Genomic DNA, 208,531 nt, shown 5'->3' with positions numbered 1-208,531 from the left:
AGGAATGAACAGAATAGTTTCAGGTCTCCTATAATATATTACTAAATCACACGCACCTTACAACTTCCTATAAAAATGCTAATAGGAATGGTGCTGGGCCGCCCTGGGGCAGTTCTAGGAAGATGAGACAATTACCTTTACATTAGTCCTGATAGGAAGCCCTCCTGTCCCTCTTCTCTCAAGGTGAGGCAGACTAATGACTTGGATGGCATTGCTATATTAGTCCAGCGTCGCAGTGTCTTGGAGACGATGCTTGCCAGGGATGGGTGGTCCCTCTCCAGTCAGACTGCGAGGTGATTGGCGATGATGAATAACCATGGTCGGGGAGCACACAGTGTGTCTATTGTGACAACTGAACCACCGCTGTCACGTTACATTACCGGCTCAGTGGCATCGCATCATCACATCAAATTAGCCTTAATGAACACTAACGAGTCGACAGAGAGATAATCAAACTTTTATTAAATGACTTCATCTTTTGTACATGCATAATGTAGAGAGAAAGAGGTGTGTCCCGTACAGAAAAAACATGTCACATGATCACGTGAAGTTCATGTGATAACATGTAAAACAACATGCGATAACATGATATTATGTAAAATAAATGTGACAACATGGGAAGCAAAATGTCAATGTGACACCATTAAACTACACTTGACACCATTTGAGTAAATGTGGGGATGGTGATGCAAAACTTTAACATGTGATAGCATGAAACTACATGTGACAACATTTGAGCTAGACAAAAACCTTCAGGGGACTATGACACAACATACCAACAATTTTCCTAAAAACGTCCTGGGGAAAATCCTTGAAACAAAACTGGAACTAGATAAAACCTCCAGGGGACCATGACACAACATTCCAAGAACGTCCTAAAGAGGTCCTTGGGAACATCCTTGGAACAAAACTGGAACTAGATAAAACCTCCAGGGGACCATGACACAACATTCCAAGAACGTCCTAACGAGGTCCTTGGGGACATCCTTGGAACAAAACTGGAACTAGACAAAAACCTCCAGGGGACCACGACACAACATCCCAAGAACGTCATTGAGGAACATGTTAGGATGTTTGTAAGAGGTCAAGACCTTTGCTTTACCATTCATCCAGACGTAACATGATGATAAGTAAAGTAATGACGTGGTATGCAAGTTTTAAAGTAAGTGGTAAGCTGTTCAGCTAAAATAGTTAAAACATATTTAATCAATGTCAATATAATTAGATTAGACATGATCACTTAGTAGTTAAGTACTGACTTTTCAATATGACCCCACCTGGGATTTGAACTAACCACCTCTGGATTTGAGGTAAACTGATCTTTCTGCTGCACCACAAACTCTGCAGCTTTCCCCTACACCTCTACACTTACCAAAATAGTGCCGACTACACTGCTATTTTAGCTCACAGTTAATCTGACTATTCGCTCATCATTTAATACATTTACTTATTTCAGCAAATTGGGGATTTTCTGTACAGTTGTCTAATGTTTGTGGGGGCATATTATTCTATTTTAATGTTACTCCTGAATCACTCCGATAAATATGTACTTTTAACAAAGCTGAGATTTACTTTGAAGTCCAAAGTGTAGGAATATGTCGGAATGCCATGAACCAAGAGGTTGTGAGTTGAAATCCTAGGTGACGACATGTGGAATAATAATTACTGTATAAACAAACAATGTAATCATGTATGTCAAAGTGTGCCAAATATGCAAGTTGAAAACATGATGTTAAAAGCACTGTTTGTGTGTTCTAACAACTCTGTTTTATTTGCAGGGCATCACCTGTGAAATCTCAAGTGAAAAATATCCCCAAAAGATTCACATTTGAATCAAAATGTGAAAGGTTATGTGAAACATCATCACGTGAAGTGTTCCAAAAACACATTGTTTCACGTGTTTTTTCCTGTAAGGGCTGTTTGTTATGTTATGTTATGTTATGTATATATATATATATATATATATATATATGTGTGTCTACCGGTAAGAGGGGTTTCTATATCAAGACGTACCCCAGTAAAGTCTAAAAAACTAAAATCTTTACCACCCAGTGGGCTTTACAGAATACATGATACAAGAGCCACACATTTGTTTCAGCACAAAAATGGGCCCCTGTATGTAATGCAAAGATCTAAATACGGCCGGGGTAAAAGTAATAGAACTTCTCACAGCCACATCACTGTCTTGAGAAATCAAAAAGAGATGCATTTCAAAAAGTATGTTCCTTCAGTTGATTTGGTTATCATACAACAAAATGCACTGCAGTAGCTTACTCTATTACTCTTACTCACTATATACCAAGAGCAGCTACATCTATCAATATTGCAAATAAAACAAGTTGTAAACGCTTGAGTTACAGATGCAAAACGCATTTCAAAAGATTCCACATGTATTTCTACTGGGGTGTAACCCCAGGACTTCTCACCACCAACAATACTATAATATTTCATTTTCCACATTGAAATGGCTATAAAGCATAGAATTAATGAAAACAAATTGCTTGCTTTTTATGATTTATAATGGGGATATATATATTTGAATGACTTCAGGTTTAAAATATACCACATGGATTAAAATCAGGGCGTCAATTGGGTTTGGCAGAGTATGGCAGTCATCATATCCTAGCTCAACACCAACAATATAAAATAGGCTACTAAAATCATTCCAATCCCCATTAAAAGGCAATAGCAGTTTAGCGTATTATGACTGGAGTAAATTTTGCTTGTTTTTGCTGTTCTCTGAATAGCATTTTAGAGTTTTAAATTGTGTAGAAACGCAGTAAATAAAGCATCAACTTTATCCCCCCACCCATGTCACTGGCATACCCTAGGTTTAGCTGAAACGACCCCACTGATTAAAATGTACCAAGTATACATCGGAACAAGAGAGTAAAAGCGGCATCGACATGAACAGAAAAAGCACCAGGCTTTTTTTTTATTCCCTTGGGGAAATGGAACTAATGGATTTTCAAAAAAGACTTCCGTAACATGCAAGGCATTATGCCCACTTTGGCTGATGGTAACAGGGATTTTGTCTTGAATTTGGTCTAAATGACACAGGCTCCATCACAGAGCCAGTTGTTTCACGTGCAGATGGAGACCAGGTTTTGGTGCTTTGAAGGACAATACGGCCTCTGGCCTGACAATGCATTTACACTGTAATGATGCAGATAAACAGAAGCACAGAGAGCCGGTTGCACATAACCTAGGCAAGCATTATATACCCTGGTCGACAGATCATTAGAGTCAAAATGTCCAAGAACTCTTTTAGTTCCTAAAACAAACAAAACATCCCTCATGTGCTCGGTGATGCACCACGTACATTCAATTTCCTTTTTAAGATTCATCAAAAAGAACAACAAATCTAAATGGCCTATGTACAAGAGATTTACATTAAATATACCATCACAGAACCTCATTTAGACACCCCATGGGATCTAAATAGGACTAGAGCTTTCGGTGGCTTCAGTTTCCCCTCAGAACTCAATAAAAGCATCCTTAGGGAGGACGCTCAAGGTGCGTTTAAGACACAAAGGCTCTAGAAGTTACTCTTAAATGTCCTCTTCCACCCATCGACAACAACAGGGACACCACCGACACAGAGAAAGGACATGCTGCTGCTGGACTTGGAACGAGGGTGGAAAGGGAAGGGTGGGTGAGAGCAGGGGGTGTAAGGCCTTGAGGGGCACTCTGTTGGAGGGGTGGGGGGTGGTTTGTTTTCTTTTTGGAAGTGGGGATCCGTGGCTCGTTGGGTTCTACCTCGTCAGCTGGCCTACCACCTTCAGGAGAGTTTTGTTCTCCTGCTTCAGCTGCTCGTTCTCATCCTCAATGTCATCGAGGTCCTGCAAAACAAAAACAAAGGAGACAGCTCCACTTCAGCTTGATCTAAAGGAAGTCATATACTATCATTATGCAAGATCTGCCTTATTTTTACCTCAGGAGTTAGCTTGTCAGTTTAGAGAAAGATGAGAGAGCGAGAGGTGTAACGAAGAGTTTCACCTCCCGGGTCTCCCTTCAGCAGAATTGCCTTGAAAATAACGAATTAAACTTGACCAGCTCCAATTAGGCACAAATGAGGAGCCCTGTTGCCATGACGCCCTCTCATCAAAGCGCTGATCTAAAAGTGACACTTCTCATTTTCGGCTTCCTCCATCACTGGCGGCAGCGACAGGCGACCGTCAGGATTAGCTAAGCCGCACTTGTCGGAAACTTAAAAAGCGAGGTAGTCTGCGAATCAAACACTGGAGGTCACAGAGCCACAGACATGGTGTGGTTACAGAACAGCTCACTGTCTGAGCTCTGACACAAGGGGAGAAAAGCCGTCTCATTTCGCATCAGACGGCTGCTAGATTCACTCGATAGCCATGACATTGTTTTTCTGGCCTCCGGCATACCACTTGAACGTTTTAAAGTTACAACCGACTAATAACTTTATTCACATTTCATTGAATCTCCCAACATAGATTATATCTACATGTACTTCAACTTGCATGCAACCTGCTTGAGCCTTTATTCTATGTAGCCAGAGTCAGATGTTCTCCGGGGTCATATTGTCTGCCAGCACCTCAGCCTTATCCAAGCCTTCGCTACAAACAAAACTTTGCTAGTGAGTCACAGTTCAATCTTCAAGCGCTGCGAGAAAGAGACGCCACACTGGATCTGTTCCTTATCTCCTGCCTTCCCATCAGGCCTTGCAGTAACCGCTCAGAGGGACATTTCTGATCACTATCGCACCGGCGAGTGTTCCCAACGGGAGACTTCGTCTTATGAGGTCCTGTTCATGTGATGCTATCAGGGCTCTCTGATCCAACAGTTATATGGCCTCCTCCACATGACCAGATGGCTTATAGCCACTGCAGTCTCTACAGCCTATCTTAACGAACAAATTTGACGATAATAAAGACAGCCAGGCATAGAGGACCCTTGCAAGTTCCTGAAATGTGCAAAATCAACACTGACCAGCAACTGTATTTGTTGGCAGGGGAGACTCAGGGCTTGTTTGCATTGGAATGCCTCATCGAGGAGGCCTGCATACTCTCTTTTGGAATATTTCAGAGATGAAAGGCTTTTGGAGGCCTCCTGCTAGGTTTCCTAATGCCAAAAACATTGCCAAAACCTGTTACCCAGATAACAGGAGGAGGGGTCATGCGATGGGGAGATTCTGTTGATGGTCTCAGAGCGCTGGGAACACTGGAATACTGGCCTATGACTGTAGACTCAGGAAACAGAAACTCTGACCTCTGATGAAACCAACAGGAAAGAGACCCGCTGTTGATGTTTCTTCTCAATATTCAATGCCAGGAGCTAGACAATGATCTATGAAACCTTGTGAGTGAGTGAATGAATGCCATCAACTTTAGAAAATACAAAATAACAACATCGGGAGACATGCTGAGGAATTTGTGTTTCTGAGGACCCCAGTATTTGCCTCTCTATACAGTGTGGGTCTACAGTAGGTATGGAGATAGGTGGTGGGGTATTTGCCTCTCTATACAGTGTGGGTCTACAGTAGGTATGGAGACAGGGGGTGGGGTATTTGCCTCTATATACAGTGTGGGTCTACAGTAGGTATGGAGACAGGGGGTGGGGTATTTGCCTCTCTGTATACAGTGTGGGTCTACAGTAGGTATGGAGACAGGGTGTGGGGTATTTGCCTCTGTATACAGTGTGGGTCTACAGTAGGTATGGAGACAGGGGGTGGGGTATTTGCCTCTCTGTATACAGTGTGGGTCTACAGTAGGTATGGAGACAGGGGGTGGGGTATTTGCCTCTCTGTATACAGTGTGGGTCTACAGTAGGTATGGAGACAGGTGGTGGGGTATTTGCCTCTGTATACAGTGGGGGTCTACAGTAGGTATGGAGACAGGGGGTGGGGTATTTGCCTCTCTGTATACAGTGTGGGTCTACAGTAGGTATGGAGACAGGTGGTGGGGTATTTGCCTCTGTATACAGTGTGGGTCTACAGTAGGTATGGAGACAGGTGGTGGGGTATTTGCCTCTCTGTATACAGTGTGGGTCTACAGTAGGTATGGAGACAGGGGGTGGGGTATTTGCCTCTGTATACAGTGGGGGTCTACAGTAGGTATGGAGACAGGGGGTGGGGTATTTGCCTCTCTGTATACAGTGTGGGTCTACAGTAGGTATGGAGACAGGTGGTGGGGTATTTGCCTCTGTATACAGTGGGGGTCTACAGTAGGTATGGAGACAGGGGGTGGGGTATTTGCCTCTGTATACAGTGTGGGTCTACAGTAGGTATGGAGACAGGTGGTGGGGTATTTGCCTCTGTATACAGTGTGGGTCTACAGTAGGTATGGAGACAGGGGGTGGGGTATTTGCCTCTCTGTATACAGTGGGGGTCTACAGTAGGTATGGAGACAGGGGGTGGGGTATTTGCCTCTCTGAATACAGTGTGGGTCTACAGTAGGTATGGAGACAGGGGGTGGGGTATTTGCCTCTCTGTATACAGTGTGGGTCTACAGTAGGTATGGAGACAGGGTGTGGGGTATTTGCCTCTGTATACACTGTGGGTCTACAGTAGGTATGGAGACAGGGTGTGGGGTATTTGCCTGTAGGCTGTCACAGATCTGACTCCCTGGTGCCAAGGAGAAGTAATATAATTGGTCTCTAGAGAAAGAGGCACATGACACAGCTGTCTCTTTACATTCAGAGTCTGTGGATTTAGCCTAATGCATGGACTACTAAATGGTTACATAACATTCAGGAGCGGATAGGAGTGGAGATTTAGTAACTCTTGACTAATGACAAACTAATTACAGGCTGATAACTCTAGTGGTTATAAGTCACGTTACATCTCAAGGGATGATTGAAATCAGACTTGCACTCCACAGTAGAAGGGTTTCTCTTAACCACAGTGTGTAGGATGTTGATTGGCATAAGGACTCTTGACTTATAGCAGGGGCCTAGTGTTTTCTTAAGACTAGATCCAATAGACTGTCAGGGAAGGGAAAATGTCATGTTTTGAAAAGAGCAGCTGTTTTAAGTTAGGAGGCACACAGCGAAACTCAAAAGTTGTTTCTCCAAACTGCCAAGGGGTGCAGGGGAGTGGAACTGAAGAGCTCTGCACCTTGAACGGGTCTGCATATCGTTTACTTCAGGCTCTGCAGACCAAAACCGGATGGGGTTACGACCCGTGCGGTTGACAATGAGTTTAAAATGTTGATAAAATACCAAATCAGATCCAGTTCAGAGGTTGGGGTACGGGAGATAAATAGAGCGAGAGAGAACATGAGAAAATCCCTTTTTTGGGGGGTGCCTGTGCGAGTGTTAATCCTTGCAAGCGCTGGATAATTGTAATCTTCTGCTTATCCGAGAAGCAGCTTTACAATATCAAGCTGATTGCCTGCAGATAGCGACGTGGTAATTTGGCAATCGGTTCTATTTAGTCCTCAGCTTCACTCAACACAGCTGTGTGAGACTGAATATCTCCAAGTTTCCTCTGCAGTGCACAGTTACTAAAAATGACAAGCTTTCAACTGACAAATAAAATAAACTATAATAACATTCACATAGAAATGGGTGTTATAGATCAGTCATTCTCATTGAAAGCAAGTCTAAGAAGTGGTAGATCTGTTCAATGTGTGCTATTTATATGCTTCCCTTACGTTACATTTTTTACTTTTAGTTTTGTACACCAGCTTTAAACAACTGAAAATGCTATATTTTGGGTTATGGAAAATATATTTCCCAACAGCTTAAACGGTACAATGATTCTCTACACTATACTTGCCAGTTGTCACAAACTGAAATTAAGCGAACTATTAGAATTTTTGCAACCAGGAAATGGCAGCGCGATTTCTGCATAGTGCATCTTTAACTGTGGCAGTTAGACGTGGCAAGACAGAGTTGTCCATCAAAGGATTACTGGTAAAAAAAAAAAAACACGTAGATATACATTACTATACCTGTGTTCTAGACTAGAAGGGCACCATACATATCACACGTTATAATTTAAGGAGCATACTATTAATTACTAATAATTGTGAAAGTAGATCTAGCCTTGTTGCTCTAACATCTGTATAGTAACCTCTTCAAAATACCTATAAATGACTTAACTCTCAGTGCCTTAGTGGTTGCCCACCCTAGCCCACCTCTACCCTCTCAACCTTGGGTGACCGCCTCCAACACTCCCCACCCTAGCCCACCTCTACCCTCTCAACCTTGGGTGACCGTCTCCAACACTCCCCACTATAGCCCACCTCTACCCTCTCAACCTTGGGTGACCGTCTCCAACACTCCCCACCCTAGCCCACCTCTACCCTCTCAACCTTGGGTGACCGTCTCCAACACTCCTCACCCTAGCCCACCTCTACCCTCTCAACCTTGGGTGACCGTCTCCAACACTCCCCACCCTAGCCCACCTCTACCCTCTCAACCTTGGGTGACCGCCTCCAACACTCCCCACCCTAGCCCACCTCTACCCTCTCAACCTTGGGTGACCGTCTCCAACACTCCCCACCCTAGCCCACCTCTACCCTCTCAACCCTGGGTGACCGTCTCCAACACTCCCCAGCCTAGCCCACCTCTACCCTCCCAACCCTAGGTGACCCTCCCCAACACTCTAGCCCACCTCCACCCTCTCAACCCTGAATGACTGTCTCCAACACCCCCCAGCCTAGCCCAACTCTACCTTCTCAACCCTGGGCAAACCCTCTCCAACACTCACTCTATTCAGCAAGTCAATCTCCTCCTTCAGCTTTCCAATCAGGTCGTCTTTATCCTGTTGGGCTTTCAGCAGCTGCCCGTTCTCCTGCCTCTGTCTGGCCAGCTCCTGAAGAAGAACGGACAAAGAGCTGTTTAACGTTAGAACACCTACTGCAGCACTTTGGTACGGTCCACACACACACACAGACAGAGAGAGACAGAGTCAGAGAGACAGCGAGAGAGAACAAATATAGAAGCCTCAGCCATGTGGACATTAGTCACGTTTCACGTTGATCTTTACGCTGCTAAATGAAGACTCGCCAGGAATCTGCCTCTCCAACTTATCTGTAGTAAAAACAAAGTTAAGCGTGAACTGGTTTCCATGGAAACCCACATAGCATGATGTCCATACCGTGGCAACCATAAACCTTCAGGAAGCGGAAGATAAATGTTATTTTATGGAGGGTTACCCGAGTTACATGGGTAACTGAAGGTTCAAAGTAATACTTTCATTATCATGATGAATGACACTACAATGGGATACTCAAAGCAATCAAGGACACTGCACATTTGTCAATGTTGCATAAAGCTATGAAATATACTGCATTTAAACAACAAGCCTGAGACCAGCGACAAAACTTGCTGAAATCAATGCAAAACTAAAGTGCACCGACTGCTCTCTCGAACTCGCCAGTGATGTGCAAACTCTTAATTTACAGGCGTCGTGGCAAGTGAAAGCAGTAGTTTTTCTTTTACAAATGGACTGGACCGGGGTGACATTTGAGAATCTAAAAAGTGATTGAGAGGGAGTACAGAGTGTTGGGGAAGAGAGAACTCCCCCTCTTCCTAACTCCAGTAAAGTACATTCTCTGACTGAACACAGAGGAGTTATTGCAGACAGGAATATACGAAGGGCTACATCTGATTGAAGACGAACAGCTAGGCCAGACTGGGCAGCCGCTCAAACGACTCAGAGGAATTCATCTTTTAAAAAATAAATCCTCAAGATTTATCAGGATGCTGATAGACGCTTTAAAAACAATTATAGGTCACCTCTCCCCAGGCCCTGCTGCTATCAAAGTATCTCTGCCCCTGTGACGAACAGACAGACAACACAGGGCTTTCAGGAAATGTGAGATGGATATAGAAAGAGAAATAGCAGTAGACAGGAAGGATATAAAAGACCAACAATAAAATATCAAATGTACCAAGAAGCATAATAGTCATTCTGAAATAATCAAATAAGACATGTCATATTTTAATATTTCAAACATCACAGTCACATTATAACCATTAAGCATCTCCAATCCAAAATTAAATCTAGAATGAGCATCCTATTTGGCAACAAAGCATTCTTCACTCATGCTGCCAAACATACCCTTGTAAAACTGACCATCCTACCGATCCTTGACTTCGGCGATGTCATTTACAAAATATCCTCCAACACTCTATTCAGCAAATTGGATGCAGTCTATCACAGTGCCATCCGTTTCGTCACCAAAGCCCCATATACTACCCACCACTGCAACCTGTATGCTCTCGTTGGCTGGCCCTCACTTCATACTCATCGCCAAACCCCCTGGCGCATGGTCATCTACAAGTCTCTGCTAGGTAAAGCCTTATCTCAGCTCACTGGTCACCATAGCAGCACCCACCTGTAGCACACGCTCCAGCAGGTATATCTCACTAGTCACCCCCAAAGCCAATTCCTCCTTTGGCCGCCTCTCCTTCCAGTTCTCTGCTGCCAATGACTGGAACAAACTGCAAAAATCACTGACGCTGGAGACTCATATCTCCCTCACTAGCTTTAAGCACCAGCTGTCAGAGCAGCTCACAGATCACTGCCCCTGTACATAGCCCATCTGTAAATAGCCCATCCAACTACCTCGTCCACATACTATATTTATTTATTTATTTATTCATCTTGCTCCTTTGCACCCCAGTATCTCTACTTGCACATTCATCACTCCAGTGTTTAATTGGTATATTGTAATTACTTCGCCACCATGGCCTATTTATTGCCTTGCATTTGCACACACTGTATATAGACTTTTTCTACTGTATTATTGACTGTATGTTTGTTTATTCCATGTGTAACTCTGCGTTGTTGTATGTGTAGAACTACTTTGCTTTATTCTTGGCCAGGTAGCAGTTGTAAATGAGAACTTGTTCTCAACTAGCCTACCTGGTTAAATAAAGGTGAAATAAAATAAAAAATAAAAACATTGGATAGTGATGCTGGATAAGCCTGCGTTGAAATTCAGTTGTCAACTAGTGAATGATAGGCCTAATGCAGAACCTTCCCCCAGCTATGCTTGCACTAATCCAATGCGTTCAATGCATGAGGGGGAGTGACCGAGTGCACACTTCTGGGGGAATGGTAGAGGAAGCCTAATTTTGAGTACCTTTTCCAGTTCCTCCATCCTCCTCTCCAGTCCTCCGGGTGCGGCGGCGTTGCCGTGGCGGTTGCGGCGGTGTCGACTGTTCCCCCCCGCCGCCTCCTCAGAACCAGGACCCCCAGAGCTGCTGCTGCCACAACACACACATCAATACTTCTGACCAACACCAATGTCCATGCTTTCAACACTGACTCACGTCAATAATAGAACTGGGTACGGTACACGTGCACAACGCGCGCGCCCACACGTAGTTTGTGAAGTAAATCCAATAAACAACGTGTAAACCTTTTGAAAGTTCCCTGACATTCAAAAGCATCACATAAAAAGTGAAAAGCTGTTGCAGCGTATGACTCAGAGCCTGCTGAACACACAATACACAGCTCTAATGGTCAAACTTAAGTCTGAGCAGAACAAGTATTTATACCTTTCTGAAGCTTTTTTTTAACCTTTTATTCCAAGAGAACATAAAAGCAGTCAGAGATGTATCTCGAAGGGCGAAGAATGGATTCTGAATATGAGGCAATTTCAATAAGACCATCTTGAAGGCTGAGATGTGTAAAGAGCGCCCTGCATAAATCCACTCATGTCATTAGCAAACAAAGCTTCCCTATTCATCGGCTAGTGAAGAGAGGTGCTATGGGTTCCTTGGTCTGCAGCTAGTGAGGATCTCTCCCTCCCTCCCGGGCATTCAATAGACCAGTTAAGCTAAGATTGATCCCAGTCTCTTGGAGGAGTACAGTATGTCTGCATTACAGGAAAGCAAACTTCAATACTTCTTAAACGAGGTTGAATACCTACTTATGCTGATCAGTAAAAAAATATACAATTTCTGAGACTAAACAATCACAAACTCCCTAGAGGCAGAAATCAGATCTCTCCCCCCTTCCATCTCTTTCTTTAGCCAGGAGGCTCCACCACTCATAATAAAGACACTCAGATAATAATGCAGCTTTTTGGGGCTATTTGACATTTACTTCCTCAGTAACTCAGAGGCTGAGTCCACAGAGATTATTTTCACTCTTATCAGAACTAAAGAGTGTTGTGCCCATTGCTTTTGATATAAAGTCCTTGAAATGCTCTCCTCGGCAAGTAATTTTTTATTTTTTTGCTGAGGGTCTTCGTGGTCACTCTTCCCTTGTAGATGCAAACACACACACACACACACGCACTCTCTCTCTCTACATCCCTCTGTCTCTAGGGCTTGCAGCATCTGCCAGGCACCCAGTCTAAACAGCCATGTCCTCAGCACTAATCACCCCATCTGGTCCATTAGCTCCCCACAGAGAGCACATGGGAGACAGGCAGAGGCAATGATCCACTCCTGGAGGTCTCAGCAGGTGGGGGTTGGAGAGGAGAGGCAGAGCCAATAACAGAGTAGTAACCCAATGGCCACACACAACAAGCACTGAGACGCCTGGTGTGGTCTGCCAGCAGAGCCCAGGGGAACAGAGAAGGCCCATCCATCTTAAAGTCATAAACCATCTCCAAAGACTGACAACCAGCAACAGGCTGATCGCTATAATAGCCCATTTCGACCACAGTGATAGTGTAGTGAGAGAGGATGGTGTGAATGCATTAGCAGCCTGTTGTATAGTTTCGTTGGCGTTCACAGAGACAGGGTTGTCCAATCTCTCAGCCGTCTTGTGGCGCCCACTCTGCTCCACAACACTGGACCATCCGACAGTGGAGGCCAGCCAATCACAGGAGGACATCATTACTGGGCCAGATTGGGAGCGTCAGCCGGTGTGAACTTGGCCAGGATCACACAGAACTTAACAATTTGATGGTGATTGTCCTTATGCAAATAGTGGAAAAGAATGTCCAAATGGTGGTTAGGAATTTAGCAGTGTGGTGTCCAGCAAAACTGAGGTGTCAATGGCTATGGCTTTGGACATTTAGCAGTGTAGCAAGAAGATAAACTGAGGTGTCAATGGCCACACCATAGGCACTCATGTATGCTCCAATATGTCAATCATAGTAAGTGTGTGGTATAAAGTGGATGTAAGCTGTAATCAGCAACAACTCTTTCCGACCTCGATTGAACTTCAACTCCTTATTGAGACATCGGCTCGGCTTGATATGCCCTCATGTCACGTCAACGTTGCATTGCCTGCAAACGATAGTCTGAACAAAATGTACATGCCTGTTGTTGGCGTACCTAGAGCAGGGTCCGAGGTAGAGGACACCCAGCGAGTTAAGCTGTGTTTAAATCAAAATCTGGAACTAGATGTTCTGACAGGCACCGTAAACAGAGAGGACATTTTCAATTGTGAAACTTTTAAATCTATTTAAGTACATGCAAGGTCATCTGCTATGGTAATTAAGGACCTAAACTGCTGCCTTCTTTTCCTGGTCTTCCAGGTTCTCTGTTTCTTCACTTATCACCACATTCACTCCCACCATACCAGAAACAATAATATACGCCCTCATTCTCAACAGAAGTAATTGGGAAGGTTTCTCACCTCTGGTGGTGGCCACTCCCGGATCTTGGAGTATCCTAGGAAAACAAAGGAGAACCATGTTAGAGGAAGGGGATACTCAGACAACAAAAGGGCCAGGGTTCTTTTGTACAACATATTACATACTGTTTGGCTATGTCAGGGGGAGGGCCATTTCTAATTGCTAAGAAATACATGAACAAAGGCAAGGGAAGTCTATCAAACACAGAGGCGGATATGTTTGTTAGGATGAATACTATGCCCGAGGAAATTGATGATCTGTAGCTTGAGTTATGAAACTGTTCAGTCAGCATTTTCGTATTCAACACTTGTGTCCAGATTGTGAAATGCACCGGGGAGACTCTCTTAAAATAATCAGCTTGAAAAGCTCATCGCTGCCTGACACAAAGCCCACCTTTCCTCATTAATCTGCCTTGGGTGCAGACAAATGCACATGCACAGACAGACAGACGTACACCTAGGCTCACACACATACAGTGCAGGCAGGGGCATGTGGTTGTGTGCAACACAGAGACACGACAACAAAATAGCATTGCGTCAACATCAGCAGAGAGTCATCAGGAGTAGATATTACAGAAAGCCTGTAGGTTGTGTATAAACCTTCCTGACACCTCTACTGCTGAATTGATATAGATAGGTAACATATTAGATTCAGAGGAGCTATCACCACACAGCCTCCAGTTGTACCATGCATACAATCAGTTGTGTAATGCGAGGTGCACACGTTAATCATTTTTCCCATTCTAGCAGAATCTTAGAGTTAAAGGTCCATACATTGGCGATGCCCCCACTGATCCCCTATGGTACAAAAATCGCATTTAAAAAAAAAAGTCAGGACCAGAGATGCATACACACTACGGATGGATATCTATTCATCCCCTCAGGCCCTGAACAGTGAGACTCCTCTGGTGTGCTCCTCCACTCGATCAGAGAGTGTGGTTTAGTTAGTGCCGGTGGAGGACCTTAGTCCCCATTGTTGCGGTCTCCCTGACAGCAGAACCAGAAAGGCCCCTTAATAAACTCTGGAAGAACTTCAAAAGGAATCACACTTACTTAGAGGCTTTAGGGCTTCAAATACATAAGACATAGCTTTCTCGCTATAGAGAAATCAGAATCATTTTGTATGGTACAGAACTTCCATAGAGCACTTCAAATGGTTGTCTAAATGCAAATCTGTAAGTGTAGTGTGTAAAACACTATGGTTTATGAATTGATACAGTTGTTCCTAGAAGCTCTGGCTTTCTATATCTATCTATCTATTCATGTCCTTGGGCTTCGGGATGATTATGCTTATATCCTCCTCTATGGTGGAAACACTGCTGACAGTTTTATGAAAGAGGCACTGAGACAGGGCTTTACTGTCAACTGTTGTTTTTCTACTTGTGTTAGTATGAGAAATACTAAATAATGCATTGCGTGTACACCAGCCACATACAGGTAACTGCCAAAATAATGGAAATGTCAACATAAATTGTCTTAATAGGGCGTTGGGTCACCGCGAGCCGCCAGAACAGCGTCAATTGGCCTTGGCATAGATTCTACAAGTGTCTGGAACTCTATTGGAGGGATGCAACACCATTCTTCCATGGGAAATTCCATCATTTGGTGTTGTTGATGGTGGTGGAAAACATTGTCTGAGGCGCTGCTCCAGCATCTCCCATAAGTGTTCAATTGGGTTGAGATCTGGTGACAGACACGCACACACACTTTAAATTCTCTATGCTCCTTTGAGGCCCCTCTTTCAAAGTCACTGAGAGCTCTTCTTCTAGCCATAGTAGCCAAAATAATGAGCAACTGGGCATTTTTAGACATAACCCTAAGCATGATGGGATGTAAATTGCTTAATTAACTCAGGAACCACACCTGTGTGGAAGCGCCTGCTTTCAATATACAGTACTTTTTATCCCTCATTTACTCGAGTGTTTCGTTTATTTTGGCAGTTGTCTGTATATTTCCACAGTGATAAGATCAAAATCAGATCCAAAAGGTTAGTGAACATAGCAAATGTTTCCCTATAAACCCTGGGATTTATAAAACACACGATCAAGAGAGTAGTAGATTACAGCAGCTCTCGCATGTTGTGGGGCACTACGCATTGATCAAATAGATATTAGACCAGATAAAACAAGATGTCCTTTTTTGTCCATTAGCTTGCAGAGAACGGAATGAACGTCTTCATGCTCACAGCCCAACATGCACGTATACCTGAAAGTGTCTTAATCTGGTGTGTATAAAACACAATGGTTACGCAACCGTAATGGCTTAAATGTGAGTGTCTGTCAGCCCTTTTACGGAGCTGTGTGCTGCGCTGCACGGCTTCATGAATACCCAGGGAGTCAAGGACGCCGAGGCCTGCCTGGATGTTCTGTCGAGAGTTGTGTGTGAGAGAGAAACACGACGCTGCTGCTGCGTGCCACGGTGGGAAAAAAAAATGGCTTGTTCTCAGATATTCTCCCAGTTTGCATTCATCACATTAACAGTCCACCGTGCGGCGGTTGCTTCCCTGTGTGCCGTCTTGCATCCCGGGCTGGGAGTTGCTGAGACAAGGTTAATGAAATTTAAGTGAGGATACTTCACAGCATTGCATTATGGGGCTGTGGGCTCTATTTATCTTGCTTAACAGCCTCTGCTGCGGCCCTAAGAGCCACTGTTACAGAGAACAGACAGGCCTCAGAAAAGCAGAGAGAAAAGCAGAGAGAAAAGCAGAGAGCATCGGAAACAACACTATGAATGAGCTGTATTCATGTTACATTTCCAGATCTTATGTTTCAACTTCTATTGATAACACTCATATAGAAGTCAATACAAACAGAAATCTATGAGCATACAACATATTAATGGATAACAGCAACAAAATAAACAAACGAGTAACAACAAAAATATATAAATAATGTCTTGTAGTCTTAAAGTGACTCATTAATCAATGAGCAGATATATGGGATTGGTTTGGTCATGTACCTTTCTGTTCTAGACTTTGGTATAGTCAGTTTGTTTAGGCTGAGGGTGTTCCTGCGTCTGGTCAGGGGGAAGCCAGTCTCTGAATTTAGATTTTAGGAGGCTGAAAGCGAAGTCAGTGCAGAGTTGTGTCTTTTATGAAGCCAGGGTAGGGACAGTTGGCGTTCTTTTGTTTTCATAGGTATACATATGACGGAAGAAAGAGATGTACAATGGGATCTTAACAATAGAAAACAATCAACCTGAAAAATACCTCTATATTGCACAGACAGGAGTCTGTCTGTGTGATACTGTAAATCCTGTGTGATTTGTGTATGTTACCTGTAAAAACTTTTTTTTTGGGGGGGGGGGGGGGGGTGACCCCCTTTCAAACAGTCCCATTTTTACCACATTCTTGCCGGCATATGCCGGCACCGGTGATAGTGGGAGTAGGGGTATGCAGATGTATGTATATACACCATCACAAAGAAATCCATGATTCATTTGGTTTAGGCAGGTGCTTAGAACCATAAGACTAATAAAATGCATTTTCAAAGGAATGAAATAGCATATTTTATGGTTTAATTATGTTACTGGTCTTTTATTAGTTGTCTGTTAAATTTTGTTAATTAAACAGACAAGACGTACTTACATTCTCCTGCTCTGATCACAGTCAACACACATTTTATAGTAATAATAATGAATATACTGTAACATAATAAAATAATAATATTTTCCCACAACTTGAGTGTCACGGTAACGCATGGAAACGCTGCCATGTAACAAAAAAGTTATATTTTGAAACAGAGCCCATGCCCTCATTTTTCAGAGTTTGTAAGTGATTGTATGTTAGAAACCTTAGAATCTGCTCTTTCCGATAATGTAAAGAAATGTAAAAGCTGACCTGGATGAACATCCGTAGGATGATTTGAAAAAGTCACCGTTTTATCCACGTTTCATCTTTTTTCCTACCCTCACTCTGCTTTGTTAGATATCATGCACATTGATATCTTGCTAACAAACGTCCTCGCCAACTGCCTTTTTAATAGTAGGCAGCAGATAGTTATCTACAGTAAATAGGACTAATTGTAGGGTAGGGCAGCCCAGCCCCTGAAGTACACTTAACAACCGTATGCAATAAACTCCTCTGTGTTGTCTTAGGAATTCAACATTCTCAGTTTTTATTTCTCCAACCCCCATTGTCTCACCTCTGAGAAGCAGAGGTCACATCATATAGATCTGATATCTGATTGGATGTTAACTTTACAGTAATACTATTGGCCAACAACTCAGATTTTGAATCCAAACAACTCAGATGCTTATAAAAGAGTCTAAGATTAATTGTTCTTTCTCTTTTTTCTTCCTGACCTGCTGTAGTGAGATACTCCCTCTCTTTCCTTCATTCTCCACCCCATAGATTTCTGGGGCATGGCTTTTCAGGCTATGATTTCTCTCCTCTCTCGGATCACGCATAGAATAATGATTTGTTAATGTCAGTATTGCCTTGTAACTTCCGCTTCAGCCTTGTATGTGAATCCATTCATTCTCCAAAGTAGTTAAATACACTTGTATTTCGAATTCCATTCTCAGACATTTCTTGATTGCCTATTACTGTAACTCAATTATAGTGTTCTTGCATATTGCTAATCATATTTATGGAGTCAGATAAACATTTTAATAGGCTAAATACTTAGTCTTATTACAAGTCGCACTTCAGGTATTTATAATATCTACACTGTACAAATATCTACACTGTCAAATATTATTACTTCCCACTACAGTATGAAAACATGCTCAAGATATTGTAGCCTATAACTTTGTGTGACTCTTGGAACAGAGGTATAGTGCAGTGGCAATGCTCTCTCTCTCATAAATCACATGCACATGTTTAAAAAGGAATTTATGGGTGTTTGCGATCTGAAAGCCTTCGTGCGCTTCACAGCCCATTAACATTTCAGAAATCCCAGAAGGCATGCTTAATAAAAGTTCACATTAAAAGCCGACTTGTAGTTTAAGTTTGACACGTATGTATATTTACCCATAAGTTCTTAGGTAAATATAAGGACCTTTAAAAATGTACCTGTTAAATGTCAATACAAAAATATGAAATGGCAGATTCCTGTGTTCATTCCCTCAGGCTAAATGCTAATGCATTTCTGTGACAATAGACAAGTCCAGCTCAAGGACAGAACTACATTAATGTAAATGGAGAGAATAAATGCATTAAAAGGAATTCAGTGAAGCTTTGTATTGACAGGTTTGATGTCGGACAAGAATAGAATGTTCATGATTTATTGTGTGTGCCAAAGCCGGTATGACAAAAGGCAACGTTTCATACTGAGGCATTGGCGGGACTTTTAAACATATTACTGCATTAAAGACTATCTCGCCGAAGGAAATCATTGTACAGGCTTTGTTACAGACAATACCTTTCATGGTAAAGTTGGCAGCTTTTCGAGTCAGTCAGTCTGTGTCAGTCTGCCCATCTATCCATGGCCAAATATATCATTCATGACAATGTTCTCCCACTCATAAATTACATGCACATTTAAAAAAAGAAGAAGGAATTTATGGGTTTGCAATCTGACAGCCTTTGTGCGCTAGACAGCCATTAAAACGTCTGAAATCCCAGAAGGCATGCCTAATAAAAGTTCCACAATAGGCCTACTTTTGCATTCCAGCATTCTCCATCTATGTCTCCTTGCAACGCTGATAAATATCCCTATCTGTTACTCTGGAGGCTCTCGTTCATAATAGGAGTCCACGATTGACATTTCAAAAGGTGAGGCCTAAGAATTCAACTGGAAAAATGAGAAGAGTACAGCCAACGACCTATTTTAGCTGGCAGCAGTCTTGTAACGGATACATATTAATCTGGTTAACCTGATTTACAGACTTGTCATCTTGATCAACAAAGGTGATACCCTCTGAAAATATTGTCTCAGGCTATACAACCAAACTTCTGAACAGCTTAAAGAACATTACATCTAAGCAGGGAACCTTAATGTAATGCATTTGAAAACTGTCTAGGCAGGGAGGAGAAAGTGCCTGCCTTAAAGAAAAGATTCTCAAGCTTTGCTGGACTGACAGGTGCAAATTAAAAATGCAAATGAGGATTGTTAAGGTGTTGGATACCACAATGGGGTGTGTGTGTGTGTGGGGGGGGGGGGGGGGGGTGTATGTGTCTTATTCATGTAGTTATGCTCTAGAAGGGTTCGCTTTAAAATCATTTACACATACAGTACCACAATCAAAACATCATTGTTTTGCAAAACCATATACTGTAGCTACATGTGTATATATTTAAACTTAGTATACAACACCTGCTCTTTCCATGGCAGACTGACCAGGTGAATCCAGGTGAAAGTTATGATCCCTTATTGATGTCACCTGTTAAATCCACTTCAATCAGTGTAGATGAAGGGGAGGAGAGAGGTTAAAGGATTTTTTTTTTTTAACCCATTTTTCTCCCAAATTTCGTGATATCCAATTGCAAGTTACAGTCGAGGCGAAGGTCGAGCCATGTGTCCTCCGAAACACAACCCAACCAAGCTGCACTGCTTCTTGACACAATGCCCACTTAACCCGGAAGCCTGGCGACCGTGTCAGCGTGCATGCGCCCGGCCAGCCACAGGAGTCGCTAGAGCGCAATGGGACAAGGACATCCCGGCCGACCAAACGCTCCCCTAACCCGGATGACGCTGGGCCAATTGCGTGTCGCTTCATGGGTCTCCCAGTCACGGCCGGCTGCGACACAGCCCGGGATTGAACCCGGATCTGTAGTGACACCTCAAGCACGGCAGTGCCTTAGACAACTGCGCACCGGTTTGTGTCAAGAACTGCAACGCTGCAGGGTTTTCACGCTCAACAGTATCCCATGTGTATCAAGAATGATCCACCACAACAAGGACTTCCAGCCAACTTGACAACTGTGGGAAGCATTGGAGTCAACTTGGGCCAGCATCCCTGTGGAATGCTTTCGGCACCTTGTAGAGTATATTCTCAATCCAAGATGGCGGCGCAGTAGGACGTGTATATTTGTCTTTGTCTTATCCCGTGTCATATCCCTTGTAAATAGCCAGTCTTTTATCGTATATATCTTAATCTCACTTCTATCTACAAACGAAATATACTTTCCTGCAACCCGCCTCACCCAATGTGGTATGGATCTGCTATTTTTATTCCTTATAACTGGAACTTCCATCAGGAGCTAGCCAGCTAACTAGCCTGTTAGCCATGGCTAGCGGTCCTCAACTTTTTATTCACCCCGGCATCAGCCAGCCCTAGCTCGGACAACACCTGCCAGTCTTGCACAGCGTGATATCAATCCCAGTGCATATTGGACTGCTTCCCTCTACCATATCACCGGATTCCTGCCGCTCTGGATCATTACTCCTAGCTAGCTGCTAGCTAGCTGCAAACGAGTGGCTACTGTTAGCTAACGCCTCTGTCCCGAAACAAGCACCAGCTAGCCTCGAGTTAGGCCCATATACCAACTAATTCTAATTACCTCCTTTGCCAATTGGCCTGGACCCTTTATTGTCGACACGGAGCCCCGCCGATCCATCATGACTGGACTGCCGACGTGATCGCCCGATGTGGACTCAACAGGCTATTCTGTTACGATATTGCCGCATCTACAGAACCATCTACTAGACCCGGCCAGTTAGCTTTTTCTGAATGCTGTGTCCCCTGCTCGCCCAGCGTTGTAGTGAATACCGTACAGCACCCTGACTCACCTATTGCTACTTTTTTGACCCTATGATCACTCAGCTGATGCCCCCTGGACTGTTTCAATAACACGGTACCTCATTTTGTTAACCTGTCGGCCCCAGCCTCGAACTCAGGCACTGTATGTGTCTAACTGACCCGCTCTGCCCTTTCTTCGCCATTTACCCCATTGTTGTTTTAGCTCTCCTGATCAACACCTGTGATTGCTTTATGCCTCTCTCAAATGTCAAAATGCCTTGTCTACTGCTGTCTTGGCTAGTTTTTATTGCTTTATTTCACTGTAGAGCCCTCAGTCCTGCTCAAAATGTCTTAGATAGCTTTTTCGTCCCACGAAGGCTAGCTTTTTCAAACAGAAATTTGCATCCTGTAGCACAAACTCCAAGAAGTTCTGGGACACTGTAAAGTCCATGGAGAATGAGAGCACCTCCTCCCTGCTGCCCACTGCACTGAGGCTAGGAAACACTGTCACCACCGATAAATCGAGAACTTCAATAAGCATTTTTCTACGGCTGGCCATGCTTCCCACCTGGCTACCCCTACCCCGGTCAACAGCTCTGCACCCCCCACAGCGACTTGCCCAAGCCTCCCAATATCTCCTTCACCCAAATCCAGATAGCTGATCTTTTGAAAGAGTTGCAAAATCTGGACCCCTACAAATCAGCTGGGCTAGACAATCTGGACAATCTGGATCTGAAGTATCCACAGCAATTGTTGCAACCCCTATTACTAGCCTGTTCAACCTCTTTCGTATCGTCTGAGATCCCCAAAGATTGGAAACCTGCCGCGGTCATCCCCTCTTCAAAGGGGGTGACAATCTAGACCCAAACTGCTACAGACCTATATCTATCCTACCCTGCCTTTCTAAGGTCTTCGAAAGCCAAGTTAACAAACAGATTACCGACCATTTTGAATCCCACCGTACCTTCTCCGCTATGCAATCTGGTTTCTGAACTGGTCATGGGTGCATCTCAGCCACGCTCAAGGTCCTAAACAATATCATAACCACCATCGACAAAAGACAATACTGTGCAGCCGTATTCATCAACCTGGCCAAGGCTTTCGACACTGTCAATCACCGCATTCTTATCGGCAGACTCAACAGCCTTGGTTTCTCAAATGACTGCCTCGCCTGGTTCACCAACTACTTCTCAGACAGAGGTCAGTGTGTCAAATCGGAGGGCCTGTTGTCCGGAACTCTGGCAGTCTCTATGGGGGTGCCACAGGGTTCAATTCTCGGGCCGACTCTTTTCTCTGTATACATCAATGATGTCGCTCTTGCTGCTGGTGATTCTCTGATCCACCTCTACGCAGACAACACCATTCTGTATACTTCTGGCCCTTCTTTGGACACTGTGTTAACTAACCTCCAGACGAGCTTCAATTCCATACAACACTCCTTCCGTGGCCTCCAACTGCACTTAAATGCAATTAAAACTAAATGCATGCTCTTAAACCGATCGCTGCCCGCACCTGCCCGCCTGCCTAGCATCACTACTCTGGACCGTTCTGACTTAGAATATGTGGACAACTACAAAGACCTAGGTGTCTGGTTAGACTGTAAACTCTCCTTCCAGACTCACATTAAGCATCTCCAATACAAAATTGAATCTAGAATTGGCTTCCTATTTCGCAACAAAGCATCCTTCACTCATGCTGCCAAACATACCATCGTAAAACTGACTATCCTACCGATCCTTGACTTCGGTGATGTCATTTACAAAATAGCCTCCAACACTCTACTCAGCAAATTGGATGTAGTCCATCACAGTATCATCCGTTTCGTCAACAAAGCCCCATATACTACCCACCACTGTGACCTGTATGCTCTCGTTGGCTAGCCCTTGCTTCATATTTGTCGCCAAACCCACTAGCTCCAGGTCATCTATAAGTCTAGCTAGATAAAGCCCCGCTTTATCTCAGCTCACTGGTCACCATAGCAGCACCCACCCGTAGCATGCGCTAAAACAGGTATATTTCACTGGTCACCCCAAAAGCCAACTCCTCCTTTGGCCGTCTATCCTCCCAGTTCTCTGCTGCCAATGACTGGAACGAATTGCAAAAATCACTTAAGCTGGAGACTCATATCTCCCTCACTAACTTTAAGCAACAGCTATCAGAGCAGCTCACAGATCATTGCACCTGTACATAGCCCATCTGTAAATAGCCTATCCAACTACCTCATCCCCATATTGTTATTTATTTATTTTTGGTCCTTTGCACCCCAGTATCTCTACTTGCACATTCATCTTCTGCACATTATCACTCGTGTTTATTCGCTAAATTGTAATTATTTCGCCACTACAGCCTACTTATTTCTTTACCTCCCTAATATTACTTCATTTGCACACACTGTATATAGACCTTTCTACTGTATTATTGACTGTACGTTTGTTTATTCCATGTGTAACTCTGTGTTGTGTCGCACTGCTTTGCTTTATCTTGGCCAGGTCGCAGTTGTAAATGAGAACTTGTTCTCAACTGGCCTACCGGTTTAAATGCCCTGACGAATTGAGGCTGCTCTGGGTGGGGGGGTTGTTGTTAGTGTTCCTAATGTTTCGTATACTCAGTGTATACAACACACACCGTTTCAGAACTCAGAACCCAAACATCTCCCCCCTTTGGACCAGGCGCCACATTAGAAGCAGATGACCTATGGTTTTGTTTATCTGACAAGGCTCCAGGTTTAGGGAAAGTGTTTTCCTTGTACGGCACACATACCACAGAGGGGTAAGGCCTGATAACCAGGACCACATGGGGTCCCCAGAGAGAGGGCCTCTGTGACACGGACATCCCTGAAACTACACTTGATTACACTACCTCACAGAGGAACGCAAACACAGGCAAGGAGAGAAAGACACCAATGTGTGTGTGTGTACTTGTGTATGTGCGTGTGTACGGGTGTGTGTGTGATTCCATGTGTATCACAAGGTGATAGTGCGTGGGGGAGGATGGGTTGGCAGCAGGAGATGGGGATATGAAATAGATGAGTAGGAACAGAGAGAGGATGACAGTGGAGGAGATAGTGCTGCAGCCATTACAGGACTCTGGGGGGGGTCTCACTGAGACGGGCGGGAGGATACCAGTATCGTGATACTCCTTAGTATCGTGGCAAGGAAACAAAACACAAAGTGGATTTAACGTCTTTAGGAAAACAGCCCTGATGTTGGAAACAAAAATCATTATGTTGTCATCCAGAGTCACGTTCATTTATTTTCCAAGCTGTAGCACACAATATTTTACATACAGCAGGTTTTTAAAGGACCAAAGAGTTTGGTCTGCTTCCTGTTTTCATTTTTGCCATGGATAACATATTGCAATACTGGCATTGTCACAGCCCTACTGGACAGTGCTACACTGCTATTACCTAGTATCATCTCCATTAACGGTTGTTATAGGGCAGGAACACACAGCGCTCCAGAGGAAGAAGGGGAGGCCAGTGTTTTACTTGTTCAGATAGACAGACCCAAGAAAGGATGAAAACAGAGAAAAACGAATCAACTATCAAATGAAAGTCAGAAAACTCATTAATCAAGTTCGCTTATTATTGATGCAACACTGTGTGGACTCAAAACGATAGGGGATTATTTTGTTCTGCAGAAACGACGCAACGTTTTTTAGTATTTGAAGTTGCCAGTCCTGTCTCAGTCCAGACATCTTGATACCAGTGCAGAAGCTAAAAAGCCTGACAGTTTGATCTCGAGGTAGCTGTATATTACACAGACAACATGGCAACCGCTTGTCTGTGTGATAAATGGGGTCAGAATGAAATGGCACATTTTTGGAATGCTCTGTCTTTACAGATGTCGGCTTGACAGCTCCCTGTAAATCCACTCTACAAACTGCTCTCTCTCCCCCCCAACCCCCCCCCCCCTACACTCTCTCTCTCCGTCTCTCCTTCCCTCCTGTCTATATTCCTCTGTTAGCTCGTCACTAAGGTCACAACGGCACGACACACACCCAAATATGACCGTCAAAAATCCCTACACCAAAGGCAGGGAGTGGCAGAGCAATGGGTGAGATGCAGTGCAGGAGATCCCCAGTGGTTAGCCGTGGCAGTGCCCACATCTGCTCTGATTTAAGGGGAATGTGTTGTAGTGGTAAGGTGGGCTCAGCAGGCACCTCCATGTCTCATTTCCAATGGCTGAAGGATAATCTGCTTATGTCTCAGCGGGAAGGATGTGTTACGCGAGCTTAATCTTCTGGGTTCACTATACGGCATGTCTACACACGACACATAGGTTAAACGAGTGGCTGGGTGACTCTTATTTCTAGTGAATTAACTGTTTGTGGACCTACTGATACATTAAATTATTGACTACATTTGGAAACGCTTTATATGACTATATCATCTGATACTGTATTGTACATACAGAAACCAATGTCTGTAAATATAACAGGAAGGAAATCCAAATGGTATTATATTCCAGCTCATAGACGAGTGCTTCCGCGGTTGCCTTCGTTACCAACATATTCTCAAGTCCTTTCATGTCTCTGCATAGAGCGTTTGACAGCACTTCAATTGCACACTTGTTGAGTGCACAGTAATGATCTACTCAAGGGGAAAGTAACAGAAAACTATATTTCCAACGTCACTGCTTACAGAAAATCATATCAATAATAACCAACCTGATAGTAGGGACTCGGTCTTATTCACGTATGTTATGCTCTGGAATGGTTTGCTTTAAAATCAATTGCACAATCAAAACATAATTGTTTGCAAAGCCATATACTGTAGCTTCATGTGTGTATCAGTCAGTCAGTTTGGCCTTCCTATGATATCTATTAACACAGGGGCCTGAATAGGGAGGGAGTCCTCTGTTCCCAAACTGCATGCTCCATATCAATAGCATGTCATATATGCAGATGAATTCCTGATACGGCTCTGAAGTGTGTTTTTAGAGAGACTTGCTGCAACACAGGCTCCAAATGAACCTGTTAGCACTTAGCCCTGTAGACCTTGGAGATGAGCTGAGCTGAGCTGAGTCCGTCTCAAAAACACAGCTTACTGCTAATGTCATCACACCCAGAGAATGGTTATATGGAATGAGAATGCATGTGTATTTTGTAGCGTATTGTAGTGCATCATTTTGCCATACAAGCTGGTTTATATAGAGCAATGCATTGGTTGTGGCGCTCTCCTTCTCAAGCAGCCTATGGAGTTCTTTCTCTCTGACCAACAGTGCCTCTGTTTGGTGGCACTGTGGTATCTATCTATCTCATCATCGCATTCTGCTCAAGGGAGGGGAGTGTGTAAGTTGGGGCTGGACTCAGCTGTAGATCACCATGGGAATCAAGAGATCTATCTTGTTTTGTACTATACACTTAGAAAAAAGGGTACTTTGGGGTTCTATATAGAACCTTTTGGTTCTTCGGATTATATTAAAGAACACTATATATATATATCCAGTGAAGACAAAGAACCTTGAGGGTTCTATCCCTCCCCAGAGTGTAATGGGGATTTTAGAAATTAAACAGCAAACAAAAGCTAACCCAGTCACATCAAACTCTGAAATGACAGCTAACATTCCCCCTTAATTTGTTTTAGCTGTTTTCCATTGACATTTATATCCATATTAATGATGCTGCATGACTTCACCTGTTCAGAAAAATGGCGAGCTGAAGTCTGACACTTTAAATCTTTCCCTTGCCAGTCATATTTTGCAACATTGTTGCCAAGGTCTTAGTGGCAAACAGCCAGGCACAAACGTGTGCTGTTGCAAACTAAATTCTAGCTAGAAGCAAGAGGAAATCATGTGTTTAATAAAAGCACACAATCATATATAAAAATATATGGTTAACTCAAAATGTAACTATCATTCCTATTCAAAAACCAACTGCCAATCCATTCCAGCATGACAAAGCAAGAGGACAGTGGTTGGACCAACTTGCAACTCGCACGTTATTTTTCAATGTATTAAGGTAAGCAAAGTTGATTATTTAATTAAAATATATGAAGCCAAAAGTCTTATTATAAGCTATATACTAGATAAATAAAGTCAAAACATTAATAGAATGAGCATGTTTGTAAGCTAGCTAGCTAAACAGAAAAAGCTAGGCTACTTTAATTCGCCACTTCACAAGCTAGCTTTCTCTTTCCAATAAACCATTTGTTATTATGGGATATGCCAAATAGAGCTACAGACTCATTCTGACATTGGTAATTAGCTAATTCTCTCTTTCATTTCATAGTCAATTCGAGGGGACTATGTTCATTAAAACCATTAGAAGACTGTTTCTGAATGAGAAGAGGTATGTATAAATGATTTATAATAAATGATGAATAATAAGTATTGGTGATTCAATAGCCTAGTTAATCATTGCATGACTTTTAACACACAATCTATGTTTTGCTCTGCCTGGCAGTAACCCAGATCTATCAGAGGCTCTCTCTTTCGGCTGCTGCGGACAACGACATGCAAGTTGTTCTTCTACATCATAATAATTCTATGTCTGCATAGCATTTTGTCAGGTTAACTCATGCTTATTTCTGGAGATTAACTCATGTTCATTTTTTCTTCTTATCTGGAACCAGTCAAGCAGGTAGTCCAGTGGCTAAGGAGTTGGGCCTGTGACCGAAAGGTGGCTGGTTCTAATACTGGGTCGGGTGTTAAGAGAAAAGAAAAATGGCAGAATTGATCTGACAACTGGAGGGCTGCTGGGTTCATATCCTCAAAACATTCCCTTATGTACGGCCCTTAACCCCACAACATGCTCTCCATCCAGGGGCGATACATGCAGCTTGATCCTGTGGTCGTCTCAACTGTATGTGTGATGTTTGGTGGTGGTTGAGAATGGAGCAGAACACACCTTTTTGTTGATCACTAACTATTGGACAAAGTATTGTACTTCATATTTCCAAACTATGTTCGCATTGAATGGCAAATCATTCTAAAAACTATACTGGTATTCTTTTGCCCATTATTTAATTGTTTATTAAAGTATGGTCTTAGCTCAAAATACGATTATTTAATAGTAGTAGCCATAATTCCTAAATGGCACCATTCAGTGTTCTCCAGTATATGGAACCATTTTGTTTCAGTGATCAAAGAACCATATAAGTGTGTACAATAACTTGGGGAGCCAAAAGCCTTATTGGTTGATATGACTTCAGCCCAGAATGTTTCCTGGTCCGGTTACATGGTCAGGCTAAACTCCAGGCCCTAGGTATTACACTAAGGGGTAAAGGTCAGTGAGGTTGGGTGACATGTGACCTTGTCCTCACCTGTAGTAAGTGGGTGGCGGCCCCAGGGTCAGAGGTCATGGCTTCGTTCTGTTCCGTGTTGAGCTGTGTCAGCTGCTGCTCCTCCTCCTTCGCCTTATCCCCTCCGTCATCATCATCCAGCTCATCCAGGCTCTGCAATCAGAGAGAGAGAGAGAGAGAGAGAGAGAGAGAGAGAGAGAGAGAGAGAGAGAGATGAACACACCTTTATTGAATAATTAAGGTGTGACTAGGAGGGGTCAACTTATTGAATGGTTTTTAGGTGCAAATAAAAATAAACTATGCTATACACTAAGTAACGACATCTATCGTAAGAGAGAGAGAGATACAGCGATAGAGAGATACAGCGATAGAGAGATACAGCGATAGAGATACAGCGATAGAGATACAGAGAAATAGAGAGAGAGGCACGGGGAGTGAGACACCACTGTTGACGTGCGGTGACAGCCGGGGTCATTCTCAATGTAACCGTGGTAACCTCCGGAGAGATGTGGCCCAGGTCCCCTTAATCCTCTTAAGACATGATTTCTTTCACAGCCCCTGGACAGCTCTGACACAGCCTAGGCCACATTCACTGGGACACGCAGGCAACAGGAAGACGGCCGGCAAGGGGTCCTTACACTGCTGTTGTGGATGTGTAGTCAGAGAGGGCTTTTTGACAAGTGGAATGTCCCCGAAAACACTGGGAGTCAACAACACCATGTGATGTAGGGGTCAGCCAGGGCACAGCGATAAATTGTTCACATCTTTCTGAGAAGGCTTCCAACTTTACTGAGGCATCTCTGCTCTCAGCTTCATCTTAAATGGTTTATAATATATCATCTTCACTTCCTATTTAGGCGACTTATTCATGAAATATGCGATTAAGTTAAGTAGTGCATCAAAATAAATGAAGATACATTGAGAAAATGCAGTTTGACTTTGAACTTGACGGTTGTATCATCTGTATTGACAGAAACAGGAGCCAACCTCCCACTCGTACAGAACAAAAAAACAGTCTTTCCTATTGCCACGCTGTGCAACGAAGAAAAAAGTGCTTACTGAACGAACAGGCCCTTGAATGGTAAAAATAGCCTTAAAAAAGTCTAAAAAGGAACGTAGTCATTTGCAAAGACCTTCCTGCCAAAACATTTATCAGCACGCCTGGGGAAATGCCAACTCCTTTCTCCTCTAACTCAGCCAGAGGTGGACGCTAGTTGTTCTCGTCTGGCCTATGACATATTGACACACACACACACGACACAGACTTTCAGGAGCATGCTGCCTGTGTCCGTGTAAACTTCCTCAGTAAACACACACTGCCTGCCTTTAGCCGTCTGATGCTCTGTGCTGTTTGATTCGCCAAAACGTTTCCCTGCTCCCTCAACTGCCTACAGCAATACACAGCTGTAGACCCCAGGGTTCAGAAACATAGATACCAATAACAGCCACATATGGAATAACGAGGGACATTACACAGTCTAACAGAAGTCTGTGTACATCGACACAGTGATTTAGGACTAAAAACGTTGCTATGCAACAGTTTCCCAAACAGAGGGACTTTATATCTGAAACTGGGTTACGAACATTTATTTTGGATCACGGTGATGGCTGTTTTACCCACTATTACTTCAAATAATTTCCATGCATTTGTCTTATTCCAGATAAAACCATGGGAGATCTAGGCTCATCCATTTAAAGGGATGTTTTTGTTTCTGATTTCAGCCAGTGAGGAGACTATGTTAAGCCATATTCTGTCTCTGTACTCGAGTCCACAGGGTGAAATAGGTTTATGTCAACAGAACCATGGATATATAACCTTGGTCCAGCATTCCCTTTCACATTACCAAGTCCTATAGTGAAGTATTATAGGATACTGTCCTTAGCATGCTAGTAGATACCATAGACTTCCAGGCATTGTGCTAATGCTAGCTAGCATTGGCTCGCAAAACTTCATACTGGAGGCAGAGACATACAAATAATAGTATCCTGTATATGACTAATGTACAGTAACTAACTATTAACAATGGGTATACAGTATCATGGTGTAACTTAAATTATCCAACAGACAGCTATATTTAAAATACAGATAAACACACTTAGAACACATACACACCTCAACTAGGGACAAGTATCACCTACTGAAAGCAGGAAGTGGGCACTAGTGGTTGCCCTGGGAAACAGTGAGTACATTTCCTCCCGTGGAGGGGCTCAGATAAAGTGGTGATGATGACACACACCAGAGGGGAGAGGGGAAGTGGAGGAGTGAGTTCTGAAAAGAAGCAGCCGAGTCCCAACATTCCTTCCTCTTCCTGTTTATAATGTGTGGGATCTCGGCAGGCGTAAAGCGCGAGGCCTCTGAAGAGCGTTTACTCAACATGTTATTGAGGTCTCCAAACGCCATAACACCGGTGTTCATGGGAAGACAAGTCCAGTTAAGAAGCTACATCTGGACCCGACTGTGGCGGTCTATTAGGAATGTGTGTGCTGGGTGGAAATGTGGTCTTTTTGGGGTAAAGTGATCTGCAATCTATCATTCTAATGCTGTAGCCATGGCAGGAGGAATTTGCTAAATGTCTGACTTTTGGTGTCTATACCTCCCTGAATGGACATTTGTGTCTCAAATAACACAGCTTATGTAATGGAGGTGAAGAATCTGAACAGTTTACAGCATCCTCACCTTGTTATAAGATGTTTTTATTTTTATCCTCAAGAACAATTTCCAACAGCTGCTCCTTGACAGAAATATAGCTGCAGACAGCTCATATAGGCAAAGCACTCATAACACTCACTCACTCACTCACTCACTCACTATCCCCTTCCTATAAACACTAACAATATCTTTCTCTCGCTCTCTCTCTCTCTAGTGTGGTCACACTTAATATCCCCTTCCTAAACACTAACAATATCTTTCTCTCTCCTCAGTGTGGTCATACTTAACATCCCCTTTCCTAAACACTCATATCTTCTCTCTCTCCTCAGTGTGGTCATACTTAATATCCCCTTTCCTAAACACTCATATCTTCTCTCTCTCCTCAGTGTGGTCATACTTAATATCCCCTTCCTAAACACTAATAATATCTTCTCTCTCTCTCTCCTCAGTGTGGTCATACTTAATATCCCCTTCCTAAACACTAACAATATCTTTCTCTCTCCTCAGTGTGGTCATACTTAACATCCCCTTTCCTAAACACTCATATCTTCTCTCTCTCCTCAGTGTGGTCATACTTAACATCCCCTTCCTAAACACTAACAATATCTTCTCTCTCTCTCCTCAGTGTGGGCATACTTAATATCCCCTTCCTAAACACTAACTTCTCTCTCTCTCCTCAGTGTGGTCATACTTAATATCCCCTTCCTAAACACTAACAATATCTTCTCTCTCTCTCCTCAGTGTGGTCATACTTAATATCCCCTTCCTAAACACTAACTTCTCTCTCTCTCCTCAGTGTGGTCATACTTAATATCCCCTTCCTAAACACTAACAATATCTTCTCTCTCTCCTCAGTGTGGTCATACTTAACATCCCCTTCCTAAACACTAACAATATCTTCTCTCTCTCCTCAGTGTGGTCATACTTAACATCCCCTTCCTAAACACTAACAATATCTTCTCTCTCTCCTCAGTGTGGTCATACTTAATATCCCCTTCCTAAACACTAACAATATCTTCTCTCTCTCTCCTCAGTGTGGTCATACTTAATATCCCCTTCCTAAACACTAACAATATCTTCTCTCTCTCCTCAGTGTGGTCATATTTAATATCGCCTTCCTAAACACTAACAATATCTTCTCTCTCTCCTCAGTGTGGTCATACTTAATATCCCCTTCCTAAACACTAACAATATCTTCTCTCTCTCTCCTCAGTGTGGTCATACTTAATATCCCCTTCCTAAACACTAACAATATCTTCTCTCTCTCTCCTCAGTGTGGTCATACTTAATATCCCCTTCCTAAACACTAACAATATCTTCTCTCTCTCTCCTCAGTGTGGTCATACTTAATATCCCCTTTCCTAAACACTCATATCTTCTCTCTCTCCTCAGTGTGGTCATACTTAATATCCCCTTCCTAAACACTAACAATATCTTCTCTCTCTCTCCTCAGTGTGGTCATACTTAATATCCCCTTCCTAAACACTAACAATATCTTTCTCTCTCTCTCCTCAGTGTGGTCATACTTAATATCCCCTTCCTAAACACTCATATCTTCTCTCTCTCCTCAGTGTGGTCATACTTAATATCCCCTTCCTAAACACTAACAATATCTTCTCTCTCTCCTCAGTGTGGGCATACTTAATATCCCCTTCCTAAACACTAATAATATCTTCTCTCTCTCCTCAGTGTGGTCATACTTAATATCCCCTTCCTAAACACTAACAATATCTTCTCTCTCTCCTCAGTGTGGTCATACTTAATATCCCCTTCCTAAACACTAACAATATCTTCTCTCTCTCCTCAGTGTGGTCATACTTAATATCCCCTTCCTAAACACTAACACTCATAATATCCTCTCTCCCTCCCTCACTCACTCCCTCCCCAGAAGACCCATTTGAAAAATCGAAGCTGACCGCCAGCACTGACTTGTTAACGTGCCAGCGCTCTGTCCGTTTACTCCTCAAATGTATTAATAAACAAGCAAAGGGCACCTCCGTCCGCTGGTCTTGTCTTCCCACTGGAGGCTGCTGCTACGCTGGTATTGTGCGACCGTGCTTAATGACTTGTGTGCATTAATTACCTGCCGCATGCCCTGGAACTGACCGAGTTCATTTGGATGATGTGTTAGAGATGGAGCGGAGAGGAGCAGTGAGGAAAGGAGAGGAACAACGGCACTGAGGTGATTCACACACTGCCCACTGTCCGTTAATCATCAGCGTTGTTCGTTCAGCCTCAGGTAGGACCTGGCTCACAAATACAACACAGAGCTCTCTGGAGGAACTCAGGTCTGTCAGAGATCTTAGGGAGAAAAAACATCCACGGTGACAGTCGGGGGGATAAATGTGACACTTGAGGACGTTGCCGCCTATGTGGGTTAAAGTAGAGGTTTGCCATCTATGAGTCCTGAACCATATCATCTGACATGGTCGTAAGAGTTTGTGTAAAATATGACTGTCTGGTTATCGTAACAACATGATATGGTCCTAATTGGAATAATAATATCATGGAGGCAGATTAGGTGAACGCTGAATTAAACTATGGTTAATTCACTGAGTAAAGAGAACAATGTGAGGATACAAGTGCATTACCCACAATGCCTTTTGGTGGCAGAAAGAGTCCAAGGGAGTGGTGTTCAGTGCCAGGATTCAGGCAAGCTGTGATGGCGCACACACGCGTACACACACACACACACACACACACACAACGAGAGCGATGAAGAGGCTGCAAACTGCTCAGTGGGCTGTCAGACAGATGGAGATGCTGGTCAGCTATGGGGCCAACCTCAGAGGCTCAGGGATGGTTTAAGTCAGTGCCAACTCTCTCTCCCCAAACCCAGAAAGCGGGATTTAATCACCCCTGTTAATCCCAGACTGGTTTTGTTCCCAAAATATGTTGTTTTTCCATTTAACTTCTGGGTTGAAATTCCAAATAAACTTGTGTTTCCTTGCAGGGGTTGGTTTGGGCCTTGAAGTCAAACTGTGTATAAGACATTCTCATAAAATGCAGCTTGTCTTGGCTGTGAGTACAACTTCTTTATGTATATATCTTTTTTAAATCAATGTTTATCAAGCACAAGCCTGGACTGGGAAAGGACCATTAAACTGGGTCTAAAGCAGAAGTCCACATTTCCCCCTTTTTATAAAACTTTTCAGCAATAACGTTTTAACAAGCATGGTTAATACTTCACCAGACCTCACAGGGACGGAATCTCCCTGTGGGGTGACAGTAAAAATATGCCATTACAAAACATAGGCCACAACTACTAGGAAACACACTATATTTCCTCCGTGGTCATCAACCATGAGACAGTGGCAGCATCAGTTTCCCTCTCTGTTGTAGTTAGACCTGGGCAGCCAGGAGGCCAAGCAGAGGTCTACTGTCTGACCTCTGGCCCCAGCTTTAATCCATCTGTGGGAATAGACCATGCAACAACAATGCCCTGTGCTTCTCACTGTGCTCTTGTTTTGCCAGCCTCATTCTATGCTCTATAACCTCTGTGGTTTGGACGAAGAGCCAGGAATTGAACTGCTGGGCATGCTATGAGGCTTTGGGGAAGAGGTTGAGAGAGGGCAGAGAAGGATTAAAACAGACTCAGGGCCTAAACTCCTAAAATGGTAGCTTACACTGCAATACCACCCAGCTCTCTGTACTAACCCCATTCCTAATGTTGTATCACAGAATGGGGTTGTCTTGTTTCGGGGAGCATTACGATTTTGTATCGACTGTGAGAAAGAGAATCAATGAAATGGAGCAGTAACTGCCACATGTAGCTAATGGATAACAATGTACTATACTGTTTGGTTGTCCATCAGTCTACGTGGCCCCCAGGAGAGGCCTGAGGCAGACCTTAGTAAACCTTGAATATATATGCCATTTGGCAGACGCTTTTATCCAAAGCGACTTACAGTCATGCGTGCATAACATTTTACATATGGGAATCGAACCCACGACCCTGGCGTTACAAGTGCCATGCTCTACCAACTGAGCTACAAAGGACCACCAATCAGTCTCCTGACAGGGCTCATCCTCCCTAAAGCAGTGCCCCTGACCCCAGAGGATGTGTGGTCGTGACCTCTCCCCGGTTTCAGCCGCAAGCTGACAGACCGGTCATAAGAACAATGAATGAAATTTAGTGAGTTGCTCAACCGCCATGAAAATATCAAAGGCTTTTTAATGGATACAAATAGGTGACAACATACTTAATTACATGTATTGCATTACGCATTCCTGGTGCAAAATTATCATTGATTTTCATAGGCATCCTGCTACTAGGAGAGTTCTCTGCCTCGTGTTGTTTTCCCAACCTTAAATGTGGCGTGCAGTCAGACCGACATTCAGTCAGACCGTGACAGACATTCAGTCAGAGACCGTGACAGTCATTCAGTCAGAGACAGTGACAGTCATTCAGTCAGAGACCGTGACAGTCATTCAGTCAGAAACCGTGACAGCCATTCAGTCAGAGACAGAGACAGCCATTCAGTCAGAGACCGTGACAGTCATTCAGTCAGAGACCGTGACAGTCATTCAGTCAGAGACCGTGACAGTCATTCAGTCAGAGACCGTGACAGCCATTCAGTCAGAGACAGTAACAGCCATTCAGTCAGAGACCGTGACAGTCATTCAGTCAGAGACCGTGACAGACATTCAGTCAGAGACCGTGACAGACATTCAGTCAGAGACAGTGACAGACATTCAGTCAGAGACCGTGACAGTCATTCAGTCAGAGACCGTGACAGTCATTCAGTCAGAGACCGTGACAGTCATTCAGTCAGAGACCGTGACAGTCATTCAGTCAGAGACCGTGACAGTCATTCAGTCAGAGACCGTGACAGTCATTCAGTCAGAGACAGAGACAGTCATTCAGTCAGAGACCGTGACAGTCATTCAGTCAGAGACAGTAACAGCCATTCAGTCAGAGACCGTGACAGTCATTCAGTCAGAGACCGTGACAGTCATTCAGTCAGAGACAGTGACAGTCATTCAGTCAGAGACAGTGACAGTCATTCAGTCAGAGACAGTGACAGTCATTCAGTCAGAGACCGTGACAGTCATTCAGTCAGAGACCGTGACAGTCATTCAGTCAGAGACCGTGACAGACATTCAGTCAGAGACCGTGACAGACATTCAGTCAGAGACCGTGACAGACATTCAGTCAGAGACAGTGACAGACATTCAGTCAGAGACAGTGACAGACATTCAGTCAGAGACCGTGACAGACATTCAGTCAGAGACCGTGACAGACATTCAGTCAGAGACCGTGACAGCCATTCAGTCAGAGACAGTGACAGCCATTCAGTCAGAGACAGTGACAGCCATTCAGTCAGAGACAGTGACAGCCATTCAGTCAGAGACAGTGACAGCCATTCAGTCAGAGACCGTGACAGCCATTCAGTCAGAGACCGTGACAGCCATTCAGTCAGAGACCGTGACAGACATTCAGTCAGAGACCGTGACAGACATTCAGTCAGAGACCGTGACAGACATTCAGTCAGAGACCGTGACAGACATTCAGCCAGAGACCGTGACAGACATTCAGCCAGAGACCGTGACAGACATTCAGCCAGAGACAGTGACAGACATTCAGTCAGAGACAGTGACAGACATTCAGTCAGAGACAGTGACAGACATTCAGTCAGAGACAGTGACAGACATTCAGTCAGAGACAGTGACAGACATTCAGTCAGAGACCGTGACAGACATTCAGTCAGAGACAGTGACAGACATTCAGTCAGAGACCGTGACAGACATTCAGTCAGAGACAGTGACAGACATTCAGTCAGAGACCGTGACAGACATTCAGTCAGAGACAGTGACAGACATTCAGTCAGAGACAGTGACAGACATTCAGTCAGAGACCGTGACAGACATTCAGTCAGAGACAGTGACAGCCATTCAGTCAGAGACAGTGACAGCCATTCAGTCAGAGACCGTGACAGACATTCAGTCAGAGACAGTGACAGTCATTCAGTCAGAGACAGTGACAGACAGAAAAGATGATGGGTTCAGGTGAGCATTATTTAAAATGACTCAAACGGAGAAAACAACCTTGGTAAGAAGATGATGCCACATAAGCTCTGAAAAATCGTGCAAAATATTATGAATGCATGTCATTCGCTGATCTTATGTTACGATGTAGCAATTTTCCAGTTGTATGGAGAATTGCTTAATTACATGGTTGCCTCTTCATTCCTAATGAATAATTAGCAGCTGGATGTTTGGTTGAATTTATGCAACAGAGGAAATAGGCTACTGAACACATGAGACTGTCTTGGAGAAAACAGAGCCAGTATGATCTTGTCTTTAGACGGCCAAGCATTTTAAAAGATTACAGACTCACCTTGTAACTGTGATGGCCAACAGATCCACTCTCCCCACCGTTGTCATCCCTCCAGAACAGTGGAGGGATGACAACTGTGTAAAAAGGCAGCTTGACGTGAAGACACATGTATAGCCCGTTCAAGCTGTTAGGATTTTGGACCATAACGTACATCTTTCATACCAGGACATGGCTTCCATTCATGAAATAAAACATGAATATTCAAGACAAACAATTTCAGCACAATAGTTCTATGTTGGAGTCCATTCAGCACATTTGGGCTCATCAGCATCCAATGAGAGCAGTGTTTAATACATCAGATCCTCTTATAGAAGCATCCCAGCAGGACTGTATACTGTGCAGACCAAACTAACCTGTTGGCCAGGGGTCTTTATCTCTGTTGACTCTAGCTTCCTGCATAAACTCTGCTTGCCTGGGTCTGATAGAAGAGTATGCAACTTGTAGTTAAGGCCCCATTGGCAAGTCTACTGTTTGTTTTCTCTAGTGTTTGACCAGGGAGGAGTGCCACACGCACATTCAACTGCAAACACATTCGACTGCAAACACACTCGGTCCGGTCCACTGCTCTGGCTACCCTAGAGCAGCTGGTTGGTGCAGGTAGACTCATTGTGCTACCATGATGACTGGAAATCTCTGCATGACTCGTGGTTCAGACATGCCTGTCCACAGGTATAGGGAAAGAGAAAGGGGGTAACTAGTCATTTGCCAGATGTTAAATGCATCTTCAGTTGCCTGCAGACAGTTTCAAGGCCCTCACACCAACTGAATGCATTCAACAAAATGTGTCTTCTGCATTTAACCCAACCCCTCTGAATCAGAGGTACGGAGGGCTGCCTTAAATCAATGTTCCAATCATTGGCGCCTGTGGAGCAGTTGTTGGGGGTTAACTAACTTGCTCAAGGGCAGAAGGGCAGATTTTTCCAACTTGTCGGCTCTGGGATTTGAACCAAGCCCTTCGGTTACTGGCCCAACGCTCTTAACCGCTAGGCTACCTGCTGCCGCTATTCAAAGGCAGTGTGGTTTTCAAATGATACCAACAGTTACGTCCAACTCTTCTAGTATGACACGGTTGATAGTCTTCCTGTTGGCATGACAACAACAACAATACCATCACGTTTCCAGAGTTGGCGTGAGGGCCTTGAAACTGTCTGAAGGCAAGTGTAGATGGGATACATTTAACATCTGGCTCTTCTATCCACAAGCTAAGGGGCCTGTAATGTACAGTAACTCAAACCAGTGTGAAACAGTGAGAACAGGCTGGTGGTGGCTGGGACCTGCAAGAGTACTTAGACCCACAGCTCTGGATCCAGGACCAGGACCAGCATAAGGAATCCCTGTAAACCAGAAGAAATAACAGGGTGTACGGTGATGGTATATGGAGTCAGCGGGGAAGCTGGTCCTGTGTTTTGTCTAACGCCTCAATCAGACTGACAGCATCATTGCGTTTGGATACACCAGAAGTAGATTCATATCCAATGGATAAATCCAACGTACCAATCAAATTGTATCCGTAGACTTGACAGAAATAGCAGCAAAAGGTGAATGTTGAAATGTTGTTGCACACACATCCAGAACAAAATGTTGGATAACATTGAACAAAAAATTTGACTGCAGAATTTATTACGCCGCATTGATGCAATGACGCGGTCTGTCTGATCGAGGCGTAACCTCCTAATGTTGTTTCCGGCCTCAGCACTGGCACGAATACTTACACACACACACACACACACACACACACACACACACCCCCCCCCGCGCTTTTAGCATGGGGCGGTTCTAACCCCCCCCCACGAGGGTCAGTGTTCCAACACATCAAATCAAATCACATTTTATCTGTCACATGCGCCAAATACACGTGGTGTAGACCTTACCGTGAAATGCTTACTAAACAAGCCCTTAACCAACAGTACAGTTCAAGAAATAGAGTTAAGAAAATATTTACTAAATAAACTAAAGTAAAAAACAATTAAATCAAAATAATGGAAGCTATATACAGGGGTTACCGGTATCGAGTCAATATGCGGGGGGTACAGGTTAGTCAAGGTAATTTGTACATGTATGTAGGGGTAAAGTGACTATGCACAGATAATAAACAGTGAGTAGCAGCAGTGTAAAAACAAAGGGGGGGGGGTGTCAATGTAAATAGTCCGGGTGGCCATTTGATGAATTGTTCAGCAGTCTTACGGCTTGGGGGTAGAAGCTGTCAGGAGCCTTTTGGACCTAGACTGGCACTCCGGTACACGTAGAACAACCCCGTGATGTGAGGCTGTTTCTCATCCAGCGCCAGGCTGCCGAGCTCCCTCCATTGTTCTGTCATTCACCACACCATCCACACGCACACAGTCCTACAGAAGCATGCAGGGAGAAGCAGTGCAGGTAGCCAGGAGACAAAAGGGAAAGCAGGGCAGCCTCAAATGAGTCCCCTTCCTTCCTTCCTTCCTTCCTTCCTTCCTTCCTTCCTTCATGGACAACCATGCGTGGCCGTTCCGTTGGCTGCCGACTCATGCTTAGGGGGATGTATGGGCGTCAGGGGAGGTGGGCAGTGCTGTTCGGCAGTCACCACGGTGTAGGGAGGGAACGATGGGACAGATATACAGTGTATTTGGAAAGTATTCCGACCCCTTGACTTTTTGTTTGTTTTTTCCCCCCTCATCAATCTTCACACAATACCCCATAACGACAAAGCAAAAACAGGTGAAAAAAATAAAGAATTCCACATTTATAAAAAATATATAAAACTTCAATGTAAAGAATTAAGACCCTTTACTCAGTACTTTGTTGAAGCACCTTTGGCAGCGTTTACAGCCTCGAGTCTTCTTGGGTATGACGCTACAAGCTTGGCACACCTGTATTTGGGAGTTTCTCCCATTAAGGTATTTCTGTTTTGCATTTGTAATAAATGGGCAAACATTTCTAAAAACCTGTTTTCACTCCGTCATTATGGGGTTGTGTGTGTAGATTGATGAGGAAAAATGTTTAGAATAAGGGGTCTGGAAAAAGTCAAGGGGTCTAATTACTTTCCAAATGCACTGTATGAGGCTAACCCAAGGTTTAATGGTCTGCTTATCTCCTGAGCCAGTCCTACTGTGTCTGCAGCCCATTACAACCTGACCTCTAGCCTCATACACCCTGTAGGAGGCAGACAGACCTACATTCTCCACACACCCTTCATTTCTGGAATGCCTAGTATCTGTACACATGAACAACCCATCAACCTCTGTCTGACCTGTTTTTAAGAATACCAGTACAAAATGGGGCATTACACAATAGCTGACACCCCATAATATTCTGTGTCAGCCTTTTGAATGCTTGGATCTAAGGCTACCTAGCAACCTGGCACAGAGAGGGGGGCTCATCCAAGCAGCAGGGGAATCAGCAACAGCAGCACTTAACACTGGGTTATTGTGTCAGTAGTGGTTTGCCCCAACAAAAGGAGGTAATAGAGAGATGAAGAGATGTCTTGGTTGGGCCAGTACGAGCCAATAAGACCCCTCGGGACGCTTAAAGAAGAGAAAACCATTGGTTCTTCGCCCCAACGACAGTCAGAGCCAAGCGCCATTCAGTCCCTCGCTCCTTTTGTGTGAGCCCTCGCGTTTTTTTGGCTCGGTTTCTTGGCAGCAGCTTCTTCACTCTCATACAGTCTCTCAACTCTGGGACTATTGGGGTTTCATAGAGCTATCAAAAGAGCCAGAGAGACGCTGGGCTGCAGTAAAGCCGGTCCACCGCAGCCAGCTAGAGCAGTAGCAGCAAAAAATGTCTATCACGTTGTCAGACTGGAAGATATCATCACTTCTCATGGCCAGGATGAATCCAAACAACCTAAAGGGCCATGGTACAATACCAGTTTCCTTTGTCCTTTCATGGGGTAGAATAATATATTCTGTCTAGAACATGAGAAAGGATGTGTAAAACCAAATACAATCACAACTACGACCCTGTAAAACACAGAGCCAGGACAAACACAATGCATGAGAATGGAACAAGACCTCTCTGACCGCAAGGTTGTTGAGTCAATTTCCAAGAGAGGTCTCAATAACTGCCTCAACCTTTGCTTGGAATCGAGGTTCTTTAGATTCAGGTTAAACAAATACAAGAGGGAGATACGAATAAGATGGCTGTGCAGCTCTTCTGTAACGCATCAGGGTGCCTGCTCATCAAGTGACAGAAGGAGATGAGATAAAAAGAAAAGTAGCGGTGAGTCAGACCAGTGTGTTGTGTCTCTATGGTTACTGATGGGCCAATAGGAGAGAGCAGAGCAGTAGTAGCCTGAAGGCACCTGATGGCAGTACTGAACCATCCTCCCCTGCCAGGCAGCCACCTTCCTCTACTTTACACCTTTACAGGTCTACCACAGATACACCCACAGCACAACACACACCTCCAACAACACAACACACACACCTCCAACGGGTCTCCTAGAAACACACTGACCTCAAGTACATGTAGGGAGCATTGAGCTGGACAGAGTGCAGAAGTATATGTATCAATCAGAACAATCTGATGTTAAATGCATAGTTTCTACCTCTCTCATACTCTGTTAGGCCTGTCCCTTTCATTTTCTGCTTTAGCTAACATTTTTTGGTCTTGTAATGATGTGGCGTTGTTGAACACCAAAATAGTCTGGTCTGGCACACAGGGCAATTTCAAAGTAGTGTGATAGCACAAACCACACTGTTATTGAGGGGGAACTGAGGACATTGAGTAGTGGGAGAACATGTTGTCCCTTTCTACTGCCCGCGTCATCCTTCACTTCACATTGGAGGTTGAGTTTGAAGGAGTATTCATCATTCAATCAAATACCACACACATACTGCCTTCAATGTGGTTTCACTCTCAGGAATGCGAGAGTGGTGGGGTATTTCTGTGTAGCCTGGTTCCAACAGATCCAAGGCTGGACTCTTCTTTTAGTTTGGGCCACTAGAAAAGTATGGCACTGAAGACTTGATTTCCTCCATAGGATATTTTTCCTCCATCTGATTAAGGGGACTGGCCTGTTTAAAAGCAATTTCAGCATTACAACAAGCTAATTAAGGAGATAATGTCTTATAGCAACAAAACAAATACCTCTGGCAACCAGCACAGGGCACTGATCCAGAGTAGGTCACAATTCAATTATTTCAGATGGAGCTCCTTGTTCTCACAATGAGAGAAAAACAGAACACACCAAGACTGACTCCAAGAATCAAATGAAGTAATGGGATTACCGAGCCTTGGGAAACAAACTGTCCTCCTCTTTTCTTATTAGCTTTGTCATTCATGCTCATTTTCTTCTTAGCTTTTGTATCGCCCCCCTTTAATTGGAAGGAATCAAAAGATGGAGCGAATTTTTTATTAGGCTAGGTTCTAAAATGAAATGCCACACAGAGTATACCGCGTCGTCTCCCAGTTGTACACCGGATCATCTGTTCGTCAAACACATGAGGAGGCAGCGTTTTTAAGCCGCTCAGTACATGGAGGGAAAAATGCCAGCCACCCTCAGATCCATGAATGGTTGCTACTCTGGAAAAATATCAATCCATCAAAACCAATCCATGTTCCATCAACCACCATTTATTTACAGAAATCCTCATTTGTGCAGATGCACGGTACACAGTTTACATAAAGGCGATACCTCACAAAATATGGCATTTCCTTGGGGGAGACGTTTGGAGGGGTTTAACGCTGCATGTTTACATGGCAATTCATAAACTGAGGAGCATGGTGCAAAGTTGAGGTTTGGCATCAAATTGATGGACATCCTCCTCTTGGGCTTTGACTAACACTTTTGCGGTTGACACAATTTACATGAGTGTTTATTAGACATTTCTATTTCGAGAACTATGTTAATGCACTTCTCCCAAACAAAGCATTTGAAAAGGAACGTGTATAAAAGCCCAATGGCCCAAAGAAAGAAATGTGCATGACCCTGGTCCTTGCATGGGTAGCCCCCCCGATTGAGGTTAAGTCCAGTGTTAAGCTCACAAGAACAGCCTCTCCAAACACACACAGGGCTGACTGAACACCTACATTAACCTAACTACCTACCGCACGGCTGTGGGAACTCCGGGGGACTACTATATCTGATTGACAGCCCTCTGGAAGAAAAATAAAAAAACAGGAGAACACTGAAGACGTCCCTCCCACCTCTTATTCCCCCCCAGCCAAGTCCCTTCAAAGCTCATTCCTACTTTCATTTCCTCCAAGGGTTCTTGAAAAGGGGGACCGAAAGGGAAGCTGGGAACAGGAGGCTCGGAAAAACACAGATGTTCTCTACAAAAAAAAAGAGAGCTCAGCTGAAGAGTTTATTATTCAGCAAGACAGAGAAGCTCCCTGAATTGGGCATTAACTAATGAGGAACTAACGAGCCGAGCAGAGCTCCCATGTAAAGGCTGGATAAATCACACAGCGCAACACAGGCTCCCGGGTTCCTCACAGGCCTTGCGGCAGCACAACCTAACAACGTCAACACATTCCACACCCATTTGTTACCATTTAACAACACAAAACCGAGAGCATGCACTGTGTACACTTGCACATATGTTTATTGTGGTTCAACTAACCCACACATAGCTCAGAATCCAAGAATCACAGTGTCCAAGCCAGGTCATATTCACCAGGCAGGGCAGTGGGTGAAGAGTGACGAGTGGACAAGTGCTGAGGACAGCTACCACACTCCCATTCTGATTGGTTCAGGCTGGGGTTGGTCCAATGAGGGCAGAAGGCCCAGAGACTAGTCTCTCGGGGCCCATGTACAAGTCTAAAATACTCTCTCTGCATTAAAACTCTAAAAGGTATAACAACTGTTAATGGGATAATCATAAAGTAGTATGGCTTTGGGGTATATCATATATGTATAATGCTTAATCTCATAAAGACTCCTTTGTGACTTATATACTGTAATAACGGCGTTAACTTTTCAAGCCCATTGTATAAAACACACAGGAGGTAAAATATGGACTTTAATGAATCCCAAACTGGGGCCCAGTGTGTGTGTGTCTGCAGATAACTTGTGTTCTGGGGAAAATGTAATGAGTCTCTGAGTCCCCAGAGTGAGTTCTAAGATCAGAGGAATGTAAATGAACCGAGTGCGGATCATCTGAGCAGTGGTGGCCAGTGGGAAGCTCATCAAGTTTCTGAAGGTTTTGCTTTGAGCTCTCTGCACTCCCAGCCATAGCAAGGGATGAGTAGCAGACTTTTAAGCAAATAAACCAGATTTCTAACAGCTCCCAAACATGAAAATAGTCTGGTTGAGTGATAAAATTTTTTGGGGCCACCGGCCAAATATTTTCGGCGTCGACGCCGTGCAAGAACGCTGGGCTATGGTTGACGCTGTGGCAACAACGGGATGACAGGGGCTTAAGAAGCATTGAGGTTCTAGGCCTGTTATTGGTTAGAATCTCAGGACAGGAGATCCAAACCAACTATGTAATAAAATGGTGTTGAAGACTAGGAAGTATGGGATTGATGAAAATGACAGACAAAACCTGACCTGAACAGTGTTCTATAAGCAAGGAAATTGCCCAGAGTGCTATGAGAGCTCGAGACCCCACACAAAACACCCACAGACATCCCACTTATTTCAGGGCCAGATATGAAGGGGAAATATTATTTTTATTGATATCGCTCTCTCTTTGTGTATTTCATGCTTCTTGAATCAGGACAAGCTGGGGTAATGCAACTCTCCTGAGGCTGGATCAGAGCAGATGAGAGGCTTCTGTCTGTGAACTCTTTCTCTAATAAACATACTATTTGTTTCTAGATTGAGTACTTCGGACTGAACAGTGTGCTATAGCAGCACTAGAGGCTCTCTCTTCCACGTAGCCGGCTGTGGGTGGAATCACATGTAGGTGGATGGGAGCTGGAGGGAGAAGCCTCTGCCTGTGGTTTGGCTGTGTGATTCTCTTATGTAATCTCAATTGGGTCTAACAGAATGCTGTAATAATCACAACAAGTAGGCTCACCATCGTGTTCCATACCAGTTTGTGCTCCATACTGATTAAGTTTTGATTATGTTCTGCATTAGTGTCTAATGGTCCTTATCTTTTGTAGAGGAACTATTTTCCCTGCAGGACGACTACCCAGCCCATTCCTGCCAGACCCCTAAAGGGTATAGTACAATGGAGAGAAACAGCCATCTGATTTCTTCAGTCCTAATGTACATCTCTAGAGCTACTAAACCTCATCTTCAGTTCAGCCCATAAAAACAGTGTTTAAATACAATCCACAAACCATAGGTACACTTTGAATGGAGTAATACCAAAATACCCCAGTTGTCCAATGAAGCTTTGCACAAGTCCCAGCATGCACTGCAAATCCACAAGCACTATGGAAGAGAAGAGAGTCATGCAAAAGGGTAGAGATTCATTGGCATCTGTTCATAGACACGATGACGTCCACTGCACATGGAGACAAACAGACAGGGATTTGGTACACTGGGCATTAAAAAACATGGCCGCCGTGCCAAATCCCCAACCAATGCAAGAGGCTGATAAAGCACTTCACAACACTACTGAGCTATATAGTATGAACCAGGGCTCTAATGCCAGTTTACCCTCCTTTCCGGGACAAGCTGGCTGGCCTAACACCACCACCCCCGCTACCAGCTCTGGCAGCCCACCGTGTTAAAACAAGTCTGGCTAAGGGACACACTGCCACCTCTAAGACTGAGTGAGAACAGAGCCGTGGCCACACTGAGTGAGGTAATGAGAATCATCAGCGTGAATTAGACTACAGGTTCAAATCAACTTGTTTTAGTCATCAACTCCAGGCCCTGAGAGGGCAAGACCACCCACTCTGAGAAGATAAGCTGATAAATCACATTATCAAACAAAGGCTATTTAACCATGTAGCAACTTCGGCCGCCACTTCTTAGCTTAAATTAACCTGGAATTAGAATGTGTGCTTTGATGTTGAGCAAAAAATTTGGCTGTTGGTTCAGGGCCGATAAGCAATTTGAAATTGAAACCAAAGTCTAAGAACCTCAAATCCTCCGTGAAGCGCAGAAGAGAGCATAATTAAATTCCATCACCTCTCTGATAGCAGAAGTTATTTGATCCAATTAAACTATTTGCCCTTTGTAGAAGATCCCCACAAGCACAAGGTTTTAACAGCACACGGCTTCAATAACACTCGTCTTCCACACACCCACACTCGTTCTCTCTGTCTCTCTCTCGCATGTCCCCCAGAGCAGTCTCTCCCAGTCCTACCCTTCCAATACACAATCCAGTCAGAACATGTTAAGCCAACGCCCTTTCACACCTGCTGCTTCACAAGGCAATGCACTAAACTACTCAACACAAAAGGAGACTAGCATTAGCTAACAAGTATAAGGCCAACATGGTGGGACTATGATACTACATACACCCTAGCCAAATACATTTAAACTCAGTTTCACACTTCCTGACATTTAAGCCTCGTAAACATTCCCGGTCTTCGGTCAGTTAGGATCAACACTATTTTAAGAATGTGAAATGTCAGAATAATAGTAGAGAGAATGATTTATTTCAGCTTTTATTTCTTGCATCACATTCCCAGTGGGTCAGAAGTTTACATACACTCAATTAGTATTTGGTAGTATTGTCTTTAAATTGATTAACTTGGGTCAAACGTTTCGGGTAGCCTTCCACAAGCTTGAATTTGGCCCATTCCTCCTGACAGAGCTGGTGTAACTGAGTCAGGATTGTAGGCCTCCTAGCTCGCACACGATTTATCAGTTCTGCCCCAAAATTTTATATGGGATTGAGGACAGGGTTTGTGATGACCACTCCAATACCTTGACTTTGTTGTCTTTAATAAGCCATTTTGCCACAACTTTGGAAGTACAGTGGGGGAAAAAAGTATTTGATCTCCTGCTGATTTTGTACATTTGCCAGCTTACAAAGAAATGATCAGTCTATAATTTTAATGGTAGGTTTATTTGAACAGTGAGAGACAGAATAACAACAAAAAAATCCAGAAAAACGCATGTCAAAAATTTTATAAAATGATTTGCATTTTAATGAGGGAAAAAAGTATTTGACCCCTCTGCAAAACATGAGTTTGTACTTGGTGGCAAAACCCTTGTTGGCAATCACAGAGGTCAGATGTTTCTTGTAGTTGGCCACCAGGTTTGCACACATCTCAGGAGGGATTTTGTCCCACTCCTCTTTGCAGATCTTCTCCAAGTCATTAAGGTTTCGAGGCTGACGTTTGGCAACACGAACCTTCAGCTCCCTCCACAGATTTTCTATGGGATTAAGGTCTGGAGACGGGCTAGGCCACTCCACTCCTTTGTTGCCTTGGCCGTGTGTTTTGGGTCATTGTCATGCTGGAATAACCATCCACGACCCATTTTCAATGCCCTGGCTGAGGGAAGGAGGTTCTCACCCAAGATTTGACATTATATGGCCCCGTCAAATGATGCGGTGAAGTTATCCTGTCCCCTTAGCAGAAAAACACCCCCAAAGCATAATGTTTCCACCTCCATGTTTGACGGAGGAGATGGTGTTGCTGGGGTCATAGGCAGCATTCCTCCTCCTCCAAACACGGCGAGTTGAGTTGATGCCAAAGAGCTCCATTTTGGTCTCATCTGACCACAACACTTTCACCAGTTGTCCTCTGAATCATTCAGATGTTCATTGGCAAACTTCAGACGGGCATGTATATGTTTCTTGACCTTCACGGCATAGTGTGTTACCAATTGTTTTCTTGGTGACTATGGTCCCAGCTGCCTTGAGATCATTAACAAGATCCTCCCGTGTATTTCTGGGCTGATTCCTCACCGTTCTCATGATCATTGCAACTCCACGAGGTGAGATCTTGCATGGAGCCCCAGGCCGAGGGATATTGACAGTTCTTTTGTGTTTCTTCCAATTGCAAATAATCGCACCAAATGTTGTCACCTTCTCACCAAGCTGCTTGGCGATAGTCTTGTAGCCCATTCTAGCCTTGTGTAGGTCTACATTCTTGTCCCTGACATCCTTGGAGAGCTCTTTGGTCTTGGCCATGGTGGAGAGTTTGGAATCTGATTGATTGATTGCTTCTGTGGACAGGTGTCTTTTATACAGGTAACAAGCTGCGGTAGGGAGCACTCCCTTTAAGAGTGTGCTCCTAATCTCAGCTCGTTACCTGTATAAAAGACACCTGGGAGCCAGAAATCTTTCTGATTGAGAGGGGGTCAAATACTTATTTCCCTCATTAAAATGCAAATCAATTTATAACATTTTTGACATGCGTTTTTCTGGATATTTTTGTTGTTATTCTGTCTCTCACTGTTCAAAATAAACCTACCATTAAAATTATAGACTGATCCTTTATCAGTGGGCAAACATACAAAATCAGCAGGGGATCAAATACTTTTTCCCCCCACTGTATGCTTGGGGTCATTGTCCATTTGGAAGACACATTTGCAACCAAGCTTTAACTTCCTGACTGATGTCTTGAGATGTTGCTTCAATATATCCACAATTTTTCTTCCTCGTGATGCCACCCATTTTGTGCAGTGCACCAGTCCCTCCTGCAGCAAAGCACCCCCACAACATGATGCTGCCACCATCGTGCTTCACGGTTGGGATGGTGTTCTTCGGCTTACAAGCCTCCCCCTTTTTCCAGCAAACATAACGAAGGTCATTATGGCCAAACAGTTATATTTTTGTTTCATCAGACCAGAGGATATTTCTCCAAAAAGTACAATCTTTGTCCCCATGTGCAGTTGCAAACCGTAGTCTGGCTTCTTTATGGCGGTTTTGGAGCAGTGGCTTCTTCCTTGCTGAGCGGCCTTTCAGGTTATGTCAATATAGGTCTCGTTTTACTGTGGATATAGATACTTTTGTACCCGTTTCCTCCAGCATCTTCACAAGGTCCTTTGCTGTTGTTCTGGGATTGATTTTAATTTTTTGCACCAAAGTACGTTCGTCTCTAGGAGACAGAACGCGTCTCTTTCCTGAGCGGTATGACGGCTGCGTGGTCCCATGGTGTTTATACTTGCATACTATTATTTGTACAGATGAACGTGGTACCTTCAGGCGTTTGGAAATTGCTCCCAAGGATGAACCAGACTTGTGGAGGTTTACAAAAAATGTTCTGAGATCTTGGCTGATTTCTTTTGATGTTCCCATGATGTCAAGCAAAGAGGCACTGAGTTTGAAGGTAGGCCTTGAAATACATCCACAGGTACACCTCCAATTGACTCAAATGATGTCAATTAGCCTATCAGAAGCTTCTAAAGCCATGACATAATTTTCTGGAATTTTCCAAGCTGTTTAAAAGCAGTCAACTTAGTGTATGTAAACTTCTGACCCACTGGAATTGTGATACATTGAATTATAAGTGAAATAATCTGTCTGTAAACAATTGTTGGACAAATGACTTGTGTCATGCACAAAGTAGATGTCCTAACCGACTTGCCAAAACTATAGTTTGTTAACAAGAAATTAGTGAAGTGGTTGAAAAACAAGTTAATGACTCCAACCTAAGTGTATGTAAACTTCCGACTTCAACTGTAGTAGCAATGATAAAGTACCTAAGAAGCCAGATGGAAGGAGCCCAGGATGGTGACTGGGCACAATGTTTGTCATATTGTGCTTTGATCAATGTGTGAACGGAGCAAGTCAAGGAAATCCCAAGACACTCTGTTTTGACTGGCATATCCCGACTTGTGACATCTACTTATTATACAGGCAGAACACACTGACAATGTTTCAATGCCTAGAGGGGGAGAAAGGGGTTGTAGAAACATAATGAGAGGGTGAACTGAGGAGATGAAGACAGGGAGAGGGGAAAGAGAGAGAACTGAGGAGACGATGACAGAGAGAGATAGAGAGGGTAAGAGCGAGTGAGAGGGAAAGAGAGAGCGAGCGAGAAAGAAAGAGAGGGGGTGGAGTTTGAGAGAGAGAGACTAAGTGGGAGAGGGAGAATGTGGGGAGAAACTGGATCAATGGCTGATTCTTACGACAGTATTACATAAGACTATTTAAAGTTTGGCAAGGCTCTTATCCAGGATGTGTTGATGGCTTCAAGGGCATTGTTCTTCTGGAGACACTTCAGAGAGATCTGGATGTCTGATGAAGTGAGAGGGTGTCACGCCAAGGCAGTGGAACTCGCCAGCTCATGTGAACTACACCTGTTATTGCAGAGTTCCTCAGTTTATGACTCAAGTGAAGATCCATAAAATGCTAATCTGTTCATTACTAACACATTACAATAAATGAAAGACGGTAAACAACGGTTTCTTCAGTGTAAGTTAAAAGACCTTCAATGATCGTGTTAGCATTGCTTGTTTGGTCAGTGTGGCGATACCCACTACAGGTCAGGAAGAGAAGAGTATTTTTCCTAAAGCAAATGCTACAGATACACAGAAATGTTAAAACATTATCTTTATTTGAAAAAGAAGAAAACACAGCCTTCCTCATGTTTCTCCAGGGCTTCAAGGAGAATGTATTGCAATAGTTTGAACATACATTTTTAAGCCCATCATTTTCCCCAACGTAATTCTGCAGGCCCCGTTGTCTCCAAACCCCTTTTCATCTGTTTCAGAGATGTGCCTGTGTTGCTCAGCTTCGATGGAAGACACAGAACACCAACATAGATCTAACTTAGCCATATTTAGCATCTACCAAACATTATCTAAAATGGAGTACAACAAATAACTCCATAAACCAGAAATACTTGTCGAATGACTAAGTTGTTTTCCTCCCAAAGTAAACTAACAACCAGACAGACAGTGTAGAGCAGAGCTGATATCAGAGTGTGGAAAACAAAAACAGGCTGGTTTTCAGCAATCGTTTATCAGATTCTCATTCTGTCATGTTTTTTTTTTAAGGTAAGAGTCTGGACCAGTCTTATGTAACACTCTCTCTAAAATAGTCAATACATACCCTCACACACAGTAACTGAATAGTTTCAAAACTTGCCATCTTAAAAAAAAAATACTCTGGGGCATCACAGTTTCCTGTCAAACATGACAATGATAAGTAGCATTACTCATGTATGTTATTTTGCTTCAACATGGAAGGAGGAAGTGAATGAATGAGGTGTATTTGCATAAAGCCTTTAAGGTTGACACATATCAAATGTCAGTTACATCTATCTGCATGATGAGCAAATATGAATCCTAGGGCCTTAAAATCAATACACAGAAGTATATATTTTTAAACCTGCATATTTAGCTAAAAGAAATCCAGGTTAGCAGGTAATATTAACCAGGTGAAATTGTGTCATTTTGCATTCATTGCACGCAGAGTCAGGGTATATGCAACAGTTTGGTCCGCCTGGCTCGTTGCGAACTAATTTGCCAGAATTTTACGTAATTATGACATAACATTGAAGGTTGTGCAATGTAACAGGAATATTTTTACTTAGGGATGCCACCCGTTAGATAAAATACGGAACGGTTCCGTATTTTACTGACAGGAAAAACGTTTTGTTTTCGAGATGATAGTTTCCGGATTCGACCATATTAAATGACCTAAGGCTCGTATTTCTGTGTGTTATTATGTTATAATTAAGTCTATGATTTGATAGAGCAGTCTGACTGAGCGATGTTAGGCAGCAGCAGGCTCATAAGCATTCATTCAAACAGCACTTTCGTGCGTTTGCCAGCAGCCCTTCGCAATGCATTGCGCTGTTTATGACTTCAAGCCTGTCAACTCCCAAGATTAGGCTGGTGTAACCGATGTGAAATGGCTAGCTAGTTGGCCGGGTGCGCACTAATAGCGTTTCAAACGTCACTCGCTCTGAGACTTGGAGTAGTTTTCCCCCTTGCTCTACATGGGTAACGCTGCTTCAAGGGTGGCTGTTGTCGATGTGTTCCTGCTTCGAGCCCAGGTAGGAGAGAGGAGAGGGACGGAAGCTATACTGTTACACTGGCAATACTAAAGTGCCTATAAGAACATCCAATAGTCAACGGTATATGAAATACAAATCGTATAAAGAGAAATAGTCCTATAATTCCTATAACTACAACCTAAAACTTCTTACCTGGGAATATTGAAGACTCATGTTAAAAGGAACCACCAGCTTTCATATGTTCTCATGTTCTGAGCAAGGAACTTAAACGTTAGCTTTTTTACATGGCACATATTGCACTTTTACTTTCTTCTCCAACACTTTGTTTTTGCTTTATTTAAACCAAATTGAACATGTTTCATTATTTATTTGAGGCTAAATTGATTTTATTGATCTATTATATTAAGTTAAAATAAGTGTTCATTCAGTATTGTTGTAATTGTCATTATTACAAAAAAAATAAAAAAATAAAAAATAAAATAAATAAAAAAAATCGGCATCGGCTTTTTGGGTCCTCCAATAATCGGTATCGGCGTTGAAAAATCATAATCGGTTGACCTCTAATCGGCGCCATCTTGATTATCATGGTCATTGATTTTAAAATGGAAAACATTTCTAATACAATAATATTCCAAGGGAGAGTAGAGAAAACACAAGAAACGTATTATTCAAACAGAAATTCATGAATTCTGAGGCTAAAACATCAAAACAGCTGTTTTGCTCAAGATCAGATGGGGAGAAAATGTTCAACTTTTAAACTCTCAGCTTGAAATACGCTTGGCATAGAGAGGCAGTAAAACACCTCTTTGGCACTGTCATAATGAGGATGGTGTTGGGCATGTCTTGTCTGGTATAAAAGAGAGTTCTGCTGCGCGTGTGGCTCAGTTGATAAAGCATAGAGCTTGCAACGCCAGGTTGTGGATTCAATTCCCACCGGGGACCAGTACAAAAAAGTAGGAAAACTGTATCCATTTAAGTCGCTCTGGATAAGAGCGTCTACTAAATGACTAAAATAGAAACAGCTCTACTTCTGAGGCTGAAAACAACCCACTACCATATGGAATGTGCGGCTCCCTTTGATGAAATATTGTTGGGAAGCACATAATCTGTTTTATGTGACTGTAAACTGAGTTAAGTGAAGCTTCATGAGTGAAAGTTGTTTATTTGAGGCTAGAGAAAGCTGAACTTTCACTTTGGCACACACAAGCCAGCTTCAAGCTACTCCATTGCCATATCAAGCGAGAATGCCACAATGCCATGAAATTGGCATTCCTTCCTTTGTCTGTGTGCATTTGAAAGACAAGCCTGGAAATGTTGGTCAACACCGCAAGACAGGTGTGGTGCTGCCATGGCTGCTGTAAAAAGTGGAGAGAAACTCCCATCCTGGTGAGACACCATTCATTGTGAATGAGGTCCATTGTTTCACTGTGGTACAGAGCGTTCAGCCCAGTGTTTCCGCGGCAGTTAATTCACTGTGGCGCCCATGGCAAAATGATTGCCGCCACGGCAACAAAATATTTCTGCAGAGGCGCACTTTCAAGACACTAGAACAGTCCACATTTATTTTCCTCTGCAACAAAATGAGTAATGAATAGAAAATTCAGACAACCCTAAGTTAGAATAGTTCAATGCAAGAGAAAAATCACTCAAGTTGCATGTATATGGAGACAAACATGAATTCTGACAAGCAGTGTCAACGCTCAACAATTCATAATGCAATCGTGGGGAAAAGATCAGTTTTAATAGCCTTTCTTATGAAGAGGAGAATCCCAGCTTTCCATTCCTACTTTATTTATTTCTCAACTACTAAATATTTTGCGAATTATAAACCCAGAGTTTTTAGCAGCGGCAATCCACCATGAGTACATAGGGGAGAGTGGGGCTGAATGGAACAGGTCAATTGTAGGGCAGCTTGGGGTAAAACGAGACCCACCTCAAAATCTTTTTTTGGAGTGACAAATTGTGATGGGTGGGGTGGTTTCTGTGAGATGTACAGGTAGGGGCGTATTACCCCAGGTGCCGTTTTACCCTATGTTACCCTAACAGGTACGCCTACATTATATTTACTGTATTTATGCAAGTTTTTTGGGATATAAAATTAATCAATTTGATGATAACTTAAAAGATCACATTTGGGATTTAGCTAATGATTATCTCAATAGGGTAAATGCAGATAGATAAATAGGCAACCCCATGCTTCAGCCTATAGCCACTATGCTGCATCAGTTGGGTTACAGATGATAATGCTTATTGCTAATAGCATACCTGATAATATTGACGATGAATAGGCTATATGCATGGTCCAATATGTTATTGGCCTCATTTCTGGAGGTGGAAATTATATTTTTGACAGTGTTAGCCTAATTTGATTTAAATTCATTTTGGAATAGAATGTCCTTTTAAAAAGTCACTTGAACTGAGATTACCAGTCCTTCTACATAAAAGTTATCCGGGGGACGACAGACCCCAAAACTACAGGGTTACCCATGTGCATTTACCCTATATTAACCCCCCCCCGGCAAACGTTTCCCCCCCACTGCAACTCTTTTCAGAGGAAACACTGATTCCGACTAGATTACTGATTGTGTCACAACATTCCCCTCATTGCAAAACAAGAAAAGGGGAGGGGGTGCTCTTCTTGGCAGAACAAGACACAAAAAAAACAACGCACTTTCCCAACAACAGTGAAACTTCCTCTGCATCAGCAATGTTTGGGCCAGAGAGAGAATGTAGCCAAATTGCCCAGGTCTGGTCTGAGGACTTTTGTTTTGAAGTGCTGACAAAGGAAAGCAGTCTGGCCTAGGCAGGGCTAGGCAAGGCAGCAGAGTTGCGTGAATAGTGCATTCCTGCACTGCCGCTCCATTGGCAAAACAGTTAGGACAGAGAGACAGCGGGTGGGCTTAGAGCAACAATGACAGGCCTGACACACACTCTCTGTTAGAATGGATCACTGGTGGTAATTTACTCATAAACCCAACGGGCCCTTCCATCACTCCGAGACAGTAGATTAAAAATGGCCACTGTGTTACCTGAGAACCATTACTGAAATCCTCCTATCGCTCCCCTTAACCTGGCGGCGCAGGATGAGGGAACACAAAGAGATTAGAAACAACAAAGTTGGAAGTCGCCCCAGAGATAGTGACGAGAGGAATCACCTCACGCCAGGAACATGCACACAAATCAAAGTTTGTCACGTGCGCCGAATACAAACAGGTGTAGGCCTTACAGTGAAATGCTTACTTACAGGCCCTAACCAACAGTGCAATTTTTAGGTGAACAATAGATAAGGAAATAAAAAACAACAGTAAAAAGACTGAATAATAACAGTAGCGAGGCTATATACGGGCAACGGGTAGTCGGGCTAATTGAGGTAGTATGTACATGTAGGTATGGTTAAAGGGACTATGCATATACAGTTGAAGTCGGAAGTTTACATACACCTTATCCAAATATATTTAAACTCATTTTCACACTTCCTGACATTTAATCCTCGTAAAACATCCCTGTATTAGGTCAGTTAGGATCCCCAATTTATTTTAAGAATGTGAAATGTCTGAATAATAGTGGAGAGAATGATTTATTTCAGCTTTTATTTCTTTTGTCAAATTCCCAGTGGGTCAGAAGTTTACATACACTCAATTAGTATTTGGTAGCATTGCCTTTAAATTGCTTAACTTGGGTCAAACATTTCAGGTAGCCTTCCACACGCTTCCCACAATAAGTTGGGTGAATTTTGGCCCATTCCTCCTGACAGAGCTGGTGTAACTGAGTCAGGTTTGTAGGCCTCCTTGCTCGCACACGCTTTATCAGTTCTGCCCACAAATTTTCTATGGGTTTGAGGCTAGGGTTTTTGGATGACCACTCCAATACCTTGACTTTGTTGTCCTTAAGGCATTTTGCCACAACTTTGGAAGTATGCTTGGGGTCATTGTCCATTTGGAAGACACATTTGCAACCAAGCTTTAACCTCTTATGGCTAGGGGGCAGTATTTTCACGGCTGGATAAAAAACGTACCCGATTTAATCTGATTATTAGTCCTGCCCAGAAACTAGAATATGCATATAATTATTAGCTTTGGATAGAAAACACTCCAAAGTTTCTAAAACTGTTTGAATGGTGTCTGTGAGTATAACAGAACTCATTTGGCAGGCCAAAACGTGAGAAGATTCTGTACAGGAAGTACCCTGTCTGACCATTTATTTGCTTTCTTTGACATCTCTTCCAAAAACTAAGGATCTCTGTTGTTACGTGACACTTCCCACGGCTCCAATGGGCTCTCATAGCCCGGGAAAAATCTGAATGACGTAATTCAAAGCCCTGGCTGAAACACACGAGCGCTTTTGCTAAGTGGTCTATCAGAGGACAAAGGGCTTAGGCGTGGGCACTGGCCGCCCCCGCCTTTCTGTTTTTCCCTCTGTTTACAGACACGCAGATTCCCGGTCGGAATATTATCGCTTTTCTACGAGATAAATTGCATAAAAATTTATTTTAAACAGCGGTTGACATGCTTCGAAGTACGGTAATGGAATATTTAGAATTTTTTTGTCACGTTATGCGCCATGCGCACGACCGTGATTTACCATTCTGATAGTGTCTAGAACTCACGAACAAAACGTCGCTGATGGAACATAACGATGGATTATTTGGGACCAAACCTACATTTGTTATTGAAGTAGAAGTCCTGGGAGTGCATTCTGACGAAGAACAGGAAAGGTAAGACCATTTTTCTTATAGTAAATATGATTTTGGTGAAGGCTAAACTTGCCGGGTGTCTAAATAGCTAGCCCGTGATGGCTGGGCTATGTACTTAGAATATTGCAAAATGTGCTTCATCCGAAAAGCTATTTTAAAATCGGACATATCGAGTGCATAGAGGAGTTCTGTATCTATAATTCTTAAAATAATTGTTATGCTTTTTGTGAACGTTTATCGTGAGTAATTTAGTAAATTGTTAGTAAATTCCCCGGAAGTTTGCGGGGGGTATGCTAGTTCTGAACGTCACATGCTAATGTAAAAAGCTGTTTTTTGATATAAATATGAACTTGATTGAACAGACATGCATGTATTGTATAACATAATGTCCTAGGAGTGTCATCTGATGAAGATCAAAGGTTAGTGCTGCATTTAGCTGTCTTCTGGGTTTTTGTGACATTATATGCTAGCTTGAAAAATGGGTGTCTGATTATTTCTGGCTGGGTACTCTGCTGACATAATCTAATGTTTTGCTTTCGCTGTAAAGCCTTTTTGAAATCGGACAGTGTGGTTAGATTAACGAGAGTCTTGTCTTTAAATAGCTGTAAAATAGTCATATGTTTGAAAAATTGAAGTTTTCGGATTTTAGAGGAATTTGTATTTCGCGCCACGCCCATCATTGGATATTGGAGCAGACGTTCCGCTAGCGGAACATCTAGATGTAAGAGGTTAACTTCCTGACTGACATCTTGAGATGTTGCTTCAATATATCCACATAATTTTTTCCCCTCATGATGCCATCCATTTTGTGAAGTGCACCAGTCGCTCATGCAGCAAAGCACCCCCACAACATGATGCTGCCACCACCGTGCTTCCCGGTTGGGATGGTGTTCTTCGGCTTGCAAGCATCCCCCTTTTTCCTCCAAACATAACGATGGTCATTACGGCCAAACAGTTATATTTTTGTTTCATGAGACCAGAGGACATTTCTCCAAAAAAGTACGATCTTTGTCCCCATGTGCAGTTGAAACCGTAGTCTGGCTTTTTTATGGCGGTTTTGGAGCAGTGGCTTCTTCCTTGCTGAGTGGCCTTTCAGGTTATGTTGATATAGGACTCGTTTTACTGTGCATATAGATACTTTTGTACCTGTTTCCTCCAGCATCTTCACAAGGTCCTTTGCTGTTGTTCTGGGATTGATTTGCACTTTTCACACCAAAGTATCTCTAGGAGACAGAACGCGTCTCCTTTCTGAGCTGTATGACGACTGCATTGTCCCAATGTGTTATTTACTTGCGTACTATTGTTTGTACAGATGAACTTGGTACCTTCAGGTGTTTGGAGATTTGTGGAGGTCTACAAAAAGCAAAGAGGCACTGAGTTTGAAGGTAGGCCTTGAAATACATCCACAGGTATACCTCCAATTGACTCAAATTATGTCAATTAGCTTTTCAGAAGCTTCTAAAGCCATGACATTATTTTCTGGAATTTTCTAAGCTGTTTAAAGGCACAGTCAACTTAGTGTATGTAAACTTGGGACCCACTGGAATTGTTATATAGTGAGTGAAATAATCTGTCTGCAAAAAATTACTTGTATCATGCACAAAGTAGATGTCCTACCCGACTTGCCAAAACTATAGTTTGTTAACAAGAAATTTGTGGAGTGGTTGAAAAATGAGTTTTAATGACTCCAACCTAAGTGTATGTAAACATCCGACTTCAACTGTATGATAATCAGGAAGTAGCAGTAGCGTAAAAGAGGGGTTCGCGGGTGGTGGGACACAATGCAGATAGTCCGGGTAGCCAATTTGCGGGGGCACCGGTTAGTCGGGCTAATTGAGGTAGTATGTACATGAATGTATAGTTAAAGTGACTATGCATATATGGTAAAGAGAGAGTAGCAGCAGTGTAAAGAGGGTTTGGGGGGACACAATGCAAATAGTCTGGGTAGCCATTTGATAACCTGTTCAGGTGTCTTATGGCTTGGGGGTAAAAGCTGTTGAGAAGTCTTTTGGTCCTAGACTTGGCACTCCTCTACCGCTTGCCATGTGGTAGTAGAGAGAACAGTCTATGACTGGGGTGGGTGGGGTCTTTGACAATTTTTAGGGCCTTCTCTGACAACGCCTGGTGTAGAGGTCCTGGATGGGAGGCAGCTTAGCCCCAGTGATGTACTGGGCCGTACGCACTACATTCTGTAGTGCCTTGCATTCGGAGGCCGATCAGTTGCCGTACCAGGCAGTGATGCAACCAGTCAGGATGCTCTCGATGTTTCAGCTGTAAAAACTTTTGAGGATCTGAGGACCCATGCCAAATCTTTTTAGTTTCCTGAGGGGGAATAGGCTTTGTTGTGCCCTATTTACGATTGTCTTGGTGTGTTTGGGCCATTCTAGGTTTGTTGGTGATGTGGACATTTACATTACATTTTAGTCATTTAGCAGACGCTCTTATCCAGAGCGACTTACAGTAGTGAATGCATACATTTCATACATTTTTTCCCCCGTATTGGTCCCCCGTGGGAATCGAACCCACAACCCTGGCGTTGCAAACACCATGCTCTACCAACTGAGCCACACGTGGACGCCAAGGAATTTGAAGCTCTCAACCTGCTCCACTACAGCCCTGTCGATGAGAATGGGGGTGTGCTCGGTCCTCCTTTTCCTGTAGTCCACAATCATCTCCTTACTCTTGGTTACGTGGAGGGATAGGTTGTGATTCTGGCACCACCTGGCCAGATCTCTGACCTCCTTCCTATAGGCTGTCTCGTCGTTGTCTGTGATCAGGCCTACCAATGTTGCGTCATCTGCGAACTTAATGATGGTGTTGAAGTTGTACCTGGCCACGCAGTCGTGGGTGAACAGGGAGTACAGGAGGGACTGAGCACGCACCCCTGAGTGGCTCCAGTGTTGAGGATCAGCGTGGCAGATGTGTTACTACCTAACCTCACCACCTGGGGGTGGCCCATCAGGAAGTCCAGGATCCAGTTGCAGAGGGAGGTGTTTAGTCCCAGGATCCTTAGCTTAGTGATGAGCTTTGAGGGTACTATGGTGTTGAACGCTGAGCTGTAGTCAATGAATAGCATTTTCACGTAGGTGCTCCTTTTGTTCAGATGGGAAAGGGCAGTGTGGAGTGCAATAGAGATTGCATCATCTGTGGATCTTTTGGGGCGGTATGCAAGTTGGAGTGGGTCTAGGGTTTCTGGGATAATGGTGTTGATGTGAGCCATGACCAGCCTTTCAAAGCACTTCATGACTACAGACGTGAGTGCTACGGGTCTGTAGTCATTTAGGTAGGTTACCTTAGTCCCTGTGCCCAAGAACACTATGGTGGTCTGCTTGAAACATGTTGGTATTACAGACGGTCAGGGAGAGGTTCAAAATGTCAGAGAAGACACCTGCCAGCTGGTCAGCACATGCCCGGAGCACATGTCCTGGTAATCCATCTGGCCCCTCGGCTATGGAGAGCGTGATCACACAGTCGTCCGGAACAGCTGATGCTCTCATGCATGCCTCAGTGTTGCTTGCCTCGAAGCGAGCATATTAGTGATTTAGCTCGTCTGGTAGGCTCATGTCACTGGGCAGCTCGCGGCTGTGCTTCCCTTTGTAGTCTGTAATAGTTTGTAACAGTTTGCAAGCCCTGCCACATAAGACGAGCATCAGAGCCGGTGTAGTACGATTCAATCTTAGCCCTGTATTGGCGCTTTGCCTGTTTGATGGTTCGTCAGAAGGCATAGCAGGATTTCTTATAAGCTTCCGGGTTAGAGTCCCGCACCTTGAAAGCGGCAGCTCCACCCTTTAGCTCTGTGCAAATGTTCCCTGTAATCTATGGCTTCTGGTTGGGGTATGTACGTACAGTCACCGTGGGGATGACGTCCTCGATGCACTTATTGATAAAGCCAAAGCCTGATGTGGTGTACTCCTCAATGCAATCGGAAGAATCCCGGAACATGATCCAGTCTGTGATAGCAAAACAGTCCTGTAGTTTAGCATCTGCTTCATCTGACCACTTATTTATAGACCGAGTCACTGGTGCTTCCTGCTTTAATTTTAGCTTGTAAGCAGGAATCAGGAGGATAGAATATTCGGTCAGATTTACCAAATGGAGGGCGAGGGAGAGCTTTGTACACGTCTCTGTGTAGAGTACAGGTGATCTAGATTTTTTTTTTTTTTTTTTTCTGGTTGCATATTTAACATGTTGATAGAAATTAGGTAAAACTGATTTAAGTTTTCCTGCATTAAAGTCCCCGGCCACTAGGAGCGCCGCCTCTGGGTGAGCAGTTTCCTGTTTGTTTATTTCCTTATACAGCTGACTGAGTGTGGTCTTAGTGCCAGTGTCAGTCTGCGGTGGTAAATAAACAGCCACGAAAAGTAATGATAAACTCTTGGCAAATAGTGTGTTCTACAGTTTATCTAAAGATACTCTTCAGGCGAGCAAAATCTAGAGATTTCCTTAGATTTCGTGCACCAGCTGTTGTTTACAAATATGCACAGACCACCCCTGCTCGTCTTACCGGAGTGTGCTGTTCTATCTAGCCGGTGCAGCGTATATCCCACTAGCTGAATATCCATGTCATCATTCAGCCACGATTCTGTGAAACATAAGACGTTACAGTTTTTGATGTCCCGTTGGTAGGATATTTGTGATCGTACTTCGTCTAATTTATTGTCCAATGATTGTACGTTGGCAAGTAATATTGACGGTAACGGCAGCTTTCCCACTCGCCTTCTCCGGATGCTTACGAGGCACCCTGCTCTGTACCTGCCTCTCTTTCTCTTGCCAATAACGGGGATGTTGGCCCTGTCGGTTGTTTGGAGAATGTCCTGTGCGTCCTGTTTGTTGAAGAAAAAATCTTTGTCTAATCCGAGGTGAGAGATCGTTGTCCTGATATCCATAAGCTATTTTTTTTGCCGTAAGATACAGTAGCAGAAACATTATGTACAAAATAAGTTACAAATAGCACAAGAAAAAAACCCACAATTGGTTAGACGCCTGTAAAACTGCTGCCATTTCAACAGGCGCCATTTGCTACACCAACAGTTTTCATAATTAGTGGGCCGTGTGGGTGGTTGACAGTTGACACACCAGGTGTGGTTCCGGGACAGGTCGCTGCGGGATCAGAGGCGTCTAGAGGTCTTCACATTCCATTGGTTCCCATCAGCAGAGGACAGCCGCATGGCAACTTCCTCCCTCGTTTATCTAAACAACACCTAGAGGGTAAAGCACCATCTCTGTTGTGTATTAGTCTGTCTACTGTCGCATTCATAGTATACATCTCCTCCCTTTGCTTAAGTCTCGCCTGCAGAGAGGATCACTACAGAAATGTGCAATGGACCCGGTGTGGCTTTCAAGGGAGCCGGAGGGTCCAACGTGGAAACAGAGAGACAAACAGTCAATGAAAACGGCCAAGAGCGCAGCCCAGCATGACGTTTGTCATTCATGGTTAAAAAAATAATAAATAAAAATCGCTACCTGTTCCCCCCACGAGGATCTGGGAATGTTACTGCCTGGACAAAGTAACCTCCTCTCTCCCTTGCTCTCTGGATCTGAAGCCAGACCAAGATGGCCACCGCCATTACAGTGTTTACGACCTCTCACCCCATCACTTCTTATCTGGCACAGAGGGAAGGGCGGCAGAGGGGAGTTCAGTGTGTGAGGTGGAGACAGAGAGAGAAAGTGAGAGAGAGAAAGAGTGAGAGTTCAGGGTGCAGATGATGGATTTCCCTGGAAGTAGACCAACAGGTCAAGCATTCACTCAGTAATAGTCTCCAAGAATTCATCAGGGAAAATTGTGGAGAAGAACAGAGGCAGGGGAAGTGATATAGAGTGAGGATTTCAGAGCCTTGCAGATATGCAAGCAGCCAAGGTCAACCAATGAGGAGTTGACAAAACAATCATAAGGCAGAAAGTGTACGCATGCCTGCATAAACCAGACAATGAGGAAAAATCTCAAGTTGAACTAAATCTCAAACACCACTTGGAGGCATACATCTAAGGCATGGACGATTTTGACTACATCTATAAAAAAAAAAAAATAGGCAAAACACGAAAGAGAAGGCCTCCAGAGCGAGATTACGGGGAGATATCAAGTCACGGCACCACATCATTTATCACAGCTAGCTGATAGCAGCTCCTTGAATATTTTAGAACCAAAGCGATCCGTTTGCCTGCTTCAAAGCGCCACTCAGGGGTGAGAGGGAGGGAAAAGGACCGGAGAGGGAGGAGGCAGTGTTTCACATGTTATCAGGGAAGCCAACTGGAAACATGTTCATCTGATTAATGGGACTCTGGCAACCGTGTGTCTCCACAATATAGATTTAATTACCTGATAAGGACAGCAGAAGCCAACAGGTTTAAAGCGGGTGCTGTTGTGTTAGTGATGGTCATGCAAGCACCGATTTAGGCTACTACCCCTGCTTATCCTATGATATCCTTTTATATCCATGCCGATGATCATGATGATGGTGACGGTGTGAATTCACCCTGATATAAAACAATGTTAACGATCGGCGTAGCAGCACAACGTACTTGGATGACAGGCCTCCCTATAGTTCTATTATTGTAATGGCTATACCATATCTGATATCTACACTGATAGGGTTATACAATACACTGTTCACAATATCATTACATAACAAGCCTCCATGACCAATTGATCCACTACTAATAATCATTTTAACATAAAGCCCCGATGTTTTACTGGAACTTTCTCAGCTTTCGTTTAAGTAGGCTGGCGGCAGACATAGGGGCAGTTCTATCCTCACACACCATTGCAGAACCTCTCCCTCCATCTCTCTGCGTGTGACAGCACGCTGGATCTCACAACAATAATTCATCAAAAGGAGAGAGGAAGCAAAGATTCAGAACACTGAGGTCTGTACTTTGAGTAATTGTTCCAGAGATATCAACCCTCCTCAGAGAGGGAGAAAGAGAGAGAAGAGGGAGAGAAGAGGGAGTGACGGGAAGCCAACTGCCTCCACACTACAGGCATTTGACAACAAAGAAGCAACATCACCTCCAGGCATTTTAAAAGTGTCCTTATTACGCAACAGTCATCTGCTGCAAAACTACTGCCTCAAGTGGGGGGATCAAATCCATGTACACAAACAACAAATGTGAGGTTAAAATTGGCAAAAGACATTTCTTTCCACAGGGCCGTAGGGTGAGACAGGGATGCAGCTTAAGCCAGGACCACAAATATAAATTCCATCTAGACACCGTAGCCCTAGAGCACACAAAAGACTTCCACAAAGCTGTGAACAAGCTGAGAGACAAGGCAAGAAGGGCCATCTATGCCATCAAAAGGAGCATAAAATTCGACATACCAATTAGGATATGGCTAAAAATACTTGAATCAGTTATTGTACCCATTGCCCTTTATGGTTGTGAGGTCTGGGGTCCGCTCACCAACCAAGAATTCACAACAACAACAAAACAAAAAAATGGGACAAACACCAAATTGAGACTCTGCATCCAGAATTCTGCAAAAATATCCTCTATGTACAATGTAAAACACCAAATAATGCATGCAGAGCAGAATTAGGACGATACCCGCTAATAATCAAAATCCAGACAAGAGCCGTTAAATTCTACAACCACCTAAGCCATCACCTATAGAGAAATTAACCTGGAGAAGAGCCCCTTAAGCAAGCTGGTCCTGGGGTCCTATTCACAAACAAACAGACCCCACAAAACCCCAGGACAGCAACAATTCGACCCAACCAAATAATGAGAAAACAAAAAGATAATTCTTTCCAATGTGTCAAGTAATTAACAAAAAAACATAGCAAACTAGAATGTTATTTGAATTGAAAGAGAGCGAGAGAGAGTGTGTTAACATGTTTCCCATGCCAATAAAACCCCTTAAATTGAGAGAAGCAAAGAAGAAAGGAGAGCGAGGGACTGTTGGGAAAATGAGGAAAAACCTGACAGTCTGCATGTGACTGCTGCAAGGCTTTGTGCCTCCTATCTCCTCCACAATCTGTCTGAAGTGTCTAACGTGACATATACTTTACGTTCCTCCCCCTGAATTTTAGCAGCAAAGAGAAACATCAGAAAACCCTCACTCACCTTCTGCCAACACTGCCTGTTCCAGGAAACTAAAACTTTCCCAACGAATAATACTAATAATTAGGATTAATGTTAGAGAACACCTACTGTGGATTGATGGTGGTGACAACCTCGTTTTGAGGATTTGGGGGAAAGTGCTAAGTTTCTCTGATAGAAGACACCTCAAAGTTCAAATGGTTTAATGATTAAGAAACCACTCCTACTGTGGTTTAACCATTGTGCTTGGGACAATGTGGTTTTGGGAGTAACATTCAGGGAAAATAAAGCGCACCTTGCATGGCATGCCTAACGAGTAACACAATCTCCCAATATTCTGTGTCAGGAAACGGTTAAGGCATGTTTTGCATTCCTATGAGTAAGGGGGCTTTGTGTACAGTGGCCATTGTGTTAGGACATTGGCAGACTAGAGTAGACCATGAGTCATAGAGAGCACTGTCTGGGTTCCAAGCAGGAGCCATTGGGATCACTGGGAATTGTGGGAAAGGTTAAGTCCATGTTTGATCAGGGGGAAAAAACAGCATTTCCCTATGCCCCTTTTCACCTGAGAACTATAGATGTGCAGACATGACACAGAACACAAGACAAGGCATCAGTACAAGAGCTGAACTGTAAAAAGAGTGATTTTAAATGACTGTTGTTCACAGAGCAAATAGCGTTTCCTACCAAGGCTGTTGTGTTAGCGTGGGGGGCTAACGGCGAAGCTCAGGAAACAGGAAATTTAATTTTCATCAAAAAGCTGCTGCTGCAGTCAAACTCAATTGCTGGAAATGTCCTCGTAAAATTTGGGGATCAGCTCTTTCGGGAGCTCCCCTTGTGAAGATCATCGTTTTCCTGTTGGTATCTGAGTTATACTCACTGGGAATACTGGGAGAACGTTCACAGAATGAAGGCTGAGTTATTCTGTGAGAGAATATCCTCCTGACCACTATAACCCTATGTCAAGTTGTTAACACATTTTAAGAGAATCAGAAACAGGAAGCCATGATTTACTACTACGTTATACTGCCTTGGCACAATGCCCTGTCGTTACATTAAACGACAAGCATATAACTAAGTTAGGTAGATAAATAACGAAAAGACACAAGTGTTCAATATAAATATCATTATTATAACCAACAGGGGAGTGTTGTCATGAAACATCTGTCTGATATTAATACATTCAATTGGCTAATGCCTTAGCGCATTGCACTGTATGAATTTGGTTGACTTTCTTCCTGTGCATTCCTTTGAAAGTTAAATTCCATATACCCAGAAGCATGCGGTTTTCATTTGCATCATTCACCTCAAAAGGAGAGTTGACTGGAGGCACTCTATCCTCTATGTCCCTTTCTCCCTCTCTAGATAATGCTGGTCCGTGGACTATTGGACTTGATTGTGTGAGCTTTGAGGCTGAGGAAAATAAATCCAGAGCTATGGACAGAGGGAGCAGACGGCACCAGCCCCTTCATCCTGCTGGGGGAGGATCCAGCTATCTAGCTTTCACCACTGGCCCACATGGGAAAGGGAAAGAAGGGGGAGAGAGACTGAGCAAGAGACACAGATAGAGCGAAAGAAAGAGAGCCAGAGAGAGAGCCAGAGAGAGAGAACCACAACCCATGAGCCCGGGCCACACAACCCATGAGCCCGGGCCACACAACCCATGAGCCCGGGCCACACAACTCATGAGCCCGGGCCACACAACTCATGAGCCCGGGCCACACAACTCATGAGCCCGGGCCACACAAATGGAGGAGCAGTGCATCTCCGATTCTCTGGACAGTGGACACAAACAAACACGGTCTGGGCAGACTAGAGGACTGCCATGCAAATGAGCAGTTTCACAAGACAACCCAGAGAGGAGTGACCTCTACTCCCCAGTCCAGAGAATTAAAGGAATGCAAAAATGTGGAACCGACCTAACATAAATAAATCATGTGTATCCACAGGCTAAATACCATGCAAGACTCGAGCAGCAAGCCGAGCACAAAAGAGAGGAAGAACAAGAAATGGAAAAAGGGAGCAGAAAGGGGACGGGTGGAATCCCAGACCAGGCATCCACAATCAATGAGGGCGTTTTGGGGATGAGAATCCCATCGGTCACACCAGAGTGGAGCGTTTCATTGGCCGTGCATCTTTTAAGAGGCCGCAGGGCTCCACAGACAAAAAGGTTCATACCCACAGAGGAGCGGAGGCAACATGGCGCAGGGCAAGCCTGCTGGAAATTATAATTTGATTTCTTCTCTATGAAAATGCAGTCATCATCCAGGAGATTAAAGGGGGGCATTCTCCATCTCTCAGAGACTCTTGCTCTTCAACTGTTGTGCAGGGTTTTAGATGAGGGGTGATGCAAACTGGCAAAACCAATTAAGCCTGCATTAATTATGCAACAGAGTACTTTTGAAAGGGGGGGGGGGGTGGACCGTTCCAAACTGATACTTATCAGTATGCAGAAGGAGAATGTCTAACAAGAGATAAGTGCTGGCGGGGACAGAGCAGTAACAGACTGCACTGATCTGACCACTGGACAGTTTTACAATGTAAGCGAGCAGATGATCTACATTGGAGGTGTGAACAGACTCCCAGAGACAAACAGAGAGGAAATGACATGTACATGCTCTGTCTGTTTGGAATTACATTGCCGTTCTGAGTGTCGCTGTTGAATATAACCCTTTGTCACTGTGGAATTGCTTGCTACTGGGCAACTCAACAGTAACGGAACTGCCCTTTGACTCCGTTTTTTTACTTTAAAATGTATGCCAAAAACCATTGATTTCAAAGTTTAACAAACATTAAAACTATACACAAGGACTACTTTTAACAATTTCCTCTGAAAATTGTACAAAAACTAATTTAGTGGAAGAACTGTGCAGATGCACTTTTTTGTAATTGAATTAGGGTAAAAACTCCCTCAGGTTTTTATGCAAACACGTTTTTCAAAAACATCTGCTTTGAATTAAGATTCAAAGACGTCTGCAGAAACATTGCGGCGTCAGCTATGACATCGCGCCTTGAGTTTGAAAACAATCGTTTCGGTTATTGAACTACAGTAAGTGAAGTAGATTGACACACGGTAAAGGAATTCCGGTAAAGGAATTCCGGTAACGGAATTATATAATTGGTCCATGATCTGTACTAAGCTTGGGTAGTATACCGTATACTGGGGTATTTGGAAAAAGACACAGGATGTTCTCTCTATACCGTCAATACAATTTATTTGACGTTTTTCAATAAATGTGAATATTTGTAGCTACTTTAAGTTAATACTTGCAGTCAACTGCAATACATTAGGAGATAAAACAGATTGCTTTCTTCATTTCACCCGTCACATTAGTTTACATTATGAAGCTTACCGTCGTTCCCCAGAACAGTTGAGCCAGTCACGTGTATGTTTGTAAATAGCACAACGGGAGAAGGCAATGATCTGGTGAGTCCATAGCGTTTTATATCTATCGGCAAGTCTCTGTTATGCGGTGCACAAGAGGTGAAGAAGTTACACTTGTATGCAATTCACTACAAAATATTTGCCATCAGATATCTTACAATGGCTTTCTGCCAGAAGTCAAAGCTCCAGATGAGTTTTTTTGTGCTTCCCACTAGTGGGTTTTTTTCTGCTCCGTTCTTCTCCCCTCTGCTCCGTGTACACATGCTGCTCTTCCTTCAGAGAAACATGGATCACAACATTGTACATTTCCAATAATTTATCTTGTTCACGTTTGCTTGTAAATGTCTACTCACCAAAAATGACATTCAGTAGCTACTAGCTACACTTGTATAACTTTATAAGCTGGATTTGCCAGTCTTTAGTTTTCACTTGTTAGCATTACCAATTTGCTAACGGAATTACGAGTTGTAAATCACTTAATAAACACTTCATGATAAAAGTAAAATCACTATAACTAATTGGTAGGTCTACCATTACTTGATACGTCTGTGAACTTTCATTATCCTCCCTATCTTAAAGATGTTTTTGGAAATGGAATTACAAGGCAATATTTCTTAAAATGTACAGAAGCTTAACAATAAAAAATATTAAATATAAAGTGTTGATATTATTTGGCAGGAGTCTTTACATCAACATTGTGTTTTGATGTATTTCTGAAACCGTTTAAGACTTTTTCTGGGTTTTTAAAGACCCCTTTTCCATCTTTTTACCCAGAAATCAAAGCCTTTACTTATGTCTAATTTTTAAGATGGAAAATGGCTGAAAAAAAAAAAAACTGCCTTCATTTTCCAAAAATATTAACAGATTTAATTTGGCACCCAATTTGATATTCTACTATGAACTTAACATGTTGGAGCTCATGGGTGCTTTGATGGAAGTCCTCCATGGTGAAAATACATTTCAAATACGTTTGATGAGGACAAAGAAGTGCTACTCTGTTCAGTTTCAAACTGCGATGGTGGGCAGGTCACTGCGGTCTTGGACAACGGCTTCTCTCTGAGCTTTCACTTAGAAGAAAGATACCATACATGCCAACACCTCTTCATAATGGCTATGATTATCAGTGATATATGGAGGCTCACCACCCATGCACTTGACAGCTTGTTAAATGCCAAGACGCATGCAATGGGGTGTAATAAACCAGCCTTGAGTAAACAGAATGACCCTAGATACTGTAGCTACCTGGATGCTCTGTTTTGATAGGACGTGTGATGAGGAAAGTGTGCCTATTGACAGGGCGTGTCCATATTGTCAAGATTCCTCAGCTCCGGGTTGGGGACACTGACACAGGGTTTGTTTATATATCTGCCCATGTGATTCTAGATCACCGTGTTTACTTTTCATGCCAGGCCACGTGTCACCTAAGGCCACCGGGTACAATACCGGCATGTATTGTAGCCAAGTGGTTAGAGCTTTGGACTAGTAATTGAATGGTTGCAAGATCGAATCCCCGAGCTGACAAGGCAAGAATCTGTCGTTCTGCCCCTGAACAAGGAAGTTAGCCTAGGAACAGTGGGTTGTCATTGAAAACAAGAATTTGTTCTTAACTGACTTGCCTAGTTAAATAAAGGAAAAATTTAAAAAAGCAATCTCTTCTGATAGCAGAAGAATGGAACCGTCGGCTGGGTTAATCGTCGCCGTGGGTGTTACAGAATGCACAACCGTTCTCTAAGACGGGATGTCACTGAGGGGTGTAAGCGGGCCAGACCAGGAGCAAGTGGTCTGGAACAATGGGGTGACTACTAATCCGGGTGTTCTGCTCCATGTCTCTGGGCCTTGTACGCCTCCTAGCAGTCTCAGGGAGGAAACCAAGCCTTCCTCCGGACCGTAGCACATGGCCGGCTTGATCAACATAACGGAGTCTTTGGGGCTTCCAGCTTCCACCACATAAATAAAAACAACATTGATTTGGACAGCATCCCGGTGCCCCAGAGGCTTGCTGGAAGCGAGGAAAGATGTGAGAGGTTGGGGTCTTGGTTGGAAGGCCACCTGGGAACACATACGTGGGTCACATGGGATGGGCGGAAGGTAGGTATGCTGCCAGTTGCAGCCAATCGCTGGTCTGTTGTGGACATTGTGGGGTGCGTGCCAGTAATGCAGCATAGTTCAACACAGCTAAGTTGGCCCTCCGTCTACCCACAACAGCATCCGTAGGGGAAGGACACACTCACACACACACACACACACAGAATGAGGTTCCAGCTTTATAGCCAGGGGTAGGATGGCATGTAGTTACTTTAATCCTCTGAAACGCATTAATTCGTCTTTGTTTGGTTCAACAACTTAAAGATCAAGGCTTTATATCCACAGACACTTTGAACCCACATTTTCATTCGATTTAGAGTGTTTATCGGCTACATTCTCAAGCTGTTTTCCTGAACCACTTTTTCCATTTGGTTCTTCTTTTGATGTGAGCCTGCCTGGCTGTATTTTCCATAAATCAACAAGATGAGCCACACTAACAACATACACGTCAACAGTCTGAAGAAATTGAATGTTCTAAGCATTATGAATTCCTCCCATTTCTCCGGCTTCCAACAAATCAACTTAAGCCTCCTCAGGTATGCATGTAAAGTGAATGTGTTTTTAAAGATGGAGAGCTAGGCTTAAGACCCCCTCCCCCCCACCCAACCGTCCTCCCAGCAGCACACAGTGGAATGCCAAAGACTCCTGACAGCCTCCACCAGAAGACACGCTCTCCACCCAGTGAAGCAGAATGAAAAGAGCAAAGACTTTTATGACGTATGATTTGCATGTTTATTATTCATCTCCTTGGTTAGCTATATTGTTATGCTGCCGTGTCTGATACCGTAGCCTACTTCTGCTGACGCTTATCAGGGGACAAAGTCTGACAGGGAACCATGGTGCCGTAATGGGAGGAGAGAGAACCCATTGGCCTGTGGTGGTGCTGAATCTCTAGCTGTGTGTGCAGTACCAACATAACATTCTGGAACTCTTTTAGAGCCACTAGAAGAGCTCATCCATAAAAATGTTGCGAAAGGTTTTACCAAGAAGAACACCCCAAAACAACTCTTTCCGTGCTCATAGAAAGAGGAGAGAAAGAGACAGAAGTAGCAGCCGCATACTATTCTGTTCTGTAATGAATCGAAACAGACAGTTCTCCTGAATGCCTAATCATGCAGTGGCCTGATTTCAGCTGACTCACAAATCCCCCACTGCTGCCAAGCACACAGGAATGTCCAACAAACAAGTTACATTTATGCAGGAACACACACACACACACCACAGCTACTGTCAATCAGCAAGTTGATCAGCAGACAAACCCCAATCCACTTAATCTCTCTATGGGATCTCTGCATGCAGCAGCTGAATGTGGCAGCCCAAGCTTCCACAAGAACACAGTGGGGGGGCTAAGCGGCAGTTTCCAAAGGGGAGGCATGAAAACCACTACCCCATGCGTCCGTGTGAAACCATAAGCTATTAGTAGATATCAGGGGCAGGACATTTCAGTTACAATAACATGCAACAGTTTATGTTAATACTGTTAGCGTGATGGCTGGTATTGGAGGGAACAGATATGGAAAAAGAAAAACTTAAGCCTAAACGTATGACAGATGAAAGGAAATCACTGTCTCCACATCTGCTACTGGATTATGAAGGTGTTAACCTCAATGAGGAGAGACAACGACTTAGAAATCTCCATTTAGTTCAAAGGAGAAGGCTTCCATGTTCCGTGACACAATTCCAAAGCATTGGCATTTTACTCTAGGTCTTACTGTAAATCATGAAGTGCCTCGTGGGGAATTGGTACCAAATTGTTTGTGTCCAACGAATAGTTTAAAGTATGGGTCAACAACACACCAAGAGGGAAGATCAGTCACGCTATGATTTACTATTAGAACATCTGACTCATCATTCATAGTCACATTCCACAACACAGTAGGACATTAACCTCAACAACACCATATTAAGTAACCAACAACAATCCCATATTGCTGCACGTCCTGGTTTTGATTGCGAGTTAATGATTGGCCAGTCAGACAGCCACTGCGTCATCCAAGCAGTGACAGAGGAGCATGTAATTTCTCAGGCAAACAAAATGTGCAAACAGGCGTCTCTGTAAAAGGTAGATTCATAGGGTCCGGCATACTACTGTCCATTGGGACCAAGACTGTGGTTCTGTTGTGATAAAGAGAGGGGAACGGGTTGTTACTCATTCAGCAGACACGTGCTCCAGACGTCAATGCACATTGACCCTGGGCAATCAGCTTTTCATTCTCGGAGAGAGGCAGAGCAGGGGAGCATTCTTTTTTGGACAATAATAATCTACCACATGGAGCTCCTATAGCCTCATAACTAAAGAGCACTGACCCAATTACAGCAGAGAAATCTATGGCCTGGGTTAGAACAGAACACTCTACAAACCTACACATTCAGAACAGGACCAAATTAGGCAGGCTATTTTCTTGTCAGGCCTGCTGAAATGCATACATTATCAAAAATAACCCTGTGCTGTGATCGTGTTTTGTTACAAAACGTTTAAAACTGGATTCTTTGCCAGAAAGTGAGCTTATTAACCTGTGACAAGCAAAGAGGATGTGGGGAGGAAGCAGAGGCCAGGTCAGTCAGAGAGCTATTAGAGGAGCAGCCAGGACTACTGTATTCTGAGTGAAGGCTCCAGTTTTCACATACCCTTGGTCTGATTAAGTGATATGATTAAACCTGACAGGGTAATGGACGGCTATTCACTGGGCCTCACCTAGTCAGAGGGCACATTAATGAGAGCTGTCGTTTACGCAACATTCCAAAAACATGCACAAAACCCTGTGCCACATCCCATTAGCGGGAGCGGGGTGTTTTATGAGGTGCTGAGAGAACTTCGGGTGCCCCCTGTATTAGGGGCCTACCTGGTAACCATGTCATGGAACAATGCGAACAGTAGTTCCACATTCTTCCTCTTCCACAACTTCCTGTGGAATTCCCCTAATTTTCACCACACAGCTCTATTGGAACTTGTTTCTATTAGTCCCACCCCTCAACTTATTTTGCGAAAGATTCTCGTAAACAATCTACAACTCCTGCTAATTAGTCAACCTGTCAAATGTTCTTGTAAACTCACATAACTGGCAAAGGAGCCTGGGTATTAGGAAAAATAGGGGGCAAAAACGCTCTTTGGATTAGAGTTTAACATAACTTCACAAATTCCTTTTGTTCCACCAACAACCCAAAACCATGCCCAAATAATTCCTTGCTTATCCAAGTCCATGATCCAATCCCTATGGTATTTCCAGTAATGATGTGACCTTGTTTGGGAAAGGTTTTAGGAGCAAGTAAAACAGGTTCCACCCAATGGCACACTTAGATTTCATTTAAAACAGATGTATAGAAAGCTTTACATTTGATCTAATTACCTTACAATTAAATAACACCCTATTGCACCGATACTCAAAACATTCCCTGGCCATTGCTTTCATGCCTATTAGAAGAAGTGAATGACAACTCCATAACTGCAGTCTGTGGGAGGCCTTTAGAACATAATAATTTATGATCGTACTACAGCAGGAAGAGGGGTATCTTCAGAGGTGGAAACTGAACACAGATGGATGAGAGAAAGTACCACAGCCCCAGCATAAGGTAAGGAAGTAGAGGAGCAAAAACATATACAGCTCCCAGAGGACGGGCAGAGAGCGTCGCAGCATGAGAGGTCTGCCGCGCTAGGATGTGTGATTTGATTAATTAGGATCCCCATTAGCCCACGCCAACAATTTACATATACATTTAAAAACAACATGTATTGTGTGTGTGCATGCATCTATCAGTTACATATACAGTACCAGTCCAAAAAAGTTTGGACACCTACTCATTCAAGGGTTTTTCTGTATTTTTACTATTATCTACATGGTAGAATAATAGTGAAGACATCAAAACTATGAAATAACACATATGGAATCATGTAGTAACCAACAAAGTGTTAAATAAATCTAAATATATTTTATATTTGAGATTCTTCAAAGTAGCCTTGATGAGAGCTTTGCAGACTCTTGGCATTCCCTCAACCAGCATCATTAGGTAGTCACCTAGAATGCATTTCAAACCTTTATTTAACCAGGGAGGCCAGTTGAGAACAAGTTCTCATTTCTAACTGCGACCTGGCCAAGATAAAGCACAGCAGTGCGACAAAACAACAGAGTTACACATGGGATAAACAAACGTACAGTCAATAACACAACAGAAAATCTGTATACAGTGTGTGCAAATGAAGTAAGGAGGTAAGGCAATAAAATAGGCCATAGTGGCGAAGTAATTACAATTCAGCAATTAACACGAGTGATAGATGTACAGATGAGGATGTGCAAGTAGAAATACTGATGTGCAAAAAATCTGAAAAAAAAATATGGAGATGAGGTTGGTTGGATGGGCTATTTTACGAGGGTATGTTTGGCAGCATGAGTGAAGGAGGCTTTGTAGTGAAATAGGAAGCCGATTCTAGATTTAATTTTGGATTGGAGATGCTTAATATGAGTCTGGAAGGAGAGTTTACAGTCTAACCAGACACCTAGGTATTTATAGTTGTCCACATATTCTAAGTCAGAACCGTCCAGAGTAGTGATGCTAGGCGGGCGGGTAGCGATCGGGTGAAGAGCATGCATTTAGTTTTAATAGCGTTTAAGTGCAGTTGGAGGCCACAGAAGGAGAGTTGTTTGACATTGAAGCCCGTTTGGAGGTTTGTTAACACAGTGTCCAAAGAAGGGCCAGATGTATACAGAATGGTGTTGTCTGCGAAGAGTTGGCCTTGTTAACAGGTGTGCCTTCTTAATGTATCCTTCTTAATGCGTTTGAGCCAATCAGTTGTGTTGTGACAAGGTAGGGGTGGTATACAGAAGATCCCTATTTGGTAAAAGACCAAGTCCATATTATGGCAAGAACAGCTCAAATAAGCAAAGAGAAACTACAGTCCATCGTTACTTTAAGATATGAAGGTCAGTTAATCTGGAAATTTTCAAGAACTTTGAAAAAGTTTCTTCAAGTGCAGTCACAAAAACCATCAAGCGCTATGGTGAAACTGTCTCATGTGGACCGCCACAGGAAAGGAAGACCAGAGTTACCTCTGCTGCAGAGGATAAGTTCATTAGAGTTATTAGCCTCAGAAATTGCAGCCCAAATAAATGCTTCACAGAGTTCAAGTAACAGACACATCTCAACATCAACTGTTCAGAGGAGACATGGTTGAATCGCTGCAAAGAAAACACTACTAAAGGACAATAATAAGAAAACTTGCTTGGGCCAAGAAACACGAGCAATGGACATTAAACCGGTGGAAATCTGTCCTTTGGTCTGAGGAGTCCAAATTTAAGATTTTTGGTTCCAACCGTATCTTTGTGAGACGCACAGTAGGTGAACGGATGATCACTGTGGTTCCCACTGTGAAGCATGGAGGAGAATGTGTGATGGTGTGGGGGTGCTTTGCTGGTGACACTGTTGGTGATTTATTTAGAATTCAAAGCACACTTAACCAACATGGCTACCACAGCATTCTGCAGCGATACGCCATCCCATCTGGTTTACGCTTAGTGGGACTATCATTTGTTTTTCAACAGGACAATGACCCAAAACACACCTCCAGGTTCTGTAAGGGCTATTTGACCAAAAAGGAGAGTGATGGAGTGCTGCATCAGATGACCAGGCCTCCACAATCACCCGACCTCCACCCAATTGAGATGGTTTGGGATGAGTTGGACCGCAGAGTGAAGGACAAGCAGCCAACAAGTGCTCAGCATGTAGGAACTCCTTCAAGACTGTTGGAAAAGCATTCCAGGTGACTACCTCATGAAGCTGGTTGAGAGAATGCCAAGCTGTCATCAAAGCAAAGGGTGGCTACTTTGAAGAATCAAAAATATAAACCATATTTTGATTTGTTTAACACTTTTTTGGTTACTACATGATTCCATATGTGTTATTTCATAGTTGATGTTTTCACTATTATTCTACAATGTAGAAAATAGTAAAAAATAAATTTAAAAAACCTTGAATGAGTAGGTGTGTCCAAATTTTTGACTGGTACTGTACATGTCAGTACATACACACAACAAGTAGGTCACATGGTGGAGAGGCGTCGTGCTGTGAGGTGTGTACATTCCCACACCTTCTGGATGTGAGAGTCAGACTGGCTTGACCAGGAATTCTTTTGAAAGCAAGAGGGGTGATAAAAATATAAAAAAACTAGAGCCAGGCCACTTTATCACATCAATGTTACATTCCCCAGGGCTTCAGTACAGGTCAAGGGGGGAGTTCATGTAGTTACAGGGCAAAACTCTGTCTCACCACATACCATTTCTGCTTTACCCCTCATTGACAGCACTGCTACTTTAAGCACAACAATAGCAAGTGATGCTGAAGAAACACTGGGTTTCAACATGACAGTATGTCACTCAAGAGGGTTTACAGTTGTGTAGATGGTGTAATTGTAGCATGAAGGCTTTGAAATACATTTGTGGTCTGTCTGCAGATAAAACTTAACTTACTCACCTGGAGAGAGCCTGTTGTGCATATATCCAGAGCTAGATATGATCCGATGGATCTATAGAAACGGTGGGTTCAAACTGTGCTACCTTGTTGTAGCCTCACAAAACAAAACTGTTGCAGTTTGAGCTCAAAATGATAATCCAACCAATCAGGCTGGAGCTGTGGCTTTATCTCCCAATGGGCCATACACATTGTGAGGCAAAGCCAACTGGTAAGCAATGGGCCGTCCATGTATTATTAGCACTTTGTTGATGCAGATTCTCATAGGAAAACAAAATGTTAGAATCACATTGCTTTGTCCGTGGAGTGAAAGATATCAGCATGATTATGTACAGGGAACACACACTCCTCTTAGCTCATGACAGATATGCATAAACTACACAAAAGTGATTAAACAGCAACCAGGAAGAAGCTCTGAGAAATCCCCTCGGCCCTATCCTTTTTACATTTGACATTTCAGTCATTTAGCAGAATTAGGGTTGAGTGCCTTGTTCAACGGCCCAATGACAGATTTTTTTTAACAAGTCGGCTCTGGGATTTTAACCAGTGACATTTTGGTTCCTGGACCAGCGCTCCTAGAATCGCTAAGCTACCTATCGCCACAGTAACGGAATTACGCTGAGACTCACTTTAAAATGTATGCAAAAGAAAAAAAACATTGATTTCAAAGTTTAACAAACCATACAACTCTATGCACATTTGGAACAATTTACACAGAAAATAAATAAACAAACATTTACTGGAAACACAGCGCAGATGTAAATGTTGTGTTTTTGCTCAATTTCCCATGGAAAACGTTAAAAGTAGCCCTTGTGCATAGAGTTGTATGTTGTTAAACTTTGAAATCAATGCTTTTTGTTTGGTATACATTTTAAAGTGAAAAATGTGAGTTTCAGCATATTCCGTTAGCATGGAATTGCCCAGTGCTAATTGGCACCAATGTGTAGCCTGCCCTATCATACCGCCTATTCACGGTTGTTACTGACGAACGGCCCTGGGTGTTCCAGACAACAGCAGCAGCCTTGATCAGAGAGATCCAGCCCACCACATGAAACAAAGTTCACGCACCCGAGTGAAAGCAACTCAAGTCTCCAAGCAGAGCCTTATAACACACTGCTAGTCATAAAACATGGATGGCCCCAGACAATGAGGCTCATCAACTAGGCCTAAGCCACTGTGAGGCCAACAGGAAACGGACCACTGACTCAACACACACATTCTAAAGAGAGAGAGAGAGAGAAAAGGAGAGAGAGAGAAAAGGAGAGAGAGCGAGATTGAAGATAACGCTGTCTGAACGCTGTCTGAGCGTGAACTTAAGCAGTATTTCATTGTTCAGTAAGCATTTGTTAAGCAGGTCAGAGGTCCCCAACAGCCAGTAGACACATACCATTCTCCATCAGAGAGGGTGAGACGGACAGGGAGGCTGAAACGAGACACCTTCCTGGAATGGAGGAGGTGGTCCTAATTGACACTCCACAGAAGAGCCAGTGTTTGCTTCGGTTAACCGTGAAGCCATTATCAGCCCATCATAGGGAGAGTGGCGCGATTGGGTTCCCTATTGCTCTGAGACCCCCTCAACAGCTATTGTGCCCCACAGAACATGCAGGCTGATTATGCCCCAGCATACCTTTTCAATAAAACTCATAACACAAGGGGCCTTGTGTGAAGAGGGTCCAAATCATACAGTGATCGCGATGTCGGGGTTTAGATTTACCATGGACAGATGCAACGCAATAAACACAGGCAATATTGTTGCATGGGGCATGATCGCACATAGTTTGGCATGATCTGTGGGGTTGAAACCTAGCATTACGGCTTGGCTTCTGACAAGCTTCTCAAACTCCTTGATTGGCACTGCCGACCGCCTAATAACAGGCTGTCACCAGCCAACTGAGACACTGGTCAACCTCCAGGTGAAACTCCACAGTCGGCAGCATGCTCTGGGTCTGGGCAGCTGTCAGAAAAGCCAGAACCCTAATATGTAGACTACACTCTGTGGCTTCAAGGCACTGAGCCAGTGTCAACATCATAAAACATGCCCGTTATACAGTGCCTTCAGAAAGTATTCATACCCCTTGACCTATTCCAAATTGTATTGTGTTAAAGCCTACATTAAAAATTGATTAAATAGAATAGATTCTCACCCATCTACACACAATAACCCATAACGACAAAGTAAAAACATGTTTAAAATTTGTGCAAATTTATTGACAATGAAATACAGAAATATCTAATTTATGAAAGTATCCACACCCCTGAATCAACCTGTTAGAATCACCTTTGCCATCAATTACAGCTGTGAGTCTTTCCGGGTAAGTCTCTAAGAGATTTGCAGACCTGGACTGTAGAATATTTGCACATTATTTATTTTTTTATTCTTCAAGCTCTGTCAAGTTGGTTGTTGATCATTGCTAGACAGCCATTTTCAAGTCTCGTTATAGATTTTCAAGTCGATTTAAATCAAAACTGCAAGTAGGCCACTCAGGAACTTTCAATGTCGTCTCCCAGTGTCTGTTGGAAAGCAGACGGAACCAGGTTTTCCTCTAGGATCTGCCTGTGCTTAGATTTATTCCGTTTCTTTTTATTCTATAAAACACTGGAGTCCTTGCCGACGACAAGCATACCCATAATATGATGCAGCCCCCACCATGCTTGACAATATGAAGAGTTGTACACAGTGATATGTTGAGTTGGATTTGGACCAAACATAACGCTTTGTATTGAGGAATTAAAGTTAATTTCTTTGCCACATTTTTTGCAGTTGTACTTTAGTGCCTTACTGCAAACAGGATTCATGTTTTGTAAAATTTGTATTCTGTACAGGCATCCTTCTTTTCACTCTGTCATTTAAGTTAGTATTGTGGAGTAACTACAACGTTGTTGATCATCCATCCTCAGTTTTCTCCTATCATGGCTTCATGGTGAAATCCCTGAGTTGTTTCCTTCCTCTCCAGCAACTGAGTTAGGAAGGACGCCTGTATCTTTGTAGTGACCAGGTGTACTGATACACTATCCAAACTGTGGCTCAGTTGGTAGAGCATGGTGTTTGCAACGCCAGCATGGTGTGTGCAACGCCAGGGTTGTGGGTTTGATTCCCATGGGGGGCCAGTACAAAAAAACAAAAAAATTTATGAAATGTATGCATTCACTACTGTTAGTCGCTCTGGATAAGAGCGTCTGCTAAATGACTAAAATGTAATGTAAAATGTAATTAATAACTTCACCATGCTCGAAGGGATATTCAATGGCTGATTTTTTATTTATCTACCAATAAGTGCCCTTCATTGCGAGGCTTTGGCTTGAATCTGTGTATGAAATTGACAGCTCAACTGAGGGACCTTACAGATTGCATGTGTGGGGTACAGAGATGAGGTAGTCATTCGAAAATCATGTTAACCACTATTCTTGCACACAGAGTGAGCCCATGCAACTTAATATATGACTTGTTAAGCACATTTTTAGCCTTATTTAGGCTTGCCTTATTTAGGCTTGCCTTATTTAGGGGTTGAATACTTGACTCAAGACAATTCAGCATTTAATTTTTTATGAATTTGTAAACATTTCTAAAAACATAATTCCACTTTGACATTATGGTGTATTGTGTGGAGGCCAGTGACACAAAATCTCAATTTAATCCGTTTTAAAAATCAGGCTGTAACACAAAAAAATGTTGAAAAAGTCAAGGTGTGTGAATACTTTCTGAAGACACTGTATACATATAATTTCCCTGATGGTGGAAGTTCTTAGAATAACAGGACAGACATATTACCGAGTGGTGGACTGGTGGTTGACAAGCTTTCATCAGCATCCCTGCTGCCAGGCTGTGACATGATTTAAGTGCAATAACAATGATAATGCTCTCTCTGCACATTTTCAGCATTCTCATGGAGACTTTTTTTCATGTCTGTGCTAGACAGAAGGTCTTCATAAACACTCAGCTGGAACAGACATGTTTATGTAGGCCTTTTGAAGGTCAGAAGAACGTTTTATAACCCCATTTGAATACTTCTCATTAGTCATTAAAGCTACTCAGTCTCAAACCATTATTTTCCCACATATATCCAACCCATTTGGTACATTAAATGTTTGTTTCATAAAGATAATGACAACCTAATGGACAGATAAGTCCATCTTTAATGCCGTCTTTTCACCAGTGGTTTCATCAACTTTTATTTCTCGCATAGGCCTACAGGTTGCCAGCACAGTGTAAACAGTCTCATCCTACACCATGCATCATGCTTAATAACTAGGCGATGATTTGTAAACAAATGAAAATTACAGACAGCTTGGACTCACCTCGGTGGATGGCATGCTGACAACACCTGTTGATCTGCGCTTTTCCCTCAGCTTTCTTTTCTCTATCTGTCCTTTCCCCTTCCTGGCGCTTGGACCACTGTTTTTCTTCTCTTTGCCTTTACTGGGTGAGGGGCTCTCCTTGTCACTGCCATGGTCATTGCATGCAGTGGGGCTGGACTCTTGTGGGGTGCAGGGTACTTTCTCCGGCTGCGGTGTCTTCTTCAGGTTACTCCCCGGTGTATCCGCTCCTCTGACGGCTGGTGTCGGGTGTGGGTCATCGTCAGGTCTCTTCAAGGCTGAGGAGGATGATGAGCGAGCCATGGGGTATGATGTCCCGCGGTCCGGGTTGCCGTTGTTGTTAAGTTCGGTGCTCGAGGTAGCATTGCGCATCTCACTTTTGTTGCTGTGGCTCCCCAGGGACGCAGGGACAATACCACCAGTGCACGCGCCGGTGGCCGCAGCGATGTCCCCGAGCATTTTTGCCCTCATTTTCTCCCGTTTAGCCTTCCATTCCTCCAGAAAGTCTGTCTGTGCATTTGGTTTAAATCCACCCGTTGCCATGTTCCTTTTTGAATGTGTGGGTTTTTCACCAGTGGCTTTACTAAGTTTGTAAACCTACGCTCCTTCAGCAGTGAATTTGTAATTTCCGTTTTTAATCAGGTTACCGTGCAATCGTCCTTCGCTTCTAATGGCACCACATTTCTCAAAACGACTCGGTCTACAGGTAATGGAGAATCAGTTAGTGTACATTTGGTCCAAACTTCAATGAAACGACCTCATTTCGAAATTACTATCCGTGTGTAAAGTGTATCCAATTATTTTTACAAACTAGCCTTACCATATACAAACATGGTTTGAACTATATATAACTAGTAGCAAAGTTGGTGCTAGAGTAGATAATCACAAGTCGATAATTCTTATAAGTTATATTTTCTCCCCCAAAATGTTAAAGTAACTTATTGGAAATAACATGAATCACTTAGTAGACCATTATAACAGTGACATGCATTTCTAATAAGACTCACCTGTTATTTTGCAGTCCTTTCGCTCTCTCAGGTGAAAATTCCGTAGGAACGAATTGTAGCCTACTTCACTGCAAACTCGATTAGTCACATGCAACCTAGGGAACAGTGCGGCTCGGACTCAGCTCCCTCTCCTGGGCTTCTCCGAACCCATACGAAAACTCACGAATACATACGAAATTAAATGGATGTAGCCTATTCCGTTATTAAAAATGTTTGCGTTGTACTTGCTGTGTCTAAACACCTTTCTTTGATATTTTCCAACTAAATGTTTCTTTTTTACAGCATCTAGGCTACAAAGTGGAAATAAACAAGAAGAAAAATGTCTCAGCCTAATCAGACTATATAGTGTATATTCTTCTTAACCTATAGGCTGTATAGGTGGAGGCTGGTGGGAGGAGCTATAAGTCTGACTACACCGCTAGCGTCGCGTGCACGAGCATTGCAAAATACATTTAGAAATCTATATTATTGAATTATTGCGCCAACGAGCATCTGCGTTGCCAAGGGCTAACACGGAACCCAAACTGGCTATCGTGCATAAGTTTATTTTGTCCCCCCACACCAAACGCGATCATGACACCAGGTTAAAATATCAAAACAAACTCTGAACCAATTACATTAATTTGGGGACAGGTCAAAAAGCATTAAACATTTATGGCAATTTAGCTAGTTAGCTTGCACTTGCTAGCTAATTTGTCCTATTTAGATAGCTTGCTGTTGCTAGCTAATTTGTCCTGGGATATAAACATTGAATTGTTATTTTACCTGAAATGCACAAGGTCCTCTACTCCGACAATTAATCCACACACAAAACGGTCAGCCAAATTGTTTCTAGTCATCTCTCCACCTTCCAGGCTTTTTCTTCTCTGGACTTTATATTGCAATTGGCAACTTTCATAAATTAGGTGCATTACCGCCACCGACCTTGTTCGTCTTTCAGTCACCCACGTGGGTATATCCAATGAGGAGATGGCACGTGGGTACCTGCTTCTATAAACCAACGAGGAGATGGGAGAGGCGGGACTTGCAGAGCGATCTGCGTCACAAATAGAACTGACTTCTATTTTAGCCCTTGGCAACGCAGATGCTCGTGAGCAGTGTGGGTTCAATAATTGAATAATATAGATTTCTAACTGTATTTTGCACACAACACGAGAGGTGTAGTCAGCATGTAAAATAGAAGTCAGTTCTATTTGTGACGCAGATTGCGCTGCAAGTCCTGCGTCTCCCATCTCATTGGTTTATAGAAGCAGGTACTCACGTGCCATCTCCTCATTGGTTATACCCACATGGGTAAGACGAACGAGGTCAGTGGCGGTAAGGCGTTGGATGAGTCACCCAGCCCCAGAGCGCTTCAGAGGTGAACATTATTAATCAATCTATAACAAAACAGGCATACCAACCCACTATGTGGCTATGTGTGAGGGTCATGATGTAAGTGCATAGTTGTTTCCACACTTCCCATAAGAGCTGGTTGAAAATAACCCTAGGATGAGTGAGGGTGCCAGACTGATTCACAGCGATTTAAAAAAATATATATTTGTATTTATTTAACTAGTCAATAACTAAATTACATTTTATTCGGTTAAGAACAAATTCTTTTTTTGTAAATAATCTTATTTTGTCATTGTAGTGGCCCAACACTCTAACCACTAGGCTACCTGCCACCCTTATATAGTGATGGTAATACAGCCATATGGATGAATGGGAGAAGACTCACTCAGATATCCTAGCTGGGTTCAAACAAGACAGTGACCTTGACTGAACAGCCAGTATGCAGCCAATAGCACCTTTACCATTCACCACACCAGATTAATTATGTGAATGCAGGGGGTGTTTACAGTGTAGATTCTCTTTGGGTTGATTAGGTTCTGTTCGGTTTAAGATATTTTACAATCATACCAAACAGAACCTAGGAACCCACTATATTCACATAAGCTGTGATTATGTGAATACTGTTAGTGCTTATTTTCAGCTCTCTTGCAACATGCTTTGGAAGCTGCCATACCTCCTGGAGTTATTTACATTTTATTTGGTCCTTATTTTTATGGATCTCTGTTTAAGGAAATATACTGCTGCATCTGTTGCGGTGTAGCGATGAATGCATTGCTCCAGTGCAATAACTCTGGTTGACATTCCTAGCTATTCAATCTGTGTTCTCATTACCATTCCACTTCTCTGTGCAGCTCTTGCCTCCCTCTGAGGGCCCATTACTCCATCGCTACTCGCCCCGGACAAGCCCTAAACTTATAGGCTCTTGCTGTTTGAAACCTAATTTCATGCCGTGATAATGGCTCCATAGCTTAGCTGTGCTGCTGTACTGGGTTGGTTACTGCTGAAGGAGTGTGCTCAGGGTAGATATGCAGGAAGCTATAGCCTGTTTCCTAAGGTTGCACTGGTGTTTAGGCAACATTGTCAATGTCCAGATATGTGTTCAGTAAAGACATGGCACACAGTCAGGACAGTTTTTTTTCTGACCATGTGACCTGAACAGGAAAAGCTTCAGGCCCTAGAAAAACTTTTTTTTTTTAACCTTTAGCAGGGAGTCCCATTGAGACCAAGGCCTCTTTTCCAAGGGAGCCCTGCATGAACACGATTGATAAAATGTGCAACATTGAAACATACAACGTAATAACAACATATAATACTACTAGCAATTTAAGAAGTAAAACGCATTCCTCAACAATGAGGTCATCCATTAGCAATTGAACTACATTATACAATGTCTATATAATAATCTACTGTTTGTAAACTACATATATTAGACAGTATTGTACATGTGCTGAAATGATTTATTGGAGATAAAGGAGAAAAGTACCTAGGTGAAAGGAATTAGACACCTTTGTCTTAAAATAGTGGCTCATCTAAGGGTTGAGGTCACACTGCTGCATATTTACCATTTTTCTGTCTGCTTTTTGGGAAGCTGAAATACGAGAGGGCAGTTGTTGTCGCTCACAGTGGCTCGCTCCATGCCAACACAAACTGTGCTCCTCTTTCAACTAAACCCCACTTAGCATTCCAATAATGCATTTCCACTGGGAGAGATAAGTGTGTGAACTCCCTTTCTGAATGTCTCACAGTGTTAAGTCTTATCTCTGGTGGGTTAAAGACATTCTGTAAAAGCAGTCTGGTATTTTCAGTAAATGCCAAGATAACTTTCTCCTCCATGTTACACATAGCCCAGACTGCACATTTCCGGTGGAGTTGTAAAAAAATACAGAGTGCAGCCGAACAGTAAAATCTTCATAGCCAGTAATCTCAAAACATAACATAATATCCAACATTTTTGGTTCACAGTTTTTTATCCATCCCACAGTTATGCATTAAGTTAAAAGCCATGAGGTGGTCTATAAAAGGAAAATGATTTCCCTTTGTTCAGTTTCAACTGGAGCTTTTTGTGGATATAAACTTAGACTGAGTGGACAAAACATGACACAGACTGACCCGGTTAAACCCGGTGAAAGCTATGATCCCTTATTGGGTTGTGCAACTCAGTATTAGGAAGGTGTTCTTAATGATTTGTACACTCTGAGTATATTGTACTAACTCTATGAAAACATTCACATTCCGAAGGGATACTTTCACCAAACGGCATCATCCCTCACCACTACATAACATTCCCTTATTTACCCATTTTGGGTCATAATACTTAATTTTATGGTCTAAGTCTGAGTCATTATTTCCTTTCTGTAAGTGACTGGACAATCAGATTCACAACACAGACTGCACCATACGCCTTACAAGTCTTGTGAGTGTGTTTGACATACCAGAAGAGCTGAGGAGAAGGCATATGCCTCTCAGCAGAATGTACAGCATTGCTGACTGACCCTCTGAAAGAAGCTTGGCCAGAGGCAGGAAGGAAGTGAGGCAGAGACGGACAACAGCCCTGGGTGAGACTTCCTCACACACTGAGGGAGTGAGGGAAGAGAGAGAGAGATTACCCCAAATGACATGTAAAGAAGTTGACTAGCCACATCAGAACCAGATCATTCTCTACTGAACCAAAGGCCCCAGTCAGGTTTAGGGTTGCCTGTACTCCTCTGGTGATGTGAACTCTGACTCCATGGATCCTTTCGTCTCTCTCTCTCTGTCCAGTATGTGTAGGTCCGTTACCCCTCCTGTGCCCTCCAACGGCTGCTCATGCCATCTGCGGGGTGCCATCTGGTGAGTGTGATGTGGTGGGTGACTAAGTGGGACAGTTAGCCAACCTGTTCCATTTTCTGTACCACAGTACAGTCAGTACATCCCTCTGCTGATTGGCTTCTACTGTGGTTTAGCCAATAGGATGTCAGCTACAGATGTTGCATCAGTAGATGTATCATACCATCGTAGGTAGAGTGTGCATGAATCGATAGCCCTATTTCTGTCTTCCGTTAGCATGTATCCTTCGTCCTCCCGATCTTGACTTGATTTAGTCTATTTACACTTATAAGATCTGATCAAAGTCAGATCACAATGCGTCTTTTAATCATCTACACTAAAAATGTGGGCACAATCAGAGTGTGGACAAGATCAGGACAAAGGCTGCATGTTAGAACCATGTATAAACATGGCTAGAATAGGCTAATATGGTTAGCTGCATAAAAGTGGTGTTGTCTTGTCTGAACTTGCTTTGGTCTAATCCATTCCTATACCCTGAGTGCCTGAATAATATGTGGTTTGTCTGCTGCAGTAAGGCTATGTTTATGACTCCCTGTTTGACACCTCAGTGAAAGGGAGCGGAGAGTATGAGGGTGGGAATGGCAACTCCCAATGTTTTGTAACCCCGTTCCCAACCGCCCAACTGTACTGTACTGTATGTGGGGAATGACAGCGGACACAGAGACAGACAGACACACAGGCAATTTGAACACTTCCAAAGCACAATGTTCTTCTAATTGCTCCAATTAACACTGCGTTTTCATTAATCATGCATCCAACTCGTTTGAATAGTCCAATCTACCAGATCTGGGCTTCCGTAATGCGAGTATGGCACATGTTGTAACAGCCCGGTCAGCTTTTGTACCATTGTCTGTCTGTGGAGCAGAGGGGCTTTGTTCAACCAGCGTGTCTGATACGGGCGACAGAGAGCTTTGTGCTCGTCAGCTGTTCTGCTCTGCCTCTGTTAGTTAGCTCACACCACACTCTGCAACTTCAGCAAAGTGCAGGACAGAGGAAAGGGAGATGAATAAGGCACAGACAGCAGTGGAAAAAATGAGGAGAGAAGGGAAGGGATCAGAATGCGGTGTACGACAGGAGTTGCTGTGGAGATCTAATTCCCCTCTCTGGATGATTTCAAACCCAGAAAAGCACATAATCTTATGGCAGAACAGTTGTCAGGAATCAAAAAATCAGGCTTCGCTACCAATCATGAGCAGCTTTTGGGTCTAAGCCCCCAGTGATTTGCTTTGAGCCTCAGTGAGGGAAAATTCTACCCTATCAAATACAACAGATGAAGTCTGCCTCTGATGAAATGTTTATGCTTCATTCTATTTACCTACTGAAATCTCAGGAAAACAGATAGGTTGTCATCTAAATGTTTTCTGTCTGGTGCACAGGTTCACAGTGGAGTTTAGGCAAAACAGAACACATTCATCCTTTGCAGTGAGAAGAGCGATTCCAGCCCCTGTGTGTGTGTGTGTGTGTGTGTGTCATTAAACACACAGAAACCACTACAACCGTCCTCTAGATGTGTTTGGTTTGATCATAATGGTATCATCAGATACTAATAAGAAGTCCACATACGCAGTGTCCTGACTATGTTTCTCAAACACTTGGTCTGTAATGCAAGCATATGACATTATGACAATTTCTGGTCTACAGTACCATTGTACTCTCTCCCTTGGGGATGCTGGGAAAGCAATGAATAGACTACACTAATTAAATCCATTTGTTTCTATAATTATCTCTGGTCATTTTCTAAACCTGGGAAGCTACCCAACTGATATTTTTCCCATTAGCTTTGCGCAAGGTCCTGAAGAAGACAATGTGTTTGAGGTAGCTATGGAGGAATGTCCATATGGACACCAGACACAGACCAGGCTCAGTCCCACTATCATTATGCTTGTGCAAAAAGAAAAAGGAAAAATACAAGTATTTTGCATGCTGACTCTTATCCCCAAAGTATTATCTAAGCTTGGAGTTGGTTCTTTGAAGAGCACCATTGGAGCAGGGCATTCTCTCTGCCAAGAGCAGTCAATGTAAATGATTAAATATTATTTATTAATAAACAACTCCATCAGTTTTATTAGAGATATGTACTGACCACAGCAGTGAACTGTTGAAACTCTGGCTTGAGGTCTGATCCTCTTAGGTGGATGTAAGATCCTTTGTTCCCCATCTGATCACTGGATCAACTTAACCCTGATTAAATAACTGTCACCAGTATCCATGACATTGGTTGCCACTGATATTGACCTTGTAGTGTATATTCTTGTGTGTATTTATTTTATATAACTTAGTATCACTGCATTGTTGAGAAGGAGCTTGCAAGCAGCAAGCATTTCACTATACTGTTTACTCTGGCTGTATCCTGTGCATGTGACAAATCAACTCTGATTTGATTTGGGAGAGAGAAAAAGAAGAGGAGCAGACAAGAAAGTTTAAAACAATAGAGGTCACATTTGATGGGATATTCCCAGCGGTGGTAAAAGTACCCAATCGTCATACTTGAGTAAAAGTAAAGATAACTTAATAGAAAATGACTCAAGTAAAAGTGAACGTCACCAAGTAAAATACTACTTGAGTAAAAGTCTAAAAGTATTTGGTTTTAAACTTCAGTATTACAAGTAAAAGTATAAATCATTTCAAATTTCTTGTATTAAGCGTACCAGAAGGCACCATTTAATTTTTTTATGACAGATAGCCAGGGGCACACTCCAACACTCAGACATAGAGTTGAAGTCGGAGGTTTACATACACTTAGCTTGGAGTCATTAAAATTCGTTTTTCAAACACTTCACAAATTTCTTGTTAACAAACTATAGTTTTGGCCAGGCGGTTAGGACATCTACTTTGTGCATGACACAAGTAATTTTTCCAACAATTGTTTACAGACAGATTATTTTACTTAAAATTCACTGTATCACAATTCCAGTGGGTCAGAAGTTTACATACACTAAGTTGACTGTGCCTTTAAACAGTTTTGAAAATTCCAAAAAAGGATGTCATGGCTTTAGAAGCTTCCTATAGGCTAATTGACATCATTTGAGTCAATTGGAGGTGTACCTGTGGATCTATTTCAAGGCCTACCTTCAAACTCAGTGCCTCCTTGCTTGACATCATGGGAAAATCAAAAGAAATCAGCCAAGACCTCAGAAAAAAATTGTAAACCTCCACAAGTCTGGTTCATCCTTGGGAGCAATTTCCAAACGCCTGAATGTACCACGTTCATCTGTACAAACAATAGTACGCAAGTATAAACACCATGGGACCACGCAGCCGTCATACCGCTCTGGAAGGAGACGGGTTCTGTCTCCTAGAGATGAACGTACTTTGGTGCGAGAAGTATAAATCAATCCCAGAACCATAGCATAGGACATTATGAAGATGCTGGAGGAAACAAGTACAAAAGTATTTATATCCACAGTAAAACGAGTCCTATATCGACATAACCTGAAAGGCCGCTCAGCAAGGAAGAAGCCACTGCTCCAAAACCGCCATAAAAAAGCCAGACTACGGTTTGCAACTGCACATGGGGACAAAGATCGTACTTTTTGGAGAAATATCCTCTGGTCTGATGAAACAAAAATAGAACTGTTTGGCCATAATGACCATCGTTATGTTTGGAGGAAAAAGGGGGAGGCTTGCAAGCCAAAGAAAACAATCCCAACCGTGAAGCACGGGGGTGGCAGCATCATGTTGTGGGGGTGCTTTGCTGCAGGAAGAACTGGTGCACTTCACAAAATAGATTGCATCATGAGGAAGTAAAATGATGTGGATATATTGACGCAACATCTCAGGACATCAGTCAGGAAGTTAAAGCTTGGTCGTAAATGGGTCTTCCAAATGGACAATGACCCCAAGCATACTTCCAAAGTTGTGGCAAAATTGCTTATGGACAACAGTGTCAAGTTATTGAAGTGGCCATCACAAAGCCCTGACCTCAATCCTTTAGAAAATTTGTGGGCAGAACTGAAAAAGTGTGTGCGAGCAAGGAGGCCTACAAACCTGACTCACTTACACCAGCTCTGTCAGGAGGAATGGGCCAAAATTCACACAACTTATTGTGGGAAGGTTGTGGAAGGCTACCTGAAACGTTTGACCCAAGTTAAACAATTTAAAGGCAACGCTACCAAATACTAATTGAGTATGTAAACTTCTGACACACTGGGAATGTGATGAAAGAAATAAAAGATGAAATAAATCCTTCTCTACTATTATTCTGACATTTCACAGTCTTAAAATAAAGTGGTGATCCTAACTGACCTAAGACAGGGAATTTTGACTTGGATTAAATGTCAGGAATTGTCAAAACCTGAGTTTAAATGTATTTGGCAAAGGTGTATGTAAACTTCCAACTTCAACTGTAACTCAGACATAATTTACAAATGAATCTTGTGTGTTTTAGTGAGTCTGCCAGATCAGAGTTAGTAGGGATGACCAGGGATGTTCTCTTGATGAGCGTGTGAATTAGACAATTTTCCTGTCCTGCTAAGCATTCAAAATAACGCGTACATTAGGGTATCAGGGAAAATGTAGGGAGTAAAAAGTACATTATTTTCTTTAGGAATGTAGTGAAGAAAAAGTAATCAAAAATAGAAATAGTAAAGTACAGATACCCCAAAAAACAACTTAAGTAGTACTTTACACTATTTCTACTTAAGTACTTTACACCACTGGAGATTCCATATAGTCCATAGTCTAGCATGGTATGAGTTGCAGTGTCCTCTATACCGGACCATGCATATGAGTACAAAGCACTGTATTATCGACGTGATCTTACCTCCTTAAACCTTTGGTCCTGTGTACTCATCCTCAACCACAGCATAATGGAAAAGCAATATTTGTCACAAAGTGTTTAACAGCAACCCAACCTTGAGGAAGAGCATCTTATTTTAAGAAGGGACTCAGGGCAATGCTCAGCCCCTCTGCTGGCTTACTTCCCTAGGACTAGTCCATCTCTCACTCGCCCCAGTTTCCATCAACTATACAATTAAGCACATGATGGCACGCATAAAAACACAGATGTTACTGTAATATTGGAACATTCAATTGTGTCAACCAGACCACCCAAAAACCACCCATAGCCCTCTATGTTCATAGATATCAGAATTGTAGAGGGGTAGGTATAGCCAATGACTTGCTTTCTGCAAGTGGCCATAACACACTGCAACCCCCGGGGGGCGGCACCAGCCAAGTTAACTTGATGTTAAACAGTTGCTCACCCTGAAGTAGTTTGACATTTGTCATGGGTCTTGTCCTGGAGGCAGAACTGAGCAAGTTCCCCTTAGACAGACCAGTTTCAAAGTCAAAATTGGCTATATTGAAAACAAAAATGACCTTTTTGGTCTTCATCTAAGGTTAGCCATTAGGGTTAGCAGTGTGGTTAAGGTTCAAATCTGATTTTATGACTTTGTGGCTGTGCCAGCTAGTGACCACTTTGCAGAGCTGCCTCCAGAACAAGATTCATGACGAAAAACACGAACCTGCAAGTAATCTATGGTCCAGTGGAAACTAATCCATGGTTGACATGGGTCTAAATCTCATCCCTATTATTGCAGTTGAAACAAACTGACTTGAGGTGGCGGTGGATGTAGGCCTAGAGGAGCATGGTTGTTGGGCTCTCCCCAGCTGAGTTGGGTGCTTCCATTCAATGTGTGTTAAAATAAACTTGAACTTTTACTTGGTACACATGAATAGGAATGAGTAGACATTATTTCTTAAAACATGTACACTCTTTGTTATAAACAACATACAGGTAGTAGTTTTGACAGAGACACTAACATGGCTAACATAGCCCTCTATGTTTGTCGATATCATAACTGTAGAGGGTAGGTATGGCCAATGACTTACTTTCTGCAAGCAGCCATAACACACTGCATCCACCAGGGGATGCCATCAGCCTAATTTTGTAATAATATATATTATTATTATTATTATTTTTTTTTTCTTTCTAATTTTGTAATAATGTTCTTATTGGAATTTCAGTTATCTTCCACATTGACAACAAAAAGATAAAACAACAACTACAATAAAGAAAAAAATTAAGAAAAAATGAACAAACATAAGAAAATTAAATACTAAAGCGCAGTTTAAATAGCGTAATTAGGCCCAATACATGGAACGTACAGTATAATCATGAGACAAGTAAACAACCTGCCTAACTGTCGTGTTGTGCGAACGGAACTGTGCATGTGCAGACTGACAAATCAAAGGCGCTCCTTCGATATAAAGTAGTTTTTGACCTAAAATAAAACATTTCAGTTATCACTTTCACGAGGTTGGAGTCATAACATGTCCATCTACTTAAGACATTGGCTCGACTCTAGGTTGTGCCTTTATATTTCGAGATAATTAACAAATAAGGAATAATTTCTCACTTCTCTCATTGACTCATACCAAATGCCTTTTATAAAAAAATATTTGACACAAGTGGGATACATCGCCGAAAGTTGGAAAAAACTCAAATTGAACTAGCCTTCTCCTTCAGCCTTGATAGCATGCAGGAGCGTGCCTGGTCGAACTGAGGATTTACAGTATGGTAAGAACCCATTAGCTCCAGGCCGCTTCTTTTTTTTTACTGACTGCCAGTACTTTTAGAAAATGCCCCCCAAAAAGTACGTGAGCTATACAGCTGGTGGGAGTTGTAGTTCTAATGAAACGGTGATAACTTTTCAGCTTCGTGCATCTTCTTGGCCGTCCAATTGATTGACCTTCATGTCTTAAAGTAATGATGGACTGTCGTTTCTCTTTGCTTATTTGAGCTGTTCTTGCCATAATATGGACTTGGTCTTTAACAAAATAGGGCTATCTTCTGTATACCAACCCTACCTTGTCACAAGAGCCGGTAGAGACAGCATCCAAGATGGACGTTCGTATACGCCGTTTCGAGAGGCTTGCCATCTTTTTAGATCCAGTTTTACTGGGATTACTACACCTGCGCACTAGCACTAAGTGAACACGAGAATTGACGATTTCATCACGTTATCCAAAAACACGACAGACATTGGATGAATAAATGTTTTATATCTTTGGCTTTCAAAGGCTCACAAAGATATTACAATTTTATATTTGTCCAACTTATTTGAAGAAAAGTGCAAGGGTGCCAATATACTGTATGATTATAATAGCAATGTAAATAAGAAATTCATTATTTGTAAAATGTTGTACAGATTTTGAGCAATCACTTTATTATAAATCAGTTCCACTATTAAATGTCATGTAATATAATGATAATGGTGTGACAGAGTATAAAAACACAACTTTGCCATCCAGTGAAAATGATTCTCACAGCAAATTCTTTAAAGTAACTGTCCAGTGAAAATCTTGTTTTATTTTTTTATCTCATTTTTAAAGCTCACATTCTGTTTGCTAATACCCAAATAATGTTGTTGACTCTTAATTTACCGGTAGGACCTTTTTAATTCTATGAGCAGTACATTTTGCCAATATTTTAGCATGGTGGGATGACTCCAATTTCTTTAGAGACTGGCTCTTTGTACTGCCCCCCTGGCTCCTGCTTCAGTAGGAGAGAGATAAGTCTCTAATTTTGTGTGTCTGATAGTTTATATACGAGTAATTAAAACATGACATTAATTGATCTTTCAGTAGTTCATAAAAAGCCTATCTCTATTGGAATGCCATCGAGCCCAGGCGTTTTCCCCGTCTGAAAGTAATCAATTGCCAACCATAGTTAGTCCTGTGAAATTAGGCCTTCACAATATATTTAAATGTAGCAGATAGTCTAACATGATTTTTGGGGAAATGTACAGTACCAGTTAAGAGTTTGGACACATCTACTCATTCAAGAGTTTTTCTTTCTTTTCACTTTTTTCTACATTGTAGAATAATATTGAAGACACCAAAACTATAAAATAACACATTCTGGAATCATGTAGTAACCAAAAAAGTGTTAAACAAATCAAAATATGTTTTATATTTAAAATTCAAAGTAGCCACCCTTTGCTTTGATGATAGCTTTGCACACTTGGCATTCTCTCAACCAAATTCATGAGGAATGCTTTTCCAACAGTCTTGAAGGCGTTCCCACATATGCTGAGCACTTGTAGGCTGCTTTTCTTTCACTCTGCGGTCCAACTCATCCCAAACCATCTTAATTGGGTGGAGGTCGGGTGATTGTGGAGGCCAGGTCATCTGATGCAGCACTCCATCACTCTCCTTCTTTGTCAAATAGCCCTTACACAGCCTGGTGGTGTGTTGGATCATTGTCCTGTTGAAAACAAATGATAGTCCCACTAAGCGCTAACCAGATGGGATGGCGTATCGCTGCAGAATGCTGTGGTAGCCATGCTGGTTAGTTGTGCCTTGAATTCTAAATAAATCACAGTGTCACCAGCAAAGCACTCCCACACCATCACACCTCCTCCTCCATGCTTCACGGTGGGAACCACACATGCAGAGATCATCCGTTCACCTACATCCGTTCACCGACATGGCGGTTGGAACCAAAAATCTCAAATTTGGACTCATCAGACCAAAGGGAAGATTTCCACCAGTCTAATGTCCATTGCTCGTGTTTCTTGGCCCAAGCAAGTCTCTCCATATTATTGGTGTCCTTTAGTAGTGGTTTCTTTGCAACAAATCGACCATGAAGGCCTGATTCACGCAGTCTCCTCTGAACAGTTGATATTGAGATGTGTCTGTTACTTGAACTCTGTAAAGCATTTATTTGGGCTGCAATCTGAGGTGCATTTAAATCTAATGAACTTGTCCTCTGCAGCAGAGGTAACTCTGGGTCTTCCTTTCCTGTGGCGGTCCTCATAAGAGCCAGTTTCATCATAGAGCTTGATGGTTTTTGCGACTGCACTTCAAGAAACTTTAAAAGTTCTTGAAATTTTACAAATTGACTGAGCATGTCTTAAAGTAATGATGGACTGTCTTTTCTCTTTCCTTATTTGAGCTGTTCTTGCCAAAATATGGACTTGGTCTTTTACCAAAGAGGGCCATCTTCTGTATACCACCACTACCTTGTCACAACACAACTGATGGGCTCAAATGCATTAAGGAAAGAAATTCCACAAATTAACAAGGCACACCTGTTAATTGAAATGCATTCCAGGTGACTACCTCATGAAGCTGGTTGAGACAATGCCAAGGGTATGCAAAGCTGTCATCAAGGCAAAGGGTAGCTACTTTGAAGAATCTCAAATATAAAATATATTTTGATTTGTTTAACACTGCTGGTTACTACATAATTCAATATGTGTTGTTTCAGTGTTTTGATATCTTCAATATTATTCTACAAGGTACAAAATAGTAAAAATAAAGAAAAACCTTTGAATGAGTAGGTGTGTCCAAACTTTTGACTGGTTCTGTATATCACAAAACTCATCATCAACTCAGGTTGGAGGACCTTCCTCATTCAGAATCTCCTTTGGTGAGAAGGATTTCTCCATCGTTTGTAACTTTTTTCTGTAGGTTATTTTTGGTCGGGTTACTATATTGAATTTGCTCTGGGAAAAAAAGTACAAATTTAAGTCGGTCTTTCCTGAATAAATTCCTCAATCTCCTTTTGTTTTGTGTGTAGATTATTCAGGGATTCTGTAGTACATTCAACACCATTGATGTGTAATGTTAGATGTTCTATTTCTGTTGAAATTCTTTTCTCTGTTGACCGATACCGTTTTTGGGATGAAAATTGAATTCAATGACCTCTAAAGGTACAATAATTGGGTCCACTGAACCTGTATTGTGCAAGAAAAAGTCTGTTAAGAATTCCTTACTTTGTGTTAAGAAAGTAGTGTCAGTCAATAAACCCTGGTTAAATTTCCAATATGCCCGTCCTCGTGGAAGGTCTGTCATACGTATATGGAGGGATACTGTATAAATTGATGATCTGATCGCATTCAATCCTCAATCAATGGACAGATACTTTAAAACATTTGACAACAAACAAATATAAAACAACTTAAAATATACTGTACAGTGAGCTATTTTATAGATATACTGTATCACAACATTCCGATCTCAGTCCATTGCTCAGCAGATCTTCATGACGAGCCAATTCCAACAAGTAGTGCCACCAAAAAGGCTATATTTCCAAGGAAAAACAGGACCAGCAGTAACAACTCCATTCTTGTCTGGGGGAGAAATGAAAAGTCAAGTACAGCCGTGGCAGACAAAATAGTTGTTAAGAATGAGTCACTTACTAATTCCCTGACACAATAAGTACATTTAAATGTGTGGGATTAAATGGTGGGATTCAGCGTACCGATTCAGAAGCACTCGCTGCATGATCTAGAAGAACAACCAAAGTTATATTGAAGTATTTGAAAAGAAAATAGAAACCTGCACACTTCTCTTGCTTGTATCACTTTGTTTATTCAAGCTTACGTGTCGGCCCCTTGTCCTTCGTCAGAGCTTATGACGTAGGCCAAGAGGCCAACAAAAGTTATATGGCAGATCCACAATATAAGGTTATTCAATATTACAGGGGGGCTATATATCATCAACCTGAATTTAACAAAATTAAGATCGATATCATTATGTATTTGATCTCACCATTGAGCTTCCAGCGCATGTGGAGTTCTAGCAGGATGTACAGCGTTGCCTCCCATCCAACAAACCCACCCATCACCTTCAGAAGCCAACTATCCTCAGAGGTGCTAAAATACGACAGCCCAGTGAATATGGCTGCCACTGGAAGATAATGTCAGCACAATTACTGACATGGTAGTAGTGCAACAGCAAACATGTTTGACAGATATTGGCTGAGAAGATACGGTACTGTGTACTATGCTAATAAAATCCAACAAAAACAATGTCAGGATCACAGTTCCTTACCAGCTAAAACTTTTATTGCCACTGCATTCAAAGCATGCGACCAATTGAAGAGGAATCGCCTGTGAAAAAACAATAACACAAAAATAATACATTCACTTGAGAAAACAAGCCACTTTTGGATTTACATACACATGAGCAAACTGACATACACTAGGTATGAGTCTGTATCCCTTACCAGTGATGATGAGGTCCACATCGGAACATGGCAGCAATAGGCTGGAAGAAGGCCAGGATCATAACGATGCAGCCCAACACAGGATGGGCTCCCTATAAACACAGATGGGCTCCCTATAAACACACTGGGCACATAAACTGTCTCTCATAACTATTTCAATTATCTGAGCCATCCATAATAGAGTAGGTTTCATAAAACTGTAGACGGCACAGCATATGTCAGATAGGTCTGTTTGTTTTAAATAACAATCGGCGCGCAGTAACGGTTTATGATACATACCCCACTCCAGCCCCCAACTTCTGAGAAGGCCAAAATGAAGGCGATGATGGTGGCGGCAACAGTGAGTGTCATAAGAGACACGTGCGCCTGAGGAACATGCAAGCCAAGAGTACAGATTATGTGACATTATTATTTGGAACTAAAAACATTACTAATGTTTATGTTAATTTTCTTCTATATATATTTTTTTTCTTATTGTTGCTGTATTTTTCAAGAAGGAGCCTGCAAGTCAGCATATTGTTGAACAGTGTATACCATGTCTATCCCGTACATACGACTAATAAAACTTGAAATTTGAAACGTGACGGACGTCAGTCTGCTTGTTTAATTAACAGTATAGCTTCCTCGCCTGCTTGACATACTCTCCCAGTCACGCTATATGTAGAAAAGGCACCAATTCGATAGCAGTGAAAACATTTCAAGTACAATCTAACTTACTGTACAATCTAATTTCGTTACACTAACACATTAGGGACAATATTATAGAAACTCACCAGAAACCAAACATCTTTCCCCAAATAATGTTTCCCCCTGGCCACACCTTTCAGATACCTGGCTATGATCATTCCCAAACTACCTGTGGTCATCCACGCTATCAACATCAGGGAACCTGAAGTACAACAGGATAATAAATCCATAATCCATTATCAATACACAAATCTATAAGCTTGTATATGTAGTTATAATCAGTGTATTACCGTATAACAATTTGTTCGAGGTTATGCATGCAAACTCTTCTCACCAAGGAAATGGCAACCTTACCATGTGCTTTAATAATAGGTGGCTCTTTTTCACTTGTAACAACTTGAGGACTTGAAATATCCACTTTAGTGTCACTGATGAAGGTGCCAGTATGAAAGCCGATTGTCCCTGTCAAAGTCAACCGAAAAGTGAAATGGAAGAGAAATAGAATAAAATGATATTATGAAACATATGACTGCTAGACTGAAGCAGACCGCTTTCTTCATCAGTACCAGGCCCACAATATTAGAATCCTTATTAGATAACAGGGCCCGTATTCATACAATATCTCAGAGTAGGAGTGCTGATTTAAGATCCCGTCTTCCATGTCCATGTAATGTCACTCATTATTATCTAAAGATGTCATAGCATTATGTAAATAAAATGACAGAGGGATACCACTTCCTCTGTACCAGTACTGGTGCTACAATGCTGTAAGCTTTTGGCTCATACTGTACCATTATTGGAGGGCCCGTGAACGATCATGAGATAGTAGAGGGAACTGGACCCTCCGGATCGCTGAGTTGAAATGGGGTTCCTAGTCGTAAAGGAACAGCTAATGATACTATTATTCACTGAGGATTTAACATCAGAAACATTTCCCTAGAAAAGGACACACAAGAGACATTTGAGTCATTACTGATTGTTTTGTGAGTCATTATAGCATCAGGGTTCGGGGTACATTCCATTTCAAATCAGTCAAATCAGAACTTTAATTCCAGTCCATATTCCAATTGCTATCATCCTCTTTGCTTTTCATATGTCATAATAGCAAGCAAGTACCAGAGGAAGTATGTCCGGTATCTTCCTTCCTGTTGAAAAGGCGTGTTGCAATTGGATGAGCCCGCCACTGTCCTTTCCACAAATATAGATGTCATCATTTCCCTGATGTGATGCAGAGGAAAACAGATTATGAGAGGAACACAATCAACCCTGCCACAGGCCACTTGAAGGCGCAGGGTAAAATAAACAAAAATTCATAAAATAAAAATAGCACACTGTTGAATGCTCCTGCAGTTTATTGGCTGCCTTCATACAATCTTTCTTCATTTTAAAAATAAACTTGTTCACCATTTTCATTGAAGTGAAAGTATCTGGACGAGTGCCTCGAAATTTGAATAAGCATATTGAATTGCAGGATGTGCATGCACTACTTCTGAAAAGGCTACATTACCATGCTCTGGTCATCTGAGAAGCCGATGGCGATGTAGCCATCTGAAGGGCCAGTCATCTCCAGCTGGACGGCTGTATCACCAGGAGAAGTCATGGCAGACAGGAAGTAACAGTCTGGACTGACCCCAGGGTCACAGTTCAGAGGTTGGCTGAAACAGACCTTAGTGCTGCCACATCCAGTGCTGGAGTTGGACAACTATTACAAACATATTCAATGTTATTGTAAAGCACTTTGGGACAACTGATGTAAAAATAAATGTTATTGTTTGTTTGAAAATTGAATATGACAATATTATCTGAGAGTGAGCGGCAGGTAGCCTAGCGGTTAGAGCGTTGGGCCAGTAACTGAAAGGTTCCTAGTTCGAATCCCTGACCCGACAAGGTGAAAAATCTATTGATCTGCCTTTGAGCAAGGCACTTAACCCTAATTGCTCCAGGGTCACCGTCAATGACCCCACTCTCAGGGGGAGTTGGGAAATGCAAAAAACACATTTCCATTTCTCACCTCACACTCGTACAGGTTACCCACTTCTACATGCAATGAAACAGGACAAATATAAGTATTCCCTTTTGATAGACTATCAATTACACTTGTGATACATTGTTAAGACAAGTTTATGTTTCAGATAAAACATATTTGTACTATTATCTATTACCATAAGTACTAAGGATTTCAATGGAAATACTGAGTACATTTCCATGCACACTAATAATTCGATTTTAAACTGATTATGACAGTAGGCCGAGTATGGCATTAGTCATGTAAACACCTTACTCTGCTTATCTTAATTGGCGTAAGTTCATAATCTAAGTAAGCATACGCCAATTAAAACATCTGGTTTCTGAGCAACCTTTCGAATTATTAGGACATGTACACTCTTAGAAAAAAGGTTTCCAAAAGTGTTCTGCAGCTGTCCCCATAGAAGGACCCTTTAAGGTTCCAGGTAGAACCCTTTTTAGTTCCAGGGTAGAACTATTTTGCATTCTATGTAGAACCCTCTGTGAAAAGGGTTCTACATGGAACCCAAAATGATTCTACTTGGAACCAAAAGGGTTCTACATGGAACCAAAAGGGGTTCTTCAAAGGGTTCTCCTATGGGGACAGCTGAATAACCCTTTTGGGTTCTAGATAGCACCTTTGAAGAGTGTAAACACCTTAATCATAGTTCCAGCGGTGTATTTGATCTGCACATGTGATAAAGCCAGCAGTGCAAGCCTCCCTCCTTTGCATGAGTGAAGAGAGTTAAAAATGTCAGAAGTCAGAATCAAATAGGCTTCCCAAAAATAACATGGTAGCACGTATATTTTGATTGGCAATTTTCTGCATTTATCAAAGTCCCATCAGTAGCCTGATTTCGTGTCCATATAAACAGGATTATTAGGGAAGTCATTCTTCTTGCAAAGCATGCAAATGTTGTAATCAAATTATTATATTAATCTGAATATTCATGTAACCTTACTCACTTTTGAAGATGAGGCGAAGGAGGAGGTAGAGGTGATGGATATGGATTTGTTGTTAGTTGGGGCTGCAGCAGCAACGTTGTATGTAACTGGAGAACTTCTCACTCCAACCCAGAAGGTGGAGTAATCTTTTACAAAGGATGCACTGTAAAAATGGCATGGCAGAACAAATAGTAAAGCAATGTAATAACATTAAGGGACGGATTTTCCATTGAAAGTGCGTTTTAGTCAAGAACGAGGCTTAATCTGTGTACCGGAAACTGGGCCCCAGGGTATAAGACGTGAACATTCTGGTTCACGAGCAAGGAGATATTGGATTGGTGAATCACCTGAATTGGATGGAGTTGAGGTTGCCTGATGTGGGGGCCCTCCATATTCCATGGATGGAGGATTTAGGTGAATCTGATGTGTGAGAAACTGCAGAATTCTGAGAAAAGGGAAAAAAAAGGATCCATGAAGATTTCGTTTTATTCAGATGCAACAGGGTGATTCCATGCCAGGGAGACCCAAAGATATTTTGGGTTTCTTAGATTGTTCTGGCTATTCTCACATAGACATTTCATTGTGATGAGGGATGTTTGTTATGATTTTTACATTGGTATTAAAAAATATAAAAAATGGGGGGGGGCATCATGATGAAAGTTGCCATTTTAGGCCCTTTTAGACCAACAGTGTATTGGGAATGTATTCAGACCCCTTGACTTTTTCCACATTTTGTTATTTTACAGCCTTATTCTAAAACGTATTACATTAAATGTTTTCCTTGTCAATCTACACACAATACCCCATAATGACAAAGTATAAACAGGTTTTTAGAAATACCTTATTTACATAAGTATTCAGAGCTTTTGCCATGGAGCCTCTAAATTGAGCTAAGGTGCATCCTGTTTCCATTGAAAATCCTTGAGATGTTTCTACAACTTGATTGTGGTAAATTCAATTAATTGGACATGATTTGGAAAGGCACACACCTGGCTATATAAGGTCAAACAATTGACATTGCATGTCAGCGCAAAAACCAAGCCATTAGGTCGAAGGAATTGTCCGTAGAGCTCCAAGACAGGATTGTGTAGAGGGAAGGGTACCAAAACATTTCTGCAGCATTGAAGGTCCCCAAGAACACAGTGGCCTCCATCATTCTTAAATGGAAGACATTTGGAACAACCAAGACTCTTCCTAGAGCTGGCCGCCTGGCCAAACTGAGCAATCGGGGGAGAAGGTCCTTGGTCAGGGAGGTGACCAAGAACCCGATGGTCAGTCTGACAGAGCTCCAGAATTCCTCTGTGGAGATGGGATAACCTTCCAGAAGGACAACCATCTCTGAATGGCCAGACAGAAGCCACTCCTCAGTAAAATGCACATGACAGTCTGCTTGGAGTTTGCCAAAAGGCACCTAAAGGACTCTCAGACCATGAGAAACAAGATTCTCTGGTCTGATGAAAGCAAGATTGAACTATTTGGTCTGAATGCAAAGCGTCATGTCTGGAGGAAACCTGGCACCATCGCTACGGTGAAGCATGGTGGTGGCAGCATCATTATTTCCGGTTTTTATTTGTAATAAATTTGCATTTTTAAAAACCTGTTTTTGCTTTGTCATTATGGGCTATTGTGTGTAGATTGAGGAGGACAATTTAATCCATTTTAGAATAAGGCTGTCACGTAACAAAATGTCAAGGGGCCTGAAAACTTTCCGAATGCACTGTATACATGCCTCCTGTAAGATCCTATGATCCGTGAACCGTACATGTTACAGACAACATCTGTGTCATTATACTCCTGATAGTGTGCTTCAAAATATGGAGTATGTCTCGATTCTGATATTCAAAAATGTACTTTAATTTATTCAACATTCAAAATATGAATATCTCAAAAGACATACGTCTTCAAAGAAAGCAGAGCTTTCCAAGGGGCAACCACAGAGCAGGCTCAACTCTCCCGACTTCTCAGTCTACTTGCCCCAGAAAATAGGGGAACCCTTAAGGTGCCTGCTACAATCAGGTTTCTGAGTTTTACCTGGTTACATTCAGGAAGAAGAAAAAAATCGCCCCACCACTCTGGGACCTGTGGTGCCACCTTTGAGTTATGATACATTTTATGAGCACCACCAACACAGTGAATGGGAAAATGGATTCAAAGGGAACTCTGCCTGCTGGTGATTTGCCGAATGTGCAATCATAAAGGTCGCCGGAACTGTTCCCACCTGAGATTCAGGCAGTACAGTGGGGGAAAAAAGTATTTGATCCCCTGCTGATTTTGTACGTTTGCCCACTTACAAAGAAATGATCAGTCTATAATTTTAATGGTAGGTTTATTTGAACAGTGAGAGACACAATAACAACAAAAAAATCCAGAAAAACGCATGGCAAAAATGTTATGAAATGATTTGCATTTTAATGACCATCATTATGTTTGGAGGAAAAAGGGGGAGGCTTGCAAGCCGAAGAACACCATCCCAACCGTGAAGCACGGGGGTGGCAGCATCATGTTGTGGGGGTGCTTTGCTACAGGAGGGACTGGTGCTACTTCACAAAGTATATGGCATCATGAGGAAGGAAAATTATATGGATATATTGAAGCAACATCTCAAGACATCAGTCAGGAAGTTAAAGCTTGGTCGCAAATGGGTCTTCCAAATGGACAATGACCCCAAACATACTTCCAAAGTTGTGGCAAAATGGCTTAAAGACAACAAAGTCAAGGTATTGGAGTGGCCATCACAAAGCCCTGACCTCAATCCCATAGAAAATGTGTGGGCAGAACTGAAAAAGCATGAGAGAGCAAGGAGGCCTACAAACCTGACTCAGTTACACCAGCTCTGTCAGGAGGATTGGGCCAAAATTCACACAACTTATTGTGGGAAGCTTGTGGAAGTCTACCCGATACGTTTGACCCGAGTTGAACAATTTAAAGGCAATGCTACCAAATACTAATTGAGTTTATGTAAACTTCTTACCCACTGGGAATGTGATGAAAGAAATAAAGTGAAAAACTGAGTTTAAATGTATTTGGCTAAGGTGTATGTAAACTTCCGCCTTCAACTGTATCACCAGTATCCCTGCCATCGTATCAGTACATGTACATTCTTGTGTTCTTTCTCTACTGGCATTGACAATTACATTTATTTTTATTTTTTACTTCTATATTGACACTGCTATTTTAGATTTTTATACTGCATTGTTAAAGGTTTTTAGTGTAGACTTACAGCCTCTACTCTACCCGACAGGGTAGCAGGAGGACCCATGCAGGAACACGGAATAACTGATCTGTTTTTGTAAATCAAGACTGTTGTTTTCTTCTGTCTCATAAATACATTTATAAGATCTAAACAACCATTACTGTTTCAATGTTATATGCAGAGGTGCAACTTTCACATTCTGAAATTGCATTTTTGCAATTTAACCAGGTAAGTCAGTTAAGAGCAAATTCTTATTTACAATGATGGCCTACCCCGCCAAACCCAGACAACGCTAGGCCAATTGTGCACCACCTTATGGGACTCCATCACAGCCAGATGTGATACAGCCTGGATTCGAACCAGGGTGTCTTTAGTGACACCTCAAGCACTGAGACGCAGTGCCTTAGACTGCTGCGCCACTCGGGATCCCTATCATTGGAATGAGAACTTGTTCTCAACTAGCTTACCTGGTTAAATAAAGGTGAAATAAAAAATGTAAATAAAAAATGTGATACAAAACGAGGCATTGGTGTGCTTTAGGACCATGTGTATACCTCCAAGCGGTTGGGTATGCTGTTTGGAGTGTTTATCGAGTGGATAAAAATAATAATACAAAAAAAAAGTTATGCCCCCCCACTACTAAAACCAAAGTTGCGGCCCTGGTTATGTGTAACACTGTAGCTCTCATAACATAACAGAAAAGTAGGCAATAGGTCAAGTGGTAATAGATAGGTGGGAATAAACATAATTAAATGGAATTATACCGTGGGAATAGTCTGTGGGAATAGACTGTGGGAATAGACTCACAGGTAGTCCGTTGCAGGTGAGTAGCTGGGCCTCTCCACTTGTTACAGTGAAGGATCCCAGAGGACTGCTTCCTCCAACCTCTCTGGCTTGTAACATAAACCCAATGAATGGAGTGGAACCTGCCAGGAGCCTGACTGTAAACAACAGTGTTTAGTTGATTTAAACACCACCATAGAAAATGGTGACCATTATTCATTCCATATCTACTTTTCAGCATATCTACCCATAACAGCCAAACCATAGATAGATTAATAAAACCTATAGGCCTAGTGGTGAGGGTTCAATATCTCTGCATGAACCCTCCAGTAATAGAGAAAACGACATGATGTCTCACCGATGATTTCATCGCCCTCCTTGAAGCTGAACTGGTCAGTGGTGACAGAGAATGGAGCGGGGCTTTGCTGCGCGCCTTTTTTGTGTTGCGGTGTCATATTGTCACACGCCCCAGTCACCTTTCCGGAGCTGTAGCACCGCACCGGCCGCAGACAACACGCCAATAACACAATGATAAATATGTATCGTTCCATTTAGATTAAATTATTAAAACGAAATTTTTAAAAATAGCCTACTGATGTTGACCATAACCCACCGATGAAGGCAAATTGTGAAGTTTGGGTGAGGGGCAGAATGTGTATTATAGTGCCTTGTGGGTGGAGAGTAGACAAGTCGCGACAGGTTACGCTGCGTTCATAACCAAGTGGGATTGTGGAAATGACCAATTGTGACGTCGTAAATACAAGTTGGATGCATTCACTCCTTGATAGAATGCTGATTGGCTAATGGCCAAGTTCGCCAACAAGCTCTGTCAACCATAAACTAAAAGTACAGCTATTATGCTTGTAAACAAATGATAGTGTTCAAAAACCACATTAATAGATTGTTTTTAAGAAATAGTGTTTTGTTGTTGCATTTAACTGCCGAAAATGCTGTTATCGAGGTCACTTCCTTGACGTCAGAGGTCAGCATGTGGGAGAAGTCGGAGTATGAGAGACAAGTTTTCCTTTAGTAATTACCAGTTGGAGGGGCATTCAAGTGTATTTTTCAGAGTCGTATGTGGTAAATACCACCTTCCCAATGGGTTATGAATGCAGGGTATAACAGGTTGTTTCCATAGAGATGTATAGAGCTCGAAACTTTAGGCTTCTTGCAGTCAATTTGCCATCTACAAATTATTTGTAATTATGTTCCAGCCCCCTGACCATCCACTCAAGAAAAAAAAATGTCCCGTGGCTGAATCTAGTTCCCATCCAGTTGACTACTTTAAAATGGTGAAAGTCCTCAATGGTGTTGCCCATGTTAAACTGGCTTTTGGGCACTTGAGACCTCTATAGAGTACCACAATATGAGTCATAATACCCATAAAACCTAGCAGTCAATCAGGAAAAAGGTTCCAATTGTTTTTCCACCATTAATTTTTCCCATAGGGGATTTTAGAAACATTTAAAATAAGAGCTGTGTTTCGTGTAGGCTTACCCTGGCGTGATGTTTTGATAACCGTGTATATCTCTTGGACAAGCTGAAATGTTTTCAAAATTCCCTGTTTGACCGCTAGGTTTTATGGGTATTAGTTCACCTCCACTGTGGGGCTGTATACATCTTTATGGTTGCTTCCCACAATACCGTACCAATGTTTCTTCCAGGCATACAGTTTTTTACATTAGCTTTGGTGCAATTATCACAATTATGTGGTGAATTTTCTAAACTCTTAGTACAAAAATCCAAACTGATAACTGTAATCAAACGAAACAAAGGAATTGAATGAAACATAACATTTAGCAGGCACTAGTTTGAATCAAGCCCATCTTGAGCATTTGGCCATTGGTTCTCATCGACATCACAGTAACTGTCCTCATTGTTCATACACCTGGGAAAAAAACATCAAGCCTCACATACAGTACCAGTCAAAAGTTTGGACACCTACTCATTCCAGGGTTTCTTTATTTGCACTACTTTCTACATTGTAGAATAACAGTGAAGACATCAAAACTATGAAATAACACATATGGAATCATGTAGTAACCAAAACAAGTCTAAAACAAATAAAAATATATTTTTGATTCTTCAAAGTACCCTTTGCCTTGATGACAGCTTTGCACACTCCTGGCATTCTCTCAACCAGCTTCACCTGGAATGCTTTTCCAACAGTCTTGAAGGAGTTCCCACATATGCTGAGCACTTGTTTGCTTATTTTCCTTCACTCTACGGTCCAACTCATCCCAAACCATCTCAATTGGGTTGAGGTCGGGTGATTGCGGAAGCCAAGTCATCTGATACAGCACTCCATTCCTCCTTTGTCAAATAGCCCTTACACAGCCTTACTTGCCTAGTTAAATAAAGGTTAAATAAAATAAAATGCATTTACACAGCCTGGAGGTGTGTTGGGTCATTGTTCTGTTGAAAAACATACGATACCCCCCCTAAGCGCAAATCAGATTGGATGGCGTATCACTGTATAATGCTGTGGTAGCCATGCTGGTTAAGCGTGCCTTGAATTTGAAATAAATCTCTGACCGTGTCACCAGCAAAGCACCCCCACACCATCACACCTCCTCCTCCATGCTTCATTGTGGGAACCACACATGCAGAGATCATCCGTTCACCTACACTGCGTCTCACAAAGACACAGCGGTTGGAACCCAAAATCTCAGATTTGGAATTATCAGACCAAAGTAAAGATTTCCACCGGTCTAATGTCCATTGCTCGTGTTTCTTGGCAAAAGCAAGTCTCTTATTGGTGTCCTTTAGTAGTGGTTTCTTTGCAGCAATTCGACTATGGCCTGATTCACGCAGTCTCCTCTGAGCAGTTAATGTTGAGATGTGTCTGTTACTTGAACTCTTTTAAGCATTTATTTGGGCTGCAATATCTGAGGCTGGTAACTCTAATGAACGTATCCTCTGCAGCAGAGGTAACTCTATCTTCCATTCCTTTGGCGGTCCTCATGAGAGCCAGTTTCATGATAGCGCTTGATGTTTTTTTTCGACTGCACTTGAAGAAACTTTCAAAGTTCTTGACCTTTTCCGGATTAACTGACCTTCATGTCTTAAAGTAATGATGGACTGTCATTTCTCTTTGCTTATTTGAGCTGTTCTTGCCAAATAGGGATATCTTCTGTATATCACACCTACGGCAGGAAGCCTAGTGGTTAGCGCGTTGGGCCAGTAACCGAAAGTTTGTTGGATCGAATCCCCGAGCTGACAAGGTAAAAACCTGTCTTCTGCCCCTGAACAAGGCAGTTAACCCACTGTTCCCTGGTAGGCCGTCATTGTAAATAAGAATTTGTTCCTAACTAACTTACCTAGTTTAATAAAGGTTGCATACCTTGTCACAACACAGCTGATTGGCTCAAATACATTAAGAAAGAAAGAAATTCCACAAATTAACTGCCACTTTTCAACCTCATTCATGATCTCCAGCTCCAAATCAGTATGTGAAAATGGTGCATTTCTTCATTTTGTAGAAAACAATACAACCTTAAAGTTCTACCGGATGACATCAAAAGTTACATTTAAAAAAACGGTGATTTTTCAAACACTATGAGATTCGCAGTAACATGGGGAGCAAGAAAATACCCTCCCTCTGGCTAGAAACTCATTGCCAGTTTTGAAAATCACTGTTTTTCTTACATTTAGGACTTTTCTTCTAATCTTTTTCACCACAGAAACGCACCATTTTCACATGTAGGTCCCGGTTTGATGCTGGAGATAATGAATAGTTGAAAAGTGGCGGAGTTGCCATTTAACAATGCTGTTTATACAGCTTGTTGACATTCATCCAAGGACACCTTGACTTGCATTACACACCCTTCACTGTAGAAACATTTTCTCATGAAATCATGGTTATAGAAAAATATTTCTGTAAACGCGACCTGCTACAAGTAGGGAAAATGTTGTGGACAAAACAGAAATGTGACCATATCTCTGACAGTAACCCTGAATGATGAATGTGTGAACTATTTTGTGATCTTTTTGTCTAACCACAATGGAACATTCTAATCTTTATAGGCATCTAATCTTTAAGGCAGAACAGGTTTAAGCAAAGTATAGTGCCATAGTTCTCAGGAAGGTGTACCTATGGCGATAGGAGAGACAGAAGGCGGACTGCTGATACTGCACTCTGCCTTCGTATGACCTTAAAACTACATGGGTAAAGCAAATGTGTTTATCCAACTTTCTTGGCTGTCTCATGGTGTGTCATGATTGTGATGGCCTGAACTTGGAACCTGATAGAATACCAAGGCAAACCATAGTAACTGCAGTCAAAACATGGTGGAACAAAGCCAGAGTGCAGTAACTTTACTTACTGCTGTTTTCCTTAGTTTTTACTTGTATTTTGTAGTTACTGCAAATTTGACACAACATTTTCTCTAAAACAGAAGAAAATTTAAACAATACACTTTGTGACATGATAAAACAGATAACATAAAGACTTCGGTCTTAATTGTTAAGCAGAATACAGAGGAACTACGATGTGGGGAATCGTGAGCTTCTCACGGTGAAATTGGCGTTGGAGGAGTGGAGGCACTGGCTGGAGGGGGCGGAACGTCCGTTCATTGTGTGGACTGACCACAAGAACATGGAATATCTCCGCACCGCCAAGAGTCTCAATTCCAGGCAAGCTAGGTGGGCCCTGCTTTTCACCCAGTTCAACTTCTCCCTCTCATATTGACTGGGACGGTGAGGGACAGTCCCTGGACTTTGTCACAGGTCTCCCCCCATCTGATGACAACACCGCCATCCTGACAGTAGTGGACCAGTTTTCCTAAGACACCCACTTCATTCCTTTCCCCAAGCTACCCTCTGCTAAAGAGACGGCCCAGCTCCATGGACTCCCAGTGGACAAGGTCCTTGACCGGGGTTCTCAGTTCTCGTCCCGGTTCTGGAAGGTGTTCTGCACACTCATTGGGTTGTTGGCCAGCCTGTCCTCCGGGTTCCACCCCCAGTCCAACGGCCAGTCGGAGCGAGCCAACCAAGACCTGGAGACGACTCTTCACTGGCAGGTCTCCACCAACCTCACCACCTGGAGCCAGCAACTAGTGTGGGTCGAATACGCTCGCAACACTCTCCCTTTGAGTGTTCCCTGGGTTATCAGACACCGCTCTTCCCTGAGCATGAGGTTGGCATACCTTCGGCCCAGATGTTTGTCCGTTACTGTTGTCGTACCTGGAAGAGAGCCCGGTCGGCCCTTCTCAAGACCACCTCCAGGTATCGATGACAAGTAGACCGCCAAAGGACCCCGGCATCGTCTCAGGCAGAAGGTATGGCTATCCATCTGGGATCTGCTCCTCCGGGTGTAGTCCCGCAAACTTTCCTCCCAGTTCATTGGTCCTTTCCCCATCTCCAAGGTCATTAGCCCCTCTACTGTTTGTCTTAAGTTGCCCCGTACCCTCTGTATACATCCCACTTTTCATGTGTCTAGAATCAAAATCCATGTCTCATAGCCGTTTGTCTCCTGTTTCCAGGGGGGTACTGTCTGATCTGTTTCACCTGTCTTTGTGCTTGTCTCCACCCCATCCAGGTGTCACCCATCTTCTCCATTATCCCCAATGTATTTAGGGAAAGGGGGATACTTGTCACTCGTTGCAGTCGGTCCACACAATGAACAGATGTTCATGTACAACTGAATGCATTCAACTGAAATGTGTCTTCCACATTTAACCCAACCTCTCTGAATCACAGAGGTGCGAGGGGCTGCCATAATCGACAGACACGTCTTCGGCGCCCGGGGAACAGTGGGTTAATTGCCTTGCTCAGGGGCATAACAAGATATTCTTTCCTTATCAGCTTGGGGATTCAATCGAACAACCTTTCAGTTACTGGCCCAATGCTGTTTTCTGTTTTCCCGGTTTTGACCATTCTCTCTGCCCTGACCCTGAGACTGCCTGCTGTTCTGTACCTTTTGGACTCTGATCTGGATTACTGACCTCTGCCTGCCCTTGACCTGTCGTTTTTCCTGCCCCGTTCAAGCAATAAACTTTTGTTACTTCGACATTGTCTTCCATCTGGGTCTTCCCTGAAACGTTATAGAGGCAGCTTAATCTAATGCTTACCCTATATTAATGCACTAAATGAAGATTTGGCACAACACGTTCGGCTACACATTATAAAATATATTGAGACAAATTACAGACAGTAACCTACAAGTAACAAAAAATAACTCAATTGATTGAACATGAAATGTATTTCAATATTTTATTTTTATTTCACCTTTATTTAAACCGGTAGGCCAGTTGAGAACAAGTTCTTATTTACAACTGTGACCTGGCCAAGATAAAGCAAAGCAGTGCGACATAGAGTTACACATGGAATAAACAAACGTACAGTCAATAACACAATAGAAAAGTCGACATACAGTGTGTGCAAATGAAGTAAGATTAGGGAGGTTAGGCAATAAATAGGCCATAGTGGCGAAATCATTTCAATTTAGCAATTAAACACTGGAGTGATAGATGTGCAGAAGATAAACGTGCAAGTAGAGATACAAGGGTGCAAAGGAGCAAAGATTATAGATGAGCTGTGTACAGGTGCAATGATCTGTAAGCTGCTCTGATAGCTGATGCTTAAAGATAGTGAGGGAGATATGAGTTTCCAGCTTCAGTAATTTTTGCAATTCGTCCCAGTCATTGGCAGCAGAGAACTGGAAGGAAAGGCGGCCAAAGGAGGAGTTGGCTTTGGGGGTGACCAGTGAAATATACCTGCTGGAGCGCGTGCTACGGATGGGTGCTGCTATGGTGACCAGTGAGCTGAGATAAGGCGGGGCTTTACCTAGCAAAGACTTATAGATGACCTGGAGCCAGTGGGTTTGGCGACGAATATGAAGCAAGGGCCAGCCAACGAGAGCATACAGGCCGCAGTGGTGGGTAGTATATGGGGCTTTGGTGACAAAACGGATGGCACTGTGATAGACTGCATCCAATTTGCTGAGTAGAGTGTTGGAGTCTATTTTGTAAATGACATCGCCGAAGTCAAGGATCGGTAGGATAGTCAGTTTTACGAGGGTATGTTTGGCAGCATGAGTGAAGGATGCTTTGTTGCAAAATAGGAAACTGATTCTAGATTTAATTTTGGATTGGAGATGCTTCATGTGAGTCTGGAAGGAGAGTTTACAGTCTAGCCAGACACCTAGGTATTTGTAGTTGTCCACATATTCTAAGTCAGAACCGTCCAGAGTAGTGATGCTAGACGGGAGGGCAGGTGCGGGCAGCGATCGGTTGAAGAGCATGCATTTAGTTTTACTTGCATTTAAGAGCAGTTGGAGGCCACGTAAGGAGAGTTGTATGGCATTAAAGCTCGTCTGGAGGTTAGTTAACACAGTGTCCAAAGAAGGGCCAGCAGTATACAGAATGATGTCATCTGCGTAGAGGTGGATCAGAGAATCACCAGCAGCAAGAGCGACATCATTGATGTATACAGAGAAAAGAGTCGGCCCGAGAATTGAACCCTGTGGCACCCCCATAGAGACTGCCAGAGGTCCGGACAACAGGCCCTCCGATTTGATACACTGTAGTTGGTGAACCAGGCGAGGCAGTCATTTGAGAAACCAAGGCTGTTGAGTCTGCCGATAAGAATGCGGTGATTGACAGAGTTGAAAGCCTTGGCCAGGTCGATGAATACGGCTGCACAGTTTTGTCTTTTATCGATGGCGGTTATGATATCGTTTAGAACCTTGAGCGTGGCTGAGGTGCACCCATGACCAGCTCGGAAACCAGATTGCATAGCGAAGAAGGTACGGTGGGATTCGAAATGGTCAGTGATCTGTTTGTTAACTTGGCTTTCGAAGACCTTGGAAAGACAGGGTAGGATAGATATAGGTCTTTAACCGTTTGGGTCTAGAGTGTCTCCCCCTTTGATGAGGGGGATGACCGTGGCAGCTTAACAATCTTTGGGGATCTCAGACGATACAAAAGAGAGGTTGAACAGGCTAGTAATAGGGGTTGCAACAATTGAGGCGGATAGTTTTGGAAAGAGAGGGTCCAGATTGTCTAGCCCAGCTGATTTTTAGGGGTCCAGATTTTGCAGCTCTTTCAGAACATCAGCTATCAGGTTTTGGGTGAAGGAGACATGGGGAGGCTTGGGCAAGTTGCTGTGGGGGGTGCAGAGCTGTTGACCGGGGTCGGCGTAGCCATTGAAATAGGCCTATAGCCTACTGTATAGTATATTTTAATGCGTCATCTCAGTTTTAATTTGAAGCATCTTTTTATATTTCGCTTGTTTGTATCAATTGCAAAGACATCGCAACCTTGAATTTGTAGTCAACTTTGTTTTGAAGTTATTGGTGTCACAGGGAGGCGGATAAACCATGTGATTCTATAGTTAGCGGAGATCTTCTGTGTATAAAGTGACGCACGAGGGCAAAAAAGCATCTAACAACCCAATTAGCTGTTCTACGAGCGGTCTGAGACAAGTGTTAGATTACGGTTGTTTTCAAGTGCAAAAAAATGGCTTTGGGAAACAACTCGGAGATTTAATAATGCGCCTACGACGTACTTAGCCTTAAGATGCTTTTGGGAAACCGGGCCCTCGATAGCTAGTGTGACAAAGCTGGCTGTAGCCTTGAGCACTTAAAGCAGGGGTGTCAAACTCATTCCACGAAGGGCTGAGTGTCTGCGGGAATTTTTTTTTTTTTCATTTCATTTAAGACCTAGACATCCAGATGAGGGGAGTTCCTTACTAATTAGTGACCTTAATTCATCAAACAAGTACAAGGGTGGATCGAAAACCCGCAGACACTCAGCCCTCCGTGGAATGAGTTTGACACGTGACTTAAAGGCTTAAAAAATACATTGAAGGTAAAACGTAAAAAAATAAATACTTAAAGGTGCAGAAATCTCTTCGCCATTTCCTGATTGCAATTTTTTTAAATAGTTTATCGAATTTCAGTTTATGTGACAAAACAAGCAGGTGTAGAGCCCCAAACTCACCTCCAGACCGCGAAGCCAGTGCCACTGCATTTTTTCATTGTTCCCCTCTAATCAGGGACTGACTTAGACCTGGGACACCAGGTGTGTGCAATAATTATCAGTTGGAACAGAAAACCATCAGGCTCCGGACCTCGTAGGGTAAGAGTTGAATACCCCTGGTGTACAGAATAATTGTACCATTTAACCCACTGTGAAATATATTTTCAGTAACCAAAAATATTGTATTTTCATCTGTTTGAAGCTGGGGAACAAAACCAAAAGTAAAAGACACGAAAACAAAACTTAAGAATGGGAAGCATAGAAATAGCGCACATAGAACAGATCTACAACTTCTTAGACTTGCTTTCAATGAGAAAGCAAGTCTAAGACTTGATCTATAACTCTATAAAGTTACATATTGCAGCTTTCATTTAGCAAAAACGATAAAACAAAACTAAATGGCAGTATCATGTGATAAAACAAAATCTAACCTTTCAGACATGGACCTTCTAGATTAGAACATTCTAAAAACACTGGTTTTACACTGTGGCTTGAGCAATTAACTAATCAGGCACACCTGGAGTGTGACCTGCCATACAAAACTTAGCTACTCAAATATAAGACAAATGAAATACTTAAACAATTAACTGCTTACGGTTGGGACTGACAGTAAGCGCTGAGTAGGCTATGGAAGGATTTGAATGTTGATGAATACATAACATACAAACACGCTTGCTCTGAAGAAATAACTTTCATACACATTCAAAAGGGTCCAATGCCTCTAGTGAAGAAGCCTTTCCTTCACAGATAGCCTACTTCAGACATGGCATCTTTCCATTTCACAGAGCTTCAGACGGACTGTATTACAATAATAAAGTAAAACAGAAATAGATTATTATTAATTAACCCTTTATAACCATTTCGATGGCCATATAAAATATATATATTTCATAGCCTACAAACATTTAAGTATAATTGATCTACTATCAGTTCAAAATATGACACTAAAGGGTAATGAACATGAATTGTTCAAATAACATTATTTTTGACATTATATCAACTTCCAATAGTAGAAAAAAAGGTCATATCTAGAACCAAAATAGTTCTTCGGCTGTCCCTATAGGAGACTTTGAAGAACCCCTTTTGGTTCCAGGTAGAACCTTTTGGGGTTCCATGTAGAACCCAGGTTTTACATGGAACCCAAAAGACGCCAAGTGACCAGTAAGTGTCTGGTGAACGAGATTAGGACACAAGTGCTGAAACCCCTACCCTTCCCATTAGTGACAATAGAAAGACAATGTGAGTGAAGCCAGGAGCCGAGGTTATATGAAGACACCAGTCTCAACATCAACAGTGAAGAGGCGACTCTGGGATTCTGGCCTTCTAGGCAGGGTTCCTCTGTCCAGTGTCTGTGTTCTTTTACCCATCTTAATCTTGACTTTTTATTGGCCAGTCTGAGATATGGCTTTTTCTTTGCAACTGTCTAGAAGGCCAGCATCTCGGAATCGCCTCTTCACTGTTGATGTTGAGACTGGTGTTTTGCGGGTACTATTTAATGAAGCTGCCAGTTGAGGACTTGTGAGGTGTCTGTTTCTCACACTAGACACTCTAATGTCCTCTTGCTCAGTTGTGCACCGGGGCCTCCCACTCCTCTTTCTATTCTGGTTAGAGACAGTTTGTGCTGTTCTGTGAAGGGAGTAGTATGCAGCATTGTACGAGATCTTCAGTTTCTTGGCAATTTCTCTCATAGAATAGCCTTCGTTTCTCAGAACAAGAATATACTGACGAGTTTCAGAGAAAGTCCTTTGTTTCTGGCCATTTTGAGCCTGTAATCGAACCCACAAATGCTGACGCTCCAGATACTCAACTAGTCTAAGGCCAGTTTTATTGCTTATTTAATTAGAACAACAGTTTTCAGCTGTGCTAACATAATTGCAAAAGGGTTTTCTAATGATCAATTAGCCTTTTAAAATGATAAACTTGGATTAGCTAACACAACGTGCCATTGGAACACAGGAGTGATGGTTGCTGATAATGGGCCTCTGTACGCCTATATAGATATTCTATTACAAATCAGCCGTTTCCAGCTACAATAGTCATTTACCACATTAACAATGTCTGCACTGTATTTCTGATCAATTTGATGTTATTTTAATGGACAAATAATGTGCTTTTCGTTCAAAAAGAAGGACATTTCTAAGTGACCCCAAACTTTTGAACGGTAGTGTACGTTAAGTAGGTCAGGTGTTCCGATGTGTGTCTGGGTGTGTTTTGGCAGATTTCGTTCACTCAGGAATGTGTGTTGATTGATGATGTACGTGCAGGTGTTTAAGTGTGCTCATTTGTTTTAGTGACTAGTTCGATGTTGGGGAGGCATGGTTGAGCGGTTGTGGTTCACTCAGGAATGTGTGCAATGAATAAAGATGTGCAGGTGCGGTTGTTTATAATGCCTGTGCAGTGTTCTGTACATCAGACTGTGTTTTTCCCATGATCTTCCCCCTTCTTTGTGTGTGTGGGGTTAAGGCATGTTGTGTGTGTGGGGTTAAGGCATGTTGTGTGTGTGACTAAGACGATGTGCGTCTCCTTTCTCTCCACACCTAAATGGGCGAGGAAAAACATCAACACATTGGGCAATGCCACTCCCAGTATCTAATAACAATCTGTAGGATATTCCGGTAAGAGGATGAATAAACAATGACTTTGCAGAAAAGAGGGGCTGAATCATCATGACTATGCAGAAAACAGCAATAGAGAATTATTTATTTCAAATTATTTATTTCTATTGGTATTATGCATACAAGTTTAAACTGGAACACATTTTTTTATTTTTTATTAAAGTGGTCGGTGGTGTAGCATGCGGATTTATAGATAAGATTTTCACAAAATATTTGTTATTTCTGATTCACAGTTTGTCTCATCAGTCATGAGGGCATAAATATATAGGCTATAGTATGAGACAGCATTTAGAACTGGAAGAAGGGCAATTCACCCTTGCAGGGATGAGTGCAGAATTAAGAAAAAAGTACTTCTAAAGTACTAAAAGATTACAGTCTACAAGATTTATTGAGCAATTCAAGATGTATTGACTAGGCCTACATTGACCATGCAAGCCACATTTATAAAAACACACATTGGCATACTATCCAGATGTAACAAAGAGTTTGAGGGGTTTAGAGGTTTCTTATGTTGTTAAAGGCCGTTTTTTTAGAGATAGACACAGGGTTCCAGCTATGGAGTATGAGATACTGTTTAAAATGGCTTCACTGAAAATACTGTCATAATTGAAATATTTTTGAAAACTGGGAGGTTGAAACTGTAATGTGTTGAGAAGAGAAAAGCAGAAAATAAAAGAGGAGAAAATATTCTCCATCTACAGATCTTGTAGGACCTCCAGTAAGGTGGTGAAAGACCAGGCCTGGGTCTCACAGCTGAAGGGACAGTACTGGCCGTTGTCATTAGTCAGCTCAAGTAGACCCTTCAAAGACAATCTGGTAGGTGATAAGAGAAAACATTGATTATGTGACAATTACAATCAATCATATCAATTGAGTGAAACAATGGAAAAATGTAATGTACTTCTGACTCCAAAAAAACATGATTCCATCCTGTGACCACTTACCGTTTAAACAATTGAGAACGTTATAGTATGTGCAGTCACTTAAATGCTTTGGCTTGTGTCTTACCTCTCCAGGTGAATGTTAAGCCTCTTCTTCACTAGGTTAACAGTCTTGTCGTAGATCTCCCATCTTCTTGGAAAAGTACAGTTCCTAGCTACTAAGAAATGTTTATGTGAGCTGTAAATGCGTTAACGGATCCTTAGTGGTATTTGAAGCCCTTAGCGACATTGAAATCCTGATGTACTGTATGTGAATGTGTGGACGAAACATGCCAGTGGTTGTGTCTGAAATGATACCCTACTCCCTATGGGTCCTGGTCATAAGTAGTGTTCATTCCCAGGGGACCAACGTCTTCATTCCCAGAGGACCGAGTAGCTTCTGCTCTGCCATCTCTAGTGACTCCCCAGACTCTATCCACTGTGAACAGCTCTGGAGCCTGGAGAGCACAGAGAGAGACAAGGTACAGACATCCCAGCTAACAATTCTAGGGAGAGAGAACGTTTTTGTAATGTTACCCGTCATCAGGGTGCGAATTACGGGGGAGCCAGGGAGGGCACAGCTCCCCTGAATGAGACATGAGCTCCCCTAAAGGCAATAAAAGTCCAACTTTGGGGGGGTCTCTAAATAATGATAATCTGAGTATTGGTGATACACTGGTAATGTTTAACACTCCTCCAATCGTTGTGAGATCTGATATTCTGCCCAATGCAACTTGGGCTTCCGAGTGGCACAGCGGTCTAAGGCACTGCATCTCAGTTCTAGAGGCGTCACTACAGACCCTGGTTCGATTGCAGGCTGTATCACTACCGGCCGTGATTGGGAGTCCCATTGGGCAGCGTACAATTGGCCCAGTCCGGGTTAGGGTTTGGCTGGGGTAGGCCAAGGTTAACAATTATGCAAATGGAGTTTACATGTTAGTGATAAAGATATAAAATGTTTTTGGACAATTGCTATTTGTGTCTCATATAGAGAGTGGTTCCACTGTTTTGCAAAAACTGTATTGTGATAGTTACATCTACTGTTAAAAAAAACTGTTTAGCATTTGCATTTAGTGTGAAAACAATCAGAAATTACTAGGCTAACTGGATATACGGTTATTTGGATCCCAGTTTTGCTCATGTGGATTGCAGTTTCCTTCAGCATTCAATGAATCGAGACAAACTAACGCAGCCCACTAAACTGAAGTGGGTTTGCCAAAACAACACATTTCTCTTGCAAAATGCACTAACACCATCAAAGCTTAAAATACCCATCTCAAAATTAAAATCACTCCATCAAAACAGTAGAATTTGTCATTAATGAGAAGATTTATTTAGCAAAATTAACTAACACCCTCTAAAGTGTTATTTGCAATAGCTTCGCATACAACACGCTGTAGGCCTCAGATGACAGTGATGTTAGGCCTACAGCGTGTTCTCTACCAGAATCCGCAGCGAAGTCTGTATATTGATTATGCCTAAGTACACATGTTATTGGTTTATCTTGGTTGTGAACACACTGTAGGTCTAACATGACATTACGGTTGGTGCACCAGACCAGAACTTACTTCAGGCCAGGTATGGCAGTTGCATCGCTTGCAACTTAGAGTACGTTTCTCAAAACAGTATATTTTGTCATCTATTAAGAAAGTAGTCTCACCATTCATTACATAGGCCTGATAGCACAACAAATATTACAGTTTTCTTGATTGCTTGTTTCTGGAATCAGGGTTCACAGTTAACACTGCCCACTAAACTGGAAGTGTGTTTGCTAAAGCAACACATTTCTCTTGAAAAATGTATGTGTGGGGAGGGGGCAAAAAGTAGAGACACCCCCCATTCCCTTCATGTCAAACAGAAGTTACCCATAACATAGTTACCATGTTTTCATGATATAAAATATTACTGTTCCAGACATGTTTCATGGGATGTTGCAAGAGCATTCATGTGTCCAGCTTTCTGAGGGTTTGGAGAGCCATATGTTTCATTGGAACATTGGAAGAACATTCCTGTGTCCAAGAACATTTTAAACACAGGACACTCTCTCATGGTCCCCTGGAGCTTTTTGTCTAGTTCCCGGCTTGTTCCTGGGACATCCCTGAAGACTGATGTTCACCTGATGGTCCCAAAGAAATGTTCTCCCAACTTGTTTCATTACACGTCATCCCTTGTTACTGCTGCTGAGCCCATCAAGGCCCTGGTAGGTGAACCACTGATCCATTAAAGCGGCAATCCTTAGTTGCTACATTCATTTTGGGACGTGTACATTATGATTTGTACCCATTGATTCTTGAAGAATATAACTCATAAATGCCTCATGTCGTACCCATGAGAACCCCAAACATAAGCTTGTTTTATTTCAATGTTTGTAAACAAAGAAAATGTAAACAAACACTATCTAGCCTCAAAACATGGTTAAAACTATGATTTTGATATCATGGATGATCAGTCCTTGCTTCCATATCACTGTCTATGAATTTGGGAGAAGTTACATTCTCCAGCCCAAGTAACTCTGCTTTTTACTGAATCAGGGATGGGGCAATCACTTTGTTATTGTTTCTACTGCTGATTGCCACTTTAACAACTCTTTGCATGTTGGCAATGTTCAGGACACCCACAAACAGTGCTTTTAACATACATACAGTATATGACACACTTTGACATACATGATTATGTTGTGCATGTTCATATATACAGTCATTATTATTAAACATGTCCTCACCTGGGATTTGAACTCACAACCTCTTGGTTTACGGCATTATCATATTCCCGCTACGCCACCATGTATTTGTCAGTGATTGATTTCACATGCATTGCTACACTTTGAAGTAAATCTCAGCTTTGTTAAAAGTACACTCAAGAAAAACACATTGTATTCATCATAGTGATTCAGGAGCAACATTACAACACAGTAATATGCCCCACAAACATTAGACAACTATACAGAAAATCCCCAAATTGCTGAAATAAGTCAATTCTTTAATTTATTTAAAACATTTATTTTTCCGTTATTTTACCAGGTCAGTTGACTGAGAACACGTTCTCATTTACAGAAACGACCTGGGGAATAGTTACAGGGGAGAGGAGGGGGATGCATGAGCCAATTGTAAACTGGGGATTATTAGGTGACCGTGATGGTTTGAGGGACAGATTGGGAATTTAGCCAGGACACCGGGGTTAACACCCCTACTCTTACAATAAGTGCCATGGGATCTTTAATGACTTCAGAGAGTCAGGACACCCGTTTTAACGTCCCATCCGAAAGACAGCACCCTACACAGGGCAGCACCCTACACAGGGCCCTGGGGCATTGGGATATTTTTTAGACCAGAGAAAAGAGTGCTTCCTACTGGCCCTCCAACACCACTTCCAACAGCATCTGGTCTCCCATCCAGGGACTGACCAGGACCAACCCTGCTTAGCTTCAGAAGCAAGCCAGCAGTAGTATGCAGGGTGCTATGCTTCTGGCATAGCAAATCAATGATGAGAGAATAGTTAGATTAACTGATAACTGACACCAGCATAATGGCGTAGCAAGAACGGAATGTCGTGAACCAAGAGGTTCACAAGAATACACAAGAACACTGTCTACAAAAGTGTGTGTGTGTGTGTGTGTGTGTGTGTGTGTGTGTGTGTGTGTGTGTGTACCCAGGCTCCGGCAGGCTGTGGCTTGGATATGTTTGTGGGGTACATCCTGGCCACAGGGAATCTGAGGACGTCGACACTGTCAGGCACCATGTTGCAGTAGTCATGAACGCACTGCAGCCAACACCACACTGCGTCATGACAGTTATAGCGAGTGCCAGTCCCCTGACACTGCAGGTTGGGGTTCAGGCCACACCTCAGGCTGCCTGCAAACACCAGGATGAAGTTTATGTGGAAAAAAGTGACAGATATAAGCCATTAGATAAATTCAAGCAATCATCTGTATAACCCTGATAAAGGTCTGTTGACCAAAACATTTATGTGAGATGCATTCAATTGTTTAGCAGCATCCAAAATCACAGGTGCACTGGAGTTTCTTACTTTTTAGGGATGGTTTTATTCTCCATGCACATGGAAACTTTATAGGTGAGAGCTGAGGGTGAGAGCTGAGAGTGTGAGACATAACTGGCCTCCAGGTGTCTTCCTGTCACCAGCATCAGACCTCGCAGCACGATGAAGTCGTCCCGGCTCCACCAACGGAAGATCCCAGCTGCAAAATGAGGGAAACCTGAATGTGCCAGAAAGACAAACAATATCAGCCAACCAGGAACTGAAAGAGAAAGGAAGGGAGCAACATTATGTGGATGTATCTATATCTCTAACAGTACAGAGAGGGATTTTCCATACCCAGAAGGGCAAAAATAAAGTTGTAATGAATTGGATTAAAATTGAACTTGACTGAATTGAAAGCCTTACCTGCAGCCAGGGAAACACATCACTGCTCTTTATCATTGGAGATATCGTTGAGACGGTAGGGCACATTGTGCAGTGTGGGTGTGAGGGGGCCAGGGCCAGGGCCAGGTGCAGGGCCAGGTGCAGGCCCACACCACACATCTGTACTGAGCCCAGAGCTAACTGCTTCACCAGGGTGGAACCAGTCTGGATAAAGCTTAACACACAAATATTACAAACTGAAGGACTGTCCATGAACTTAGAGGTTTGTGGAACATTTTCAAGTTATTTCAGAACAGCAGTATTCTTTTTACTCCGGTCATGACTAGTCTCATTGACAAATTCAGATTTTTCTATTTTTTTATGAATAGGAATAGCAAGTTGTTATTAAACCCTGTTTTACATTTGATTGATGGTTGTATAGGCCCCAACAATGATGGAGTCAAAGTAGCATGGCACCAGGTAACGAGTGATGTACAAGGGATATGTGAACATAGCCTGGAACCACTTGTCCACATGGAGGGACAACACGAGACATATCATTTAACTGCAGAACAGCATTTGTTGTTAGTCACCACCAGTTTAAAAAAAAACACAGTGTACAAAACATTAGGAATACCTTCCTAATATTGAGTTGCCCCCTTTTGCCCTCAGAACAGTCTCAATTCATCAGGACATGGACTCTACAAGGTGTTGAAAGCGTTCCAAAGGGATGCTGGCCCATGTTGACTCAAATTGCGTCAAGTTGGCTGGATGTCCTTTCAATGGTGGACCATTCTACACAGGAAACTGTTGAGCGTGAAAAACCCTACAGCGTTGCAGTTTTTGACACACTCAAACCAGTGTGCCTGACACCTACTACCTTACCCCGTTCAAAGGCACTTCAATCTTTTGTCCTGCCCATTCACCCTCTGAATGCCACACTCACTATACTGTACACAATCCATGTCTCAAGGCTTAAAAAATATATTTTTAACGTATCCCCTCCCCTTCATCTACACTGACTAAAGTGGATTTAACAAGTGACATCAATAAAGGATCATAGCTTTCACCTGGTCAGCCTGTCATGGAAAGAGCAGGTGTTCTTAATGTTTTGTACACTAAGTGTAACCAGTACATAATCAATGCAATACAACACAGCTGCAGAGATTGTGTGATGTGGTTCGTTTTGTTAGGTTTGTAAGTCTACTGCTTGCTAAGGAGGTGGATTACCATTTACCAGTAGAAGACAGCAAAGTCTTATGGTAGTTACTTATGTGAATGAACAGGCCCTATGTCTGCAATGCATATGTCAGATATTGTATGGGCTAAGATTCATCACAAAAACAACCAAGTAAAATAATCATGTTGAGTAACTGTACTGCCGGTGGAGTAGTGAGTACGGCTGGGGAGTTGGCGTCAAGCACACTACCTGTCTTGTAGTGATTACAGAAGTGGACGAGATGTCTCCTCAAACCCCCACCAACTCCTGGAACTTGGGGTCCAGACTCATCCTGGGAGGACAACATGGGTTACAGACTACAGCCGTCTGTAAACTACAGTCTGTAAGTTGTACTTCAAATTAGATAAAAATGTATTGGTTGTGTACACAAATGCAGATGTTATCGCAGGTGCAGCAAAATGCTTATACAAACATAATACCAAAAGTTTTAAAGAAATAAGAAATTAAGAAATATCAGAATGAGTAATATCAGTCTCTGGAATTTATATACAGTACCAGTCAAAAGTTTGGACACACCTACTCATTCAAGGGTTTTTCTTTATTTTGACTATTTTCTACATTGTAGAATAATAGTGAAGACATCAAAACTATGAAATAACACATTTCAAATCATGTAGTAACCAAAAAAGGGTTAAATCAAAATATATTTTTCGATTTTTGATTCTTCAAAGTAGCCACCCTTTGCCTTGATGACAGCTTTGAACAATTTTGGCATTCTCTCAACCAGCTTCACCTGGAATGCTTTTCCAACAGTCTTGAAGGAGTTCCCACATGCTGAGCACTTGTTGGCTGCTTTTCCTTCACTCTGCGGTCCAACTCATCCCAAACCATCTCAATTGGGTTGAGGTCGGGTGATTGCGGAAGCCAAGTCATCTGATGCAGCACTCCATCACTTTCTTTCTTGGTCAAATAGTCCTTACACAGCCTGGAGGTGTGTTGGGTCATTGTCCTGTTGAAAAACAAATGATAGTCCCACTAAGCGTTAACCAGATGGGATGGCGTATCGCTGCAGAATGCTGTGGTAGCCATGCTGGTTAAGTGTGCCTTGAATGCTAAATAAATCACTGACAGTGTCACCAGCAAAGCACCCCTACACCATCACACCTCCTCTTCCATGCTTCACGGTGGGAACTACACATGTGAGATTATCCGTTCACTTACTCCCCACAAAGGACAGATTTCCACCGGACTAATGTCCATTTCTCATGTTTCTTGGCTTCTTATTGGTGTCCTTATTAGTGGTTTCTTTGCAGCAATTTGACCATGAAGGCCTGATTCACGAGGTCTCCTCTGAAAAGTTGATGTTGAGATGTCTGTTACTTGAACTGTGACGCATTTATTTGGGCTGCAATTTCTGAGGCTGGTAACTCTAATGAACTTATCTTCTGCAGCAGAGGTAACTCTGGGTCTTCCTTTCCTGTGGCGGTCATCATAGAGCTTGATGGTTTTTGCGACTGCACTTCAAGAAACTTTAAAAGTTCTTGAAATTTTCTGCATTGACTGACCATGTCTTAATTAAAGTAATGATGGACTGTCGTTTCGCTTCGCTTCTTTGAGCTGTTCTTTCCATAATATGGACTAGGTCTTTTACCAAATAGGGCTATCTTCTGTATATCACCCCTACCTTGTCACAACACAACTGATTGGCTCAAATGCATTAAGGAAAGAAATTCCGCAAATGCATTCCAGGTGACTACCTCATGAAGCTGTTGGAGAGAATGCAGTGTGCAAAGCTGTCAAGGTAAAGGGTGGATACTTTGAAGAATCTCAAATATAAAATGCACTTTTTGATTTGTTTAACACTTTTTTGGTTACTACATGATTCCATATGTTATTTCATAGTTTTGATATCTTCACTATTATTCTACAATGTAGAAAACAGTAAAAATAAAGAAACTCTTGAATGAGTAGGTGTCCAAACTTTTGACTAGTACTGTGTATATGTGTGTGTATATACATATATAATGTTTGGTATACTCAGTGTATGTATGGTGTGTAATGTGCATAGACCGTATATGAATAGAAAGGGAGTGTACAGCAGTAGTTATATAGGATGAGCCATGACTTTTCACTCGCGGGCCATGTGTATCAATTGTCTCAGAGTAGGAGTGCTGATTTAGGACCCATTTAGATCATATTACATGAACACACGGGACACTCCTACTCTGACACTTGATACATAGGGCACCTGAAACAATCTCAATAGGACAGTGTATTCTTACCTGAACAATATCACACTACCAGGGTGAGCTGTTCATATTTAGTCTGCTTAACAAATTCACTGCGGCCCTTACCAGTGACGTCAGCATGCTTCACAATCTTGCTGTCATGTTGCTGGACAGTTCCAGTAGAAATAATGGTACTAGCAGTGCCTTACAAAAGGAATAGAACTCATGTACATGTGTTTAGACTGAAGTGACCCAAGCACAAAACATCAGGTCTGAGAACAGCCCTTAATTATCACACAATAATCCCCGGGCTCTCATGCCTTACAAACTAAAATTGCCCATTGTGTACAATCACATGCCAGGCATATACAGAGACACGCCTGTGACCCTAGCTGGGATGTAAAGTTGTAATTCTATGGTGCTGTTCTCATGTTACCTGGATGTGTTCTCTGATCTCTACAGTGTGCTTAGGCAGACCGTTGATGCCATTCCTGTTTTTCTGGTATGACCCAGCGATCCGATCCTCTCCACAGTCCTGACCTCCAGAAGCACCACCTCTTTTTTAAAGATTTTGTACAGTGGTGGAAAAAAATACTACAATTGTTATACTTGAGTAAAGGTCAAAGCTATACATCAAATTCCTCACACTAAGCAAACCAGACACCATTTTTTTGCTTTTTTAATTAACAGACAGGGGCACACTCCAACATTCATAAATACAGTATTTGTGTTCAGTGATTCTGCCAGATCAGAGGCAGTAGGGGTTACAAGGAGTTATATTGATAGGTTCGTGAATTGGACCATATCGTTGTCATGGGTAACGTCGAGGAACATGGCATGGGCGATAGAGGGCACTAGACGTCTGAGGCTGGGCTGAACGACCGAGCCCACAGGCTCTCCACCAAATGTGAAGACCAGCCTGCCCTCCCCGTGACTGTCTCCTGCACACATGGCTTCAGAGACAGAGAGGAGAGGAGAGAGAGATCGCTATTGTAGCAACTAGATAAAACAGGCAAATGGTTATAGCCAATATGGTCATTAATAGGAAAACTAACTCAAGCTGAATGAATCTGTCAATTTATTCATAGATCACTTCAAATATTACCACCACGGTCCTTTTTGGCCAAGAGACAATCAATTGCAGATTTATTTAATTTCATATGTATCAATATTTTATGATAAGGCATTTCATACCATGAATAAAGGCGATATCCAACTCTTGACGCAAAACAGAAACAGTGAACATTTATTTTCCCATTTCTACCAGATTATGTAGCCTGGTCCCAGATCAGTATGTGCTCTGGTCCTCTCCAATGCTCAACTCATTTCCTAATTGTCAAGGAGTTGGCATGATTTCACAAATAGACTGGCAGTCAGGCTATAGATTACGTGCCATTTGTGCATTTCCCAGGCTCTTACCTCTGATGAGGGAGATAATGGCCAGTCTAGTGACGAAGACATTGTCCAGCTCCTCGCTGCCGGTGAACAGCTCAGCCACCATATACAGGTCCGGCTTCAGCTCACGAGCTCTCTCCAGCATGTACTACATACAGCACAGCCACACCACACACGCACAGGCCAGGGCACACAATGCAACACAGGCAATGTTGTGGAAGGGAGAAAGAGTGAGATTGGAGATAGAAAAGAGGAGGAAGAGAGATGGGAACGGGATATAGAAAGAGAGATAGATATGAGACAAGAGAGGAGGAGAGGGAGAGAGATGGGAACGGGATATAGAAAGAGAGATAGATATGAGAGGAGGAGAGGGAGAGAGATGGGAACGGGATATAGAAAGAGAGATAGATATGAGACGAGAGAGGAGGAGAGGGAGAGAGATGGGAAGGGGAAAGTGAAGAGGTACAGGCTGGGCAAGAAATAAAGTAAATATGAAAACGACACACAGAGGGGAGGGGGACATGTCAATTACCAGGCAACAAACAAGTTAATGGTGGGAATTAGCCCGATTAAAGGGGTGTTGGGAAATGTAGTAACAAAATCAATTTATGTTTAAGTGAACGTGCAAAGGTAGTCCGGTGATAATGTACTTAGATTTATTTGACAGCATTTGTCATTTTTCATAATGCTCTAGATGTTCCATAGCACATTCACACAAGATGGCAGAAAGACTAGGGGTCCCCTTTTCTAGACAGACTTCAACGTTTTCCCCCCAGCAATAGAGGATAATGTTGGCCTAGTAACACCTGTAATACTCAGTACATTCAATTTAAGAGTATCATGGAAAATATTCACCAGGATATGCAGTTATGAATGTGTGGATCGACAGTCAGATCAGCATACTGTATCTCGGTCATGCAAGTGCAGCGGAGCGGAGTGACAGTTGTCCAGGCGTACGCCTGTAAATTGTTTTGTTGTGATCTCTGAGTAATACTTCATGTCTCTCCAGCAGATCAGCTCTCCCCTCAGCAGCACAGCCTCAGGCTCTCCCCTCAGCAGCACAACTTCAGGCAGTCTCCCCAGCAGATCAGCTCTCCCCTCAGCAGCACGGCCTCAGGCTGTCTCCCCAGCAGATCAGCTCTCCCTCAGCACAGCTTCAGGCTGTCTCCCCAGCAGATCAGCTCTCCCTCAGCAGCACGGCCTCAGGCTGTCTCCCCAGCAGATCAGCTCTCCCCTCAGCAGCACAACTTCAGGCAGTCTCCCCAGCAGATCAGCTCTCCCTCAGCACAGCTTCAGGCAGTCTCCCCAGAAGATAAGCTCTCCCTCAGCACAGCTTCAGGCTGTCTCCCCAGCAGATCAGCTCTCCCTCAGCACAGCTTCAGGCTGTCTCCCCAGCAGATCAGCTCTCCCTCAGCACAGCTTCAGGCTGTCTCCCCAGCAGATCAGCTCTCCCCTACAAGGTAGAACCAGACAGGGATGAAACAGACGTTAGAAATATCAATGATATCTAAAATGAAAAATAGTCACATTTCTCAGGGAAAGGTCAATCTTTACCACCCCCTTTTGGTATAGACTGGATATGACAATTTTAGGTTGAAACTAGGCCACAGTTACAACAGCACTATCAGCTGACCTGGAACCTAATACTACTGAACTATCAGCTGACCTGGAACCTAATACTACTGAACTATCAGCTGACCTGGAACCTAATACTACTGAACTATCAGCTGACCTGGAACCTAATACTACTGAACTATCAGCTGACCTGGAACCTAATACTACTGAACTATCAGCTGACCTGGAACCTAATACTACTGAACTATCAGCTTACCTGGAACCTAATACTTCTGAACTATCAGCTGACCTGGAACCTAATACTACTGAATTATCAGCTGACCTGGAACCTAATACTTCTGAACTATCAGCTGACCTGGAACCTAATACTTCTGAACTATCAGCTGACCTGGAACCTAGTACTACTGAACTATCAGCTGACCTGGCTCTGCAAAGTTCCTCAGGGGGTCATCTGACATCACCTAGCCGTTGTGGGCCAGGAAGTGTCTGTCTGGCTCATCAGCTGCATTTCCTGGTCAAATGCCAAGTTGTCCTCCGGTGAAATATCTGCACACCCCTGGATGTTTCCCGGTGACAGGTCCCAATTTAGGCTGGTGGTCCGCAAAGTGTTTATAAACTACATTTCCCACGCTGCAGCTCTAGCGCTCAACCTTAAGCTCCTCAACCAGTTACAGCACTCCAGGACAGATGAGGGCTCATTACTGTTACACAAGCACAGGAGTGTCAAACATTTGTAGATCCAACACTAGTGACAAGGTAACACCCAGCTCAAGACTATGGGGATCATTTTCAATGTATTCCCGCTCCTCTAAAATGGGTCTAAAGCACCCTTATCGGACATAAAGATTGTAATTGTCTTCTAGAAGGTAGCATACAATATAAGGTGATTCGACATAATTAGCAATCACTCTGTATGAGCGGGTCTATTGCAGTAACAGAGTATCCTAAAGCAGACATGATTTGTGGCCACAGATGGTTTGTTTCCATTTCTACTGTTGAGGCTAGATGGAGTTGACGTAGGCTTACAGCTCCATCTAGCGGTCGCGTCGGGGACAACAGTTGACAACTATAGCATTAGCTTAACCCTAACCCTTTTCCTAACCTTAACCGCATTCTCCTAACCTGCTATATTAATTCACCTAAACTCCTGTGTTAATATCCTAATCTGCTGTGGCGACAAATCATACCCCTAACCTCACAATCTTGTGATTCACAAACATTCAATGAAATACTTCACTCAGTACAGTCACGCTCACCAAGTCCAACTTTGAGTCGTTGATATCCCAGGATTATATACCCAATAGCCCTGGGGAAGAGGTTAGATGGTTCCTCACCCTGCAAGTAATCTATGGGCCAGTGGAAACTAATCCATGGTTGACATGGGTCTAAATCTCATCATTATTGTATTTGAAACAAACTGACTTGAGGTGGTGGTGGATGTAGGCCTAGAGGAGCATGGTTGTTGGGCTCTCCCCAGCTGAGCCAGGTGTTCCGTGTGGGTTAAAATAAACTTGAACATTTTATTGGGAAACATGAATAGGAATAAGTAGACCTTGTCATTTCTAAAAACATGTACAGTCATTTGTCCTAAATAAAATACAGGTAGTTGACAGACATCTTTGAAGGTCCTCCACAGCTTTAGCCAGTTGGAGTTGGGGACGTCCATAACACAGCAGCGACAACCCAAGAAACCATTCTCGTAACATGTTTCTGCTGTGCTATGGAGGCATCACTGCAGAAAGAGGTCAAGACAGAAACTATTCACAATGAAGTGACAGGTTAGCATCCCTGAAGGGCTATAAAGTCACCTTCAAGTGTACAATTTAATGAATGACAAGAATAAAATAGCCAACACAAGGGCTTTACAATGTACAAGTTTATTTTTAATGAACTCTTCAGTGGTTGGTAGTCACAGCACAGCTCGCATGTATGAAGCCACACGTCTATTTTACAAGATGGGAAATTTAAAAAGGAAAAACAGCAAAAATGTAAACCAAAAGAGGCAACGTTTTCTTTACTACAGTATCCTTAAAAAGGCCACTGAAATGCAGAAAATGTGTTTGATGCATGGACTTTATTTGATGGTGGCTGTCATCAAATACTCCTCACATGGCATTGACAGTGCATGTAGACATTGTAAAAAGGACTGGGTTAGCAATACCTAAGATCTTTTAGTGACAACACCTTGGCTAATACTACTGCTTAAAAAACAACTGAAAAGAAAATGAACAGCACTCATCCAAAGATACTGAATACAATGTGTGAAATGTAGTGAAGCAATTATATTACTTGTATCTCACAATTACCGTGAACACTTAAAACTGGAAAGAAAAAGCACTGAACACTGCCAGCCATTCCCTTTAAGAGAGAGGCCCTATTGTAATCCAATGTCTTTAGACTATAAATGAAGAAAATAGTTAAAAACACACTTTTTTTGTCCTCTGGAGTTTGTATATTTTTAATAGTAACAGACGGGAACCATAAATGCATGCCATGTGCTGGTCTCAAACGATACATACAGGTATATACAGCATCACTCAGTACCTGCTAAAACGAAGTGAGAAATACAGAGTATAAACCAACGACTACAACCTTAAAGAAAAGGGGGAGAGGGTCGGTGAAAGGGGTGAGCGATGGAAAGATGGAAGAGGAGTGAAAATCCTACTAGTGATGGACTCATCATTAAAGCATTTTTATTAGAAATAAATGCATATTGCACATACAGTGAAAGCTTAAATTCCACCAAGTCCACCTGTTCTGTAAAGCGATAATTCCATTTACCTCTGAGGGAGACACACAAAGGTACAGAAATGGAAAGGGGGTGAGTGGCGTGGATAGAGGTGTGTGCGTGTGCGGTGTGTGTCGGGGTGGGGGTTGCGTGCACTAAGACGGGGTACCACTGGGAAGTCTTCTGCTGTGAGACAGAGCCTCCAAAAACAGGGAGGACTTCTTCTGGGGGGAGAGGGGGTCAGAAAGAATAGGACAACTACACATCGCACAATCCTTGTATGTAGGTCGAGGAACAAACAGGAAATGAAAACAAAAAGATCAAATAAGAGTTTGTGGCACAAATAAAATCAGGTGTGAAATAACTGTTCTTCTGTGACAGCCGAGAGATCGATACAAGTGTTTTATGTACAACTAAGGCTTATTGGTTAAATAGTTGAGGCTTCCCCGCCCGCAAACGCTTTTACATGCCGTTCACAACCCTATCCTCTGCTAATGTAAACTCAGTGGTTCTATCTGGAGAGCAGCCACAGGTTGAAGTGGAGAATAACCTAATGGAGAGAGGGAGGACAGGAGGACGCGGTGGTGAGAGAGGGACAGAAGAGCTGAGAAGGAGTCTTGTTGCGGATGTCTCTTGCAATTAATACCTAAAAGTTGCAATTCCATTAGTCACTGCCATGGAGGAGTGGGCGGGTGCAGGAGGGCGGGCGCAGGAGGGAAGGGGCTCTGTTCTACTTGGAAAGCTTGCTAATGACTCGAATAAGAGCTCCGTTCTCGTCCTTTAGTCTCTGGTTGTCTGCTTTCAAGTCTGGTAGCGTCTGGAAGAGAACAAAAAAAGAGGGGGAAACGGGCTTAGAGACATGTCACCATAGAGACATGTTGAGGTTTACCAGTCAGCCCAGTTTTAGAAACTGTTAATTGCAGAATGTCATCAACATCTTTGACAAGCCAGTCTCAACCATTTTTTCCCCCTTGTCTTTATTTTCTTCGTTGAGAATGGAACAAGCACACCCCGGTCCAAAGTCTCTGCTAAATAGCCATGCAGAACAGGAGGTGGCTCCACTGGCAGCCAGGAATACAACACACTCTTCAATTACACAGCACAAATCCTGGCAGCACAAACAGTGCTCCTTTGTATGAAGCATAGAGGGCTAAAAAAATGCATGAGCGACAACTCAAACTGTTGCAGCATCAAATAATGCCTCTGCAATCGTTCGGTTTTTCTATTTGTCTTTGTGAGGTAGGTAGACTTATCACGCATAAAGCTAACGCCATCTCGCAGTCAGTACCCACCCAACACCCATTTCTGCCCTGAACCAAATTTCCAAACTAACTACTATATGAAAAATGGCATTACTACATCTCTGCCTAATACAATGACAGTAGTTACGTTATTCACTAACATAACTACACCACTGCCTGTCATCTTGGTCACAGTTTGAGTTTAGTCTGCAATAGAAACTTTAACTAGTCATCAGTGTGGTGCCAAATTGTTGTGGATTAAGTGGGTAATATTACGAGAGACGTACGAAATACTAACCAGTATGTTTGACAAATGAAAATAACTAATCACAATGAGTCACAGATGATCATTTCCAAGTATAATTCCCTCAACATCAATTAAAACCATACTGGGCTAAGCAGATTCATAAAGCCATGCAGTCCAGCATTGCCTGGGCCAGAGCAACCATGGCGGATTACCCAGTCCCTCTTGAAACACTTCAGCACTCACATAGGGAACAACTGAACATCCTGGGAGTTCAAGAGCAAAACTTCACTGTCCACTGCAAAACTATAAAGGCATTATATTACAGATGACAATCAACCAACCTGAGCTTCTTACGGTATGTAATGGAAATTGAAATCATGAGCAAGAGCCAAATTAATATGTCTAGGTCACTGGGAAATTAAATAAGACCAGGTGTAAACCTGCAGTATAGGGGTGACCCGGTCTCAAAGCTGGGTTGATGTCATCTATAAGACTCAGTTGAAACGGGTTAGGACTGGAGAAAGACACTGAGGGGAAAGGAAGTGTGTCCGTCCTCCATTAAAAAAATATGTCCGCCATTTGACACTAAAAGGAAGCCACGTCATGCAAAGCCAGAAACAAGCCGAACGAAACAACGGCACTCCCTGATAAAGACTTCAAGACTGCACACTGGGGGGAAAAGAACAAAATGGGGCACTCTCCTTTACAGTACATCAAATTATCTAGTAAAATCAACTGCATAAAGACAATCATGTAGTACAAAATGTATACTTCAGGTGCTGCACTAACAATAAAGTAGTACATTTGCTTATATGGAAATTAACACCTGAATTGATACTTACCTGACTGAAAATAACATTGAACTATACTGTGAACTATAGGTACTGTAAATGGAAAGTGCCCAGTCAAAACACACTCCCCAATATGAAAACCAGAGAGGACAGGGGAGGTAGGGGGAGTCAGTCTCGGGGGGGAGGAGATAACCTTGTAGTTGGGCGGCTGGGGACCTGCCTGTCTATGGGTGAGGTCGGAGCACGAATGGAGCATGAGAAGGGAGGGTGAGGGGGTGAGGAGGAGCGGTTGGGCAGGGCTACAGGTCCACGGAGGGGGGCAGCTGGCTGCAGGCTGACTGGGAGAGCTTGACCACCACGCGGGCCAGGGCCCTGTTCTCTGCCTGCAGCCGCTCCTTGACCTGACGCAGGGCCTGAACCTGCTTTACCTCTGGGAGGTTCTGCAGGAAAACCACAACACAGGGAGAGAGAGGGGGAGAGCGAGAGAGAAGGGAGAGTGAGACAGGAGGGAGAGCGAGAGAGTCAAACCAGCAGAGGGCAGAGCAAAGGGTGAGATGGGAGAGTTTACCAGAAGGGAGAGAAAGAATGGAAGACAAGGGGGGCCAATACAAATTATAGAGAGGATAAGAGGGGGCAAAGAAGACAAAAACAGAAAAAGGAGATTGTTAGGAAAATGGGACAGAGTTTGGAACTGGAGGAATGACAAGTGCTTTCCAAGCAGGCTGGCATGTAGGAGAGATGGCAATCTACAGTAGCAGAGTAGAATAGAGAGAGAGAGGAAGACAGGTATGGTCGCTGGGCTGCCTATGACCTAGAAATAATCACTACATTATGGCAGTGCTGGGAAGAAAGAAAACACTTGCTTATTTTGTTGCCCCGTTTCTGAGAACATCCAATCTCCTTAGTTAGAAGGGTTTACGCGTTACTTCAACATAGATTATATAGCGCATCCCAAAATGTGGCAATACTGAACACACACACCACAGATAGGATACACTGGGGAGTGTAACAGTGAAAACAGCACTATGCTGACTGTCAGTTAGGATTGTTAGGTTATACATCTACAATGCTATAATTCACAGCACCAGAGAGTTTATCAAATGAGACATTGAATTGCCTCCGGCCCTCCTCACATTGGTCCTGTGGCAGAGAGAAAAATAGTCTGTGCAAAAATGCTATCCTGTAAAGTAACTTTGTTCAGCAATACATTTCAACAGGGCTTACTAATATAGTACACTGGTGGTCCAGCTAAAGTATACAGTATGTTTAACATTGGCATATTGACTTCTGTTCCTGATCTTAAAGGGGAAATATGCAATTATGTCACTCAAAACCTTCTGGTGCCCTACACACAAATAGGGACGTACACCCAAAAACATACATCGAGGGCCCAGTCACATAAGACAGTACCTTGAGTTCCTCCTCCATCTCAGAGATCTTCCTTTCTAGAGCTCTTCTTTCCTGCGGGGAGGGGGACAAACAGATGTTAACCCCGGGTTTAAAGGAGACGAGCATAGAAAACACCACACAAGACAACCACCGCATACTTGCTCCCACAAACTGCTTCAGTTATGTTACCTCACACCTCGTGGCCAAAACGAAGGCCATACCTCGGCTCCGCAGCTCGGCTGTTACAGCCTTAAGTGACTCTGGCTCTGATAGCAGTGTTCATTTCGTCAACAATATTTTTCCTGACTAAAACTATGACGATAACGAGATTCCATGGGTGGCGGGGGGACGATAACTATTACCAATTACTTTCATTTTAGTCAACGAAAATGTGACACGAACGGACATTTAATTGGGCTTGACATGCGGACCACGGCGCTAAAGCTGCAACATTCGACAGTCAAGTGTCACCTGGCTTCGCATCACTTCAAAAGATTGACGAGTGACTGAAGTGACCGCCTGGAGCTGTGTGGGAGAGCTGGGCAGATCAGCTTAAATCAGCTGCAGACCACGGAACATGAAGGATGCAAATTCTGCCAATGAGAGGACTGCATTAAATATTCTGCAAGCATACATGTTTAGGATTGGACAAGTTTGCAGAAATGACATCTTTCAGTTGCACGGTGTGATTGAGCTGATCTACCTAGCTCTCCTCCTACACAGCTACCCAGGTCACTTCAATCACAAGTCAATCTTTTGAACTGATGTGAAGCCAGATGCCAGGACACTTGACTTGTAACTAAGCTCAACTAGAACAGTAATGTTAACTCACTTTCATGTTGGCTATTTTTGCTTTGATCACATCAGAAGCTCTATTTTCCCCTTTGCGCTATTTTTCATCTGTGTTGCCACTCAGACGCAGCGATGCGCAAATGCAAGTGGTTGCTTTTTTCCTATGGGAAAAACGAATGCCATTTGTTGAATATTAGGAGTACGGTAATACTTGACTTTTCTGGAAAGTTTAAATTCTCCCTTTTTCAAGAAACCACTTATTTACCCCCCTTGACGGTTATGATGGGGAGAAAATCAGAGTTGTAAATTGTTTAACCTGTAGCCAAGGCTTTACAATCTGCCACAATATCAATGTTAGAGGTAGCCTACATATTATTTAATAGAAGAAAATGCACCGACTATGTGGCTAAAATGTGCCTACGCCTAAAAAGGTATTTTATGACTAAAACAAAGACTAAATCGACACTCTGATAGTAAAACCTAGCTGCAGTTATATGCAATAAAGTGACTGTGGAGATGAGGTGTGAAGGTCAGATAACAGATGCAGGTTGAGGAGCTTTTTGAAGAGAGAGACAGAGGCGAGAGGAGAGTGGGTGAGGTGCACGCGCATGATTGTGAAGCATGTCAAAGCCAGAACCATGGAGACTAATCTAAAAGACCTAACATGTTTAGTGCTGCATGTCCCATCTTCTCCTGATGTGGTTATCTAAACATGACAAGTTAATGAAATTACTCATGGGTAATGTCAGCCATACTGGCAGGGCCAATACAGCTAAAATAAAAGAAGCAGTTGGCTTCGTTTACAAAGGCAGAGCCAAGCTGCGAAGGTTTGGAGGTATGTGGACTTTAGGGAACGCCAGGGGAAGGAGACCAGGGGAAGGAGATCAAGGGAAGGTCATCTAAAATCCAGTGACATGGACTTTAATAAGCAGACTAAAGCAATAGAATAGGGTATGAGTAAATCATTCATGGAAGATGTTTGGAGTTCAGGATAAACTTTTTTTCTTGTCCACCATGCACACTACATGTCCCAGTTGTCGTTAAGGTGATGTTTGCGTCAGTCGTTAAGGTGATGTTTCTATGGGGTCAATCTCACACCATATGTATTGAATTCAAAATAAAATAAATCATGAACATGAAAAAAATTTTAGAATGTTAACATGTTTGAGGACGGGTGAAATACTGGGTGTTGAAATCAAAAATCAAAACAATCTAAAAAAATGTTTTGGGTTTTTGGGTTTTGCTTCTGTAAGGAAATAATTTTAAAGCGAGAGCAAAACTTTATGACAAATGATTAAAAAAAATATTTGCAAACGAATGCAAAAATCATTTTCGGTTAAACTTTCCCAGCAACCAATCGTATTGAATAGATTTTGCCTACGGTCTTGCCTGCATGTACTACCTTTTGGTCACGCTACTCGTATCTTTTCTTTCGATGTCTGTTTCTTTGATTTCACTGCCAGTCTTTTTGAATGCGAGTTACGCATTATTTTTCCGTGAAAGGCGGGGTTTAGAGGGAGGCGTAGATAAGTCTCCATTGGTCCGCTAGTTTTGGAGTGACGGTTCATCTTAACCCAATCAATGAGCATGATAGGCTTTTTTTCCTATTGCCTACTGAAGTAGAAGCCTGATGTCCTCGTTTTAGGGTTTTAGCTAACGTACTTCAAACTGTCAGTCACGGGTCAATAATGTACAGATATTAGAAGCATGTCTATCTAATACATTTAATGGCAAACCATCTGTCACACAACGTTCAGCGCAGGTGTAGGCAAATGGTTCGCCATACACCTGCGCCGAACGTTGTGCAACAGGTAATTCATTTATCTAACCTAAGTAGTTAGATAAAATATTTTTTGCTCTCGCTTTAGAATTACTTTCTTGCAAGTTTTTTTGGTTTTGATGTATTATTTTTGTTTACAATTCTACAGTCGTGGCCAAAAGTTTTGAGAATGACACAAATATACATTTTCAAAGTCTGCTGCCTCAGTTTGTATGATGGCAATTTGCATATACTCCAGAATGTTATGAAGAGTGCTCAGATGAATTGCAATTAATTGCAAAGTCCCTCTTTGCCATACAAATGAACTGAATCCCCAAAAAACATTTCCACTGCATTTCAGCCCTGCCACAAAAGGACCAGCTGACATCATTAATGATTCTCTCATTAACACAGGTGTAAGTGTTGACGAGGACAAGGCTGGAGATCACTCTGTCATGCTGATTGAGTTCGAGTAACAGACTGGAAGCTTCAAAAGGAAGGTGGTGGTGGTTAGAATCATTGTTCTTCCTCTGTCAATCATGGTTACCTGCAAGGAAACACGTACTGTCATCATTGCTTTGCACAAAAAGGGCTTCACAGGCAAGGATATTGCTGCCAGTAAGATTGCACCTAAATCAAACATTTATCGGATCATCAAGAACTTCAAGGAGAGCGGTTCAATTGTTGTGAAGAAGGCTTCAGGGCACCCAAGAAAGTCCTTGCGCTTGCTGAACTATCTCCTAAAGTTGATTCAGCTGCGGGATCGGGGCACCACCAGTACAGAGCTTGCTTAGGAATGGCAGCAGGCAGGTGTGAGTGCACAGTGAGGCGAAGACTTTTGGAGGATTGCCTGGGGTCAAGAAGGGCAGCAAAGAAGCCACTTCTCTCCAGGAAAAACATCAGGGACAGACTGATATTCTGCAAAAGGTACAGGAATTGGACTGCTGAGGACTGGGGTAAAGTCATTTTCTCTGATGAATCCCCTTTCCGATTGTTTGGGGCATCCGGACAGACAAGGTGAGCGCTACCATCAGTCCTGTGTCATGCCAACAGTAAAGCATCCTGAGACCACTCATGTGTGGGGTTGCTTCTCAGCCAAGGGAGTGGACTCACTCACAATTTTGCCTAAGAACACAGCCATGAATAAAGAATGGTACCAACACAACCTCCGAGAGCAACTTCTCCCAATCATTCAGGAACAGTTTGGTGACGAACAATGCCTTTTCCAGCATGATGGAGCACCTTACCATAAGGCAAAAGTGATAACTAAGTGGCTCGGGGAACAAAACATCAATATTTTGGGTCCATGGCCAGGAAACTGCAGACCTTAATCCCATTGAGAACTTGTGGTCAATCCTCAGGAGGCAGGTGGACAAACAAAAACCCACAAATTATGACAAACTCCAAGCATTGATTATGCAAGAATGGGCTGTCATTAGTCAGGATGTGGCCCAGAAGTTAATTGACAGCATGCCAGGGCGGATTGCAGAGGTCTTGAAAAAGAAGGGTCAAACTGCAAATATTGACTCTTTGCATCAACTTCAGGTAATTGTCAATAAAAGCCGTTGACACTTATGAAATGCTTGAAGCAGCAAACTTTGAGGAAATTAATATTTGTGTCATTCTCAAAACTTTTGGCCACGACTGTATTGTTTGGTTTCAACATCCATTCTTTCACCCGTCCTAAAAAATATGTCTACATTCTCAACTTTATTTTTCATGTTCATGATTTATTTTAATTCAATACATAAGATGTGAAATTAACCCAAAACATTTGTGTCAGTCATTAAAGTGATGTGAGTGAACACTTGCCAAAAAGAACGGCAAAAAGCACATGCATAAGATAACACATTTACATTATACATGATGGATTGTTTATCTCGCTATCACACACACACTAGGCAAAAAGAACAACCCTGGAGAAGAAGTGACCACACACTGGCTAAAAATGTACAAAAACACGTGAGAGAAGGTAGGTAGCTCGTGCTTGGGTGGGGTTGCACGCCCCCAGCCAACTATACGGGCATGGTGAGCCAGCCAGCAGGAGAGGCAGTAGACCGGAGAAAGTAGTCAGGTTTATAAGACCATACCACCCAGCTGAAATTGGGGCCTGCTTGTAACCTTCAGACATAAACCAGTTGGCATTGATTACCACGCTGTTAACCACTACCAATTCAGTTCAAACCAGTAATAATTTTATTTGTAAGTGCCTTTCATTCATACAACTCATTTTGTAAGTTCATTCATTTGTTGGGTAAAATGATTAAGTTAAAAACATTGAAACATAAAACACTTAATCATTACCCTTTTCTCCATCTCAAGCTGCGACCGGTCAGCAAAGCGCTCCTGCCTCTGTAATACAAGCAATGTCGATAACCCACAGTTAGCGAGGAAGTCCTATTTATTCACAATGAGTGATCCTAATGCTACATTCTAATTTCCCAAATGTACAGTGCAGCCTGGCCCCAGTGCCTCACCTGTGTGGCCTTCTCCAGCTGTAGCTTCAAGTCATTCAGCTGCAGGTCTGTGTCACGTAACTGGGACTTCAGCTTTTCATTCTCAGCTAGGATCTGCTCATAAAGCTGAGAGAGGAAAAACAACAGTCAGAAAAAAGTAACTTCACAGGGAAAATGTGACTATTTCTATGGTGTTGTTATTGAGGCTGGTGTGATATTAAAAATGGAGAAGGTGAGTGTCTTGGAGCTCCAGTACCTTCTTGTAGTCAGTGCTATCGTCTCGGTCCAGCCTGCTTGAGAATGACCTGCGACCCTCGCCGTAGCCACGGCTACCCAGGTGGTCATAGCGGTCAGAAGAGGAAGTGCTGCTCTCATTCCTGAAAAGGAGAATAAAAACATGGACACTTGGCTCTACAGTATCTTATTGACCATGTCTAATATTTACACAGCCATATACCAGGTTGTCAACAGTTTATTTGATCCAAAGTGGCACAAGCCCTCCAAGTGAAGGGTAAATAGACAGGAAGGATGCATTCCCAAATGGCACCCTATTCTCTACATAGGGCCCTGGTCAAAAGTTGTGCACTATATAGGGAATAGTGTGCCATTTGGACAGACCTGAAGAATATACTGAATTTGGCACGTACCTGGAAAGTCGGTCGCTCTGTGAAAAGAAAAACAGCAGTGATTTAATGTCTTTACCTATGTTAATACAAGCAAATCCACATGACCGATTGAGCAGTTTTCATGTTGTCTAGACGAGCGCAGTGTCTGGAATGTAGATGATCAATTAGAGTGCATGAGGGTTTTGTTGTTCTGCTGGGGAATGTTTGGAGCATCACAACAAACACAATGAAAACAGGATGTTTAAGGTGCATTCTATTCTCCTGCACATCTTTTTGTAAATACTAAATTAAATATACTGCTAGGTTATTAATTTCCTGGGCTTCAAAAGGTCTGCATCATTGACTTGCAAAGAGTTGACAAAGCTAGATGTTGGACGAATTAGTGTCTAGCCCCTCTCCCTTCTCATAGCACCTGACCCCTCTGCACTGTAACAGCCCCCGCCCACACACATTCCTGAATGGCTGCCAAGCCTTCCAGTGCCTTAAGGGCCTGCCCCTGATCCCAGCCTCTCCTAGCTCCCGCTGCTCCAGCAGAGTGCCTCAGAGCAGGCGGGATGTGGGTCAGAGGGCCAAGCCTACAGCAGTGTTCAAATTGCTGTTGGCTTCCTGAAGCTGAAGGAGCCCGATCGCCAGGAAAAGCACTTGTGTGTCAGCATATCTTTAAGACCTTAGCTACAGAGATTAAAATGGTGAGGGGGAAGAAAACTGACATGTACAACTGGTTGAATTACAGGTGTCAGAAAAATATACTGCTTAAAAACACCAAAGCATGTTTTAACCTACTTCCCTCAGGTTGTGATATATTTTGAAGATCTTGACAAATTCAAATCTCCCTCAAGTCAAGAAGAAAAAAAAAAAAAAATACATGCTTCACTTCACACTGCAAGTAATTGATAAATGGAGGGACATTCGTCATTAACTCCAGTTATCCTTGACTTTCACCACCAAAGGCCAGCTACGTTCACCACCTAAAATCAAGTGGGCAGAACTGGAGAGGTGAAACTAGTTACATATCACAATATTATATTGATACTTTGACTGCAAGTATCGATTTTTCGAATTTACACATCTCCATCTGGCTTTCGGGGGTCACATTTTTATCCAATTGTAAAGATGTTTTTTTTAAATGTATTTAATTGCAGCGTTTTAAAACTCCTATATCGTTGCTTTAAAATCAATGCACGGGCGAGCACTCTCGCTCTCCATCAATTCCATTCCAATTGCATCCAAAATAGACAATCCTGTTCAAGATTGATGAGAGAGATTATGCATAAGCTTCTAATTTATTGCCTCAGTCTCTTGCGCAATACGCACACACCTGTGCTCCGCTCGCTGGCCTTTAAAAAAGGCTCCTTAGCTCTTGGAGTCCCATGCAGGAAAAGCTAGACTAGAATAACTTGCTGGACATTTTCTTTGAATTTCTTATACCAATAGACTTTTCGAAGAGAGCAAAGAGTTGTGTGTCCGAATGTTAAACACAACAGCCAATAGAACTCACAGGTAGTTTGAAAGAGCGAATGCGCTAGACTATAGTAGTCATTCATTCAGACCCATTAACCATTCAATCCTCATGGAGAATCCTTCTGCATCTCATTCTAGTCTTACATTATTCAAGCATGTCATTAGAATGATGAAGGACAACACAACTTATTTCATTTAACTGTTGAAAGCGAGGAAGGAATGGAACAACACTAGAGAGAGAAAAGAGGTAGGCTAATAACAGGAAATATCTTGAAATATGTCAAATTTGCTAGCTTGTAACTTTGCAGGCCGCATGTGCTGCACCTGCTTTATCATGGTTTGAACAAGGTGCGTAATTCCAGTCCATATAATGCAGTTCACACTCAAGACTACTGCCACTTGTTTCATTTACTTACCCATAGATGTAGCTATGCGCTTTTATGTTTATCTGTAGTGTGTAATGTGCAGTAGCTTATATATCATATAGCCTATGTAATCATTTGGCCTTCGACGCATTGTCATTAATGTAGGGCTCATAATATGTATTTAATCAGGCTCAGGTTGCATCAGGCTTGAATTTTCAAACAAAGCTCTAATCAAATGCAGACATAGGCCTATTTATATGCTTTATTATGCTTTTGAATAACACTTCCGGTTTTGATGGGAAGTACCGGGTTACACGGGAGAAAAGTGATTTATTCTCAGGATGGAACATTGTAAAACACCAGGAAACTATTCAACCCTAATTACCAGGTAACATTAGTTGACTGTATCTGCACCAAAACTCCTGTATTGTTCATCCTATAGCTTGTTCTCCATCTTCTTAAATAGTGAGCCAACATGTTTTCAGCCCTTTTATTTCCATGACTGATCAAAAGTCATTTTCTCATGCGCTCTCGTCTCTCTGTAGCAGACATGTAGTGATCAATAGTTTGAAACATCAAATCGCAATACACATCATATCGGCCCCTAAGTATCCTAACATTGTATCGTGAGGTCCCTGGCAATTCCAAGCCCAGGGAGAAACCCAAATCAACTCTGGCAGGAGGGAGCAAGCTCTTCCTGAATGCTTTCCTATCCATGCAGAGATAATAGACCACTTCCTATTTAGTGTTCCGTTAAGGCCCCGCCCCAACGTGCAGCCTTCAACAACAAAGAGATATGCTGGCTTTCTGGCTGGTTGCCCCGTCCACCAGCCCTTCTCCTCCCACTGTGTGCGTCTGATCTGCAGCCAAGCGCCTGGCCACATCACTGTCCGCTCCGCAGCACTGCATAGGACACACCCCTTCCAAAACAGGAAGACTTAGCCAGGGAGACTCCATCTTATTTAATCTTTATTTGACAGGGAAGTCATAACAAGACTAGGGTCTCTTACAGATGAGCTCTGCATAAATACAAACAGATACAATATACAACATCACAAAAAGTATTAAAACAGAGATATATCAAGAGAGGTCACTGATCATTACTCTGAACTGACCAAGGAGGACGAGTAGATCTCATTTCAGAGCTATGGAAGTTGTTCCACATGAAGGTCGCAAAAAAAAAAAAAAAGATCTACTAAAAGCAGCTTTACCCAACTGTGGAGACCGAAGGGGCCTCCAGTAGTATCCAAGCCTGAGACTGGGTTTGGTCATTTGTAAGTCTAAATTGAATTAATGATACAATATAGATAGGAAGTTTCTGCATGAGTCCTTTGTAGATAAACAAAATGCTGCTCTCTTTACATACAAAGAGGCCCGACCCATTTTTTGTTAGTCATACCGACCTTCTCATCTCCCTCCCAAAGCTACAAAAGGAACTCCGTTGGGGGTTCTTTAGCTATGACTACAGGGTGGATGTCGTGTCCACTAAAAATAAGTCCTCGCGGATTGTAGAATGTTGGACATTTTTCACTGCATGTGAAAAAATAAAAATCTTAAAAGTAATTGTCAATATCTAGTCCAAAAAAGTAACTAGCCCAGAATGTTTTAATTCCTTCCATTTTCTCCTCCAATTGCAGAATAGTTTTCCTAATAGTGAAAACTGCTTGTACGTTCAACCTTTGACATGAACAAGACAATTTCCTTTGTGTAGTGGCTTGTTTTGGAACTTACTGAACTATGGTGGAGAGTGCTTTGCGTTTGAGGTCACCTTAGCAACAGGACAATCACAGGAAAGGAGGAACCATTAAATCCAAAGTAAGTAGAAGAGGGAGTCTTTACAGTACCAAAGCTGGCCAAATAAAGAAAAAGCAGGGGCACTTGCTTGGCCGTGACTATAGAGAAAAGAACAAAAAAAGTTGATTGGGGTGGTTGAACTTCACCCCAAAAAAATGGCCACTCACTAAAAGTGTTAAATCAAAACAGTCTATCCTTTAGTTTGGGTCTCAGGCTGGAGGTTAGACCACAGACAGTTGCGGTAAAGAGGTCAATGGAAATGCCATGGAAACGAGTGGAATATCCTCAATGCCCCCCAGCAAAAACAGCCGATAGGCTATTGTTTATTACGGATATTTCACAATATGTTGAGGTATAAATCTGAGCATAACGCTTGTATGGATGTCAACCCCAATACATGTCCATGTATATGTTCATGTCATAGTCACCAATCAATGGGGTTCGTGATATACACACACTGACACTAATGTGGACATGCCTTTCAGTTAAAAACGACTGCCTTCCATAACTAATCTCTGTATGCTAGCTATGCTACCATCTCATACAAACTTGAGTTAGCATATAGCAGTCACTTCTTCAACACGTGAAAAAGGGACAACTTTAAAATATTATGCAGCGAAAACAGCCCAAAATATCCAAATCAGACTTTAGTAACCACCTTGAGCCCGTTTCAAATGAATACAAAAATCCTTACGGATTTGACAAATACCCACTTAGTTCGATCAGATTTGTTGGGATTTGCGCCAATGAGGGCGTCACAGCATCCTGCGTTCCAATGACCTCTTTACTGCATCTATTGTGGGTTTATTTCTGCATGGTTGTGTGGACTAAGGTTACCTGAGGTTCACCCTTGATGCTGCCTTCCTCTGAGTCTGCCGACTGGTCTGGGTCATTGTCATCACTCTGGAATGCAAGGAGGGACAGGAGGTCAGGAACATCCCCGGGACAGTTATTCTCAGAATAAACCCAAAGTCTGGCTGAAATTCCCCAATCAGCTACATCAAGAGGTGTTTCTTGGGGTGCACTTCAATGTAGTACCTCGAGAGTAGTTGTACTGCTAAATCTCTAAAATGGCTTTTTACCTCAAACTGACATGTATCCTTATTGCCTTAAGGGTGGGTCAAGTGGGCTCTGATCATTACACTTGAGGCATGTCCACATTAAGGTGTCAGTGTGTGTATGTCACAAACCCCATCTTGGGTCCAGAAAGACACCCCGGTGGAGCGTCTCTTCTCACGGGGCCGCCGGCGATCACGTATGGAGCGGGGCTGGGACTTATCCTCTCCCTCCTTCTCCTCCTCCTGCTGCTGCTTCTTCTCGGATTCTGTCAATTACAGAGAGATTGAGTGAGCCACATGCACTGGACCTAGTACATTTGGGGTCAATTCCAATTCTTCCGGTTTACATTGTCAAATCAAAATCTAATTTTGGAAATGCATTTGACTTTACTGAGGAGCCTAACTGGTGACAAACCATGTCACCCAATAAATGAGCATGTCCTTCATCAATAGTGTTCATTATAGTCAGTGTGTGCCGACATCAAAGTTTCATTCCATCAAAGCTTAGTTCGGTAAGCCTTAGGTTAAATCTTTGGTTTGCGCATCCCAAGTGGCACAGCGGTCTAAGGCACAGCATCGCAGTGCTAAAGCGCTACTACAGCCTCGGGTTCGAACCCAGGCTGTGTCACAGCCGGACGTGATCGGGATACCCATGGGGCGGGGCCCAATTGGCCCAGCGTCATCCGGGTTAGGAGAGGGTTTGGCCGGCTGGGTTTCCTTGTCTCATCGTCCTCTAGCGACTACTTGTGGTGGGCCAGGCGCCTGCAAGCTGACTTCGGTCGTCAGTTGTACAGTGTTTCCTCTGACACATTGGTGCGGCTGGCTTCCGGGTTAAGCGAGTAGTGAGTCAAGAAACAGTGTGGCTTGGCAGGGTCATGTTTCATTTAAGGCATTTCATTTAAGGCAACCCAATCCTCTGCCTGGGTGGAATTCTGGTTAACCAGTCTGAGCTCACATGGATATTAGACAGTGCCTTCAGAAAGTATTCATACCCCTTGACTTGTTCTACCTTTTGTTCTGTTACAGCCTGAATTCAAAATGGATTCAATTGATAATTTGTAAACCCATCTACACAAAATATCCCATAATGACAAAGTGAAAACATGTTTTTAGATTTATTGAAAATGTAATACAGAAATCTAATTTACATAAGTATTCCCCTGAGTCAATTCTTTGAAGAAGCACCTTGGCAGCGATACAGCTTTGAGTAGTCTTCGGTGCCTGTATCAGCTTTGCACCTCTGGATTTTAGGATTTTCTCCCATTCTTCCTTGCAGATTTTCTCAAGCTCTTAAATTAGATGGGGAGCGGCAGTGAACAGCAATCTTCAAGTCTTTCCACAGATTTCAAGTACTTTTACATTCTTGTTCTGAAGCCATTTCAGCGTTGCTTTGGCTGTATGCTTGGGGTCATTCTGCTGTTGGAATGTAAATCTTCGCCCTCAGTCTAAGGCCGTTTGCGCTCTGAAGCAGGTTCTCGTCAAGAAATTGCCTGCATGTCTCCATTCCTTGCTCCCTCCATCCTTACCAGTCTCCCAGTCCATACTGCTGAAAAGCATCCCCATAGCATGCTGCTGCCACCACGCTTCATGGTAGGGATGGTGTTATACGGGTGATGAGCTGTGCCTGGTTCTCTCCAGACATAGCACTTTGTATTCAGGCCAAGAATTACATTTTTGTCTAATCAGTCCACAATCTTTTGCCTTATGCTCTTAAGTTTTTCACATGCCTTTTTGCAAACTCCAGGCATGCCGTCATGTGCCTTTTTCTCAGGAGTGGCCTCAGTCTCTACAGCACTTCACCAATCTGGGCTTTGTGGGAGAGTGGTCAGACTATTGTCCTTCTGGCAGATTCTCTCATCTCAGCCAAGGAACTACGTAGTTCTGTCAGTGGTTATTGGCTTCATGGTCACCTCCGTGACCAAGGTCCTTCTTGCCCTGTTGCTCAGTTTGGTCGGCTGGCCAGCTCTAGGCAGAGTTCCATATTATTATTTTTTTATTTCCCAATGGAGACCACTGTGCTCTTGGAAACTTTCAAAACTCTAGAAATTGTTTTATACACTTCCCCAGATACATGCGTCATCACAATTATCTTGGAGCACTACCGACAGTTCCTTGGACTTCATGGTATAGTTTCTGCTCTGACATTTATTTGACTTAACCTTTATTTAATGAGACAAGTCAGTTATGAACAAATTCCTATTTACAATGACAGCCACTGTGGGAACTTACACGTGTTTCTTTCAACAACAAAAAAGTCCAAACAATTGAATTGGCCACAGGTGGACTCCAATCAAGTTGTAGTGACATCAAGGATGATCAAAGGAAATTGCATGCACCTGAGCACTATTTGGAGTGTCATAGCAAAGGAATGTGAATACTTATATACACACTAAACAGAAAATATAAAGGGAACATGTAAAGCGTTGGTCCCATGTTTCATGAGCGGAAATAAAAGATCCCAGAAATGTCCATACCCACAAAAAGCTTATTTCTCTAAAATGTTGGTGTACAAATTTGTTACCATCCCTGTTAGTGAGCATTTCTCCTTTGCAAAGATAATCCATCCACCTGACAGGTGTGGCATATCAAGAAGCTGATTAAACAGCATGATCATTACACAGGTGCACCTTGTGCTGGGGACAATAAAAATGCTAAAATGTGTTGTCACACAACACCACAGATTTCTAAAGTTTTAAAGGAGCTTGCAATTGGCATGCTGACTGCAGGAAGTTCCACCAGAGCGGTTGCCAGAGAAATACATTTTAATTTCTCTACAATAAGCCACATCCAACGTCATTTTAGAGAATTTGGCAGTACGTCCAACTGGCCTCACAAACGCAGACCACGTAACCACACCAGAACTTCCACATCCGGCTTCTTCACCTGCGGGATCGTCCGAGACCAGCCTCTCGGATAGCTGATTAAACTGAGGAGTATTTCTGTCTATAATAAAGCCCTTTTGTGGGGAAAAACTCATTCTGATTGGCTGGGCCTGGCTTCCAAGTGGGTGGGCCTATGCCCTCCCAGGCCCATGCATGGCTGCGCCGCTGCCCAGTCATGTGAAATGCATAGATTAGGGCCTAATGAATTTATTTAAATTGACTGATTTCCTTATATGAATTGAAACTCAGTAAAATCATTGTAATTGTTGCATGTTGTGTTCATATTTTTGTTCAGTACAAATGAGATCTGTATTTCATCTTCAATAAAATCGCAAAAATCTCTGAAACATGTTTTCACTAATTATGGGATAGTGTGTGTAGATGGGTGAGAATCTATTTAATCCATTTTGAATTCAGGCTGTAACAAAATGTAGAATAAGTCAAGAATGAATACTTTCTGAAGGCACTGTATTATGTTACATACTCCAGCCATACCTCAATATGGGAATATATTCTACATCAGTACAACTCAAGCTTCTTTTTTTCAACAGTTAGGTCTGCTGTTGAAAGCAGGAGTATCTCAGTATAATATTTGTGCGTGCATGTGCGTCTACTCAGTAACAATCAATGGCACTGCTGACAGTGGTATGAGTGTACATAGATGTATCATACTGATACACCGAATGGCAGCAACATGAGATTTAATACAATCCATAGCATTTAGATCTGAACCCGTAGCTCTGCTCTCATGGCTGACCTTTCTCAGTGTCCCTGGAGGAGCGGCTGTAGGAAGAGGTGATGCCGGTCAGGCTGTTGGGCCTGTTGAGGGAGCTGGAGGAGGAAGTGATGCCGCTCAGGCTGTTGGGCCTGTTGAGGGAGCTGGAGGTGGTGGAGGACGGGGTGGAGGCCGTGCTCAGGGTGGAGGTGGTCGAGGTGGTGGAGGGACGGTAGCGCTGGTAAGTCTGGAGAGAGGAGAAAGAACAGGAAGTCCGGAATGGTTACCGTCTTCAGATCAAACAACCAGGGCTTGAGGAAAACTGCCAAAAAATGTATCCAATTTATTTTGAAACCTCAAAAGTGATTGTCAGTTTACACATCAACAGTAAACTCATGTTGTATTTCCAGATGGATAAGAGAGCATCGTAAATAACTCTTGGGGAAGCCATCACATACCTCTTCGAAGCTGCGGTACCTCGACCGGTAGTCGTCCTCCTTGGTCTCACCAGTCTCCTTCTCCTCTTGCTTCTCCTTGTCTTGTTTCTCCTTCTCCTCCTTCTCCTCCTCCCGGGTCCGTGTGGGGCGGCTCCTGCCGATTGTCTTCTCTGCCTCTTGGAGGTCAGTCAGAGTCACACCCTGAGAGGAAACGGAATTTAGTGAATCTATGCCGAAAAGGGTTACAGGAGCAAATGTTTTTATTTGGCCATTTTGATTTCCTCATGGAGGGAAAAACTACAAAATGGCAGTAATCTGCATTTTGGAAGAGGAAACAGTACAACTCATTTCAGACATTCACTTACTGCACTGTGAACATTATTGTGGTTATAAAAAAATGACAATTTTCTCTGGCATTTTAAGCTGAACCATATTTACTTATTTCAGATAGTATTAGTGACAGCGTGGAAAAGGACCAGCCCAGTTCCCTACAGCTTGTAAACAATCTCATAATTAAAAAAAAAAAAAAAACTCACCACGCTTAGGAATGTGTGCCACTTTACACAATGTTTATGTTTCCGCAATAAAAACAAACTAGTAATCACTTTTTTTTTAACAATCAGTTCAGCTATATTACCCCAAGCCACATTATGGCAGAATACTTGATAACATGCACATTACTTTTTCTTATGACTCTTATAGTAGAGAAATGGACTAACCATGAACCATTACAAAAGTCCAATAAGAAGTGACTCAGTTGACACTGCATTTATCGACAAGTATTTGATTGGCCATTTAGGGCCAGTTCAGAAGCAGAGATAGGACAGACGTCTTCACTAACCTGGGTAGACCGTCTGGACTGTCTAGCCTGTCTGGAGCGGGCTTTCCTCTGGGACTCCGACTCTTCATCACGAACAGGCGTGAGGTACGACCTGCAACACAAACAAGGACAGGCGTGAGGTACGACCTGCAACACAAACAAGGACAGGCGTGAGGTACGACCTGCAACACAAACAAGGACAGGCGTGAGGTACGACCTGCAACACAAACAAGAACTGGCGAGAGGTACGACCTTGAACAAAAACAAGCTAAAGCCTCACATAAGGATGATAGACATGGTAGTTATGAGACTGACAACTGTTCAAGTAAATAGCCTCTTACATTCAAGTGTTTTTTTTCTGCTCACCTCCATATTTGTATTATACTATCAGCTGTGGAGATATTTAATCTCCTCTCACCTTTAATTTAGTGTTAGTCTCATGATATTGCAAATATTGAGGGAGCAACAAGACAGATAATTGAAATGCTTTCTTTGAAGACGGAATGTGTTCCTTCATTGCATACAAAAATATGAACTCATCACTTGTGAGCCTTGGGAAACCCATCTTCCTTATAAGGAGAACTTTCTGAAGCAGTCAGGGTTCTAGACCCCTCCCAGAACAGGTGGCTTCTTTCAGCTGCAGTGACTTCACAGGAAGACGTGCTCTTAACCCCATTCATTTTAACAGACTCCAGCTCCTCCTGCAGTGTGTACACACTGTAGGAGATCACACCCAATTCTCAAATGGAGGCAATGCAATCTCAAACAGCACAGGATTCTGCTAACTTCAAGATATTCCGCTTTCTGAGAGACAGCAGTTATTACATTGTTTCTAGTTGTATAAACAAGTGAAGAAACATGAGCTTTGTGTAAAATTATAGACAAGGTGTGTGTGTATTAGTGACATTCTTGTTTTTCCCCTGTGGGTGCACGTGTGGGCATCCATGTGTGTTTCCATTTCAGAGTGTGTGTGTGTGTAGGCGGGGGGTGCGCGTACGTGCGCGTGTCGGACCTGCGTCTCTCCCTGCCGTCAGAGCCAATGATAGTGCCAGTAGTGGACGTGGTGGTGGTGGTAGAAGCAGTGTTAATCGTAGGGATGACTGCAGCAGACTCCTTCTCCCGCTCCTTTTCCCTCTCCGCACTCTCCTCTGCCCAGTACCTGACCCACACAATTGTACACACAGGACTTCAAAATAGGACCAACAATTTTTTACATTCATGTGTGTAGGGTTCTCCCAGGATTTTTTTTAATCACCTGTAACTGCCATTTCCTGCAATCTAGATAAAAATTGCCTTATATGATAACAAATAAAATGCACTTATTTTACATAGTGATGCAGTGCTCCTCTTACATTATTTGGGGGAGATCCCTGTGTGTCACATGCATGTGTTACGTGTGTGCGTACCTGCTGGTGAGGCTGGAGGATCCGGTGCGGGTGGAGGAGGAGCCCTGGCTGGAGAGCAGGCTGCGGTCACGGTGGCTGGTGGGCGAGGTAACAGACGAGGTGGTGGTGGTGATAGTTGAGGATGAAGTGGTCGAACCCAGGTCCTCGTGCCTCCTGCCAAAGGAACCACTGTGGATATCAGTGGGACAACAGTCAGAGAAGGAACGAGAGAACAGGAAAGAGGGAAGAAGATCGGGTAGAAAGGGGAGGACCCATTACCCATACCAGGAATGACACGCTATGAAAACTAGGCGATCCAAAACAGTTAACACTGTGGCCTTTGAAGATGAATTCCTCTCCCGTTAGCCGTTACCCAGTATTCCAAAATGGGGTTGATCTCTTTAGTTAATGGGAGGGTCAAGAGAACACCAATCGTCAAAGACACATGGAACTACACAACACTTATGTAGCCGAGACCAACAGACAGGTGACAGACAGACAGTGGAGGTGGATAGAGGTTGTTGTTCAGTGGGGGCTGGTGGTATACCTGCGGTAAATGCTGTAAGACTGGTAGTGGGAGGTGGGTGACTGCCAGGGTTTAGTGTTACAGGTGATAGAGTCCAAGCTGGAGGCAGACGAGGACTTGGCTGGCACGTCCCGCGTGCTGCCGCTCCGCCCTAGCGTCAGCGTGTGGGACGTACTGGCAGTGTGGGGGGGGGGGAGATAGGCATGTTAGCAAGGGGGCGCACACCACACACATTTATATAACATACACACACATAACATATAAACACTAAGCTCTGATACACTTGCTCTATGTCTTGGTTTCTTGAGCCATAGTGATGGATTCTGGATAATGTAGTTTTGGAACCTTGCAGGCTGTAAGAGCATGACCATGGTAGATTGTAATGTAGAACCTGGTGTGTAGTATAGAGAAACTAAAGGCACAGAAACCTGACAGGACTAGTACAGTCATGCAGGAGACTGTGGCGTTTGTGACAGAGGCGTTGGACTGACTTACACAGCTTTTCTCAGTAGATGTTTGCATGTACATGCCCTGTTTTCAAATGGCACTCCGAAATCAAAATTGACATTAGCAATGAGCAAAACTACTAAGAGTCAACTAAAGAGTGTAACTGGATATGTCCACGACGTCATTAGTAAGTCCAGAACTAGTACTGAATGAATGGATGCGCTGATCTGGTGTAGTGAGTCAGTCATGTTGAGGACTCTGAGAGGTAGCATATAGTGAAGCGTGGCTAACCTGCGCTGATAGCTGGGTGTTGTTCGGTTGGTGGAAGCACTTCCTTCACTGTTCTTCAGCTCATCGTCCCAGCGTCTCCTGGTGTAGGAGCCGCTACGTACCAGACTAGCAGCAGAGTCCCTGGGATTGGAACCACACACTACAATAGCACCCAGGGCTCCACAATATACAGGCAAGGACCCGCAGCCTTGTGCTACAACAAGTCAATACTGGATAAATCCTAAAATGTGTCTAAATGTAAAATCAGTAATGACTAACAAAGTATCAATGACCAATATTTGTGATATTGTCAATCTGATTGATGCTGGTCAAATGTGAACAGTGAGAATATTAATTTTCCAGTAACTAATTCCTACACGTCATAGAAATATGTATGAGCCCACTTTTTAAATCTATAGATTTTTCATTGTAAACTGAAGTACTCAGAGGCAGCAGAGCGGCTACATCAAGACAACATGCAGTGCTGCTTTGGGCCTGTAACACAGCAGTGAACAGCAGGTGGTGCTCCTGTCAATGCACTTTTCCCTTCAGAGGGACCACGCTGGCACTTTACCTGTTCTCCTTCTCATCAATGTCTGATGTACTGGCCAGTCTCCTGGGGATGGTGGGGGCAACGTAGGCAAGTCTGGTTCCTTTGTCTTTTTCCTGCACATGAAACATTAGGAGCTCAAGCAAATGACCCCAAACAAACATGCTACATCTACTAACATTCTTCATACATTGTCCCCGGGCCAACAAACCCGTTCTCCGTCGAAGGTGGATTTCAACTTCAATCCAGCAACGCAACTTTTCAAAACAGTCTAGAACGGTGAACCATCAACTTCATCTTAATACACACACACACACACACACACACACACACACACACACACACACACACTTCAATGTGTTCAAAGCAGCTGGACATATAACATGATTTGAAACAGATGTCATCAAATATCTTTAGTATCAGCACTATTGAGTAGGCTAGACAGGGACACATTGTTATAGTAGGGGCACTGAATGGGTCCTATAGGGACATACAGTAAATATATGATAGGGTCAGCACTAATGACAAGCTCAGAACGGGACACATAACGGTACCGATGCCTGCGTCAGACAGGCACCGATGCCTGGGTCAGACAGCGTGGTGTTAGTTAGCTACTGACCTTCTCTTTGTCCTTGTTGTCCAGGGAGGAGGAAAGGCGTGGGCTGGAGGCCGAGCGCATCACCCCGGTCGTGTCCTTCTCCTTCTGGGCCTCCTTAGTGGCCGTGATCTCCGCCAGCGCCCCGTAGCTGCCCGTCTTCCTCAGGCCCAGGCGCCACGACGCCGGGGACTCGTCCGATTTCTTAGTCTTGTCATCCTCCGGTTTATCTTTAGGGGAGACCTCTTTAGGAGAGACCTTACCGGCAGGGGACACCTGCTGGGCCACCTGGGGGGAGAGAGCGGGGAGAAGGGTTAGTGGTTAGCAAAGACACATTAATAAGGGGGGTTTATCAAATCAAATGTATTTATATAGCCCTTCTTACATCAGCTGATATCTCAAAGTGCTGTACAGAAACCCAGCCTAAAACCCCAAACAGCAAGCAATGCAGGTGTATACAGAGAGCAGACGAAGGCAGCAGTCCGGGGTTTAGTTTTCTGGGGTGAAGAACACAGAGCAGTCCACAGAGGTTAATCAAGAGGTCAAAAAGCAAAGGAGTTTTGGTGTGGAATGAATCTGCAGAGGCTACTCTCTGATCTCTGGCAGCACTTGATAACGTGTCATGGATTGACAACAAATTTAAGAGGGATGTTTGAGTAGAGGCGCATGTTGGAGGGGGAACCGGAGGTCTGGAGACATGCTCGAGACACCACAAGTGACTTGCACCCCTAGAAATAATATAACCACATCTAGGTCGACAGCTCCCTTGAAAAAGAGACATTGGTCTCAATGGGACTCGCCTACTAAAATAAAGGTAAAATGAATAAATAAACTCTGGTACTAGACTTTTGACTGAGGGACAGAGTACAAACTCCTTACTCTTAGCAGCAGTGGCAGGCCTACAATCAGACACTAAAGAGAATAAACACTGTTTACTGAAACTCCAGTTAGTGATTGAGTCCTCACACAAACCTTGGGCACACTGTTACACATAATGGCTACAGAAACATCAAATAGACAACAATAGTTGGAGCACATGAGCCACAGACACACAGAGAAAGCATTATAGGACAGTGTGTTTGAAGATCCATGCAGAAAATAAATGTTTTGGCGGGGGGAAGGGACTGTCACTAGGTTAGCAAGAGTGTTGACTGGATGGGCTATTGAAGTCAGGTGATTAGGCAAGTTGTCGTTTGGTGCGGCGGTAACAAGGGCAGGGTAACTAATAACTCTGGAACACACCAATGCCTCACCATGGGTTTTTTGGGCACAAGAGAAATGCCAGTTTTGCGCAAGCCTTGACGCCACAATGCAGGACAGCTTGGCTCCGCCACAGGCATGAGGGCAGTAATATAATCAGACTAAAGCCAATCAAGACAAGAGCCATGATGAGAGAGGGGCGGACAGAGAGAAAGAGACAAATAGAGTGGGAGAGAGAAAAACAGAGTAGAGAGAGAAGCAGCAGCAAAGATAGACAGTTCCTAGCACAGAGAGACAAAGATATATTTTAAGGCCTGATCACACCAAACAATGTCTGACAAGGGGGTCAATCGTTTCTATTGGTTGAGTGAGTGACAGCTCTCGCAGGACACGAGAGGCATTTTGAAAAGACAAGACAATGCTAGTCTCAAAGCGGACATTGTTAAATTGTTTTGATCACTCGTTAGACAGAAGACATTGTGTTGTGTGCGCGCTAGGCATTAAAGTAGTAGGGGAATAAGAGCATTTCTACAAGAGCGATAACAGGAAATATGGATAACTGGGATAGCGATGGGTATATTTCAAAGTCTGGACTTCAGCTTGAATGCAGAGTCCTCCACAAAGAAAATGCAATCAGATGGGAGGATACATCCAACGGGAGAAATTTCCTTGGGCACATAAAGGGAAACTTAAAGGGAAAACGTGACCTTTTCAAAATATTGGACTTCAACGAAACGTAAAAATAGTAAAAGTAGTATAAACCGGGTATTGTTTGTAACTTAACAGGTTTTTTTCTAGTTTAATGATACTGTGCCAGTGGTGTTGAAGGAAAGATAGTACATTTAAAGTAAGAGTAGTTTGTAGTATCATTAGGATAATGTGGCGTAAGTCCATTGCCTCAGTTCTTATGAGGGAATAAAGCAGAAGTGCCCTCTAAAGAGTAACAGGCCTGCACTGAGAGAGACAGTACATTGTCAGCTGCAACGCCACATCTGCACTGCAGAGGGCAGCAGACAAAGGGAAACTGGGGGCCATTTTTTAACAATAAATTCCCATCCTCATTGTGTCTTGTAATAATCAACACTGCTAAAATATTTGATGACCTTACCTGTGTCCTTCCAGGGTTCAACAGTGTACCGTTAACAATGTCGAGCAAGGCTACCCACCCCCATGTACAACCACTGCTATGCCCTCATACGAACCATCAAACAAGCAAACCGTCAACACAGGATTAACATTGAATCCTACTACACCGGCTCTGACGCTCATCGGTTGTGGCAGGGCTTGAAAACTATTACGGACTACAAAAGGGAAACCCAGATGCGAGCTGCCCAGTGATGTGAGCCTACCAGACGAGCTAAATGCCTTTTCTGCTCGCGTCGAGGCAAGCAACACCGAAGTATGCACGAGAGCACCAGCTGTTCTGGATGACTGTGTGATAACGCTCTCGGTAGCCGATGTGAACAAAAACAGGTCAATATTCACAATGCCGCTGGGCCAGACGGATCAGTGTCTTCACTGACATTTTCAAACTCTCCCTGACCAAGTCTGTAATACCTACATGTTTCAAGCAGACCACCATAGTCCCTGTGACCAAGGAAGCGAAGGTAACCTGCCTAAATGATTACCGCCCCGTGGCACTCACGTTGGTAGCCATGAAGTGCTTTGAAAGGCTGGTCATCGCTCACATCAACAGCATCCTCCCGGACACCCGCTCCAATTCGCATATCGCCCTGACAGATGATGCAATCTCAATCGCACTCCACACCACCCTTCCTCACCTGGACAAAAGGAACACCTATGTGAGAATGCTGTTCATCGACTACAGCTCAGCGTTCAACACCATAGTGCCCACGAAGCTCATCACTAAGCTAAGGCCCCTGGGACTAAACACCTCCCTCTGCAACTGGATCCTGGACTTCCTGACGGGCCACCCCCAGGTGGTAGGAGTAGGCAACAACACGTCTGTCACACTGAGCCTTAACACTGGGGTCCCTCAGGGGCACTTTGTACCCTCCTGTATTCCCTGTTCACCCACGACTCCATGGCCTAACAACTCCAACACTTTCATTAAGTTTGCTGACGACACAAGTGGTAGGCCTGATCACCGACAATGATGAGACAGCCTATAGGGGAGGTCAGAGAACTGGCAGTGTGGTGCCAGGACAACAACCTCTGTCAATGTGAGCAAGACAAAGGAGCTGATCGTGGACCACAGGAAAAGGAGGGCCAAACAGGCCCCCATTAACATCGACGGGGCTGTAGTGGAGCGGGTCGAGAGTCTCAAGTTCCTTGGTGTCCACATCACCAACAAACTATCATGGTCCAAACATACCAAGACAGTCATAAAGAGGGCACGACAAAACCTTTTCCCCTCAGGAGACTGAAAAGATTTGGCATGGGTCCTCAGATCCTCAAAAAGTTCTACAGCTGCATCATGGAGAGCATCCTGCCTGGTATGGCAAATGCTCAGCATCTGACCGTAAGGCGCTACAGAGGGTAGTGCAAACAGCCCTGTACATCACTGGGGCCAAGCTTCCTGCCATCCAGGACCTATATAATAAGCGGTGTCAGAGGAAAGCCCATAAAATTGTCCGAGACTCCAGTCACCCAAGTTAGAAACTGTTTTCTCTGCTACCGCTCAGCAAGCGGTACCGGAGTGCAAAGTCTGTCACGGTAAAGTCTACACTTGTCACGGTAAAGTCTACACTTGTCACGGTAAAGTCTACACTTGTCACGGTAAAGTCTACACTTGTTGTATTCGGCGCATGTGGCAAATAAAGTTTGATTTGAAGACCAGAGCTCCTGTTCTTCAACTAATCGTAACTCTCACGCCCCCTGGGCCTCTGACATTTGTTTCTGTTCACAGTGTACCGCAGGCGGCGACAACACCTACCCAAGTGTTGTACTACTCATGTGACCGGCAACAAATCCCAGGTAACCCCCTTTATGTAAACCCCGTGTATCTTGAGCCAAGCATGAAGCGCGGGTTTGTGTTAAAGCTTTAACTAAACAGACATTGAATTATATTGATCTGTATACCGGTGAGGCGTTGAGATGGCTCATTTCAGGGCCTCGTGTGAAAGCTGCATTCGTCGCTATGTATCCCGGTTTACAGCTTACTTCCTAACGCATCAGCGGTTAAACCTTCCTTTTAGGTTCTATAACTAACAAACTTCAGGGACGCGGAACAACTTGGTCAGTCATGTGACTCCAGAAAAAGTTCTTCAGTAGTGGGAGCTGTAAAGGCGTGATAAACTCTCTGCAGAAGAGGCTGACGAGGACTAGTGGAGGACTTCAGTGGACCTATCCACCAGGCCGTACCTTCTTGACAGGCGAGGTGAGAGTCACCTGGTTAGTGGGGCTGGTTGGGGAGGTGGAGGACACAGTAACGCTGGTCGGCGTTGGCACCACAGTAGTGCCGTTACTGTTGCTCATAGGGACAGGCGTCTTGTTCTTGTCTGGAGGGGAGGAAGAGAGGGGCTAGTATGAGTTATTGATGCATAAAAACTGGTTTATACTTCATCTAACCACATGTCTGTAGACCATTAAATTACATCAAGCATTTCTTGGCCAATTTTTTTTAAATAAAAACGATAATCAGGTAGACTGTCTGCAGACCGTCATTGCAAGATATGGTCTGATTAGCTAGCTAGCTAAAGTGCTAGCACCAAACCCCCCTTTAGACATGTCTTTTTAGCACAATTTTTTAAATTTTTTTTAAATGGATGGGTTTGTTGGTGTTAAAATAGAGCAGGTATGCTTTTTTGACCATATTTTGTTCATGTCATGCCGACTGTCATTTTTGTGTTTATACTTTTTCATAAAGATGCACAACCATAGGTGATGTCACAGACAACAGTGTTTGATGTCGTTGCAACAAGTATGTACAGACACCGTTCAAAAGAGTACATCTACGACACACTCCAACATTTACAAATCAGTTCAACTAATGTAGACAGGGTCTAAGGTCTTCTTCAGAAATCAGGTCAAGGTTTAGAAACACTGCCTGCCATTGTACCATTGCAGTAGGTTGAACATACCGGCTTCAGTCTCAGACTCCGAGTCTTCCTCCTCTTCCTCCTCGCTGGAGCAGCTGGACTCTTGGTCCTTCTTGCCCTCCTCTTCCTCGTCCACCTTCTCCGGTTCCAGGGTCTCGATGCGCGGGGCGGGCTTCTCGGGCTCCAAGAGGAGGGTCTCTTTGCTGGAACACACACACACACACAATGTTTGGTACTTTCAGTCTGCATGGATTCATTATTATTAGACTACAAAGACATGTGTGCACCATTTCAGAGCAACACCCATAAACCTCCATATTATCAGGGTGCCTCAATGACTTGGAGATACCATACTTTCAGTACATTTAAAGTATTTCAAACAGGCACTTTAGCAATAGTTTGCCCCGTGGCCTAGACCTCAAATAAAATTGTATTAGTCACATACGCCGAATACAACAGGTGTAGACATTACAGTGAAACGCTTACTTACAAGCCCCTAACCAACAATGCAGTTTAAAAAAATGACAAATAAGAAATAAAAGGAACAAGTAATTAAAGTGAAGCAGTAAAATAACAATAGCGAGACTATATGTTAACTCGAAATGACAACGACAAGGTTCCAGTTAAACAACGTTTACTAAACTGTATTAGCACACCACATGGCTGCCATTGCACTCAGGCCAGGTTCATCGACAACGAGACTGATGCGCAGGCGCACTAATAAACAGAGTGATAGCCCCGTAATAACAGAAATATAGGGATACTTAAAACATGAACTTAACTCTATATACTGGGGGTACCGGTGAAGAGTCGATGTGCAGTGGGCACCGGTTAGTCGAGGTAATATGTACATGTAGGTAGAGTTATTAAAGTGACTATGCATAGATAAGAGTGTAGCAGCAGTTAAAAGATGGGGTGGGCGACCTACCCTGGGGTTAATGCATAAAAAGACAGAATCCATTACATGACTGTATTTCACTGAGCGTCTACCTAATGTCACCCCTTTTTCCCCCCAACCAGGACATTTACCTCTTAATGGATTTTAGATTTTGATTGTTGTCCCCAGTGGTCGTCGTTTCTATCAAGGGAGACTTCTTAACATCCTTCTTTTCACTATTGAGCTGCAACAGGAGAAAAACATTAAATGATTGAAGGCAGTTGGCACCCTAACGCCATAACTTTCAGTAACAAAAAAAAGAAGAAAAAGTCTGATTTGATCAAGGGCCTCTACACCTGCAAGGCATATACCAGTGACTCTTTCACTTTTGAAAGCTTTAATAGCAGGTTATGCAGTTCATCCAGGCTCAAATGAAAGCTCTTATGTAAGCATTAGCCACACTGGCTTACCAGATTCTGCTTTTTCTGTAATTCCTCTAAGTAGCCAAGGACATCTTCATCTGCAACATCAAAAGCCGTCTGACCCTGAGGAGGAAACACAATTCTCAGAACTTGTGTTATGAGAAGAGCATATATATATGTGCAGTACAGTACATGCTCCATATTCAACTGAACCTTAGAGGGTATGGATAGAGAATGGAGACTCCATAGAATTACTACTCACCACTTTATTGATAAGGTCCATGTCACACAGGTTCTCCACCAGTATCTTGCAGGCCTCCTCTTTGCCCCAATGTGAAGCAGCGTGGAGCGGGGTCCAGCCGTCAAAGTCTTTAATATTTACATCATACCCTGCTTGGATTAAAAGCCTGGGGGGCGCAGAGGGGGAAACAAAAATAGTGTTTATGAGATTTAGCTAATCTTGTTCTTTGGGATTTGGTGCTGCAACCTAATCTTATCAGTCGTTGCCAGTGTCCAGGCTTTAGTTACTGTGCCAGCATTATGGCTGTATTTCGTATTAGTTAGGCATAAACAGAACCCAAAGACACAAATAAAACAAAAAGTATTCTATCAACTATTTGCATAAGTGCAAATACATTCATGCAAAGGTTTAAGAAGCCTATTTCAGTCAAACGTCTTGCAGGACAGGAAAAATGTTGACCTCGAGTATCTGGTACTCAACATGGTAGATGTTAGTGTTAGCCAACTATGGCAGTGGAGTGTGTGGGAGACTTCGTTGGCTGCATTCCCAGGAGCAGATGGACAGGGTGCTGCAGTCCCTCCCTTGGGCAGTCTGTCTGTACTGACAGGCCAGAGATTGGCTCTTGATAACCACTGGCACAGTAATGAAGTGAAATCCCACAAGGGACATGGCTATAAGCAGAATCCACCTAACAACAAATACCTAACGACAACATGTAAGTGGAAATCTCTTTTAAATCAGCATTAAAGGCGATAAGTCTATAATAAAAAGGAATCCAAAGATGGGCTACAGCTTGTTAGAGGTAAAGGCGAGGTAAGAGGTCTGGACTTACTTTAAAACCTCAGCGTATCCCTTGGCGGCGGCGACGTGGAGTGCGGTCCCCCCGGACTTGGCGTGTCGGACGTCGTTGATGGTTCCGCTGTTGAGCCACTGCCGGGCGTCCCTCAGCATGATCCGCTCCTCCTCCTTCCTGGCTGCCTCGATGTCCACGCCTGGTGAGGGCGGAGTGTAACGGTGACCACTGTTAGTCTGGCCTCAGTGGATTAACTGCTACTTAAAAAGGAGGCACGTCCCTATAAACACTGGAGATTATCTAGGCTACAAAAGAGCAGCAGAAGGCAGAAACTGTCAGGAAATAAATGCTGCCCGTCTGCCATTCAACCCCAGGGAACTAACATCACAATATTACAGAAGTGATTCAAAAGACAAAAATGGAACACTGAATCTGGACATACCACATACACATGCTTGCCACACATGGCCTTAAGTGAATGAGTTGAAGGCTCACACTCAAATGGGGAACTACAGTCCAGAGTTTCATTTGAAACTAACAATGGATGAAAAGTCAATGAGTCTGATACCCTTTACACAGCAGAAATCTGACCTGGAATATTACACAACAGGCTAAATGTCCCTATGGTTTACACAGTGTTGTAAGCGAGCTATGGACATTTGACATACTTTGTATGGCGAGGTGTCAAAATCCAAGCCATGTAGGCATGTAGTTTAAGCAAATAATCCACTTGTGGTTGTGCAAAGTGAGTGGGAGCAAAGCTAGCAATCTTTTCCATAGACTAGAGGCCTCTGACCTCTGACAAATTGCTTATTTCAATATTTTGTCCATGTTATCACTGCTCTGGGACAGAGCAAACACAGAGTAAGTTTTCCATGTGGGTCAGTATGTCTAAGGTATAGGCCAACACTATACAGGTTGTTGCAGGAACAGTCGTGTATTGTCTTGCTGACACTCGACTGGAACCCGAGACAGCTGAAATTTGGAGCGACTGGTGAAGGCGTGTCTGACTACTCAGCTGTGAGTTGATATGCTCATTGTTTATGTAGTTGAGCACTAAGTGCTCTGGGGTGGAAGCCAACAACACTTCAGATGATCCTATAGGTTTTGGGTTTCCCGTATGATGCACCATCATCCCTCAGCTTCTGCAAAAAAAGGCTGGACTTCCTTTTTCTATCCATTCATGAAATTACTTTATTTTTCCATTCATGAGAAGGCCAAGGAAAGTCAAGCAGCATTAAAAAATAAAGATTTCCTGGATCTTATATTTGATCTTAGTCATAGCTGATTTTATTCAGAAACAGATTGACATTAGTTAAATCAGCGCTGGTTAAGTGCCTTGTTAACATTACCTGTCATTGTTGATGAGATTACCGAGCTGAAGCGTGACTAATTAAAAGGACAAAAGAAGATCCAACTGTCTGACAGTGTGTTAGGCTGGATGGACAGGGAGCAGTTTACTCCAGCCAGAAGTTCTGGCCTGGTGCCAGCGGAGGAGAACAAGGGACGATGGGACGTAGATCTGTCAGCTAGGGGACCTTGGCAAACATTCCTGCACAATTTTACTGACAGAGCGCCGCTTGTCTGCATGCTGCGTTTCAATCGTGGGAAGAAATGAAGACGACTCAGAGAAGGTCTGAAACTGACTCCTGGCTGCCCAAGAACCAATCCTGCTGCACAGTCCATCTAGTTTGGTTTTACTTTCACATTGTGCAGTAAGAGTTAATGGTTATGACAAAAATACTTCTAGCTAAACTATAAGCCTTTGCATTGAGTTTCCCATCCCTTTCATCAACAACACCATGGGTCACTACGATGTCTGGCTACATGGAATAAACAAGCTCCATTTGAAAGGGGGATGGGTGTGGCTCCACGAGTCAAGTCCCTGACTCACTGCACAAATGAATGGTCCAATGAAACAGATTTTTCCAATACAGAAGTGAATCAATGGGTTCAGGCTGGTCTTGGGGGCAGACGGCACCATGGCTGCAGTGTTCAGTAATGCTTTGCCCTTTAGTCCAGTCCATGTGATGCCATTACAGTGTAATACACAATGCACTGCTGTCATAATGGATCTCAATTAGTCCTTTATTCTGCTGGGCTGCCGCGCATACAGCCTGTGGAACTGGTGGACCGTGGTACAAAAGGTGAGATGTCCACAACCTCACAGATGCATGTTTTACAAATGCACCAGCAAGGCAGGGGAACTCTATTAGTCAAGGCATTATCAACATTACTAGCCCTGCAGTAATTGGCCTGTATAAATGTTTATTGCATCTGTTACAATAGGGCCCATCGCTTACTAGAGAGCAGGGACATTTAAGGAGTAGCCTGTACTGGTTCTAGAAAAAGGCAGGGAGACTAATAGATCCTAAGTAGAACTACAAAACAGCAGCCTGGTGGAGGAACTGGATACAAAGCTGCTTTTTCAAGAGAAAATTGCACCTTCTACCGGGACGCTGAGAAAATAAATAGAGAAAAGCCAGTAGACCAGAAAACTGACTGATTCAGTCCTCATCCACTCTCCCTCCCCCTCTCTCAAAGCTAGGCCTACATATGGTCTGGTAAAGCCAAAATGGAAAATATCCCAAAGAATCTGACCTGGCGCAAACATGAGAATCCTCTGAGGAAAGTCGCCTGGACCTCTGAGGATGAGATAACACAGGACTAAATTCAGCGGAAGGAAAACCTGCTGACTAGCCAAAACTAAATTACCCTAAGACATTGAGCAGGGAAACTGTGTGTGTGTGGGGGGGGGGGGGGGGGGGGGGGGGGGGCATCAGAGACAGCCCTTATGGGCAGTTATAGAGGTAGTGGGTGGGGGACCAGTCACCTAATGTCTGGGAGGCAGAGGGGATCTGAAGGTGGAGCCAGCCGCGCAGTAATGGTGGTGACTCCTTAACGAGTTTAACCCCATGACTAAGGTATCTTTAGAGAGGAGACCATGAGACGGGAGGAGAAAAATCACATTAAACATAGAGGGAGCTGAACAACACGGTTACATAACTGTACCTTACTGAACACGGAGAACGGAGAGCTGCTCTAGCCATTATTGTGGTAAGGTCAAGAACAATGCGCATGAATTCATTCCCGACGTGGTGTTACATCTAACAGCCTGATAATTCCACTCATGCTGCAACTCCACTGCAAACTAATTGCCAGTGTAACTGCCCATCGACCCAAAAACTGATGTGGCATCACTGATCAGATACAGCCAGGAGGGAGAAACGCTTTGCATATTAAAAAGGCCGGTGGTCTGATGTCTGTCATATGACTGATGGTAAATACAGTGGTGTGCAACATTGTGGTGCTGCAGGCAGGGGTTGTGTGTCTGTCAGTAAGGGATCTTGGGAGCTGGCGTACTGACGCCCCACTTCAAAGCCGCAGACTGTGTATCCATCAAGCCCGGAAAACGAAGGCTGAAAGCTGCAGTCGGCCGTGAGACGCGCGGGGCTCCCGTGGGATAAGCCGCCGCCTCCGTTATATAATACTCTTAAGTAGCGTAGCATGCTAACAAACAGCAGGAGAGGTCATAACTGCTGAATGAATTCTGCACATTCAGCCCTTAGGACTGGAGTGTTAAAAGGATAGGGCTCTGACCACCTCAGACAAGGCCTGCTCCAGGTCCCTCCACCTCATACCCATATTCCATACCTGGATCATGTTACTGGGGATAGTCTGGTTCTACTTAAGGCTGGGCTGTATAGCATATTTTACTATATGCCATTATTGCAGAATGGACCGGTTTGGGTTTGGTTTGTTAAAATGTGACATGCTGTGTGTAACGTCCATTTTTAGTTTATACACTACTTGAGTCATCACCCTCTTCTCTCTCCATGCCACTTTCCACACAGACCTAGCCCAGCCCACTGTCACTCAAGGAGCGCTTTGTTGTTGCTTGACCATGAGACACATAGCCAGAGTGAATTTACGAACGCGCCCTATCTACTCCGATGTGCCAAAGTTCAGAATAACTGATGAACCTTCGAACGCTCAATACCCGTTGAATATGTCCGGCGTCAGTAAACATCAGAAAAAAAGCGTAATTAAATTGTTAGTCACCAACACTTGAAAACAGCTTAACCAGCTCTACTAGGGCAAGTAAAAAGGTTGAGTGAGGTGTTCTCATTCATGTCTGGAATTAACTAGCAAGCTAGCTAACTTTAGCCAGTTAGCTTGGGTGCTTGACTGCCGTTGTGAGGTCAGAACGCTCAGATCAACCCAACTCCTCGGCCAGAGCATCCATTGTGCGCTCGAAACGCTCTGAATTTACGAATGCCCAGAGCACTCAAGTGAATTTACGAACAGACCCTTAAAGTTAAGTCCGTATGGTCAATGCAGCACATGCAACAATGTTGACGACAACGATGTTTCTACTTTGCTTTTTAATATAAAGCCACAAGCGTTCAATAATTAGTGTGTTTCTTACATCTGCAAACAGCTAGTTTGTCTTTTCTTTTCACATTTTAGCTAAAACATGTTTACCTCTAATGCTAATCACTAGTTAGCTAGCTTGCTAATAAAATGTACTGAGTCAGAGCAAACATAGCTAGTTAATACAGCCTGATACCAGTGCTGGTGTAGGCCTAAATCAGCATGTTGTTGTGCAACAGCATCTTCTAAATCAGAGGTATAGGCAAAGCATGAATGTTGGCTACATGAAGAAACATTTCATGTAGCCAAAGATTATAGGGTCCCCTAGGAAACACTGACCATCCCTTTGGTTCCTACCCTGTCAACTCCATTCATTGTCATGTCAAACACTTCAATATGCCCACTATTATTTATATTCTAACTATAGAATTAGAATAATTATTCTATTTCCATGATTCCAACAGTTCACTGAAGTGTTTTGATCTAAATCGCAAGTCAAATCGCAGTTGCAACATTTGTTTACAAAAATAAGGCCTAGTTTTTTTTTTTGCCCATATCGTGCAGCCCTTACGTGGCAGTGGGGAAAGTCTCAAATTAGAGCAGGAAATGCAGAAATTGGTGAAAGTGCAGGATTTTTTTTTTTAGGTTGAAGAACAGTATAAAACAGAATGGAGAAAGACCCATTGAAATCACTTAGAATTTATGTGTTGCCACTGTAGGGTCATGCACTACCCATAAAACAAATGTAGAACTTTATTCAAAAACATAACGTCAACATTAAAAAAATGACAATGATGTGATATTTTGGCATATCGCCCAACCCTAGTTCTACTCATCTACACCTCAGGGGAGGAGCAACCTAAGCAGACAAGGGTGCAAATAACAGAGGGGGTGTCTGACAAGCTACGCTGCTACCTAACTTCTAATTACGGCTGGTGACTAGCATGATTAACAATGTAAACACTGCAAAGGTGTCCAGCCACACTTAGTGGATTTGACGAGAGCTTCATTTGGACTGGCTACTAGGTGAAGGAGAGCGCCACAATCTACCGACAACGCAGCGGCATCATGAGCAGAGGAGCGGTTCGTCCCCAGGTCCATTAGCATGTCTGAACAAGGCCTCCCACCAGAGGGGACGGGTACACGTCATCATATCAAGAACACCCAGGGCCAAAAATAGAAAAACTCTTCCATCCAGTTTAGAATCATCACAGAGAAACCCAGAGTTTAAGTGGGTCGCCTTAATCTCCATTAAGTAACTTCTCCACCGAGGCAAAGCGTCGCAGCTGCCGGGACTGGGTCTCACTTTATTTCATAAATCCTTTGACACAGTACACGCATGTTATACCTGGACATCATGTACGTAAGAATGGTATTGGGTGAAGTAGTGAAAGGGGAGTTAGACTAGACCAGTGAGCTTGTTGGCCGTGGAGGCTGCAGTGCTATTGAACCAAGCTGAGTGCACGCCACTGGAGGCCTGCCAAGACCTGCCTGATATGACCGGAGGCCACAGCAGCCTAGATGCATGTGCCACGATCCATTGCACACACACCAACTCTCCTCCCTTAACTGTCTATTTGGAAAGGCAGTGCATAACTGCCTGGTCTATAGCAAACACAATGATGCTAGCAAAGTAGCAGCACTCATTTGTCATTAAAAAGTAATCTATTTTGAAAACTTAATGAAAAACATTCCCATTATGTCGTTTTAGGCACATCCCTTCCAATTACAAATCGATGTAAAAAGCCCCATTAATGATATGCTTGGTAGACAATGTTTGACTGGCAATGGTTCAACTGAAAGCAGAAGAGAAAGTTGTTGTTGACTAGCAGGTCAGTGTGGGGCAGACAGTGAGTCAGTGCTGCAGTCTGTCTGTACCTTGTCGGTTGATCTCATTCTTCAGGAGCTCCTCCATGGCCTCCTCCTCAGCGATGTCCAGTGGTGTCTCCCCCTCACTGTTCACCACCCCCACACTGGCTCCCTGGCCAATCAGATACCTGCACAAACACACACACACTTAGGACAGGTATGTAGTAGTCCAAGTAGTATTAGTAATAGAGGTCGACCGATTAATTAGGGCCGATTTCACGTTTTCATAACAATCGGACATCAGTATTTTTGGACACCGATTTGGCCGATTATTATTGTATTTTTTTACACCTTTATTTAACTAGGCAAGTCAATTAAGAAGACATTCTTATTTTCAATGACGGCCTAGGAACGGTGGGTTAACTGCCTTGTTCAGGGGCAAAACGACAGATTTTTACCTTGTCAGCTCAGGGATTCAATCTTGCAACCTTACAGTTAACTAGTCCAACGCTCTAACCACCTGCTTTACATTGCACTCCACGAGGAGCCTGCCTGTTACACGAATGCAGTAAGAAGCCAAGGTAAGTTGCTAGCATTAAACTTATCTTATAAAAAACAATCATAATCAGTAGTTAACTACACATGGTTGATATTACTAGTTTATCTAGAGTGTCCTGCGTTGCATATAATCGATGCGGTGCGCATTCGCGAAAAAGGACTATCGTTGGTCCAACGGGTACCTAACCATAAACATACCATGCCTTAAAATCAATACACAAGTATATATTTTTAAACCTGCATATTTAGTTCATATTGCCTGCTAACATGAATTTCTTTTAACTAGGGTAAATGTGTCACCTCTGCAACCGAGTCAGGGTATATGCAGCAGTTTGGGCCACCTGGCGAGTTGCGAGCTGTGTGAATAGTATTTCTTCCTAACAAAGACAGCCAACTTCGCCAAACGGGGGATGATTTAACAAAGCGCATTTGCGAAAAAAGCACAATCGTTGCACGACTGTACCTAACCATAAACATCAATGCCTTTTTTAAAATCAATACACAGAAGTATATATTTTTAAACCTGCAAATTTAGCTAAAAGAAATCCAGGTTAGCAGGCAATATTAACCAGGTGAAATTGTGTCATTTTGCGTTCATTGCACGCAGAGTCAGGGTATATGCAACAGTTTGGTCCGCCTGGCTCGTTGCGAACTAATTCGCCAGAATTTTACGAAATTATGACATAACATTGAAGGTTGTGCAATGTAACAGAAATATTTAGACTTATGGATGCCACCCGTTAGATAAAATACAGAACGGTTCCGTATTTCACTGAAAGAATAAACGTTTTGTTTTCGAGATGATAGTTTCCGGATTTTACCATATTAATGACCTAAGGCTCGTATTTCTGTGTGTTATGTTATAATTAAGTCTATGATTTGATAGAGCAGCCTGAGCGATGTAGGCACCAGCAGGCTCGTAAGCATTCATTCAAACAGCCCTTTCGTGCGTTTGCCAGCAGCTCCTCGCAATGCTTCAAGCATTGTGCTGTTTATGACTTCAAGCCTATCAACTCCCGAGATTAGGCTGGTGTAAGCGATGTGAAATGGCTAGCTTGTTAGCGGGGTGCGCGCTAATAGCGTTTCAAATGTCACTCGCTCTGAGACTTGGGAGTAGTTGTTCCCCTTGCTCTACATGGGTAACGCTGCTTCGAGGGTGGCTGTTGTCGATGTGTTCCTGGTTCGAGCCCAGGTAGGAGCGAGGAAAGGGACGGAAGCTATACTGTTACACTGGCAATACTAAAGTGCCTATAAGAACATCCAATAGTCAAAGGTATATGAAATACAAATCGTATAGAGAGAAATAGTCCTATAATAACTACAACCTAAAACTTCTTAGCTGGGAATATTGAAGACTCATGTTAAAAGGAACCACCAGCTTTCATATGTTCTCATGTTCTGAGCAAGGAACTTAAACTTAAGCTTTCTTACATGGCACATATTGCACTTTTACTTTCTCCTCCAACACTTTGTTTTTGCATTATTTAAACCAAATTGAACTGTTTAATTAGTTGAGGCTAAATTGATTTTATTGATGTATTATATTAAGTAAAAATAAGTGTTCATTCAGTATTGTTGTAATTGTCATTATTACAAATAAAAATAAAATAAATCGGCATCGGCTTTGAAAAATCATAAAAATCGGTCGACCTCTAATTAGTAACATTCAGTAGTAGTAAATAAAATTCTTCACTGAATCAATATGTATGGATGAAGTCTCTTATTTAACCCAAGTGAATATAGGTTCAATCAAAATGCCTAGGAAATCATGTCCATCTCATTCTATGTATTAGGCCAATATAAGCTACTGCTGTAGGCCTATGAAAAGTTTGAAAACAAAAATGGGCCAAATTCTAGCAAGACAGGATTGGAAAATAGATTCATTTACCAGTTACCATAACTGTCAATAATGTGTTCCCTTCACCTGCAGGGAAACAGTCCAGTGGGATTCCGTTAGGAAAATGTGGTGCCGGACATTTGACCGGCAGAGTTTACATTTACTGAACGGTGCTCAAAATGACAGAAATCACATGTAGATTATGGTAATTCATATTAACAGAACATACAAGTCGAGGACCAACAATGTGTTGTCTTTCTTACCGAATTCTGATTCGCACTTCAAATAAAATCGTCCACATTTACTTTCTCAGCCAACAAGACGAGTGACGAACAGCAAAATCACTAACCTTTGACAATCTACTATCCCCCATAGTAGGAAAAAAAAAAGACCTTTCCTATTGGTCAGCTTGTCGAGAAAGAAATAGCTTATTCCAAACAGACTGGGATGATAGATCACACCTTCATACAACCAGTAGGTCTAGGCTACATTTAAAAAAATCAAGTTAAAAAGCAAAGAGTGATGCAACAGATCAGAACATTTAGCTTAAAAAGGTTGATAAACTTATTTCTTCACATTATAAAGCACAGCAACACGCACAACGCATTGGGCTATAAGCAAATGTTTGTTTCATTATACAATTAAATCGGGAAAACACCATTGTCAAAAGCGCACATGCTAGCGGTTTAAAGTGAATAGGGCTGTCCGACAAAAATAAATAATTGTCTGTCCGAGAGTCGTCTGTTCTTTTGACCGATTGATAGGTCGAAATGTTAAGTGTATTTTTTCATAGTGTTTTAATAAAATCAACTATATGCACTGAGCTTGTCTGATGTGTTAAGCTTGATTAAATAATTAAGACAAATGGCTAGAGGGAGTCGGACCGCAATTGATTTGTGCCGAGCCTGGCTCGTCCTCCCTGCTGCAACGACCACCACAGAACATCAGTGTGTATCGTGCTGTAACCATATACAATTTCAGTAGCACATCTTAGTCTGATGGACTGTACAATCCAAGGCTTCCACAATGGATCAGTCAACTCAGACAGATGCAAAACAGACAGGTGTCTTGTACACCAGTATTTATTTATTTATTATCAGCTACTGCTCGACTAAAATCTGTCGACCAACAGCCTATCGACCAGTAGACTAAATGGGGTCAGCCCTAAATGTGACAGATGAAAATATCAGTTAAACATTTAGAAAGAGGGGAGAGTTAATATGCAACAACTAGCATGGGTTGCTAATATGACTAGGACTGTTCCTTTGGCTACTAGACAGTGAAAGGAAGTTCATAAAATAATTACCTCAATAATTGGTCTGAGTTTGGCTAGGCTACTTTGAAGTAAAATGTTCAGGTTTCAAACAATTAAGTATATGTTCTCAAAATGCATAGTGCCTCCAGATCATTGCAAAGTGGTGTGTGACGCGCTGATGAAGCATGCCTTCTGTTGCCTATGCATTTGCTGTTTGAGATGCTGTAGCAGCAGATTTTCCATCAGTGAATAGGCTTTATGTCCATCAATGAAGGCTAAAAAGCATTACTTCGCAATTTTATTCATCGGCTTATTCATTTATTTACTTGCATTTTAAAATTGTCCGAAAGCCAGCTATTACCGACCAATGGAAACCCTGGTCACAACCCACTGGTAGCAGAAATCCCAGACCTTGGGAAAGGCTAGGGACATATCCCTCCGCTGACCTAACCACCTGAGGAGTTTAATGCTGTACTCCTCCACCCTATGGGTTTCATGCTGCATCCCTCCGCTGACCTAACCACTAAGGGAGAAAGGTGTAATTCTAGAGCGCAATTAAGGGCGTTTTCTGATATAGGCATTTCTTGATATCAAGTTACACCCATTGGTGCGTGGCCGTTTTTCTCATTCGGGGACAACAGTGGTTCACATTGACGGGGCTGTAGTGGAGCGGGTCGCGAGTGTCAAGTTCCTTGGTGTCCACATCCCCAACGAACTATCACGGTCCAAAACACACCAAGACAGTCGTGAAGAGGGCACGACAAGACCTTTTCCCAACAATTAATCAAATGGCCACCTGAACCATTTACATTGCTGCTGCCCCCCCCCGCACCTCGTTTTTACACTGCTGCTACTCGTTTATTATCTATGTAGTCACTTTACCCCTACATACATGTACAAATTACCTCAACTAACCTGTACCACCCCCCCACACACTAACTCGGTACCACCTGTATATAGCCAAGTTATTATTTATGTTTTTTACTTTAGTTATTTAGTAAATATTTTCTGAACTCTGTTTCTTGAACGGCACTGTTGGTTAAGGGCTTGTAAGTCAGCATTTCACAGTAAAGTCTACACCTGCTGTATTCAGCGCATGTGACAAAAAAATATTGATTGTTAACAACTGTAGCTAAGCCTAACCCTTTTACTAGCCTTAGTCTCCTAACCTGCCACGCTAATTTACCTTACCTGCCATGTTAGTTATCCTACCCTGCTGGGTAAACAAATCTGTGTCGAGAAATCATCATCAGTCTCATAACACCGGAACTGACCAATGGCAGGTATCAATTGGAGTTTGCTGATATCAGGGAACACCCATATCAAGAAACACACTGAATTGCAGTCTGCCATCACACCATATTCACCTGAGGGATTTCCTGGTGTACCCCTCCACTGACCTAACCACCCGAGAGGGTTCATGCTGTCATTCTAGTACCCTGCCGCTAATCAGACAACTAGTTCACACATTCACTGCATAATTAGCCTAGTGATTCACCCTTTTTTGATTAATCATTCTCCAATTATCTTTCCTCACCGATTTTGCGCCCTACGCTGGCTGATTGAAGAGGCTCTTGGAACAGCGGGAGATCTTGACTCCTGCTGCTACCAATTACAGCCGCGGAGAGACGCGGACCCTTCTCATTAGAACACACCGCTTGAAACCGGCACATTCCGGTAACTTCGCTTGTAATGGAGATTCAGTGACCGCCAATACATTTTAGAGTTCCACATTGTCTTTGAATTCACTTTTGACCCATTTTAGCTGGGTTTTACAAGTTGTGGTTTGGCCTTGTGGTTAGAAGTTCACCCTGCCATCTAGTGCCGGGCGATTTGTGCTTTTTAGGTCAGTTGGTTGTGACGGCACAATCCAGCTTATTAGGACAGAGATATGGTCAAAACAGCATATCACAAGATATGCAGTACCAGTCAAAAGTTTGGAGAAACCTACTCATTTCCAGAGGTTATTTATTTTTACATTGTAGAATAGCGAGGACATCAAAACTATGAAATAACATATGGAATCATGTACAGTAGTAACCAAACAAAATCTAAAACATATATTTTTTAGATTCTTCAAAGTAGCCACCCTTTGCCTTGATGACAGCTTTGCACATTCTTGGCATTCTCTCAACAAGCTTCATGAGGTAGTCACCTGGAATGCATTTCAATTAACAGGTGTGCTTTGTTAAAAGTTAATTTGTGGAATTTCCAACCAGTTGTGTTATGACAAGGTCGGGGTGGTATACAGAAGATAGCCCTATTTGGTAAAATACCAACTCCATATTATGGCAAGAACAGTTCAAATGAGCAAAATGAAACGACAGTCCATTACTTGAACCTCTACGGGATCAGTAGAGGGACAATAAGTTACTCCCCACTGTATGAAAATGATTAAACTGAACATTTGACAGCTTTAACTTATTTTTAATAACTAATTTGTCGTAGGGGTGAGAGGGAAGTCTAAAGGATATCTACAAGGCAGCTCTTGGAATTACAACAACAAATTGCAGCTGATGAAACGCCACAAAAGGCTAGATTTCTGTCAATTAATAACCTTGGTAGCATGGTAGGATACTTCTACTCTAACTTGGGCAGCAGGACTGCACAGTGTGAGATAACGCTCACGCCAGGCTCCTGTAACATAATACAGAGAAGTAAAACAGGTCACAGCACAATGAGTGCAAGTGAGCTCCTTCAGCTCTCAGCCTGTTTAAAACGTCTACTGATAATATCTCCCTCCTTGCCGGCCCGGTTTCTGTCCCTTTAAACAGCCTTCTTACCTCAAAAGGACAATGAAAGGAAAGACTGGAAGCAACTGGAGTAATGACCGATGCCGGTGGTTACCCCCCGATTTCTCTATATTGATTACATCACAAGGAACTTGTGCGCGGTTTTTGGGGCCATCTGATAGGCGGTTGCCCCCATCAACATGTAATCATGCACCTTGGAGAAACAGACCATTGAAAAAACTGTGACCCCTGACAAGTTCAGGCTGGTCTGCTCCATAAAAAGTAGCTATTAGGAATGAATTGATTAGCTTTGCATTTCAGTCTCTAAGATAATTGAACAGAAAGGGTTAATTGATGACCAAAATGATCTATACAGGATGGGGTAATGGATGTTCTCCAAATGTAAAGGCATTCGCACAATTACGTGTTCAACTAGCCATAAACCTCAGGGAATAACCTTGTAACACTTGGCGATGCAAAATAAACACTTGTTAAATAAAAACTAAAAACTGAGTCATTGCCTCCATTGCAAAAAACGGGTTTGCTCAAGGTGAATTGCCTGGCAAGCCATCCACGTCGCTGCGGCCAAACTGACGTTTCTTCTCCGGAATGAATGTATACGATCATGTATGTAGCGATCAGAGCAGCAGAATTTAATTCAGGGTGAGTCGTCAGGCAATGTGAAAGGGCTGGTACATAATGGGGTTATCCCAATGCAGCAATTTGTGTTTGTGTGTGTGTGTGTGGGGGGGGGGGGGGGGGGGGGGCTAGAGACCAGCCATTGCCCTAGAGGTCCATAACAGCCTCCAGCTGGACCCTCGCCACGTCAGCCATGACACCTCTAGCCCAGCAGCTGTACTTACTCTGCTATGTCCATGTATCCACAGGAGGCTGCGGCATGGAGGGGAATCCAGCCCTCATTGTCGGGCTGGTTAATGGCAGCCCCATGCTCCACCAGGAACGTCACCATGTCCACATTGTCATCTATGCACGCCTGAAGGAGGGAGGGAGAAAGAAATAGTAAGTACGTTGAGAAGTCCAACATTTAACACTAAGAAACTGTGTGACGACCCCCGAAAGGAGAAGAATCACAAGCTTTCAGAGACATGCAGGTAGGCTTATGTTCATGTGTGATACCTTCCTCAGAGTGTCAGGAACCAGCTAGCAGCACCTGTGTGTGTGTGTGTGTGTGCACACACCCGGTTGACCCCGCCGAAAGGTAGTGGGTGGTGTCAGTAGGAGCTGCCTCACGCCCCGTTTTAAAAAGAGGCGCCTTATTTCTCCAGAAAATTGTTGGCGGGGGGGGTAACATGGCCAAAATGCCAGGATATAGCTGAGGTGTTTGGAATACCTCAGTGTATACCATTGCTGTTGGGATGGGGGAAATTGGGCGTTCTCCGACAGCTCATATGCAAATTCGTTGAATTTTCTCTCCCCGTTTTAGGCTGTCCCATTCAAAGTCTGTACCTATGGATTTATGTGCTGCTCTAGACAGCATGACCGATATTTCACTCCAGTCAAAAGTGGTTAGACAGAAAAGACCATTGAGTTACCCAAAACACATTCGCCATTATACCCTCGACTCAGTAGTATTTAGTCCTCAGGAATAGGCTAATCCGTTGCATTCTAGGAACAAGAAACCGGTAAGTCAGAAATTCAAAAGGAGCTTTCTTTTCCTTCAAATATGCAAGCCAGGACCTGATCGAGGCAAGGAGCACAAACCTGAGGAGGGAAAAACATTAGACCTAAGCGACAACACTACAAAATGGCTGTAAAGACTAATCTGCTAATTTTAGGTTGCATCCAAAGACAAACCATAACAGCACAATAAATGACATGTGGGAGTGAGCCAGCAACTGTGTGTGCAAATACTAGCTGGGGCGTTCCCTGCCTAGAGGCAAAAGGGATGACAAAGGCCAACGATCTGGAGTAGAGAGACAGAGGGAAAGGAGAGAGAGTGCTGTAGGGAGTTCAGACACTTCAGAGGACTAGGGGCTGCTGGGCCAGCTCCAGAGTGACCTCAGTGACAACCTAGGGGTTAAAATGTCACTTGCTTCAAAGCCAGCCAGATAACAAGGTGAAAGAAAGACAGGTGTCAAAGAAACAAAGCCAGGCTGGGCAAAACATTGTACACAGGAATGACAGGATTAAAGCTGGACAAAATGAGTTAAACCACCATTCACTTTTGACGGCAGCAGAAGTTTCAGATCTCAGTAAGTGGATTTCACAAATCAAAATCATTTCGACTGAAAGGCCCCCCTACTCTCATTTCGACTGAATGAGAGTACTACTGCTACTAAACGTTACTCTGGGATCCCTTTTCGGACCCAGGACTTTTGGTTGAAATCCCTGCTTTCCATTCCATAACCTTGATCTCTTGATAACTTTCAGACCTTGAGGCTTCCCCCTTCCTAAAAGCTGCCTGTAATGTGTCGCACTCTCTCAGGCTGCTATGACTGCAAACGCGGTGGGGAGAAAAATAAATAAAATACACCGGACTCACAGCTATCTGGCTGGAATCCTTGTCCAAATTTGGGCCGTTTACAGCATCGTACATGGCCAGAGCTGGAGAAGTCTGCGTGGGCGTGTGTGTGTATTATTATCCTCATGGGTACCTGAAATCCTCAAGTCTCCCTCATTGGGACATTTCCCACATGTGTGTAAGACGTGGCCGTAGGATAGAAGCTGTTCATGGCAGCTGCTTGGAAGAGTGTATCCAGGTGCGTATCCACCTTTCACTCACTGGCTGGCTGGGCTCGTCTGACTTCGCTGCAGGGCGGACAGAGACAGACGGCGCTCCACTGAGCGCAATCCACACAGCTGCTCACAATCACACTCTGGCTGAGTGACAAGATGACGCTATGTCCGTCTGTCTGTCAAGAGTTCAGTCACCCCTGTCAACATCCCTTAGACACGCACACAATGTAGTCATTCTTGATAAGAGAGTGTCTGCTAAATGCTGAAACCAAAATAATGTAGCTAAATGTAGACTGTTTACAAACAGCTAGACCGGTGCTCTGCACCGTCTGAAGACTCATACCTGCAGGTGACTGATAATATAGGCATCTAAGGTAGTAGCGATTTAGGTCAGTTGATTTGTGTACAACTCTCTAGCATTTCCCCCCTCTGTCGTGTCTCTGACTGCTCCCATACCCCTTAAGGAGAACTCACTGCCGGTTCCTGCTGCTCCCTTCTCCTCCGCGTCATCCCCTACAGGAGGTCCAGCCCACCGGCTACAGGAGCCCAACAATGTAATCCCTTAATGGTTGGAATTGGTTGTAGCTGACAGGTGCCAGAGTTACTGCCAACATCGCAGGGAAAAGTAGCATGGCAGCCAGGGGGACAGGAGGAGACAGCCAGGGGGACAGGACAAGGACAGGACAGCCAGGGGGACGGGACAGGACAGCCAGGGGGACGGGACAGGACAGCCAGGGGGACGGGACGAGGAGGAGGACAGAAAAAGATGGTGAGTGTCATCCTTTGGCAGAGCTGTGGGGAAACTGGCATACCTGTCTGGCCCACTGTCATCGCTCAGAGACAGAGTGGGGCAGCCAGGCATCGCTCAGCGGCCTGCGAGAGACACCCACTGAAGCAGGAGGGATACTACCACTGTTTAAAGTGTGTGTGGGGTGCATTCCTTGACCGATAGAGGAGCCACTGAGAAATGCAACTGGAGCAATACCGGGAATGGGTTGAACCAGCTTTTTACAGACGGGGGATTTCAGCAGCGTCTCGGTGGTTAAAGCCGAACAGGGCAGACAAAGCCATCTCTATTTGATGGCTAAACACACTATGGGGAGAGAGAGGGAGCTAATCTGACTATTAATGTAGGTAATAACAGGAGACATTGTGAGTAAAGCCCATCTCACACCCAGCTGACCCCTGACAGACAGGCCTGTTCTGCACTCACACAGCCAATAATATGGGAAAAACCTTTTCAGCAGTAATGTCAAGGGTGGGGGTACAGACAATTTATTGAATATAGGGGAAACACTGCAGACTTCATAGGAAACATACCTGTCGCCATGCAAAACTGTTTGACCAGTGTTCTAGCTAGAGAGCAGGCCTTGTCACATGTTGCAGTCTGCATAACACAGCAGACAGTGAGAGAGAGGGGGGAGAGGCAGAAAGGAGAGGGCAATGCTGGGTCTCGAAATCGCACAATAAATGTAGCATCATCGTAATGTCGATAGCACAACCCTCTTCAGTATTATTAACACGGACATAACATGAAGACAGCAGCTGAGTATATCAGCGGGGGCTACTTCTCCATTTCCCTTCCAGCATGTTCATAAACCAATGAGTCCCACTGAGGCCGGCGCGTTTTGGACTTCAAACCCCTTTAAAATATTCCTGGGCTGTACCATCGGATTCATCTATTTATTCTGAATCTGAAGACGCCAACCATTAGTCTGTGTCATTAACGATGTTTATGAGACAAGAGCCGATCCCGAAAGGGCCTGGGGCCTGGGTCTTTTAGCCTGTACTGTCAGAATGGTTTGCGCTACAAACTATATCAAACAAACACACGTAACATGTTCTGCTCCATGATGCTCACAAGCTACACGAGTCATTGAAGGTAAAGGGTTCTTCTACATAGATCATAGGAAATCCCAGGACAGTGTCTTTAGCTCACATAGTTGGACATTCATTTCCTACTGAGCAAACAATTTCTGTACTTACAGCATTCATAAAAATTCATTTCTCAGATTTGCTTTGGCAACTTTTTATTTTTATTGACATTTGTCAATAAAACTCATGAACACACCGGTTTTGTCAAAATGTTTTACATTGTGAGGCTAACTATAAGGGATGGCTCACCCCTAGCCTTGAAACCAGGGCTGCCTGCCTCCCCCCAGCCATCGCTGCAGATGAGAAGTCCAAAGTCAGGGCAAGGCCTGGCAAGCAGTACGCGGCGGGTAAAATGCCATCCCATCTCGGCAAACTGCACCTTGGCACATCCCCCTCCGGCCCAGGTGAAATTTCTCCCACACACACGAGAGAGAGAAGGATGGGGGACACAGCCGCTGCTGTCCCCCCCTCCATAGCAGGTGCTTTAGCCTGCAGGCAAGGTGGCCTTTCTGAGAATGCCCTTCTCTAATGGAGAAAGAGATGGGTTCTGGGAAGTAAACACTGACAGAGCTTTAGTAAATGAATCAATGACTCACAGTAGGACAGGATCCCCCACTTCATTGGTCAATAGTTAAAGATGCACTATGGAGAAATCACTCTGCCATTTCCTGGTTGCTAACATTCTAATAGTTCCCCTAATTTCAGTTTGTGACAAAACAAGCTAGTGTAGAGAATCATTGTACCATCTAAACCGCTGTGAAATATATTTTCCATAACCCCCCAAAAATATTGTATTTCCAGCTGTTTGAAGCATAGAAATAGCACAAAGAACAGATCTACTGCTTCTGAGACTTGCATCCAAATGAGAATGACAGATCTATAACTCACATCTCTGTGAATTTGGTCAGTTTGCCCAAAGGTTACATATCGCAGCTTTAAATGTACGTGCCTCTCCCTCTGAAAACAGTCTGTTTATCCATTAAAATGGTTAAATCACGGAGAATAGCAAAGTCGTTGTCATCTCATGACATCCACCACTCAGTCAGGTAATGATGCTCTTTCTGCGTTACTGAACTAGCAAGTGATCCTGGCTGTTTATGTTTAATTAAGTTTAAGTAAATCGAGATGTAATCATCCTTACCAGTTGCAATATTTTTTGCATTTCTATAAGATACGCAGCTCTAACGTTCTTATGAATATCTACATTTGAAAGTAAAAAGGCAGCTACTGGAATAGTGTATAATAGTGGATCAATTCTTACCAGGCCTGCTTGTGAATAGAGAAACTCTGTGGGAATTTACCTCAGTGCAGGCTAGTTAAACCTCAATCTCAGTGCTCCGTGACAGAACACTTAGTGTTTAAAGTTCCCTCCAGTGAAAATAAGATGCTAACACTACAACACTGGACTGTTAACTGATGCTCTTTTCAAACACTGAAAAGTACTCCTAAATCAAACCTGCGCGTGTTTATTTGGTGTGTACATGCGATTACCCATTCCCATCAGTGCATCGTCAGCCGGCATGTGCCAGGAAGTGACTGTGGCTATGAGTGCACACTTCACAAAAGAGCACCGAGGGTGGGAGGTAGAGTGTCTCCTGTAGTCAGAGAGCAGAGCCTAAGCACCCCAGTGAAACCTGACCCATAGAAAACACACTGGGTTCACACTGTAAACCACAATGTTAGCACAGCCAAATGCCTCCACATCATGGTCCTGCTAGCTAGCCGTCCATGTGCTGACTGCAGGAAATCACATCAGCGGGCATCTGTCCTGGCCTTGTCAATCGTGGTTTAATGGAGAAGACAGTTGGAAGTGAAGAGGGAACCAACCAGTAGAATGTTTAAGATACACATGACAGAACCAACCTCGTCTGCTGGAAGAGATGCTTGGAAGTAGCCTCCATGCTGACTGTGTTCACAAGCTCAGGCTACAAGGAGCGACTGTCCCCCAGCAGTCGAGACCTTCTCCAACCGCAAGGCAATGAAGCAGTGCCCTTTGCGCCTCACACATTCTCTTCAATTTAGGGCACCCATACGGGGCTGATTACAGGGCACCATCTATAGATTAACTTAAAATCAACCCACCAGGAGCAGCAGAGATAAATATGGAAACATTAGGAGCAGAAAGAATACAGTGTCCATACGCGCCAGCCTAATGCTAAAATAATAGATTTCAAGAGCCCTGGCTAGCGGGCGGAGACGGGCAAAGCCGTTCTCAGAGCACAACCAAAAATGCACCAATGACGTCCTCCCGGGCTGTTGCCGTGGCAACCAAGCCCAAAAGAGGACGAGAGTTCAGCGTTGTCGAGCGTTTGTAAGAAACATAAATAGAGAGAGAAAATAGTTCATTTAAAGCACACTGGGGTTGCTCAGAGAGCCCCCAAGGCAGCGCACGGCGCAGACCTCGCAAGTACAAGATCAAAAGCTAATCTTGAGAACAGGGGGAGAGAAGGGTTTGGACGTTCCAAGTTTTTGGTCACCCCACCGCTGTTCTCATGACCGGTTATGGTCAAAGGATAGAAACACCGTTCTCTGTTGCTAGACCTCTCAGCAAAGTACCAGTGCTCATCTCCAGAATCGCAGAGTATATTATTGGACAGGTTGAAAGCATAGGACACCATTAACCATTAGCTTAAATGGATACAGATAGAATGGTGACCGCCTACATTAAGAGAACTCAAACTTCAGGGTGGCTATCCTTGTAGCCACCCCCCCCCATCAAAAAAAATACAACTTCTTGTTAATGGCGTGTCTCATCCATGTACAGACTTGAGGCAGACGTTGCATTAGTCAGAAGACTTTGCTGTATGACCATAATCCATTTTAGATACGCTTTTACTGTCAAGTCAAAGGGAACATCAAAGACTTCCACCTGACCATTATGCGCCAACCAAGAGTATTTACCCAAAAAGATCATGCATGTACACAAAGTATCTGAGCCCATGTATACAGGTTCTCCTATCAATTACAATGAAGTCACACAATATAAAAACTTTTCATGCAACATAATGAACCTGTGACAGCTTCCAAACCCAATCTCCCACCCACAGTTCAGAAAAAGGACAGAGGGCTTTTTCCATACTTTAAAAAGGCACTGTACTTCCTACTGCTACAGTTGGGGGGGGGGGGGGGGGGGGTCATTGTGCAGAGCGCTCCGTGCTAACTTTAGCAGGACTCCACATGAAGGAGAAGACACTTGAGGTAGCCTAGTGGTTAGAGCGTTGGACTAGCAATCGAAAGGTTGCAAGTTCAAATCCCCGAGCTGACAAGGTACAAATCTGTCGTTCTGCCCCTGAACAAGGCAGTTAACCCACAGGCCGTCATTGAAAATAAGAATTTGTTCTTAACTGACCTGCCTAGTTAAATAAAGGTAAAATAAAAATAAAATTTGCATAGTTTGGTATTTTCAAGTTATTTTCAATAAAAAAAAATCAGACAATGGCCGGCTACTCCCAGCTAACGGAAACCCTGGTCTCAAACCCACCAAGCAGACGGGTCTCCAACAGGTCATTCCAACCACTAGTAGCTATGACTAGGACCCTGGGTAATTCCCAACAACGTGACTTGTACCAGTGTGGCTCAGTGGGTAGAGCACTGCACTTGCAACGCTAGGGTTGTGTGTTCACCAGTACAAAAATGTATGCACTCACTACCTTAAGTCCCTATGGATAAGAGCATCTGCTAAATGACTATAAAGCAAATGTAACATTACCAGGATCATATCTGGGCCCTAGCTGTAGGTTATATTGTGGGTTCCGGATCAGGAAACATCCAGGGCCCTAGGTAATGGTGTTCAGATATGGCACAGCCAGTGCTGGTTTTAGAAACGTTTGTTTTAGCACAGGAACCAGCTCAGAACAGATGACAATCATAAACAAAAACACTGTGTGCCATGAGTGGAGAACAGTGTGGTCACTGAGCAGCTGTTTAAACCCATAAGGACTGAGCGAGGCCTGAGTCACTCTCCAGCGGGACCAAAGCACCAGCACAGCCACCAAGCACTTGGAGCTCTTTGAAAACATGAATTCATAAAATCTAAATGACAGCATTATTGGTCACAATCAACATCATAAAAAATTAGTGTTGTATTTTTTCTGTAGCAACTATCACCATTCTATCCTTTTGTCAACCGTCTGCTCATGTTTCAGATAAGCCTCACTGGCCTTTTGAGAAAACAAAACTGGTAATCTAATTTCAGAGCCGAGAGAGAGGAAGGCAGTGCAACATCGGAGTAGCTGTCAGAAAAAGCAAAACATCCATGGGCCTGGCTTTAAAATATCACATGTACAACCCAAATATGCCTGCTGGCTTTTTGAGTCAGCAACTAAATGGATTAACAGGAGATAGGGCATCCACAGTGGAGCTCTTGTTTTCTTTTTGGAAAAGACCCATTTACTCCCTTATAAAGCAACAGTATGGAGACAAAGCAGCTACTCCTGGAGACCAACAATGGCCCCTTTCTCTCCCTCACAACCTTGCTTCCTTTCCACAGCCACCTAGCATAGCTGCAGCCAAGCCACAGTCTAGCATAGCGGTGGAGAACTTCCCAGATAAGTAATACTCCGGGGCTCAGGGCTTCATGGAGTGACGCTCTGGCCACACCTACTGGGCTATGTCACCGGCTCAGAGGCACGCAGCCACTTCCACAAAAGGAATTCCTTCTTACCGCCTGTGTGTGCGCATGTGTGTGTGTGTGTGTGTGTGTGTGTGTGTGAGTGAGAGTGAGGGAGAGAGAAAATTAAAAAGAGGGAGCAAGTGAGCGAATGCGTGTGGGTTAAAAGCACAACGCTACTGCAGGAGGCCAGGGGAAGGGTTGGGGGAAAGCGCTGCGGGGCGGCCAGCTGGGTTCCTCCACTTGATGAGCCCTGTTGGGAGCCGTAACCCGGCTACAGAGAACTCTACCTCCACTGCTGCTGAGGACGACCATATATGGCTCTGGGATTCCCATGGAAAAAGGCCAGGATTGAAGCAGAGGGGGAAAAAGTCCAGGGAGATTGTAACTATACATTTCGGCTTACGCTCTGCAGCCAAAACAATAGCCCTGCTTTAGAGCCAAGTTTGTTTCCATGAGCTGTTACTGTCAGTGGTCCAAGGAGAGAGGGGGCATGAGGGGACAACGAGGTCAGACGGCCACAGAAACACGTGTGTGTGGAGCACAATCTCCCTTAATACCGTGCATTATGGCTCACCAATGTAAGAGGGGCATATAGTGCAGACTGGGCTTTCAAGTAGGAAAGGGGCTGGGTGTGTGTTCTGTGATGGTGGAGCGAATGCTGGGTAATTTGGGGGGGGGGTTAGTAGATGAAGTAGGAGTTAGTAGATGAAGCCGTGCTCACTTGTGGAGCCTCGACGAGGAAATGAGAAAAATAAACAAATACTTCCTGTTCCTCTGCCTGAAAATCTCTCCAACACCCCCATCCCCCACTACATCCTATTCCCCTCATTTAGGAAGAGGATAAACATTCCTGTCAGTCGTCCTGCCCTCTCAAAACAGACAACGACAGCAGGGCACACCTTTAATTAGCCAATGAGAATCCACATGAGGAGTCCTGAGCAGAGACAAAAGCTCTGGTGGAGACTAGGGCGTTGGGATTTCCGAAGGCACACCTAATCTCCCAGAGCCTCAGAAAATGTAAACTACATTGGAAGGCTCACATGAATCTCCAGTGTGGTCCGAGGAGACTAAATTGGACCAAAATTATTGGTACACCAAGAGTTCTATTTATTTTGTAAAATGTGAAATCTTTCTGATTGAGAGGGGGTCAAATACTTATTTCCTTCATTAAAATGCAAATCAATTTATAACATTTTTGACTTGCGTTTTTGTGGATATGTTTGTTATTCTGTCTCTCACTGTTCAAATAAACCTACCATTAAAATTATAGACTGAACATTTCTTTGTCAGTGGGCAAACGTACAAAATCAGCAGGGGATCAAATACTTCTTTCCCTTCACTGTACATTTACCTTCTAGTATATTCCTGCTCTGAATAGTTTCCTACTCTGGTCTGTTCTGCGGTGTTAATGGCAACACTAAATTACTGTACCTGGAGATACTACATAAATCAGTAGTTTTGAATGATGCCCAATGCCTGCAGCCATCAAAACTCACAAGCCAAACACACTGATACCCAGCTCGATTCACTGACACGGCTTATACTCTGCAGTCAAATACACATGCACAACACACACACACACACACACACGACTATAATTAAAAAGCCCGTCTGCACAACAGCACGCAGCAGTTTCACTGGCAGTCACAAGGCTGGTGGTGGTTCACTAGATCCATCGCAGGCTGAGGGGAAGAGGCAGACTGGTTAGCCTGTACAAAGGTTGCTAAAGACTTGTGTACTGGGTTGACTATAGGCAAGGCAAGTAGCCCACTTTGAAACCACATAGGTGTGAAGCCTGTCATGTCTAGTAGGCTGTAGGTCCTTCACTCCTACTCTAGGGTGGTCTAGACCTACATCTTACGGTCCTTCACCTAGGCTGTAGTCAAGGCTTTACCTCAGATCACGTTAGAGCTCAGATTAACCTGATTTTAAACAATTTCACTAGCGTTTTGTGTTGCTTACAATAGAAAACACAGCCATCATATTTCTAATGTTTATCACAGAAAGAATGTAGCCAGTTACATTTCCTAATGATTTGCTTGAAGTTAATCTCGCATTTTTACAGAGAAAGTATCTACACAGAGTGCTGTCTGCTGATTGATGAGAATTCATAAACAGGCATTTGAGTGGAGAAGTGCAACTGAAGCACTAAATTAGTCTGATGCCAAGCTGAAATTACAATAAGCATTTCAGATCTGCGTTTACAAAATGCAGCAATGTATTTCATATACATTTTTTTTTGCATGAAAAACACAGAATTCTGTTTTAATGTGACACCTGTACCTGTCAGTACAGTTTCTGGCGCACCAATTTCACTGGCTGGAAAGATGAGGCCATTTTGAGATGAATTGAAAGAATGTAACTTCTCCCTCCCAGGACAACAACAAAACAGACTGGGCTTAATTGTCCTCCTCGCTGCATAAGACAGAGGAACTCAGTCTTCAGCTTCCAGGTGTTTTCGGTTAAAAAACACCTTATAAACCCACACTCAGTGAGGCATATGACTGCTGGAAAGCAAAGAACCCTGGGATGATTTAAAGACCCATCTAGAGCAGAGGAGACTGTCACAGCGTGAATAAAAACAGACACGCTGCTGAAGTCATCCCACTAAAATTTTGCAGCAGCTCAATACTATGCTAAAACCCAAGTGTGGCCGGAGATGTGGGGCGGCGGGGAGAAGAGAAAGAGCTCTTGGCAGCTTCTCATCCCAGTTTACCTTACACAGATGTTGTCAACAGGTCTATGTGCCGGGACTATTTCTCAGCGACCCGAGGAGCCCTGACGACAGTGAGAGATCTATAGCGTCTCGCTCGGGTGAGAAATAGTTTGCATGTACCGAAAAGCACAGTGACATCAATGTACTTGTGGGAGAGGGTGGTACACAGGTGTGGATAAATGGCAGCTTGTGGTTTCAAAAATTAAATTGATAGCCGAGTCGCCAGCTTTGTCTCGTTTCGATCATGGCCGACATCCGCGGAGCACCTAGCCTATCGGTTGCTAGTCTGTGACAGGTCAAGTCCATCTCCACAGCCTGCTTGGCTGTCTGAGCACATACGTGGCAAAAGAAGGTCGAGTTTACACCCCTGCTGAGGAATTCTACCTACAATCCCAGGTGAACCAGTTTCAACCTGTGGTGACGCTTGTCTTAAATACTTCAGACAGTTCCTACCACTCGAGCCCTTTCATAATTAAAGCATCAAGAAATTGGGTATCAATACGTCTCAAGAAAATGTGAGCGTTTATGCGTTTCATACATACATAGACATATATTTGTTTTATTTGAGGTAACATTGGAAAAACTACCCAAGAAAATGTGGAGTTAAACAGGCATGGAAGGTGTCTGCGACACATTGCGTAAGGAAGCCATGCCGACGTGTCATGATCAGCAGACTACCTGACATGTTGTAAAGCAGTCGAGAGCAACGACACAAGGACTTCCTGCACTTGATTACAGGTTGTGGAAACACTTCAATGAAAACTTTGCCTGACCTACCAATTATAAACAGGTAGAATGTGCAAGTTCTGTGAGCTTTTCTAATATTACAGTTGTCACAGGCTAGAGGCCCGTGACGGTTATGCTGATGATTCAGAGGCAACGTTGAATCAACATTGGGTTGGGTGACCTGTAACACTTGAATTATAATATGTTATTAATGCACTTGTGTCCATAAAAACTGACAAGCAATCGGCTGCTACGGTCATGAAAACATCCAACTCTATTAGCCATTAACCTTTCTACAAGACAGACTGAACACATAGACAAAGAGCAACACGATTTAGATTGCCTTAATTCCATACCATAAATAGCTGAGGGACATTTTAATGTATTCTCAATTCTCATGCTGCTATGTGCATTATTAAACGCATGACTCGCTGCCTTTGGGCAGGTAAATTAGAAATGCTAAATTTAAGCTACAACAAAAGGGGAGGTGGAAATATTTTTCTTATAGATTTCTATAGTGCCTTTCTACCAGAGGTACTTCAAAGAGCTTTACATAGTAACGGCTAAACTCCTCAATCACCAATGAAATGTGGATCTTAAAAAGCCCTCCAAAAACGACCAAATATTTAACGTCTGTTGACAGGGCCCAACACCAGAGGCAGCGGTTTCAGACCATTCCGCAGAATGGTTTCAAAGGAAGTGGGGCATTCCACTGTAAGAGTCCCCTCCTCCACAAACCAAACAGTGCCATGTGCTGTGTTTACGCTGCACCTCCATACCCAGTCCACTGCCAAACAGGCTACCTCCAACTTTGGTTAAGGGCTAGGAATAGACACCCTCAATGAGCAAACCGGCTCAGAGTGACATTGTTTGAGTGACATCTACAGGAAAAAGGTATCAAGTGGAGAACGATGTCTAAAAGAAAAATGCAAATGCAGTTTCTTTATCTTCTGGACCTTGGTATGGGGAAAAGAACTGACTAAAAGTATTCAGTCTTGTTGTGTGTTCCTTTGATTATGTTCCAAGGTGAGCAACGACAAAGGTCCCTAGTAATGAGAGGAACATGGTGCTCCCGTCATCAAAAGTCACACAGCTCGTTTCAACCCAAATCAACTTAATCTAGCCCTAATTGGGCAGCCCTTTCAGGTCCTGACACACACCAACTCTCACTACGGATCAGGTGATCCGTGGTAACCCAAAAAGCTCTCCGCTTCCCTCCAGGGTAAGTGAGTTTACAGCCTTAAGAAGAAAAAGAAATCTGAACGCCGCATGACTGGTGGAAGAAATGTTCCAGAACATATTAGTTCAGCAATAGGATCTGTGTGAAGACAACACTTTACAAGGCCAGACCTTCAAAATATCAAGTAAACAAGTACATTTTCCAAATTAAATCAAGAGATTGTTGTTGCTTGAATTCAAAAATCTCAACACCTCTACTGAAAGTCCGGCTCTCATTGGCCAACTGAGAGCCTCTGCCACATCTGAGAATCTCAGGGCTGGAGCAATTATGTAATGTGTTAATGTAACTGGTGCTGCTTTGGATGGAATTGCAGTGAGGGCCCCATGCACTGCTGTCTGCATAGGTTCCATTTCAAGATTCATGCAGTCCATGTGATACTAAACTGCTGCTGGCTACTCTGCTCTGTCAGTGGTTATGTAACTCTGTACGTACACAAATCGGCAGACAAGCCACTAGCAACTTGACATGAGACATTGCCATGGTTACATTGTTAGAGTTCACACACTGATAGTGAGGGCGTGGAATGTAAACTTTTGCTAAGGTAAAAAAAAAAGTGAACAGTTGGCATTTTATCGAGCCTTTCCCAATGATGTCGTAAAACCTTCACCATGACGTTAAAACCACAACTTACAAAAAGCTACTTTGATGAGCCAGTACAAATGTCATATTTTTACAATACCTGTACCAGCTAGACTATATATACACTAAGTACATTACCAATGATAGACAATATGGATGACTCAAGAGAAAGGCCAGATATGGGTGAATACGCCTGTTGTTTCACTGTGCAGGCCGTGCCTTGATAGGGCACAGTAGGTGGCAGTCAGCTGGGTCCTGGCATTGCCTGGGGAGAGACTGGCAGGCCAGAAAGAGGGTAAGACTGTGTGTGGGGGGGGGGGGAATAGGTGACAGCTGAGGAATGCTTGCCCTGCTCTCCCTTTGCCATGCTTTCCACCGACTGTCATGCGAGGAATGCATGGGACAGGAGGACAGGGACGGAATGCATCCAGCGCATATCTACAAACATCTCTCTCCAGTCCTGCTCCCTCATTCACAACTCCCTGTCCCTCTTTTCCACCACTCACCTCTGGGGAGCAACTGTGTGGAAAGCGTTACAATTCTGGTTTACACATTTACTCAGTGGTCCTAGAGGGCTGCAGGGTGTGAGGGCTTGTGCCCCAGCAGTAAAGACGTCAGCATGCTTCAGTTCAGCTGGCGCCTCGTCAAACTCAGGTAGCCGAACGAGTGTACGCGCACTCTTAAAAAGACCTTCGCTTGAAAAAGAAAAAGTCACTACTACCGTTTGTCCAGTAAAACGCCGTAGCCAAAGTCAGAATTAATCTACAATAACTCAAGAAAATGTCATAAAATTGCAGTTTTTGCCAAGGTGATCTTAGTTGAGCAAATTTACATCTAAGATGTTTGATTCAGTATATTAAGGAGAGAAAAAAATGTGCATTAAAAAAACAAGTCGTCTCCCATTGAATGACAAAGACTATTGAAGAATCCCAACTGTTGACCAATCACCGACGAAGGGGCGTAGACTTCGGCTTCAACTTGCCTCCAGAAAAGAAATTGTGCCCCCAAACAGCCCAAAAAACCCTCACCGAAGTCCAAAACATCACAAAATGTTGGGATAATATATGCACAAACTCTTCCGAACTGGAAGCATGCGGATGCCTTAACACCCCCGATTCAGATTAACAACGTCTCAAATCAGTGAAATAGGCCTAGTTTTTTGTGAAAGGCTGGGACAAATGTCCTCTAGGTCCATAGTTAAGAACAGTGGTGGTCATTCACAACAAAGGTAAACATCAGAGGCCATTGTTCAGTGGCTCGTAGGTGATCTCTGTTCCACATGGACAGTCTGGCTTGAAAGGGTTTGTCTACAAACTCCAAATGCATGCCAGGCCTCCAGTACAAAGCTAAGCAGTCCAGAGTGTGGCAATGACTCATACCCAAACTTAGAATAATCTCCTCAAACCAAGCTATACTGAGAAGAACTGGTACAGGTGGTATTTATAACCTGGCACTCAGAAGTGGCAGGAGTGCAGTGCAGTCCCTGCACCCAAGGAAGAGTGAGTGACCCACCGTGTAAAAAAAAGAGCATTGTTACAACCAAAGCTAGAGGTCACTGCCTTGTCACCAGGAAGGGAAATGGTTCAGGGCATGTCATCAGCTCCCGACATGCCCCCATAAACAACTGTTGCAGATAAAATAACAGATCTACAGCTGTAACTGAAAGGAGACTTGCCACTATACCATGTCAATTAGCCTACACTGCCTGGCTGGTCAGTGGTCACTCAGGTACCTGCGTGGTAGCAGCATTAGAGTCATGTTAAAGCCACCGTAGTCTCACTACTAAGCCAATTATTACAGTAGTGGTGAATCGTGGCACCATGTTTGACTCTATAAATAAAAAGGCTAGTCAAACCGCAGGCAGACTACTAATCCTTACTAGACTGTTTGGTTTACTTCCATTCAAGACCAGGACTAGGGTGCATTACCACTACTGGCCTCCTGCTAATAGGAGCGGAGTCCATCCCACTTTGCGAGAGTCATTAACCATTCATTCTGACAACTTTGACTCTCTAAGCCAACTGGCCCTACTCCTTGAAGGCAGAAATTCCCAACGTGGATAATGATTAGCAAAGCCATCAGGGACAATTAACGTGGCAACCAAAACAAACAGAGGCATCCCAGACTGAGCAACATTAGATGGGGGTTAGAAAAAAGGTCACCATTTAAATAGTACCAGGATATTTTTAATAGCAAATATGTTTTTACTTTTTATTTTATCTATAAACTTTGCATTGTTGGGAAAGTTGTAGTCGGTGCATGTGTCCAATAAAATGTGATTTGTCAAATATCCGGATATTTGAAATACATGTATTTTTGTTGTTGTTGTTACGTTTTTAACTTGAGCACTGCTGCACGAGGGAGCTGTGGAGGTGCCGGTGAGATTGGAATGAGCAGACTAAGGCAGATAGTGACGAGTAGCGTCTACAGCCAAGACTACCTAGCTTGTAGAAGCCACAATGTTACTTATCATCCCATATAAGTGCCAATCTTGACTGGAGTAGCCTAGAGAAGCTAAGCTAGCCAACTATAGCTAGCTAGGTTAATTGAGGCCACATTTTGCGCTCGCTATCCATTGAGCCACTTTGATTGGCCAATGCTACCAGTCTTTATTATGGGGAGAACGTCATAAAAACTACAATGAAAGGTTTGTTTTTATTAAATGTATAATTTGAAATGTCATGGTATATTCTTGCATGTAACATGGATATTTGAAATTTAGAAAATGCCTTCAGTGTTAAAATAGGCCTATACATTTTTGGATGCTAAAATTAACACTCAAAAGAATTCAAATATTAACGTTCGTTCAGATATTCAAATAACCACGCACATCCCTAAACCAAATCTCTGTTGGTTTGAGCAAACCAACATCAGCCTGACCTTCCTGAAATCCTAGGATTAGCAAGCTAAACGCCAATCCCTATATCGCCTTCAACTCTTTTCCAAGACCCTGAAGTCAACGGATCACATGCTGGAACACAAACAAAGCTGCTCCAAGTCTCTCCAGACATGGTTAGGTCTCAAGCACTGCGTCGCAAATGCTTTCCTCACCTCTGCTTGTCCCTGGAGTGGACTCCGGTCCCAAAAAAAAGGCTATATTTTCACCCAGTGAGCCTGCGCAGTGCAGGGGGCTGACTAATTCCAGTTGAAAGGAAGACAAACTCAGTCACCCTAAAGAAAGGCTGATTAAAGAGACAGTCCCTGACTAGTAGGGCATATCTAATGTCAGATAAGACAAAGTAATTTGTGTGAATTCCTCATCCCCCCAAAATCAACTAGTGATACAGCAGCATCTATTCTAGAGACAAGGCACCACTTCTACACCCCGAGATCGGCCTTCAGGGATATAGCCTTGCTCGGCAATAACAGTTTATAAAAGGTGCACACATCACACTACTTAAGAGAAAGAGCGGGTGATGCATCACTTAGCAAACAGGACATCTGGGTGATGAGATCATTGTAGATGTAAGGTGCAAGACAGTGTGAGCATGCAAGACTTCAATAAACAATGTTTCATTCTGACTTTACTAAAATGTATTTGGGGAGACAGGCAGGTCTACATTTTCTCAATTTTGCATTTACGCATGTGTGAAAACCTTTGATGAACAGTTAACATGTTATTCTATGGCTACAATGTCAAAACAATAGCATGACTTAAAAATGTTTATGTTTATCTGTTTGAAGAACAAAACTTTCAACTGAATTAGAGAGGTTGTGGCTTCCACGGGCACTCTGTTTTGGTTGTCAGTATTCAAGGTAACAGGCTGGTGCTCCACCTGCCATAACATAAGCTAAAGTGTTGACTAATAACATTAACAGCCCAAAAACCTAGGGTTGGCTTCTTTCACACAGCTGAAAGCGACAGGTATTGACATGTAAACCTCACACCTCCCAGAGAGAATGTGTCAGCTGTTATCCGACTGCAGAACAATCTACTGTGCAGCAAAACACATGTCAGTAATGCAACATTGCAATCCGAACACATCGGCAGGATATAGGCTAGCTAGCCTAATTTAGAGCCAAGAGCCAATTCCAAAGAGTAACAACCTTTATAAAAATGAGCGTATGATTCTAATTCTGAGCATTTACTTCGTGTTATGCTAAGAATGTTAGTTAGCTAGGCTATTTGAAAAGTATACTATCATAACTACTTTGAAACACCACAAGTTGATGTTTGCCAATCCATGCAGATAGATCTGTGCAATCTGTTTATATCAAAATAACTGGGCTGTGCCCACCTTACCAGAGCAGCAACAGAAAAAGGACAAATGCATTGTGATACATGTAATGTGTGATGTGATATATATTACACTACAGATTACACTACAAAAAACTGATTTGAATCCAAGGAAGTCTCAAATTACAATTACAAAATGTGGGTACAAATTGTAACGTTATCTGCTACAATATTATAATCGAAATTATAGGAGTGATGTTAGCTACAGAATGTCAAAAGACGTGGCTCCCGAGGCTAACGTTTGCTAGTAACACGTTAGTGTGCTGTTATATGATCATTTAGCTAGCCTAAGATAGTTACATCTGCTGTTAAGCACAGATAATATTTATTTAAAATAAAAGTGTCATGACTGTAGCTAGTTACAGTACAGTCGTCCTGCCCTTCAGCCTAGAGACTGCGGCATAGCTACTGTAGCAAAACAAATTGTAAAATATTGTTACATGTTATAGCTTCGACGTGATCCAAGCTGACATCTGATTCATTTAATTTGAATGGAGTTTTCCTGCTGACCGACTGCAGTCAAGCTTATGCTTGGTAACGAACAGTGCTACTGGTTAGCTAAACGTTCTTTCCACCATTTGCACAGGTTAGCTAACGCTAGCTAGCCAACTTGTAGCAAGCTAGCTAGCCATCAACTAACAAACAAGTACATTTTCTGTACTTCCTATTAACTTCAATATAAAACACAATTGGCAGCAGTTAACTTCGCCAACGACTGTAATAATTGAGTATTTGTTAAACAACAAACCAACAATATTGAGTTAAGATATCTTTCATAGGTAACACAGGTTAGCCAGAGCAGGGCGACATATCAGTTCCAAGAATGGTTTGCCTAGCTAGCTACAGTAACTGGCTGACGTTAACTAGCTATGCTAACTGCACCACCCAAGTGGCTGGTTAGATGTTAGCAAGCCAGTCAACGGCATTCTTCCTGACTATTGGATGTTTGAATCAGTTGCTGATAAACAAAGACCAAATAGTTTACTATCCATATGTTCAACATTAACTAACCTACGAATACATTTAACATACCTAGCTAGCTCAAACAGAATAGCTACCAATCAGGTATTTTGAGTTTATCCACCCCTTCGCTCCTGATCCAATTCAATCAACAGCCCAACAAATGAAATGGCCCTGTCTCGTCCAAAAAAAGACGGGCGTGCTAGGTAAACAGACTGAACTTCAGCAGGAATTACTCCATTCTCCATTACTGTGGCAGGAGGTCACGTTAGCTACGATCTTTGGCAAGACATATGGTTGTCGTGTTTTGTATGGGCAGTGTCTAGGCTTATTGCTGTAAATGACAAACCTGGTGGAGGGCAGTCAGACCGTCTACATTGGCGTAGTTGATGTCAGCACCCCGGTCAATCATTCGGAGCACCTCCTCAGTATCGCCGCTTGAGCAGGCAGCCAAAAACACGGCGCCATCGTCGAACTTCACCTTCGTCTTCTTCTTTTTCAGAATAGGAGGCTCGATGTCTGTCTCCGACCCTAACCACCGTTTCAACTGTTCGTTCCTTTTTTGCTTGGCGTCCGCCATCTTCATCCCCTCCCGTCTCGGGCTTCTTATCTTTCTCGGAGAGAGGATATACTTTATAGTGCCACTATCCCACAGCGCACTGGGCGTGGGAAGGGGGGCCTGAGAGAGCGTCTGGATTGTTTTCCATAAGCTCGCGAGATAAAGCAACGTCACCTCAGGATCTGCAGTATAACGTCATCATCAGCAGATGAGAGGAAAAGGAGGTTGTACATTCCTTGACAGAGTTGGTGTTATCGTTTATTATGACAAATAAGAGCACTGAGACCAGCATAATGTCGAATTTATTAATTGTAAGTTCTATCAGGATTGCTTCCATTTTTTTTCAAGGGTTTTTATGATGACTGGTCAAGCTAAGTCAAAACATTTGAGAAAATATGTATTTTATTTCTTAGACCAGAGATAGGCAATTGATAAACATAGCTCTTTCATTCTTTTTTTCAGCTGTTTATTAATAACATTCAAAGAACACCATCCCTATCCATATGAAATTACCAGAGGAAGACAATAACAATTAAAGAACATTGGCAATAGAAATAGGTGGTAAAATGGTGTAAAAGGACACAATCCCCAAAGAGCCAATATCAGCCAACAGACAGGCCAAATACTGTACAACACAGGCCAGTTAAATGCATGTCTCATCGAAATGATTTTCGGAGCATTTTATTCATCAAGGATGAGGTGCTATTACACTGTTTTTATATTTAGAGTTATTCGTGAGGCCCTAAAAAACTCAAAATCATATCAACAGTGATTAAAATGCTAGATCAAATTACATCCCAAATCATTTTACATTTACATCATTTAGCAGACACTCTTATCCAGAGCAACTTACAGTAGTGAATGCATACATTTCATTTTTTTTCGTTTTTCTGTGCTGGCCCCCCATGGGAATCAAACCCACAACCCTGGCATTGCAAACACCATGCTCTACCAACTGAGCTACAGGGAAGCCTGGGCCTTTAAATGAAATGTGACCATGGTCACTTAATCAGACTTTCAATTTTCAATAGCTTGTTTACAAAGCTACCACTAGTTGAACAAATATGTCTCTATTTTCTACTTAAATATCACTGTAGTAGCAGGATATTAGTATGTTTACTTTGTTTGTGCCCATCTGTGTCAGCTGTGCCACTCTTTCAGAGGAGCCATTATGGAGAGGGAGACTATTGTCCATGAAACATTAGCTGGCCAGTCCATGGAGATAATTACATTAGATATGAGAGAGACAAGTATCATTATTTTTTCATGGGTGCTTTGAAGCACTTTGGGTCAATAGGAAAATGTTTAGTGACCAGTGTGCAACAACAACTTATCTAAAGGAAACTATTGACTTCCTCCTTGGCCTCAAATTGGATTGGAAGCCCAAGGGGGTAAGCCATGGTATGGACTGCTTTGTCTCTCAGTAGTGTTTGTGTGTGTGTTTTGTTGGGGGGAAATACCTTTACAAGAGAAATCCACTTTATTTTTGTGTCGGATGGTTATATCAGGTATAAACCAGTGGAGGCTGCTGAGGGGTAAATGGAATGGCATTTGATGTATTTAATACCATTCCACTGATTGTACTCTAGCCATTACCACGAGCATGTCCTCCCCAATTAAGGTGTCACAAACCTCCTGTGGTATAAACAGATGGTGATTCTCACCATTGCCACAATATTGCTGAAGCAAAGTATGATTAGGGCCCTCGAAGCACCTTGCATAGCAAATGTGGCTCTGATAAGACAAAGATAACTGTCGCAAGTGGCTGTGGATAAGCTTTGTGGCAGGACTCAAACACAAATATTCAATCTGCATTTTTTTGCCCGTTTTTTTGCCCCTCCAACATGTCACCCATAAGGACATACGTGGCTAATTACTGTAGACATAACAGGAGGCTGCTGAAGGGAAGACAGCTCATAACAATGGCTGGAATGGAGTGAATGGAATGGTATCAAACACACTTGTGTTTGATACCATTCCATTTATTCCTTTCCAGCCATTACTATGAGCCCATCCTCCCCAATTAAGATGCCACCAGCCACCTGTGGTAGACATAGTCTGTGTATTTGTGTCCCATTTGTGTCCCTTTTCATAACAGAGACACAATGCACACCAAAGAGCAATATAAAGCACCTTTACCACAAACCAGTACCTGCAATGATTTGATGGGAGCACTTGAAGTGAAAGGAATGTCTAGTGGGCTCAGCCTCTGGGGTGGTCCAGACTTAGCCCTGACTGAATGCAAGGTGGACCGGCAAAGAGTGGTTTTTATTTTGGCACCACCAAGCGTTATTATTGGCAGACGCCCATGTGTACGCCGCAGGGGTGTGGTTTTGCTTCCTTGTATGCTGGTTGTGGAGTTGTTTCCAGAGGCCAGTTCCTAGGCAGTCGTCATGGAGCATGCCACAACTCTATTTAAATGGCAGTGCCGTTTACTGTCATGTTCATAATGATAGTGTTTATGGGTTTTAGTACAATAATTGTTGGTCTAATTGTCCTGCTAATTCTGGTGGGAACGGCTCCTGGATTTCAAAATAGTTTATTTCCTACATGAAATCTAGAACATCCCTGTGTATAAAACAAGTGGGGATAATTGTAATACAGATACATGTTTCTGAAGTTTTTTGCCCATTATAAGCTGCTTTAGTTCATCTTCTGTAACGTTGCTTGACACGGCTTCATTTGTGAATGGACCCCTCTAGTATCTGTCATCAGCACCAGAAATGTTGTTGTGCGATTAACTGCCTGACTTTGGACAATCTGAGAAAATCTGACAACCTGAGCCAAAAAGCCATCCAAGCAAAGAAATTATCCAAAACATTTACACAGCTCCACCCACATGAGTTAATAAACCTCAAGACAGACCGACCACTGTGAGGACAGAGAGGGTGACAAGAGAGAGAGAGAGAGATCTCCTCTGTAGATCCAATCGCCTGCCACTTCTTTTCCCAACCCTGGTCCTTCCATCAGACCCAGTGGACGTCCAGCAAGGACCAGTGGTGGAAAAAGTACGCAATTGTCATACCTGAGTGAAAGTATAGAAACCTTAATAGAAAGTTACTCAAGTAAAAGTGAAAGTCACACAGTAAAATACTACTTGAGCATAAGTCTAAAAGTTTTTGGGTTTAAATATACTTAAGTTTCAAAAGTAAATGTAATTACTAAAATATACTTAAGTATCAAAAATAGAAGTAAAAGCATAAATCATTTCAAATTCTTTATAATTTATTAAGCCGATGGCACCATTTTCTTGTTTTTAAAATGTACGGATAGCCAGAGGGACACTCCAACACTCAGACATTATTTACAAAAGATATATTTGTGTTTAGTGAGTTTGCCAGACCATAGGCAGTAGGGATGACCACGTGTTCTCTTAATAAGTGAGTGAATTTCACAATTTTCCTGTCCTGCTAAGCATTCAAAATGTCACGAGTACTTTGGGTTGTCAGGGAAAATGTATGAAGTAAAAAATACAACATTTTCTTTAGGAATGTAGTGAAATAAAATTAAAAGTTATCAAAAATCTAAATAGTAAAGTAAAGTACAGATACCCCCAAAAACTACTTTAAAGTATTTTTACTTAAGTACACTGTCAAGGACAGACTTTTTAATTTAATTACATTTTTGTTCGTTTTTTAAATTGAATATTAAAACATACAATCTACTTGCAGTGAAGCCACTCAACAATTACTTTGCATTCAATCATCTAACAGATTCCCATCCAGAGCGACCCACAGAAGCAATCAGGGTCAATGCCCTGCTCAAGGGCACGTCGACTGATCTCCCACAAAGTTAAAAACGGGGACCCAAATCAGCCACCGGCCCAAGCTCCCAACCACCAGGCCACCAGCCCGCCAAGACCCCCCTCCCCTCCCACAGTTCCCCGAGAGCTGCCCCTCAACCATCCGAGACCCCACACCACAGTCCCCCCGCCCCTCCGAAAAAAATTGAATAATAATTCCATGCTTGTTTGAAAAAGAGAGATGCTTTGAAAAAGGTTTAATTTTCAATTAATTGAAAATGAGACATGGCAATCTGCACAAAGGCAAAAAGGCCATTTTTAAACAATGGATGATGTCACGACTTCCTCCGAAGTCGGTCCCTCTCCTTGTTTGGGCGACGTTCGGCGGTCGACGTCACCGGTCTTCTAGCCATCGCCAATCCACCTTTCATTTTCCATTTGTTTTGTCTTGTCTTGTCTTCCCACACACCTGGTTTCAATTCCATCAATTACATGTTGTGTATGTAACCCTCTGTTCCCCCCATGTCCTTGTCCGGTATTGTTTATTGTAAGTGCTTGTGCACGTTATGTCTGGTGTGCGTCGGGTTTTGTACCCATTTATTGATTGTTCTGTTTTTAAACTGCGCCGTTGGAAACACAGATTTTGCTCTCCTGCGTCTGAGTTCTCTGCCACCAGTACGCACCCCTTACAGAATACCGGACCAAACTTATGGAGTCAGCAGGAGCAGGTACCCCTGGTATAGGGGTGGAGGAGCGCGTCCGGGAGCACGCAGCAATGCTCCACCATCTTGGCACCGCCATGGACCGCGTTGTCCAGACATTGGACCGCTGGGAGAGATAGGGAGTTCTCCCAGCACCTCCACCAGCACAGCCGGGGTCTCCACTACGCACCCCTCCTTCTCCTGGTCCCAGTGGGATTCGTCTCTCCCTTCCCCAGGAATACAATGGGATGGCTGCGAACTGCCAGGGGTTCCTCTTGCAGCTGGACTTATACCTGGCAACCGTCCACCCGGCTCCTTCGGGCCGTGAGACGGTGTCCGCCCTCATCTCGTGCCTCACCGGGAAAGCCCTGGAGTGGGCCAACGCCGTGTGGAGAGAGGGAGATGCGGCATTGGACCAGTTTGAGGAGTTCACCCACTGCTTCCGGGCAGTCTTCGACCACCCGCCTGAGGGTAGAGCGGCAGATGAACGCCTATTCCATCTGAGGCAGGGGACAAGGAGCGCCCAGGAGTTCTCCCTGGAGTTTCGGACAGTGGCTGCCGACGCGGGATAGACCTACAGGGCCCTGATCGACCATTATCGCTGCAGTCTGCATGAGGACGTCCGTCAGGAGTTGGCCTGCAGAGACACCAACCTCACGTTCGACCAGCTGGTGGACCTGTCCATCCATCAATTACACACCTGGTTCCAATTCCATCAATTACATGTTGTGTATTTAACCCTCTGTTCCCCTTATGTCCTTGTCCGGTATTGTTTATTGTAAGTGCTTGTGCACGTTATGTCTGGTGTGCGTCGGGTTTTGTACCCATTTATTGATTGTTCTGTTTTCCGGTGGTTTTTATTATTAAACTGCGCCGTTAGAAACACCGTTTTTGCTCTCCTGCGTCTGACTTCTCTGCCGCCAGTACGCACCCCTTACAGATGAGCTTTTGTTAGTGATCTACTGGAGAACCATTTAGGGTTCAAGTAAAACTTTTGTATAAGTGAAGCTTTTAGAGAGGTTTAGTGCTTTTATATTTAATAATCTCAACCCACCCAGTTCATGGTCATTATATAGATAGGCATGCTTTATCTTGTCTGGTTTAGCATTCCAGATAAAGCAAAATATTTCTTGCTCATATGATTTAAAAAATGAATCATCAGGAGAAAGCAGGGCATAAGTGAGTAAATTGAGATATGACTAAGGAGTTAATCAGTGCAATTTCCCCATAAATAGACAAGTATTTACGTCTCCATGGTTACAGGATCTTGTCTATTTTTCCTAGTTTTCTATCGAAATTCATTGTGGAAATGTAATGGGCGTCGTATAGAGGGGACCAAAACGCAGCGTGTTGAGTGGTCATGATGATATTTATTAACTCAAAACACTAATGACAAAATAACAAAAGGAAACAATCAACTTACAGTTCTGTCAGGTACAGAGACTAAACAGAATGCAGCTGCCCACAAACACAAGTGAAAAAAAACCCTACTTAAATATGATCTCCAATCAGAGGTAACGAGGACCAGCTGCCTCCAATTGGAGATCAACCCAAACAACCCCAACATAGAACTAGAAAACATAGAAAAACACAAAACACCCCCTGTCATGCCCTGACCTACTCTACTATAGAAAATGACATCTTACTAGGGTCAGGACGTGACAGGAAAGATCATTTATATATTTTGTGATATGAATACCAAGTATGTCTACTTCACTGTCAGCCCATTTTATAGGTAATCTGCAGGGTAATGTAAATGTTGTATTTTTTAAAGATCCAATACGTAATATTGTACACATAATTAGGTTTAAGTCCAGAGAGTCCAGAAAAGTTATCTAGATCTTCAATGAGACAATTGTCACGACTTCCGCCGAAGTTGGTGCCTCTCCTTGTTCGGGCGGCGTTCGGCGGTCATCGTCACCGGCTTTCTAGCTACCGCTGATCCACGTTTCTTTTTCCATTTGTTATGTCTTGATTGTTCACACCTGGTTCCCATCTCGTTATGATTATTTTCCCTATTTAACCCTCTGGTTCTCATTATGTTTTATGCGTGATTGTTTGCTTGTCATCGTGTTAGTTGTTTTGTGTCAGGAATATTTTATCCCTGCGTGGATTTTGACTTTCTTCGAGAGTAAAGTACGTTATTTTACTCAGTTATGTGTCCTGCGCTTGACTCTATCCTCACCTCCACATAACTGACACTGACAACAATGCATGGATCTAGCTTGTGGACTTGATATAAAACTTGAGTTATTGGCATACATACCTTTGTTTTTAAGCCTTGGATTTCAAATCCTCTAACATTGTTATTTAATCGGATTTTAAAAGCTAGCATTTCAAAGGCCATAACGAATAGATATGGTGACAGCGGACAACCTTGTTTAACTCCTCTTGACAATTCAAAACTCTCTGAAAGGCAGCTGCTATTGAAGTGTAAGAGGCCTCCAGTTTTTTAGATAGATTAGATATTTATATTTGCTCTCTGTGTCTTTTTTAATAATAATGAGGACAGACTTAACAGTAATTGATTTCTGCAGACTCAGCACATGAATCAGCCTCCTGGCAGGACCGACGCTGAGGCGTGGAGGATCTCTAGGCCAGGAGAACCGGTGGGAGGCCAAGATACACAGAGGAGGATCAAGCCCAGTTTATCTTGATTTACTGGCAACCCCTCGAACCAAAGTCTACGGTGCGAACGGCCGTCAGGAGATCCTGGAGGGAGGTCTTTTGTGTTTAGTCACAGGGGAGGTGGAGCATGCCAAACGTCTGTGTTGTCAGGATGATGGCTGAAAGGGTTTTATGTGCTGATATCAGGAGAGCTAGTAGTGGAAAGTGATGTGTAAGCTGCTGCTGGGCAGGGCAAGGAACAGGCCTCCCAGTGATGTGATAGACAGTGTGAATGAGCTCAAGGTACGTGTGTTGGATGGCGTTGATATCTGTAGTGTTTGTATTGGAACACTAACAATCTGTCAGCGTCTGCGTATTGTTCTTCTCAATGTGTTTGTGGTGGTGCTCAACTCAATGAAATCATCCTACCGAATAAACACACACTAGAAAATGTGTCAAATGTGTGTTAAAATCACCTTCAAAAGTTCCTGCTTCTGCTTTCAAACGTAGATTGTCAAGCCAATAGTGGAGAAATTGTATATTAACCTTAAAGCAGGGCCCTTCTCCTACCTAAACACCTTACCGTTATCAGTTTATACAGCACCATACTGTATGTGAGACTGAGCAGCTACACCTTTCCCACGGGTTAGATTATAAAGAAACAACCATTCATTATGTAAGGATGATGTCATGTCAAACACAGTAAATCCATTTGCTTGTTTTAAAATTTGCAGGGATCATTGGTAGCTTGAGCGGAATATAGAAGACAAAGTCTGCGATACAGGCAGAGCCAAGCATGGCAGCGAATTGTCTCTCTCCACGAGGCAAGAGTACCACCAAGAAACCATCTGTGGATGAAATGCAGTGCCAAGCTCTGTCTACCTTACAGCCAAGGCCTTCTGAGACATCAGGGTGCTAATTTGTTACAGGCTTCTGATTGGACACCTCAGCAGAGAAACAGTAGATCAAACGGCCCCCAAGGTGAATTAATATCCACTCGCCACCGCCCTCCTTCTGGCCTATACTTCCCAACCTGCCAGGTCCTGTCTGTAGTCAGTCGCCACAACCACCACAACCCCTCTGCTTGTCTAACAGTGGTCATTCGCTCCCTGGGGCAACCATGTCCATCATCCAACTACATCAGTTATATGACTGTGTGCGCTCTGTTTGGCTTTTCCCATGTGGACTAACCTACCTCTTGAAGGTATAGTAAATGTTTAGGTGTCTTTTCCTTACACATTAAACAGTTGTGTTTACCACAATGCTCACGTGTGCCATTAGTGGCTGCCTCATCTGCATGCAGGCCAGTCCAGTCATCATGTGTCACCGGGAGGGAAGGTAATCCAGACGAACTCTGTCCCTCATTACCTTTCACTTTGATGCCAGAGGACTGTTTGCTGTTGTTCCTGTTCCTTGCAGAGATCAAACAAAAGTTTGGGAGGGAGACAAATTAGTGTATCAGTACCACAAACCACCAACACTCTCTTTTTGGCATGTCCATTGACATGTTAGTGACTGAGGCTTATTAAAAACAAGTCATAAAGACTTATCCTAGGGGCTTGTTGTGTGTGTGTGCTGTTGTGTGATCTCGTGTCAGAACGGTTATACCTATGACTGATTCCTCAGGGGAAGCTGGTGTTAACTATTGTAATTGAGTGTTTCTGAAGCAACTGTTCCCTGATGTGGTTTATAAAACCAGATGAGGTGTGTAGTCTAAGAGCATGCAGAAGAGACAGCTGACTGAGGCCCAGGGTGGAGGACTATACAATATTGTGGACTGTTGTGAGTGGGATGATTGCTATTGCCTGTGGTTGTGAGTGGAAGTGAAACTGTTAATATATTGAACAGAGTTAAATGATCAGATATTGCACTGAAGATGAAATACAGTTTAGTTAGAATCCTTCCAATAAGTAACTGACTACCATTGACAGTAAAACGGTCTCTTCAGACAATTTCACTAACTACAGTAACATGTCCCTGAAGGTAACTGAGGCAGCAGCCACTCAGAGCTGGGTGAGTGTTGACGAGTGAGCACCATCTGAGTGAAGCCAGACGCCCACTTCCTGTCGCCCACTGCCTGCTGCCGCGGTGACGTTGGCGCCTGTGACATACACTCAACTCCTCCCAGAGCAGAATCCCCAGACTGCAGTGCTATCATCACACTGATTGAAATAGTCCTGCTTTGATGTTATCTGCGATGCAAAAGGCGATGGCAAGAAATGCATAGATAGTGCCGCTCAGACCTTAGCCTCTTCAATTAGTCACTGTCAGATTTTAAAGCTCTCCTCCAGCCCCTGGTATCAGGTGAGAGTTAGCAGGTCTGCAGACAGTGTCACTCTCGGCCTGCTGTTTGCAATGGGCAAAGTACATATCATCACATATGCACAGCATGACGCTTAAATGGACAGCAGGGCCAATGCAACCCTTCCTATACATCTGTGCTCATCCACGCCTGTCATTAACAAATAGGTCTACGCCTCTATATATTCAAAGTATGATACGTGTGGAACTTTGAACCACCATGAGTTGAGCTCATTTGGCTGAGGCAGAGTGGTTAGATTCTGTCAGACCCTCCTCATTGAGTAGAGTAATAGTAGCAAGCTGATCTCCGCAGCAGCCAGTCACATGCTGTGAAGTCTGTTGATGTTGTTGTGTGTATGTATGTATATGTGTGGGCGTGGGTGTATGGGTGTGTGCATATCTGTGCACATGTTTGTATCATTTCTATAGAAATTGGTTGAGCAGTTCCCCCAAGTAAATGAATAAAATGACTGTATGCTCACACAGCCTGTCAGGTCTTGTTGGCAGGATTGGTATGTAAGACTGTGGTTTTAGGTTTGTCATTGTGGGTGACACACTTCATGCTTCTGTGAGAAAAGCTTCTCAAGTGTTGAAGTGAAGTTCATTGCCCATGTCAGATGTTGATGAGTCAACAACCTAACTATGGTAACACATCTTCTCTAAATAGAGTCAACAACCTAACTATGGTAACACATCTTCTCTAAATAGAAAGGAAATAGAGGAAAAAACAAGCTGTGGCTAAACTCTCAGTGCACGGTATAATTGTGGCGCCCAGCAAACAGCAGCATAGCAGAGACACTGAGGGAGAGAGACTCAGGGATTTGACTCTTGCAGCCAGGGGTCAGAGGTCAGACAGATCTGTGATGGAGCTGCCCTCCCCCCCTCCTCGCAGCTGTCCCAGGGCCCCCTTTTTCACTGTGCTGCTCTGAGCCTCCTTATGGGGGGTGTCTGGAAAGGCTTTTCTCTGTAGTCTCAGGGAGCTTGTCACTTTGAATTCACGCTCTTAGGATATTTACACCACTGAGCATGTGGCTTCTTCGACTTAAGGAGCAGTATTGCTCCATTGTGAGCGGGCAGGCAGTTCTTTGAGAACACCAGCCAGTCTGTCAAATGCATGCCACCTGGCAAATCTTGCTGGTGCGCCCCTGTGTTCAACACGTGATATATCTCAGCGAGAGCGTCCCTCGCCAAAATTCCTCCCAGAGGAGGAGTGATTATGAGCTGATCTTCTCATGGACAACAGCTGAGCTCCTGCCTCAGCCAGATACAGGGCAGGCCCCTCACTTAGCAGCTCTTACTACTGTAGCGTCACTCCATTCTCTGAGTCTAAAGGCTTCACATACACAGATACTGTAGTCCATCAAAGGAAGGTTCAACTATTAAGATACCCCTCAGTGTGGGGTTATACTTCCTATGGTACGGCTATGGTTTACTGTAATGAATGGATGTATGCAGGGATACTACTGGTGCAGGGATACATGTCTCTTTAAGGCAAAATTAGTAGTGAAAGCCTAATAAGACAAGGCTATTGGACTGACCTTGTTTCATATCAAGAGTCTAATAATAGTATGAATCTGGAGCTGTGCAGCAACCGGTAATGGGTTAGAGCTAAAAGCTCAAATGAGTCACTCCGACAGAGCAAACCATGGAAAAAGACGCCTGCCTATCCATCGTTTATTGTCATAAAAGGTTAATAATATACACGCCATTGGTGAGGCAGTGCATTAAGGTGATGGAGTGTGTTTTCTTCTCTCTACCAAACAGCTGACCTGTCCACTCCTATGGGCTCCTAATTATTACCATGGAAACGTTGGCACTGGCAGCTTCATCAAGAGCCCAGTGGATGAGAGGCACTCTCAGCTGTCTACTCTCCATTTGTGTCTATTGGCTTATCGGCAACAGGAGGATTTGCTGTTCCTTATTTTTATTGTCACTTCCTCATTGTCTGTCTGTCTGTCTCTAATTTCCTCCATTTCTCCATGACAGTAGACATATCAGTGGTTAACATTAATGAGTGGCTGATAATGGAGAATATATCAGAAAGCCTCAAAGAGTCAAATATATCTCTGGGCCAATGCTACTGGGGCTTTGCCCTTTAGAGTTACTATTGGTTATATCTCCTATCCAGACTGTTTCCATTTAGCCTACCTTCATGACAACCATGTGATAAAAAGGGCAGCCACGTGATCGATCACTCAACCTGAGGGCTGTCGGGTCTTCAACTCTCAGTTGGAACTGAACCCCAACCTTTTGATGATCAGTGGATGGGAACCCAGTGGAGACATCTCTCTCTCAGGGTTCAAAGTTCACCAGACCAGCCCATTTGTCATGGACAGGACTTCAAGGCAGTCAAATCCGCATGCAGACAGGTTCACGTTTCAATTAACAGGTGTCATATATCTTGTTTCCCATCGGCCTCATATCTCCCATGACCCCAGAGTTCCAGAGCAAAACAACTAGTTACAGGAAATTAGTATTATCCATCCACAACATTGTAGCCAGTGTTAGTTGACAAACTACAGAGATAATAAGAGCCCAGTCCAAAAATGAGGTAGACATAATCCTCCTTAAACCTAGTCCGCCATCGTTGCCACTGTGGAGAGTTGGCACATGTGCAGTGAGAGACCCTCCATTTTACACAGGAAGCCCTGGAGCAGCAGTGTTGAGTGTCTGCAAGATGAAGCAAACAGAACAGACCTTCCAACCAGAGTTATAAATAGAGCTGTGTTCTTCTACTTACTTAGATTCAGCTCTTCCCCCTCTCTTTACAGTGGAGACACTCATTATTAGCGTTTATGTTGCAGCTCTCCTCTCACCAGAATCAGAAGACCAGTGGAGGAGGTAAGAATCATGCTCCTGAGCTGAATCAAAATTATTATTTTAGCACACAATACAGTTGGTTTATCAGTTAACAGAGGTGACCTGAAGTATACAATATACATGTAACAGTGTAGGTTCCGTCCCTCTCTTCGCCCCAACTTGGGCTCGAACCAGGGACCCTTGCACACATCAACAACTGACACCCACAAAGCATCGTTAACCATCGCGCCACAAAAGCCTTGCAACGCAAGGGGAAACCCTACTTCAAGTCTCAGAGCGAGTGACGTCACTGATTGAAACGCTATTAGCGCGCACCACCGCTAACTAACTAGCCATTTCACATCGGTTACACTCACCCCCCCTTTGACATCCTCCTTTTCCGTAGCAACCAATGATCCGGGTCAACAGCATCAATGTAACAGTGTAGGTTCCGTCCCTCTCTTCGCCCCAACCTGGGCTCGAACCAGGGACCCTTGCACACATCAACAACTGACACCCCATGAAGCATCGTTACCCATCGCGCCACAAAAGCCACGGCCCTTGCAACGCAAGGGGAAACCCTACTTCAAGTCTCAGAGCGAGTGACGTCACTGATTGAAACGCTATTAGCGCGCACCACCGCTAACTAACTAGCCATTTCACATCGGTTACATACACACGTAGAAGGAGATGGCATTGGCATTAACATAGCAGGATTAATGCATTACAGTATTATCATCAAATGATGACATCCGATCCTCGTTTGCTAAGCCAAACGACACCGCTGGTCCTGCTCACACTGCCCTACCCTGTGCTTTGACCTCTTTCTCCCCTCTCTGTCCAGATGAAATCTCGCGTCTCGTGACGGCCGGCCGCCCAACAACCTGCCCACTTGACCCTATCCCCTCCTCTCTTCTCCAGACCATTTCCGGAGACCTTCTCCCCTACCTCACCTCGCTCATCAACTCATCCTTGACCGCTGGCTACGTCCCTTCCGTCTTCAAGAGAGCGAGAGTTGCACCCCTTCTGAAAAAACCTACACTCGATCCCTCCGATATCAACAACTACAGACCAGTATCCCTTCTTTCTTTTCTCTCCAAAACTCTTGAACGTGCCGTCCTTGGCCAGCTCTCCTGCTATCTCTCTCAGAATGACCTTCTTGATCCTAATCAGTCAGGTTTCAAGACTGGGCATTCAACTGAGACTGCTCTTCTCTGTGTCACGGAGGCTCTCCGCACTGCTAAAGCTAACTCTCTCTCCTCTGCTCTCATCCTTCTAGACCTATCTGCTGCCTTTGATACCGTGAACCATCAGATCCTCCTCTCCACCCTCTCCGAGCTGGGCATCTCCGGCGCGGCCCACGCTTGTATTGCGTCCTACCTGACAGGTCGCTCCTACCAGGTGGCGTGGCGAGAATCTGTCTCCGCACCACGTGCTCTCACCACTGGTGTCCCCCAGGGCTCTGTTCTAGGCCCTCTCCTATTCTCACTATACACCAAGTCACTTGGCTCGGTCATATCCTCACATGGTCTCTCCTATCATTGCTACGCAGACGACACACAATTAATCTTCTCCTTTCCCCCTTCTGACAACCAGGTGGCGAATCGCATCTCTGCATGTCTGGCAGACATATCAGTGTGGATGACGGCTCACCATCTCAAGCTGAACCTCGGCAAGACGGAGCTGCTCCTCCTCCCAGGGAAGGACTGCCCGTTCCATGATCTCGCCATCACGGTTGACAACTCCCTTGTGTCCTCCTCCCAGAGTGCTAAGAACCTTGGCGTGACCCTGGACAACACCCTGTCGTTCTCCACTAACATCAAGGCGGTGACCCGATCCTGTAGGTTCATGCTCTACAACATTCGCAGAGTACGACCCTGCCTCACACAGGAAGCGGCGCAGGTCCTAGTCCAGGCACTTGTCATCTCCCGTCTGGATTACTGCAACTCGCTGTTGGCTGGGCTCCCTGCCTGTGCCATTAAACCCCTACAACTCATCCAGAACGCCGCAGCCCGTCTGGTGTTCAACCTTCCCAAGTTCTCTCACGTCACCCCGCTCCTCCGCTCTCTCCACTGGCTTCCAGTTGAAGCTCGCATCTGCTACAAGTCCATGCTGCTTGCCTACGGAGCTGTGAGGGGAACGGCACCTCCGTACCTTCAGGCTCTGATCAGGCCCTACACCCAAACAAGGGCACTGCGTTCATCCACCTCTGGCCTGCTCGCCTCCCTACCTCTGAGGAAGCACAGCTCCCGCTCAGCCCAGTCAAAACTGTTCGCTGCTCTGGCACCCCAATGGTGGAACAAGCTCCCTCACGACGCCAGGACAGCGGAGTCAATCACCACCTTCCGGAGACACCTGAAACCCCACCTCTTTAAGGAATACCTGGGATAGGATAAAGTAATCCTTCTACCCCCCCCCCCCCCGAAAGATTTAGATGCACTATTGTAAAGTGGTTGTTCCACTGGATATCTTAAGGTGAATGCACCAATTTGTAAGTCGCTCTGGATAAGAGCGTCTGCTAAATGACTTAAATGTAAATGTAAATGTAAATGCAATAATAATTCAATGAGAGTGATTCTGCTTCAGTGAGATGAGGGCGTGGTGTCACAGGTGTGAATATGAATATTCAGCATCCAGGGAATCTATACTGAGACCTGCATTTCTAAC

The 208,531-nt window shown here is 43.3% G+C and overlaps 3 protein-coding genes across 20 annotated transcripts; all 3 read right to left on the bottom strand.

The window, feature by feature from the left end:
• Positions 1 to 441: 441 nt before the first annotated feature.
• On the bottom strand, positions 442 to 82,210 carry LOC115198974 (PRKC apoptosis WT1 regulator protein-like). 3 transcript variants are annotated; one of them, XM_029761440.1, is made up of 7 exons: positions 82,098 to 82,210; positions 81,073 to 81,790; positions 28,407 to 28,538; positions 13,523 to 13,557; positions 11,067 to 11,190; positions 8,684 to 8,788; positions 442 to 3,842 (listed from the first exon to the last, which is right to left on the bottom strand). In XM_029761440.1, the coding sequence occupies exons 2-7, from the start codon at positions 81,631 to 81,633 to the stop codon at positions 3,756 to 3,758; spliced, it is 1,044 nt and encodes a 347-aa protein (XP_029617300.1). In that variant the 5' UTR covers positions 81,634 to 81,790; positions 82,098 to 82,210; the 3' UTR covers positions 442 to 3,755. The 3 variants fall into 3 exon arrangements, with proteins under 3 accessions (XP_029617300.1, XP_029617302.1, XP_029617301.1); XM_029761442.1 differs by having other exon boundaries at positions 11,067 to 11,184; positions 82,098 to 82,209; XM_029761441.1 differs by having other exon boundaries at positions 11,067 to 11,187; positions 82,098 to 82,208.
• A 13,469-nt stretch (positions 82,211 to 95,679) lies between these two features.
• Positions 95,680 to 105,453, bottom strand: LOC115198973 (putative ferric-chelate reductase 1). 2 transcript variants are annotated; one of them, XM_029761438.1, is made up of 15 exons: positions 105,186 to 105,453; positions 104,823 to 104,985; positions 101,199 to 101,297; positions 100,873 to 101,014; positions 99,410 to 99,604; positions 99,019 to 99,120; positions 98,694 to 98,838; positions 98,257 to 98,364; positions 97,989 to 98,104; positions 97,495 to 97,581; positions 97,216 to 97,307; positions 97,041 to 97,099; positions 96,759 to 96,896; positions 96,469 to 96,494; positions 95,680 to 96,337 (listed from the first exon to the last, which is right to left on the bottom strand). In XM_029761438.1, exons 1-15 carry the CDS (start codon positions 105,376 to 105,378, stop codon positions 96,248 to 96,250), a joined length of 1,755 nt encoding a protein of 584 aa, XP_029617298.1. In that variant the 5' UTR covers positions 105,379 to 105,453; the 3' UTR covers positions 95,680 to 96,247. The 2 variants fall into 2 exon arrangements, with proteins under 2 accessions (XP_029617298.1, XP_029617299.1); XM_029761439.1 differs by having other exon boundaries at positions 101,199 to 101,296; positions 104,852 to 104,985.
• A 24,488-nt stretch (positions 105,454 to 129,941) lies between these two features.
• On the bottom strand, positions 129,942 to 193,875 carry LOC115198972 (protein phosphatase 1 regulatory subunit 12A). Of its 15 annotated transcripts, none has more exons than XM_029761429.1 (28): positions 193,505 to 193,874; positions 174,377 to 174,507; positions 167,201 to 167,319; positions 160,988 to 161,147; positions 160,177 to 160,321; positions 159,963 to 160,037; positions 159,645 to 159,736; positions 158,658 to 158,818; positions 157,939 to 158,075; positions 154,668 to 154,775; positions 153,439 to 153,702; positions 152,844 to 152,935; positions 152,291 to 152,410; positions 151,574 to 151,726; positions 151,048 to 151,215; positions 150,639 to 150,800; positions 149,663 to 149,753; positions 148,843 to 149,022; positions 148,427 to 148,631; positions 144,920 to 145,053; positions 144,567 to 144,632; positions 140,131 to 140,147; positions 139,740 to 139,860; positions 139,505 to 139,609; positions 139,332 to 139,379; positions 139,118 to 139,148; positions 134,498 to 134,548; positions 131,474 to 131,625 (listed from the first exon to the last, which is right to left on the bottom strand). In XM_029761429.1, the coding sequence occupies exons 1-27, from the start codon at positions 193,739 to 193,741 to the stop codon at positions 134,517 to 134,519; spliced, it is 3,354 nt and encodes a 1,117-aa protein (XP_029617289.1). In that variant the 5' UTR covers positions 193,742 to 193,874; the 3' UTR covers positions 131,474 to 131,625; positions 134,498 to 134,516. The 15 variants fall into 15 exon arrangements, with proteins under 15 accessions (XP_029617287.1, XP_029617296.1, XP_029617297.1 ...); XM_029761423.1 differs by lacking the exon at positions 139,118 to 139,148 and adding an exon at positions 133,308 to 133,527 and having other exon boundaries at positions 131,529 to 131,625; positions 193,505 to 193,875; XM_029761424.1 differs by lacking the exon at positions 139,118 to 139,148 and adding an exon at positions 133,308 to 133,527 and having other exon boundaries at positions 131,529 to 131,625; positions 150,654 to 150,800; positions 193,505 to 193,875.
• Positions 193,876 to 208,531: the final 14,656 nt, after the last annotated feature.

The sequence above is a fragment of the Salmo trutta genome, chromosome 8 (assembly GCF_901001165.1).
Source record: "Salmo trutta chromosome 8, fSalTru1.1, whole genome shotgun sequence".
NCBI classification, from domain to species: domain Eukaryota; kingdom Metazoa; phylum Chordata; class Actinopteri; order Salmoniformes; family Salmonidae; genus Salmo; species Salmo trutta.
Note: the sequence above shows the minus strand (reverse complement) of the source record. Positions and strands in the feature narration are given on the sequence as shown.

Excerpts from the sequence above, each read along its gene's own strand:
- LOC115198974 (XM_029761440.1), bottom strand. The coding sequence starts at position 81,633 with ATGGCAACGGGTGGATTTAAACCAAATGCACAGACAGACTTTCTGGAG. Across the intron at positions 11,191-13,522 it reads GGGAGTGGCCACCACCAGAG|CAGCAGCTCTGGGGGTCCTG; the intron begins GTGAGAAACCTT and ends GTGTTGTGGCAG. Across the intron at positions 8,789-11,066 it reads GGATGGAGGAACTGGAAAAG|GAGCTGGCCAGACAGAGGCA; the intron begins GTACTCAAAATT and ends GTTCTTCTTCAG.
- LOC115198973 (XM_029761438.1), bottom strand. The coding sequence starts at position 105,378 with ATGGAACGATACATATTTATCATTGTGTTATTGGCGTGTTGTCTGCGG. Across the intron at positions 97,100-97,215 it reads TGTGGACCTCATCATCACTG|GCGATTCCTCTTCAATTGGT; the intron begins GTAAGGGATACA and ends GTTTTTTCACAG. Across the intron at positions 96,897-97,040 it reads GGCAATAAAAGTTTTAGCTG|TGGCAGCCATATTCACTGGG; the intron begins GTAAGGAACTGT and ends ATTATCTTCCAG.
- LOC115198972 (XM_029761423.1), bottom strand. The coding sequence starts at position 193,741 with ATGAAGATGGCGGACGCCAAGCAAAAAAGGAACGAACAGTTGAAACGG. Across the intron at positions 151,727-152,290 it reads ACACCCAGCTATCAGCGCAG|TACGTCCCACACGCTGACGC; the intron begins GTTAGCCACGCT and ends CCACACTGCCAG. Across the intron at positions 145,054-148,426 it reads CTCCAGGGACACTGAGAAAG|AATCCGAGAAGAAGCAGCAG; the intron begins GTCAGCCATGAG and ends TGTAATTGACAG.